Source organism: Aythya fuligula, chromosome 1 (genome assembly GCF_009819795.1).
Source record: "Aythya fuligula isolate bAytFul2 chromosome 1, bAytFul2.pri, whole genome shotgun sequence".
Classification (NCBI taxonomy): domain Eukaryota; kingdom Metazoa; phylum Chordata; class Aves; order Anseriformes; family Anatidae; genus Aythya; species Aythya fuligula.
The window spans coordinates 124,345,495-124,633,852 of record NC_045559.1 but is presented as its reverse complement, the minus strand read 5'-3'; positions in this window follow the sequence as shown (position 1 = coordinate 124,633,852).

Below are 288,358 nucleotides of genomic sequence, written 5' to 3'. Positions count from 1 at the left end.
ATTTATTTATTTATTTATTTATTTTATTTTAACTGAAGACCAAAACCTATTTCACGTGAGCGACCTGAAATAAGTTAAAGAGGCTCCATGTTCACAATGCTGGTTCTTTTGACTCTCGGACACAAAGGACCATTACACTTACATGAGTTTAGTTTAATTTATCAACATTGTGCAATAAGATTCAGAACTTAGAAGGTAGCTTAAGATTCATCTTACAAATAAATGTATATGTTTCATGTTTGTGTCGAGACAATAGTCTAGAGAATATGATAATGTAATTATGATTTTCTTCTTTCTCTTCAAATAAACTTTGAGACTCAGATGTCTGACCTTAATGTTAATACTTTTGAATAGAGCTGCACAATCAAAACTATCAGATGAAGAAAGTACACATGAACACAGCCTACCTTTTTACAGCTGCCAGTCAAAAGAACTCTGAGAGAAACACTCTATTTACTCACTGAAATTAATGGAAAGTGCCATTTACTTACTGAAATTAATGGGAAGAGGTATGCAATGATATCTTAGCATTTGCTAATTAAATTGATCTCCATGCCTTTTTGTGAAGAATCAATATTTTGTGTAATTCAGATGTAAATCAGAGATGTGATTATTAGTGATATCAATAAGCTAATCCTGACTAGCTGTTCTTTGTTTGTCTTGTGTGATATTCACCATCACAAAGAAAAATGTGAATAAATACATGGCACTATATGCTGTCTATATAGAAGGGGCACATATATTATGTTTTAGTTTGTTCCTTTCCTATGTTTCAGTCTTTGAGATATTTGCTAGAAATTTAAAACATTTCTCTTTAAAAAACAAACAAACAAACAAAACCAACTATGTAAGAAGCAAACTACTTCCAGATAAATGGTTCATCGTACCTGCTTCTCTTTGGAAAACCACAAAACAGATGGGAGAAAGCCTGAAAGATTTGTGATTCACCATGTTACCAACTCCAAGCACAGTATTGGCACTCAAGTGCAAGGCCTTGGTTGAAATATAGAATATTTCACTTCTTCCTACTTCCCCTTTGTTTTCACCCCAAAAGTTTCATGAAGAAACAGCTATGCTGGTGCCAGAGAAATGCTGATAGCCTGGAAGAGGACGTATGCATACTTCTCCCTTCATTACCCCTTCCCCAAGGTTTGTAGGCATATATTGTTATAAGCTTATATCTTATATGTTATATATTGAGGATTCTCTTTAGTTAGCTCTGCAATAAACTTTTTTCTTTTAATGGGAAAGCACGTTTCAGGTAATGCAAAACCCACTCACCCCAACCAAAGTAGTCAATAATTCTTTTGCAACACTCTCATTGATTTCAGTGGAGAATTAGTCAGATAATATGTTAGTATGCCATTTTCCTGCTTAGTCTGAGAATAATTAATAAGTTCGCTATCATAGTCCATATGTTAGCTGTGCATTGCAGCAGTGTATGCAGCATCATTTTTTAAAGTTGTTCCTTTCTAACTCAACTTTATTTCATTGCTAACAAAGCAATATCTGCTCAAGAGGCATGCCATCACTACTCAAACCCTCAAAAATAAGTTTCTTATACAGTGCTTATACACAAAAGCAGTCAGGGAAAGTGACTGAAATATCAAAGTGGAATTTGGTCTTATTACATCAGTGATATGGTAGCATTCTGTCCTATAAATCAATAACAAAATCATAACTGCTGCACATATAGATGCAATGATGCTGTTATTTATTAAGCAGTGCATGTAGTCAGTATGTGTCATTTGGTATGAATCTGAAATTTGTATGTTATTATGGCTATGTAAGAGGCAGAGGCCTGTGTGTTTGGCGACCTTTTTGGTGGTATTTTTCAGAAGTGCTAAAATCAAGTAAATAATAATAATAATAAAATTCCCAAAATTGTTAAAGGGAGCACTCTGAATTAATGATATCCCACTGGTACTAACAGATAAGATGTAAAACATCCTGAGGAATTCTATATTTCTTCATTTCAAATCCTGATGTATTTTCTTAGAGATAGTACTTATAAGCACAGAAAATACAAGCACGTTAGGGTTGAAAAGATGTATTTGATGAACCACAAACTCCCTGAGCACAATTTAGCATAGTATTCTGGGCTGATAGTTTAATAAGTTTGACAGGTTAAATAGGTGGTAACAGTATCATTATAGCTGTGATGGTCCAAGAATGTAAGTGAAGAAAATTTGTAGAACTGGCACATGTATTACCATAGCTGTTGGAAAAAGCAATGTCACTGGTCTCCTTAGAGGAAAGTCCTCCATGAGTGGAGGCCCGTTTTCACTGGTGAGGTGGGGGTCAGTGTTTTGCAAAGAGCAATCACTGCAGCACCTGAGGGCCTGGTTATGCACCACCAGGCATAACCTGGTGGTTAACCTTTTGCTTACTTGTGGATGATGGCTGATTTGTGGAGGTAATTGCGTCAGCCCACAGGGAACTCAATAACTGCTAGGTTGTTTTTGCTTGTTTCCATTGCAGCATCTAGAAGGCTGGTGCTGGTATGGGAAGAAAGAAAGAGTGGTGATTAATGGCTTCATATTGCAGCCAATGAGTGAAAACAGACTTTTAGTCCTAATGACTGGGAGGTCACCTATATGCTTGAGGAACCCAGAAGTTTCTAATTAATTGAACAACATAATTAAGTTCAACTTAGAACAAATGTTCTCCACTCCTGTTTAGTTGAAAGATTTCTACTTCAGCCTGGAAAAAGATTGTTCATATTAGAAAGCCTGATCAATATAACTTCTGTCTGCAAACTCTTTTTTTTTTTTTTTTTTTTTTTTAAATTTTTCATAGCTCTCTGTTTAAAAATAATCCCTTCTGGTATGTGTGTGAATTTGGCTTGTTTCTCTTATACCAATGTTTCTTTCTGATGATTACTGCACTCACAGCGTTATGTACTCAAAAATGCAGAGAAAGTATTTTTTTTCACCCCCACACTGAAGAGTTTGTTTAGACTATCATGTCAAGAAAGTATGTAGCTAAGACCTCTTCAGGCAAGACCTTCACATAGCCAGTTCAACAACTACAAAACAGCAACTCCATCACTGTGATCAAAGGGTTCTCGTGAAGTCAGTGTTCAATATTGGGAAATAAAAACCCATTGCTTGTAAAAAGTCACTTTTAAAAGGTGGAAAGCCATCGCATGTGTACCTGTAAGTGAATTACGTCTGTCTTTTTATGTATTTATACAGACTTCATCTCTAGAAGAGATAATGTAATTAAAGTTAACCTGTGACCAAAAGCTGAAAATGTACTTTTGGATGGAAAGGTAAAACAATCATCCATAATGTACAATATATTACCTAGATAACAGTGTTTGCTTCAGAGCTCAAGGACACCTCAACATCTATAATTAGAAGGGTTCTTAAAGGACATAGGCACATTTTTTCAATTAAGACAGATGCCATTTCTTTTAAAACAGCACCAATGTGGAAATCTGAATTCTTTTTAACCCTTCAAGGAAAGTAAGTGAAAGACAAGTATGGCCAGCTTTACTTTTGACTTTAGCATTTAAAGACAGACATACATTAGTGAAAAGTCAAATAGTGTAACCAATAGCTATATTTGGCTTTAATCTATAATTCTGAAGTCTGTGCCAACTGAAAGAGGTTTCCAACCTTAATTTACTGAGGTGTCTGAGCTTTTACTATTTTTCTGGAATTATTTCCTCTCCATTCTTGAGTGTGCCCATAAATATTTGCCTTTTTTTTTTTTTTTTTTCAAACTGAAATATAACCCCCTCAAATTATTGCATTGGGCTTATGTGGTAAGGTTTGTTGGGTGGGTTGGGTGGGCTGCAGTGGTGGCCTCTGTGAACAATGCCCATCAGCTGCCCCATGTCAGATAAGGGCCAACTCCAGATGGCTCCAAAAGGGACCCACTGCTGGCCAGAGCCAAGCCAGGGAGTGACACTGGGTGGGCCTCAGAGAGACCAGAATTAAGAAAGAGGTAAAAACTGCTGTGTGACAGCAGCTGGGACAGAAGAGTGAGAAGCAGCCCTGCAGACCCCAAGGTCAGTGCAGAAGGGCAGGAGGTGCTCCAGGCACACAGCAGCAGTTCCCCCGCAGCCTGTGGAGAGGCCCCTGGTGGAGCAGGCTGTTCCTCTGCAGCTCATAGGTCCCACATGGAGATCTCCACGTTGTTCAGCCCAGAGCAGAGCAGGCTGAGGGGAGGCCTCATTGCAGCCTGCAGCTCCCTCAGGAGGGGAGCGGAGGGGCAGGCGCTGAGCTCTGCTTGCCGGGGACAGCGACAGGACCCGAGGGAATGGCATGGAGCTGAGACAGGGAGGGTCAGCCTGGGGGTTAGGGAAAGGGTCTGCACCCAGAGGGTGGTCGGGCACTGGGACAGGCTTCCCAGGGAATCGAGCCTGCTGGAGTTCAAGAAGTGTTTGGACAGCACTCTCAGACATAGGGTCTGATTTCTAGGCAGTCCTTTGTGGTGCCAGGAGTTGGACTTGATGATCCTTGTGGGTCCCTGCCAACTGAGGATATTCTATGATACTGTAACTGCATCCCATAGGAGGGACCTCATGCTGGAGCTGGGGAAGAGAGTGACCATGAAGGAACAGCAGATGACAAAGTGTTATGGACTGACCACAATCCCCATTTCCCTGCGCCACTTCAAGGGAAGAAGTAGAAGGGGGCAGATGAGGAAAAGGTGGTTTTAGTTTGCTTTTAGTTCTTACTGCTCTAGTCTGTTAGTAATAGGCAATAAATTACATGAATCTCCCTTATGCTGAATCTGTTTTGCCTGTGACAGCAACTGGTGAGTAATCTCCCTGTCCTTATCTCAACCCATGAGCTTTTTTCATCATATTTTTTCCCCCTGTTCTGTTGAGTAGGGGGAGTCAGAGAGTGGAGTGATGGCTGTCCATGTGTGTTAAACTACCACAGTCATAAAATTAAGACACTACAACAGTCTGATTCTGTCCTTGGAGGATGTATACTGTGTTAGAAACCACCCGTTTATCTAGAGGGGGGTGCAGTAGAGGTTGTCTCCCTTCTAGACACTAATGGGTTTGTAATAGACATAAAGGTTTGAATCCTGTGCATAACAAGCAATACTGGAATGCCAGACATTTTTCTCCTTATTTCCTTAAATATTCTAATTTCTTTCTGCATCTGGATTATTGAGATTCCCAAGGCAATACCTCCCTCTATGATTCAGATACTGCAAATATCTGTGAGCTTATAATGGGAACTGCATTTTCATGCAACAAAGTGAAATAACATGACTTTATAAAACTCGTGTTTATTATTGAGTGTTATCCCAATATTATCTTCAGTTCAGCTACAGTGGTACAAGAAAAAATTCCCTAGCTCTAAAGGGCATGCTACACTAGTGGGTGAATCTGAAAAAAAGCTCCTGCAAAAACACTCAGTAAAATCCTATCTCACTTTCTGGAGGCAGAGTGGTTTTAAAACATTAGATAGATACAGCTGTTTAAATATTAAACTGTTACCATATTTTTAATGATTAGACCAATGCTATGAACTTAACATAATATAATAATGTGTGTTGACTTTATATATTAATCCATTTTGAAGCTTGTACATAATGCTATAGCATACTGATGGGACACAGGCAGCTTTGGCTAACATCCAGAAGCTGCAAACCTAAAAAAGTGTGTTTTTTTGTTTTGTTTTGTTTTGTTTTTAATATGAATGAATATGAGGTAGATACTACCTAGAATGATAGGGACTCTAGAGTTGTAGTGTTGTAGTTCCAGAAGCCTGAAGGTGTATGTGAAGCAAGGCTTCTACAGAAGAAGCAAAACTGTTCCTTGGGAAAAGCAGACAGGCTTCTGGCACAACAGCCCTTCTTTTGGGAACACTGGCTCCTCTTCAGGTCTGAAATAGAAGCAGCAACCCAGTTGCTATATAACAGTAGAGAACAATTGCTCTGTGTTGAGTTTAATTCCATCAATCAATTAAACAAATCTGAAAGGAAATGCAATTGGCACCTGGGGAACAGAGCAGGATTTTAGCAAGGAACGAAATGATAAGGTCACTGTCTCCCGTGGGACAGAGAAAGAAAAAGACCACTGATTATCACCTGTGGAACATGCAGATACAGATTAAAATAAATAAATTAAATTCTAGTAATTATCAAAGCATGCTAATATTAAATTGTACCAAATAGAAGTAATTTGAACTGGCATATGATTAGCAAGCAAACTATTTTATCTACGTAACGGAAGAAGCAGTTGCAAAAAAAAAAAATTGTTTGAGGGATTTGTGAAATGCTGGAGGAATGATAAAGGTAACTGTGAAATGAACTAACCATTCTAAAACTTTGTTTCCAGAAAGAGTTATACATCTTCCATGTGGGACACTAGAAGGCAATCCCCACACATAAGCTGGTTTTCTAAATCCTCCTGTTGTTTTCCAACCAGCTGTGGGGCCAGAGGGGATTGACCTTCAGTACTAAAGGTATTAAAAAAACTCTTTTCCACTACATCCACCCTGTGGGGACATTTAAGTGTTCCCATCAGCTAGAAACTCAAGTGGATTTCAGCCATGTCAGTCCAAATGTTCTCCAAGGTTACACAGAGAGGTGCCATCAGAGTGTCACTTCCTGCAGCTCAGTGCCAGACCAAGAGAAAGGGGCACTCACTTTCAGTCAGGCTCTCAGTCAGGTCACAGCAGACCCAGGGGATGTCACTTGACATTAGCTGTTGTACTTGAAGTTGCTAACAGTGGTTGTTGGTCAAAGCCTTGGCAAGGTAGAGAAGCCTAGTCTTCAGTCAGACTTCATGAGATACACATCTCTGGAGAGACTACCTGAGAAAACTGAAGATGCTATGGGAGGTCACGGACCTGCCTGTGTCACATGAAGCTTGGCACCTCACCTTTCATCATACTTCCTCAGTATGATGAAAGGTCCTCAGCCAAGAGATCTGCATCTACAGCATGCCTTTGTGGTGGGCTGTGGGTGAAAGCAGGTGAAGTGCAGAAAGCATGTTCCCTCTGAAGCTACTAAAATCACAGAATTTCTAGGTTGGAAGAGATCTCAAGATCATCGAGTCCAACCTCTGACCTAATGCTAACAGTCCCCACTAAACCATATCCCTAAGCTCTACATCTAAATGTCTTTTGAAGACTTCCAGGGATGGTGACTCCACCACTTCCCTGGGCAGCCTGTTCCAATGCCTCACAACCCTTTCAGTAAAGAAGTTCTTCCTAACATCTAACCTAAAACTCCCCTGGCGCAACTTAAGCCCATTCCCCCTTGTCCTGTCACCAGGCACGTGGGAGAACAGACCAACCCCCACCTCGCTACAGCCTCCCTTGAGGTACCTAAAAAGAGCGATAAGGTCACCCCTGAGCCTCCTCTTCTCCAGGCTGAACAAGCCCAGCTCCCTCAGCCGCTCCTCGTAGGACTTGTTCTCCAGGCCCCTCACCAGCTTCGTCGCCCTTCTCTGTACCCGCTCGAGCACCTCCATGTCCTTCTTGTAGCGAGGGGCCCAAAACTGAACACAGTACTCGAGGTGCGGCATCACCAGAGCTGAGTACAGGGGGACGATCACCTCCCTAGCCCTGCTGGTCACACTGTTCCTGATACAAGCCAGGATGCCGTTGGCCTTCTTGGCCACCTGAGCACACTGCTGGCTCATATTCAGTTGACTATCCACCATCACTCCCAGGTCCTTCTCTGCCTGGCAGCTCTCCAACCACTCATCTCCCAGCCTGTAGCTCTGCTTGGGGTTATTGCGCCCCAGGTTCAGGACCCGGCACTTGGCCTTGTTGAACTTCAAAAGAGGAATAATAACTTCTGACAGGTCCTGTCTGCCTCAGAGCAGACCAGGAGATCAGTAACACCCTAAACAGCTGGAGAAAGTTTCATCAGAGCTTGTCTACCAGGCTTCAGCTTACATCAGCTTAAGATACTTTTTGAATGTGGACCTCTTGCTTTAAGCAAAACTGACCTTTTTTTTTACAAATGGATGTTTTTACAAATAGCTTTGAAATTATCTGAGAGTAATGGATGGGGTAGAAAGCAGGTAACAATACAAACTGAGCTTTTTACTACAAGGAAGCACAAGTAAGGTAATAATAAAATCACTGTTAGTTTTGTGCACAGGTCTTCTTTTCACATCAAGAAAATTATTTAGAGAGGGAAATAAGAATAATAAAACAGCAATCACACTGGGCCACACTTTAAAGTCAGTTTTAATTGCAGAAATATCATCTTTAATTGTAGAAATAGCGTGAACTCTGAAGAGAGGTAATATGATCAGTCTTTTGCTCAAAGTAATTAGATAAATTCAAAAAGAGAGATGATTAAAGACACGTGAATTAGTTATTAGACTCTGTAAGAACATTACTTGTCTGTGCTGCAAAGGAACAAAACATTTTTTATGGAAATAACTAGGTGAAATAACACAAAGTCCCAAGGCGTCACATGAAGAGGAACTTTAATTAGCAATTAGTATGGCTCTTGGTCCAACAAGACTAACTGATCATGATTGTTACATACAGGTGGATAAACTACTGGACAAGAGAAACAGCTCATACCTTACCAGTGATTTACACAGCTATTCACTAGAAGACTCTGAATTTTCTCTCTCTCTGTTTTTTTTTTTTTTGTTTGTTTGTTTGTTTGTTTGTTTTTTCCTGCATGATGGAGAGGTTATAAACAATTCTGGCATAAATACAGCCTTGACAAATTTATTCTGAAAGTTAGCAGGCCTAATTGGGTAACAATGGCATCAGGTCGTATCTCTAACCATGTCGTCGGCTCTCTGCAGCTTCTTCCATAGTGAAAAAAAGTAGGAACCCTCTGCTACTTCTGAGTCAGATACAAAGCTGAAAATTTCACCAAGCAGTGGAAGGACTTTCTCTGGATCCTCTCTCAGCACCTCATTGCCTTAATTGCCTGACTGCTGCACACAATCCCCTGTGACATTTTGGCTTTGTGCAGCCTGCAAAAGCTGTGGGTAGAGCCAAGACACAGAAGAACATGCTCATTTTTCAGAGTGAAAATTTATCCAGATTTTGGCCCACCACAGCCTACCTCTGGCTATGTCAAATGGTCAGAGAAGAGGAACGAGCAATGCCTCCACCATAAGAATCCTGGGATTTAGTTCAAGGAATGGTCCACAGGTAGGAGCAGAAGCCGGGAGGCTCTGACCTCAAACCTCTGTGTCATCTGCACAGGCTGTGCGCCAGGAGCTGAAAGAGGTCAAAAACAGCTTCTCGCTGAGAGGGGAGGCTTGCCAGGAATGACAAGTGAATGTGTAGCAGCAGTTTTCAAAGAGGATGCCAGCGAATGGGTCTGAATAGCAATGATTGCCAGGGCTGGTGACTCACTCCAAGTGATGGGCATCCTGGCATGAAGAGCTGTGGCATGAACCCTGAGAAGCCAGTGACTGTCTCTGGGACTGAGTGCTTGTATTTATGGAGAAGCTGAAATCACTGTGCTGAGGATAACCACAGCATTTTTATTTTCTCTGGTTGACCTGTTAAAGCAATTTTCTGTTACTAACCAAGATCCTGAGCAGTCAGGAGAACCCAAAACCACCATTTGGCACCTTGGCCAGGAATCCATTCTGTTGGCTCCCTTGGTTACGCGCAAAAGAGAAACAGGTCCCTGCTGCTCTGCCGCTGTGTATGGGGGAGGAAAGGAAGGTTGCCCCGACTTTCCTTTGCTTCTTCTACCAGACCCCCTCTACACAACCAAATTTACATTCCCAGTGGCAGCTGGGTCCACATGCTCTGTTCATTTGATCCTGCCAAGGTTCACTTGGGCCTGCCAAGATCCACCTCTATCCTTACCAGACCATATAGATCCAGATGTGTCTTGTAGTGAGACAGATGTGTTACATTACACCCTTCTGGCAGAGGATAATAAGCAACATTTCCCTAGAGGCATCACAGCTCAAATGTTAGCCCTTTGTTTGTCTTCAGCACACTGCCCAAAACAAGTTGGAACTGCTTAAACATTACTTATTCTTTCTAAATTTGTTTTTTTGGAAACAGCTAAGGAATTATTGCTGAAATATTTCAAAAAATCCTACCTAAGGCAGAAGTGAGTGTGGCAAATTTCAGCTTGAGCAATTCTGTGCAGTGATAAACCACTGAAAACAGCGCTAATGGCAAATATTAAGCAACATTAGCCACAGGCAGTTTTACTAGCTCCAACAGTAATACGTGATGTTTTTTCCATAAATACTGTGTTGAAGTGCTGTATTTCTTTCTTTCAGCTAGCAGCAAAACCCAAAGCAAACTTTTTGTATGCACAACCCTAATTGAAAGTAAAATAAATTAAATGATTTCTAAGCAGTGCTAATAATAGCTAGTAGTTATTTTGCCGTAAAAATACCAATATTTTCTCAGTTTTTAATAACTATGTTTTCCTGCTGTTTGTAATTGCAAGAAACTTCTTCCAGTAACAGCACAGTATTTCCCATGCAATTATTCAGCAGGCCCCAAATGAGCCATATATAAAAACATGCTAAACAAAATTATTGAAATGTAATTGTGCTGCAGAGAGATGGATATAAAGGAGGGGCTATTTCAAATTCCCTTTGTTGCCTTTGCTTCCATCTCACTCCTCATGAAACAGTTTTGCAGTTTCAACTCAATTTTCATAATCACTGACAAATGGAAAGGAAGATACAATGGTCAATGGAATCAAACAACTTCTAGGAAATATATTATTTTATCCTCTTTTCTACTAATAATTTACAAAGGTAGTTTGTAATTTTCTTGAGTCTATTCATTATCTGAAAAAACAAAAAAATCTTTTAAAAAATTCTACCTATATCCCATGTTTCTAGATGCAAGTATCCTGAATTTGAATATAGACATTGTAGGTAAGTTTTGGTCAGATGAGTTTATCTAGAATAGTTCCTTTCAAAGATTTTTGGGAAATCTGAAGTTTAACTAAAAATCAAAGCGTGATTCTTCAGCAACCCATATTCTAACTCCAATGTCTGGATCAATGGTACACTTCATGTGCCCTTAAATTTTATGAGATTTGTCAACTGAAAATCACAAGAGTTCAAAACAGTTTCCTCCTGCAGCCCTCCAGGAACAAAATTTGTAGGTTGTATTTACAGAAAAAGTAAACGAAATATTCTTGTGGATGAGCCCACAGTGACGTGTTCCCAGCTGGGGACACTGAGCAGCTCTCTAAGAACTCTTCCTTTCTGCAGAAGGCCAGAAGTGCTGGTAGAACAGGAGACACTTCCAATACACAGCCTCATCAGGGAAGAGATCCTTTTTTCTGTGAGTTTCTAATATCAAAATCACCATCATCTGGGATATTTAAATATGTGTTTTTCTTTAAAACTGTAGCGAAAAGAGTTTCTTTGGTAACTGTTGAACAGAAATACTGAGAAAAAAAAAAAAGAAAAAAGTATTTTCCAAGTTAAAAAAAAAAAAAAAGAAAAAGAATAAAGAATAAAGAATAAAGAATAAAGAATAAATCATTCTGGTTTATTGAATATTCTTCAAACACTAGTTTAAGGTCACTTCAGCCCAGGACTGTATTTCTCTTCTCTATTCAGAAACCAAATGATCTGATTGTCTATTCTGGCGAGCCCAGACCACAGGGGAGGATGGAGACTTATGCAACTCCCATGTGGTAGCATGCTGATGGAAAAACAGCTATTTATACCAAAATCATTCTCACAGAAGTTGCCCATCCAATTCTAATTAGAAGTAGGAAAATTTTAATGAAACAAAACCATGAATATTTTAAAGACAATAGCCTGCTGGTGAAGCATTGCAGTTCATCTCTTCTGCTTCTCATTTTTGCCTTCCCTTCAGCCTTTGCCAGTGTCTTAGGGGACTCAGAGATGTACAAATTGCGATCTCCCCGCCAAGCATTGGCTCTGATTTCCCCTCAGCCAACAGTGTTCAAAAGAGTTGCCGGGGTTAAAAGCTCCTTCCTGCAGAACAGTATTTGTGGGGCCTTGCCAGAACAACTAGATTTATCCCTCACCACTCCATAGTCACTGGCATGGATTTCTTGCGAATCATCGCTGCCCAGATAATCCTAAATGATAGTTTACACCTACAGCTATATTTTCATTGCAGTGACAATGCTGTAGTTTTGCACCTAATTTTATCTATCATTTCCATTCTAAATGCAGTATGGCTGGTGTTTGCAATCACATTCAAATGGTTTTTTTTGTTTTTCATGCATGAAAGCAATATTTAAGGTTGAGACTCTAAGTACACTGGCACATTAGACATCTCGTGGCACAGATAGTTGGCTAGGGAGATTTGTTAATGTGGCTCAATACGGTACATGCTTAACTTTCACAGAAATTATACAAGTTAGGCACTTAAGCCCACTTAGCTGTTTTGATACACACTCCTCAGTGTGCACCTACACTGGCAGATGTCTAGATACCTTTAAAACCTCCTCCATTAAAGCATAAATCTACTTACAACCTCTTTAGCTTTTTTTTTTTTCTTTTTCAACTTTTTTTTTTTTTTTTTTTTTTTCTTGGACTACCTCCTGAAGGATATGTGGATATCATACTGCTCCCTTTACCCCCTGAAATCCATGTGCAATTATATAGGTCTTTTTCTGGAGCTTTCAGAGCCTGGGCTCTTGTGCATAAATCAGTCTAGAAATTGGACTTTTTATTAGACTATATCTGGATTTTTTGAGTTAAAGGAAGCAGATTCAAAAAATGATTCCAGCATTTGTGACATATTAGCAGAAAATTAGCTGGAAAGTACAAAAGCATGTAGTTATAAATAAAGGCAATGAAGAAAGAAGATTCTATTAAGCACCAGAATGATCATGAGCAGTAATACTTATTTGCTTTAGGCTCTTTTAACCACATTTTTCCATTCCAGTATCCATTAATTTAAAATAAGTGTGCATTTTCTCCACTACACTACAGTAGGGTTTTTTGTTGTTGTTGTTTTCTTTTGGTTTTAGCTGTAATTGTTGCCATGGTTATCACAAGAACATTTTAAATGTAAAGAATGCACAAAATTGAATTTTTTGTGGTTCAGCCTGAAATGCTTAAAACTCTCAACACCTGTGGGAGTCAGCCCTAGTTAATGAATGCTCTCTGCTCAGCCACCTTTCATGTTGTTTTTTTTCACAGGGACTCTGCAGGGTGAAATGTGCACTTGGCACACAAGGACAAGATGCAGTGCGCAGAGGATGCACCACTATGTGCAGGACTGGCAGGATGTGCCAGTGCAAGTATTGTATTGGCTTCTCAACCTCTAGGGTTTCTCCTGGGTTTCCATGATGTATTTTCTTGCTGTATTCCAAGAAATGTGTTTCTGCCTGTAGCAGCAGGGGAGGGTCTGCTGTTCAGGACCCCAGTTAGCACAGAGCTACACAAATGCACATTACACATTAAGGAGGGAGGACAGTTAACAGTGTAATGGCTGGATACATTCCTGAGAGACAGAAGCTTGCACCTGGCCCTTAAACTGGCCATGTGCTAAATAGTCACTGTGGGCTGCAAACTATCCTGGGAACAGGCAGCTGGTCCAGGACTCTCTCCTCCTGGGTTAGTACTTGTATAAGGCCATTACAGAAGAAGGGGAGGATTTATCATTTCTGCCTCCTTCAGCTTTGCCTGTTTTCCATTCAAGGTGGTTTAAAGCTCAAAGAGAACAGTATTATCAGTCCATGTAGGGGGGATCCAGGGACTTGATGCAGGTGCTTAAAATACAGGCAGCCAGGTTTGTTCTCCGCTGGCCTTCAGAAACCATCCAGCCATCCCCTTGCTTAAACTTGGGCATTTATTTTAGGACATCTTCTTCACTAGACATCTATAATTTAGGAGCAAGCTTTACTTCCAGGCACATCCATCACTTTTAAGATCTGGCCTTAACAGATGATCCCAGCTGCCCCTGTGTAGACTTAGCCAAAGGAACTTTCCTCTCCTCCTCCTCCCCTGTGTGCCACCAGCTTTGCCTGACAGCCCTCTGTGCTGGCACACAAGGGAAATACGGGCAGCAGCAGGACTTCCAGAGGTCTTACTCTGCCGTGAGCAGCAAACAACCCAAATCATCCCCACTGAAGGTATCCCCTGTTGCACTTCATGCTGCTTTCCAACCTCATCCCTGATTGCTCTCTTTGCTTTTACTTTTTGTTAACAAAGAACATTAGGCTGGGAGCACTGAAATCCCTGCTGAGCCTTTTGATTTTCCAGAACTGCCATATACAGCCTGGCACAGCTGTAGTGAGACTTAGTGAAACACAAAATCGAGCCAGTGTAGTAAATTACCATTGGAAATAATCATTGGCATCTAGAAAGTTTAACATTATCCTCTGTCCATTATAAAATCTCCTTGCAGAAAAGATATAAACATGTCTTCACTGAATATATTAGCAGAGATGAGGGTTAACCTTTGCTAATAAATGGACTGTAAATATTCCATAGTATGTCTGCATCTGAAGAACAAAGTAAAAGGAAAGAAAAAAAAAAAAAAAAAGGAAAAGAAAAAGACAAAGAAAAAATTAAAAAATACATTTTTTTCTTGTCTTCTTCAGGACTTTTTCCTTTCTCAACCTCAAAATAGAGACTGTACAATTGAAAATAATATTAAATTCATGGGATAGAAAGGAAGAAAAGACCAGACTTTGTTTGTACAGCTTGCTGGATGTAGTTATCAAGTGGATTCCAGCTTTTATACCACAGTTTGTGCAGGTAAGACTCAAGATGTGTGAGCTCAGTGGTTGACCTGTTGGCTTTTTATATGATCTTGGCCAAATCACATAATTCTGTGGTTCAGCTTCCATAAACTCTAGTGGTGATAACCAAGGCCAATTGGTTTTTGTAACTATGCTTATTCGTAGCATAATATGAAGATTGCTCAATAATTATTATTTTGCTTGTTGTTTTGCCTTTGGAAAAACATAGAGATAAAGGAGAATTTTCCACTGGGAAAAAATCCAAGGTACAGACTCGGACCAAGCTGACATTATCCAGTCTGCTAGTAAATCTTCAGTTCAGCTTATGGGAACTGTCATCCCTCAAGACTCCCGTGCGTCCTGTTTCCCCAAGAGAGGACAATTCTGGACACACGGTGTGGGGGTCACTGTGGTCTATCTGAGGAGCAGTGTGGTTCACAACTGTGGCCCAAGCACAGGGAGAGGCTCCCAGGGACTGCAGATGTGTAACTGAGGCCAGTGAAAGGATTCACATAATTATTTCCAATTGCAGGTGTAAAGATGAAGCTTTCTGAACCAACAGAATTTGAGTGTCTTTGGAGGGTTTTTTTTTATGCTGATTTGATTTTCTAGCCAAAACAAAAAACTACAGGGAAACATCCTATTTCCCTGAATGAACAGCTTTTCTCCTGATTTTCTCTCATGTCACACATTTTCACTCTCCTTGTCCTACTCCCTGCAAAACTTTGCGCTAGCTATTGGCCATCAAAAGAATGTCCTAAGCCTGCATGTTACAACATAGTAATGTTCTCCCCTTGGCTGGAGATTGGAGAACCTATACAAAATAAATCAATAAATAAATACATTGAAATTATCCAAGCATTGAGCCAATATCAAAAGGGAGAAAAGGATGCATTAAACTTAATAAAAATCCAGGTGTATGGAACAAGCATATACTGCCTTGATTGCAAAGGAGAGACATTTGAATTGTTACAAAATGCTAATAGCAAAACCACTGGTTTCTTAAGTGAACATTTTACTAAATCACAGGCATTTAATTTCCTCTCATGCATTTCAATAGCATGCATTGCCTGAAAATAAAGCACTAAAAGAAATGTGAAGATTCTGTTTACCAAAAAAAGATTTGTTGTGACAATTAAAGTCTTTTCAAAATGATATTTTAAAATATTATCCATCAGCCTAAGCACAGAGAAAGCACATAATTTGGCACTAATTTGCCTCTAGCTTGAAATAGATGGCTCATTTCAGTAAAACCGTCTTGAGTAACCTTAGCAAAGAAATTTAAAGGAGCTACTCATATGACTAAGGGGATGGAAAGATCTGGTCCTTTGGAACTCCCGGGGATGCAATATCCATATATTTCTAATCAGAGTAACTTCATTAGTGCACTTATGAAAGAACTGTAACTGATGGAATGAAAATTAACCAGTGGAATTGATTTTGATTTCAAACCATCAGCCTAGACATTGTTAGGACCATTTGACTTAAGGACAGATAACTTGTCTGCAATATGGAAAAGCAGAAGTTCAGAGCAAAATAAAACACTTTGCCTAGAATGAATCTTCAGGGTTTAGGTTATCTATGTTTGGTATGACCTTCATGATTTAGAAAGCTTTTAGATTTCATTTCATTCCTATGACTGTGTAATAGCAATAACCCTGGCCTTTCTGTTGAAACACTGGTTTGGCCCTCAGGGTAATCTGCCTATGAATTTCCTTGATAGAAAGGAAATCATGCTTGTTAAAGGACTAGCTCATTTCTTATCATCCTTTCCTACCAGAAAAGACATGGTAGCTTCCCTTCCCCACACCCATTATGCCTTGGGAGCTGCTCAGACATTGCAGTGACAGACACCACCATTTCATTAAAGTTAAGCATTAAATATTCAGGTAACTGGAGTTTCCAATGAGTTCAGCACAGACATGGGTTGGCATTTGCTGTTTGCTAAACAGTCTTCCATCTCCGCTGTCCACAGAACCTTCAAGATTGAGCTGGCCCTGCTTTATGAGCAAAATGGAATTATTCATGTATGGGAAAGCTTATACCTGAGAGTATTGGTGCAGATAACTTGGGCATTGATGGCTCAAAGTGACAGGCTTTTTTGGAATCAAGTCAGTATTGGTGCTGAGGCTGCAGGTGCACAGACGCATGGCCCAAATAACTTCTAGAATGTCTTTTTTATCTCAGGGGTCAAGTTCAGTGCTTCAGTGAATTCAGTAAATTTTTTGAAGATACACAAACTATTCCATGTTATAACCCTATAACTGGAAGTTTAGCTCTGAATCTTTTTACAAACCTAATTCAAATAGCAATTTCAGTGGAACCACACCAGCAACTGGAAAACAAAGAAATGAGACTGGGCCCTTTGCTTCATCATAAAAAGACCAATAAACAAAGCCTTTTGAACTGTGTAAGCCAGCCCAATAAAAGCACTGCTGTGCAGAAGACTGGTAAAACCCTAGCAAAAATATGGGAAAGATAAGCATAAAACAGTACAGACATCTCTGCTGTGCAGTATAACTTATCTTTCAGCAATATAAAATATATATTTAACCAAATCCACAAAACAAAACAACAAGAACACTTATGAAGGAATCCTATGCCATGTTCTAATTCTGTTATTCAGTTGCATATTTGCTTCTGCAGGTCACTTCCATTCACTTCATCAGGATAGTGTTCAAACTTTCTTTTTTTTTTTTTTTTTTCAAACAATCCAATTTTTTTCCCACCCATTGCAATAAGAAAAAAAAATTGTCTTCCTCCTTTAAGATTTACTGAAGTGATTTTTTCAATAGGAATGTTTTTTTTTTTTTTTTTTTTTTTTTTTCTCAGTCCATGATGACAGGCTGCTGTCAAGGCATTAACACACACGTGACAACCACAGAAAATGTCTCAGTTTCCTGAAAGTCTGACATCATTTCCTCAGTTCTCATCCCAATGCTTTCTCAAAAATATGGGTATCTCAAGTATCTTGCTAAAGACCTAATTTTATAGATTTAGATTTATCTTAATTTTCTGGAAACTGTCATTCCTACTGGCTGTTTGCTGCTCTGCTGGTCTGTGTCATCTCACAGTAGGCCCAAAATGCTTCAGCTCCAGTAGAAAGACTCAGTCACGCACAGGACTTGTAGATATATTACTTTCCCAAGTCTCTCCCACAAAAAAAAAAAAAAAAAAAAAAAAAAAAAAAAAAAAAAAGGACCAAGAAGAAACCTAAAGTGCCTAAAGTGCCTATCATCTGCTTGCACATCCTCATCAGCAGCTATTATAGGTCAGTGTCATTCACCTAAAGCAACCTCTCAGCCCTAGATCCACTTGGCAAGGTGTCATGGTTCTGCTCGAGTGGGCAGCTGAGCTCCACCACAGCTGCTCTCTCACTCCCCCTCCTCAAAGAGGAATGGGAAGAAAATATGATGAAAAGGGCTCAAAGGTTGAGATAAGGATGAGAAGATCACACAGTAATTATTGTAACAGGCAAAACAGACTCGGCATAGGGAGATAGTAAGATTTATTGCTTATTACTAACAAGCTAGAGAAGTGAGAAACAAAGGAAAGAAACCAAAAGCACCTTCCCCCCCCCCATCCACCTTCATCCACCTCCTCCCCCCGAGCAGCGCAGGGGTATGGGGGAATGGGGGTTACGGTCAATCTACAGCGCTTCTTCTCTGCCGCTCCTTCTCGGTCACTCTCATCCCCTATGCTGTGGGGTCCCACCCATGGGATACAGTCCTTGATGAACTGATCCGGTGTGGGCTTCCCACAGGCAGCAGCTCTTCCAGAACTGCTCCAGATATGGGTCCATACAACGGGGTCCATCCCTCAGGAGAAAACTGCTCCAACCTGGGTCCCCCACTGGCAGCAGCTCCTGCCAGGTCACCTGCTCCTGCGTGGGCTCCTCTCCACGGGCTACAGGTCCGGCCCAGAATCTGCTCCGGCAGGGGTCTTCCACAGGCAGCAGCCTCCGTCGGTGCAGGGCCACCTGCTCTACTGTGGTCTCCTCCACGGGCTGCAGCGTGGAACCCTGCTCCACCGTGGTACTCCATGGGCTGCAGGGGGACATCCTGCTTCACCATGGTCCTCACCACAGGCCGCAGGAGACTTCTGCTCTGGTGCCTGGAGCACCTCTCCCCCTCCTTCTTCACTGACCTTGGCGCCTGCAAGGCTGTTCCTCACTCCTCTCATTCTCCCAGCTGCTGTGTGGCACAGCATTTTTTTCCCTGTCTCAAATATGCTCTCACAGAGGCGCAAAACAACATCACTTATTGGCTTGGCTCTGGTCAACAGAGCCTTTACCAAACATGGGGCAGCTTCTAGATCCTTCTCACAGAAGCCACCCCTATGGCCCCCTGTTACCAAAACCTTGCCACATAAACCCACTACACAAGGTTGACTGCCCAAGCATTTCTCTAGAAGATTCTTAATATCATATTCACCTTACAAATAAAACTCTTTAATTTAGCATTGACATTTGTGTTTTAATTTATATACACCTTAAGTTCAAAACTGCTCCATGGTTCTGGTAGGAGTTGCTGTTTCACATCAAAACCCCAAGGCATACCAAAGAAACATGCAAATTCATCCTGGCACTCCACTCTGCTGCCTTTGCTTGCCAACAGGAGTTAACAAAACACTGCTTCCAGGAGGCAGCACAGGTGAACCACCTGTAGCAATGCCCAGATTTAAGGTAGTGTCTGTGCCTGTGAGCTGCAGTGTTTTTCTAAATGGATTTGGCCACAAGCACACAGTTTTGCAATGTTTACAGCCTCAAGGCTGTAGGTCCATCTGGCATTCTCCCGTCTTTGTTTGCTTCTCTTCCCTCAAAGAGTGGCCCCCCAGCAAGGTGCCCATGCTTTCAAAGCACCAAGCAGGCAAAGCGATAACAACTTTGTTGGCCTAACCTGAATGACAGTGCCATAACTTGCCCAGTAAATCCTTTTATGGTGCACAGTCTACAAAGATATAGCAGGTGAGATTTTTGTCTCAGAAATTGAGTTCTAAGTACACGATTTGATCTGTGTATTTTCTAGGCCAACTAGAGGTGAAAATTAAATTACAGAAGATTTATTAATTCCTATTCTTTTCTTTCTCTCCTCACCCCTTCCTCTACTTCCCCCCGCCCCCCCCCCCCAAAAAAAAAAAAAAAAGAAAAAAAAAAAGTACAAAGTAAAAAGATCAGGAAAATTCTTTTGCAAATAATTTCATAAATATCCAAGATTGTATCCGTGCTTAGCAAACACCCAAATACTATGGAGTAGTATGTTTACATACTAAACAAGAATCCTATCTGTGTTCAGGGTCCAGAGAGGATCCAGGAACTGTGCACTGTTGACGAAAGGATGAAAGAATCTGAGAATAAAATGAACATATCTAAAGTAAGAAATGAGATTTATGGGTGAAAGTCAAAGCTGCAGTCTTGCCCTTTTAAACAAATTACATTTACAGACAAAAAAAAAAAAAGTACTCCATTACTGAGTTCACTCCTACAGAATTCAGTAGGTTTCTACACACACACATGGGGACCAGCTTACATAAAATCCAATGAGGAACATGAACACAGAATAACGGGAATAATAGATTTCTATTCTTAGTGCTGAATCACTAATACTGAAGGAAATTTGTACAGAGCAATTTCTTTTTCAAATACAATTCAGTGGTGTCAACAAACTCTGAATTCATCGTGCATTTTTCTGCTGAAGGCTGCATGGGGGAGGACAACCTGTATTTTTATTCCATCTACAACTTTTAAAAACACTACTGTAATAACATAAATTCAGAAATACTTGATCTTGGAGCAATCGGTTTTCCTGTTACTTCAAAATAAGGTTTCAAAATCCCAACAGAAAGCCAACATCAAAATGTAGGAGTCCCACTGTATATGGCATCAGTAAAAACCTGTGGTCTAAGAACTTTCATGCTCTCTCCAACAGAAATCTTCTGGGTTTATTTGCCCTAGAAGTTGTATTTACTTCCATGCTGTGTTGATAACAAGTCCTAAAACAGTTTCACTGTACCCTGAATTCCAGATCTCCAGCACAGGCATGTCAATATGTAGGATGCTGTCCTCTAGCACACAGTTTCCAGATAGCATTTATAGAGGAGGAGTCAACAAATTTTCCGCTTGTTACCCAGCCTTTGCCTAGCCTACCAACACCATGCAATCAGCCAGTCAAGCTTCTTACTGTTCCCTTGGCTCCTCCTGTCTCTTCTGCTGGGGTTTATCACAAGGATGTATGACCACAGATCCTAAGTTTCCCCAGGAAAGTGCCAGTAGGGAACTCCCAGCTCTCATCAAAAGGCTCTCACAAAGACCTATGCTAGCTGCTCTTAAAAAAGCTCAGATCAGTACTTTAAAAGTACTCAGAAAGATCCCAGCAGATGACTTTCTGTGTCAGCTTTCAAAGATATCTGATTTTTTTAGTGGCTTTTTTTTCCCTGTCTTTATTAACTTCACCTTCTAATTAGGTCCCATGAAGATGCATCTCCTCATTTTACTTAAAAGGTTCATTGACCCTCTGGCACACTGTCATATCCCAGTAACCTGTGAGTATAGTAATTAGGACATTATAAAACATTGAGTTGATCTCTACATTTCATATTCAGAGGAAGAGACGTGTTCTGACTTGTAAAGAGAACTGTCTGAAGCAAGACAAGCCCAAAGTGAAGCAAAAAATTAATATTTTAGAAAAGAAAGTGGGTATTATTCATAGGAAGATGAGATTGATTGGAGCAAGAAACTTCAAAGAGAGATGGTAAGGGTAGCACACTGAATTTGCTTCAAGAAAGCACTGGCAGTGGAAGGGAATAAGAAAACAAGGAAAAGATAGGAGATGAAAGGGGAACAGTTACTCTCACTTTTTGTAGCACATTCCTACTGCTCTGGACTAACTGTAGCATAGCATGTTACAAGAAATTAGTCAAGAATCAGCTCTTGTCACGTGCTGCTCCTACTGTGACCCATGATATGAAGGTAAATCCAAAGTGTCTTCACTACATTCATACAGTCATATCACTCTACAAGGTTATTCATGCAAATTCAACAGGGACAACATAACCATCAAGAGCAATTGCAGCCCCTTTTTTAACATTCTTTTGTAGTGAAGACAACTGGCTCATTTCATTTGTATTTACTATTACGTTGTCTTTCAGTCCACAAAAGAAGCAGAAGGTGTCAAAATGTTTGACAACACCAGATACCAAGCAGAGAGATGAAACTGCAGGTACGAGCCAGTGGTATACAATGCTGTGAGTACCAAGAAAGGTTTTGAGTATTTGTTTCAGACATACTGAAAGTAATGGTTTATAAACCACATCCATGGGTTTTTATTCAACACAGATATGCTGCCTTCATCAGGGGTACGCAGCTAACTACACGCGTACTAATGTAGAACATGATGTACTAAAGCAAGTATATCACACTTGGATCCACAACAAATTAAAAAAAAAATTAAAAAAATATTTAAGTTCATATCCTTAGGGATATGGTTTAGTGGGGACTGCTAGCGTTAGGTCAGAGGTTGGACTCGATGATCTTGAGGTCTCTTCCAACCTAGAAATTCTGTGATTCTGTGATTCTGTGATTCTGTGATTCTGTGGTTCATACATGGAACTACGTCTAATTGTACCAATGGAAAATGTAGCCCATTAAATTGCTAGATTTAATGACAAGATTGTTAACAATACAGAGATATCTGCAAAATCCTCTGGATCATCCTGGATTATCTCTTCAGCTTTTCGTCTTACATCATTTTTAATTTCCTTGACAGTTAATCCTGTTATGCAGGAGGTTTTGAGCAAACACTTCAATTTTTGAATTTTCTAAGTGCTATATGATATGAATTGATTTCCATTATATCCTTTTTCCCTTGTGCCCTTTCACTGATTAGGCATAGTAATAATATTATATAATGGAGCCCACATATCGCCCTTCCCTCTACTTTTAGAGGCACCTCAGAAAAATGCTTTGCTAGTTGTAAAATCCACACACCATTCTTTTTTTTCCCCCAGAGATCCTGATCTGCTTCTTCAACATCAGTTATTTATCCCTGTAGCAGCCTGAAAAAAATAGGCAATGTTAGTCTAGCTTGTAAATCCTGAATAAGCGATGTTAACGATTACAGTTTACAAAACCAGCACAGCAGGAGACACCTCAAAGTTCATCAATGAAATAAAGTGCACCTTAAAGTCTAGTGCTATTCCTATTAATCAAAGCTTTTCCACTTTGTAGAAACAGGAACATTTTGAGAGCATGTATGTCTGGGGAATTCAGCTTGCTGCAATTCCAGAAACATTTTTCTTCCCAGCAGTCATAGAGCCACAGAGAATCAATCAGGTATGATATGACCTGCAGTTAAAACACAGATGATGTGACCCACTCAATTCACTGACTCAGGTGCTCATCTTCCACCTTGCCAGTAGGCTGCTCATGAAGCTGTCCCCCTAAAGCAAAGCCCTTCATCTCATGGTTGGCCCAAGGACAGAGGAAAGTTCACAGTTGAAGACGGGATGCACCTGGATTTAGATAGCTGTAGTTTATCTAGGATCCCAGTTTCCAAGCCCAAGAACTCATTACAGCCTGAGGCAGCCATGCCATGTGTGCATGTGTGTCCCTGCAGAGGACAGTGTTCCAGGATGCAAAACTGTCTGCAGTATCTACACAGCTGAAGTTCAGCAGGCAGGACCTCCTTGTGAAGGCTTGTAACCTCTCACTCTTTGCATTGCCTATAGGCAGCTTCTATGGGAATCTGCTTCACGGGATACCTACAATTTAGATGTGATACACAGACAAAACTTAATTTCTTTCAAAAGTTCCTTTCAAACCATTAAGTACACTATGGATGTAATAGTGTCATTATACTGTGTCTTCTAATGTAGTGCGAAGGGAAGGGAAGGGAAGGGAAGGGAAGGGAAGGGAAGGGAAGGGAAGGGAAGGGAAGGGAAGGGAAGGGAAGGGAAGGGAAGGGAAGGGAAGGGAAGGGAAGGGAAGGGAAGGGAAGGGAAGGGAAGGGAAGGGAAGGGAAGGGAACAGTTCTTTCCAATTATCATCTTTATCAACCATGCTTTCTTTTTACATATGGTAAGAACAACTTTCTGGATGGTTATCATGATATCCAGGTAAATGCAGGATGACAATTTTGGTATTTGTTTTGTTTAAACTGTAGTTCATGCCAAAAATAAGTGAACCTCAAAAAAAAAAAAAACATTCCAGACAAAGGTAATGTTTGTGTGGATGTCAGGATTTGCATCTTTCCCCAACAGGTTACCACTTAGTCTTTCCATGGTCAGTGTAAAAACTCATATGTTTCCATTTTACAGAAAAGGTTCACAGGAAGCTTCAAAAAAATCTTCCTTAAAACAATTATGCAATGTGATACATTTTCTCTGCTAGTCAAGATCTGATCCCCAAACTCTGCAAGATCTTGCAAATAATTGCACCTAAAGGAGCCAATTCTTGTCTAAGCTGACAGAAAAGATTGGGAAGCACCTGCAGAGGAGTGATGGTATTTGGAAGAATGTCAGAAGGATTAAATAAGGAAGAAGAGAATTGTGTGGGTCTTTGACAGATATAGCAGAGAGAAGAAAGGAATGGACAGGAGAAGATAGCATAAATAATGTTTCAAAGCTGGAAGTGTCATAATCAGGTCAAAAGACGAAAAAAATAGCTTTAGCAATCTTTGTGCATATAGCTTGAAGGGAGATCAGAGAGGGTGTTATCATGGACAAGGAAAGATGTAAAGGGGTCGAGTAAAGGAGATCTAAAACCATTTCAAACCAAGTTTTCCTACTGTAGCATTTAGAGCTTCAGTGTTCTTTCCTTAGTTCAGAACATCATTGTAAAAATATAAACAATATTCATAATTATTTCTGCTCCTCCTTTTTCATCCAAATTTCACAACTTAATAAGTCATTTGCAGTGGACTAAAAGGCTACAGCTGTATTTGCAATGTTGAGAAGGTAGTCTGGTTAAACAGCAGGTGCAACAAAAGAAGCTACGCTTGAGTTTCTGTTCTCTGTTAGCCTTGCCACCAAACATAATCTGTACCAGCGTAGGAAAACATCCCATTTTATCTGGCTGTTGGTAGAGAAGGAGGGGAGCAAAAGATAGCAACAAACTTGTTACCTCTTTTAGTTTGGGATTTATGACAGCAGTATTGCTTATACCTAAACTTGATTTCCTGGCATTTTCTCTTTAATCATATATCTCTATAAACACATACACACTAGAAGAATGAAAGTTCAGGTTTACAAACTCGGCTACTCAAATGAAGTAGAAAACCAAAATTCAGGTTGTCCTCAGAAATTAGTATTGGTGGGCACAGAACTGAAGAGACATTTTTCAGAGCCACCCTGGCATATAAACTCCCTGGCTAGAAAGTAACTGCTGTCTGTAATGAGCTATTAGTTTCTGTATGAATCAGCTACTGCCAAGGACAAGAAACATGGTTAGCTAGTGGGCTTTGTAAGCATTTGTTGTCAACAGAGAAACTCTCACTCCAGTGTCCTCAGTTCCTCTGGTGGAGGGGTGTTCTGCAGCAGATGCACAGCTCTGTCCTGCCTCCGCCATTCATCCTCTCACTTCTTTCCAGGTTGTTCTTATTTTATTCTTCCTTGTACACCTGCCCTGGCACCTGACCCCTGCCTGCTCTGCTCCAATACCCCGCTTGATCTACTTCATGTTTCTGCTGTCACCCTATCCCACCAGGCTGCTGCTTGCTCACCTCCTGGGTCCTCTGCCTACTCTCCACCCTGGTATCCCTATCTTGTGTTGTTCCCATAGACTCCTCTGAACTGGCATTTTGACATTACACTTTCAGGGCAAACAGATTATTTGTTTCTTAATTTTTTTCTTGGAAACAGCTGTCTCACTTCAGATGAAATAGAGAAAAAGTATTGAAATGAAAGGGCTACTCTTAGAGTTATTGCTTGCAGTAATGGCCTACATTGTAGATCCCAACTCATCCCATGTTGCTCAGAATTGCTGGTACCTGAAGTTAGATCCTCAAAAAAGTATGAATAAATAAATAAAACAACTGGAGCACACCACTGATTGAAATCCACCTTGCAACAAATGTTCTTGAGTGAGCTTTTTCAAAGTCTCTGACCACAGATGAATTTCATGATAGGTGATTTTTATTTGTATTAAAAAAAAAAAAAAAAAAAAAAAAAAGAGCTTATGTTTGTTCAGTGTGCCTACAGTCCCACTGCTGGGAGCCAGCACAGCCATACCTAATATATCACTGTCACTGTTTGAAACACAGCCCCAGATTTATGGCAGACACAGAGCCCTAAAATAAACATATAACAAACAGTTCTGGAAGCAATAGAAGCAGCAAAGCCTGATTTATTATGGTTGAATTATGGTTGAATTCACTAATCAACTAAGCTCTGACCAATACTTTTCCCTTAGTTGAAACAGTCAAAACACGTATTTCACATGTGGCCAGGCTAGTGCAATTAGAAATGAGCTCATCAGCCCGTCCCTTACTGGTGTCCCCATTTTACCTAGTTATATATCAACTTCAAACCTGTGAGAAAACGTTGTATCTAAATCCTCTAGCTCCGTGTCAAATTCAGCAAACCAGTTTGAAAGTTATTGGAGGAGATATATGTGTATGTGTATTCTCTTCACACAGAGAGCAGTGGGAACAATTAATTGTAGAACTATGCAGAAAACTGGAGATTTTTTCCAAGCATTGACAAAATTTTACTTTCCTGAACAGTCTCTATAATATCCACTGATTCTGCAGATACCTGAGCTATTTTTAGGTCATAGAAATATAAAATTCAAATTGAAACATGAGGGATCTTCAAATACTCTTGTGAGAAATAGCCGTTTATAGAGGAATATGTTGATGCCAGCTTTTGATACCACTGACTGCTAATACATGTTTATGCAGCAGAGGCACACACACTAAATTGTGTCACTCTTACTGGCACACTGGAAGCTTCTGGGTCAAGCAACTGAAGGCCTTTCAACTTGGTTTTCACTTTATTTCTTAAATGTCTTAGCAAGAATATCCAATATACAAAATACATGTATCTTTGATATAATTCTCCAGATCCAAGGAGTCATATGCAAAACGATGGCATATTCCCTAACTAAAATTTACACTATAGGGAACAAATGATTCCAGAAGTCAGTGACAGTGAAGACAGAGACTTCCTGAAGTGAAGTACCAGAGAGTGAAAATTACTGGGGATAGAAGGAAGGTGGAAATAAAGAACAGATAAGGCAGATGAAATAATCTTAGACTGCTGAATATTCTACAGTAGGTTTCACACTTTTCAGAAATGCAAGCAGTTTTTTTTTTAATAAACGTGGTCATGTAATATACCTATTACTATTCTACCAGCTGATATGAACATATATTTCAGCCCTATGGAGACTGTGTTCTTTTAGGGCACTCACAAATAGGTTTGAACACCTGTTCTGTTCTGTTCTGTCCTGTCCTGTCCTGCCTTGTCCTGACCTTTCCTACCACTATTCTATCCTTATTCCATCATAGCTGTTATTTTATATTCAAAAAAATAATCATCAGGATAGTTTCACAGAGTATAGAGTTGGTCCTTACATTCCTGAAGCTACAAGAGGACTTAGATGGAACACAGCTCTCCGACTAGGGGCTGGTCTCCAGAGATAGCATAACCACAGACATTCCTAGGGCCAGAAAATTTCAGCTATTAATTTCTGATGAATATTTGTAGATCAGACACCTACACCAAATTTGAAGCTGCCTGCCTCTGTGAAACTTACCACTGAGTCTTGTTTTGGCGTATTTTACCTTATTGAGTTCAAAGGGAGGTTCTGGGTGTACACCAGGCATTTAGAAGTGTCTATGGATCTCACCTGTAGTGACTATAGGTTATGTTATAATTTCATCTTTTATGAAATATATGTGAATACTTCCCACTCACGAATCAAAAAGGTGCTGTGCACTTTTATTCTGAATTGACTGCTAAAGAGGAATGTTACTCACTTAAGCTTCAATACGTGCTGTTGTTTTAGAATTTCCCAGCAATGTACTTCCTGGCCAAGGTGTATTTGACCTGCAAGTCTATGACACACAACACAGAGTGGTGTAACCATTTAGAGTAGACCTCAGGGTCACAGTGTTACAATAGTGACACAAAAAGACAGATACAAAACTAAATACAGAGCTCAAAGTAAAATTTCTCTTTTAAGATCAATGAAAAGATTTTATCTGAAAAAGTTATTGCCCATTTCTGTGAATAATGAGGCTGCTGTCAGACAGCCTAAGAGGTATGTCCCCCCAGGCAGCAGTATAGAACTAAACTTTAAATACCAAGTGAAAGAGACTACTATATATTAATTAATCAGTAGAATCCCAGCTTCTCATTTAGAGTCTCCACTGAAGTCTCAGTAATTTCTAAGCATTCAGTAATAGAATAAAACCCACATTCATGGATCTGAGCAACACTGTATTAATTCAGCAAACTTCATCTAGTGTGGGCATTGAGTTTTAATTCTAAATTTAAGGAGGAATAAGGAGGACTATGCCATTAATGCAGAAAGGCAAAGACAAAAACAAACAAACAAGAACCTAAGTCAATGCAAGGTAAATCTCTTATCATATGGTCTTGAAAAAAAGACAAGACGTGGCTTGCCTGATGTCATTGAGCATTTCCTTACAGGTAATGTGAGAAATTGTCATCTGCAAACCATCTCTACTATCTAAAAACTACTGTATTTTCAGTTGAATATCCCTAAAAGTATTGATATTATTATTATTATTATTATTATTATTATTATTATTATTATTATTATTATTATTATTATTATTATTATTATTATACATATATATGATATATTTTTAATATATGTATTATTATATATTTTTATTATTTTTTATATATATCAAATAAATGGTTTAGCTAGTGGACTGCTGAATGTGCTGAAATTTTTGGAAGACCCCATGCCTCAGTCAGATGCCAAGATCCCTATAAGTACTCTGAGTAGGGAAGCATGGGTTTCAATTACTTTGTGTCTTGAGGTGGACAAAGATTTCAGTCGTATTTTGTCGAGGCTGCAGTATAAGCTTATTAGACTAACTACCATTTATTAGACACAAGAAAATATAGAAGTGGATGAGAGGATAGGCAGAGCAGAACATAAGAAGAAAGCGATGTGCATTACAGTGGCTGACCACCCTCTACACAAATTCTGCCGGCATCTTATCAGGCAACATTAAATTCCTGAAGACAGAATCCTGTGTGAGGCAGAGGGTCCCAGCTTCAGTGAACATCAGAAGCCCTCTCCTGCAAAACAGGATTCTCCCATGTGGCTCTTCAGGCATTTTGTCAGAACTAATCTCTCTGAGTACTCTACTGTCAGATGCTGCTGAGTGACTGGAAGCAGCAAATTTACCAAGGAATGGAGGTACATGTGCACATTATAGCATAAACCTTTTCCTTCAGGAAACCAGGCTAAGACCAAATCCTTTGACATGTACTTGCCACGGCATACAGTTACTTAATCAGAAGGAAATGAAAAAAAAAAAAAAAAAAAAAAAAAAAGGACAGTAAGTCTGCATAGCTTGTTCTAATAAGCAACATTACCATTTCAGTCAGTCATCTGAGTAGAACAATAGGAATTTTATTAGGAATGTTGTATCAGATACCCTGGCTAAATGGCCTTCTACTTTTGAGTTTTAGCACTAAAAGTTCCCAAGAAAGAAAAGTAACTTTAAAAATTTTAACATTAAAATAAATGTCTAGACACTATAAGAGCTAGTAAGATTGAATTAGTCTGGTAATTTTAAAATAAGATTTGCAATAAATTAGAGGGCTATGTAAAAATGTATTTCAGAGACTGATGAGTTTCTCCTTAACAATGGATACAACCATTTTTTGCTAAATTAAGTCAGGATAACCTAAGAAGCGTGCATCAGTTATTCAGCTGATAAAAAAATATTTTATGCAAGTTGGTAAAGACCCACAGAGAACACAGAGGTCTCAAAGAAACATAAAGAAAGAAACTTGATAGCTATACTAGACTGTTCCTCTCAGCTGAGAAAAGTAAGTATACACATTACTCTTCTGTATCTCTATCTCAGTGCCAGGGACTCATTCAAAGCATGGAAGTATGAAGATGAACAATGGATTTTCTCACCTCTACAGAAAACATCCTCATGACTGAAATAAGTAGATATTCTGCATGGTGAAATGACAATTGAGGGAGGCCTGAGTTTTAAGCTTATTTCTCCTGCACCAAAGGAGCTGCAAAACTTTCTGTACAAGGTGAGGAAATTCTCAGCAAGGGACAATCTGTAGCTTATGTCGGTTTAGACTCTGTATTCCTATTTTTGCCCATATTTTAGAAGACGATGTTAATGATTCTGCTTCAGGTCTGAAAAGAAAAGCAAGATAGGAACACTGTACAGCTATCTAAAAAGATCAGCGGGGCTACCTACCTAAAATGGAGCATACTTGCATTATTTGTGTTTCTTTTCAAAGAAACAGCATCTCCTGTAAAAATTAATGTCCAAATCTATGGAGCAAAAAATTGAAAATATGGTTGATTAGTAAATTTTCCTGACTGAGTAATTCAAGAGGACAAGATGTAGAAGGGGAAAATATCCTATTATAATGTTCAAAAGCTCTCAGACAAGGCAGTGAGGATTACATTTGTGATCCATAATACTGGGCAGAAGAACAACAAATGAGACAGCCCCTGTCAGAAATGGAAAGGCTCACCTGAAGGATAAGTTATTTCATCCAATCTTTTCAAGCATAGGGACCTATGGATCTCCCATGGGTTTTGGCTTTTTTAGTTGGCTTGTAATTTCTTCTGTGAATTGTAACACCATGAACATACTACAACTCATTTATGTTGAGGATAATCTGATTTTTTGTTAAATCTGTTCTGTGTCAAATGGAAATCCCTGGGATATTATCTGTATTAAGTATACAATGAACAGCATTTTTTAACCAGCTGAATGTCATTTTGTCAGTCTGGAAAAGACCAGCAAGACAGCAAGGTGAAACCTATCATCTGCCCAGATGGGGAATAAAAAGAAAACAAGCTTTCCAGACACAGCTACTAACTCTTGGTGCTCTCCCACCTTCCTCAATGCAGATAAGCACATTGTTCATAAGTAGTTCATTGGTTGCTTCACAATAATCCCATTGCACAAACCTATCAGCTATCACTTTTCAAAATGCACAATCAAATATTTTCATAAATTTGACATTGCTTTGAATAAAAGTTTGTAGAATTTCAGGATAATTCAAAGCTCAAAATACAAAGAGCATGCAGTTAGAGTTTGATGTGCAGGTAGACTAGTTTCACCTGCATTGAGAACATTGACTTTTCAGTATTTTATGTTAAGAGCAGGTAAGACCACATTTTTGGCTTAGCCCTTTCTCTATTAAAGTCCAGAAGATTCCATCCACAGTGACTTTGAACCATAAGTGTGCTGACCTTTAAAAATCAACAACACTTTGTGGTTTTGTCCTTATCTTGTCCCTCAGTGGCAACTATGATAACATGGTTGGCAGACTGTCAATATCTTAGACCATAGGCTGAATCACCAGTTGTTCTGATAGCTGCTTATTCACAGTGCAGTTTCCCCCTCAAGCCATGGGCCACTGCTGTGGGAAGTGCAAGATGTTAGTCGTCAGTCTGGCTTTGTCACCTTGATAATAAAGTTATCATGTCTTGAGTCCTAACACAAGATCTGCTGTAAATTATATCATTTGAGTATGGCACAAAAGTGGCTGTGAATTTAACAGGTTGCCCTAGTAGGCACTTGACATACAGAATGAGTGTGTTGCTTTGGGGCCCTATATTCAGGAAGGCTTAGAATCATAGAATCATAGAATATCCTGAGTTGGAAGGGACCCTTAAGGATCATCAAGTCCAACTCTTGACACCGCACAGGTCTACCCAAAAGTTCAGACCATGTGACTAAGTGCACAGTCCAATCTCTTCTTAAATTCAGACAGGCTCAGTGCAGTGACCACTTCCCTGGGGAGCCTGTTCCAGTGTGCAACCACCCTCTCTGTGAAGAACCCCCTCCTGATGTCAAGCCTAAATTTTCCCTGCCTCAGCTTAACCCCGTTCCCGCGGGTCCTGTCACTGGTGTTAATGGAGAAAAGGTCTCCTGCCTCTCGACACCCCCTTACGAGGAAGTTGTAGACTGTGATGAGGTCTCCCCTCAGCCTCCTCTTCTCCAGGCTGAACAGGCCCAGTGACCTCAGCCGTTCTTCGTATGTCTTCCCCTCCAGGCCTTTCACCATCTTCGTAGCCCTCCTCTGGACACTCTCCAACAGTTTCATGTCCTTTTTATACTGCGGTGCCCAGAACTGCACACAGTACTTGAGGTGAGGCCGCACCAGCGCAGAGTAGAGCGGGACAATCACCTCCCTTGACCTACTAGCGATGCCGTGCTTGATGCACCCCAGGACACGGTTGGCCCTCCTGGCTGCCAGGGCACACTGCTGGCTCATATTCAACTTGCTGTCTACCACGACCCCCAGATCCCTCTCTTCTAGGCTGCTCTCCAGCGTCTCATCGCCCAGTCTGTACGTGCAGCCAGGGTTTCCCCGTCCCAGGTGCAGGACCCGGCACTTGCTCTTATTGAACTTCATGCGGTTGGTGATCGCCCAGCTCTCCAACCTATCCATATCCCTCTGCAAGGCCTTTACGCCCTCATTCGAGTCCACAACTCCTCCAAGTTTGGTGTCATCAGCAAACTTGCTCAAAATATCTTCTATTCCTACATCCAGATCGTTTATAAAAATATTGAAAAGTACCGGCCCTAAAATGGAGCCTTGAGGGACCCCACTGGTGACCGCCCGCCAGCCTGACGCAGCCCAATTTACCATAACCCTTTGGGCCCTGCCCGTTAGCCAATTGCTCACCCATCGTGTAATGTTTTTATTTAGCTGTATGGTGGACATTTTGTCCAGTAGGATCCTATGGGAAACCGTGTCAAAAGCCTTGCTGACGTCCAAAAAAATCACATCAGCTGGTTTCCCTTGGTCCACCATACGGGTGATCTTATCATAAAAGGAAATCAGGTTAGTTAGGCAGGACCTACCCTTCACAAACCCATGCTGGCTGGGACCAATGACTGCTTTTTCCCCCAGGTGCGCCTCAATAAGTTCGAGAACCATCTTCTCCATGATTTTACCAGGCACTGACGTGAGACTGACAGGCCTGTAATTGCTAGGGTCTTCTTTCTGACCCTTCTTGAAAATCGGCACAACATTTGCCAGCTTCCAGTCTACCGGGACCTCTCCAAATTCCCAGCTTGCAGTCTCATTGTAATTTTTTTTTTTTTTTTTACCCCAACACCACAGGGTATTAGGAATAGAACAAGTGTAGCCCACTAACATTGATTTTGTAACATTGGAGAGTTGGTGATGTCCAGTATAGTAAAGATGATCACCCAAGACTACGTCCTGCAGCTCAGTGCTTTTTGAATACATTCCTTGAAATTAGAAAGAAGATTGAATTTCATCATCTTTTGTCTGACACGTGAGTGGCTGGAAGAGTCCTGAGAGTCCACCACTGAGAGAGACCAGAGATAATATTCACTAGCGGAAAACATAATTTTAAAACAAAGGAAAAGACAAGCAACAGAAAGGCCTCTTTGGTGATTTGTTTCAATATGTATTTGGGCTTATACATTTTTTGAAGTAAATTTTATCTTGTGATATTTTATATAGGCATACCTAAATTGATTACATGATTAGCCTAGTAAGAAAAGAAATACTGACTTACTAAAGAAATATGATAGATCTTTCAACATGTCTTTGTTCTATAGCACAATAAATGGTGTCATAAATCCCCCATATTGGAAATTTTCTGCCCAAGTCCAACCACTGCAGCTCAGTGCCATGTGAATATATGTACCAAAGTCAGAAAGAGCAGATCCCTGCTTGTGTGATTCTGTGCCTGATTTCATAAACCCTGCTTCTCATCACTCTGCTCCTTCCAGGTCATCTTGGATTCCTTAAGTTTTCAGTAGGCTTTTCAGTTTAGTACATGAAGAGCTGCCTTGATGGCTTCTCTGCCCACAGACCTTATATATTGCATCAGACTGAGAGAGATAAATGCATGAATGGGAGTAATTATTTAAAACAATAACAGTAAAAGAGTGATCTTTGGCAAGAAACAAAGAAACAAAAAAAAGCATACTAAAGAATTGTCCAACAGGCATTTTTTTCATGGTCTCAAGTGAACTTTGGATCAGATCCTCCTACCAGTGGTTATCTGAGCAAAACAGTTTCATGAAACTGGAACCTAACTGTATAAAAATTGTGAGCCAGGACATTTTGCAATGCCTTTTTTGTATGTATCGTTGTTCAATGCACTTTAAATAGGATTCCTCCACATAATTGATATGTAGAATGGAAGTACTGTGAATCTGTACATATATCTGTACATTAATGAATCTGTTCAACATACACAGGAAAGATCATATCTTGTGAATAACTGATGCATTTTAGGAGCTAGTCACTATACTGACTTCAAAGATTAAATCTATTCCTTTCTGCTTTTCAGAGACATCTAACTTGTGTGCTGTATTTCAAATTGTCCACTAAACATGATGTAATAGAAAAACACCAAATAGTTCTATTTAAAACTCAGGAATTGGTGCTCCTGGTGAGCACAGCAAAGTCCTGAGACAACAAAGTATACTGGTGTCTCAGGGCACTCCAAAACAGTGAGGTTGAAAGAGCCTAAAAATAGGGCCCACCAGTTTGAGTATGAGATGGTTGAAGCCAGGTGGAGAAGTGTAAAAGGGTTTGTAACTAGCCTGCAGTTCAAGAAAAACTAACCAGACGTCTTCAGAGAAACACACTGTAGATTATCCAGGTGCTTCAGTGTTTTTTTGAAGAAGCTGCTGATAAACTATGTGTTGAAGTACTGCTGTCATAAGCTGCATGCCTCATGTGCTTGCCTCCACCACACCTATTCCTTCACAAAACTGTGATGCTCATTCTGATTCCCACTATCGGTAGAGGTTGCCTGTACTCAGAGTTGAAGGAGTGTTTTTTTCTTCATGGTGTGGGACTCACCCTTTGCAAACTGAAGTTTCAGTGTATCACCAGTACTGGCAAAGTCTCTGTCCAGCTCCTGGATCAATGACAGCTGGGAAGCATGTGCTGACAACCCTGGAGTAGCATGGGGGAAAAGAGAGGATAGAAAAGATTTAAGCTGGAGGCAAACTGTCTCGCACTGACATAGCTGCAGTCTCCATTCTCTCAAAATAACTAGAAACTTTTTTTTTTTCATGTAAGTGTTTCATCTAAGGTTCTTTCCGTTGTTTCTATAGCAAATTTGAGAATAATTATGTCTCCATTAATCTTCTGTTAAGACATTTTTCATCTCGTCTTTTATGATCTCCCATTGGTTTTCCTTTACACAAAAGAACATGTCTTTTGTTAAGGCACTTCTCTGTGATATTTGGGTAGAACAGTCTGAAATAAATTAGTCTTTGATTAGTCTCTTCCTGTTTCTCCTATCTCTATATATGCCTTTCCCAAGATTTCCATGAAATCCAAGTTTTCAACCTAAATCTTGAATTCCTGGGGTTAAAACAGGTGCAATGCACATCACCTTGTATAGTGAGACTACTACTTGTGGTGGGACTACTTCTTATCTGAAGGAGGGTGTTAAGCAGGGCAGCATTTAGTGCCTTCCCTTTTTCTTTCATTCACTATCTGTATTCTGTCCTGCTGTTGTTCTGTGCCTTTGCCTTATCTGTATTGGAGAGCACATTAGAAAATAAGAAAAAGGAGAATGAAATAGATTTTCTGCCTCTCTCGTGTCATTTCTTTCCCCTATTGGTTTCTGTGAGAGGATCAAAACCATCTACTGAGATAGCAGGAAAAGGTTTAAAATGTGTTTGTCCTCTGGTTTCCTGCTGCTCTGCCTGAGTCTCCTTTTCCCTTTGCCATTTACAGCATTCGTAGCTTCATTAACAAGGGGTTACAACTATACCTGCCAGCCCTGGTTCTCCAAAGAGTATCCTCTCTCCCTGTCTTTGATTACCTGTTTTCCTACTGTTGCACATTCAGACCAGGCTCTTTTCCAGTCAATTTTACCTAGTCAACCAAACGAGAACATCTCTAGCCTCAAGGTATATCCCACAAGAGCATCCTTAGCCTCAAGGTATATCCCAGTTAAAGGCATCCTGACACAGTGCAGAGCTTCCCCAGATGTTTCTTTGTTTACCCTACAGAGCCACTGGGATGCTGGTGCAGGCCTGGAACAGGGTGGCAGCTGCAACACCTGATGCCTTGGGCATTTGTGGATGGTTCCTAATCATCTGTCTGACTTATGGGTCACCCGCCTTAGTTAAAAGTGGTCTTCATGCCTGTCAAATTGAAGAAGAAGAAACAGGTAGTCCAGATTTTGGAATGTGTGCTCCCTTGCTCTCCTGTTATAAAAGTTGTAAAATGTCTGGCTTTGCTGAATAAGAAAATGTGGATTTGGATGCCCTCCCAAAACACCAAAGGGAAACACAGATGAATCAGTCAGCACAGAAACGATGAGAACCACCATTCCCAAACAGTGAAGGAAGCCAACAAAAGATTTATCAGTAATCTATACAAGTTGAGAAAATCAGTACCAACTTATTCTCTGCCAGCACATGTAGCCCACAAGTGGATTTTTATGAAACCAACCTCCCAGCAGCTTGTTTTCCACCAAAGAAATGCCAGTTCCATGGAGATCTTAATAAGAAAGGCATAACTAGCTTATTGTATAAAGAACACAAGGTTAGAAAAGGTGATAACAATAATGGAAAAGTGAACAGCACTCCCTTGTCTCTTCTGATGCTAGTAGAAGTACCAGAAAAAGTAATAGCAATCTGGCCTCCCTCTTGATGCTGGGAATACTGGCTATTGCCACAGTAGATGAGCCCCTTCACACTGATCATGGCACAGTGCACATATTCCACTTGTGGTGAAGTTCCACTATGGTCTTTAGAGCTGTTGTAGGATCTTCTTAAAAGTAAACAAATCCATTTATGATTTCCACTGTTAGGTAAAGGAATGCTGTATTCCCCACCTGGAGCCCACCTGGAGAACTGCATTCAGCTCTGGCGCACCCACCACAAGAAGGACATGGAACTATTAGAACAAGTCCAGAAGAGGGCCATGAAGATAGTCAAAGGGATCGAGGACCTCTACTATGAAGCATTTCTCACTTCTAGATCTGGCCTGTCCTTTCCACCTCTGGACACCAGTTTCTGTACCAAGGAACGTGCAGATGGCCCAACTGCAATCACAACATGCTCCACCACAGGCAGAAAGTGCAAGTAAGCTATTTAGATCCCCATCTTTGAAAATAAATTGTACAATTTTCCAAATTCTCTCTTTTTTTTTTTTTTTTTTTTTTTTTTTCTCTGTTAGCAGCTTGCATTGACCAGCTAGAACAGTTCTGCCAAAAAGTTTGCTCTTGAATAAAACAAAGCTAACATGAAGGGACCTCTGCAATGACACACTGCTTTTTAGCCATGCTAATGCTCCAATTTACAAAATGCAGATAAAATAGTGAGCTGGATCCCCTCTATTTCAATGCAGAGCATCTAACGGAAAAATAGAAATCCTAGTCAACTATCAAAACATTTTTCATAGCAGGCTAGCTGGTAGATAATCTCTCACATGGCTATTTAGACAGACTCAGAAATAATGGAACCATTTAGGACATTCTGAACAGCCTCATCTTTGCCTTTTCTACAGTTTAAAGCCTCATTTGAAAATTATACCCACTATAAACCTTTCTTTTTTTTTTTTCTTTTTTTTTTTCCACAACTGTCTGCACAGTGAAGAAAAAAAAAAAAAGCTATGAATTGTACACTCCAGAATCCAGAGCCCAGAGTTTTACTCCAGAGTGCATTTTTTTTAGCCTCAAAACATGGAATGCCCTCCTTACGTGCATCTTCTGAGAGACAGTCTGAGCACAGTACTAGTTTGTTGGAGTACTTTATTGCCACGTACATGACCACAGGCTGCCACATTCTTGTTAGATTTTGTAGACCAAAAGAGAAGCAAAACCGCAAGCTCACTGAAACCCAGGACTGCTGTGCTGCTTTAGATGTAATTCTCCTTGAAACACATGGCAGTCAGACCCCTAATGAGCCACCTTGGTAGGGCTGACCTTGAGCTGGTAACAGTGATGGTTCCATACAATGTATTGATTGCACCAGAGGACATCTGGAGAATGGAAGAGAGTCTTGTTTAATGTCAGTCACTTTGGAAAGCATCACAGCTTCCCTCCTCAATGGACCATTAACAGTCTTGGACTTGACAGTCTAAGAAGGCAAACACCAATCTATTCAAACTTCACAAATGTACTTTAATTTTATTTATGATATTTCTACTGAGTCTACATTTGGACAAAAACAACAGAGTGCAGTGAGTTAATAAGTCTGCTGTGGTGGCTGCCCCCATTGATGGTAGAAACCAAATCACACCAACTCAGAATATGTGGAAAGGATGCACAGCCTTCCAGGAAGTTTCTCATATGCTGTTCACTTCCAGTGGAAGGAAAGGCTGTCTCAACTTGCATGTTAAACGTTGGATCAAACTAAGCCCGAAGATTATTTTTCCATTTTGCAAAATGAATGAATAATTAATTGTCCAGGGAGCTATCTGTGTAGTTCCCATTTGTGGGGAATTTTAGCAACTGATGGAGTCCTCAAGTCTGAAAACGATTCATGAACATGAGAAGTGCAGCCTCTGAATGAATATTTATGTTGTATTCCACATCATATTCTGCCAATAAACTCATTGTTGCTAAAGCATGCAGCTAGTAGCTCCAAAGCTGATAAATCATGGCTCATGTGATGACACTACATTTAAAATAATGCACATGATGTGATTACCTGTAATTTCAATGGAATGGCTGGCTATGGTACACACAAAATTTGTATTAGAGTACCTGTAAAAGGGTCATGAGGGTAAGTTGCAAATACTGTAAATGAGCAATATTCGAAATTTGGCAAGTGCTAATAGAGCCATTAAAACATAGCTGAAGAAAAAAAAAAAAAAAAAAAAGTGTACTGTTCATAAAATCTGTGTTTAAAGCTATTCAGACTTTCATGAAACACAGTAGTGTTACCGCCCCTTTCACTGGCTGAGCCTCTCCTTCTCATCCACATTCCTGCTGAGCTCTCTCCTTTCTCTCACCAGTATTCCTCATTCAGTTGTCCCAGTGGCATGCTCATTCATCTGCCTTATCAACTTCTAACAGATACCTCAGAACAGACATCTTAATACAAATACAAATAATAATAATAATAAAGGTCTCCCCATCTCTCCTCTTCTTTCCTGCAGACTTGCCACTATTTTCCAATACAGATTTCTTCACAGAGGCCATCGGTTCTGGAAACATCTTGTATAAATATGGAAAACCTTTTGTGGCTAGTGGGAATCCTTGCTCAGGTGCCAAGGACATCCCCTTCTTACATGGAAAATGTATGTCACATTTTGGGTTTACTCCAGTTCTGATAGAACATATGAAGGGATAAGACTTATGCAGCAGTATAAAATCGTTCCACTGGCTTTTGCAAGACAAAAGAATTCAAAGTCCTAGCACATCTTGGGTGTTTCCTCCAAGCCATAGATGCTATAAAACAAATACTAACAGTTATTAAATAAACCTCAGTAAGCCTTAGAGTTGCTTTTGGTGAAGGCTCAAATACTTGGAAACTTTCTCACAGCAATCAATTTAATGAATGCATAAAACTGATCTGGAAATCTCAGAAGTATTGTCATTGCAAGGTCAGCAATTCAAGTTTGTGATATCTTTAGGGCTACTCCTGACAGTAGAAAATGCAGATGGATATAAGAGAAAAGATAGCCTTAAAGTTGAGCAGAATTTATTTATTTATTTATTTATTTATTTATTTATTTATTTATTTATTGCTATGCAGACAGGGAAAATGTTTAGCCTGCATTCATCTTTTTGTAAATACCAAAGAAACAAGGGAAGGAATGATGTAAGAAGCAGGAAAAACTTCATTTTTTTTTTTTTTCTGTTGTTTGTTTTTTTTTACATTCTCAAACATAATCTGTGAGAAGACACAGGAATTCACTAATTCTGATATTCCTGAACCCATTGAAATATACTCAGCTGACTTTGGGAACTGCCGAATTTTGTCTTTGAGATGAAACCTTAGATAGGTCATCAAGTAACCCAGGCTGATTCATCTATTTTCTTCTACTCTCTTTCTTGACATATTTTTAATGAAACACATCAAAGATACACAGTTTATGTAAAGGATCAAAATAATGATACTACCATATACATCTGCAGAAATACAGAATTAACATCTCAATGGACCTTTTGGAAAATGGGAATAGATTCTAGCTGAATTTCTTGAGAATCAAAATTGCAAAATTGCGTCTTCTAGGAATTGCTTTGTGCTTGAGTCTGGATGCTCCAGCTGCAGAGTAAAGGACAACTCTTCATGGGCCTTAGTTACCACCTTAGGTGGTTGCCCTCTAAGGCAGGAGTCCTAAATGCAGATATTATTCACATGTGCAAATAATGCTTTTTGCGAAGAGGAACTTATTTAATAGACTTATGCCTGGAAAGAAAAGACACACTGTTTTGTGATCATTTCAGAAACAGTTTCCCTGAAAATGGCGTATCTGGAAATGACATTATTTCATTGTGTTGTATAGCAGTAATTGGTACCCTGGTCTATCAAAAAAGCTACTTGAACAATATATTAGCTGGCATCCACAAGGAGAGAAAGATTTCTTCCCTATCCTGAAATTTACCTCTGCAGAGTATATGTAGTACTGTATTTAATCTGATTTATTATGGGGAGCAGGGAAGGGGGTGAGAACAACCCACATCTTCCCCACAACCACACAATTTTTTTAAAGAGATAGGTGATTCAGCTGAATGGTGACTAAGCCAATGACAAATTTTCCCTGTCACTTCATGTATATAAAAAGATGTTTTGCTGGAATATATCATATACAGACACCACTGTCTTCTTGAAGTGAGCAGGGTTTTTCCAGTCAAACTACATATACTTCTTTTACCATTTAAAAAATGTATGCTTGTCAAGCTTTTAGCATATTTCAGGGAAATATGGGGTTATACAGTTCAGCCACAGCAGAGAAGGAATGAAAAATAGGTATTATGCATGATTGTTGGCAGAAACTGCTTATTTTTTATGAGCTGATTTTTCTTCTGAAAGATAAACAAAGATATATTCAAATGAATAGAAAATCAGACTCGTCTTATATTTTAGATGATAGTCCCTGACTCAAAAGTTGCAGGTTAAGTCACTTGTTCTCTACAAACTGCAGCCTTTGGCAAGTACACTATTACATCTGTGAACTAGGAATAATGCTGCCTTCTTCTACAGTGGTTTCTGCCTGCAAGCTGCCCAACAGGTATAGCAGAATAAGGAGGGGAGAAGGTGAATTTATAATTTTATGTCAGCAAAGGGAAAAAAATGAAAAAGGTAAAGCAAACTAAACTGGAAACAAAGTCAAGAAACAGCTAGCATGGTCTCTCTTGAACTTAATTCTTCTATAGGCTGTTTGGAAACTTCTTTTTAGGGACTATGGCAGAAGCTCCTATTAATGACATTCATGAGGATGTTAAGTGTGGAAAAATCATAGACCTGGCAGCACACTAACAGATTTGTGTGATTCTAAAAAAAAAAAAAAAAAAATTCCTTGGAAATTATTATTATTTTTTAATTTACTTGGTGTTCTGTTTTATCTGATGATTTACAAGACTAGAGATTTTTTTTATTATTTTTATTTTTTTTCCATGGTGGAATGAGTCTTATACAGCATAGGCTAACACTTGTCCTTCTCTTCACCTTCATTTTAAAATCTCCCAGCTTGTGTCAGTGAAAATTATTACATGTTTAATTAGCTATTTTTATGTAGAGTTAAAGACAGTTCAGTAAATAATCCATCTATTATTTCCATCCTTATAAGTCAATAATGAAAACAATGTCACTCACCAGGCAGCATATGCAAATAAATGTGTATATGATAGACTGCAGCTGAATTTGCTGGCATCTACTAAGTGTTAAATTGCTTTGGAGTGCTACTAAAAAAAGCAGTATTATTAGAATTTTTTTCTTGTGGATTGGTTTTAAAAGCATACAGTTGGTGCTGTATAATTGCAGTATTATAATTAAAATCAAATAGGTTAGAAATTATAAGGTCGAAGTAAATAAATGCTGAACAGCGTGTGTGTAAATGGCTAAACACGATCTAGTGTATGGTGAGGGATGCTTGCATGTGAGTCTAAATGTTGTGCTCAAGTATTATACCTGCTAGGAATTACCATTACAGTTTAGAAGGAACTGTGGTTACCTAAGGAGGCCTCAGGGAAATGAATTCTTAGCTGGGGCCAGCAAGAGGATAAATTAAACAATTAAGACACCTGTATCAATATAAGCACCCTGGCTCATTGTTTAACAGGATAATTGGGATTCTGTAGAGGGATAGAAAGTTGATTGCAAGGATCAAATAGAGGGAAAGCTCTCCAAGCATTTGTCTCTTGCTTGTGACAATCTGTAGCTTAGGGGGCAGTTAATCAGTTAGGAACCTGCTGACATGGAACAAATAGTAATGTTAGGAGTAAAGAAACACGATCACTACTTTTTAGTGCTCACAACAAAATTCTGTGCATACTTACCTATGAAGAAAAAGATGAAACCCTATGTTTAAGGATAAACATGAAATATATGTTCCAACTTTTTGTGTGTCTGAATTCCCAGAAAGTTCTAGTTTTATCTGATGTTCTTGAGATAATGCAATTCAGCAGATGATTTTCCCTATCAATTTGCATGCATGTATGAAATATTTTACAATGTGATTACACTGCTAAGTACTTAAAGGTGTCTATTTGCTGGCTTCAATTAAGAGAATAGATGAGTAACTGGTGGAGGAGAAAACATCAGTGAGGGGCTAGTTGGGATCCCAGATCCAAGGAGTTATGTAGATAATTTATTCTCTATGAACGGAAGGCAAAGAGATATGCAGAGAGTGGAAAGAATGGAAGATAAATTCACCATGTTCTCAGGAAGCCTTTTTTCCATAAAAGGTCAACAGACATTTCACCAGAGCACATTTGGAGAAGAACATGAAATGGCATCTGTGGCTTTTTTTATCCCGTGTCAAAAACTTTGAAGGGTTCAAAAATTTTTTGATGGAAATAAAGGCCTATTTCTCTTTCATGTTTCTGAAGAGTAAAGAGATTATTTGATAGAGGAAAAAAATAATTAAATAAAAGAATCTGCATTACCTTTTTTTCATGTGCCAGATGAAAGTTTTGGGTATAACAGATGCTCCATATTTTATCTGAAATATCCACAAAGAAACAATAAAGAACATGTAACTCTCTCTTTATATATTCAGTTTCTAATCCTCCCTCCCACCCCTCACCCCCCCTTTTTTTCTTTAAATCTGGCAGTCATGACTGGAAATGGAGTTAAACTGAAATCAGTTATTTTAAAAAAATTGAACTTTAACCTTTTACAGTGTTATATTCTCTAAAACAAACAAACAAAAACAAACAAACAAACAAACAACAACAACAACAAAATTGCTACCTCTCTAAGTTTTTATATAAAATAGAGTAATCATTATATATAATAATCCACATACCTGAAAATAGAGTAATGAGTAGAGACAAATAGAAAACTCAATTAAAAATACTGGAGAAGAAAGAAAAACAAAATGCTTGAATCCTACATTGTATTTCCCTATATTTCCCTTTATTTATGTTGCATTGTTCACTTTTCTATTCCAGTCCCTAATCTCTTGGGGCAGGAATCTCCAAAGGATTCCAGCTGTAGTGCAGTGTATAATAGAATGATAAAATGTTAGAATGGTTTGGGTTAGAAGGAACCTTAAATATCATCCAGTTCCAACCTCCTGGCCATGGGCAGGGACACCTCCCACCAGACCAGGCTGTCCAATGCCCCAGCCAACCTGGCCTTGAACACTTCCAGGGATGGGGAATCCACAGTTTCTCTGGGCAACTTTTGCCAGTGCCTGACCACCCTTACAGTGAAGACTTTCTTCCATATACCCAAACTAAACCTAAACTGTTTTAGTTGAAAACCATTACTCCTGGTCCTATCACTACATGCCCTGACAAAGAGTCCCTCTCCAAATTTCCTGTTGGCCCCCTCTAGATACTTTTAGGCTGCTATAAGGTCTGCCCAGAGCCTTCTCTTCTCCAGGCTGAACAACCCCATCTCTCTCAGCCTGTCCCCACAGAAGGGATTTTACAGCTTCTCCTATCATCCTTGTGGCCCTCCTCTGGACTTGTTCTAATAGTTCCACATTCTTCTTGTGCTGGGGACCCCAGAGCTGAATGCAGTACTCCTGGTGAGGATCTCACAAGGGAAGAGCAGAGGAGGAGAATCAACTCCTTTGCCTTGCTAGCCACGTTGCTTTTAATGCAGCCTGGGATGTGGCTGGCTTTTTGGGCTGCAAGTGCACATTGCCAACTCATGTTAAGGTTTTCATCCACCAGGACCTCCAAGTCTTCATCTGCAGGTCTGCCCTCAATCCACTCTTCCCCCAGGTTGTTTTCATGTTTGGGATTGTCCCAGCCCAGGTGCAGGACCTTGCACTTGGCCTTGTTGAACTTTGTGATGTTTGCATGGGCCCCACTGTACTCAGGATGTATTTCTTTGATGTGGTGCAGCATGAGCATCCTGTTTCAAAGGGATAAAAACAAATAAGGATTGCTATTATAACCCTGTTTAGGCTACAGGAATTTGAAAAGCAGAATGTTTGCATTTTAGGAATGTAAAAATATTTTATTTTGATTGAAAGTGTCAAACATTTTTGTTCCAATGTAACGGAACGCTGACATTACAACATTTTGCCTGATTTTACATCAAGATCAAATATGAAGAGGGATGGGAATTCTCAGTTTCATAAGACTGACTCTGCCTAGGACACACAGCACACCATGGTGTTATTGAAACTAACAGTAATACTAATAAAAGTATATTCTCTAAGCTCCAGAATGCATCATGAAATATTTACTATTATGCTTCCTAATGAGAGTCTATCTATTTTATCAAACTTCTATGATAAACTTTGCCCCTTCTGGATCTGATGATTTTTACAAATTGTACAGATGAAAGAAATGATTCTTCCCTATCGTTTCACACAGGGAAATACAGAGCATGCTGACAGAAATAAAGACACAGAAATTCTTTAAATGAAGCCACACTGACTGTGCACTAGAATCTCTCTGTAGAAGAAATTCAGGGAAACAATCATGTTAGGAGAAAAGGATGATGAAAAAATATGCACTTTTTACAGGCATGTGATGAAGTTAGTGTCTCAGCAGATGCTGGATTCTGCTTGGAAATTCATTTTATTGACCTGAAGCTTAAGAAAGCAGGATGACTCAGGGGTAATTGACAGGAGAGAGAGAAGGAAGTGAGATATTGTCATATGCGCCCTGAGCTGTTCTCCCACCACAAAACCCTTCAATACATTATTTAAATGTATGCAGAACTCTTGTAATTAAATATTGTAGATAAATCCATGCTGAATATAACTATCGTGGCTTTCAGATATGCCTCTTCTGGAAAACACTCACCAAAAAAATCACATCACAATAAAAATAATGTATTCTGCTCTTGGCATTTCATATAGTGTAGGGTAAAGTATTCACTACATTGCCACTTACGGCAACAAAGCCAACAACAGCAGCATGTGATTAGGACTCTGAAATCTCCCTCTTTTATCTGAGATTGCTTTCTGAAATCAAATTCAGGCAGAGAGAAAAAAAGAAGCAAACTAGTTTACCTCAGCCCTGCAATAGTAAATAATCAAGAAAACTACTTGAGGAACATTAAGTGAAGTACCCAATTCTTCAAATAATATGATAATTGAAACATAGGTGTTGAATATCTAATTATCTGCAGATCTGTCTTCTCTTGGAGACTGGAAAGAGCACATGAGGGTTAGGCTGCAGTGAATGATACAGCAGTGAGAGTCAGTCTGTGAACTAAAGGACAAAACTATCTGAACGTAAAATTTGTCATCAGCTATGTTGAACAGGCAATCCTCTCAAATACATGACAAATGACACTGCTATTCATAGATCAAGCATAATACAGGTTGCTGCAGAGTGAATTGTTACCGATATTGCCCCAGGGACCAAGGGACATTATGCATTCATCTGTAGAGTACCACAGACCTAAGGTATTCTCAAGTGGAAATTACAGATAATATAGTAAGAATTATATTAGTAAGAATTATATTACTGTTATGTGTAACTAACCTTTATGGTTTGATGCTAAAAAAAAAAAAAAAAAAAAAAAAAAAAAGCCATCTAGGCTTTTGCCATCTCTCCTTGCACTTGAACTTGTAATTCAGGAGATGAGAAAATGAGAAAACTTATTTCTGCCTGTAATGCAGTAATGTTTTGTTTTGACATCAAGTCTGGGGAACAGATTCATCCAAATGCTTAACATCAGCCCTCGATTTGCACGGCTCTAGAGAAAGTGGTGCACCTTCAGCCCATTTGTAACCTCCTACTGTCTTTTCCAATATACTTTAAGAAGGGCACAGGTTCACAGCAAATTAGTTCAATAACACTGCATACATAAAAATATGCAGGTAATTCTCTTCTGGCTTCTTTGTGCAGTTTCATAGAGAATCTTGGCTTCAGGCCAAGCCAACTGCAAAAGTAAAGCTTTTTCCCTCAGCATTTTAATGAAGTGCACATAATACATCTTTAAGTAAATTAGTGTTATAACAGGTTTCAGCTGATCCATCTTGGGATGTCAAATGAGAACCCAAAATAGATCCTGTTTTCAATTTCCCCTGAGCAGCAAAGTGATTTGAAATACTCCCTCATGACAGGAAACAAACAAATAAAAACAAATTTGGCAACTAATTTGTGCTTAATCAGTATTTAAATTTAGGACCCAAGGAACTGTTTATTGGAGAGGGCCAAAAACACGTTAAGAAATGGTGTGTGGAAGCAATGGAAACAAGAGTGACCATCCAAGAAAACCTCTTCCTCTGCAGTCAGGTGCTCTCTGACATTTACCAGGTAAAACTCAAACTCAGAGCATGCAACAGCTGCCAACGGTACCTCTGCAGAGAGATTCAGAACAACTGAAGATCCATGTACCATAAAGATACCTACATTTTCAGGGATGGGTGAAGTAAGTATAGCCAAAGATGTGAACAGGTATTACTCACAAGACTAAGTCATACAGTGCAGTCTAATCAATACAGATTGTAATTTCAACTTGAGTTGTGAAAAGGGTAAGGGTGTGTATGCTGGGGTAAAATCATTTGAAAACTCTTGCAGAAAGTTATAGCCAGTAATAAATACTTCAAACATTTTGAAGTGTGGCGCCCTTAGCTTTATTGCCTTTTGGTCCTATAGGATTATATGCAGTTTCTCAAGTAACTACTGCTGGAGTTGTCAAACAAATGTGTTTTAAAAAAATGGAAACAAGCTAGTCTCACTTGAAAGTCTAACAATTCCTTGAAGTATTTATGTAATAAAACTGGTACCTGGCAAGGAAATCTAGATGTGGTGAATAAGAGGACAAAAAAAAAAAAAAAAAAAAAAAAAAGGTAGCTAAACATTAGGCTCAATATATGGTACATATTTCTTCCCAAGGTATAAAATAGTCTATGATTTGGTATAGTTGAGACCAAATTCCTGAAAGAAGATTTCTATTTCAGTGAATGTACTTGACTAGTATAAACTAGATTGTCTCTTATTTTGCTTAAAAAGATGTGGTGGTTTTACCGTGCTGGGCAGCTAAACCCCACAACCGCTCTCTCACTCCCCCTCCTTTAGATGAGGAGGGGGAGAAGTAAAGCAAAGAACAACTCACGGGTTGAGATAAGGATAATTTAATTAAAGGGAAATAATTATAATAATTAAATAAAGACTACCATGAACTAAACAATTTAACTAAGGGGAAGTAAAAGGGAAAAGGGGAAAAAGGGAGGAAAACAAACAAACAAAATAAATGAAAGCTATATGGAAGTGCAGAGGAAAGAAATTACTCTCTACTTCCCACAAATGAGCGATGATTGACCACGTCCTTGAAGCAAGGCCTCAACGCACGCAGCCGGTGTTCGAGAGGAGGACCGACGTCTTCTCAACGAGAGCCCACCCCTCCCCTCTTCTTCCTGTTTCCACCTTTTATTGCTGAGTGTGACACCACATGGTATGGAATATCCCTTTGATTGGTTTAGGTCAGCTGCCCTAGTGATGTTTCTCTCCTCACTTTTTGCCCACCCCCTAGGAGGCTTAGAGAAAGGCCCAATGCTGTGCCACTGCTGCTCAGCAGTAGACACAACACTGGTGTGATAACACTGCTGTTCCAGCTACAAGTACAGAGTACGGCACTGAATGGGCTGCTGCCGGGAAAGTTAACATTCCAGCCAGACCCAGTACAAAAGATTAAAATGATCATGTTCAATTATTTTTTCTTAACGTCTGTTAGTAAAATTAGCAACAAATAACTAAAATTAATCCTTTTTTTTTTTTTTTCCTTTTTTTTTTTATATCATTGTTTCAAATGCAGGCATGATGTCCTCATTTGTTTTTCCAAAGAGCACATCAATAATATTTATCATCTGTAGCATAGTTTCTGTATGCTTTAAGAATGCAGTTTGTTTGTCACGCCAAGATAATTAAGATTAGCTTGAAAGAAAGCAAATGATCCCTTTCTCTACAACTCCATAGGACAAAAGGAGAACAAGAGAAATATTAATACCACTTTCCATTTCAAAATGCTTGATTTTTGTTATGTCTGTGTGGAATTACATTTGAAGAAAAAGTGAAAGCAGAGAAAAGGAAAGTATTTCCTGGGTCCTTAGGAGAATAACAAATGGGTTGTTAATTGGCAAGTGGTTAAATGGTTGGTTCTAATCAGGGTAAATGGGCTTGTTTTTCCAACACTGGGTTTCACATCAAAACAACATGAAACAATTGAAAAATCTCTACTGAAGAAAGCAAGAGGAAGTGGGTTGTCACCAGCTGTTCACAGACAAGATCCTGCAACAAATGCGTAACAGCAGATGCCATGTGAAGCGCGGGAATGTAAATGCATGTGAGTCATCACAGAAGCTTAGGTGGGGGCCAGGCCCTGGGGGAAAAGTTTTTTTTTATGAGTGTAACCATTTCTCTGCTTGTTTTGCACTGTGTTTGAGCACACAATATCTTTTTAGGAAGAAGGTGTTTTTAGCCCCTTTAAAGAGTCACAAGTACTGAGAAAGTATCTTACAGAGACACTACACTTCGGGCCTATCACATCGCAATGGAGATGATCCAGCATCATTGCCTCTCCAACAGGGAAAGGAGTTTAAAAAAGCTACCCCCTCTACTTCTGGGTTCATAATAACGATGATCATTAGAAAGCTCACTTTAAAATATTTTCCAGTGCAACTTCATAAATGCACTGGAACACTGGGAAAAATAGTAAATTGTTATGGTGGCAAAAATAGGAAGGGCATTATGTTCCACACTGCTAGAAGAAGTACTCCCTCTGTCTCCCAGTGATGACCCCATAATCCCACCTCAAGAAGCCCTGAAGGGGTTAAGTTATGATGGACATTGAACTTCAGATGAAAATAGGATGCTTTCCAGGAGATTTCAGTAAAATCATTCTTTAAAAGGAAATAGCAAGAAAGAGACAGAGGGAAGAGTTTCAGACTCAGCTCCTGCCTTGGCTGTCACACTTGTATGTATCTAGGCACTCTTATGCTCCAGTCATTACAAAATACATAGTGATTTACACAACTCCATAATCTTATAACAAAACAAGTAATCAGGGATTATAACATGTTCATCTGTTTAATTGCAAATTTCTCTGCTAGTTTTTCCCCAGCAACACTAAGCTGTCATGTAGAGTGGGGGGGAAAAAAAAAAAAAAAAAAACAACAAAAAAACCGGCATTAGCAACAGTTCATGTGGAGGTGGATCTACATTTTGAATTCATTTCAATTTTTTGTGCTACTGTGTTCCACTACCACAGACCTTGCAAATCCCCTGCTGCTGGTCATTCCCAGACACGTGTCCCTGATTTCTCCACTGAATTCATATTGCTTAACAAATCCCAGACAAGGAAAGGCTTTAAGGTAGTTGAGCTTTGGGTTATTTTTGCATTTCAAAGATGAATGTGAGTGGGAAAGCTCTTATGCTCTGAGTCAGGCAGGGTTATGATTTTGGGGCACAGACAGGGTGCTCCTGCAGATCCCACAGCAACCTGGCACTCCTGCATGTCTGCTTTGGGCTTCTATTGTGTAAACATGGAGATCTGTCGGTGCCCAGAGGGAGCAATATAAGGTTATATTTTCCATTGAGATCATCTGTCTGCAATGCTACTCTTTAATAAACAAACAAAAAATCCAGTTCTACCTGACCACAGGAAAAAGGCTTGAGGACTGAGCCTTGCCACATCTCATTGCAGAGTACAGGCAGAGGCCAAGCGTTAACTAGTCCTTCTTTTATACCTGCACAAATTAAGTGGGAAAGGTATGAAAAGAGCTACGGCCCTTCATCTCTTGCCTGTCAGGAATGCAGCTGAAAGAAACTGCAAGTGGCACTGCACATGATTTGAGACAGGCTTTTCTCCTCTAGGTCCATGACTTGTTGGCTGCCTTGCTGGTGTTTTCCACAGCTGATGGTCAGGGTCCCACAACAGGATGGTATGGCATGGAACAGCCTGATGGTCCACACACTTGTTCCTTAAACCTATGAGGTGACCACTATGGCCTCGGGTGTTTTGTTCTTCAGTGATGAAACTGGGCTTTAAAAGAGTTACCTGATTTCCCACAAAGGGGAAATCTAGCCTGTCTTGGGTTTTGTCATAAATAAATAGATTTTATACTGTGCTTATGCACTTCTTCTAATCAAATTGGCACATTGATTCAAAATCAACCTAGCCGAAAAACCCTCATTTACTTGCCCATTCTGTTTTATTCATCACCTGGATTTAGTAATTTATTTATTTATTTTTATCTGACTAGGCCCAGTTTTGCTTAGCTTATAAAATCTGAAACATTCATAGCCCAAGGTTGCAAAAGCAATGAATATTTATAATCCTCTCTTCCCAGCACACTGAAAGGTGTCTCACAGCATGACTTCACATTAGAAATGTCCCACCTGTGGGGATCATTCAAAAAAACACAGATTACAAGTCTGTACAACATAGAACAAGGTCAATACCCAAATTATGGGAATTAGCACCTTAAAAAAAAGGTTGCATATTTGATGATGCACAACACCAACACTGATTTATAGGTGAGGTACTAGCATGACTATCCCCTGTGAAGATAGTATTTCAGCTATTAAGTGGTGGCATTATTTCTCAATTCTTGTACTGAGCCTTCTCATGAATGAGCTGCAAACTGCACGGCATGTTCCTTTTGCTACTTGCTGAGGTATTCCATATCTCCAACAGCAAGGAGTAAAAAAGGGGTTCTCTCCTTTCTTCAGAGCACAGGGAAACATTACAGTTTAAAAAAAAAAGTGACTAATTACAAAACACAGGCAGGACTCCAATGATGAGAGCTGCTTAGAAAATACTGCAGTTGAACTTCAGGCATTTTTTGCTACCTTACTGCAATTTTTTTTAATATTTTTTATTTTTTTATATATTGAGGCTACATTTAAAAGAAACAACCCCTGCCCCACCCTAGTCCAAAAACACAAGTAAAGCTTATCAATTCAAATGATTTTCCTATTCAAGACAGAGCTGTGAGGGGAGAGTCAATTTTAACAATAAGCAGGTAAATATGATAGCTTGCATTTTGCAGACAAGAGATTAAGGTTCAGCAGAAGCACTGTAATTAGAAACTACCTAGAGACCATATTAGACCAAGAAAGTTTTGCCACTGATTTTAATGCACCAAGATATAATATATCCTCCAGTATCTTGCCCTTTCCTATTTTCCCCAAACTTAGGATGAACCATTAAATTGATGCTTGCCCTGTAAATCCCATAAGCTATTAATGTAGTTCCCTTAGCTAGAAGATAGATTAATGACCTGAAACTTCTGTAGAATATTTGCTACTCCAGTGCAAATTAATATCATATTTTATCCTTATTTTACATCCATATCCAAAACTTCCTTCTGTGAAGGATTCCAGAAAGAGCTGAGCTTTTAAATGCCAAGGTTCTAAATCTGATCTTCAAAATTTTAATCAAGCTGTATAACATATTAGTTTTAAATTTCTACATTTCCCTTCCTTATACTTTTCATGTGTTTTTTTGTTTGTTTGTTTGTTTTTGTTTTTTTTTCCTGCTAATCACAAAGAATAAAACAATTATTCAGATGTATTTAGGAGTTTTTTTTTCTTTTTTTGTTGTTTTTGTTTTAATATTCATAACATTTAAAAATGTTTTGTGTGTATTTTTCAGGACTGCACTCTCTGTCATACCCTCAGTTTGGGCTGGGGCTAAATGCATATGTCTTTCATTTTACTCAGATCAAAATTTTCAGTTTTAAGGTAAGTAGTTTAAGATTCCTAGGTATTGAGTGCTAACATAAACATAATTTTTGTCTAAAGTTACTTTATTTTATTTAAACTAAAATATTGATTCTTTTTCCACTGCCTAGAACAACATAGTTCAGTAATAACATTTCTCCAATATTGGATGCAATTTCTGGAGAAAACAATATCATGAGAACATTAAAATGACTGGATGCCTAACTTTAGTTATAGAAAATGCCAGTCGTCTCCTTTCTGAAGGAATCAACACTGGTGGCTAGGTCTTCAGTACCTCAGGGAACTACAACAAGCTATTAGCTTTACCTTTTCCCCCATTGTCCTTATCACCAACAGAAAATCTGCTTTCTCTAACTCTTTTCTTGCCAGAAATAAAAACCAATAAATAGGTTGAAACTTCAAAATTTCAGGAAATTTTTTCTTTCTTTCTACACTTCAGTCCCTTAATAATAACAGTAACATTAATAAAAATGTTATGAAGTCACAGAAAACAAACAGCATTTTGAAACAAAGCTTCTACTCTATATCTGCTGTTTACTTAAGAAGAAAAGATAGGCAACTTATTAGTGAATCCTGATGCTGTTTTGGCATCAGTGTTAGGTGGCAAATCACATGATGAGTTGAGCACAGACCTTGCAGAACTGCCTGACGGCCAATTCCCTTCAAGCATACACAATCAGCTTACAGATCAAGCTGCCTTGTAAACCTCATTAGCTGTTGTTGTGGATTTGGCCAAAAATACTTTGGGGGATCACATTTCAGACACTGCTCTCTTGATTAGAGACAGCCTTCTCATCCATTCTAAACTTATTTGTGCCAAATCTATCCCTATTTGTTCCTGCACCTATATTTTCTGCTTAATACATTGTGGTTTGGTTATGGGCAGTAAGCACGTGTCCTCCTGACTGGGCTGAGGAATTCAAGCTTTCTAAGACTCCTAAAATGAAAAGGGAAAGGACAATGACTGCCTGACTGCTCCTTTTGTTCAAGTACATTTTGCTTAAAGACAGATGACCAGAACAACACATGGTAATCCAAAGCCACTGCCAACAATATCAGTGAGACCTCTTCATCTCTTCAACAATACACAATTCAACACATCCATAGAATCTCATTAGTCATTTTCATGGCTACACAACATTAGCAGTTTATAATCAACCTGTTAATGACTGCTGCACACCTGTCTTTCTCCTCTTTTATCATTTCCAGACAATAAACTCCTAAACTCAAAGCAAGCATTTTCAATATTATTCCCCAAATACACTCCTGGAGCTTTATCATCAAGTTGCAAAAACCCTGTTTCTTACATCTTCTGGTCCCTCTGACACATGGTCATTTCCTCTATAAACAAATTTCATCGGCATACCAATATCATTCTTTCTGGAGATGTTAGTGAGATATCAAAGAAGCTCATATTTCTGTTCTCTGACTTATCCTGGTGGCCCATCCATCAAGAGGTCATATAGATTCTAGTTCTGCCAGTGTTTCTTAGACATATCTAATCCCATCCCATCTCCAGATCATTACACATTCTCTTGTGGTCTCTATATGGTCCCTGCTACCCCTCAAGTAGTCATTCCCAACTGTAGGAGTTTTCTGCTCTCCTTGATAAACTAGTGGTTCTTCTGTCCTCTACTGCCACACCATTTCACAATTCTGCTCTTTACCATTGCTTTTCAAAGCAGCTGATGTGCTCCACTCTCCTCTAGTAGATGGTCTCTTCCCGGTTCTTGTTCACCTGTTTCTGTAGATTGTCCTTTCTGTCTGTGGATCAACCTGTCACGTCCTCCTATTCAGCAAGGGTCTCTGAGTCTTCCCATCTTCTCCTCTCACCCACATCATTTCCTCAGTGGCTGTCTGAATGACACCATTTGTGTGACTGTGCTGTCAGTCAATTCAGTTTTTGAACTGGCCAACGATTAGGCCATGGCCCAAGGTTTAGCTAACTTAACCAACCATGAGAAACTGATGTACATGGAAGAAAATAGGGAGGGAAGCTGGCAAGCATTAGTAATAATGCAGTGAAGAATGGCTGAATTTCACAGGTGGCTAATGGAGAGTGATGTGAAATTGCCCAAACCTCACAGATAATGGAGGGGACATTAAAGGACATTTTGAGGAATTAAACCTATCTAGGTCAACAGGGACTGGTAACCACAATGGGTGAGATGGACTAGTTAACCCTTCCAGAAGCATCCAATCTGGGGTCAGATGTAGCAAAACTGGGACCAGTGGGAGAAAAAAGTCAGGGGTGGGTTTTGATTTTAGAGGAGAAAAGGGTGGGGAAAAAAAGAGGTGATCAAGGCAGATAGGAGGAGAAAAACATGGTAAATGGAGAGAAGGGAGATAAAAGGGGGCTGATTGAGTATAAACAGATTGCTGGTCAGTATGCTTTAACCCTGTACCTATCTCTGTGACTTGCTCTATATTCTTATTAAACTCTATTCCTAACTATTTTCTATGTAAGGGTTTGGCTTTGCCTAACACAGGAATTTGTATGAGACCTTTCATGTGAGAAATAGCTGCAGACAAGCATCTGCTCTCGGATGATGTATTGCCCACATCTTCTGCATCCTGTCATGCTTGTTTGCTTCATTTTTTCCTTTGAAGTTAGGAAAGAGAGATAAAAGACTATGGAAGCAAGAGAGGTAGCTGTGTAGGGAACATGAAAAATTTCAGAACAACAAACTCCCCCGTAAAATCCCATCCAGACACTGCTGTTTATTGTTATTGGTTCATTGGTGTCCAGGTTGCTAAGCTTTTTGGCAGGAAAAATCAGAACATACTGGACTCCACTCTGTTGTAGCCAGCATGATTCCAGTACCCAAAGTAATTAAATGCCAGCTCGAGTATCTCTGCACTGCAGCATTGCCATAGTCTGTCTCAACAAGGAAGACAGAGAGCTAAACAACTACACCTCCACTCAAAGCTTCCTCTTGTTCTTGTGTCATATAGATAACAATACAAGCAGCACTAACAAAAATATTTTTTTTAAAAAAGAAGCAAAACAAAAACAAATTGACAGCAGCATTACCTACTAATAATACTAAGATACTAATCATTGTAGCTGTAATAATTTCAATAAATTAGATCATTTGAAGACCCAGCAGAAGCTTTCATAAAACCCACAGAGGCTCAAGGTATCCTACATATGGTAGTCAGTAAACCAAAACCCAGAGAAAAAATACAGTCTTTATGTTTCAAGCTTCATTTAATAACTGAAGCATGATGTTCCCTGACATTGCACACGACATGCTGTGGCACAGTTTCTCTGATGTGTCAAACTCACAGACAACTTGCTGGTTTAGTCTGCTTACACCTTGTGTGTCTTAATTCTGGCATTTTCAGGTAAAAGTGGCAGAATTTTCAGGTAAAACTGAAGTCATGGCTTTAAAACACAGTGTAGATACCCTTGTATTGCACCTGCCTTTCCAGTACAGCCTTCCCAAATAATCAGTTTACAAAGGTCAGCCCTATTTAGCCAGTAGCATTCTCTTGAAACCCAAGCTGATTGAAAACATAAATTATTGTTATTACAGGCATAACACCTGGCATATTTTACCACTGATGTGCTACAATACACATTTCCATTGGTCTGACAGGGAAAGAAGGAGTGGTGTTGGCTACCAGTAGTGACAGGGCTCTTCCTCCAGCCTTTTCCCTGAACCATGCAATGTCCCCATGCCTACTTATCCATGCCCGTGAAGACAGGTCTGAGGAGAACTTTGACCTGGGCTCTCAGATACTTCTACAAATTCTCTCCTTTAACCTGTGAGATAGGTGCTGTCTTTCAATGGTTAACAAATATTTCAGGATGAGAGGATTACAATGGGCTCTTGTTCAAAAATGATACTGCTGCTCTCAGTTTGTCAACCAGCCAGGGACAAGCAGTTTGTTGTGCAAGTGTTATCATTTTACATAGCAGATCCCCAGTGTCACACTACAGCTGGCAAAGAGCAGAAACAGAAGTAGCTACACTAAAAGCATGCTCTCTACACCATCCTTCAAATAGGACACGCTTCCCACGTTTGTAATCTTCACTTTGCCTTCCCCACACCACACAGTTTGCACACTTATAAGTTTGCAGGTTTTCAGCGTCCTGAAAAAAAACATTTAGCAGTCACAGAGTGAGGAAGCTATCTTCTCTAAAATGTTACATTGAAGATTGATTCAAAATTGTAATGGGGTGGGACCTCAGCAGAGAAAAGGGAGAAAATGAACTTAATTAAAGTCCTTTCCAGCTGGAACTTGAAAATTCTTCAGTCGAGGGAATATATACCTCTTCCCTTGTACATTGAAAAATAGGAACTGCTGTGGATTTAATTAAAGATTTGGCTTAGGTTTTAGTTAATACTCTCTACTCAATTTAATAATATTCAATCAAGATGCAGTTATTACCCTCATCACAAAATAAAATAAAATAAAATAAAATAAAATAAAATAAAATAAAATAAATAAAAATTCCTGTTATGACGATCTATGTGATTTTCTTGTTTTTGAACGTAGTCAAAGGTTTTCATAATATCTGGGAGAAGCTGGAGAACATAAATATTACTACCTCAGCTGATTTAAAATAGCCTTGCACAGTTTATTCAAAGGCTGATTTTTTTCTTGCCATATTTTGCTCAATAAATTTTAGTTGTTTCTCAAAAATAAGTTGTTTCTCAAAAAGCCATATTTAGTGACTGATAGTCAGATATACATGATCCTCTTTCTGTGCCAGAACCTATAAGTCAGGGCCCTTTGCTAGTTAGGAACCATGCTGCAGCCAGACTGTTTATGGGTCCACCTCAAAGCACGAGTGTAATTCATTCTTAACTCTCCAGGGTTTCCTCATCTTCACCTACAGAACACAAATCCCACCTCAGCATATACACCTGAATATACCTAAAAAGAGTTTGAAGACATTAGCTCTCCCAGCTACCTCCCAGCACAACAACACAGATAACTCTTTTTTTTGTTGAGAGCAGTAGCTTTTACAGGAGCATCCTTCAGGTCAGACACCTTGTTATGGATAAATAATAAGTTCAAACTTCCTGAAGGTGCAAATAATTCAATCTATGGTTGCACTGGCAGCAGCACAGAGTGACCTGAGCGAGTCGTGGTCCGGTGGGCTTTGTTCATCGGTGTGCAGTGCCACACCAGCAGGGCCATGCTGTTTGCAGAAGCTGTTCAGAGAGCTGGGGGCTGGCACATGGCCAGGGCTAATGAGAAGCACCAGACATTAGATGGTCTTGGGCTGGTGTCTGCACCGTCCTTGCAGCTCCACAGGCACCAAGAAGGCCAGGGCACAAGCATCTACAAGTCATTCTGCCACTTCAGCTTGGTCCCGGAGTGTCTTATGGTCCCTGGCACAGTGTAATCCTGCTCAGTCCGAGCTTTCTGCACCCCCAGCAGAGAGTTTCTTTGTGGGTTTACCAGCCTGGGCACCTATCCAGACTCCAGCTGTCTGGGTGCGTCCACATGGCACCGTGCCCAGGCTGGTGAGCCCTGCCAAGGCACAGGGACATACAGAAGGGAAGGAACACCCATCCCAGCTCTGGAAAGCCTGCTCAACTCTGGCTGCTCCACCCATACCTCCACAGGCACGCAGGTCTCCCTGGTCCCCTGACCTGCACATCCACACTGCTGCTCCTACATCCCGGCAGGATTCATCGAGTATGGGTTTAGATGCAAGAGAGCACTACCCAGGTTTTAGAGTGACTGTAGTCTTTGTATTAAGTTTTTTCTCTTTGTGGATTTTTATTGTTTCATATCCTTTCCAAAAGGAAAGAACAACAACTCACAATAACTCTGTCAAAAATAATTTTAAAAAAATATTTTTTGATGCTTTCTGACCTGTAGAGAAACACAAGTAATGAGAAAATGTGCAACACAAACTAACCCCCCAATTTAACATAAAACACGGTGGATAAACCCATAGAAAGCATTCAACAGTATTGATATACTTCTATTCAGCTTTTAGAAATGTGTTTCCATTGGTCTAGGTTAAATCAACAAAATAAATAAAAAGACAGAAAGTACACATTTAGGAAAGGAAAGGAAAGGAAAGGAAAGGAAAGGAAAGGAAAGGAAAGGAAAGGAAAGGAAAGGAAAGGAAAGGAAAGGAAAGGAAAGGAAAGGAAAGGAAAGGAAAGGAAAGGAAAGGAAAGGAAAGGAAAGGAAAGGAAGAAAAACAAACAATGGGGGGGGGGGGGGGAAGAAAAAAGAGAAAGATCTGAACTCCGTTAGGTATAGGAACTGCAATCCTGCAATCAATAAATTAGAGTTTCCCAAATCAATTTTATTTTTTTTTACAACTGCAGAAAAAACTACATTTAAGACAATGTATAAAAAGAAATATCATTTCAAATAATTTATTTCCTTCTACAGTTGGAAGCAGTGCTGACAAATATGCATGGTGTAAGAGAAAAAGAAAGGTTGCAGCACTCATTCAAGACCTTTGGAAGCTCCACTTACAAAAAAAAGGATTCACTCTAGAAACTGTCTACTATAGCCTTCAAATTTTCAGTAGGATTATGCAATTGACTGAAATGTGTATGTTTTAGAAATATAAGAAACACACACAAATCAATCCTGATGAAAATCCCCACTGCCTGAAGGAGCCACCACTTCCCTGAGCATGCTGCAGAAAATGGAAGTCTGGCAGGTGAACAAGCACCCTTGAGGGCACCCACAGGTCAGAGTTAACATATCTAAGACAATTCAGAATAGTGTCAATTTAAAATAACTATCAACATATAAACGATAGCCTGAAACATTTGTTCCAAGACACATGCTCACAGCATATATTCAGATGAATCTGAATACACATCAACAAGCATTCACCAGGTGTCTATATAAGTGTTTGTGGTGGTATTAGCTGAGTAAATTTACAGTGAGCTTGCTCAAGATACATTAGAGCCATGAACATCAGTCTACAGAACTGGCTCATCACACAGTCAGTTCTCTTCTTTTAGGCAGTGCAGTGGGTCAGGCTCACCTACACTAGAAAGCGCTTTAAAAAAGAACAAAATCAAGAAGCTGAGATGATATCTGTGTAAGTACCAGACACAAGCAAGCCAATGACTTAGGGTAATGACAATCTCACATTCTACTTGCTTTAGTTTCCTATTCTTTTTTGAATTAATTAGCTAGAAAATATAGATGATACCTTGCAGCAGAAATAGGTGAATTAAAAGGAAAGAAAGAGGAAGGTATGAAGGGGAAGGGAGGTGATTAAGAGCAGGTCAAACAACTTTTGCTAGTTCCCTGACCTTGGCATATTCTGACAGTTTTTTAAAACATTCTTCTCTACCTTTTCCTTTAAAAATACTCAGAATTGGCCACATGCCTGGATGAGTCAAAAAGGAGACACATGGACACTCATCAGACAGAGAGATTTAAACATATTGTCATTGTTCTTTTGAAATGATTTCAGATAATGAATGTTCCAGAACACAAAATTCTTCCTTTGGGCCAAATATTATGGATAATATTTAGTTTAAACCAGTCTGCTAGTGTATTTCCACAACAACTCTATAACTTTGACTGTAATGATAGCAGCCAAAAATACATGAAATAAACAAAGAAGGGAAAATTAGGGCATCAATCTTACCAAGGAATTAAAAATGAAATCAGAGCTACCTTTAATAAACACTCACCCAACATTTCTGAGCTTTCCATGTTTCTTGTACAGAAACTTTGACGTAGCTAAGCATTCTTCACCATTTTTTTTCCCCAAAATAAGTAACAAATTAATCAGCATAGATTAAGGCTACCATCACTGCATTCTATGTCAAACCATTATTTTAGACTCTCCACACTAAAAATACAACTTGATGAAAATCCTTGCTACTTTTAACAACCCGAAGAAGTCATGAAGTGCAGTGTCAGATGCTGAGGGAGCCTCTTGTGGTGCTCAAGAATCAAACAGTGAATTTGTGCATCAGGAAAAAATGGAATGGAGACATGCTGACACAAAGCTGCTCAGGTTCAAAAGTCTGTTCACCTGTGCTTGAGTTGGATACATGAACATCTCATGCCTGAGGTAGATCAAAGAGCCCCAGGTTGCCCGCAAGCTGTGTGTGGCATGTGGGGACACACAGAGTAACCGGAGTCCATCCATGCACTGCCAGGCAATCATGTGAAAGTCTTTGCAGAACAGAGGCCAAAGTGCATAGTTGGGGATTAAGGAAGTAGCACAGCGGGGGCAAGTATTTGGAAAGATAATCAAGTTGAACAGGGCTGTCGTGACTTGAGGCAGCTCACAAGCCTTTGTGTTGGATGTAGCCTTTTCAGCACACTCAGTTGTGGGTTGTATGTAGTTCTGCTGCTTGCGGAAGAGTGTCTCACAGCCTTATCTCTAGAGATACGGCTTTTGTAGAATGAAAGAATACAACCTCAAATGATGATTGCTAGCGTCAGTTCCTAGTGTTACGTAATACAGAAGGCAGCATCTGAACCAGCTTATAGCCACTACCCAACATACAGTAACTATCTACTCCAAAACCCAAACTACTAATATCCCTCACACTGACACAGCTCTGACTGGGCTAAGCATGTTTTCAATACACTACAAAAAACTGAGCATCTGAAGAACATTTAGCTATTTTCATTTTTAAATAACAACTATGCCTCCTAGCCAGGGATGGCAAAATAAAATTATGTCAAAAGACTTTCAGTTGGCTTCTTATTTTGTAACAATGTGCAACACATTTTTAGTTTCTTCATCTCCAAAGTCATAAAAGAAGCTGCTGTCACTCGGCTGACAAAAACAGATTTCTCTTCCTATTCCCATTCTCAAGATATTTCCAGTTTTTGTCAAGTTGAATCTCAGCTGGTTTTGAGATTTTTTTTTAAGGTAATGGGTTAGCTCTTAAAAAGCTGACATTTTCTGAAGAAAGTAAAACAGAACACTTTTGCTTCTCTTTCTAATACCTGAACATTAAAAATATTGTACACTCTTTTTCTCCAAGGTTCAAATTTCACTCAAACAGCTTCTTAAATTGTCTGTTTAATTTTTATACATATATTGATTTGAATCTGTCTTCTCAAATTCCTCCCAGCTCCTGACAGAATAGTCAGAAGTGGAGGCAGGCATGTGCTATGCTCCTTAAATCATTTTGAAATTATATTCCAACTGTTGTACACATGTGTTTTACACTTTTTGTGTAAAAGTGTATTCTCACATGAGACCGGCACCCTGGTGAGCAGCTATGTGGTGAAAGACATCATCAAATTTGCTGGAGGTAAAAGATGAAATGCTGAAGTCTATGAAAATTTAAATCCTAGCAGAGTCAACCTAAAAATGTATGCCAACCATGTGATGAGACAAGAAGCCATGCAATTCAATCCCTGGATTTTATAACACAGCCTAAATGTTGTTTAAAACAAGTATTAGCATCTGGTTGTTAAAAGGGTGAATTTGCTTTGTTTAAAAGGAGACATACCTCTTAGGAAAGTAGTGGAAAACTACTGCCTTGCAGTTAGCTACATCCTTCATAACATATGGCTGCCTAAGAAATTTGTAAGAAATAGTCAGAGTTTTTAGAAAGAAGAATCTCTGTACCAGTGTGAGGATTAACCCAAAAAGAGTGTATAATTCTGTGGTGAGTTCCACAGATTTTTCTATTTGTTTGAATGTGTCCTGGTTTCAGTTAGGACAAAGCTAATTTTCTTCCTAGTACAGGTAGAATGCTATGTTTTGGCTTAGGATGAGAAGAGTGTTGATAACGTGCTGATGTTTTAATTGTTGCAGAGTAGTGTTTACACCAAGCCAAGGATGTTTCAGCTTCTCACTCTGTCCTGCCAATGGGCAGGCTGAGGATGCAGCAAGAGCTGGGAGGGGACAGACCCAGAGCAGCTGACCCAAACTAGCCAAAGGGGTATTCCATACCATCATGTTAAAAAATATATAGGGCTGGCTAGCCGGGGGTAGGAGGGCCGGACTGCTCGGGGTTAGGCTGGGCATCGGTCAGCAGGTGGTGTGCAATTGTATCACTTGTTTTGTACACATTATTATTAATAGTACTATTATCACCATTATTGTTATTATTATTATTGTTATTATTATTTTCTTGTCTTAATAAACTGCCTTTATCTCAACTCACAGGCTTCACTTTCCTATTTCTCTCCCCCATCCCAGAGAGGGAGGGGGGAGGGTGGGCTGTGCGGTGTTTAGCTGCCAACCGGATTAAACCACAACAGAATGATAACTTTCAAAGAATTTGTTAGAAATAATGAAGTCATGATTAAATGCAAATAATGGAAATATGTCAAACTTCAATCTGAGGTGGCTGGCTAGCTACTGGAATAATATCTTCTCACAGAAACATTTTTACATGCTTAAACTTACATGAGATTGGATTTGCCTCCACAAACCAGATGAGTCCTCATTTATGAGTCTTTTAAAGGAGCATTACAGATAATAAGACATCTTATTAACGTTCATTTGGAGCATTTCCCTAAACAGAAATACTGCCACTCCTGCCCCTCCTTCATTACCCACCACAATTCATCAACGTTGATTTCTTTTTAACTGGTATCCATTGTATTTATTTGTTGACTATTTTTTCAACATTTACACAGGTTATAATGAACATCTACTAGTTCATTAAGTGCGTGGAGTTCACTTATCTTCTTAAAAAAAAAAAAAAAAAAAAAAAAAAAAGAAGATTAGAAAATCTTCAGACTGCTTCACAAGAGCTCATAGCCAGAGGTTTAATATCTGTAGATCAGTATTCAGGACCAGAGTTTCCAAAACACCTCAGTTCACCATAAGATATCCAAGAGAGAGACATACCTTTTAAAACCACAAGCCCAACCTTTCCCCTTTTGCCTGGAGCCTGCACAGCAAGTGGTCCTTTGGTGCACACATGCTGAACTGCTGCTGTGGTTGGCTGTTCCTGTTGCTCACGTTTGCGTGGTCCCTCATCTCATGACCAGATCAAGGCAGGCCTCAGTCCTCTGAGGGGTACTGAACAAATAAGTAATATTAACAGCAGGACTCCTGAAACCCTCCGATAGAGAAACCAAGAAAGACCATTCATACCATTACCTGGCCATGTACTATTATGTAGTTATTCCAAGTCTTTGTCCCTCATGCTCTAGCCAATAGCTGGCAGGTTTTCTGATATCAGTGTATGGCGGGGTTGTGCCAGTTTCCACTTCAGGATATCTTCTGCATACCTCTGACATCAGCTGAGTTATTGGAGCTTTACCCAGATGTTACAGAAAGGGCTCCACATCTGTGCAGTGTGTTGGTGCAAGGCAACACAGATGTTATAGGACTACAGTAATGGGTGTCTCCTGTATTTCAGTGAGTTATTATGTTCACGTATTGTCACAGGTAATAAATACATTTTAGTGTGACAAAAGAAGTAATAAGATTTTTCATTACCAAGTTGGAAATTATTAAAATGCTTTGATATTAATTATATCATTTATGACTTTTTTTTTTTTTTTTTTTTTTTTTTTTTTTTTTTACCAGCTGGAAAAGTTGAATGTGAGTTAGCTTTCAGCTTAAAGACTGTAGTGAAATGGAAAGAGAAAATTCCTTACCTTTTCAAGTTTCTCTCTGTATTTTGTCTAAGAATTATTTGTTGAATTTGGCAGAAGGTGACAAGAAGATTTGGTTATGCTGTTTTGCTGAAAAACTGTTTTATTTTAGAAAAAGAAAAAAAATACTTTAATTCTGATTAAACTTAGAAAGTAAATTTCATACCTCTATTTATTAATAATTAAAGTATAAATAACAATAGTAGTCACCCTTTCATCAGTTGTTAAAGAAAAAAAAAAAAAAAGAAAAATAACTAAAAGATTATCAAAAGGCTCAACCCAGGAATTGATCTTTTATAATCCTGAGTTCAGGTATTTAGAACTGTATGTCGATGACATCTAAGTGCCACAGGCATTTACATATTACCCTGTATAATGATAAATTCTCTCCTAAACCTAATTAAGAAGTACATCGGCATGTACAGGGTAAACCTAACTTAAAAGAAAACCAAGACCCACACTGTGTCTGAACAGCCCACAGGACATGAGGAAGTCAGTGGTACATTGCAGAATGCCAGGAATTAGATGTCTTTGATATTCCTTGCTACCACATGGTCAGAGAGCATTGACAATTTTGAGAATCGGCATTGACAATACTTGGCACAAGAACATTATTTTTCTTCCTCTTCTTTCCCCCAGTGATTCTGCTCTCTGGTTTTAAACACAAACATATGTTTTCAGTCTGAGGAGTCAGTCTGTGTAGTCCAGGGAACATTCATCCCATCTGAAGGAGTGAGAAAGGAGGAAAGAGCTCGGTTTTGTCACCCTCTGTCACACTGATTTGTACTTTATTCTGCAACTAGTTCCACTGGGGCCAACAAACCTACACACAGAGTAGAGTACTAATCAGGGTAAATAAGGATGGCAGATTCAGGTCAAGTCACAGGTAAAAATACCATTTATTATTCAGAAATAAAGAAGTATATACTAGCAAATAGGAAAGACAAGGCATATTTGACAAATTTTGAATGAAGTCATGGCTTTTGCAGACCTATAAAGATAAGAAAAGCTGCTGGTCGAGCAAGGTCCAGCTCTCCATTTTATCTCCTGTCTCAGTGGGACCCACACTGAGACAAAACCTTCTAGTAAATCTCTACCTGAGGAAGCACCCCCCCTCCCTGATTTCTTTGATTTAGGAATTATTCCTGTGTCCTAGTCAGCTGAGGGCTCAGTAGATAATTATTTTATAAAAAGAAATACTAGAATCAGAACTTCTGCAGCTCTGAAATGTCCCTCAGCAAACAGCTAACTCTTCCACCCACTCCATACACCCCCATTTGTGAATTCCAATTAGCATTGCAAATGCCTTTCCCTTTTCAGAACTATTGATTGTACTGTTAAATAGCAGCAGAGAATTAAAATGCCTGGAGATCTGCTTTAGCTTATATTGCTATCTATCTATCTATCTATCTATCTATCTATCTATCTATCTATCAAAAAAGCTCCCAGTTCCATAAAGCTGTCATCTTTGTACCCCATCATTTGTAACTAGAAGGTTACACAACCTTCTAGTTATGGGCATTATATATTATTCATTACTATATACACTCACCTTTCAAAACCCTCATTTAACATAGTCTAAATATTCTCCCTAACATTTAGGGGAAATGTTCCCACTGAACATCCCTCCTGAGCATACCCTAATATCAAAATTCATGCTGAGTTAAAGAAACAATATTTGACCAGCTCATAGAATTATAGAATGGTTTGGATTGGAAGGGACACTTACAGATCACTCAGTCCAACCTCCCTCCTACTAGACCAGGTTGCCCAAAGCCCCATCCAACCTGGCCTTGAACACGTCCAGGGATGGGGCATCCACAGCCACTCTGGGGAGCCTATGCCAGTGCCTCACTACCCTCAATGTGAAAAATTTCTTCCTTGTATCCAATCTAAACCTTTTTTTTTTATTTTTTTTTGGGAAGGGGGGGGATTGATTTAAAGCCATTGTCCCTTGTCTTGTCACTACCAGGTCTCTTTCTGTTTTCAACTTAATAACTCACTTTATTTGGAACTGCATATATGAATATATGTATGCCTCATTCATCCCCTGTAGAAATCCAGCAATTTATCACACACTACAAGAGTATCAGGGACATCCTATACATAATCCTTTGTAGATTGCTGAGGCACCAAGAACAGATTCACAGCACAAGCTCTGTCCAGGAAGGGAGGAGTAAGAAATATTGGAATTCAGCTTCTGAAACGGGAGGATGAGTGTGATATGGAAAATCAACACATCAAAAGGACTTTGTCTATCCCAGTCAGAGACAAGCTCAAACAAGGCATCATGCATTTGCACAAACAGACAGAGCTAAGCAAAGTGGGCTACAATAACCTTCCCTAAACTGATTAGCCAGAAGGAGGGGAAAGCAGTGTTTCTGAGCAAGTGCTTTGAAGATTCATTTGCATGCAGTGGCATGCACAAGTATAGGAATGAGGCAATCCTGAACAGGGGCATCTGCTCCAGGAGACACCACCTCAGGAGAGCTGAGCTAATCCTCAGCCACAGCTACCTAGGCAGCTTTCCGCAAAGTGCTCAGCTACAGTTGGGAGAGAAGATTATTTTTTGAGACAAGTCTACCAGGCGTATTTCAATGTTTTCATAGCAGCAGCTCCGTCTCTGTAACCAAGAGCTTTTCTCTTTCCTTTCCAATTTTGATTTTAAGCTTGTCTAGACATGGTATTTTGACAAATTTAGAGTACATCAGTGTTAAGAAGGTAACATATCCAAGTAATGCTGCAGACAAGCTGTATACAAACTGAGACAAGTCTGGGAATCCACAGGATCATGGTGAATTGGTAGGTACAGAGGGAAAAGCATCACCAAGAGGGATTGCTCAGTGATTTCTGACACAAAGCTGCAAGTTCAGAGAATACCTTGTCTTGAAAAGGTCTCACATCATCACATGTCCCTTTTAATAAAAGCATCAGGTATCTTTTTGTTCCAGATATAAAGTATTCAAATAGCTTGCCTATTGAGTGCACAATGGCAAATTCTTCATTTCAGTCAGTTTCTAGCTGTGTCTCAGAACCTGAATATTCTTTTAAGTGAAAAGTGACCCTGAAACCATTGCTACTATGGAACCTAACCTTACATGGGAAAGTCTGCTCGATTCATCAAACAGCTTGCCATAATATATATGAGAGGTGAAAGATAAAATCCTAAGTATAGCTGGCTTGGCAAAAAAAAAGTTCTTGTAGAAATTATTGTTTCATAAACACTACCATTCATACAAATGTACTAGTTTTAGGGATAATTTCTAAGTTTCTGGGGAGTTTGGGGATCAGACAAAAAACACCCCCTTGAAAATGAGAATTTAAATTATTTTCTAGATGGGACTGGACTGATCAAGCATGGAAGACCCAGGCCAGAATAGAATAACCACCAAGGAACCTGCCACGCACACAGCTGGTCTGTATCAGGAGAAGGGGAGTTTGAACTTGTGACTCCTGCACTCCAACAAACTTTCTTAACCAATTCACTTTTCTGAGGCCATTTGTTTCCTAACTGGCTAGCTGTTCCTTCCTTCTTACATCTGCAAACAAGAGGGTATATTTTCCTGTGATAGGAAATTCAGCCACAATATTACATCCTTTGGAGAGTAGTTTCAAAGTGCTTGTTTTTCTCTCGAGACCATATGAGGTAGAGTCTATTTGCTTTAATCTCTGTGAGTTCAGGAACTCAGTGACCTTTTTATATATGTATAAGAAAGTAAGATCATTCAGCAGGCAGGTGGTCCCACACTCTTGCAGCTCTAATTTATAATTTTTAATTGGAACTTCATTTGACTGCTCTGATTCCAGCACGTCTAGCTGATGTGAATGCCTCAGATTCCAGTCAAGGTAATTTTCAGCTAATGATAATTTTTATTACTCTGCTTTTACATTGATTTATAGAAACTGCAGAGAAAGATTGAAAACATTTTCTGTTAGCTTTAAACTGTTTCTTTTTTTATAGCAAGTTAGTTACATTAAGTCAAAAATGGTATTAAAATGACACTCTGTCATAAAGAAGAAAGCTGAATTAGATTTGCTTATTTGACAAAAATCAGCCAAAATGAATTCCTATTCCTTTAAATATTGCATACATGGAAATTTTCTTAATGCTCAGTGAGCAGGCAGTTTATTAAACATGCAGCATACTATAAAACCTCAGCAGCACCTAAATGTGAACGTCACAGTAAAAGGAAATATGCATACAGAATACACTTGGACTGAAATTGTCATTTTTCCATATAATTGCATTGTTTATTAAAGGTGCTTTTTAAACTCAATTAATAAATTAATCAAGGGTGTTCTGAGATTCTTTTTCAGCAATCTGCAAAAATAAATAAATAAATAAATAAAAACAAATAAATAATAAATCCAGGCATTTATACTGAAAAGGCTAAGGGGAAAGTTGCAACATTTTGGACTTCCTAAGAAATTTATACCCAAATACCAAAGTATGGGAGCCTGACATTAAATGAATCCTTTTAGTGCAGCTGTATTTATTTTCATGCCAAGCATGCTTACATTTGGTCTCATATATTTGTTCCTGTGACAAAAAGGTCTCAGAGGACATGAAACAAATTCTTTTTCAAATTAAATTAAACTGGAAGATGAGATTGAGGAGCACAAGTACTGCCCTCCAGCTGCTAACAACCATTTTGTCCTTTGCACCAGACCAGCACTAGATAAAAGTAAAATTTACCTGAAATGGGGGAAAATGACTCATCGGGTCAATGTCACTGACTGGATCTCTTCATATGGCACTGAACTATCTGCACGTGTAGGTATAGTCTCCAGATACCTATGGAATGCACCAAAATTTGTTTCTCCTCCTTCATAAAGAAACAAGTTTGCAATCACAGTAATTTGTCAGTTCCCCATGCAAGTGTATTTGAGCTTCTGATGTAGAATGAGACCATAAATTATCCAACTATTAAAACACAGAGAGATTTAACCTTGGACTTATCTAAATCATTTAGTGATTGTATTTATTTTGTTTGTGGGTGATAGCTAACGGGAATTACAGCTAGTTTTCATATAGGCAGGTACTGATTAGTGCTCCCAGAGAGAGTTTGGGTGAGTGTCACACCCTAACTCACTACTTCTTTATTTAGCTTATTTATTTAATTATTTTATTTAGTTACTAGTGTGTGATCTCTAGCAAGTGTCAGTAATGTGTAGCACATACAAATTACATCATTATGTGATTGTGCAGAGCATGGGCAGTAAATGACACTTACAGAAAATATGTCATCCGTAACAGGAAAAACTTTGCTACCAAGCCTTTTGGAAAAAGGCTCCCTGCCTATGTAGGAACTAAATTTGGGTGCCTAATCAAACACCAAAGCAGCCATTAGCTGAGTCTGGCAACTGAACAAGCAATAATTGCTCCTGGATCTACCAAAGAACATTGTAATTTCTAAAGCAGTGGGTGAAAGCCAGTGATATGTTTGGAAAAAGCAAGAAATACATGAGTTGGATGGGAATGTCATTGGTTCTAAATGGGAACATAAGGAGAGACTGGCATGTCAAGATCAGAAGGTTTCTATCTGATAGGATTTTGAGGACATGCTGTATAGATAGGATTTGAATCGTTGCCTGTGCATAGTAAAACTACATTTATACCTTGTCAACAGAAATAGTTCCACAGTTTCTCCTAGATTTGATATGGAGATAAACCCAGTCTTGGGTTTCATGTGCTCCCATTGAACATTTTACAAGCATTTTTGACTATGTAACTTAATTTTGACATTGCAAATGTATACTTTATTTTTAGTTGTGTCATGCTATTCCTACTGGCATAGTAATCTTTAAGACAGGACACTGGAGTGCTCTAACAAAGCTACCATTGCAATATATTCTTCAAGGGTATCTGTAAAGCAGCATGGTACACTCCATTTTACAGCAAGGGCCATTCAGGGAGCTGGTAACACAAGAATCTGTGTATAAGAAAGTTGGAAGTAAATGGTATCCCTGAACACTGAAGGTCCTCCAGGAGTTCTTAGGAACAGCAAAGCTAATACATGACTTCTGTCTGTCTGTCACTTAACTGAAACCATGGCTGTTCCCTGACAACATGAGACAAAGTTTCAGTGCTTTGAAGTTTCAGGCGATATTTGGTTTGGTTTGTGTTATTTGTTCCTTCTCTTTGTCTGAAGAACAGAAATGAGGGCAGAAAAAAGACAAATTTTTCAGAAGAAATCGTGTTCCCAAGGCACAGAGCAAGTGGAATAATAGTGGAAAATAGTGGAAAAATAGTAGAATAAGAGGAAAAATGGTAGAAAGCCTTTTCTTGATAAAGGCTACTTGCTTAGAGCAGCACTACAGAAACAGGAACAAAGAAGCACTATATAAAACCTGCTAAATAGAGCCTGATGGGCCAGCCAGGTGCATAAACATGTAGACATCAGAAACCCACTTATAGAGCAGTGCTAATGGCATTAAGACACTCTTCAGAGGACTTGGAACATAGCTAATGCATTATTGCTGAGATGCAGGTACACAGTTTGCTCAAGACCAGGACAACTAGCTGCACTTTTGATTTTGCAAGGAAGGAAGACTGCTGGTGATAAAGCAGAGGTAATTTCAAGTCTAGAGACACAGAAAAAGGGGCAGTAGGATGTAGGTGGAATTGCCAAAGAATGCTAGGATTGGTTGAGAAGGCTGAAGTAAGTAACTGCGGCAGCTGAAGGGCCATATCCCATGACAAGAACTGGTCATGTTCATGTTACAGAAAAGACTCCTATACTGAGGAATATCTCACCTTTTTTGAAAGAGTACAAAATATTCACAAGGCAGTAGAAGGCCCAAGATGTATGTTAACTACAGCAAGTGTGGAAATCTTCAGCCACTTTCAGCTCTATACTACAAGAGAACGTGATATAATCTGTGTCAGGAAGTTTTGCAGTGAATATTTGACATCTTTTGGGGGCTGTACTGCCAAAAATACCAGAGCTGGTTAAAAAAAAAAAAAAAAAAAAAAAAAAAAAAAAAAAAAAAAAAAAGAGGTTAATGGAAATGACAGCAGAGCTCACAAACCTAACAAAGTGGATTTCACATTTAGCGTAAGGACAGCCTGATTTACATGAAGACACCATAACAGGTTCAAAGCCAGCTTTGAGTAGTAGGGGAAGAAATGGACATCTCAATGGGGGTTCAGAAATAAGTTAAGAGAAAATGTGTCTACTGAGGTCAGGATTTAGTACACATTTACAGACCACAAAAATAAACTCAGCACACAACGGCCTGTTCATCTAAGCTCTAAAACTCCAGCATTCAACACCTTTTTCTATTCTGAAACTGAAACTTTCCCAGCAGATGCCAGAAATCCTGCCAATTTTTGTAGTGGTTTTGCGAGGTGGGCAGATGTGCCCATTATAAAACCATTGGCTTGTAGTTAAGATTTCAGTACAGCTTAGCTAATACCAGCATGTCTATTCCCATATTCACACATTTTCTTCTTTATAGTGGATGAAGCAGAAACACAGAGACCCAGCAATTAAACCATCATTTGCAAGGCCTGGAATTGAAGCACAACGGAGGCAATCTGTGCCTGTGTTGGCATTACAGCTATATCCTTCACTGTTTCTTTTTGACTAGTTTCAAAGTTGCCTCAGGGTGTATTTCACAGCTGAACTGCTCTTTAGTTCCCTTTGAGTAACCCCTTCTGCTGAATAATTTCTTCTGTCCTACAGTTAAAATACTCCACAGGACAGTCTTGAGTAGCGCCCTTGTGTGGTGTGCTCAAAAAGATATGGGGATGCATTTTTTTAAAAAACATCCACACCTAAATAGGAACTATGGGAAGACTGTATCTGTGCGAATGGCACATGCCCACAGCACCAGATGTGTCTGTCAGACAGCAGCCAGAGCAGGCTGGGGGTGAGAATGAGCAGTCCCACCATATCCAAAGGTGGTTAGCAGAGCTGGCGAGGTATGGTGACCACAGCCCTGGACAGCCAGGCATAGCCATGGGGATGGGATGTTTGCAGAGCCAAGATTCAAGAACTGGAAGAGAATGGGTGACTCCAAGGTGTACATAGCTTCCTGCAGTATTCGTATGAAGCCAGATGGTAAGTGCACTATCTGCTGTCCATGTCCTTATGCTCACAACTTGTGCCTTAAGTTACTGCAAAAAGGGAAAAAAAGGCATGTTTTGTGACAACAGCTAGCTACCTTGAAGCAGAAGGCAATGCTTTTAAAAGCTACATGTCGTTTTTAATTCAACACAAAATAATTAGATATTCAGTTAAGCTGCTCAGGAAACTCTATTAAATGTGATAAGAAAAGAAAAGAAAAGAAAAGAAAAGAAAAGAAAAGAAAAGAAAAGAAAAGAAAAGAAAAGAAAAGAAAAGAAAAGAAAAGAAAAGAAAAGAAAAGAAAAGAAAAGAAAAGAAAAGAAAAGAAAAGAAAAGAAAAGAAAAGAAAAGAAAAGAAAATCACAAACTCTGATACGGTAGATAGCATGAGCAGTGTTCAGCATCGGTGCATCTCTCTGGTACTGTGGTACATCTATCTGAGGATACGCAGAAAAACTGAAGCTCCATCCAACTACACTGGGCTGTCTTGACATAAGTCGTACACTGTTTGAAAACCATATGCCTACACAACAGGCAGGGCCACTGGGGAGCAGGACACAGCATTTTGCCCCATGATACACAAATGGGGCAATTCAGTCTTTTGGCCAGAGCTGCCTCACCTCCACTCAGCCTTCAATGTGTCTGAGGAGACCTGCCCAAATTTCATCTTCCTGTATGAAACTTATTCACGTGTAGAAAGCCATCACAATTTTTTTATCTTTCTTAATCTCTAAAACCATGATTAGATGAGTTATTCCCCTTGAACTGACCTTCTGCTTTTTAGTGGATTTTGCCTCTGTTGCAGGGACAGGAACCTTTTCCATATGTAACAGGTTTTCATTAATCCTTTTTACCACAGTGTCCTTTCAAAATCACAGGCCCCAGCATATCTCCAGTTAACACCTGGTGACAGCTGCTTTAAAATATTGGGATGTTTCAGTATGTATGAGTTTACTGTCCAAAGAAGACAAAGATACCTGAACTAGGGCACAAATAAAGGCAGCAGGTCAGGTCAGAGATGAATGAGGACAGTGTCCTTCAAGCTGGAGGGAGAAGGGAAGGACAGGGCACATAGGCACAGCTAAATTGAGGCACAAATGGGGAAGGACCAATAGGAAGAGAGGGAGAAAGGATGGATGATCCTGAAGTTCATAAAGCCTCACATCTTTCTTGAGGCTCAGCACTATTCAGACTGAAGCAGGAACTCATTTTATTTAAAAAGGCTCTATCTCAGCATTACAGAAATAGACTAGTTTCTGACTGGCATTACTTTAATCAGCTTCATTATTGCTATTCTAAGAAAATCTATCTCTATAGATATGTAGGGTATGGCTATAGACATGTAGAATATGGCTCCAGCAGAGCATCAGCAGCAGCTACTGAAATGGCCAATTTTCTAACAGCATTGGAGCTATTCAGTTATTTATCCATTCTCTTATTCACTAATAATACCAGGTAAAGAACAAGAGATGATATCAAACTTAGTAATCTTAACTTGCTCAAAGTCTGAAAAGGAACAATGGTGAAGCTAATTAATTTGGGACAATTAAATGAAGGTATCTAAAAAAAAAAAGGTGAACAAAACGAAACAGAATGACTGGACATAGTCAAATCTTTTTCTACTTTGTAAAGAAAATTCATTCTGAGTTACACATTTGACATTAGGGTAGGGATTCAGACTGATGTGAAGATTTTTGCATTTAGGCATTCATATGTATAACACTTTTTTTTTTTTTTTTGCATTTAGGCATTCAAATGTATACACTTTATTTTTAGTTAGTGAATGCAAAGGAGCTCCTAAGGTATCGCTCAGTTTGGGATTTCTGAATTGCCTGGGATTCAGGTGCCTAAACATAGTCACCTCATGTAATTTGGGTGCTGTGTAGCCTCCAGCCTGCCCCCTAGCTCATGCTTCAAGGAACGCAGAATGCCTCCTGGGCCCCAAAATAAACTATCTGTAGTATTTGTAGTGTTTAGAGTATATTGGTCAATACTGTTTGCCAGTCTGAAATACTTCTACAGAATCTTTTAATATAAGGATGTCCTTCATGAATGGTTTGCTGTTAAAATACATGGTCAGTATGAAAGTACCGTTTTCAGTTAGGGAATTAAACCTTGTCTGAAGATACCTTCCCAGTCCTTTCCAAAAGCAGGCACACCAGTCCCACACAACAAACTGCTGTCCAAACCCCAACACTGTTTTTCTTTTTTTTTTCTTTTTTCCTTTTTCTTATTTAATACTGTGTAAAAGACTATATATGATGTTGCCTAACTGGTAAGAACAGGACAAGTCACTATGATGAGCAGGATATATGATTATTTCCATTACGGAATTTCATCTATTTCTGTAACATATTTTGTCCTAGACTCTATCAGAGACAGGATGGTAGACGAGATGAATCACTCCTCCAATTCAGTATGACAATTCCTAGCAATCAAAAGAAGACCTTTTAATGGCAGAAATGCTAGCAGTTTTAAGCTTGGTCTCCAATGAACTCCTACTGTCTGAATGCTAAATGCTTGAATCTGTGTCATGGTACCGTGGCTAGATGCATGCTGACATCCCAGCCTTAATCTTGTGTTGATGTATTCTGATTTCAGTTCTTTTCCATCTTCAGCTTACTTTGATTCCCCTATTTCTTGATTTCTTTCTGTGCACATTGTATTCACATGCATGAGTCTATGTGATTCCAAATTACCACCCCTCTTTTTCTTCTTCAAGTATTATGGTCAAATTCACTGTTGATACAAACTGCTTTATTTTCAGTGGATTAATCTGACCTCCAAACGATCCATCTCTTTGTTCCTCAAAGATATTTGCCACTCATTATTCTTCTAGCTTTCCCTTTGCTACTTGTAAATCTAAAGATGCAGACCTACACACACAAATATGTATGTATGCATGTATGTATATATGCATATATACATGTACACACACAAATACACACCCCATTTATTTTTACATGTTGATCTACTGACTTCTTCAAAAGATTTCTTTGCCACATAGCTATATATCTGTTCTGGTTGGGTCTCCATGTCTTCTCTGAAAACTATCTCTTTACCTCTTACCAAATGACTTTTTTTTTTTTTTTTTTTTTAACTATTCACATCTCTGTTGCAAATGATTTCCTAATCTGAGCTTTAGCACTTTGCTGGCTGTCCATGGGTGTCACAAATCATGATTACTTTTCCTTTTGACCTACAGTCTCATTACATGTTTCCATATCAGTGCACTGAAATTACACACATGATGGAGGACTATAATATCAGCATTTGGAGAATTACTTCATTTTTGCTTTTCAAAAAGTGAGGTAAAGCTGCAGTATCTATCACAAAAGTAGTAAGCAAGGAGACCATCCACAGTAGCAAGAATCTTCAGAATAAAATACAGGCTTAACCAAGTGTTGCGGTACAGGAAACCAGCAGCAGACACAGCAGAGAATTAAGCAAACAAACATTTAGATGACTATGCTGTGTGAATCATGTAATATTAATGAATAAATAATGTATGGCATCTTGATAGCTTTTTTGACAGAACTATTAACTAGATTGTTTGATGGGGCAGGTTATAAATACAAGACTTGGATTTTAATAAGACATTTTAAATATTTTGAAATAATATTACATTTAGTAGCTTAAACATACTCAGGGTACCATATTTCACCTACACTGTTTAATTGTTTAATAACACACTGAGGCATTTGAAATGGTATTTCCACCACCCTTTCATTTGACGTTCTCTTCACATTTCAGAAAATGAATGGGATGTGTGTTAGTTTTTAAAAAATCATAATATTACTTTTGCTTGGGGGTGGGACAGCAGTATCTTCCTCTAAAAACTGTCCTAAGAGAACTCGATTATCTACAGTCTCACTTTCACAGCTGCAGAACCTACTGTTCAAGCATCACTGAAGGTCAACAAGTGCTGGAAAGAATTGTTAATTAACTTCAGTTCCAAATGAAGAGCATAGCAGGGAAACCTGTTGAGAAACCACATAGCCTGTCTTGTGGACTAAAGCTCTGGAGATAGACTTGGGAAATTCAAAAAGAGCAGCAAACTGAGCCGAAATCTGTTGTTTGTAATGTGGGGATCATTATACAACTTGACCTCATAAAGTCTGAACAACCAATTTCTCAATTCGTGGGAGGAGCTCATCAAGGAGAAATACAAATATCTAAGGCAGTGCACTAAAGAGCCTGGTAATATTGCCTGGAAACATTAAAGAAGGTGCATATTGGAAAAATGCAGAAGAGAATATCTAATGAATCATATAGAGCAGCATAGATATTTTGAGAGAGATACAAAACAGAAACAAAAAAGAAAGATCTGCTGAAACAGATCTTGGTAGTATGCACAGGCTGAAGGATAAGAACTGAGACTGTGATATTCATGAAAGAAAGGAAGAAAAATGAAGGGAGGGAGGAAGGCAGGAAGGCAGGAAGGCAGAGAAAGAAAGAGAGAAAGAGAGAAAGAGAGAAAGAGAGAAAGAGAGAAAGAGAGAGAGAGAGAGAGAGAGAGAGAGAAAGAAAGAAAGAAAGAAAGAAAGAAAGAAAGAAAGAAAGAAAGAAAGAAAGAAAGAAAGAAAGAAAGAAAGAAAGAAAGAAAGAAAGAAAGAAAGAAAGAAAGAAAGAAAGAAAGAAAAGCCAGTGCAATGTGTAGCTGTTTTATTAGATGCTTCATCATGTGAATTCTTTCAAACAGAGTTAAGGAACAGGGAGGCACCAGGGCCATTTGTGGTCCCACAAGCTCACCAAGGTGACTTGGCTGATGGAAAGGATTGGGTGGTCCTTCCTGATAACATTTTTTGAAAGCATAACCTTAACACCCTGATCTGGCCACCTCCATGCCAGCACAAATTGGAAAGAGTTCAGACAAAAGCAAGACAAATGACAAAGAGCTGGAGGGAATAACTTGAAAGGAAAGATTAAATGAGCTAAAATATGCACAGCATGGCAAAGGAACAACTGTAGGTTAGGAGACAGGGAGTGCAATAACTGCCAGCCATTCTTAGAGGTGCAAATGAAGAACTTACTCATTGTTGGCAGCAAACATGGAGGAGGGAGAATTGTTCATCTTAGTAATATTTTTTGTGCTTGAATTTTTGTTTGGTAAATGGTAGCTTTACCATACTGTCATGGACTGCTAGCAGCAGAAAAGATGTAAGTAATGAAAAACAAGCCCTTTCCCTACCAATGTATTTTGCATTGTTTTATAATTCATCAGATTGCCTTCTCTCTTCTCTTACTGCTCTGGGCAAGGCTCATCATTACCAAGGTACATGTATAAGGAACCAACTCTCTCGATAGGACATGTTCAAAATAATGTATGAACACTTCTAACACTCTACAAAGTTCCTCCTTCTTCTATGCCTTGTTTTTTGCAAGACCAAACAGATATCTGTCCTTGGACTCCAATCTTTTCAATGCAATAAAATCACAATTTCTGATGAGAATTGATCTTCCTCTTTGTGTTTTTTGTTTGTTTGTTTGTTTGTTTGTTTTGTTTTGTTTTGTTTTTTGGTTGGTTGGTTGGTTGGTTGGTTTTGGTTTTGTTTTTAATTATGTCTTTAGATGCCATGCAGAGAGACCTGAAAACAGACACAGAAATCTCACCTCTCAGGAGCAATATGCCTTGCTCTGGCATTGTTTTGCTGCTTTGGTAGATGGCGGCTAATCAGAAAAAGCAGAGACTCCAACTGTGCTCTCTGGCAGCACAGACCTTCTGCCTAGGAAGGTTCTTTCATTTTTATTCTCCACTATTTTCAAATGCTAATTTTTCAGCATCTGCCTTTACATTGTTTTTGTTTTTGTTTTTGTTTTTGTTTTTGTTTTTGTTTTTGTTTTCTGATAGATTCTTTGTTGATTATGGATGGTGGTAAGCTTTTCCCAGTAATTTTTTTTTTTTTTCCCTAGTAATTCATTAGGCAGTGTCACTGCCACTATATCTTTCTTCACTTTTACCCTTTCCTCACTAGTATGATTGATATAACTCTTTCAGAGGTATTTTAAACACTAGGAGGTCAATAGCTAGACTAGTTTTAATCATGCAAATGAGTGCTTAGCACTGGGGAAACTTTTCTTGGAGCATGACAGACTGAAATTCATTTGAGCAATAACGTTAATGCCTATTGACATGAAAGAGAAATTTTGCTAAGATTTTTAAAAGTACTGGTTAAGAGTGCTTCATCCTTTCTGTTCAGTAGCCATTTGACCAAGAACTGAAAGAAATTAAAGTAAAAACAGCTCCCTATATAACTGGGGACTCTATTCTCAATTTCAGCCATGGGCCATCAGTGTGGTGATGTAGCTATAGGGTATGATAGAAGGCTGAATACAGCATGTTTTCCCTCACAAGCAGAGATAATGCAACTCTCAGGTTGCATCACTAAATTACAGAATTCACAGAAGTGTAAAACTCACATAATAGGAGTTACTTGGTCAACTCTACACTCTACTCTTCACATAGAGCTCCCTATGCTGCAGTTTGCTTTCTTGTGCAGGTCATAGATTAATTTCCATTCACAATGGGAAAAAAAAAAAAAAAAAGAGTAACATAAATTAAGACGTGAAAAAAACAAAACTAAAATAAGCCTGTGGAACCTATGACAGGTTAAAAATTTTTAAACTGAACAACTTTCACTGCAGTTAGCAGCTTTAGTGGTATGAGAAAATCCATGGGAATGTGTTGATTTTGATGAAACATTCCCATACAAAATTGGTTTTGAGTAAATGGTTATGATAGAGCAATGCTGTATTTTGGCCAAGTAAAACATTCTCATGTTCTTTTTTTTTTTTCCATAGAAGCCTCTGTGTAATATATATATATATACCTATGTGAAATATATGTGTATAATAATTGAAATTATATTCCATAATGTGATTTTTAATATTCTTAAACTGTAGGATTACAAGGTATTGCACGTGCTTTGAATACTACATGATAATTTCTGAATTTTTAATTGTAATTAGAAGTGAAAATAAATGAACACCATTTTGTTTTAGGATCTGTTAAAACTCTCTTTTTTTCTTTTTTCTTTTTCTTTTTTTTTTTCTTTTTTCCTTTTTTCCCCTTCTCATTGCTTTCATGGTGACTAAGCAATCAAATTCTAAAGAGATAATCTTTTTCCAACCTTTGGCTACAGTGAACAATACTACTTACAGACAGCACTTTGAAAAATTACAGTATAATTGATGTAGCACAAATTGTAACCAAGAGGGCAAAGTTGATATGCAGCTATTAACATAATCCACTCCTCACATTCCAGACAAATTTGCATTCTTTCCCAGAATGTCATTTCCTTCTGGTAAAATAGTTCTACCTGCATAGCATAGTCCCCTCTTGAAGGTACCAATGTCAGCTTTTACATTCTGAAGGGCAATCTATAGGCTTCTCTGCTGTCATAGCCTGGACTTTTGGTAGAGAAAAATACAACACCCATCTATTTTTTTGGTATGTAGAGCAGCCAGCCAACAACAGCCTCTATTTGCAGCTGTTTCTACAGACATAGCACATATTTTTACACCAACTCAGAACCAAGAGCATGAATAAACCTTTTAGCTTCCTAATAACATGTAAACTTGCTCAAATCAGTTTTGCAGTAGATTACTGTTTCTCTTTTATTTTACTGCATGAAAACATTGAGAGTGGCTCAGAGCAAAACATTTTCTTGATTTTAATTTAATTGTTTGACTAAAGAGACAAAATAATAATAATAATAAAAATAAAGCAAATGAACTTGTTCTCTGAAGGGATGAATGCAATACTGGCTTTCCATTCCAGTGGGCACTCTCTGCAGCACTAATGCATGTGCAACTAAACAATTACAGAATAAAGTCACAGGCTTAGATACCACATTTTCAGGGTTCAAGACTAAGCTTTCCGGTGCCTTTTGTTAGCATAACCATTTGCCAAATCTGACCATGCATATGGGAGATGAAACAGTTTTGAAATACCTAGTTTGCCTGTGGAGCCCAGAAATGAACAGTCACACCTACATGTATGACACCCTATGCTCAAAACTAACACAGCGTTTCTTCTGCTGGTTCAAATATTCTCTGCATTCAGCATGGGCAGAAGGGACAGAAGGATATGAAAAAAGGAGTGAAGAGGCAAAAGCAGAAAAATACTTAACTAGTGTGTGATGGGTTTACTCCCATACACATTTTTTTAACTTCATGTCTCTGCTGGATTCCTCCCAGAAGGTCAAATAGCCAGCCACTTTTGCACCACTTCTCCACATCTCCAGCTATACTAATCTGGCACATAGGTACTGCAGATGTGTTTGGCCATTTGCTACCTAGACACATCAGAGAAGGTCTTATAGGTCTCGAGGTTGGACTCGATGATCTTGAGGTCTCTTCCAACCTAGAAATTCTGTGATTCTGTGATTCCGTGATTATAGGATCTCCTCCCTGACAGACACTTTTCAGAAACAGAGCCAGTCTAAATAACAGAAGCCAGCAGGTGCAGTAGCTGCTCAGCATATCAGAAATGAGGCCACTTGCATTTAAGAGCTTATAAGTGGATTTAGTTTTCTAATTTCAGGACCTTAATTTTGTGGGGAAAAAAGTCTCATTAATCATATGGTTTTCATTTTTAATCTCTCTCTAGACATGCAGATCTTAACTTTTCAGTGCTGTGTATGCACGCTATAATCTCTCTATGTATAAATGGGTGAAATAGTCTTCCAATATACAAATTCAGTATTCCTTGATCAGTTTATGTACACAGATATGTATGAAAAAATTAAATACTGCACATGCTAGTGTAGTCTCAGACATTTCCCTGTTCTTTTATTCAGCAGTATTGTGGTTGTATTTTTTATGCAGTCATACTTCTTTGACAGGATGTAGCTGTCATGGTTCTGTCTCACAGGTTTCTATACATCAGAGACCAGCTTTAAAACTGTTTTGACAGGCTAAAAGCTGGGATTTTTCCAGGGGCAGGATGGAGAGAAACAGGAATGTGAGAAGTGAAAAAGAATTTTCCTTGACACCCCCTAATCTCTTCAGTGCAGATGGCACTATCTTTTTCAAGTAGTTTCTGCGAAAAACAGGCATTGCAAAGAGGGAAAGCCTGAACGCAGAAAACAATCTTCCTGGGAGATATGTACATATCTGTATATTCATCTATCCAATTGCATGCACAAACGCTTGTGTAAAGAATACTTTTGCTCTTCTTCCTCCCCCAACCATTCACTAAAATTAACTGTTTCCCAAGATGCTGTAGGCCACATTGTTAATTATTGTCTTTCTCTTCTGCACCTGAGGCATCACACTGGTTTAGAAAACAGCCTGCAAACAGATGGAGAGCTGCTGGAGGTGAAGCTGCAGGTATATTAAAAAATGGATACAGACATTATGATACTGCAGACTCAGATGGTCTATTAATTTTCAATAATATTCTGGAACACAAGGAAGTCTCTGTGTGGTTTTAGGTGTAATTTGTTTAAAAAAAAAAAAGGAAGGAAGGAAGGAAGGAAGGAAGGAAGGAAGGAAGGAAGGAAGGAAGGAAGGAAGGAAGGAAGGAAGGAAGGAAGGAAGGAAGGAAGGAAGGAAGGAAGGAAGGAAGGAAAAAAAGAGCTACAATAGCCAATTACTTTCATGATTTTATCACGATCATTTATGCTTCAGGAATGTTTATGGGGAAATATTCCGATCATCACTGCACTGGTCTTGCAGTTTCTTAGGTATCCCTGCCCCATGGCAGCCAGCTGAACATGCAGTAGACTTGTTGGTACCATAGATGCATCTCCGGCACCCAGACTGAATCACCAGGTTGAATGGGATGATACATACAGTGTCTTGCATGCTGCCTTAATCCCACTGGCTCTTCCCCACAGTCTACACTAATGTCCTGCTTCTGCCACCCTGTTGCCACCGTGTATCAGGGTAAAGCCGTTCCTCACATGCCCACCCTGACTCCATCCCACTTGCAAAAGGCAAAGTTCTGATGCAATCCCCATGAAAATGCTTCACTCTTTGATCTGGCCTGGCAGTCTGAGGACCAAAGTTATTACAACCATGAAGATATACCTCTAATGGTGCTCAGCACTGTCCTGTCCTACAGAGGATGGCACTGCAAAGGCAAGTGAAGCACAAACATCCAGGCCTACCTCATCTGCTCTGTGCATGTATTAACCATGCAAAAGAGTTTCCCTTTCATAAGTACTTCAACATGGCCATTTTCTGTGTATAAGAACACCCAAGAGAGATATCTGAAAACAAGAAAATATTCTAACGGAGTCATTGTACACTCTTCTAAGCAAAATGTTTTGCTCCACATAGGGAATAGCTTCATTGTCTAAACCTGAGGGGAAAAAAAAAAAAAAAAAGAAAAAAAAGAAAAACACTTTTAGGCTTGTCTGGAAGTTCATCTCTGCACACTAGCCACATTACTTTAGCAAAAGCAATGGAAAAGTAATCTTATCATATGATTATCTAAAGGGATCCAGGTGTTTTAGCCAAGAAGCAAGAAAAAATGAAACAATTATCCCATGACCAGATCTTTGATCCATACAGGATTGAGGAAGAGCATGCGATACACACAGTAGGAAGGCAACCTCTTCAAGTGTTGGTATTGTGCATATTTTGTGGAGTAGGGTCTATTTGGTAGAGATTGGTACACAGTTTGTTGTGACTGTGTAATGGGAACTCTAGAACTCAAACATGGTGTACCCAATACTGCATATTAATATTTTGCAATCCAACAGAGATTTTCAACATCTGCCATCATTTTATGAAGTGATTGGTGTATGCAAAGCAGCTAAATGCATAATGCATTTTATATGCTACAATACATTTAGTTTAGAATATTAACTCTACTGCCTCTCACTCTTTTAAAAAACACATCAAAAATAATGCTTATGATGCTAGGGTCAGCCCATATATTATTACCTGCCCAGGTTAATAAATAGTATATTGTTACATGGCCTTGGGGCTCCTATTCAAAGATTATAATCGAAGGATTCTTAATTTGCTTTTCCTCCTGTCCTGCAAGATTGTGACAGTGCAGATTGTGATAGTTTACACCCATTCGGGTTGGATCCTTCTCCAAGTAGCAGTTTTAGCTCTCACTATAACTGACTCTGCAGGAGCAGTATCAAGACCACCATGGGCCTCCTTTTGCACCATGGGATAAGAAATGAAGGTAATAGTGATCTTTGGTGAACCTGCTTTACCCCGTGTTGCTGAGAGTAGGATGGGTTGGAGATAGAGAGTAGGATGGCCAGTTGGAGTACTTAGCCAGAGCACTGCAAAATTTCCTAAAAGCAGTGCTGCAAATAATATTAACATTTGATCTGGAGAAGCCAGCCTATACCAACCCTATTTTAGAATCTTTTCTCCCCGCAATGAATCTTTTTTTTTATTTATTTCAGGCAGAAGTTCTTTGGTATAACGTGATCATCTTTAATGAATTGCTTTTCCCAGATGTCAGTCACATCATACCGAAAAATCAGGGTGATTTGTGCAACCTGTAGTAGAGGTATAAGACTAAGACAGTATCTCTTGTCCACTATAATATGACAGTTTCTTCTGCTAGGAGTGGTTCATTGGTGGAGCCTACTGACTACAGATATGTAACAAAGAGAGTATTTGCAACTATTTGGATATCTACCAGATAATTTAAGGTTTGGAGTCTGGGCTCAGAGCAAACTTATCAGATGGTACCAATATATCATAGGCTGTTTCTTGGCTGTCATAGGCCCCTAAAATGCTTCTTCCATAGCTGGCTTTTATGAGAGAAAATTGGAGAAGGTTTATGAAATCAATTCACTGTTCTCAAAATAGGGTTTTAGTTGTAGTTCACTCAATTAGGCACATCTGCAAAGCAGTACATTTGCTCATTAGTAAATGTTTGTCTCCAAGAAACGAGGCTAAATTTTAGTTTAAGCTTTTTAGTACAGGGAAAAGGGCTTGCTATAGCAAACCTGAATGCCAGACAATGCTATGAGTAAAGGAAGGCTTTTTCTTTGGGAAAAAAAAAAAAAAAAAAAAAAAAAAAGAGTATGTGGATTTTAGTTTGGGTGTGAAAGTTCTGGTCAGTTTTGTGTTTCCCATTTCATTCATATTTGCTCTTGCTCTTCCAAGATTTTTCAAGCCTTTTGAAACATATGATATCTTCAGTAAAAAATACATTTTAGCCAGATTGTAATTTAACTTTCAACTTACATTTAATAGAGAAACTATTTACATCCCCAAAAAATAAATACCACATGACCCATGCTGGAACAAGAAAAAATATTTTTTTGTAAGCAATTTCTGTTAATAGCTATTAAAATCACTGCAAATTCAAATTACCTAAGACAATATTAAAGATACAGATTTATAATGGAGACACTTGTTTAAGAATTGACAAACATCCTTGAGAAATAATGTAGTTGGAGTGGGAAAGAGGGATGGACTAAGGACCTCTCAGGAACAACTTTGGTACCATTTTTTATGTCTCTTATTCACTTTCCTATGAGAATCAGAGACTCATGCACCTCTACAAGCCAGAAATCTACACTGCAGAACATGTCTCAAAAGATGATCTTAGTAAAATAATAGCCTAATTCACATCTGGATAAATATTAATAAATTATGACTAAAGTTTGATCTATAAATATATACTCGTAATATTTATTATAGCATAATATGATACATTTCATATAAATATATAAATACAGTTTTAAAATTAATTGTATGTAAATCACTTATTTTCTCCAAAATATCTCCAAAATTACTAAGAGGTTTAGATTGAGATGCTCTATCTTCCTCCCTCTCAAGACACATCATAGTATTCTGATTACTGAGGAATTGGGACAACAAAGTTTGATAAAACAAATGTCTGTGATTCATATTGAGAACTTCACACAGAAAAGTGCAGAGAATATACTCAGTGCTTTTAGACTGGCTTAAACTCACTGCAGGGTGCTAGCATGTCCTAAACTAGAAATTTACTTCTTGTGACTCCCTACATAGTTAAGGACTAGAGATACACTCCTCTAGAACTTTAAAAAAAGTGGGAACCTCACTTCAGTACTTGGAATCATCTTCTCCAAACCATTGAGGGAGCCCAGCTACTACACACATAATGGCAGAGACTGAAATTTTAAAGAGTGTCTACACTGGGTACAATCAATACTGTGATTTTGCATCTAACAGCAATTACATTTCATCTGGTTGTTGATGTAAAATGACACATCTGTATGTGGTCTTCTTTTTCTTGGTCTTCTTTTTCCTCCATCTTAAAAGATATCTGCCCTTCTCTCATCTAGTAGCATCTCACAGTCCTCCTAATTTCTCAGAGATATCTGCTAAGAAATTTTTGAGCTACCATTATCCCATTGTTAAAAATATGGCAATGACATACATGCAGGCCACCTGATTTACAATTGTCTTACTTAGCCAAGCTATCTCTCATAAGCTTCTTTTCAAGACTGATCTACTAGCCTTATTTATGTTGCTGAGTAACATGAAATCTGCTCAAATTCTTCCATATGTATGCAAGCCCTGGTACAGTTACATAGGTAAGTTCTAGCATTTAACAATATTCTCCTCAAGAAACTGGCTGCTCGTGGCTTGGACTGGCGCACACTTCGTTGGGTTAGAAACTGGCTGGATAGCCAGGCCCAAAGAGTCATGGTAAATGGAGTCCAATCCAGTTGGAGGCCGGTTACTAGTGGCATTCCCCAGGGCTCACTACTGGGGCTGGTCCTCTTTAATATCTTCATCGATGATCTGGATGAGGGCATTGAGTGCACCCTCAGTAAATTTGCAGATGACACCAAGTTAGGTGTGTGTGTCGATCTGCTTGAGGGTAGGAAGGCTCTGCAGGAGGATCTGGATAGGCTGCACCGATGGGCTGAGGTCAACTGCATGAAGTTCAACAAGACCAAGTGCCGGGTACTGCACCTGGGGCGCAATAACCCCAAGCAGAGCTACAGGCTGGGAGAGGAATGGTTGGAGAGCTGCCTGGCAGAGAAGGACCTGGGAGTGATGGTGGATAGTCAGCTGAATATGAGCCAGCAGTGTGCTCAGGTGGCCAAGAAGGCCAACAGCATCCTGGCTTGCATAAGAAACAGTGTGACCAGCAGGGCTAGGGAGGTGATCGTCCCCCTGTACTCGGCTCTCATGAGGCCGAATCTCGAGTACTGTGTTCAGTTTTGGGCCCCTCACTACAAGAAGGACATCGAGGTGCTTGAGCAAGTTCAGAGAAGGGCAACGAAGCTGGTTAGGGGCCTGGAGAACAAGTCCTTTGAGGAACGGCTGAGGGAGCTGGGATTGTTCAGCCTGGAGAAAAGAAGGCTCAGGGGCGACCTTATTGCTCTCTACAGGTAACTTAAAGGAGGCTGTAGTGAGGTGGGGATTGGTCTGTTCTCCCATGTGCCTGGTGACAGGATGAGGGGAAATGGGCTAAAGTTGCACCAGGGGAGTTTTAGGTTGGATATTAGGAAGAACTTCTTTTCCAAAAGGGTTGCTAGACATTGGAATGGGCTGCCCAGGGAAGTGGTGGAGTCACCATCCCTGGAAGTCTTTAAAAGACATTTAGATGTAGAGCTTAGGGATATGGTTTAGTGGGGACTGTTAGCGTTAGGTCAGAGGTTGGACTTGATGATCTTGAGGTCTCTTCCAACCTAGAAATTCTGTGATTCTGTGATTCTGTAATATCAAGGCCTCATCTGAACTGCTGCCTTACAGACGTTGCATAGGATAACCTTCTATACAAAAGTCTGCTGATGATTCCAGCAACTGTGCTGAGCTCACCAGGGAGTGATAGCCCAATGAATAAAGGTCAAAACCAAATGAAAGAGCAAAAGAAAAAAAGAAGAAAGAAAAAATAAATTAAAAAAAAATAATAAAAAAAAAGAATTTATTTGTCTTAGGAATTAGCAAAGCAATCTACTGCATTTCTAGGGGAGAGGATGTCAGCATAGCTGGCATGCTCTCCAAGAGGAGGAAAGAACAAAGCAAATGAAAAAAAGGAGGCACAATGTTTCAACAGAGGGGGGAGACTTGTTCTTGACTTCAAAAAGGAGACATTGCTAAGTAAAAAGGAGAAAGAAAGAGAAAAGGCCAAAAGAAATGAAAGAAAGGTAGTGTGAAGGTAAAACACTCAAGCAGGGAGGCTAAAGAGGGTTTCATGAAGAAACAGTTCTGCTGAGTCACAGTGTTAAAAGTCAGAACTGGTATACTTTTAGCAATGATACTGTAGTAGAGTATCATTAGTATACTACTTCTTAGTATACTACTGGGAAGAAAAATCCAACCCAACCATAGCCAGGAGAGGGGCTTAAAAGTACATAAAAGCTCCACTGAATTGTTTCATCGTGAGTTAAAACATAAAGAGAATAAAGTTTGAATTAATGTTTGCACATACATTCTCTCAAAGAAAATGAACTGTTCACAAATTAGCGCTGCCAACATACCTAAACTGCATACAACACTTACATGTAGTGCCTGCACCTGTCAGTAAGAGTGATTATTACTTTTGTTTGCATAGGTCATGTAAAAAGTCACAGTTTCTCTGTGATTTTGTTCCCTATCTGTAAAGCTCCCATCTCTGCTTCATTAGAGACAAAGAGGCAGTAAATTGACGAGGAACAATATAATGATAAAGAAATAAAAAGCAGATAACTTAATGGCAACATCAGTCTCAGTACTGGCTCAGAAAAAAAAAAAAAAAAAAAAAAAAGCACAGAAAAATGAAGAAGCTATATGATACATGATGTATTTCATAGGAATAAATATTTAAATTAATTAATTAAACAATAAAAAAAAAGAAACATTAGCATCTTCCAAAACAAATCTGAAAAGGTAACAGGCCATTTCAAAATACCCGTATGAAATTAATGTTCACTATACTGTAGACAGTCAAAGGCTCCTATCCTCAGTTACCTGCTTTCCAGTAAGGCTCCTCCCTGTTCTTGACTCCTGCTAATTGTCATGGTTTAAAGGACACTGGCTAGCACAGTATGGATTCATTAGAATTGCAAAGTACTGCTGCTTACCATTTTTAGCATGGTACCATTTATCTCTGCTGCTACACCATACTGTGAGGTGGCTCTGAGAACCAGACACTGCAATCCAGAGGTGGGGAAAGCTAATCATCCAACATCAGACACCAAACCATGTGGGATCCAAGTTTCACTGTGGTTTAGAACATCTGGTTTTGGCCATAAATGACTCCTGAAGGCAAGCCAGAATGGGCTTTTTTTTTTTTTTTTTTTTTTTTTTTTTCAGTGCTGTTGACCTCTTTCTATTGTCCTAGACCCATGTCAAATTCTTGGGCACTTCTTTTGACTCTTCATGTCTGTGTAACCACTCTTTCTGTCCCCTTCCTTCAGTGAAGGACACAAGACTCTTCTCAGACCTTCTGGGTACCAGGACACCACACCTCACCCACAGTAAACAGCCAAAACTGTCTGTCTTTGCTTTGTTGCTGATCAGTGAAGTAGTAAAACAAGCTACATCCACAGTGCAGACTGCAGAGTAGAGGTCGACACACAAATACCATTACACAGTTGGGACAAAGGAAGATGTCCAGCCAGTTGCACAGATTCACCTTCAAGTCATGCCTAGAACACCATTTGAGTTTAGGCTACCTCAGAAATTTTTACCTTTCTCCAAAGTTTACTTTAAAAACACTTATATTTTATTATTGTCTCTATTAACACTACGCATTCCATGCTGTCCTGTAGTATAAAAAAGGAAACAGAAGTAGAAAAGGTATTCAGCCAGCACTACTCTGTGGTACCAAAGTATGACTAAAGAAGTAACTATGTGGTTACTTGTATTTCTAGATCAGAGACTGAGTATTAAGTTACTTTGTATTTGGCAATGGTCTATAGTCCTGCTCATACTGAAGTTAATAGCAAGCTTGCAGTTAATTGCAACAGAAGTAAGATGTATTTTAGGAAACAACCACAAAGTGGTGGGCAGGATTATCTAATGACATATACGTATTTTACTAAACGTGTTACTTGTCAAGCTAATTAGTTACCCTGTAAATGAAAAGGTCAACTCTGCATAATATTTGCATCTCATCTTTCTGAGTCAAATTTCCTGTGCATGGCAGGTGGGAAGAAATAAATTCTACCGAGGTTGTGAAAGGCAGACAAGAATGCTGGCAAGCAGAGAAAAATGAGAAAAAAACAGCTGTATATGGCTGCTCTGAAGCTAAGAACATGGAACAGGTCCATCAAGAAGATACCAATCACATAGCCACCAGCTCCCCATATACAATTTTTTTTGAATAACCCCATAATCATGTAATATATTGAACCTATCTGTCACACTTTTTTGATTACTTCTTCTGCCCTTTGCTAACCCATGTATGCAAGCTTAGAGCCAAGATGCACAACACCACTCCACTGCACCAGGACCATACCTGGGACCCAAATTGCTCACCTCTAGAGAAAACCTGCCTGCCATCCCACAATACTGTGTGCACACTCCTGCACAGTTCCCCCGATGGCACCCCCATGCCAATAGCCAAAGGCACAGCCCAGCACTGTGCAAACCTTCCACACCACTTTGTTTTCAGCTCACTGATTTTTCAGCTCTCAGAGCTTTGCATATCTACAGCAGCCTGGATCACCTTTTCTTTCATAACACCTCTGTCACTTACAGACATGAAAGTTTGACACAAAAACAAGTGCTTGAAAGGTATAGGCAAAACCTTTATAACCAGGTTACAGAAGAAGAGGCAGCAGCTTGCTTGGGAAATAACAGACAGAAGCAAACACAGCAATTCGATATATATAGCCATGGAAAAATCATCATATCAATCAGCAGATTAATTGGGAATTTTTGGATTTTATTTTCCTTTTCTAGCAAAACAGCAGGTTTTGTGTTTCAGTCTGTAAACATTTTATGTCAGGAGAGGATCTTCAGAGGCTCTTTGTCCTTGCTAAAGGGCTTTACTTAATGGGGTGTTAAATGAAAAAGCATATCTGTCTTTCAGGAAAATGTGCCCTGCGGGCTCACTGAGACAGTGGCAACAACTGGAGAAGAAGGAAATCATGATATGATATACGTCCTGGCTAACAGGGGTTTAAATATATATCACATCACTCTGCCAGGACTGCAAACTCTGGCATAATAAATCCCCCAGTAACCTGAGCACACTAATTAGGTGGCAAGGGCCCCTTCAGTGAGAAGCCACACCACAAAGGCAGTGTCCTGCTGTCGAAGGCTCAAGCCCTGCTTGCAGGAGCCACCCAGACCAGCTCTGAGCTTGCCCTGCTGGGCAAGTGGCCTCCCCTCTGCCGAGCAGATCCCTTGTGGCATAGGCTGCCAGGTCAACACAAGCTGGCAATTTATAGCCACCATAGATATATCTTGAAGAGCTTCTGGAATGGCAGATATTGGAAATGTCTCAATTATGTCAGACTATTTCCTTTGTTAGCCCGGACAAGAACTGTGCACCCCACTTTGCTGGCCTACGTGTAAGCATAGCAAACCGACTGCTTGAGATACAACATAAAGGAGGCTTAGCTGATGGCTTGTAATTTGAATCCCTTTATTGCCCAAATATTTCAACTAGAGCTTTAAATTCAGATGTACCTAAAGAAGACTTATTTTTTCCTTATTTATGAGGCAGGAAGCACTAGGGATCACCTAGTCCATTATAAATGAAGTGACTACATAATAAGGATATAGGCCTCAGAGGATATCCTCCACATTTTCTATCAGGCAGGATTTTCCTGAGTCTAAATAATAATGAATATGGCAGTCATCATGTTAACTCCACTTCCAAGTCACACTCCTCAGCTCATGGTGTATCTAAGAACTGCTTCCTTCTGGCATTGAGTCACCAATCCTATCCATCAGGAGGGATAAGCTTTACTTCTCTGTATTACCTCAAGTATGCAGAAAGGAAAAAAAAAATATAGAATTTTCCATTTTTCCTCATAACACCTGCACAACAGAGATACAGGGTCTGTTCTTCCTTCCTTCCTTCCTTCCTTCCTTCCTTCCTTCCTTCCTTCCTTCCTTCCTTCCTTCCTTCATTTTCTCTGTCTTTCTTTCTTTCTCTCTTTCTGTCTGCCTTTTTAGCTCAGTAGCAGTTAAAATGCAAGTCTGTTTCCCACATGATCCTGGCTAAAAGCCTGAAATTTCCATTCTTTCTCATTTTATTTTGGCTTGGTTCAAGAACATCTACCTTCAATGTAACTGTAGAAATACTTCAGGAGGTATCAAAGACCACACCATATGTACAATTCAGGAATTATTCTGAAAAGGCTTCTGTGTTTGGAAGGTAAATCTTTTGTGTTGTTTGTAGAATTTTATGAGCAATGTGGAAATTTCTAGTATTTACCTTGAGGACACAAGTATTTTTAACCCAAATTACCTTTGAAGCCAGAATCCAGCACTTTCATTTTGTAACTCTTCTACTGGAAAACAATTCTGGCCTTTGTGCTGTGCTAATTCAACCACATCAGTCCCAATTGTCCTAGGCTTAGGTTGATTTTTGCCCTGCTCTATAACATGCAACTTGGTGTAGAAGGAAAAAGCCTGCACAGTGAGGCAGACTTATTCTTAAAATAAATGATCCTTTAATCAAAATTGGATGACTAACAAGCATAAAATTATGGCTCTAATACCACATATAATCATCTGTCTCATTGCAAAGAGGCATACATCATTTGCATTGTGTTTCAGAAGTGTTATACCCACTTTACCATAATTTAAATGAGCATACACAGTACAGACAAATGAAGATTCTAGCCTATCTTATGTATTTGCCTGGAGAGCATGTCATTTGTTGTGGATGTTTTTAAAAATTGTGTTGCTATAAATAAACATGTTAAAATATACAGATAATGCAATGGGCAAGCACACTGCTTGAGCAGTTGTAATTTTGATACACACTTTCTATAAAGATGGGATTTTTTTTTTTTTTTCTAGACAGCAATTTTAATAAAGTATATTTTAAATTTATAAGGGCTATGTAGTAAGTTCACTGAAGAGAATTTAAACTTGTGGATACATCAGCTCAGTATGTGAATATTGCCAGCCAAGTTTACAGCTCAAAATAGATATAATTTTCCTCTGCCCAATTCTCATTATCTGGATTTACTTAACAGGCCAAGCCAGTGGCATAGCTTTAAACAACCTTAAAAATTTATAAAAATGACAACCACCAAAGTAGGTATCTCTTTTCTTGAAATTATTTCTTACAAAGGCTGTAAGAAGCTTTCACATCTCCATCTGCAGCATCTTTCCTATACCTAAAATCATCCCAGCTGTTCAACTCAATAATGCATCCTTCAGGAATAGTAAGTATGGCTTCACATGACAATACTTGCAAGAGAAGATTCCCAGCTCCCATGTAGGAATTCACTTCTTTTTCTGACCTTGCAGATCTGACCAAGCAACTGGTGCTTAAAACTGATATTTTTATGAGAGAGAAGCTGGTCTTCTACTTAATTTTGAGAGCTTTATGTCTTTTTCCCTCTTCAGAAGATTAAGTCACTCAATACAACTGATCTTACAGTAGTACAGAAGTATGAGGCATCACAAGCAAAAGGATGTGCATACTTAAAGACACTGTAAAATTTTCTTGTATATTCTTAAAATCATTTATCAGTGACATACCTGGCATGAAGATCAAAATATGATATAGTATAAAGGTTTTCCTGTTGCTTCACTTGGACTGATCTGCTTAACTTACTGCTTGATTCACCATTTGTGCAACATGCTTTTCTGATTCTGCCCACAACCTAAAGCCACGACTGAAAACAAACAAACAAACAAAAACAAACAAACAAACAAAAACAATCAAACAAACAAACAAAAAAAAAAAAAACACAAATAAAACAGTACAACAGTACAACAGCTTGACACAGATTAACCTCACAAATAAGCTACAGCTACATTAAAGAACTGTCAGGTTCTACCTGAAGATTATTTTCTCAAAGAATAAGAACTTGTCAGAAATGCTAGGCTGATCACCAGCAAAATAAAGCAGATGGATAAAGCAGATAGGCACTCTGCACAGAACATTACAATCTTCTGAGTGCAGCACAGTATTGTCCCTCTTTTGTCATCAATTTATATTGTATGAATTTAGCACTTATTAGAACAACCATATTACATGAAGATATATAAGTATTTTTATATGTAGAAATGTCGTATTATGATTTATTAATCTTGCAAAACATTATGCAGACAGTTTTCTTTACCTGTATGTCCAGCTCATATTATTGATTGACATTCAGCATTCTGATGCTGGGGTTGGGGTTAGTTACATTCTCCTACTACATTAAATTAAATGAAGCACTCATGCTTTCCTAGCAACATAGTATTAAAATCACGATCCTGTCTTTATACAGATATATTTTTCCATTTGTTCCATTCTTTTTCTTTTTTTTTCTTTTTTTTTTTTTTCAAAGCCAGTTCTTTCCAGTAACTCCCCTCTTGTATAGAGGAGTGGTGTTCAGCTTTGACCACTAGTTCTGCACCACTCATTTCTTTTCCTTTCCTAAATTATGTTCCTTTAAATTAAATGTTTTATTTCTTCCTCCTGAACTAGTATTAAATTAATTTCACCAATCCTCTGTGTTTATCTCAGACTGGCTGTTTAATCTATTTTGTGTGTGCCTACATAATTTCAAAGGTTTATATGTCCCGACAAAATATGCCTTCATTTTAGCTTAGTTTTCCGTATCTATTCAGAACTGTCCATACAGAAATCATGCTCATGCCTCAAGTTTGATCACCTAGTGCTTAAACAGCAGGGATTGTTCTTTCCATGTTACACATCCCATAGACATCTCTCTTCATTGTCCCTGCAAAACTATGGTAATACCACTACCCTCTTTCTGTCTTTTGATGCTTCTTTAGCTGTTAACAAAGGAAAAGGGAAGGAAGAAAAAAAAAAAGAGACAAAAAAAAAAAAAAGACAAAAATAAAGACAAAAAAAAAGACATTCTAAAGGTTTTTCTTCCTGTATCTTTTTCTTCCCATATCTTAATGATTCCTCTGGAATTTGGGAATGTTATTCATCTAGATCAGGTGCACTGTCAAACTTTAATGGTTTCACATACTTAACTATATGCTTTGGCATAATCTTAAAGCCTTTAATATCTTCTGCGGGAAAATACATTCTTGTCTTCTAGATGTGACCTTCAGTTTATATTCAGAAATTTCTACACCATGGAAGAGAAGACATGAGTTCTGTAAAACACAATTTTTGGTAACGATAGCTCGCATTCATGTTGCTTTATGGCCTTGCAAGACAAACTTGACAGATAATTTTTTACATATATGTGTAGTGGGTTTACGTGGCAAGGTTTTGGTAGCAGGAAGCCATAGGGGTGGTTTCTGTGAGAAAGATCTAGAAGCTGCCCCATGTTTGGGAAGGGCCCCATTGTTTTCCAGATCCGAGCCAATAAGCGATGTTGTTTTGCGCCTCTGTGAGAGCATATTTAAGACAGGGAAAAAACGCTGCGCCACACAGCAGCAGCCGGGAGAGTCAAGGGAGTGAGAGAACAGCCTTGCACCAAGGTCAGTGTAGAAGGAGGGGGGGAGGTGCTCCAGGCGCCGGAGCAGAAGTCCCCTGCGGCCTGTGGAGAGGACCATGGTGAAGCAGGATGTCCCCCTGCAGCCCATGGAGTACCACGGTGGAGCAGGGTTCCACGCTGCAGCCCGTGGAGGAGACCACGGTGGAGCAGGTGGCCCTGCACCGACGGAGGCTGCCGCCTGTGGAAGACCCCTGCCGGAGCAGATTCCGGGCCGGACCTGTAGCCCGTGGAGAGGAGCCCACGCAGGAGCAGGTGACCTGGCAGGAGCTGCTGCCTGTAGGGGAGCCAGGTTGGAGCAGTTTTCTCCTGAGGGATGGACCCCGTGGTACGGACCCATATCTGGAGCAGTTCTGAAAGAGCTGCTGCCTGTGGGAAGCCCACGCCGGATCAGTTCATCAAGGACTGCATCCCGTGGGTGGGACCCCACAGCACAGGGGACGAGAGTGACCGAGAAGGAGCGGCAGAGAAGAAGTGCTGTAGACTGACCGTAACCCCCATTCCCCGTTCCCCTGCGCCGCTCGGGGGGAGGAGGTGGAAGAGGGTGGATGGGGGGAAGGTGCTTTTGTTTTTTTTTCCTTTGTTTTCTCACTTCTCTCGCTTGTTAGTTGTAGGCAATAAATCTTACTATCTCCTTATGCCGAGTCTGTTTTGCCCGTTACAATAATTATTGCGTGATTTTCTCGTCCTTATCTCAATCCTTGAGCCCTTTTCACATATTTTCTCCCCATTCCTCTTTGAGGAGGGGGAGTGAGAGAGCGGCTGTGGTGGAGCTCGGCTGCCCACTCGAGCAGAACCACGAGAATATGTTTTTAAGACCATTCTTTCTAATGTATTTACATTATTATTGTTCATCATTTTTACCAAGGTTAAAGTTTAAATTCTGCGTAATATCAATATCTTCAATATAAATATCTTCAATATCTCCCTTCTCCATGTGAAAAAATTTCTTCATCCATAAGTAATTTTATCATACTTGAGGTAATAAACTCTGGGTTGTCTGCTCCAACCAATCTAACTTACACTTGACATTCACATGCTTTGCACATATGTAAGCATATACTTTCATAGCTCTTACCTTCTGCAACAGGCTGTTGTACAGAACAGAACCATCTGTAGCCATCCATAATGACACATGCAGAAAGAAGGAAAATCTAAATTTGCTTCACACTACCAACTTTGTGCCTGTGATATCGGCTATTGTAAGACAGAGGCAACAGTTTGCAGGCCTAGCAGAATTTCTGAGCAGTGCTTCTAACAACGCAGAGTGCTGGAATAAGAGTATGCATTACATATAGGACCTACTCAGTCCATTCACATGTGTAGTGTAACTGACAACTTGAAACTCTTTACTATAGACAGAACTGGAAGCTTCTGCCATGGTGACTTGTATGTAGGATATGCCATATACATATTCAGGGACAGAATTTGAAAATATTTATGCTCCCCAGCAGCCTATATACTGTTGAACTTTCCAGGTCAAAATGAGCTTTTGCTAAAAACAAAAAAGGACTGAAATGAGATGCATGCTGATCCCATACCAAAAGGAAGTGAGGAGGATGTGAGAGGAATCACCACCTACTTCTCCTCTGGTTTCCTTTTAAAAGGAAAGATCGGTTCTTGCTCTTTCTGCTTTTCTCTCAAGAAGAGGCTTAAGTGCCTACTTTCATGGCTATAAACCACATGTGGAGAGAAATGTACAGCTAAGCACCTCAGAGAGGGTGGGGATTTAAGACGTGTCTGTCCTCAGGGCTTTTCTATTGCTACCTTGGGTAGCTCACTGCCTAGCATTGTGCATAGCATTATGAATCACACAATAATCTTTTGCATTGTATAGAAAACATAGGACGCTAACTCAAGGCTATGAATTCTGCCATGAGTCTCTAGATATTGAATAATATCATGGCCACTGTCTGACCTAAGCTTAAATGTCTATGGCTTATAAAAACTCCTATTCACTTTTACGCATCTAACACTGTGTGCTTTCGACTATCTAGACAGATGATATGCTTCAGTACCTGAAATAGATCACATTATATATGCAAGTATGTGCATACCAGCATACCATATTGTTGAGTAATATGTGTACTGATTGTGTACTTAACATCCTTACTGATGGTGTACTGACATTCTTAATGGGATGTATTATCAAAGGGCACCAAGCATATTAGTTGCTGATACCATTGATATGTCTCATCACTGCTATCATGTCTCATCATAGAATCATAGAAAATTTTGGGTTGGAAGGGATCTTAAAGATCATCTAGTTTTAAACCTCCTGCCATGGTCAGGGACACTGTCCACTGGGCTGGGTTGCCCAAAGACCCATCCAGCCTGGCCTTGAACACTTCCACAGATGGGGCATCTACAGCTTCTCTGGGCAACCTGTTCCTTTGCCTCACCACTCCCATCATGAAGAATTTATTCTGAGTATCTAATCTAAGCCTACTTTCTTTCACATTAAAGCCATTACCCTTTGTCCTATTGCTACATGCCCTTGTAAAAAGTCCATCTCCAACTTTCTTTAGGCCCCCTTTAGGTACTAGAAGGCTTCTGTAAGGTCTTCCTGAAGCCTTCTCTTCTCCAGGCTGAACAACCCCAACTCCCTCAGCTGGTTTTCATAGGAGAGAATTTCTAGCACTCTGATCATCCTCATGGCCCTCCTCTGGACTCACTCCAACAGGTCCATGTCCTTCTTATGTTGAGGGCACCAGAGCTGAATACAGTACTCTAGGTGAGGGTCTCATGAGAGTGGAGTAGGGGGGAGACTCAAGAATCACTTCCTTTGACCTGCTGGCCCTGCTACTTTTGATGCATCTCAGGATACAGTTGGCTTTCTGGGCTGCAAGCACACATTTCTGGCTCATGTTGAGCTTCTCATCTAGCAACACCCTCAAGTCTTTCTCTTCAGGGCTGCTCTCAATCCACTCATCGACCAGGCTGTATTTGCTCTTGGGATTGCCCTGGCCTAGATGCTGGAACTTGCACTTGACCCTGTTGAAGTTCATGATGTTTGCAGGGGCCCACCTCTCAAGCCTGTCCAGGTCACTTCAGATGGCATCCCTTCCCTCCAGATTTTTGACCACACCACATGGCTTGGTGTTGACTTAGGGTGCTCTCAATCCCATTATCCATGTCACCAACAAAGATGTTAAACTGTGCTTGTTCCAATACTAACTCCTGAGAAATGTGACTTGTCACTACTCTCCACTTGGACATTGAGCCATTGACCGTCTTACCACCCCACATATGATACATCATAAATCATGTCTGGACCTTTTCTGTGTTTTATGCTATAGCTCTGAATTTCTTTCTATCTCATCCATTGCTCCCCTTACCACAACCAAATCCACGCTACTTGTATGATCCCACAGCTGTAGCAGAAGCCATGGAGAAGGAAGAGCAAAGCAGAACTTCTGGATGCATCGTTATGGTTGAAATGCATGGTGATGGTTGAAAATCATGGATACTCCAAGAACACGGGTCTATATTTCAGAGGGAGTGCAGAGAAGATGAAGGTTTCAAGGTTCCTGGCATCCTTATGCTGTAACCTGCAACACAATTTAAAGTCTCCTTCTCCTCTTCCTAGGAGAAAGCACTCTCAGTTCCATATTCATCAAGACAGGGAGAGATGACAATAAAGACCTTGCATAGCCCTGCGAAACCAGAGAAGTTTCACCACAAATGTTCTCTTTTTATCAGCATCATGAAAGAACAAAATGGTAACACAAACTTTGAGCACAAATAGGTATTACTGTTATCTGATTCAACATTTATCTGTCAAGTACGCTGGCTTTACGCAGATAGTTGACAGGATGAAGCTCAGTGAAGCCCTCATCCTAAAACTAAAGACAATAAAATGATCAGTTTACAAAAATAGCAATGGGACATATTTTAAGAGACATTTTAATTTTTATATATTTTATATACTTTATATATTTTATATATACACATGCATATATTACATGTCGATGTGCATATATAAAAATGGAAGAAGTGTTCAATGACAATTTGTCGGTCACCAAGTCATTGTACCAAAAAGGCAAGAATTATTTAGATTTCTGGAGGTAGCAACTCTTTCAATCCCACAGTCTAAACAAAGACATAAAGAGTAAAGGAATATTAAAATTATAGTTGCACTTTGTTCTCAAGACAAAAAAAAAAAAAAAAAAAAAAAAAAAAAAAAAAAAAAAGACCATAAGACTGTATGAAAAAATAATGAGATAAAAGAGTATCTAAATGGGAAAAGGAACTGTCAGCTGATGTTATTTCCTGATACATTGAGTTAGTCACTCTGAGGGCTGAACACCATCCCTGAGATGTCTGTGATGAACCCACCTAGAGCTGAATTTTGAGATTCTGTGATAAACTAGTTATGTGATCATGTCCAGTTTCTGTTAACTTCTGTTTGCATGTTTCATTTGCTAAAAAGGTATTTTTAGCTCCTGAAACAGACATTCTAAGTGAAACTCAGAACTGTGACCCAGAAAGATCATATAAATGGGATTTTTCTCTGTCATCTCTTTACGCTTATGATTATTCTTGACATTGTATAATGTTAAGTTATAAATAGAAAGCATTTTGAAAATGTCATAACATCCTGAGTCTAATAAGAGAATACAAGAGCTGGAAAATATGCTTAAGAAATCAAGTTTACATGGCAAACTCAAGATGAGAAATTTCACTGTGCTTCACAGCAATGGAACTTAAATCTTTTACAAAAAATAAAAAAATAAATTAAAAAAAATGTGAATTGTGAGCTCAAGCTGGAAGCTACAATTGAAATGTAAACATTCCTTACTGAAAGCAAAACTCTGTATTAAGAACAATCACAAAAGCTGAAGACTTGTGGCATTACTGTATAGAGAACTGATGCTTTTTTACCCTTTCAAGTGGATCTAATTCTGATGATGTCCCCCAGCCAATCCAAACATTCAAAGTACTTGTACCTTTCCTTCAGCACAGTATGAATTTGTTTCAGAATATTCTGGCTGAATTGATTTCCTTCTCTCTCTGCTTTCTACCCCATATATATTAGTCACATCTATTTTTAGGTTTCCTATGTTTCATCTCTGTAGAGGTAAAAAGACTGGTATTGCTGAGTACACAACAAGCTTTCTAGACTCTCAAAAAATAAGAACATTTGCTAGAAATAAAATTAATACTTTATTTTCTGTGCTTGGACATAACACAAAGAAATTTCTGATTTCACTTTTACAGGTACAATTGCTAGCTATATCAGTAACTAAAAATTCACCCCATGTTCCACTATATGGAACAGTTTAGCCCTGAGAACATGCCTAAGGGTATTTCATGGACTCAGCATCACTCTGCATTGTGCCCCTAGGAGGCCCCTGGGGGCAGCCACCACTGAATTCTCTGGAAACTGAGGATGGGCAAGGAGTGTCTGAGACCCCTGGGAATCACAGTGCCAAGACTCCCTTTACATTTAACAGGAAAATAAGTGTTCCTACAGAAATAGATTCAGAGTACCCGTGTTACATTTCTCCTCTTAATTATCTTTCAGAATCATAGAATCATTAAGGTTGGAAAAGACCTCCAAGATCATCTGGTCCAACCATCCCCCTACCACCAATATTACCCACTAAACTGAGTCCCTAATTACAACATCCAAGCCTTTCTTAAACACCCCCAGGGCAGTGACTTCAGCAAGTTCCTGGGCTACCCATTCCAGGTGTCTCTATCGGCAATAATTTTGTTAAGTTACAATATTTCTTGTCTCACTAGAATTGTTTTTGATTAATAATGAAGCATAATTGAAGTTATAATAATAATAAAATCATGGCAATAAGATGATATGTGCTGATGTAACTCTGGTGAAAATTTCAATGAGTGATCTGTAAGATCAATAAAAATTAGACTCTTAACATAGCAAGTGAAAGGATTTGGAAGTATTTCAAAAAGGAATAAGTGAAGCAGAAGCAATAAGATATGAATATGGCAAATTCTTTAGAGCTATTCCCAACCCAACATTTCTTTCTTGTATACCATCCCATTCAACTAGTGCCTGGTTTAGATGAATGAGGTACCCGGTGAAACCCTTGTGAATAATAACTCTTCACTCTAGAAACTTAGACACTTTGCTGCTTGATTTCTGATGAAATGAAGCTAAGACTTTGAGTAATTAAAGGTGACTGGTTAGAAAGGAAAATAGCTACAAACAGTAAGTAGGATCACTATAATCTGACAGTGAAAAAACATGTAAGGGCAAAATCTGTTACTGTCCCATTATGGAATTTAAATCCAGTAATAAACAAGACAATGGGGGTCTTAAAAACTCTACAGCTAACACAGACATTTTTTTTTCACCTGATCCACGCAAAAAATATCTTGCAGTAATTGTATGAATGAAGACAGAACAGCCTTTGAAATTTCAGAATTACCTGTCTACTTAAAAGTCATCATCTAAGATTGTTCATTTTTCTTCCAAATGTGGCTGATCTGTTGCAGATGCACACAAATTCTCTTTATTTCTGTTCTGTAACTTGATCAAAAATAGAAAATTGTCATCTCTTCAATCAAGAAAATTACAATCAATTATTATTGTAATCCAACCCTTGTATGTAGTGATGAACCTTCTATTTGTGTCAATGAAACAGACAAGAATTTGAACTGAGCCTGAGCTCAGCATTTCCTGATATTCTGAAAAGGATGGAGGACTTCACTTTTAAGCTGTGAATTATGGACTGTCTAAATGTTTGGCAGCATGTGCAGGTCTTTTTATAAATGGTGAATTCTCTTCTTGCTTTTGTTATACAAAAAAAAAAAAAAAAAAAAAAAATCAGCCTTTGGAGATAATAAAAAATTAACATCATCAGTTAAGAAGCCTATATAAATTGATATTCAAAATTTCCTTTTTTCCTTTGCCAGTTTTTTAATGAACATTTCCAGGTCTTGACTGAAATACTGAAATAATTCAGGTTTAGAAAAAAGAAATGGTCATGTTGGACTTGCTTCCATACTATAGACCAAACTTTGACATTAATGCTAACTGCAGTCATAAGTTATGTGAAAGTTGCGTGCATACCTACCTATGGAGAAAGTGAATTCCACCCCCCTGTCCTCCCAAAAAATCTTTAAATGCATACAAAAGTCACTTTCTTAATTTTTTAGAAGAAAATAAATAAATGTTCTGTCATTATCCGTATCAATTCTGAACACTTTGACTGCATCCAGAGTGGCATTCCCTTTTGAAGAATTTCAATATCTGTAACTAACAATATTTATAACAAGTGAAAAGTAGGTCTTGAGAAAATCGAGCTGACATTTAGAGAGCTACATTTGGTGCAACTCAGATTTACTGCAGCTGCAGTATAAATAATCTGAGCACTGCCAAAGATGAGCTACTTATGTCTGTATACACACAGAACAATTTAATCTTCTCCACATTTAATTTCAAATAAAAGATAGTTTTATGGCTGATCAGCTCTGTACACACAATCTCAAGTGTGACAAAGCCATAAAATCTAAAGGAACTTGCAACACAAAGAGTCCAAGATGACACCAATTTCTTCAAAACTACTCCACAGCTCTCTCCACCAAATCCTGGTGTCATGTGGGAATTTGGAGTAATTTCTACTTAATTATATTGAACTCCATTTGCAGATAAAATTTATGCAAAGGTAGAGATTCATATAGAGCTCTCTATAGCACTTATTATTTTTGACAGTGCTGGATGGGGGTCAGGAGACACAGGCAAGGAGGTATCTGGGATTTCTGAACAAACATTTGCTACAGAAAGTATGTCTGTGCTTTTCACCAGATATTACCCAGCAAGGTGTTTGTACTAATTGTGATATGAAAGCATGTGATACAGAAACCTGTAGATACTCAGGTTCAGGGTGGGTTTGGAAGGGTTGTAGCCAGTGCTGCGACTACCCCATGGATGATGCAGGAGCCATGTCACTCACACAGACTAGGACTAGGACATGGACTGGGGCATGGTGCCCCACGTTGAAACCAATTGCTTTTTCTCAATGACCCATGGGAAGAAGAGAAATGAGACATTTGGGAATTAGTTGGGTCAAGCCAGTTGGGCCAGACAGAAGATTTCAATGCTTAGGGTGTACAGGAGTCAAGGAGAAACCTCATCCCAATCTTTCATTTTGAGCACGGTTTTTGACTCTAGCAAGGCTATTTTTTATATGAAGCTTTTGGAGCATGGAGTTTAAAGAAACATTTACGCTACTGTGAGTTAAGGCATGAGGTAAATAAAGGTGTGCTGATTCTTTTTAAAAATGGCATTGGGCACATCAGTGTTTGTCTTACCCACATTTCAGTGATGCTTCACAGACATCTCCAAGTATGGCCTGCAGGCTGTGGTAAACTGGAAAAACAATAGGCTAAAGAATAATTCAACTGATGCAATCCTTTATTCATATGTGGTCTCTCATCATAAAAGACATAGTTTCTATTTCCAAGTTTAAAAATTACATAATTCAGATGGCATTATCAGGTGTCTTTGTCCCTCTTCCTTTCCTTTGTTTCAACATAATTTTTTAAATTCTTAGAGCTACCTTAGGATTTTAATGATATGAGAATAACAGATTCCTGTAATATATTGGGTTTCATTGTCATTTATTCAGAATATCTAAAGAAATGCTGCTTGTGACTGAAAATGTTTCTGAACTAAAATATACATGCACACTAGCTGAGTGTTAATACCAAAGAGCAATTTTCTTTAAATCTGGATTTTTTAATTAACGTACTACTTTGTAAAATCTTTGAATCATCTAATGAGGGAATAAAAGGCCTATGTGAGATTCAGGAGACTAGCCATATATTCAGAGAACAATTACTGCATATTCGGGGTGATCTGTACAAAAACAGAGGTAGACTGTAGAGTATTCATTGCAACCATTCCATGAACATTTTTACATCCCAAGATAAATGACTCCATGGCTCAGCAACATCATAGGTTTTGCAGAAATGTCATTGTCTGAAACCAAGCCACTCCAAACGTTGTGAATTTATGGTGCAAGCTACAATTAAAGTAGTGCCTGATAGATTTAGGGAAAAATATGAAGTTACATTACGCAAATGCCCTTAACCCTGCTCTTCAGAGATGGTATTTAATAACTGTATTTAAATGTCCTATCTTATTAGGATCAAATGATTCTTTAGAAATTTTTCCTTCTTTTTGGCACCCCACAGAGAAGAGTTAAGTCACTAAAGTACCATATCATGCATTCCTTCTGTTCTCTCAGAACAACAGCTGCACATACTTGTGGGCATAATTTTGCAGGTAGGACATTAACCGATATACCTGTCAGTCAGGAAGACATATAAATGACTTAAGTTGCACCTGTAATTGAACATGCCTAGAAAGTGTGGGCCAAAAAACCCTCAGTCTGAAATTAAAAAATCTATCCCTTCTGGCAGGTATGATGTGACTCTGATCTCTTGTGCCGTATGGTGATCCTGTCACTAGCACAGCTATTCTGAGTTTGAAAGAGCTATTCCTGACAGACAGAATCACAGAATCAGATAATGGCCAAGGCTGAAAGGGACCTCTGAAGGTCATCTAGTCCAAACCCCCTACCAAGCAGGATCACCTAGAGCACATTGTGCAGGAAATCAGGAGAAATCAGGATCAGGCCCAAAGATGTTCAGATCATTAGATGGACTCCACAAGTATGATGGCTCACCCAGTCTTGCTCCCAAAAGCATCTCTTGCACCCTCTTCCAGTGGCAGTGACTTTGGAAAATGAGTGTCACTTTTCATGCCTGAATTCACAGGAGCACCAAAGCAGCAAACATTGAGGCATAGCTGACCTCCTATGGCTCATCTTCTGGTTTTATGATATGTCACAACAGAATTAAGGCTATGGGACCAGAATGAAGGGGCAATTTAATTCATGTGACCTGTTCTGAGCATTGTCTGTACTGGAAAGTGGACGATATCATGGTCGTCCTAAACTTGCTGGTGCACATGCAAAGCCTACACCCATCTAACTCATACAAATAGTGTGAGCCACTCTGACTCTGTAGATCTCTGCTGGATATCAACTAAAGTTGGTTATCTGCCTGTATAGTGCAAGAAAGAGAACATCACCTCTTCCACCTGGAAATGAAGAGGAGGAGGAAACAAGGGCCTTCCCTGAATAAGATCACTAGTTTCAGAGATAATCCTGTACTGTGCTGATCCATCAGGTGTGCTCCTTGTCTGAGAGTGTTGCAGATCCCAACATTAATCATGTTCGTAAATACACAGACCGAAACAGGTACCATGAGTAGAGGATCTTCTATGTACTTTGAAGGTTTATGTTTGTTTCTGTGACAGTTATCCCCTCATCCTATTTTTACACATTTTAGAAAATATGTATTCAGTTGAATTATCTACAGCTTTGTAACACTTTAAACAATACATTTCAGTTGCTACAACTTGAGCCAAAGACAAAAAAGATTTATACTCTATGGTGCTTATTCTATTTAAGATAGGGACTGCCAGATATACGTGTAACTGAAGCAAAGGCTACAGCATTGCTCTGCCTTGCTGGTATTAGAAAACATCAGATTTGTTGATTTCTGCTGCAGTATGCTAAGTAAGAAAATTAAAAGAGCTCTTTTCTGTCACATAGTGAGTGTGCCTCTATCTTCTTTATTCTTCAGGTGTGAGATATGTGTCTGTGAGATGCAGGAAATACTGTAAGACATATTTTAACAGTGGGCCATTCTCTAACCTTGGGGGTAGATAATGACTTGCTCAAGGTAGAAAATTATGTCTGCATCAAAGTCACATGCTGACCAACTTTCCTCTGAACTTTGGTGACATGGCAATCAGGCAGAACAGGAAGGGAACTTTTATACTTCTGACACCGTCTGTTCAGGAGAAGATGCCCTGCCCAAATAAGTGAATCTTCTAATGCGGCAGAGGGGGCAAAGAGCTGGGCACATCAGCTCAGCTTCTGCATCCTCATCAGTCATTCCTAACCAACTTCCTTATCATAACTACTTTTTCATATCACTTTCTGCTGCTGTAGCATTATGGCCCGTAGGCAAACCACTTGAATTTCTTAACTCATAATTCCATGCATTTCTAATTTATTGTCTCACTTTAAATCTCCATTAAAATGAGAATAGGGTGGGAAAAAAAAAAAAACAACAAAAAAAAAACTTTGCATGCTTATTCACCAAGCAGTTTTCTTAGGTTCTTAGAGGTCTAATTATGATATGAAAACATGATTTCCAACTTTGCAGATGATACTAAATTGGAAGAGAATAAAAACAAATGAGGAATAATTAGGCAGTGCAGCCAGATATAAAAGAATGCAGATCATTTTATATTTCAGGAATAATAGATGGCAAATGCAGAGCTGTGCAAATAAATTGAGAATAATTAGCCTTAAAGCATAGCATAAAAACGGAAACTGTTTAGAAAGAAAAGAGGCTACAACATACTGAGTAAAATAGATCTTAGAGTGTGAAATTCACATCTAAAGTTACCTTACCTTTATGGCTTGCTAGTGACCTCAGTGGTACTTTGCTAGAAAAAGATAGCATGCAGTGGCAGAAAGAAAACCATCATCTGGCCTCTGGGAATGGAAAGGCTGTACGTTATAGCCTAAGAAGAACTTTTTTTTTTTCTTTTTTTTCCAGTTGTTACGTAGGAATGTTTTGCCCAAAAGTTGCACCACAGGATGGATTCACTCTGCAGGTCATCTCTAAACAAGCTGGTGTCATTTACCACAGGAGAAAAGTAAAAGAGGTTCTTAAGCCACAAATTCTTGGGAGCAGGGAGAATACACCACAGAAACATCAGCTTTTGTTTGCTTTGTGACAGTGCTCCTAGAGATGAGGCATCTGCCACTGGCTGCAACCAGAGACACATTGGCTAGAAAGAGCTCCAGGTTGATTAGAATCAGCTATTTTTTTGCATTCTTATATTATGTTATATTCCTTGCAACCCAACGTTAGAACAAGGTTTCCCACAGTCAAGCCCAGGAGGTTCTAGGAGAGCTGTGGGTAGGAACAATGGTGGGAAGACACCTTGCTGACTTTAAGATGTTGCCTTATGAATGTGAAAGATTATATGCTGAGACAGCAAGGAAGGCAAGAAGACATCACCCTAAGAGGTCACCTTTTCTTCCTATGCTGCTGTTAACTACAATGCTTTCCTCTTTACATGGAATCATTGAACCATTTTGTTTGGAAAATCAAAAGAGTCCTCTAAGATCATAAAGTCCAACCATTAATATAGTACAATACTGCCTTCTTCTCTGGACTGAACCACCACCTGACAAACATGCACTCTCTTTTCTGCATTTATCAGCACATTCATTTTCATCTATATGAAAAGAAAGTCTTTTGCTATCTATTGAAGAGAAATTGTGAGTTGTTTTTTTTTTTTTTTTTTCACATCAGGTGTGGGCAAGAACCCGTTCTTTTGTTGTTGTTATTTGTTTGTTTGTTTTTTAAGAGATGGAGTTTTGTTCATTTTTCAATTTCAATTTATTTATTTTTTTCAATTGAGAGTTCCCTGTTTACATGGAAAGTAAAAGGAAAAAGAGAAACAGACAAACACGTGAGGGAATTAAGGTCACTGCTGGTGAATCTGTACTGCAAGGGATTACCAACTACATAATATTATCACTGAAAACAAAATTAAATAGACCTCTCTCTCTGAAATAATGAGCTTGAAAATCCATCATTAGTCCATGCAATTTAAAAAGTATTAGGTTGATCTGTTTGCCTATCTAGAGATGCCATTATAGGGGTAAAGATTTACCTGCACACGATTTCTTACAGCAAAATTTTAGCTTTTTTTTTTAACAATAGCAACTTAGTGACAAAACTTGTCTTGCTAGGTCACTAATACATTTCTTTCTAGGCATATTTTTCATTGAATAGGCCTAAATTATTAGCCATCTTTCAAAGTATGAAAATGAAAAGTGTTTCAAATCTTCTAAATGCAATCATGTTTCAATGTTTCAGCATTGAACACTCGTGTAATTTATGGCAAAGTGCACATAATTTGTATATATGGCTATACCTAACATGAGTATCTCATTTCACATTTGAAATTCAATTCTGCTTGCTGACTAATTGATTCATTTTCATAAACACTCTAAAAATTGTAATAAGAACAATGCTTTGTTGTAAGATACTGTTTTGGGGATGTAACAAAATTAACTATGAATATTTACTTTCAACAAAAGCCAGAGGGACCAACAGCAAATAATGAAGACACAGTTGTTTAACATTTCTTCCACGACCTCTATTATTACATGAGGTTCAGCAAAATTTTCAGTCTTTTAAATTGTCCTCTTAAAATACCCATACTTCATTCAATCTCACTGTTTTCTCTCTTCCTCCTCCTTCCCCACTACTGCCCAACAGCCCAAACTCAGCTTGCTTCTCCTTAGTCTTGTCTCGGGATGTAAAGCACTGCACAAGCCTCATCCATGAGCTTGACAGCCACATTGCCCATGATCCTTCACCACAAGAGTTATACTTTGTTTCCTGAAATATACGATTTTCCAAAGACCTCTGTCATCTACTCTGGAGTCTCACTGGTTTCCAGAGAAAAGACTTAGTTTAAAACACAAGAGCTGATACCATGGCAGTGTCCTTGGGAGCTGCTGCTGAGGACTGCAGTTCAGTCCACAGTAATTCCAGGCAAAGGTGTCCTCCCTGAGAGCAAGAATCCCTCCAAAGGGCAAGCTACCTTGCATAGAAAAAACAGGAAGTTATATACCACTAGAAGTGGCAGAGCCTTTCCTTCCTTCCTTCCTTCCTTGTTTTCATACTTCCTTTTTTCATTCCAACACAGAGACTTTTTTGGGGAAAAAAAAAGTACCAGAACTATCATGAGAAAAGAAACCAAAAAGGGAAATAGAAAAATACAGCAGAGTGTAAGGATGCTCTAAACAGGGGACTGGAAGGTGGGTGCTACAGAATCTTTTTTCTGAACAAAATTGATAGATCCATTCATACCCTGGCAGTGGTAGATAAAACATTTCTTCGCAGAAGCTGGAGCTCTGCTCATCAATACAAGGAAGAACATGCCTTTTGGACATGTTTACATCTCAGAATAGCAACATGGGCATTACACTGAGCATTGGGGTTGCCCACTGCAACTCTGGTGTGGTCAGGCTTGGAGAGCAGCATCTGGACTGGTGATGATCCCACCATCCCTAGGCTTTGTGGAGCACAGCCCAGACTTGCTATATTAGCCTCCTCCCCAGCTGCAGTATAGCAGCTCTCCCTTCTCCTTAGTCTGCCTGGCTGATGTCTGGCCCTTGGGGAAAACAGCAAAATGGGTCTGAGGTAGGTTTAGGATCAAAGGTACTCATTAGTAAGCAGCAGATGTTTTAGATTAATAGGATTTTAACAGTATCAGAGGTAACTTTAAAGCCATGACTAACATTGAGTTCTCCATGTCCCAGAGCTCTTTAGCTCACCTTCCCCTCAGACCCAAGCAGCCCTCCTCTTCTGTGTCATTTCAGCCCCAGATGGAGGAAGAAACAGGTAGCAGAGCCAGAACTGCCCTCCAAAATGAGCATGCAGACTGGTCTAGCCATATGGAGAGTCTATCAGAGACAATCTCCAATCAAATGCATCAGCTCTACGTAAAAAGGGTCCTGGGTTTCTCTCTCAGCTATTTGAAAAGCTGTCATTAGAAATCAGCTACTGGAATTCCCTCTAGACAGGTCAGAAAGCAAGTGCTGTGGGAACATGCACTACAAACAGTCTGTCCCTCGAGCCTGGGCTGTGCTCTGCTGCTGACCACTACCATTAAACTTTCAGACTGTGGCAGCAGACAGAGGCCAGCAGCACAGGTACCTGTGTGTGATGCATAAATCTGCACCTTCCTGGGGCACCCTTCCCCTTGTGCATGACTTCATCATCATGTGCAAAATGCAGAAGTTATCTTTTCTGGCTGCCTTACTCCTTCCAACTGTGTACCATCACCGGGAGGCTGGGTGGTGACTGTGGGACACAGATGGCTTTGTGCCTGCCTCTTGCAATGGAGTCAATGCCATCAGCTTTAAATGCTGCTTATCTGTCTTCTTTTTCAGAAGAAGAAATGTGAAATTTGGTGTAAAAGAGTATTTTTCATCTTCAGAAGCTTTTCATCTGACTATTAATTAATCCTGACATTTAATTCAAGTGATGCTTTGCTTTTGTTTGTGACAGATACATGACTTTTTTTTACTCTTATTTTTTTTAAATCTATATTTAAATAGAAATAAAAACTTACAAAAGGTGAATAAGAACCTGAATTGCTCAGCAGACTTTTCAATCCTACAGGATTCGGCAAAAGTAGAGTGAAGCACTTACATCTTCAAAAAGCATTTAGGCAAGCACTTCATCAAAGGTTAAAGTGCAGAAAGATGAAATAAGTGAAAAGTTGGCTCACTAGACTGCAAATTGGCCAAAGAGAGGAAGTGAGTTATGAGAGGAAAAGAATTTATAAAGGGTTGTGATAGAGATTGGCAGTAGTTCTTCGGCCTTTCAATATTAATGATGGCACCAAAAGTAAATTTCTGCTGTCTGCTCCTGATAGCAAATTCTGGATAACAATAAGCAAAGAGCGATACAATCATGAACAGAAAAATGTAAATTTTTCATGTCATGCAGTACTTATAAATAACAATGTATGTGAAAAAGAGCAAAAAGTCAAGAAAGAGATCACTATCTAATGGGAAAGTGTTGCAAAGTAACAAGGAAAACACTTCTGTTCCAGGAAAACAAACAAACAAACAAACAAACAAAAAAGCAAACAAAAACCACACTATATCCAATTCAACTAAAAAAAAAAAAAAAAAAAAAAAAAGTTGGCTAAAAAGTGCAGCTTCAGTGAATAAGACAATCTGAATTGCCTTAGAATTAGGCTCAGCTCAGGAAATTATTTCTGAGTTATCTGTTAAGCATCAATAAAATTTAGGCTAGGTTAAATTGAAGTCAGTACTTTGGTAGAGGGAAAGCATATGTTTAGGCATACATTGACTCAGTATAAATTGCATTTATTCTGCAATGTCGTGTTGGGCACCCTTACAGCGTCTGTAGTTTGTTTTGAAACATGTTCCTAAATGGTTTCCACTCTCATGAATTTCATGATTATCATAGGGTGCTCTGCCTTATCTGCTGCTGCTGAGGTTCACAGTAGGCATAGGAAAGATGGACAAGTTGTGGCCACCACATCCCCTGGATCAGTATCAGATGCATCAGTAGAGATTGTGCAAGCAGAGAGGAAACCAAACACCACCTTTAATAGCTGAAGTTTAGAAACAGGATTTTCAGATTTTTCTAAGAATTTTTTTTTTTTTTTAACCCCTAGGTAAAGTAGTCAATGTAGATATAAATGCAATAGTTTTCCAATACCCTTTTCCAGGATGCTGATTCCTTCCTTGTCAGATCTCAACACCTTTTCTAGGAAGTTCTGCAGCAATTTTTGTCTTCTGAGTTTCAGAAAATAAAGAAAAATATATGCACTTTAAGAAATATATCTTAACAGTCTCTTTAAAGTGTGCATTTTTTTTCACACTGGGCTTGAACTAATCCAGCTATAAATGCAAACAATGAGGCAGAAAAGTAACTGATATGTGAGATCTCATATTGGCTTGGAACAGTGGGCTCAAAGAAACTGTGGGTTGCTAAAGCTTCAATATGCAAACACATGATTTGGAGAACCTCACAATGAAGATGCCTGATGAGTATTAGGCTAAGGAATAAATGGGGGAATAAATGGGGAAGACCTATACTACATCAGAAGAAAAATGCTATCCTGTGATCCTGTATGGCAACATATGCAAATGGTACCACTGATTCAACAAGTAGTGGAGTGGCTAAATCTTTGAACAGAATCTGATACATATCTTCACTGTTAAAAGAATCAAAGGAAAAAGTCATGAAATGTCTTTCTGAGAACCAGTTTTAATTGTGCAGGTTACAAAGAAGGCAATGTCATATTTTCAAAAGACTGCCTCATTCCTTGCTCTTTGCAGTCAAATCATAGCTATTTTATCCCATAAAATATGATTTGTGTCAGAACAATGGCATATTTTTTGAAATCTATAATACAGGGTCTATATTAAATGTCAAGGCATGAAAACAAGAAAGCAAGACAAAAAAATGCCATTTGTTAAAGATACCAACTGTTTAACAAAATATACAATGGAATAATAACCATAAAGAATCTCTCTCACTATAAATGTTCAAAATGAAAGGCTTTTGATTGCTCTTGCTTCTGAAAATCATGTTTATCTGGGTAAACATAATTCTCTTTGAAGACCAGACTATCCTTTAGCAAGCATTATTTTCCTGTCTATCAACAGTTTGCTCAGCCAAGCAATTGCAGTGTGAGCAGTGTTCTCTGGATGCTTCATTACCAGATGCTTCCAGTTATCCCAGTGCCACTTTGTGTTTAAAAAATCATGTGCTCTGGGAATTTGCAGTGTTCATAACCAAAGATTTTAATGAGAAAAAAATGAGGGGGGAAAGAATGTCTTTTCGGATAGCTTTAGGAAGGGCACTTCCACAGGGACATACCACAAAGGCAAAGCAGAAGCTGAAGACAGATATTCTTGTTTCAGTTTGCACACTCATTTTCCAGGCGTCAGCCTAAGAAGATTCATGCTTAAAGCAGTGGGAAATAGCCTGGGTAGATTAAATGACTTCTTCTTGACGTATGGTGTTTTGTAAGGATAAACTTTAGCAAAATTTTTGCTACCACTATGCCTTACATGTATAATGAGGGTTTTCAATTTGCCTAGCTAAAGACAAATTCCAAGCCAAGTACCCTTGCATTTCAGTGAACTGTAGCTTCTGGTGGAAATATGCAAGATATTTTTAATACAAACTAGTAAAATGGGGGTTCATAATTGTAACAGGAGTCCAGAAGTATGGAAAGCATGGGCTCTAGTGTGGTAAAGCACCCGTGAAGCTCCCCAAGGGGAGATTGCAGCTTGTGATTTCAATGGCAGCATTAGATTCCCAATGTGTAAAAGAATAATCGTTTTGGAAAATAGCAATTAAAATAAAAACCATTATAAGTCTTTCAGTTCAGGGTTTACAACACAAGACTGTTCTTTCAAGGACAGTTTTCTCAAACCTTTCTAAAAGCTAGGTTTACATCACTCCAATGAAGGACATATATATTTTCCTTCAATAGATTCGTGCTCATTTGTGTTCATCACATTTGTCTGATATTTGACTTTCTAGTATGTCGTGTAACCTCCAAAAACAGAGTAGAGCGATAGATAGTGTTTTTGATGTCATCTTTATTTTGGCCAGAACTAGATTCTTACTTCCCACTGAAAGTCTTGGATCCTTTATTACAAGCAAGACTTATATGAAAGTGTAGAAGTAAATTTCAAGTGGCAATGTGAAATTGAAAACTAGGAAACTGTGAAGACAAACATGAGGCAATACATCACTAAGATACCCAGTTCCTTTCTGGCATGTCATAACATAATGACATGGCTGACTGCCCCACAACTGCTATATGTAGGTTTAAAAAAAAAAAAAAATGGGCCAGGGTTTTAATTACTAGGGATTGAAACATCATTCACTTACTGCACCAATTACGCTTTCCTTCCATTTTCAGACTTTCCAAATTCTGTAATTTTTTCTTACATCTCCAAAAATCAGCATTTTTGTCATTTTTTTCCCTTTCTTAAATCCGCTCTCACAGAGGCACAAATAACACTGCTTATTAGCTTACCTCTGGACGGCGGCAGGTCCCTTTGGAGCTGGCTGAAACTGGCCCTTAACACAGGGCAGCTTCTGGATTCTTCTCAGCGGCCACCCCTGCAGCCCCTGCTACCAGAATCTTGCCATGTAAACCCACTACAAGTGTGCATTACCTTCTCTGGCCCTGTCACATATCTTCTTCTGTGATTAATTTCTTCTTCACCAAGGGGATCACTAATATTTAATTCAAATGATAATTTGTTCCTGTCACTTATAAATTGTTTTCCAAAGCAGTTACAGAAAAATAATAGTTGAATACAAACTGTTGCTCATGCAACTATAAGAAATATGGAAATATAAATAAAAGATGCATTAGATTAAACATAATGAACAACAGAAAACCATCAAAGTAACTTTCCATATGCTTGAGGCACTCAGCTAACTGTGAAGTCAAGAAGCACTAACCCAGAAGACTACAGCTATGTACAAAATTACTACCGCCTTCTCCAGATGATGACAAAGATCGTATATACCTAAAAACAGTGACCTTTTTCATGTAGATTCCACTCCACACAGCTTGACAGATAAAATTAACCTACAATACTAAGCAAATAAAGTCAGTGTGTGCTGGTTTGAACACAGACTTTCTGTTCTACTAGAAAATACCAGATTTGTTTTCATTCCAAATAGAGACAAAAGAAAAGGCTGAATTTTATTTTCTAAGGAAATTTAATAAAACAAAAATAACTGGATATATTGAAATGTTCCACTTAATAATATATTTTTCTTCAGATTTTGATTTAACATTATATTAATTAATATAATATAAATTAAAGTATTGAGCTTGAAAATGATAAGTATTTTTAAATGAGAAACTACAAAATTTCATTATGTTTAAAATGAAAAAGACATTTTCATCATTTTTCCCTAATTGGGAAATTATATTGAAAATGATATTTCAGAAAGTTTTATTTTTTAAAAATAGAAATGCATCTTCAAGTGAAATTTGTAGTTCATAAAATTCTCTGGTTCTTTCTTCCATAACTGAGAAAATAGTGACTGTGTTAAAATCGGTCCATAGTGTGACTTTTAAAAGGTACAGAATTTCATCAGAACTAAATCAAACTAAAATCCTCTTGGGCAAAAAAAAAATAACTTGCTGGAGCTGACAGTTTGTTAGAAGTGTAGCTGCTAGAGGCAAGCCAGAAACTAAGTTCAAACCGTGAGCCATATTCACTAAATACGTTGAGCACAGTAAGCAGATAATATAATATTACAGAATGAAGAGCATTAAATGTCAAGGATAACAGATGCAGAAAGAGGAATGCAAAAAATGCACTCAAGAAGTGTCTTCAAGAAGTTGGAGCAATGTAGGAACAAACTGCATGCTCACAAATGCTACAAACTGAACAAAAAAGATGCTTTTAAGTCAGAGGCTATTGCAGCAGTACATTATGGCTGTACAGTAGGAAAAATTTCTTTGCCAAGTGGTCACACACTGGAATAGGCTTCCAAGGGAGGTGGTTGGTGCCTGTCAGTGCTCAAGAGGCATTTGGACAACGACCTCAGCAAAGTGCCTTAACTTCTGTTTAGCCCTGAAGTGCTCAGGCAGTTGGATTCAATGCTCTTTGAGTGTCCCTTCCAACTGAACTATTCTGTTCTGTCCTGTTCTGTTCTGTTCTGTTCTATTCTATTTTATTCTATTCTATTCTATGCTATGCTATGCTATGCTATGCTATGCTATGCTATGCTATGCTTACAACACAGGCTAAATAGGAAGAAAAAAACAGTCAATATATCTTACAGATAATTCTCTAACTTGGGAATCCTTTTGTCCCCAAAATGATGGAACTGGAGGTCTGCAGAATTCAAAAAAAACTTCACTTTTAACACAGTAAAAGCCAAAGCTCAAAAAGTAAGGGCCAACCACTTAACCTTTAGTCTTTCATGAATAAAGTCCAAACACTACGAATAAGGTCATGAACAAGGAAGCTGGAGTGGGGGTTTTTGCAAGGATGAGAGGGCAGAGAAGTTAGCCCCAAACAATTCACTACCGGCAAGTTTCTCTTTACCAGTTGTAGGACAAACCCTGACTACCTTGCTATTTTGAAAGATGGATACGAAACCTGTGTGATGCCTACTCATCAGTAGGATGTCTCCTTCAGAAGGCAAAGAAATGTTAAATCAGGTGACAAAGTTTTCCAAAGCCAAGTTCCAGCACAGGACACTATAACTGGAGGCACTCAGCCCTTGAAACCCAGAGTAGCTAGGAAAAAAACCACTCTTGCCTCAGGCTTTAATTTTTATTTGAGTTATAGCAGAAAGAATATTTAATAGCTCCCCTATTCACCTACATGCTCCATACTGCTCACACACACAGAGAGTATGCGGATTACAAGACAGACTAATGCCTCTCTCTACCAAAATTACTGTAATAGCAAACCCATTTTGCAAATGACAGTGTAAGTATCAGCTCAAATAATTCCAGAAAATTAATGCCCCAAATAAAATGCAGCCTCAGAGCTGAGGGAATACATTTTATACTTTAGCTTTTTTATTCTTACTTCATATATATTGTTTACTATATTGTTTCTATATATATATATTGTCAGATGTGCAAGACATTTGCAGTATTAGGGGTATAATTTCACTGTTATTTCTGTCTCCCCTTGTTTTTCAGCACGAGGGTAGTGCAGTCCTTCTGCAGCCTTTAAAAGAGCAAAAGCTTTGGGTCTCATGCTTTGGATCTCAGAATCAGCCAGCAAGAGCCCTGGAGCTCAGCTCACAGGGTGAGGTGCAAATCAGAAACATGCATCAAGGACAGAGTCAGTCACTTATAACCTGAGCTATCCAAAGACAGGCCTGGCCTGTTGTCATTCTGCTTCTCTTTGGAAAAAGGGGTAGGAAAGCCACACACACCTCCAGGCAGCAAATCATTCATCAAATTGCCCAGCAGAGCTTTCACTCTCTCCACAATGATAGATGAAGGTCAAATCATTAGCATAGATGAAGCACATGATTTTTGGAAGGCTCAGGGCACACTAGATGGGTCCTACCCAAAAGACTATCTGATACATATGAAGCACATAGAATAAAAGTTTCACAGGACATTACCGGAAGAGTAATAGAGGTGAATGGCAAAGGTGACTGGAAGAATAACACAACTTTGTTGGTTGTCATCTTTTCAACTTGTTGTCATTAGATATAAGGAGGAAAAGCTATACTTGGAGGGTGGTGAGGCACTGGAACAGACTGCCCAGAGAAGTTGTGGGTGCCCCATCCCTAGAACTGTTTAAGACCAGATTGGATGGGGCTTTGGGCAACCTGGTCTGCTGGGAGGTGTCCCTGCCTACGGCAGAGGTGTTGGGACCTGGTGACCTTTAAGGTCCCTTCCAACCTAAACCATTCTATGACTCTGTGACACACTTCAATTTTTGAGACATACAGAACTGCCTCGTGCTACTTGGCAAACTGTCAATTATTTACTACTAATAAGAAACAATTATTTTTCAACTGGGAGTTTTTAAATTGTATCAGTCTGTAAAAACAATTAAGAAAATGGGCAAATTCTTTCTTTGGCCAAATCCTTGGAGTCTAGTCCACAGGGAGCCAGACACGGGCTTTAGCCATTAGGAAGAAAACATCCATAATACATTAAACAAATCACAAGAAGCTTCTGAAGGGGTTAGATCTAAAGCAAAATCAAGCAAGAGAAGATGAGGGAGCCTATATATTTTAAAGATGTTCTGAACCACTGCGTATTTTGATCTGCGATTTACACAGTGCAGATAAAGAGCATTCACTCTTTGTATACCACCTAGTATACCTGGCTCTTCCAAGCAATGACATCCATTTTATTATCTGCTCTCTGCACAAACTGGTCTTTTCTCTGCTCTAGGGTTGTTGTAGCTGCTTTTGATAGTTTATGTTTGAGTCATCATAAGGTTTTAATTGTCGTACTAAATGTGGTAATTCGTGTCTCGTGTTGGCTTTTTACTGAATTCTGGCTCCAAGTCAATTTCATAAATGGATTAAACAAGCTTATCATTGCATTTACCTGGTTTCAGAACAATTAAAAATATTTTGTAGGAATTCAAGTCCCTAATATGTAAAGGCCCTCATGACAGTTTGAAGATCTGAAGCCCTATTCAGGGCTCATTAATTATTAATTGAAAGTTAGAGCTAGGAAACAGATTTTGTTATGGAATCTCTAAATCTGCTGCCAGTTCCTTATGACTGAGCTTCTTGATAAGAAACATGGAACATTATAATCAAAAGGAACTATAAGGACAAAGTTAAAATCAAGTGAAGAGAAGACATAGATAGAGTCATAAGTTCTCTTTGCTGCTAAAACTAATGGAAAGCAAAACTACATTCAATCACTTGGGCAAAAAATTCTATTTTTCTCGTATCTTATTCCCTTTCTCACAATTTTCTTTGCATTCAATTTTGATCCTGGTCAGAATCAAAAGTCAATCTTCTCAGTGTCCGCTTTGGTTTGCCGTGGTTCACTTCATATAGAGATCTCAGAGTACATGAATGAGATTCCAAGTAGAGGTTTTCACTGGTCAGAACTACTGAGGCCTTGTACGTTCACCATTTTCTTGACAACCCAAGTGTTTTATCAGAGGTCATGCTTGGTTAGATGGCAGCAGGATGTGCAGGACTGCAAAAACTAGGGTATTAAAAAGCAAAATGTTTATGACAAACCTAAGATATGATCAGGAAAAATGCAATTAAGTAAGTGTAAATTCTAGCTCTAGGTAGGTATGCACAAATACAACATGGGAAACAAACAACCATGGCAGTAGCCATGTTAGAAAAGATCTAGGAGCTGAAAACACAAAATGACCCATTAATGGTCTACCTCTGTAGAAATTAGTGGTCCTTGTACTGAGATTTTCATACAGTAATATCATCTGTAAAACATGTGAAATAATATATATATATATATATATATATTTTTTTTTTCCACCAGCAAGAGTCTCAGCAGATCTGATGCCTCAGGTGTCAGTCATCACCTTTCAAGAAAGATGTGGACCAGAAGTAAAGAATCCAGAGGAGAGTGGTGAGTAAAGTCAAAGAGATTTGATCTAAGAAGAAAAGCCAAAAGGATTGAAATTATTTTATCTGAAGAAGACTTCTTGCAAGGCACAAAAGAAAATATGATCTCTATGAACCGGATGAAATACTAAGAGTTTATATTGCAGCAAAAGGTCTTTAAGAAGTCTTCAGTGGTATCTAAGCCAGCAGAAAAAAAAAATATGGGAAGTGAGGAAATCTCCATCAGCAGAGCTTTAAGCAGTGTTTGACTAAACTGATTGATTGAAAACATCAGAAATGTCAAATGTATAGGGACCTTGGCTTGGAGCAAAGAACCCCCAGTACAGATGGCAGAGACAGCTCAACTGAATAGCCTTCATTCTGCCTGTTAGGTCCCATATTTGTGTCCAACAGATAAAAAGATATGCTAGGGTGTACTACTTTGCAAATTCTACCAGAAGATCCACATAGCCCTGTTTAGTCCAAAATTTCCACAAGGCATGGTGCCTACTGTATATGCAATCTATCTTGGGTGGGACGCAGAGTTTCCATCTGGGACATCTGTTCTTCAGACAGTTCTGTCAGCACTACTGCTCAGACACATTGCTGCACCAATGTCACTGCACATGGTGGTGCTAATGAGAGCAATGTCATGCTAACCCCCATTCTGCATTTGATGACCCCCCAGCGTCCCCTTCATCCCCCTTTTCTGTTGCTTCCAAGGTATGGTCAGTCAGGTCATTGCTCTTTGCCTCTTCCTCACTGATTCACCTAGCTCTCCCCCTACTTTATTTTTCTTTTGTTTTTCTATTCCATATGCTCTATTCCTTCTATTTGTAACATTTTTCAGACCCATGCCTCTTTATTTTTCAACACAGTTTGTATCCATTTAAAGTGTGTGCATGTGTTATTTGTTCTCTCTTCAGCTCTTGCAGCTGGATTTTTTTTTTCCCCTGAAGCCTTATCAAAGTTCTTCACTTTAAATGCCAAGCCTGGAGGGCTGCACAATCAACATGGGCATGCCAACAAATTTGGCTATCTCACTTACAAAAACATCTCAGCTAGGCCACTATGTTTTCTGTTGCCCAATTATGGTAGGCTATGACCAAGCACCTCCAGAGATGTAGCTCCACTTCTTGCTGCTTGACAGAAGTGATGGGGATAAATCAAGAGCAAATCAAGTCCACTACTATTCAGTACTGTTAAAAGAGGTGAGACCGGGTTCTTTGACTGCTAGTGGCTTATGAAACATCAATTCTTAAATATGATTGAATTTGAAAGACACCAGTTAATACCGTATAATATACACTATTAGCTATTGATAAAACTTGCTTTGTTTAGGGACATCTGAAGAATAAAACAGATTGCTGTTTCCATCAAAACACTTCAAGCTGGATTTAATAGTGCTGAAATGCTAATTGTGAATTGTACTTCACATCATACACTGCAGACTAATTTAAAAAGAGGAAAACATATTATGTTAAATAGCACAATGCATCCACTATGAGTCATCTAAGCATATGATGAACTGGAACACTACCAACAGCACAACATGAAGCAGCTGAATTTAAGCTAGAGGGAGTACAATACCTTTTGATCAGGCCCAGTATATGACTGAGAATATATACAGCTGCACATAAACCATTACATTTCTGGCAAAGAAAACAATGTGAATATTTTTTCTCTCTCCCTCAGTGCAACCCTTCCAAATATATTTGCATTAAGTCAGTATGAAGTAAAATAAATATAGTCTTGTTTGTATGAAGAATAGGCACCTTCAACATCAGTTCCCACTGCTCAAGCTGACCATACTCAAATTACATAGATATTTGCTCTTAGCATCCTAATGAGAACTTTCAAGAATTCAATCACTACTAAATTAGTTTTACTGAATGTTATCAGAAGGTTTCTGAGTGTTTCATATTATCCTATCAACACAGGAAGGAAGGAATACCACATTGTCAACCCAATTACTTTTCTGTGCAGTTTTTGCAAGGAGGGGAAGGGTCAAGCACATGATTTTTCTTCCACATGTGAAGAAGAAGGGAACTGTCTTCTTTAGGAATTCATGGCCAGTTCACTTGAAGAAAGATACTTTTGTCAAAATATCTCAGACCTTTCAGTAACTGCTAACTTTTGGCAGTCCCTGTAACATTTCAAGAGGAGCTGGCTCGCCCTGAAACAGATATTGCATGGAGCTGGCACTCCAACAAGTTATTTTAACCTCAGCCTCCCATAATAAGAGAGTGTTCTCCAAGGTCTCCTTGGAAGAAGATCTGGAAAAGCCCACCTGGCTTCCATGCTCAGGTGGATTTTGAAGCCTTCGCAGAAGTGATATACCTGGGTGTGGAGGTGCGTTAGCTCCACTTCCAGAAGAGGGGCCAGACTGCTAGTCAAGGGTCCTTCAGTCCAATAATTTTCCATGTTTTCCCCAGTGCCTTGGAGCAATGTCCGAGCGGTACTGCAGAGGATATTGTACTTCATTTGTAGTTCCACAGATGCATGGATAACTGCTACATATTTCTAAATAGGCATTAAATGGGCATCTCTCTTCTCTCAGAATTCCTCATTTGCATTTCTTGATACATTCTCCACTATAAAATCCACACTAAAAAGGTTTTTATTACTTTACTCTCTTGATTTCCAATCTGGTGTAAGTGTTTCCTCAACTCTTCACTAACGCTCAAGCATTAACAGGCCTTCTCCATTGGTTCAAAATTTTATTTAGTTTCTGAGATGTGTAACAGCCATGTTAAGATCTGAGCCAGCAACTGGAGTAAGGTTTTTTATATAAAAATCTGCAGATGTCCCACTGTGCCCAACACTGTGCCCAACACTCATCAGTAGCTCAGTCAACTGCCCTGCTATTAGAAATGCGTAATGCCAGCAGGGATGAAAACATGAGGGACCATGAGTGCATATTAACTGAATTAAATTGAAATGTATTAAACTGACGTGAATTCATGGGTTGATTTTAGCTTGTTTAGTAACTAAACCTCTACTAGGTGGGTATAACAATAGCCACATACAAATATATACCTACCAAAGGAGGGAATCAATATTCTAAATACATTACAAATGTAAAAGAACCAAACACAATTGAAGCCTACTTAGCTTAGCAGCAACACGGAAGAATATAATTATTTCTAACAGTGCTTAGATTACCTTCTCTGTTAAAACCCTTTCTTCTGGAAAAACTGAGCTGTTCAGAGAGAATAAAGAACAGTAAATAAATATGTGGCAATAGTAATTTAGTTCTTCATATTACTGGAGAATGGTTGTATTTAACGCTTCAGCATACATGGTGCCATAAGGTTGCCTTTTCTTAGCCTTCAAACTATGCCAGGAAAAAGTTCCTACCCAACCATGTCAAATCTCTGGCTATGTGTACACGCCACAAACTACCACTGTGATTTTGCAACACATGGCAGCATGCTGCTGTGCTACCCATCCCCAGGGGAGCTCAGCAACAGCATTCAGTGTCAATGCCCAGTGGTGTGAGTTTCACAGGGGCATGGCACAGTGTGAAACAGCAGCACTGTGAGACTGTTTCGTGCAGGAGGTACCAGACACAAGGTGTTAATGTCTTTCAGTGCCAGCTACTTTTGGGCCAGGCAGGTACCACCCTCGGCACACAGCAAGACAGAGGGCAGCAGATGCACTTCATTGCTGTCCCTTGCATGAGCAATTAACTTCAGGAGCCACAGAAAAGATTTAGGTGAACAAGTGATTCCAATTATATTCTTGGTGGCCTATGAAGAGCAGTTTTTTATTTTAAATGAAGCAAGCAGTGTTGATTAGCATGGACTGCACAAGCCATGCATCAGAAAGTTTGTAATGCCAGAAAATGAATCCACTTCATTTGAACTACCACAGAGAAGCTTCCTCATCCTTGGTAAATGGGAGAGTTCGATAGACACCAAAGTTTCTAAATTGTTCAAAAGCAGGATATTTACCCAGATACTTTCCTTCATGTTTTTTTATACATATATTTTTATTCCTGACAGAGAGAGGTTTTAGACTGAACTCTGAAAGCTTTTTCAAGGTCAAGCTTATGTCTTTTTTTCTTGTTGATGTTGTTGTTGTTGTTTTGTTTTTAATTCAGCAGAGCTCCCAATCACTTTGACTTTATCCCAGAAAACTGGGCTGAGATGAGCTTCAGGGGTGCTTTGGTACATGTCTCAGAAGAGGATCTTCTGATCTTTCTTCCTCCTCTGTTCTTCCAGGGTAGCTGGCAGCAACACCACACAGTCACCTCACTCTACCTCATCACCCCACAGCAGCACTCAGTACTTGCTAAAAAAAGGCAAACAGCGAGGCTATCATTTGAGAAAAGAAATTGCAAAGATGCTCATGGTCTATGATCTGTGCAGATGACTCATTCCACAGCACAATCTAATTCCAAAACAATTACAGCAAAAGCAAAATCCTCACACAAAAGAGAGACAAAGCACAAAGTCTGGACCTCTGCTGAGCACATGCCTCTATAAAGCTGATATTACTGCAGAGATCACACTGCTGCTTAACCATAGAGCACAACTGCCCATTTACCTTAAGCCCCTGGATGGAAAATTAAAGGTAAAGAAAACAGAAAACAGGGCAGCAGGGTTTCAAATGTGAGTGCTTACACACTGAATTTGGTACAGCAGTTTAATCCAAAATGGAAATTAGCACTCTTTTCCTCCACTGCAATTTGAAATAAATGACTGACTGACCAAAGCCAATAGATTATCATATTAATTGGTAACTTCTATATTCATTATATTGTAAGGGAAGACCACAGTTTCTCTAAATATGTTCATTACTCAGATAATTATCTGAAACCATTATACAACACAATTATCCAAACAATTATCTAGGAGGGAGATTATCTCCAGATGCATCACGAGCTTTTCTATGAAGTGTTCAATATTTATTGTTTTAGTTGTATTGGCTAGCTGTGACTGATCAAATGAGTCATACATTGTACTGTCGATTCTCCAGTGGGAACTACTTCTAGTGCAAATACGCACTGATTGTGACTTCTGGTGGTGTAAATATCAACACGTGTGAGCTCACGCTTCACATTCATACTCAGTGGCAGAAAAAGACTGAACTCACCAAAATCTGATCCAGCCAAAATGCTACTCGACTATGCATGGCACAGCTTGTACTTTCTCTTGAAGCAACATTTGCTTACAGTAAAAAGAAAACAAGGCCAAATTCTTTGAAAGATTCAGATGAATAATCAGTCTACTTCTTATCTGAAACTAATCACTAATTTGGTAACAAAGCTCTTTAAAAAAAATAGTTTCACATGTCACTGCAGACATTTAAGTGGTAACAAGAATGATCTAGTACAACATCATAAATTTTTGAATATGCAGAAAAACATTAAGCTTTAATTTTAGATCTTCTATGATGGGATTCTTTTCCTGAACATAACTAAAGCTTAAGGTTTTCTCAAGGTTTAGATTGAGCCTAATAATTGAAAGCAAAATCAGAGTCAAAGCAGTCAAATTCTACCTGTGCTTGTGGGCAAAAGGAAGTGAAATTATTAAACCAGGCTTCAGCATCATGTAAATCTTAGTTTAAAAAATAAATAAATAAAAATTGACAGACTGCCTGTTCTGAGTCCAATGTCATATTTTATAGTTAAAGTTTCAGGACGTGCTATTAAAGCCCTAAGAAAACATCTGTCCTGAATAGCCAAATTCTTGATCTAGTTCACCATCAGCTCATTAGTATTTCAGCATTATTGCATTTCTAACGCTTTTTGGAAGTTACAAGGGTGAATATGTCAAGGTTCATTGAGGTCCAGTACGTTCCTTGAATTACCTTAAGCAATAAGGTTTAAAAAGCTGATGAAGTACATTTCATATTATTGTTTTTAAAACATCACATACCTAGAGGTTCCAGTCTGATCATAGTAAAGTCTTGACATGGCTTACCCTAACAGCATTTTCTTCAAAATATTCTTGGGCCTTATTTTCAGATTATTTTCTCTTAGTTGGACAGATTTGACAGTACAGATAGGCAACTAAGCCCTGGGGCTAGGCATGAGTTTGACTTCTTAACAATATTGTATCTACAAAGAACAGCATATGAAAAGACAAGTTGCTCTCTGCTCTGCAGCTTCTATTGACTTTAAACCGCAAACTCATATTTCCTCCTCTGCTTTCATAGAATTTAATTGGTGCCAAAGTGAAAGATCCCAGCATGACCTGTCTCCACTACAAGCCACTCCAGCTGTGATTGTGAGCAAATCTCTACGTTCAGACACTCTACTGCAAGACAGACCTTCCTAATAAGCGGAGGTTCTGCACTGATAGGTAAAAAATGAAGTGCTTGGTTGGAAAAAGGGAGAGCTGAGAGTCCTCTTACCCCACCCTTAGAGTCAAGCAAAGCTTTAAAGGCTCCTGTAAGGACCAAATGAAAACATGGTAAGGGGTTGGTAATTTACTCCCCACAGAATAGTTAGCATGGGTACAGGCACTAACCACTTCTATAGAATAGGTAAAAACCTGTAGTTTATTAACATGTATTGTATAAACGTTAGCACAGGGGTTCCTCACATATTTTATCCACTTTTTTGTCTCGGGTTCCTGCTTAGGGGTATGGCTACTTTTCAGTCACTAGGTTTTTGGTTGCATTTCAAAAAAAATCTGAGGCAGCTTTTAACTATCTGTTGCTGCTTATGGTGAAAAATGGGTTATGTGACCCCAGCATAGTATGTTCCCTCCCTCCCCACCCCCTTCACAGTGAGTGAGTACCGTTTATGAACCATGGTGTTGCTGGGTGGACATCACTGGTTTTTAGACATTGGCATCTTTTCTGCAAATGGGATGTTCTGATTCAAATGCATGACACGTCCCCATCACGGACATTACAATAACCACAGTCACCATACACAGAGCAACCTGCTCCCCTTTCTGATTTTGACATTACAGACCTTAATCATCAGTGTTAAAAGATTAATTTAACCACACAAAAAGTTTTAAGCAGTAGTTTCTTTGAGTTTTCTGAGCTAAATATTAGGAAAAGAGGTTCACTGTTTTTCAGTAGTGCTAATGGAGGGTCATAGCATACAGGTAAAGAGCATCAGAGTGAAGAAATTACTGGAAAGACAATGGCAGTACTTTAAAAACAGTATTTCAGATGGAGCTAGGTAATGTGAATATATGCAAAATGCTCTCAGTGTCCCAATGGATTTCTAGGGAAAAACTGAAGCCTGCTGAAAATACCCTATTCAGGAGAATTTCCCAATCTTTTCTATTCATCTTTAGAGTACCACACATGAATAAAAATTGTCACATGTACATCTGGACAGGATGATGACTCCATCCAATTAAATGTATTATAGCGAAGTTAGGTGGATAACAACCAAGCAAAAATGCATAAACAATAGAAACAGCTTTGAAATTATATGTGTCTTTATAATTAAAACATAAAATCAAATGTTTTCACATAACTTCAATTTGAAACAATCGAGTATCACTTCTGCATGCACAGATGAGTGCTTTCTGCAGCCACTGGAACTAGGAAAGACAGACACAGCCAGAAGTAAAGGGAAGAACTATCAGATGGATATTATTCTTTTCTTTTTCTTTTTTTTCCTTTTTTTTTTTTTTTTCTTTTGTGCAACTGTTTACTCAAGGCTTTGAGTCAGCTTGCTTGTTGCTTAAGGCTTCTGTCATGCTCACTCCTTTCCATCTCTTTAGCTAGGCATTGGAATGGGTTGCCAAGGGAGGTACTGAGGTCCCTGTCCCTGGGGGTATTCAAGGAAAGGTTGGATGTGGTGCTTATGGAAATGGTTTAGTGGATGACATTGGTGGTAGGGGGATGGTTAGACCAGGTGATCTTGGACGTCTTTTCCAACCTTAATGATTCTATGATTCAATAATTAAGTAATAAGCAGGGTAACAGAAAAAGTCCCTCTTCTAGTAATGATACTGCATGGGTGGAGAATTAAAATTTTAACTTTTAGAAGTTCTTCCCCCAGGTAGGTTGCCTGAAAGCAAAAAGTTTCCCTTTGGTTCAGTGGGAGGTAGTTCATTATTAAAGAAGAAACAAGGTCTTATTCAGCTGCTATGTTATAAGAGAAGGCAAGATAAAATAATCTGCAGGATGAGTTCAGGACAATATTAGTCAAAAACAGATAATACACCGAAAATTAAATTCCCTTTGTGACAACATTACTGCTGAAATTTGTGATCCAAAGTATGGTTTTACCACTGATTTCGATGGGACTATGATTTCGTCGTGTTTCTATTATCTGCAAAGTGCAGAGGACTCAGCTTTTGAAATTTCAGGCACAAATCTGGAAAGACTGAAAGAGAAAAAAAAAAAAAAAAAAAAAAAGTCCTGAATCATAAAATGAAAACAGTGATTACAAAGTGAGTTTTACTTTAGCAACAATTTTGAACATAGAGATAGCCATGTAGACTAAAGTAGGTTTTAATATGTTTTCCTAGGTCTAAAATATTTTGCAAAGAAGCATTCATTTCAATGACATTTTGAAGAGACAGGGTTGTTGGTTTTTTATTTATTTCTATGTTTGTTTCCTTATGGTTCATGAAAATTTCAGAAGAAAAACAAGGAAGAGAAAAAGGAATCAAAACACTTCCTTTCTCTAGTTGAAAACTGACATTTTGATTCAAATATTTTCAAGTAAGAGAATTAGAGAATTATAAGGTTGTGACTTTGTCCCAGTGTGAAACAAAAATAGATGTATAACCTTCAAAAAATCATCATAAAATCAATCTTTATCTTCTGACCAGCTTTCTAATTGTCTGAAATAATTTTAAATAGCTTAAGAAGATGTCAAGAAATGTCTGCAGTTCAAAGACTTAAAAATAAACCAAAAAAAAGGGTAATTTTTAATACAACAAGGCTGATGTTCAAACCTTGGGTTGATGGCCATTTTAAATTCCCCTTTTCATCTGTATGTGGAAATATAAATCCCTTCTTGCTACTAAGTTTTTGTAACTTATTGATGATATCCAATCCAACTTCCTCATTTTTAACTAGCAAAAACAACAACAACAACAACAAAATAGGTTTCAATTGGCCATGCCACCAAAACCTGGTGTTTTCATTAACTACTATTCAGTAGTGAAAATAAAGATGCATTTGCTGTTGCACAGCTTTTAAGTGAAGACTCATTTTTGCTCTCAAAAATACATGCTAATGGTAAGAATCTTATGATGGGGCTGTTTTGTTTTTGTTTTTGTTTTTCAGTGGCTTTATGGAACCAAACCTCGGCTTTGGGACTCCCGAAGTCCATTTTCAGTGGCATGTTATTACTCCATAACGCCATGCCACCTCTGCCTGGATGTCTAGAAACCCAGTTAAGGCAACTCTGGGCACAGTATGAGGTGCGAGAACCAACCTAATGAGGCAGCCTGTCACTAGAGGGCAATGTGACACTGTAGCTGTCCCATACATGCCTCCTCTTTCCTCTTGATGGCTCTTTGGCCTTTTTTCTCCACGAACCTCGAGCTCTGAGGAGTGCTCCAGCTGCACTGGGCAGGACCTCGCCCCAGGGAGCAGCATCCAAAACGAGCTGCTAAAGCCAGCCTTTAGAGATAGTGCCTGTGGTTTTGTGCATTGTACAAACATGCACTCATAATACAAACACATGTATTTCCCCACATGCACACATATATATGGGTTTCCCCATGATTTGTCCCTGCTATGAATGGCCAGGGTTTGACATGAGGCATCTGCCAAGCAATGTGGCACCTGGGGACTCTACCAGTCCCATCCTACAACCAGTTGCTCAACCTGAGCTTTCCTGTGCAGCTTGGCATCTGCTGCAGTGCTTTCTGTTCAGGCTACCATCCCATGATGTACAAACCAATGGTATTGGCCAGTCTCTGCCTCATTATGGCCCTCACCACCCTTCTTCTCCCCCTATCCCATTTCTTTCCCCACAAGGCTTTGAGTCCCTCCAAATGCCAGTACCACAGCAGGAGAGGGCTGTTGTTATTCGTGTCCTTTCACTCTCCTTTTTCCATGGCATCTCTCTGAGCTGGGCCCAGAGGGATGTATCTGGAGAAGCCTAGAGAGGGAATAAAAAAGAGAAGCACAAGCTGTGCTGAATGGAAGTAAAATGTGCAGCAAAGCTGTGGCATCACTAAACAGCCCAAGGCAGGAACCAACACACCTGTGAGAGAGAGAGGGACATCACCACTCTCCAGAGATTGGCTAACGAGCCCTATCTGCATCCAAGATACAGCTAGAAAAGTCTGGCTGGGATAAAAACTTATCAAGGATGAGCTGAAGTGAGATGAGAACCACAGACTTTCAAACTTTGCAGCACTTGGTAAGAACTCTAATGCACCTCACGACATATTTTTTAGCCAGTTTATTTATTTATTTATTTTCTCACAACAATATAGAAAACAAAATCAGGGCTTTTGCCGAGGCTTCAGCTGTACATCCAACTGCTGGGGACAACTTCAATCTAAACCCTGAAAACCTCAAAACCAAGTGCCAGCTTAATTAAACAGAGAGATGTAGGATTTCGCAATACACATTTAATGTTCTGTGTGTAATTGGAAGGCTTTCAGCTGGGTCAGGGGACATGTATATACTGGGACTTCCTGGCAAGGTAATACTGTAGTTTACTGTAGGTAATATTTGGTAAGAGAGTTGCCAATGACAGAATAGAAACAAGTAGACAAGAATCACATTTCAAGACCAAAATTTGCAGTTCTTGCTAAACATCTGAAAACACATATATTCACATTCAGTTTTTTTCAGAGATAGCAAGCAACTGAGTTTTCCATGGACATAGGCCAGAGGATATGATAAAACTTGAACTCATGCTGAGGTAAGATGGGTAGTTGGTGGTAGCATGTCACATTACAAGAGTTTGGTACAAGATTCCCTGTGTTTAAAGAAAACCATTATTTCCAATGAAATGGAAAATTTCTCTTTTTAATGCAGATTATAATTCTGTACCCTGTTATAAATCAAAAATTAACAGCTTTATGTAGGTCAGGGCACTGAAGCTACATTAAAGTTTTATACTCATTCACTAAGTTTTAATTTTAATGTGGCATGTCTGACAAGTCTTGTGGGACTACTTAGAATCCATTGACATCCTCCTGTCATTGGTATCAAAGCCTCATCTCTGAGACACTTGTTTCCAGATAACTAACTTTCACTTGATTATTTTTTCTCTGCAATGATTTCACAATGCACATCTGTGTAGGTATTCACATGCATGCACCCCATTTGTCACCTGAAGTTCTTGCAGCACAGAAATCATAACCATTAGCTATAGAAACACAGGTTTCTATGTAATTACTTAAAGGTGAAACAGTAACTCAGTGTTTTATCCCTTTTGGCCTTTTTAAAGTTACTAGAACTGCTTACCTGTAAGTTAAAACTCTCAATCATCTCTACAGATTATTTACAAACAATATTTTCTTCCAGGAAAGGTTATGTGAAGAAAAAAAAAATAATTTTGCATATCGCTGCCATCAGTTTTATGACTATTTATGGCAGAAATGTTTATGCGCCAATTGAGGAATCTCTCTGTGGATAAGGAAGGCATCTAAATCCTGGAGCAGAAACAGTACCACGTGAGTTATCTAGTCAATCAGTCCTGAATTACCAAAGAAATAATTGTGGTCTTTAGAGCTTGAGCAATTACCAGGCTTAAATACAAGCCTCTTACTGAATAATAGTTATGACACATTTGTGGAATGTCAAAGTACATTCACAGATCATTCACTAGCTAAAATTCACTGTCATTATTTCAAAAAAAAATAATGGTGAAATGCATATCAGGTACATGCAATTGGGTTCATATCAACTTGGAAATCAATTTGACTCAAATAATTTTTTTACCTTCTGTTAGTATTACCAGACAGCAGCCTAAGTTTGTCCTCAGATCTCAGATCTGCTGTTACCATGGCTGTGACTTGACAAAAGAAACACCTGGTTGGTTTGGGCATCTAACTGGTCCTGGACTCTTGGACAAGCTTACAGAGAAGGGGGATATGTAAGAGACATCCACAACACACAGTGAAATTACAAAGAGATGCACTTTTTACTTGTAATTGCGTCTTCACAACATGCACCTGTGGAATATTGCCAGGCTTCTTGGTGTCAAAATACCTAAATCAGCAGAGAATTGCTGAGACCAGGCTTGAGCAAGAACGTGTGTTAATTAACATGCAGGAATGTGAGTTGATTAACATGCATATCTTGCTCATCTGGCCAAAGTACAGGACAGATGTTTGAGGTTTGCGGTTGAACAGTAGGCCCAGCAACCGCAGCAATTAGGTGATTTCTGGGATGAAGTGGAAACTTCACAGCCTGAGGTTGTTTCAGGTAATACCAGGAAAACAACCTGTCTCTGTACGAAATGTTGACCTCAACACCTCTTCTTTCCTTCTTGACCAAACAATGCAAAAAGCCTTGTTGAGACCCAATTGGCACAAGATAAATGACTTAGTCCCACCTGACCAAAAGGATAAATCTGGTATTCAGAAAGCTCTATTTTTGAGGACAAGAACCAATTATCAGATTGGTTGATGGCCATGGACTTCCCAAGCAGGGACACCTCTTTAGTAAGGCTCTCACCTCTAAATCTGTCTGATGTTACCCAGGAAAATATTGATAACTACAGTGCTGAACTATTAACTTGAGGCCTATTATTGTTGTAAGTGAATTTATCAACAACAATTCTGAATTTATTATATTTGTCACCTTAAAAAATTAGCTATCTTTTCAACTTTGAGGAACTGTCTCACTGAAAGTCCTTGACAGGGCTCTGAAACAAGCAAACATTGACTCTAATAAGTGGCTATACACATAATCCTTTAGAAATAGACCATAGACCAAGTCTGAAACTAAGGTTGGATCCAGCTGCACCTAGGCTTCTCTTTGAGAAGGAGCTCAGAAACCAAAGGAGTCCTTTCTGAACCTCATGACTCAACGGGAGAGCCTTCTTCAGCCATGTATCCTTAACACAGCAGCACCCACTTGTCTTGCCTACAGATTTCCCCTGATGCACTGGGATTCTGTTTTTCTTCCGTTTCATTGAATTTCAACCTGAAGATGTTGCAAGGCCCATGCACTAAGTTATGAACTCCCCAAACCATCACATCATCTGGCATTTCTGATCATGGTCCAGTAACTTTTTACTTCCAGAGAGATTTAAGTCTATTTCTTCCTTCACTTTGTGGTTTTGCACATAGACTGACTTTCAGGCACCAAAGCCCTGTAACAAACATTGGACTTGGATGAGGAAGAGGGAGGATAAAATACGTTCAATAAAATATGTTCAACTTGATTAACATAACTTGACTGTGCCTTCACTGCATCCCTGACATTAAACCTCCCATGCACTCTATTCTGTCCCAACCTGTTCATATCATTATGCACCAACTTTTTAACCTGAATTTATAGAAAAGGTTATCTGCTCTTCCTGTGTATCAATCACCTGAAGCTTCCTGCAATGTTTCCTCACTTCTCTCCTTCAAAATCACTGCCTAGTATGGGGAAACTGTATGTTCCAATTACTTTATTTTCTAATTAATATAAATGTGATGATAAAACTCCAAGACTGTCTATCAGTGTTACTGCTCTTTAGAAATACCGGCCTGGTTCTACTTAAAAGAGGCAGGTAGGATGACAGTATATGTACCTCATAGCCATAAGGTACCGGGTAATTTTTCTTAAGAGAAAAACATGATGTTATTTACAGGTGCTTCATATTGATAATCTGCCTTCTACTTAAATGTTTAGATGCAACTCCTGAAGCCAGAAACAACTAAGACTAGAGCACTTGTTCTTCTCCATGAATTAGGATTATAATGATTGAATTTCAGGGTTGCTTTTTTTTTTTTTTTTTTTTTTTTTATTTGAACGCTGATGCAAAGTCTTACCACCTAAGACTTATTACTTTAGTCTTTTCTCTTTTATGTTACAGGTCCTTAAGTGTTCAAGGTAACATTCCTCCCTAAAAATACTCCTACTTGTTTGCTTTTTCATTTCCTTAGCCAGATATCAGATTGCATTTTTCTGAACACCACAGCAATTCATCCAGGAGAAGGACTAAAGAGCAGATTCCTTCTGACATTCTCAGCATGCTGCTGTGAAGACTCCTGGCTTCAAGGACCCACACTGATGGAAGATGAAAGCTTTTTAATGGCTAAGCTTCTTGAGTAAATTACTAACACACAAAGTTCAAAATTGTTTCAGAATTCACATTCCCCTCCTCAGCAAATGACACCAATGAAAGCAAAGTAAATCTATCAGGACTGTTCAACATACACATTCATATATGTATAGAAAAGAGAACAAAACTACTTTGTGTCAAAGGATAAAACAAAATAAAGTCCTGTCACTTTATAAAGGCTGATCTCAAGGCTATTACAGGGTCTATTCTCTATTATTTGTGTTTGGAGTAATATTTTCAGGTAAGCAAATCAGCCACTTCTGCAAGCTGGCTTCATTTAATTGCTTTCTACATAATTCAAGATGCAAGGAAATTCCTTTCTTCCTGCTCATACTTAATAACAGATGCAAATCATTCACTCCCTCTTGACTCCTGCAGTCAGTCATATTTTGGTAAGGAGACTGGAAAACTTCTTCCAAACTTCTTCATGCACTGGGCTTTTTTATTTAAACAAAGTACTAGGGTCGACAGCCATCTCAAGCACAGTATATGTTGCTGTGGCTACAGGACCCTTGGACCAGAGCTTGTTCACGTACGTGTGCCATTAAGCCATTTGCCACCTAGGAAGCTCCTTGTGCCAGGATGAAGCCCAAGCCACTCAAATCATAAGCTTTGACATCCCAGACATCTTTCTCTTGATCTGCCATGGGAATGCAATCTTCATTAAAAAGGTGGGAAGAGAAAATCTGAGTTTAATAAATATATCTACCTGTCAGCTATACTCCTCATTGAACATATCTTTGGGCTGCAAATGCTGTGTGGGCACAGCTGCACCGGTTCATCCTCACAGGAGGGGGCTACACAGCAGAAGGAGGCTTTTACACCTCCTGGCTGTAGCAAACTGAGGAATACATTTTAAGTATGCCCAATTCCTGAGGCTGTGGACTTGGATGTGGGACTCCAAAGCAGTAGCACTTCACTGAACCATCTCCTGGCCACAAAGAGTGCACTGAGCATCAGTCCCAAGGTAGTCCCTGACATCATTAAATCACCCAAGGCACACAGAATAACTCAGGACACCCCTGTGGCTGTTCCACTGACCCACACTCACTACCAAGTCCTCCCCATTCACATATGCCACCCACATTCTACTAAGTCCCTGTAGCAGTTGGTGTTTGCCACTGGTTAGCTGTCTGGTATATTAAACACTATGGATATTTCATAATTTCAAATATGAAAGGCTCTCAGATATTACAGCTACGGAATGTTTTGATGAATGTTGATCTATATATGAAAAAAAAAAAAAAAAAAAAAAAAGTGGGTTTCTTTTAGGCTTCAGATATGGCACTTTGTATCAAGGAAAATCTCCCACTGAGGTTGCAATTGCCTATTCGAAGAAGAGCAACTCAAAGAAATCACTCAAAACTTTGCTGATCCACAAAAGTTTTCCAACTTTAAAAAGGTCCTGAATAATATAAAGCAGGCCTAAAAGCAAAAATAGAAATAAAAAACTTTCCCAAACTCCCTCATCTTCACATTAAGATGGATTTTTTGAAATGAATGAATAACCTCTTTCACTTTTAATTTACATCTACCCATCAACATGGCTGTTATTATTCACAGCAGCAAAGCCCTTGTGGAAATAATAGACTCTGGGTTCTTTTCTCCCAGATAATTCACAATGTTATTTAAATAACTCTAATATAACATAGGTACTGCAGACAAGGCTGTTTTCAATAAAAGGGTTTTTTTATTTCTCTCCCAGCTTTTTATAACATGACTGGAATTTGCTCATGGAAGAAAAGATCACTGATAGCATGACATCTCCCCCCTACATGCAAGGACATGTGACACCCTTGGATATTTTCAATATCCATGTTGACATCTATAATCTATCAAGACACATTATGCTAGTTACTAACAACACAGGCAAGACAGTACCCTTGATGTTTCCATAATACACAATGTATTTTTTTCCTGAAAAAAAATAAAAATAAAAATAAAAATAAAAATAAAAATAAAAATAAAAATAAAAATAAAAATAAAAATAAAAATAAAAATAAAGTGAAGCAGAAAATAGGTCCATCACCAAGTCATGAGCTGTGGAAAAGCCATCAGCTTCTTGTTTTATGCCTGTATAACTGAACACTCTGGGATGCTATTGCCTAGCTCTTGCCTAGGACTCTGATCCTTCTGCATCACAGATAAAGCATATTGAGATACAATACCACTGCATGTTCTCTCCTGCATGGCAGGGAAGTGACTTATAGCATCAAATACAGTTTTTTTTTCTGATCTTATTCCACGGTTAAATCTCTCAAAAGGACTTCAGTGAGATGCCCAGCTCCTGTATCATTATGATGGGAGCTGGATGTTCATCTTCCAAAGGCCCACTGATTGTTTCTCCATTGGTTTCAAATGGATATTTTTATTCAGAGTCCAAAGAAGGTTCCTCTGCAAAACTCTCCGAAGCCAAGTTGGGTGTGTGCTTTCCAGGCTGTGTTTTAAAAACTATATAGAAGAAAGACAAGACAAATATCTTCACTCTTGTCATTCATGTCTACACATGGAACAATATAGAGAAGAAAATTACAAGGGTTACAAGTGGCTATGTTACTATCCTGTACTTACAATTTTCCCCTTTGTTGTGAACAACATCTAAATGTATTTAGATCCCTTTGGGTGAACTTCCATAATGTATTCCATATTTCCACCAAACAAATTATGTGGGATGTACCAATAATGCACTCATTTTCATGCAGCCTATCTGCCAAGACAGCTGAGAAACAGATGTGATGGATGCTGAAGGTAATCTTATTTTATTTAGGATCTTCTGAAAACCAAAAAGGAAATTAAGGAATGACCTGAAAAAAAAGGGCGTTCTTGTGGAGAATCCCTTTGGAAACATCTGTTTCCCAAGTTCCAGACATGCTATCTTCTTGTATTTTGTATCTATGGAATTTCAATTAATTCCACCATTTACAATGGTTGCATTCAGGGGAAAGTGATCACTGATTCCGAGAGGAAGGAGAAAATGTTTAAAATAAAATTAAATTAAATTAAATTAAAAAAAAAAAAAAAACATGATTCAGGACAAGAAAATCTACAGCAAGACTCTTTGGACCTTTCCTTTTACCTCACTAACCAAAAGCAATATTGGAACTAGCAAGACTTGCAAGGAAAGGTTAAAAAAAGACTTAGAAGTATAGGCTTTCATTGTTTCTGTTGCTTTCTCTTTTACTTATGTACTTTGAGGAGAGATGCAAAATATATCAGGTTCTGAAAAAGGCTATCTTGAATCATGATGAGGTCTGATTACACTGCCAGGAGGCAAGTTTCCTCCAAGAGCTGCTTTCCATCAGTGTATCAGATGTGTGCAAACTTTAAGACTTCAACCCATTGCCCCAGTGCAGGAGAGGCTCCCTCCCCAGATGCTACAAAGAGGTGAAAGAAGTGATACTTCACCTAAGAGGTGGGACACTTGCAAGAGTCTGAAGATTTTTCTTTGTAACTTGCTGAGAGAGCCTTGCTGAGAAACAGGAAGGCCCTGTAGACTACCTTTTTTTTTTTTTTTCTTAATATATTGTACATGCAGGTATTGTATAGGGACAAAATGAAAACTTGTTCTCAAGACCTAACAACCTCAAAATAATGCTCAAGATAAAAAGATGTGCAACTATGTTCTGCTAAAGTCAAAATTGCACTATTTTTCAGATTGGCCTTCTATGAGCTTTTATGATTGCTGAACTTGGAGTTCAATACTGACCCAATTAAGTATTCCATGTAGAAGATTTCAACCTGCAGTGCTGTGAACCTGGGATCCCCTTGGAGCAATAATCTATTTTAAAATAAAAATACATACACAAAAATCTCATTATATTAAAAAAGAATGAAAATCTAAAGTTCTTTTTAAAAGCAAGTATATGTTTAAAATAATGCCACTTACATAAGTTTTAAGGCTTTAAGAAGTAAAATGCTCATATAATAAAAAGTAAGTTTATGACACAGTTGCGGCACAATAACTGTCCTTCAGTTTATTTGAAGTAACTACAAATGATTTTTTGTTGTTGCTGTTGTTTTGACTGGAAATGTCTTATTTCTGTCAGCATAATTATAATTATATGCATAATAATTATAATGCATTATATATGCATATAATTATAATTATATGCATTACTTGCATGTGTAACAGCAGTTCCCAAACTCCAATCATTTTACTCATTTCTACTACAATGCAGAGATAAGTGATTAGCTACTAATTTATCTGATTAAAGTAGGTAGCAAGAATATTCACCAAGGAAAGAGGTGTGAAAGGTATGTTACTGATGTAAAAACGTGAGTGCCATGAATAAATCGTAATAATTTTATTTTTTTTATATTAATAAAATGAGAAGAAATTATTGACAGACTTTTCTGGGTTTGACACTGTACTGATTGGCAAGCTGCTCAGGACTTAATGTATGAAGGACTTAATGCAATAAGTAACTAATTGCAATGAAGCCTGAACAAGGATATGTGTAAAATTACTGTATCTAGAAAACACTTCTTGCCACAGGAAGAAAGGTTTGAGTCAGCATGAGGCTAGAGAGGTATGTTAAAGAAGTAAAAATGAGATTTATACCTTTAGGGACATGAGAGAGCCAGGGGTCTATATTCCAGTGAAAACCAGCAGGCAAATCATATAACCCACTTGACACTATACAAGCTCACAGTAAGAGAGGTGCAAGCCCTCTCCCAGCACCGTGCCTGGAGGAACAATGTACGGAAAACGTACTTACTTATTTCATCTTTGGGCAGTATGATCTCTAGGGCTTTACACCTCTAGTGCAGGGCAGAATAGTTAGCTTACCTTTTAAAAATGTCAGGATAGGGTTGAAAGATGAAGCTGAAGAGATTTTGTTTCATGAAACTTCACTGGACCTTCCACTGCAGTGGTATGTGAAGAGCTAAAACCATTTTAACCAAAACCTTGGACCATACTGTAGGTTTTGAAATACAGAGCTGCTCTTCATGCTCAAGCAAATGAAAGATGCAGCAGTCTAGCACCATTGAGAAATAATGTTTTCTGTGTGCCTGAATGGGAAAATAATTCTCTTTACCTCAGTTTGAAAATCCCAGCTTTAACAGATGCATCTCAGCCAGTATTTTAGCTTGGACCAGCGGTGTGTTTTGAAGAAACTTTCTCAGTCATTCCACTTTTGCTTCATTGTGCTTCTCACTGCAGGGCACTCTCAGAGCACACAGACTGCATTAATTTGAGATGGAATTAAACTGGGGTGCACCGAGTGTGCTCCATCTCATGACAGCTCCAGCTCATGGGCTGTCATTCAATGGGAGGGAAATGCATCTCATAGAAAGGTGTCAGTGTGGATGTTGGATCTTCTGCAGCCTCTGCTTACCTCTGCAGGAACATTCCCACCTGCTAATCCGTGCCAACTGGCACTTCACAACCAGTTAGATAGGAAAATAAACTTTTGAGACAGGAGCTGCTTTAACTGCAATGAGCATTTGAACAAATGGGTCTTTGCAGAATTTCCAATATTGCCCCTTTGCACAATTTTGCAGCAATGTAACAGGGACAAAGAACATAAAAGGAACTATGGGACATAACAGACAGACAATATGAGCATATTGTTCCCATAAAATGCTCCCAAACATTATTGTAAGCACTAATCCCTGCACACTAGCTATGTAATTATTGCCATGTTTTCTGTAGCATCCTGACAGAGATGACAGTTTCAGAAGGGGCATGAGGTGGAGGTCAATTACTTTCACATTCATCCAGATACTTCCATAGATTCTCCTGTACAGAAGAGACAAAAGACAGGCAAGTTTGATGGAAAAATCTTTCAAGTGTTAAACATTTTTTCCTAAAATTAGTTATATTTTTTGAGAAGTATTTTAGTCATCATTGAAAGAAAGTGAATAATAAAAATATTTACTTCATAAATAACGAAATATCAGAGCAGTGTTTGAATTGCTTTTCCCCCTTTTTTTGTTATTAGCTGTTTTTCAATTTCAGCAAAAATCTGTCTGATACTTGGAACTAACAAAGAGGCATACATCTGTTGAATATTGATGATTCATATTCAAGCTGTGATACCTAATTACAATGCATTTTTCATGGTACCATCGCAGATTACCGTGGCTGATTCTTGGTCAGTCATGACCTACTTAGTTACCAAGAAGCTAACTTTTATATTTCTTGACTTTTCAGGTATTGCATAGGGTATGCCTTTCAGCTTTTATGATCAAACATGCTCCCTCCCCAAAGTATAGCATTGTAGCCGAGTTATATCGATCAACTCATAAACAGGCAGCTTTTTGCAATGCTCCACAAATGTAAAAATGAAAGCAGTATTTGCAAAGTGAATGTGTTACAGCGTATGAAAAACTGACTCACTCCTATAAAAGCAAAACACAATCTATCCAAGGAACTTGCCATAAAAAGCTTCTCTCCTGAATAATTTTAGGAATATTTTTAGATATTAATGTGGGTGGGGGGAAAAGCCCTCCTTGCTTTAAAGTCTGCCTTTTGTTTTATCCACCATTTTAACAGATGATTCTGTGCAATAAGAACTGAGCAAGGAAAGCAGTTAAAACCAGGAGATTCAACCCAGTTACAGTAACAAAAATTCATATAGTCTGTACAAGGTTCTGTCTTAGAAAGCTTAGAAATATTTAGGCACATAGTTTAATAGCACATAGTGGTTTATGTTCATATTTGATGAAAATATCACTATAATTCTTTCTTTCCAAACAGGCTTACACCATATTATTCTCTCTTTACTAGTATGTCTCAATCCACATGCTGTTATTACTCTGTCTTAGATACCAAGTCCTGACATATAGGAATCTTTAATAGATGTTCTTGCTACCTGCTTTAGATTAACTGCAGTCCTTTATGCCATGCAGAGCGCACTACATCAAAGACAAAATCTATTTGTGTCTAGTAAGGGGTTTGAAGGGTTTGGACTGGAACCTGTGAGGTAGGATACTATCTACATAAAAGAAGTAATACAGCAAAGGAAAGCCAACATTTTTCCACAAGCATCAAAGACAAAGATAGTTTCTAAGGGAGAAAAGACCATTAACTTTCACTGCTGCTTGCATTCCTTAGCCCTTTGCTTACACCTACCAAAAAACATACATATTCAATATGATTTTCCACATCAATATGATTTTCCAAACCAGTATGTTCCTTCTGATAACAGCCCTTAACAGATATTGAGTGGGAGTGAAGGATGGGGAAGGCAGACAATAATGCTTCCCTCTTGAACACTCTGCTCACTTCTGGCAATCTATGGGCCACCAAAGTAGGAGGTTACAACCATATCATCATGTTCAATAGGCTGTCATCCACCCTTTCCCATAAATCTCTTGAACTGTATTTTAACCTGCTTATATTTGGGGCACTGAAAAAATCAGGCTTTGGTTAGTTTATGGATGAATGCTTTGTGGGGTTTAATTTTAAATAGCTTTCACTGGGTATCCCCTTGCTCTAAAACAGTGAGGAACATTTACAGGAAAAAGGAAAAGAGGGAAGATAAGATTGAAGATGAAATCACTGTCTCACAGGGCTTCAAATCACAAAAGCATTTCAATCATATTGGAAAATTTGGGCACTCTTTACATACACTCTTTACATACATAATGTAAATACACTCTGTGTATTTTACAGATATTACAGATATTACATTGATACCAAATCTAGGAATACCAAGAGTTGCAGGAAAATGCTCCAGTATCTTAATGTTATGGGCTCGCCACCTCTATTCACCTATAAAGTGCAGCACGTACTTAGCAACTGCTGTCACCACCATGATGTTTGTCATTGGCTAGTCACTTCAGTGTACTCCTGCATACCCTGCAGCTGCTTATATGAAAAAGTGAGACATTCACAACTGTTCAATCTGGAAGTCAGTCTCAGTTTAGCTCCCAGCAAACTCAACACATATGACAAACCATCAACAGTTGTGTAGAAGAGTTCAAGGGACGTGCCCTTAGACTCTGATGTGCTGCAGGAATGCAAAGAGCAAAACAGCTGCACACTGCACAGCGTGGAAACTGAGTATCTCCCCTATAATCTCCTTAGCCAATTGGCACCATGTCATGAGTTATAATTCAGCTGTTCTGAGGGACCAGTCCCTTAAAATAGGCTTGAGCTTCCTGTCCTAACCTGATCAACATTCAAAGCTACGCAGATGTACCCATTCTGCTACATCCAGTCACGTACTACTGCCATTATATTGCAATGCTATCAAAACTAGAGTTAGGGTCACATCTCACCAAATTAGGATAAAACACTAAGTATGAATTTTAAATACTTAAAATACTTTATACAAATGTTTAGATATACATATCCATAAAATTACGTGAACATGCATTTGAAGCTTCTCTCTGAGTAAGGTGCCTTCAGATCAGTAAACATTTTAAGAAACATTTACATTCATTTCTAGTTGGCCAATCTTTATACCCTTGTGAAAATAAAAAATTGACTTTAGCTGGACGTAAATCACTCCCATTTGGGATCCTCTTAAAATCCAACAGCAAAATAAATTGATATTTGGCCTCAGGAATTCTTTCATGCAGCAATAGCAAATAAACACTAGCAAAACAATTATGAGAACGAAATAGCAAAGTTATATGTTGATATTTCCTCAATCATTTTCCATAAATGACGCATTTTGAAGATTGCCAGTGGTTATCTTCTATTGATTGCTGTTCAGTAGCTTCACCTACAATGATGTTCTTAGATTATATTTGAATTTTGCCTGGGGAGGTTCCAGAAGAAAGTTTGATTTGGTTTTAATCTTTTCTGTCCTGTAGAAAATCTGATTTGCATAGTAGATACCCTTTCAAGTGGTAAATGTCAATGTCCTATTATTACTTTACATATTTCAGGTTTATAACTGAACTACTGAATGATATTAGAATATTTTGTGTTTCAAGCTATTCCAATCCTTTGCTTCATAAACTTCTGAAAATAGTCAGATCTTGTTTTGATGGAACGACTTCTAAACACGACCGTGAGGTAAAATACCAAAAGCAAACCCGCAGGCTGTTTGCATAAGCAGCAGGGGATTGATCACAGAGAAAAACCAAGAAGTCTCAGGACCTAAAAAAAAAAAAAAAAAAAGGCAGTGAAAACATTATTTATTTATTTATTTGACTCCTTTAAAGAACATTTTATAACGTTTAGTATGTACATTTCAAGCTACCTACTAGACACCACACCTTTCTTTCTTCCTCACAGACTTCATCTCTTCCCCTTCTTCCCCTTTCCATTCATGATTCTGATATTAAAATTATTGTGGAATCTAGGCCTGTTTTTTATCATAAAGGAATGAGGCGAGGCAGACAAAGATAAGCCCAACTACATATGCATTCAAGCCTGCATTTTACAGGATCTTCTGCGCTTTTGGTGTTTTTACTGTTCCTCAGTTGCTATTCTTCCTGAAATATTCCTTAACATCTTCCTGCTGCCTGGCACTAGTCAGGCCTGATGCACATTCCCTTGGGGTCAGGAAGTGGTCAGGAAAGAGAAGTTCCCTCCTACGAGATTCTTGTTGCATAACATGGAAATATAATCCACCAAAGTCTTGAAAAACTAGAAGTGTCAAATTTGGGATGTTGAGTGGTGATTCCATTACTTGAAGGAGGCAAGACTGAGAGTTTCATTTCATTGAATTTACTTATCTATAGCCCTGCCGTTCTTAAGAGCCTGGAAAAGCTGTGAATTATCATTTAAGCAGTGACTCTTCTCTACCTGAATTTGAATTATTCAAGGTGATTTCAAAGCATGTGCACACACATATTCTCACACACAATGGAGAAAATATGACAAGTGAGGAAACAAGGAGCTTAAACAAATCAGTGAAATGATGTTTCAGAGCAAATGTGAACTTTTCTGTGCACATTTAATCAACTAGCTCTTTTTAAAACCAAATGAACATTGACTCAGAAATCTATTGTTTAGAATCAGAAATTTTTTTGTGCATCAGATATAAAGACGGTCCTGGCTGAATATGACTAATAATAATAATAATAATAACAATTTGGAGGTAATGTATTAAAGTAAAATGCCAAAATTAATCAGACAGGCTATCCTGAATAAGGACTATGGCCAGTTTTAGTTTCAAAGTATGCATTTCCTACAAATTTAACATACATCAATTGCTGGCATACCTTGTCATAACATATTATCCACCAAGAAACAAACAATGGTATATAGCATACCCTACACAGGATTTCACATCGTGGACAAAACTTTCTGAGTTTATCTGTCTTCCCACTGATGTAAAATGCGTGGCATTTACCTCTTCCCAAGCATACAGCTCAGTCAACACCTCTTCCCTGACACCTAGAAATCATGTACCTCCAAAGCACATCAGGTCTGTGGGGTGGGAAGAGCAGGCAGCTCCTGAGGATGGAAATTTGCCAAAGGCCTTCTCTCTGAGCTGGGAGAAGACTGAACCTTGACACTCCCCTTCTTAAAGGGCAGAAGGACTTGGGCTCTTTTGGTTGTGGGTAGAGGGGTTTTGCCTTTTTTGTTTGGTTAGTTTGGTTTCCTAAAAAAGCCTTTGGCGAAAGCCTGGATTCATATCACTAGGAAGAACATAAGATCCTTCCCTGTACCACAACTGGGACAAAGGCATTTACATTTGTTTCTTTAAGAAACATAGTGGTAATTTAATGGTATCTGAACATGTACTTGTGGAAGAGTTCTACCAATTGCATATGTCAGAGTACAGAGGAGCCAGCGGCTCCCCATGTTTGGGGGCTCAAGGCAGGGCCTGGCAGCCAGGGCCCATGCCGCCATCCTGGCCAGCATCAGGGCTGCTGGGGGAACCAGGGCAGTCTCAGCCCCAAACACTTTCCTGGGGACAAGCCAAGGACAGACTGGGACCTTGGGCCATTGGTGGGCAGAGCTGTGCAGGGCCCATGGCAGAGCACTGCTTGGCTGTAGGGAGATAGAGCCCTGGCCTGCTGAGGCTTTGTTCTCCAGGGTTGATGTGAGGCCTGGGGCCTGGGCAAGTGGGGGATCCCTGGGGAGTGGGCAGGAATAGGCAAGGCTGGAGGTGCCCTGAGGGCCCTGACAACATGAGAGATTTGACAACATGAGATGGCCACTTGCTGAGGAGATCAGCTCAGGGACAGAATCGTTCTGCAGCGGAGTGGGGGATCAGACAGGCAGGGCTAATTTTTCCAGCACCGAGACCACTCGAGGGAGCCGCCAGGACCCAGCAGCCCTCGTGAGGGAGGTGAACAAGGCGAGAAGGAGGCGTAGGCGGAGCCAGCAGTGCCCCCTCCATGGCCATTCATAAGCTGCCCCTAGGGAGCGCGGCGACCAGAAGCGTGGTGAACAGGGCAGGCAAACAGGGCGTGGCGCATCAGAAGGGTGAGGTGCGGCAGTTCGCACAGGAAGGGCAAGCAGGAAGGGCAGAGCGTTCCCCCCTGCCCATATGAACATCTCCTCTAACCGCGGTCTACTGCTAGCTCAGCTGCAATGGTGTACACCAGGCACAGCGCTCTCTAGGAAGTCTGTACACACCCAGACCAACTGCCCACTCAAAACTGCAGCAGTTCAGGTCTCTGGGTGCAGGGAGTGCCTAAGCCTGTTGTTACCACCTGCAGGGGGCAAAGAGACTGTGTGTGTGAGGGGCGAGCAGGTGGATGACCTGGTCTGCCTCGTGGCAGAATTCAAGGAGGAGGTGGAGAGGTTGAGGGATATCAGGGAGTGTGAGTGGGAGATAGACTGGTGGAGCAACTCCCTGCAGGGCCTGAAGGACAGGTACCGGAGTGAGACGCCCCAAATGGGGCTGGACCCCCTGCCCTGTTGCTGTTGGGCAGAGGCAGGGGACCAAGGAGTTGAGGAGGAATGGAGACAGATCCCTGCTCGACATCGCAGGCAATGCCCTCCCCCACCAGCCCCACCTTCCCAGGTGCCCTTATGCAACAGGTTTGAGGCCCTGGAGCTTGAGAGACCAGTAGCTGAGGAAGAGGTAGTAAGTCTACCCAGAAGGATGCCTAGGGCGAGGAAGTTGACTCCACGCCTCAGGACTGCATCCACCAGGACAGAAAGAAGGGTGATTGTTGTGGGTGACTCCCTTCTCAGGGGAACAGAGGGACCTATTTGTCGGCCTGACCCTACCTGTAGGGAAGTCTGGTGCCTCCCTGGGGCCAGGGTCAGGGACACTGCCAGAAAGTTTCCGAACCTGGTTTGCTTCTCTGACTATTATCCTCTTTTCATAGTCCAGGCTGGCAGTGATGACATTGAAGAGAGAAGCCTGAAGACTATCAAACGGGACTTTAGGGGACCGGGACGGTTAGTGGATGGAGCAGGAGTACAGGTGGTGTTTTTGTCCATCCCTACAGTGGCAGCGAGGGGTACAGAGGACACGGAAAGCCCACCTGATAAGCACGTGGCTCTGAGGCTGCTGCCAACACAGAAATTTTGTGGTTTTTTTTGACTTTGCAGCGCTTTACTCAGCACCCAGCCTGATGGCTGCAGACGAGTCCCTATCTCTAAGGGGAAAACAGATCCTAGGCCAGGAGCTGGTGGGGCTCATTGAGAGGGCTTTAAACTAGGCAAGAAGGGGGATGGGGCTGGAACAAAGCTTGTTAGAGCTGTGCCGGGGGAACAATGGCAAGGCTGGGAGAGAAGGCAATGGCCCAACTGAAGTGCATCTACACTAATGCACACAACATGGGTAATAAGCAGGAGGAGCTGGAAGCCATCATGCGGCAGGCAGGCTACGACTTGGTTGCCATCACGGAAACGTGGTGGGACCACTCTCATGACTGGAGTGCTGCGATGTCTGGCTATAGGCTCTTCAGAAGGGACAGGCAGCATGGAGGGGGTGGTGGTGTGGCTCTCTATATCACAGAGAGTTTTGATGTCGTGGAACTTGAGGCTGGGAATGATAAGGTTGAGTCCCTATGGGTTAGGATCAGCGGGAAGGCCAACAGGAGAAGCATCCTGGTGGGGGTCTGTTATAGACCGCTGAACCAGTGTGAGGAGAGTGATGAGAAGTTCGACAGGCAGCTAACAAAAGTTGCGAAATCGTCAGCGCTTGTTCTTGTGGGTGACTTCAACTTCCCAGATATATCCTGGAGGCACAACACAGCCCAGAGAAAGCAGTCTAGGAGGTTTCTGGAGAGCGTGGAAGATAGTTTCCAGATGCAGCTGGTTAGTGAGCCTACCAGGGGAGGTGCCCTGCTAAACCTTCTCTTCACAAACAGAGAAGGAGTGGTGGGAGATGTGATGATTGGAAACTGTCTTGGGCAGAGTGACCAATGGTAGAGTTCTCCATTCTTGGAAAAGCCAGGAAGGGGGCCAGTAAAACCGCTGTATTGAACTTCTGGAGGGCCGACTTTGAACTGGCAGCTAGCAAACATGACGCCCATCTACAAGAAGGGCCGTAGGGCAGACCCGGGGAACTATAGGCCTGTCACTTTGACCTCAGTGCCAGGGAAGCTCATGGAGCAGATTGTCTTGAGAGTCATCACGCGGCACTTGCAGGGCAAGCAGGCGATCAGGCCCAGTCAGCATGGGTTTATGAAAGGCAGATCCTGCTTGATGAACCTGATCTCCTTCTATGACAAAGTGACTCGCTTGGTGGATGAGGGAAAGGCTGTGGATGTGGTCTACCTTGACTTCAGCAAGGCTTTTGACACCGTTTCCCACAGCATTCTCCTCAAGAAACTGGCTGCCCTTGGCTTGGACTGGCGCACGCTTCGTTGGGTTAGAAACTGGCTGGATAGCCGGGCCCAAAGAGTCGTGGTGAATGGAGTCAAATCCAGTTGGAGGCCAGTCACTAGTGGCGTCCCCCAGGGCTCGGTGCTGGGGCCGGTCCTCTTTAATATCTTCATCGATGATCTGGATGAGGGGATCAAGTGCACCCTCAGTAAGTTCACAGATGACACCAAGTTAGGTGTGTGTGTCAATCTGCTCGAGGGTAGGAAGGCTCTGCAGGAGGATCTGGACAGGCTGGACCAATGGGCTGAGGTCAACTGCATGAAGTTCAACAAGGCCAAGTGCCGGGTCCTGCACCTGGGGCGCAATAACCCTAAGCAGAGCTACAGGCTGGGAGATGAGTGGTTGGAGAGCTGCCTGGCAGAGAAGGACCTGGGAGTATTGGTTGATAGTCGGCTGAATATGAGCCAGCAGTGTGCTCAGGCCAACAGCATCCTGGTTTGAATAAAAAGCAGTGTGGCCAGCAGGGCTAGGGAAGTGATCGTCCCCCTGTACTCGGCTCTGGTGAGGCCGAATCTCGAGTACTGCATTCAGTTTTGGGCCCCTCGCTACAAAAAGGACATCAAGGTGCTCGAGCGAATTCAGAGAAGGGCAACAAAGCTGGTGAGGGGTCTGGAGAACAAGTCTTCCAAGGAGCGGCTGAGGGAGTTGGGTTTGTTCAGCCTGGAGAAAAGGAGGCTCAGGGGCAACCTTAACGCTCTTTATAAGTACATTAAAGGAGTCTATAGAGAGGTGGGGGTTGGTCTATTCTCTCATGTGCCTGGTGACAGGACGAGAGGGAATGGGATAAAGTTGCACCAGGGGTGTTTTAGGTTGGATCTTAGGAAGAACTTCTTTACTGAGAGGGTTGTGAGGCATTGGAATGAGCTGCCCAGGAAAGTGGTGGAGTCACCATCCCTGGAGGTCTTTAAAAGACGTTTAGATGTTGAACTTAGCAATATGGTTTAGTGGAGGACTTGTTAGTGTTAGGTCACAGGTTGGACTCAATGACCTTGAGGTCTCTTCCAACCTAGACAGTTCTGTGATTCTGTGATTATTTTTGTAGCTTCAGATCATGTATTAGATAGTAAACATAATCTGGCTTTCTCTGTTAATTGTTTGCTGATTTGATGCTAACCGTTGTGAAGCAGTACCCTCAAATGAGATTTATTAGTGTACATTTGGGCTGTTTTGAAGAGTACTGGTACTGAGTGAGGCTGATTTCATGTTTTAGCTTTTGCACAGGCTTCCTGTGTAACTGCTGTGCTGATGACAGGGCCAGCTTTAGTGTTTCTTGGGTCTAATGTATGTGAGGCAGCAGATGCTACAGCCAGCAAAACACATGGACTTGTAGGTTGGCTGCTGCTTCTGAGGAAGCAGGAAAGCAGCTATTGCTGGGATGTGCTGGGTGGGCAGGCAGAAAAGACTCTCCAAAGAGCAGCACTCCAAAGACCTCCAAGAGTATCCTTCCCCTGGCAGCCTGGCAGCAAGCCTATCTTTCCAAGGCTTTCCCTCTTTGCTTCTCAGCTAAGGTCTACCTCTGGCCCTATCTATGTGGGCAATAGGTGCTGCCTGGCACAGATAGGCTCTGGCTTGTTCTCATATCTTCAGAACTGCAAAGTTTTCTTTTTAACTCAGTTTCCCAGTGAGGTGTAAGGGTGTCAGAACTGCTGCAGATATAAATTCTCCTAGAGATTATCACAATGTCCACATTAGTAAGCAGTGTGAACAGAGATGTTGCTGAGGACCCACTGCCTGTCTTATTTCTGTTTGAGGTTTTTATCTGAGACTAACTATAGTCTGGTTCCAGGAACCCAATGGCTCATTTGTGGATGGCACACATTAAATACACTCCAGGAGTATGCATTTTAGTAATTTTTTGTTGTTGTTTGAAAGGAACCCAATATTTGTGCTGTGAGATAGTGCAATAATATGAATCAGTGAGCAGTAAGTGGGGACAACTGGGCCATATGTTTCAAAAGGTCACTCTAGATCCAAAGGAAAATTGTAATAGAGGTATACCCCTAAAGCTAATCCATTAGCATTGCCCATTTAGCATTTCCATAGGAGAAAATAAATAAATAAATAAATAGAAACAGTAAATTATTAAACCAATCCTTTCTGCTGTTCTTTCTCAGTTCTAGCCAACATCTGCCTGTCTTAAGTTTGATATTGCACTGCATTAAACAGAGTGCACTTGGCTAGGGGATGGACTAAATCCTGAGGATTATTTACACCCAGAGTAGTAATTTGCAAGGTACTGTTCTCCACAAACAAGGACAACTCAACTTTGGTCATCCAACTTAATCTTGCAAAGGAAATACTCTCTAAGACAGAAGGTCAATGTGAAGTCATTTCTTGTAATTTGGCTTTCATCTGGAAAATAAAGGAAAATTTAAATCACTTTCTGAAAACCCATGCTGAGCAATTGCATTCTGCTAGCCTCACTTCTCCCAGCAGTAGGGTAATGTCACTCTTTACTTCATCAGTAGTTTGTAAAAGCTCTCTCTTAGCTTGAAATCCAAGCATTGCTACAAGAGGTGGCTCTAAAGCTCTGAGAGTTTTTACCTTGAAGGATTTTGTTGTATAGTACAAAAGCAAAATAGTATTTTTCTTGTTTATATGAATAAGGCATTATATCAAAACTGTGAAAATCCACTTTTTCAGATAAATGGCTCTATTTTACTGTGTACATGGCAAAAGTAAAAATCAATATTCTGTATTTATTTTTATCTTCTTTTTTAATATGTGAAACATGTTGAGATTACTTGTTGTTCAGTGGCAGTGTAAACTTAGCAATACTTTTTGCCTGAATTCCAATCTGATATTACCCTTCCATTACCTTCTCATGCCCCTTGTAAAATGAATTAATAGTGAACTATGAAGCAGAATACAATGAGAATTCTTAAAGTGCCTTAACCATAATGAGAAATGAAAATGATTTGCTATGCCAAGTGGGACTAGACAATCTCATAAATCGTTCTGCATCTTAGCAGGTAAAATAAAAAGGTGTCAAAAATAGAGTTGGAAGAGTATGTTTAAAGAATCTTAAAGTATTTTAATGTTTTGAATTTGTACATTCACTAGTATATTTATATACTCACTGTGGTAAGAAGAAAAATTATACCAAAAAGCTCAGTCATAAATTCATACAGTGAAGAGCATTAGAAAGTAATGGTATGTCAAATACTTCATAGACATTTAAAAATGCTATTGTTATCCAAAACAGAAGACATCTGTAGCTTTCCCACAAAAAGAATGTCCTGTAGTATGTTACAGTTAAAATGTGTTTTCAGTGAACAGTTTTGCTATTTATCGCATTGAATTTTCCCTATGTACTGTTTGTAGTGTCTATTTACTAATATATTTTCCTCTCTTTTTTCCCATGCAATATCTGAATCATTTGAATATGATATTGAATTCTCATGTCATGTGAGATTTTTACAGTGTATGCAGCTTGAATATTTTAAGTATTCCCTAGTCTGCAATCCATTATTAAGAAGTTCAAATATGGAACATGTTGGCTTCACCACAAGACAGAAAAAGTAACCAATTGGGTAGATTCTGAGGACACTACTGAGTCTGTACTCTCAAAGAGGGAGTAAGCAGAAAATACATGGGCAAATAGAAGAAACACTAAGGTCTTAAAGAACTTTAATGCTAATTTTGCATATTTTTTCAACAAGACTTCTACTGGGTCTTGGACTTATCTATCAAATTCTTTGAAATTGTGTTTTCAAGCATGAAATCTAATACAGTAATGGTGTCAAGCAAGGGAGGTAGTATCTCCTCATGTGCAATAAGATAGTTTACATGTGACTCAAAGAGGAAACACCCAGTGACATTTTTATTCTGCTGTTTAAAGTTCAAGAGTCTAGTCAGCTCTCAAGATCATCTGAACTCCATCCATTTAATTCTCAATGTCAATTCTCTAGTAACTAACATGTTTCTCTTTTAAGTCCAATGGAATCTCAGAGCATTCAGGTGTGTTTTGTTTTGCTTTGTTTGGTTTGGTTTTCTTTGGTTTTCATTTGATTTTTTTTTTCCCTAAAATAAATGAAACTGAGCACATTTTGTCAGATGGTTTTGTCACATTGTGATTCTGTTAAATACAAGGGTTGTATAATAATGTAGATCAATACACCTACAGAAATCAGAAGTGGAGGAGGAAGACACCACTTTTTCTGTTAGTTTTGTTACACCCTTTTTATATTAAAACCACCAAGTTAGAAACAATGCCTAGAAGTCTAATATAGCAAGTGGCTATTTTAGGAACCTCTTCTGATTGCTAAAGATCTGGGTGAATTTTGTAAAAACAGAAGAAATATTCATCAGATAAGTACCCAACTTTTTTAATACATTTGCCAGATTGCAAGACATGGGGGTTCTGGTGGACAAAAAGCTTGATATGAGCTGGCAGTGTTCGTTTGCAGCCCAGAAGGCCAACTGCATCCTGGGCTGCATCAACAGAGGAGTGGCCAGCAGGATGAGGGACGTGATTGTTCCCCTCTGCTCTGTCCTCATCAGGCCCCACCTGGAGTGCTGCATCCAAGTCTGGGGCCCCCCGCACAAGAAAGATACGGACCGCCCCCAGCACAAGAAAGATATGGACCTATTATAGTGGGTCCAGAGGAGGGCCACAGAGAAGATCAGAGGACTGGAGCACCTCTCCTATGAAGACAGGCTGAGAGATCTGGCAACATTCAACCTAAAGAAGAGAAGGCTCCAAGGTGACCTTATCAATACTTTTCAATACTTAAAGGGGGCTTATAAAAACATGGAGAGCAACTTTTTGCTTGGACAGATAATGATAGGACATTGGGAATGGTTTTAAACTAAAAGAGAGGAGATTTAGTTTAGATGTTAGGAGGAAATTCTTTAGCATGAGGGTGGTGGCGCACTGGAACAGGATGCCCAGAGAAGCTGTGGATGCCTCATTCTTGGAGGTGTTCAAGGCCACGTTGAATGGAGCCTTGTCCAACCCAATCCAGTGGGTGGCATCCCTGCCCTTGTCAGGGGGGTTGGAACCAGGTGATCTTTAAGGTCCCTTCCAACCCAAGCCATTCTATGCTGATTCTATGAAGTCAAGGTGAAGTAGCACAGAAGACAAACTGAGATTGCCTGAGGGCATCAATGCAAGAAACAAATCTGCTGATTGAGACTGCTTGTGCTGTAACAGAGACAAAAACTTGTTTCCCGCAGAAACAGAAGATTATAATGACACAACCAAACACAAACCCATGTTGACAATCTGACTTAATTCTCTTCAGTGGAACATACTTCAGATTATCATTTGTAAACTAAAATGACCTGAACTGAAGAGGCCCTAAATGTAGGCATCCTCCTAAACACTTTTATTAGAGAAGACAGGAGATTAGAGGTTAAGATAGCTCCAGCACTATTAGTTCTCACTAAGATACTCAAATTGAATTTCTAATCCACTCCCACTGTACCTGGAAAGAGATCGGTTATCACATGTAAGAGCTTTTCCCCTGATTCTTAAAAATGCAAAGTGATAACCCATTGTTCCTCATACAAAATTTTGCAAGGCAGTACACAAACTCCAAAGAGTCTACAGCCTAACAGAAACTATACAAAAGGTTATTTTAAGAGGAAAAGCTCCAAAGATTATTCAGAACTAACTAAAAATTGTGTCTTTTCAAACTCCTTGGCCAAAAGAGTTTCCTTATATTTTACATAGATATGAAAATGAAAGGGAGTTCTAGTGTAAGATAAGAGTCTGCTGAGAGGAAGGGACAGCTTGTTCTCAGCAGGCTTGAATATGAACAAACTCACAGGCAAGCTTTGAACCTTACCTCATAATTGGTGTTGATATAAGAAGAAGAGTGACTGTATGCAAGAAAGGAAGATGATGCCCCTGTCCCTGAGGCACACACTTCAAACCTGATTGAGAGAAATTTTTCCCTTGGTACAATCATTTCCACTTTAGTGAAACTCCAGCATAACAAGCATTTTATATGCACTGCAGAGGGAGTGGAATACTAATTTCTAAATGGAAAATGATAAACATCTTCCTATATTTAGGCTTGTAGCTGTGAAAGGAAAGGCAGGCATGGCTGGAACTCCAAATAGAAATGCTTCTACAGTGACAGAGATATTCAATATACATTGAAGACACCAGTTCCTTATAACAAATAAATCCCAAACAACTACATTTTCTGGTACCAGGACATTAATTAAACAAAACAAAACAAAACAAAACAAAACAAAAAAACTTGAAAAGTCATCACTTTCAATTTTGCTTTTGGATGTCTAAAAAGTTATTATATCCAAAAAGCAGAACATACTTGAATAATATATTCTTCAATATAATGAAATGATAATGTATAAATATTTGCCTATCACAACATTGTGCTTGAGGTATTGCATCTTTAAAATTGTATTAGCTATCCACATAGATCAAGCTTACAGTAGGATTAACATAAAGGAGTCTCTCATTAACTTCTCTTCCTGCATTGGGAAAATGAACCATGAGTAAATTTCAGAAGATACGAGGGTTAATTTGAGTAGCAGCCTAAGTGTTGGTGTTTGTCTGACTTACCTCGTAAGTCCAATATGTAGGACTCAGGCATAAGAATGAAACCTTGCTTAATTTAGCAAGGTTTTCCTGAGTTCTGAGATCACACAGAAGTGAATGAATGTTCATGATTTCCTTATGCCCAAGGCAAGGAATGTCCAGGTCTTGCAAGACAGGATTTTTTTGCTTAGATGTTTTCACGAGCAGCAGAAGTCACTCTTCTATCATGTAAGTGTTCAGGCCAGAAAATCATATTTTTAATCTTTTTCTTTTCATTATTATTTTTGAAAGAATAGTATCATGAATGATGTCTCTTTGCCTGCCCATTTCTACAGATGGAAATCTAGAGATGCACAAGGAAGATGAACTGCTAACCTCATCATTTGAATTATTTAGTATCACTGTTCCCCATTGTCTCACAAAGCTGATCTCACACACTTCAGGTTATTGATAGACAGGTTTCTCTTCTTTGTCTCAGGCAATATAGGGATGCTGACCATGAAACATTCTGGTGATTATATCAGGAGCATGTTGTCCAGGCTGTCATCTCGTACAGGGGTCAGAGGATGAGTGGATAGGGCACAGCAGGAACTGAGCCCTGCAGCCTGGGGAGGGGAGTGATGACTTTTAGATCTGGTCCTGAGGGAGAGAAGGAGACCCTGTTTCTGTGGGACACGTGCTAGAGGAAGGGATGACAGCAACAGCAGGAAGCAGTGTAGGCAAAATGATGAAGGCTGAATTAACGGGAGACAGGACAGCAGCACAGCTACGGCATGCTGTGGGCAATTTACAATGCACATTCAGGAACTGGCTGTGGTTTCAGGCTGTGGTTTAACGAGACTCATCTGAACCACCCACAGTGTTCCTGAAATAATAACGATAAGTTTTCTCTGTGTTTGCTCCCGGAGACTTTCAAGATTGCTTCCATTATAATGTACAAGAACAGTTCTGGACTGAAATACACTAATAAAGTCACTACTGACAATTTAAAGACACCCAAGTTTTATCAGCTGCAGTAAAAAGAAATCTGCCCAGGTAAGTCTGTAGAGGGTTTTGTTAGTGCTAAAATGGATTGAAAACTTACAGACCATTAGAGACAATAAAATTGTTTTTAAGATACTACTTCTTCCTCAGAAGGAGCCCTTCACCAAATAGCCACATCCACTGGTGGACACCTGGGAAGCAGTTACCTCTGATTGCTTTACCTGAACTTTATATAAATGATAACAGTTTCTCCCTGAAAGAGCTTCACATCTGTCATTTATTTCTGTACTGGCAACACCCTGCATTCTTGCCTATATTCTAGGCTTGGTAACTTTTCTGAGCACGCTGCAGAATATATTTGGTAGAAAGCACTACTTGTATTTAAAACTGATAGCACTCTATCCACTTCATGCCCATATATAGAAGGATTGTTAGCACATAAGTGACAGCGTAAATAAAATTATCATGTAAAATTCAGACTTAAATGGATGGTAATTATTCAAGAAGTCCCAAGGCACTTTGCACGCAAAAAATCCTTGCTTCTTAATGCATGTGTAGAAATTTAAATATCTTGCCTTAAAACAAGCAAACTAACCAACCAACCAGAGAATAAGTCTGCTGAAAGGCACACACAAATTCCTTTGCTTTCCCATCAAATTGACAGCAAGTCTTACATGAAGAAGGTTCATCTTGTTTTGAGAGGAATTGACTTAGTCCTTTCCAAGCAGGTAAAACATATAAGCTAGCACATGAATGAACATAAACTTCATCTTCATTATGCATTGCATGGAAAGAAAAGATAGATTGCACATATGTCCTTCCTTAAGAAAAGATTGTATTTACATGAATTTGTTCATGGCTCGAGCCATTTCTCTCAAACACTTTCAGCTAAACAGTCCTGTTGTCTTTTCATTCCTTTTGCAAATTAGACTGTCAGTAGGTCATGGCTTGCTGTTCAGTTATTTTTAGCCTTCTCATTACACCTGGAAATGTTTGCAGTTAAAGTGCTGCCATCTGGAGTTGTTAATGGCATGCTGGTGGAAGTGTAATCACTGCATGACTTTGCTCTGCACTTCCCCAGGGTGCAGAAAAAATGTGATACACATTTAATTTATGTTAGTTTGTGCTTACAGCTGCTCATCATCAAATGTGATAATATATACAGTTTGGTGCTTCAATATCTAGCCATCAAAAAAACACCTTTGACGTATCAACAGTTACTACCATCAGCAAAATACACCTGTAGATGCTAAAAATATCTTTAAGTGAAGCTCGTTTTTTTTTTTTTTGTTTGTTTGTTTGGTTTTTTTTTCCTTCTTCTAGGAATTACAAGCCTAGGAGCCTTTGAAATCAAAACACTATTACATTAGTCTTTGTAGGAGGTTCCTGTCTGGTTTGTATTGTCAATAAGAATGATTTGGAATTCCAGTTTATTTCTGCTTTTCACTCACTTTAATCTGCAGAAAGGATATTTTAGCTGCATTATCTGTTTTGTCTCTTCTATGTGACAGCAGACAATGAAGTATTATTGTCTTAGCTGTAGCAATTTATGAGCCAGGACCTTAAATTCTGCCCTCCAGGCAGGGGCTGTTTAGACTTTGCAAAGAAACAAATGTAAAATAATGAAGGTGCTTTGCTGTTTGTGGTTTTGTTTTGTTTTGTTCTGTTTTTACCACAGTATTTTACCAGGGAACAATCAAAATCATTCTCATATTCAAAATGAATGGAGTCTTTTTTTCCATTTAAACAAATTATTCTGATTCAAAGGAGACTTGGGCTCCTGACTGGGAAGTAAAAAATAAATAAATAAATAAAATAAAAAATGATCTGAATTATAGACGGGGAAACAAGTGTTTTGATGTGCATGTAACTGAATAATTCATGGCAGAAGAAATAACACATGCCACGTGTAGGCTGTTGTACAGAAGACCTATACTTTAAGGTGCGGAGCGACATTATCAGTCACAGCTCTCATCATTGCTCAGATGTATTCTGCCTAGGCTTCTCACTTTGGGGGAAAAATGTCAGCTTTCACACAGAGGCTTGATTTCATCCCACAGGCTTTACTCAGCTTAAAAATAAAATAAAATAAAATAAAATAAAATAAAATAAAATAAAATAAAATAAAATAAAATAAAATAAAATAAAATAAAATAAAATAAAATAAAATAAAATAAAATAAATGTACCCCTAGCTTGAGCTCCATCATCACAAGCTCTCTTCCTGGTCAATAAACAGCTCCAAATGCTAGTCGAGGCATAGACAGAACTTCAGCTACTGGGGAAGTCCATGATGACTTTTCTGTCCTGACAGTCTTGTAAAGAGCCCAGAGACGGTAAGATTTGCCTGAGTATAAATTAATACCTGGTATAGGGAAGACTGGTGTTTTAACAAGCAGAAAGAGCCTTCACAATTCATACAGAAGGAGCTTATCTGAACTGGAGCACTCACACAGATGCTCCTCACTCTCCACCACATTAGCATTGTCCAAGGAGGGGGTAGGCTACAGCCCTCCTGGCATAACAGTTCCCCTTCTGTTATACACACCTGACACAAAATATATGCAAGTTGAGAAAACTGTGGTGAAAAGGCAAGGGTGAAGAGAAATTCCAGTGCTTCACAGCCAAAGGGAACATACGAAGCTGGTCTGAAATTAGACAGTTTTGAAAAGCTCTTAGGAAGCTCTCAGTTCTTAGGAAGTCAAGTTGAAAATTTTGGCCTCAGATTATTACACTAAATGTGCAGCTTTGAAAATTTACAGTTTGAGAATTTTACTTCATAAACAACCTATGTGCTTGCATCACACTTTCTTAGAAAACCTAAAACTCTAAATACCAAGCAGACTGAGGAACTGTTAGTGAACATTTATGGGTAAAGGGATATGTAATTTTTTATAGATACTGTCTTGATACAATTGCAAATTTCCATAATATATTACAGCAGAGAAGAAAAAAAAATAGAGAGAGAGAAAAAATACATTTCTCACAGTAGCAAAAAAAAAAAAAAAAGAATTGTGAAAGCTGTCTTTTCAGTATTTTTCCTAAACTAACTTTTAGTAATTCCCAAACCTCTCCTGTTAAGAAGGGTGATGATAGTTCAAAAGAATTACCCCGATCTTTATTTTCCTTATTTGCTCAATGCTTTAATGATTTGTTTCCATCCCTGTGTTCTTTATATATTCTTGTCTTGCTTTGTTTTGTTTTGTTTTGTTTTTTCCAATCCCATCCTCTACATAAGCAAAAAGAGAATACACTAGTAGGGGAAAAACACTCTTCTGGAGCAGAAATTCTCCAATTGAAGAGAGGAAAAAGTCTACTGCAGATATGATGAGCCATGAAGATGAACATGTTGCAAATGCAAGTGACAATGCAAGTGTTAAAGTTAATATTCTACCAAGACATGGGAAAAGGAACTGGTATTTATATTAGAGGATATGAGGAGAATGCTGGACATATGGAGAGAGCCTCTGTATTTGGCTGTATATTTATACACCCTAGAAAAATAATACAAGAGAAACTGGGAGGCTCTGCCCATTAGTAGAGTAGCAATTTAGAGTAGCGGCAATACCGGATGTTCTCTGGATACTCAGTACCCTGAGCTGGTGGAAGGGGATGGGGAGCAGGATGTGGCCCTCATTATCCATGAAGAACTGGTTGGTGACCTGCTACGGCACTTAGATGTGCACAAGTCGATGGGGCTGGTTGGGATCCACCCAAGGGTACTGAGGGAACTGGCAGAGGAGCTGGCCAAGCCACTATCCATCATTTATCAGCAGTCCCGGCTATCGGGGGAGGTCCCAATCGACTGGCGGCTAGCAAACGTGACGCCCATCTACAAGAAGGGCCGGAGGGCAGACCCGGGAAACTACAGGCCTGTCAGTTTGACCTCAGTGCCAGGGAAGCTCATGGAGCAGATCCTCCTGAGAGTCATCACGCAGCACTTGCAGGGCAAGCAGGCGATCAGGCCCAGTCAGCATGGGTTTATGAAAGGCAGATCCTGCTTGACGAACCTGATCTCCTTCTATGACAAAGTGACGCGCTGGGTGGATGAGGGAAAGGCTGTGGATGTGGTCTACCTTGACTTCAGCAAGGCTTTTGACACCGTCTCCCACAGCATTCTCCTCAAGAAACTGGCTGCTCTTGGCTTGGACTGGCGCACGCTTCGTTGGGTTAGAAACTGGCTGGATAGCCGGGCCCAAAGAGTCGTGGTGAATGGAGCCAAGTCCAGCTGGAGGCCAGTCACTAGTGGCGTCCCCCAGGGCTCGGTGCTGGGGCCGGTCCTCTTTAATATCTTCATCGATGATCTGGATGAGGGGATCAAGTGCACCCTCAGTAAGTTCGCAGATGACACCAAGTTAGGTGCGTGTGTCGATCTGCTTGAGGGTAGGAAGGCTCTGCAGGAGGATCTGGATAGGCTGCACCGATGGGCTGAGGTCAACTGCATGAAGTTTAACAAGGCCAAGTGCCGGGTCCTGCACCTGGGGCGCAATAACCCCAAGCAGAGCTACAGGCTGGGAGAGGAATGGTTGGAGAGCTGCCAGGCAGAGAAGGACCTGGGAGTGATGGTGGATAGTCGGCTGAATATGAGGCAGCAGTGTGCTCAGGTGGCCAAGAAGGCCAACGGCATCCTGGCTTGTATCAGGAACAGTGTGACCAGCAGGGCTAGGGAGGTGATCGTCCCCCTGTACTCAGCTCTGGTGAGGCCGCACCTCGAGTACTGTGTTCAGTTTTGGGCCCCTCGCTACAAGAAGGACATCGAGGTGCTTGAGCGGGTACAGAGAAGGGCAATGAAGCTGGTGAGGGGCCTGGAGAACAAGTCCTACGAGGAGCGGCTGAGGGAGCTGGGCTTGTTCAGCCTGGAGAAGAGGAGGCTCAGGGGCGACCTTATTGCTCTCTATGGGTACCTCAAGGGAGGCTGTAGCGAGGTGGGGGTTGGCCTGTTCTCCCACGTGCCTGGTGACAGGACGAGGGGGAATGGGCTTAAGTTGAGCCAGGGGAGTTTTAGGTTAGATGTTAGGAAGAACTTCTTTACTGAAAGGGTTGTGAGGCACTGGAACAGGCTGCCCAGGGAAGTGGTGGAGTCACCATCCCTGGAAGTCTTTAAAAGACGTTTAGATGTAGAGCTTAGGGAAATGGTTTAGTGGGGACTGTTAGCGTTAGGTCAGAGGTTGGACTCGATGATCTTGAGGTCTCTTCCAACCTAGAAAATTCTGTGATTCTGTAATTTCTAAAGCAATAGAAACACCTTTGGCTAAATTTCTTTTTCCACATTTGCAAAATACACACCCATAATTCTACTATCTTTGGACCACAGCTGCTGTGTTTTGCATTCCAGACTTAACCAAAACAAAAACAATGCAATTATTTTTATTTTTATTTTTTTTCTGGGAAAAGGACAGGTACACAAACTTAATGGGACAAGATAGGATAAGAAGGTTGCATTACAAGACTGGTGGCATATTTTGGCTTTGCAGTTTCAATATGAAAACATCCACTTTGTTTTTACTGTATTCTCAGGATTGTATTCTTAAAGGAGGGAGTTATATAGTTTCCTTTCTGGGCATGATTTTGGGTCAGCTACAAAATTGTTCAGAGGTAAATAGGTGGCAGGATTGTTCTTCAGTGTGATCTTATTGTTCAAATGATCACATGGGCAGTATGAGCACTATGCTTTGATTCAAGATACTTAACTGGATTATTTTTTGTAAGATAAGTGTAAGAACATAGTGTAATAATTTCCTACTCTTACTGCTTCAAAAAACAGGGAGAAGTTTTTATACGCCAGGTGGAACCAATGACCTTGTGAGAACTATTTACTAATATAAGAAGCCATCTGAGAATAGAATATTTATAATAATTGGTGACTTAATTAGATATCTGGCAGTGCTTAAGCAACTAATTTAAAAAAAAATCCAGATTGACTAGGGTCACCTCTCCAATGAAATGAGAAGAGTAGTAGCATGTTTTCCTTAATGAATATTCAAAACTGAAGTCTTTAAGAACCATTTAATTTTTAAAAGAGTGTTTTGAAGGGAAAAAGCTTTCTTTTTCAATTAATTTATATCGAAATTTCAACTATGTTTGAATCCTAAAGCAAATAAATGATGTCTCAGAAAATAAACCAAATAAAAGGAAAAGTTGAAATTGTCAAAAACGCTCTTGAAGCTTTCTTTACAAAAACAATGGCAATGGGAGTACAGCCATGTGTACATTAGCACATAGCATATCCAGAAGCTGAAGATGCTATTAAATCTTTAATAGCCTGGAACATACATGTCCAGTGAAACTGTTAAAAGATTAATAAGTCTGATATATTTCAGGTTACTGGGTGTCAGTGTCAAGGTATGGGCAGTGGAGGGCTGCAGAGGTGGCCTTTGTGAAGTTGGGTTTGCCCCATGCAGAACACAGCTGCCTCCAGCCAGCTCCAGCAGAGCCACTGCAGGGTACAGCTGATCCCCTCTGCCATGTATGTGGCACCTTTGGGAAACATATTTAAGGGCAAAGTACCATATGGCAGTGTGAGGACTGAGAAAAACAATGTGAGAACCAGCTCTGTAGACACCAAGGACACAGAAGAAGGAGTGGGAGGATGTGCTCCAGGAGCTGGAGCGGAGATTCCCTTGCAGCCCATGGAGGACACCGTGGTGGAATTGATATCCACGCTGCAGACTCTGGAGAGCCCGTGCTGGAACATCATTATCCTGAAGGACTGCAGCCCATGGAATGACAGGCTAGAGCAAGGTGAGCAGGAAGGAATTTTCCTGAAGTCAAATCCGTTTTGCCTGTGACAATAATTGATAAGGGATATCTCTGTCTTTATGTCAACCCATGAGCTTTTTTACCTTATTTTCACCCCCTATCCTTTTGAGGACAGGGAGTGAGTGAGTAGCTGGGTGGCATCTTACTGATAGCCAAGACATCACAGCCCACCACACTCAGAGTGGGGGAGCCAAAGAACATCTGTTGCTGCCACCTCTCAGCTTCCAACCTACCACACCACAGGGATGTCTTGCCCTGCAGATGCAAGAGGAAGACACAGCAAGTGGAAGAGGCCATTTCTACAGCTGCACACCTCTGGGGACAGCAATTGCACTTTATTATCAAAAAGCACATGCTTTTTACTTCTTCACAATGAATAGTAGTGATGAGATGAACTTTTTGAAACCATACAGAGATCATGTACAACAAGAGGGTAAGATTCAATGCTTATTTTAACAAAGTTAGTGGGATAAGGAAAAACTATTTTACTGCAATAGAAGCAACTTGACTAATAACTATAATTTCAAATTCTATAAAACATAAAATAGAGAAGAGTAAGTTTTTTACTTAAAGATACATAAGCTAACCTTAGTAAACAGGCAAAAGGGTTCATTTTAATTTGTGTTTAAGATGTATGCATATACTACTACTACATAGTAATAAATTAAAAAAAAATCAAAAACTTTTCTAGCCTACAATGTTTTGGAATTATTTTGCATACCTTGGAAAAACCCTAAGCTTCAACAGCAGAAAGCACAGCAACATTCACTGGAGCATGAGCAGAAACTGTACAAGGTCAGCAAGGCAAGATGAAGGGAGATCTCTCCTAATTGTTGGGAAGCAAACCTAAAATATATCTTCTTAAAGAGAGTTTCAACTGATATCTAGGTTACTTTATCCAAGTCCTTTCACCATTTTTCATCGGAAACTGTATATTTATTTTACTTTTTCAGGTTGTATAATCCAATTTCCTCTCAAAACAGTCTTTATTTATTTCCGATGCATCCAGTTTGCTACATAGTCTCCCCTTTTTTGAACACAAAAGCTCCACTTCAGTGGCCTGTCTAGTAGTCCCCAAGTCTGCTTGTCAGCTTCATGGTATATGACCTCTCGTTTTTGAAGCAGCTAGTCTTAAACCGCAGAGAGGTATCAATCTATAGCATTCCTTCAGTATATTTCATCCCACTGTGAGATGCCCTCTTAGCCTCAATTTATCTATGCTGTCTAATATACTACAGCCTGTAGCTAGGTCTGTCTAATCTGTCTTCATAACTCATATCCTCACAGTCCTAAGCACTTACACAGTTCTTTGCTGCAGCCTCTTCAATCTTGACAGCAGGTTTTGCAATATGGGAAAGGAATTGCTCACAGCATTTAGAAGCCGGGTGAAGCTCAAATTACATGATTATAGGTTCTATCATAAACCACAGACTCATTGGAAACAGTCTGAATGACTCCTTTTTCATATTCTTATGGAATTTCATAAAAGATAAAACTATAAGAGTTCAGCTGATAGTAACTTTTGAACAATTTAAAGGAAAATAAGAGGCTTTAAATTATTACGAATGACAATTCCTTCAGTAAGCAGCACCAACTTTTCACGTGGACTTGAGTCTTTGTGGCATACATTTGGGCATTTGCATTAAAAAGTCTTGCAAAACATACACACATTCCATGCCAGCATGAAACTTTTAGAGAATGGATTCATATATTTGCTGGACCAAAAATGTCAGTTTCCCACACAATGATAAAACTACTGAAGTTTTCAGACAAGCATATACTTGGAAGGACAGACCTGGAAAAGTTCCTTTTTTTTTTTTTTTTTTTGCTGTTTGTGGAGATTAAACAGCACTGAAAGTTACAATTTGCATCCAAATAGGCAGCAATCAGCCTTAATAGACAGCAAAGAAAGCACTGAACTGGTACTGATAACTTTGAGGTGATGCAGTGAGGCAGAATTCCAGCCCCACGGGCTGACTTTTCTAAAGGAATCCAATACCACTCCCTCTGAAGTCATTAAAAGAAAAACCTGCTCTAACAGACTGGTCTTGGAAGATTCCTAGAAACTGGGAAGTCTGAGCTGTGGGTAAGGTGAAGTCATTTTATCTTGCATTCTCCAATCTCACATTTGTGGAGAATCACATATCTATGACCATCTGGGCTAGAAACATATAGGACTGGATCAATAATTATAATTTTTATTTCAAATATTTTCTAGGTAATTTTGTTTGTCCCATGCATTTTTTCCACCTTGTATGCAAACTATCTTCCCTACAGAGCTCAGTTTAGAACTTAAACTGGCATTTATGGTACATGCAACACATAGTGCACCTTTATATTAAAACATTTCCTCCTCTAAGGGGAAACATGGGGTCAGCTGTAATTCACCATATCCCAGCTCTACAGCTGTTCAGTTCATGGAAGGTCTTAGAGTGCCTATGCCCATACAAGATAAACCCCTGCCAGCTGGAATTTTCCTAATACTTTTGCAATAATTTGAACAGATGCTTTTCCCTAGGAGGTGAAGGGACATGTTGCAGATATTTCTTCCATTTAATTCCAAATGTGCCATCCGCACATTGACTCTGACAACACACAAAAGGTGACAGACACTGAAGTACTCAAACTAAATAGCAGGCTGCACCTTTTTCTGTATATTTTTCTGAGCATTAAGTGCATTCAGGGTCAAGGAATCCCAGCTTCCACCTGTAATGAATAAGTAACTTTTTATGAATTCTGGGTCATGCTTGTTAAATGGGGTAAAACTTTACAGCTGCAAGAACTCTACACTTTCCCAAATCTCCTAATAAAGACTTAGTTTTGGGGTGGTATTAGGCTTTTGCTCAGAAGACCACTGTGGGAAGCATCACAAGGGCAAACACAACTCCATGATATACCTCCCCAACCCTCCATGTTAATAGTTTGATAAAAAATAGTCAACCTTGTAATGCAATTATACTGTGCTCACTGCTTCACCACCAATTTTTTTTAATTATCTTGTGAACTCATGACTTAATGATCAGAACAACCTATGCCTGTGCTGGAGTTGGTTAGCACAGCATCCTTCACTCACTGCAGCAATGTTGACTAGATGAATCAAGACATAAGCCACAAATCCTTAAGCACTGTACCTGCTTTATGCACTTTAATTTTTACAGAATATATGATATCACTTTCTAAACAAACAAATCTGCTGACCACAAGTGCTCCAAAGGAAGCATTTGAAAAGACTATGCACAGAAAAGATGCTTCTTTCTTTGTTCTGCAGATATTCAGAATAATAGGCTGCCCCAAGCAGTGGCATACCCTTTTTTTTGGGTCTAGAACCAGTCCTCCAATAATTTCTCCACTGGGATGCATCCACATAATCTGGGCAAGTCATTAACTATCAGCAGAAGACCTACAGTAGCCAGACCCTGTGTCTTTATCTGAAAAACATTTCACGTAATACACCTACTGCAAATAAGGATTGCATATCCCTTCTTATCATCTGTCATGATAGGCTTATGGAATTCATCCTGGCCATATATCCATATTTTAAAAATCTTTTTTAGCAAAAGCCCCTTTTCCTGTCAGCAGACTACATGCAATATACAGTTATTGGCCAGGAAATGCATTAGTTTCCTCCAGAGCTATGAGCCCTGAAATCAAAATGAAGTATTTACTTTTTATTTACAAGCAGTTATTCAGGCCTAACTTAAGCAGATCCCCTCAAAAGTACATTAAAACAAAAAGAGAAGCAATCTAATTGAACAATTGGATCTTATTAGAACACCAAAACCAGATCCTCCCATCCTTATCTCACCAAACTGGTGCCTTTACTCAGGTGACAAAAAAAAAAAAAAAAAAAAAAAAAAAAAAAAAAAAAAAAACACAACTCCAGCGCCATACTCTTCTAATGCCTATTTCCAGCATCACTTTCATCACTTTCAGCCATTTTTGCACATACCTATAGAAATAAATAAAATGTACCTATATAAAATAAATAAATGAATAAATAAATAAAAATTGTGCACAATTACCTGTCAAAGATTATGTGCAAGAAAATAATCCAGAATTCCAAAACAAATCAAAAGATCCAAAACCATATTTCACATAAATATTTTGAGGGAAACAAATCTACTGCCATCCTCCTTTGGCACTTTGGAGCCTGTTACACTGATATTTGAAAAATAAATAAATAAATAGGAATTTCTGCAAAATGCAGTAACAACAAAACAAGCTAATAAAAACACATCATTATAACAAATTATCTTTATCATTTTTATTTTTATTCTATCTTATACTTAAGTTACTCTTTTATTTAGAAAAAAAAAAAAAAAAAAAAAAAAAGCACCAGAAGAATAGGATCTTAATTGATTCTTTAGTTGGACTTCCAACAAAGATGAAAGCATAATTAGGAAGAGATTGGATCATGGAGAGAAATTAGAACTGGCAAGTAAAAGACTGAGGAAGATTTTGAACTGGGGTTGTGTGCATAAAACTGATTTTATCTGAGGCACCACTGAACAACCCAACATATCCCAGAAAATTTGCACATACTTGAAATGGTCGGCTATTATTCCTACAGCATAGAAAGCTGTCTTGTCTATGCTTAGGTTTGCGGGTGTTAGTTTAAGTGACAATGAAATTGCACGTAATGTCTTCTGATTACAGCAAAATTGCTAGGATTTGCAAAGAACATATTTGAATTCATACATCCAAAAAGTAAATCAAGCTTATAATTTGGGCACCATAACTTTTGTAGATCTGACATCACACTACTCTGACTGAGAGTTTTAGGGAAGTTATTTTCAGATACATGAATAAAAGACAGTTTCCCAAGGAACCGTGGACATTTATATGGAAGAAGAAAATCAGTTCTGTCTGCACAGATAGGAACACTTACTCTTTATCTGCAGATGTAAAATTTTCTACTAATATAGATTTTGAAATAAATCTTGCTCCCTTACGCTAATGTTATTCACCACTGCTGGCTTTCTACAGCCATGATGTGTAGTATCCAAGTAATTGAGCAATCCGAATTATTTTAATTTCCTCTTTTCTGGTTCACAGTGTTAAATGAAGTGGGAGAATTTTTTTCCTTCCAGTACTACTACAACACAACAGATGTTTCTTTGCCTGGTTTTAGATGGATTTTGAACACCTAGGTAGGTAGTTTCTTCAAAGAAAAATTCAGAGCTAGCCTTGCAGTGATGAGAGGAGAAGGGGCTTTTAGTATTCAGATAGAAATATAAATTCTCATGGAAGACGACAAAATTTGTATTCCTGTTTCCTCTGAAGTTAAATTTATGCCTTCTCATCATCAGGACATTGTTTCAAATTTCCACCCTTTAACCCAAAGTTGAGGTTAGTGTCAGTAAGTACAAACAACCCATATCCAGCTGGTGAGAATCAAATGAACCAGACCAGAAATCAATCTGCAGAATCTTAGCTGACAGTAGAATAGCTGTACAACCAAAGTTACTGGTTTAAACTCTATGTCAATGTATTGTACACAAATCCTGCAGCAGCTGACTCCATTAGTCTCCCTCACCTCCCCAGAGCACTAGCATAGTAAAAACCTCAAGCAATAACATGGTTGTTTTCCCATTCAAAAGGTCTCACAAGTTATTCTGTACTCACTGGAGTTTATACTAATGGTAGTGGAAAAGCTCCCTTCCTTACACTCTGGACATATGCTGTTTTTTGGTTGTGGTGCTGAACTGTGCACAGGGCTATAAGGGTAGGAGAGATGAGGGCTATGCACTCAGGCTCTGTCCCACTGACTCCATGATTCTTCAGCCTCACCTAGAAGCAAGTGAGGACTATAGTGGAAGCAAGGCCTGAGAGATAGGTACTACCACAGATTTCAGACGTCTCTCCTCACTTTAAGAAGACTGGAGAGCAGTAGCTGAGCAATGTATTTACCTTGTGTTTGCCCTCCACTACTTACCCACTCAGAGCAATAGTGACACCAAAGAACACTGAGCAGTATGCAGCAGTCCAGTCCTTATGGGCTATGAAGAAATATGGGCTGGCCAACTGCTGTTCAGTCACATCAATGACACAAACCCTTAAAAGTGGAATTCCATGTTCTCTATTTTTTTCTGCATCATCCATTTCAGTATCATTCTCAAACTTGAAGCCTGAGATTTTCTACATAATTAATCCACTTGTTAGCAAGACCTTTATGGCCTACCTGGCCAATACATTAGAAGTACCTGGGATTTAGTTACATACATGTAAAGCATATTTACCAACATAAATTATTTTGTTTGGAGAGAAGGGTATTTTCATACTAATTTACTGAACAGTTTTGCCACTGAATCTGAACTGGGAGCATTGCAGCTATATTATATTAGCATTCTTACACCAGTGTATTCATGACAAAGTAAGTCTGGAAGCATTAATTACTTCTCAACAATCAGCTGGGAACCTCACTTCTTCAGTGCACCAGTGAACTCCCAATGTCAGAACAGTGCAACTAGCATTTTTACATAAGCATTGCTTCCCCACAGAAGGTATAAAACGTGCTTTTGACTAGAGAAAAGTAGTGTTGTTCTGAAATATGCACAGAATCTTATTAACCTGGCTGAGAAGATAATAAGAAAGGCAATCCTGCATATAATGAATTTTAATAGAAAACTTATATATATTTATTCTACTAGAAAAAAAAAAAATATTTTTTTTTCTCCTTAGTAGAATGTATTTCTTAATCCATGAACTGAATTGAGAACAAAAGCCTTTGGGCTCTTTTCCACTGTTAGACAAAAGAAAATTAGAGGAGTTGTTCCAAAACCAGATGCATTTCTCTCAAGTGAGTGTCACATTTTGGGCTGTTCATAGAGCTTTACCTCACTTTTCGCCTAGATACAGTGAATCAGCTTACTACTGGTTTAAGTGAAACCACAAACATGAGAAAACTCACTACCACACTGCAATTTTGTTCTCTGTACTGAGACCACAGTCTGCATTCCTATGTCAGCAGCTTCCCAGAGTATTCCGGAATATGAAGTATTCTCTGTTTACACAGAAATATTTCTTCTTTCTATGTGCTTCCTCTTCTCTTCCCTAAATAGTATTTGTCAGATCTTGGTTGAAGAGAACTATTTTATTGAAGGTAAGAGAAGTCAAAACCCACATAGGCTGACACAACCCAGGATAGGAGTATATACTAAAATCTAAGAGGGAGAGTAATAGTTCTTTCTGAAAGAGAAGCCATGCAAAAATCTCTCCTATGAGGAACTGACTATCAGAACATCACTATTTTGGAAGACCAGAAAAGGAACACCATCTTTCATGTCATAAATATAAGGAAAAAAGGCTCTGTGCTCAGGGCCATCATTAAAGATGTGTCCCCAAACCACGTTGATTTTGCCTCATTTTTGCCTCAGTTCATGTTTTGTCACTTTGAGGTGATGTACGCATTCACATAGGCCTTTTGCATTCACTGAAGCTTGTAGGGTTGATAGAAATCTCCCACTTCCCTTCAGACAGCACTCATCTCCTTGTGGTCATCCCATACCACATCCTTAAGTGACTATGGTTCATGTTTCTCCTACTACCTTCTAGACAACCCTTTTCCTAGGCAATATCTCTACAACCTGACTGAAAATGAGAACATTCATGGCAACACTTTCCACAGTGTCTCCTGCTCTGTATGCGGGATAATGGTCTAATTTTATTTCCATTAAAAAACAGACATTGCCTGTAAGTAGCCAATTTCAGAAGGCAAACATTCTAATATATTCTGGTTCACTGACAGAAAAGTATGTACCTGTAGCACAACAGTAATCAAATGGGGATTTACAGTAATTTAGGCAATGTTTTATAGCAGAAACTTAATTTGTATTTATTATACTACTTAATCATTTCTCTGTAATACTCGCTTCATCCCAGTCTTTTGGACCTTCACGTTGATGCATTCCAACCTAAAATGCATGGCATTTATTGAGCAGAAAAAGGATACCCTACAAAAGTGAAGTTTAGCCTTGAAAACTATTCATGTTAAGCCAAGACATGTCACATCCTCTGTATTAAAAATAAACACACCTCCGAGTTGCTAGAGCAATAAGGAGGTAGAAATGCTTCAATTGCAGTGAACTGTTAGGCAGGCCAAGGTTACCAATACTCAAAACAATAATCAGAAAGTGCTTCAAGCACCCATCAGACTTAGTTTATATTTAACAAGAGTACTGAATAAAGTTTCTTGGGGAGTAAACAAAAAGTTTCAGAACTTTAGAAATAAACCAAGAGCTGCCTATTTATTACTAGAACTCTGGGACCTAAAGCAAGCACTCCTACCTCTGCAGTGGACAGGTTTTGAACCTGCTAACAAGAATGAGGCTGGGGAAGGAGTCTGGGGATCTGTTTCTGAGAGAATATAATACCATTAAAAAGGGAGCCTAAAGCAGTAATATGCGGTCATAGCACTACTACAGTGCCATTTCACAACCATCATGTAATAATTAAACAAACAGCATGTGATAAGTTAAATAAGGATCTCCTGCTTCCTTATAATGAGGTGATCATTTCTTATCTCAGTTCAAACAGAAAGAAAATACAAAGAGGTGAAAGCAAATCAGATACCTTCCCTCAGAGTCAAAATTGAGGAGATATATGGAGAGAAAACCGTCATCTGATGCAAATAAGACCTGAACTAAGAGAGACACCTGAGGAGGGGCATATAGTCATCCACCAACTATGCTGAAAATTCCTTCAGAGATGAAAAACAAAAAGCCACCCACTCCTACCTCAAGCCCACATTTACCACAAGCATCATGATCATCAAAAACAATGACAGAAAATGCTAACTGGGAAATGAATAAACAAGGACAGCTCATGCCCTGTCAAGGCCAGAAATTGCAATGTGGTCAGAGAGATCACTGTTGCAGCCCCTGTTGAGAAATGGCCTTCCATCATCAGGCACTTTTCTCAGCAAGGTGTAAATAGCCTTCAGAATGGAGGGAGATGGGAAAAAAAAAAAAAAAAAAAAAAAAAAAAAAAAAAAAAAAAAAAAAAAGCCTGAGTGTTCTTTACAGAAGCAGGAGTTGTAATATTTATATTGGCAAGCAATAAGTACGTTCTCCTTGACTTGAGTTGGAGCAGAGTGACAGGCCAGGGAGACCTCAGAGTAGCACTCTGGGGCCTTCACTACCCCAGGTTCACAGAGAGAAAGGGATATGCTGGGTGCTTCACCCCAAGTCCCCACACTGGGAGATAGCAGTGTGGTAATCCTTCCCACAGTACCCTAACAGTGGAAGGGGCACAGTATCAGTACTGGCTCTGGGCCACAAGGAATGCCTGTGCTGTTCTGTAGCTGCAGGATGACAAATCCTGTCAGAGGAACTGCAGAGGCATTTTAGCATCTGCACCATCCATTGATCTTAGCTGGACTTTTGGCTACAGAACTGAGAAAACGAGGCCAAAGGACAGTTTGTGAACAACACAGATACACCTCCAAATGAAGAAGACAGATGTCTTGCACAGCCTGATGACTGCTACCTAAAATTTCCTTTTGCAGCGCACTATGTCTTTATTTGTAGCAATGGCTCTCAGGGTTTTTCTGTTGTTTTATTTTGTTGCTTGTTTGTTTGTTCAATAAAAGTCATTTCGTTGCATATCATTCCATGTGAAGGGTCAGTACTAAAATGAAACCAATAAAAAATATATATATATATTAAAAAAAAAAAAAAGGAAATATACCACTTAAAGATATCTTCTTAAAGTAATGAAGTTGAGAAGCTGCTGCAGTTCCCAGCTGACAGATGTGTAGCTCTGAAGAAGAGCTAATTAATACAGCCAAGTATCTGTACCTTCTGTACCTTATTATATACAGTTGTGGACAATGCTTCTAGGAATATCTCATTTCCTTTGTCATCCTACTTGAGGAGGGAAAATGAGCTCAGATTTAAGATCCTATTTCCCAACAGCTACTTCAGAAGCTAGCTACTATGCTTAATCAACAATGAGGCTATAAATACGCACACCTTGTTATTTCAATGTTTCACTTGATGAAACATAAGAGGCCACTAGTGGACAGCTAGAATAAGAATGAAGGATTACTGCAGTAGCTCCTGGATGACCTGATATAATGCAAACTTGATGATACAGTCCAAACAGGGGGGAGGGCAATATTTCACTCTGCCAGGTTTCAGTGACATAGACCACATCAGGGCCATTATCCATGATGGAAATGTGGATATGTTGCAATTTATTAGGTAAAGACAGGCTGTTTAATAAGGAAACAAAAGAAAAGATAGATTGAAACAGCAGGGTCTGCCGCTTCTGACTAGGATGACTATCCCAGAAACAAAGGTCTGATGGACTTTCATGAAAGATGGAACACCAGTTTTCCTCAGCAAAGTGTGACTTATTCCAATCCCAAAGGACCTTTTGCACCTGAGAGGCATCTGAAAACAAAAAATGAGAGCTGGCTGCACATGAATGAAAATATTATAAATATGCCACATATAGGTAAGCTATATAAATAAAATGTAACTTCGGGAGTAGGTTACAAAAGTATTCGCAGGTAACAATACATTTTCTACAGGAAATAAAGATGAATTGAGCCAAAGTTAATGCCCAGAATATTGCCGCAACATGCTATGTCATCAACACTCACCACCGTTGCTATAGCAGAAGAGAGGGTGACAACAAAATAAAAAGAGACAAAAAGATCAGTGAAAATGATCCGCCTCCTCCCACACATGCCTTTGTTCTGGGATTTCTCTTCAGAATGTGGTTGCCCTTATGTATAAATTCACAAGAATTTTGGAGACAGGGTTTCAAGGGATGGAACAAATAATCAGTCTCTATGAAAACAACTTGCACAGCCTTAAATTTGTTCTAGGTAGTGTGGGCTGCAATTTCATCCATGAAGAATGCCAACTGCTTAAAACGCCCCACCTTTAACAGTGAAACATCAGGATCAGTGAAGTGTTCTTTCCCTAAATAATACTATTTGTTCTTGTAAACCTAACAAAAGAAAGCGAAAGATTTCACAGTAGCCAGTCCAAAAGTAACAGGATTCAGAATAGGGACTGGAACAGAGATGTCTCCAAGCACTCCCAAGTGTACTAACCACTGAGTTACATGCAGCTCTCTTCTGATCCATGCTGGGAAGAAAATGCGTTCTGAACTATTTTAAAAATTCAGGCTATTTCAAAGAACAGGAGTGCTATCATCTAGCAAAACCTACTCTCCAGTCCCAGAGATGCATGAAAAGGATCAAAGCTCTCCCCAAATCCACTGTTGGCTGTGTAGCATCACATCATGTATTCGCAACAGTTGCATGAACGCTCTCTAGAAAATCAGCAGTAACCCCTTGGAAATTAATTCTTTCCTCTTTGTACCACAGAAGAACACAATGTATTTTAATCTCTTTTTAGTCTAGGAAAATCCTTCCCTGTTGGGATTTAAAAGAGAAATCAATCCCGAAACAGTGATTCCAGAACAATTCACAACCCTCTCAAACTCCCAGGCACTGTTTCAGGAGTAACTGGCACTTCAGTTACATTGTTGGTGATATATCTATATTTAAAAATAATAATAAATTTTTAGAAAAGGTCTCTATTGCAGTATTTCTTCAGTGTCTTATGACTTAAGTGTAGCAGGTACTTGCTGAAGTAAATAAAACTACCCAGTTAATCTTCTGTAACATTTTGAGATGGGAAAAGGAAATAATATTTTCCAAGTGACCCACCTGGGAAAAATGCCATAGCTAAACTGGAAAAGAAGACTTAATTTAGTTTCCCAGCAATAAAGTTTAAATCATTGCTGGGCAACAGCACACTGAAATTTTAGCTGAAGTGTGTGGTAAGGATGTTTTGAAGGGCACATTTTTTTCTTTTCTTTCTTCCTGATCAACAAGAGAAGCAATCCACCATTAGAGTTCATGATCATAAATGTAAAGTGATTTAATCCCCAGAATTCACAAGAAGTTACAGGAAATTTTGCTTCCTTGCCATTATGTTTTTAGTAGGTTGGCAGAATGATGGAGTCTCAATGTTGAACTCCAAACATCACATTTAAAAATTCCTGCCTGTGCAGCACAGAAACATGATGCAGAGAAGCTGGGCAGGGACTGCTATGCAGTGATCTGGTATCTGAGCAAATAACTACTTCATCTGCAGACTTTTGTGTCTGTTAAGGATAATAAATATTTAAAAGCTCCACCACCAGCTCCAATGGGAAGGAACACAGAGATCTGATGTTCTCATTTGGCTTCTTATAGAGCCAATCTTGTATAACGCCATGGAACTCGCTGCCAACTGCACTGATATTACCAGTCGTTGAATTAGCAGATAATGTCCTTTCTGATCATTACCAGAAGATGCATAACACTGCATGGGTACTCCTACTGAGTGTGAGGGTAAAATGCTGGCTCTAATGGATGCAGTAGTAAATTTTATTTTGTCTTCAATGGGATCAGAATATCCTTAAGTCATTTTTTTATATTTACCTATTATAAGTCCTGCAAAAACGTCCTACCAAACTTGCCCTTAATGTTTTCTATTTAAAATGGCTCTATATCAGTTGTGCTTCTGGTGTTTAATATAGCAGCAAAAAAGGGTCCCCTTATCCAAGCTTGGCCAGACTTAATTTAATTTTGTTTGTGTCCTGCTGAAACCATCCCACACCCTCGCAGGCAGGATGCAGTTAACTATTAGCATCTGCTGGAGTGAATCAGCAGGATCTGTACAACTTCTCCCTGCAGATTTCCAAGCTCTGCAAGTCAAGAAAGGCAAGAGAAAAACCCATGTCTCTGACTTAGACATAGTCTAAGTAACAAGAAGCTGGGTCAGTGTTCCTGAAAAAAAAAATAGAATGGGGGTGGGGGGTTAATTAGCATATGCCAGAGTTTGTATAAGTATGTTGCTTCCTTCCAGTGCATCACAGGGATACTAGCAAAGCCCAGTAACAGTGGTGAAGAATTATAAAAGCAACAAACCTTTAAAAAGTGTTAGATCATGCAGCTGCTTTTTCCCCTCAAGTACACAACTGCCATCATTGATAATTTAATTAAATGTGTTATGCATAAAGGAATTGATTTTTTGTTAGACATAAACATCTCTGATTTTTGGAAGGTTTTTTGTTGTTGTTTAGTTGGTTTAGTGTGCGTGTTGTTCCAGTGGAATTTTTATGAGCAGAGAACTGAGATGACTCAGAATTTTTATGGAGACAATTGGGATAAATATTTGCGATAATACAGAAGGGACAAGTTTATTGCAGAGTCCCACAGTTTTATAAAAAATGCTAATGATGGAGCTTGTGGAACTCTGGACACTGCATTAGCAGAGAGGCTGGGAATACTAATCACAGAAAATTTGCAGTTCTGAGAGATCTGAGAGATAAACAACAGGGTCAGGGACTGCAAATTGTTGGCAGATAAGCCTTGTGCCAAAAATGTTTTAAAGATGGTGAAAAAATGTTGCAAAGCTGCCATGAAATAATGGAAGAGGGCATCACTTTCTTCTGTGAGAAATCTGTTCTCATTTGGGCATGAATCACTGCATATTTGAATGTGAGACCCCCTTCTCCCAGGCTGTAAATTGCACAAGTCCGGTAACACTCAGATGAAGCACATGGATCCAACCACAAGCAACAGCTGCCAACAAGTCCTTCGTGGAATTGCTTCCTGTCCTTTTCTCACTGCAAAAGGTGGCAACATGCTGAACCTACATATGCCCTTAATCAGTAAAAAGAAGCAGCTGTTGTGCGTATGTGAGCTTTCTCCTGTAGTCTGCTTTTACAAGAGCATCCCCACTACATTGTTGGAAAACCACAGCAGCATACAAAGAGGCAAGAAAACAAAATGAAGGTTACAGTGCAGAGCAGCTTGAAAATAGAAATGCCATGGCTGTTACACTTACAATGGAAACCATTGCAATTAATACACTTTGGTGAATGCCAATTAATTATAATTTTCTGCACCGTACCTACATTGAAAACAAATGAGAATCCTTTAGATTTGCCACCAACAGAAAAGAAGGGATATAACTGTATTAGCTTTAAATTACTCCTGTTGTTGGACAGACTAGTTATATACTAGTACAAGATACCTGAATAAAACATTTGCACAATTACTAAAAAAGCATGTGAAATTATCACAAATCAAGAAGAGGGTATGGCTTTTTTACATTATTTCAAGGTATTGCTCAGGAAAATAAGAACTTTAGGCTTCACCATTAGCGCCTTGGAAAAAAACTGACTTAAGGACAGGATCAGAATCGTTGGATGATTTTATAATTAAAGGTGAATTCCCAAAGTCCTTATAGGCAAGTGTACATTTTTTTTTTTAAGGATTAATAAGTTTTTACTCCAGCTGATGTCCTCACTGCTAGAAATGTGCACTTCAGTCTGCAATTCCCAAGCTTCAGCTTCCAGTCCTCCGTTCACAATGTATATACTAAGTTTATCACATTTTTTCTGTGAGACATCTTCTTGCCAATAGGCACTATGTCTACTTTTATATTTCCTCTGCAGTGAACTGGATTTCTTTTTTCTCTGTCCTTGCAAGACAGACTTTGATTAACTAGCAGAGAAGATCCTTGTGGTTTTCTTCTGAACCAGCTAGCCAACATCCTTGTTAAAGTATGTGGACAACACAAATGAACACAGTACTCTGGCAGTACTTTCATTAATACCAAAGCAGTAATAACACTGCTATATTTTCATTCAACATTTAGCCCACTGAAGTTTGTTAGGACCTCATTTGTCATTTCTGGCACCACCCTGTAATAGGTGCTCAATTTGAGCTAGTACTTGACCCTGGTACTTCTAAGTAACTGATCTCTTTTTTTTGTTCTTCATTAACTTCTTATTCTCTGAAACTTCTTTAGAAATTATTTTGTTAAATTCTGCTAAAAATTAATTTTAAAATTGTGGATAAGAATGTGGGCTTCCTTACACTACCTTCCTCATCTCCCACCCTTGCTAAGAACAAACATAGACATTGTAAACTGAGCATCAGAACTTGCGCACTGAAATGTCTTAATTATTACATTTTAGTTCATTTAACACATACTATATGGTTTTCACATTGCAGTAATTATTTTTCTAATCAGAATGTTGTTCTTCCAGAAAGTTAGATGTTTTACTGGAGTCCATGACAACAGTGTTGCCTTTATCAAACGGATTTGTAATTTAATTAAAACTGATATCAAAGAAATAAATGAACTGTGTATTATAAAACCATGTTGAATGGCATTCATTAGAATTAAGGGATTATAGCTTACATGGATCGTTATCAGTCTTCATGATTTGTTGAGAGCTGATAACAGTCTAACTAACTTAAAGTTACCTAGTGCACCGTGTTAATTTATAAATATTTAGAGGCAGAACACAGCTTTTATTGTGTCCCACAGATCTTCTGTAACACTCTCAGGGTTGCTGAACTTGAGTGGTCTAGAGAACTCCTCAGCCAATTCTTTCAGCCCTCCTGTCTGCCTTGCAAAATTGCCACGTTCAACATGAGCGGCGGCTGCTTGCTAAAAATGCTGCTCGCTGACAATGCTGCTCACATATACTGCCACATTTCCAGGCACTTGATCTTCCTTCTGGGTGTTGACATTTGAATTTGTGCATTTGCTGACTTGGTGAAGAAACAATGCAATACTTTTGTCTTTATTGCAAAAACAATACATGATGTATTTCAAAATTTTCCAGTGTAACTAAACTACCAAAATTCAAATCAATAAATGTTTTCTTTCCATTCTTAAAGATCAGTAAGTACTTCTGGAAAAAAAAAAATAATAAATAAAAAAATAAAAAAGTACCACAGCAAACAACAGGAGAGAGAAAGTAGCACAGGACGAGATGGAGATGGGAAGGTAAAAAACAGCAGCTGTGCAGCCCCCTGAGAAATAGCCCTGATTGAGTTGGCACAGCTATTTACCTCCCAGTCAGGGCTGAAGCACACACCAAGTCAGTGTTTCCTCTGGGAAACAGAAGACTTTGCTTTGCTGCCAGCCTGAAACCTTTCTGATCACTCTCTTAGTCCTCTACTGCAGCTTTATACAGCTCCATTTTTCACCCTCGTGGAGGAGTGTGACACTTCTTGTCTAAAAGCTTTCCAAGAATGACGACACGCATGTGCACACTCCTCTGAGCAAATAGATAAATAAAATAAAATAAAAAGCCACCACACTGAAGAGTAAATGCAGTAAATATGCCTCCTCTGATCTTGGGATTACAGATCTCAGCCAAGAAGTGGAGTTCCTGTTAGCACAGATGAAAGATGCACATTTTACAGCATGAGCAAGACATGACGTGTGGGGGTGCCAAATAAATCATTATATTCACCAGCAAAGGTCAAGGAAACCAAAAATCCAGTGAGAGACAAGCAAACAAATGGCCTGAACATCTCTAATGAATCAATAGTAACTTAGAATTATAGCATGTTGTTATACTTTAGTGTTTTAAGGACCTTGATTGATTACCATCTCTCCAGATTGAGAGTGAATAGTAACATCTGAGAACAGTAACATCATTTTAGAAGAAGGCTCCAAGGTATTTGAAGCTAAATATTTAGAGATAATGCTCCAAATCTGAAGTCTAAAACTGAATTACTGTAGACAGGTAATACAAAGTACCCATCACTGTGATCTATATGTGTATCTTCTAAAATTCATGTCAAAGTAAGACATGCATACACAGAGAGAACTAAGAATAGCTTCCAGCATGAAAACAGAAAGCATTTTATCAGAAGAATTTGGCTCTAAAGATGCAGAAAATAGCAGCACATGCAGCACAGGTATCACATACTTTCATCTGTAAAAATAGAAAGAAAAATCTGGAAAAAAAAAATAATAGAACTGCACCACTTCAGTATCCAGAATATTCTCAGACCCTTATGTAGCAAGATTAGAGTATTATGTTTGCCAAACCTCACAAGAGCAACAAAAAAGGCAAGCCATATCCAAAATGTTTGCATGCAGATGGCCTATCTCTCAGTCAGCTAAGCATTATTACCGATCACCGGCATTTTTCCAAGGTCTAAGAACAGAAATAAATTCCTCATGCCCCCAGAGCTTTGAATAACTTTCACAATCGTATGGCAGCTGAGATGTCAGTCCCAGTTCCTGACACATCATGACTGCTATGACCACACAAGAAGAAGACAGCCTTCTTCATGTCTTCACAATTACAACCTTGTATTTCAAAACTTTCCATTGTTGGTGTTGTGGTTTAACCTGGAAGGCAGCTACGTACTACACAGACACTTACTAATTCTACCTCTCATGAGAGGGAACAGGGAGACAATTGGGGGGGGAAAAAAAAGGTAAAAATCATGTTTTGGGATAAAGGGAAGAGAAGGCAAGGCAAGGGAAGGGAACGCAAGTGATATTTCTTTCCCTTTATTCCCAGCTCCAGAACACTGGACTGAATTCTGTAGCAATGTACAGACTAGTGCCTATATTATTAATCCAGATTGGATCCCAAAATTATCAACATTACTGCTACTTTTGAGTAGTGTGGGTGCTTTGCTCACCAAATGTCCCCTTCCTTCCCTCATCCCCCCCCCCCAAAAAAAAAAAAAAAAAAAAGGTAAGAAAGCAAAGATGCACTCAAATGCTATAAAATAAGCTTTGAAAAAATAGACTTCATATTATTCTTCTAAGAAATACTTCTGTGAATATTGGTTAATACTGAATAGTTAGTATGACATCGTTGTAAGAGCTATTGTAGAATTACTCAGCATAGAGGAATAAAAAGACTTCAGCTTCTAGTATTCCTGATTGCAGAGGTTTGGTTGCTATTCTCTCATGAGTAAGACTTCAAAAACAACCTTTGTTCATATCTGTATTTACTGAATACTCAGATAAAACCTCGAGTGGTTTATCCACTGTGCTAAACTGAAGTGGTTATTGTCTCCAGAACATTCAGTTGTGTTTTCTCTGTTGTACAGACACTGCGTTAAAATCTTTGCAAAGTAATTTTGTGATAAAACATAAAAATAGGAGAAAAAGTTATCATTTATTTATCTGAAAGGTCATTATCTGCAGACAGGCCAGTAGCTTGAAGGAGAATACATTTTTCCTTTTCAGCCACTAGCTTAGCTCCACTATTCTGCTGCCTTCTCACAAACACAGCTGGTGTCAAGGATGCAGCACAGGTCTCTGTAGAAACGTTCCTGGAGGAGCAAGGGGACCAGGAGGGACACATAATCAAGCAAAACCCCAGCCCTCCTCCCAAAGTCATGTACAATTCAACAGAATCGCAAAGCACCATTTTTACCATGATTCATTTCCAATTTTGTGTAAAATGGAGTGAGAATGAGTTAACCTCTTGTCTGGCAAAACTGCGAGAGAGGAAGTAATCTTGTTCATACTCTACTTTATATTTCCATATTTACTATGGCAATTCATTGTGTTCTGTAAGCCTGCCTCCATATGATGAATTTTTATTGCATTTAAGGCATCATGATAAATACAGCACCTAGCAAACCTAGTCATTATAGCCTGTATTCATTACTATAAGAAGTTACATGCCAAAATTGTTCAGGGTAGACAACTCCTTCAGACCCAGGTCCTTCCTCATTAAGTGACAATTAGAATGATAAATGAGGATAGTTTTTTGGTTACAGGCAATAACAGCAATGCTTGCTCATCAAAAAAAAATGGGAAAAAAATAATTAAACGTCACAAGAAAAGGTTTAATAATTAATAATAATGCCTCAAGCACCTGCAGATAAAGCAGAACTCCATCCAGGTGTTCTTCAGCAGCAGCAGTTCAAAGCCAACATGGTCTTAACCTCAGAACAGCTATCTGTGTTAAAACAGTAGGCAGAAGGATGAAATTGTGTTTGTTCTTGACAGGAGTGCTGCAAGGTGCTTGGGACTGAGAATGTACAGTCAAACCGAACCTGGAATTGGTAATCATTGTAGATAAAGCAGCTGCAGCCTGAGGACCCACATCTACAATGGCCACCTAATTCTTAAGCACCAATCAGGCCAGCATCTTCCTGCCCACAGAGTAACCTAGACAGCACTTCAGGCTTCAATTTTTTAATATACATTGAATTAAGGAATACTCCTCTGAGATGTGTGGTCAGTGCTAGGTCAATGAAAAAAGATTCACTTTTGTTTCAACTTAATTACAATTACTAAATTATGTAATCTCACTTAATTGTACCCTTCACCTATTTACCATCCTTGGCCTTCTGTCTCAAGCCATCTCTCCTAAGAAAACACCCCCTGCTGACTGAAACCACTTTCCAATAATTAAGCTCAGTATCCTCTTTTCTCCCAGGGGTACACGAGACCATGTCAGTGTCACAGAAATCAAAGGCAACAGGGCTCAGCAGCACCTCAAGAGGGTCATCTTAATTCACCTTTTTGTCCCAAAGGCAGGATCAACTTCTTCTAAATTGTTCTTGACAGAAGTTCATTTAATCTACTCTTAAATCCTTCAGCGGTTCCTCAGCCTCCCTCAGCAATCCAGTCTGTGATCAGCCTCCTTTACCATTAAAAAACTTCTCCAAATGCTCAGCCTACATCTCCCTCACTGCAATTTAGCCCATCACTTCTTGTACCAGTCTGTCAAAGGTAAAGCAACATTGAATCAGGGAATTTTCCTTGACTTAATTTGCTGTCAACCAACACAAAACTCCAATCACCAATTCAGTTAGTGAGGAAAGAAAAGAAACAAACCACTGTGCAAATACTCACTTAAAGAGCTGTCCTCCCCTTTCCTGCCCTGAAATACCCTTACTTTAGCCATTTTTAATCTTGGTACACCAAGATTCCTCCAGCAAGGCAATGGGCATCACAGAAGGCTGTCACAGTGTGAATTATGGTTTCTTTCTACTGCTCTACTATTAATGGCTTCCTGCAGTCCACCTGAGGGGTGTCCCTGCCCTGCTGTGGGTCACCCCCAGTGATATTCTGGTTTACTGACTTCTTGAAGCAAATCCATTTCTTCAAACTGTCTTCCTGAGGGAGGTCAAGATTTCCAGGCTCCAGACCTCATCTGTGGTCCTCAGTGTCCCCCTGTCCTGAGGAACCACTCTCCCAAGCGCTGGTGTTCACATGCTGACACAACATTCCCCTTGAGGCCTTGCAGACTGAGCTGCAAGCAAACAGCCAGTCCCACATTTCAAATGTGAGAGTCATGGGTGATATGGAGAGAAACCACTGGCAATAGTGCAACGCAACACGGCCAGCCTCCCTTCAGTCCGAAGGCCTTCACCATCGGGGCTCTTCAGTCAGCCATTCTGCAGCTGCTGTCTAATATCTGTGGACAGGTCACTGCCCGCCGCCATTCTATTTTTGGCCTCTTCACATTTCTTTCCCTCTTTTCATGGTGCTGCTCTTTTGGAACAAACACTGTGCAGCACTGATTGTGGGATGTGCATGTGGGGTGTGACTTTAGCACAGCTATCTCTGAAGATAGCTACATGCACTTCTTTTCCATCCCTACCAGAGCCTTGGCCTGATCTGCTCTGGACTGTTCTATCAGCTGTTACTTTTCAAGTCATGCTTTCTTCTTTCTTTCAGCTTCATTACTCCAGCGCTGGAAAGTACTTAGACATGCACTTAAGTACTTTCCTTTGCTTAATCAAAGCCCGTGTACTTGTATGCAAACACACTAATTGCAGGCAAAATTGCTCTTATGTAAGCCACTACCGATGTTTTTCATGGAGTTGGAAATGCAAAACAAAGACCTTTGTGGCCATTAAACATTTTAGGAAAAGCTTTTAACTTTGACTGAGGAAATCTGTCATGGGAATTTGAGTAGGTTATCATCAGTATCATCAGAAGAGAAGAATTATTTATTCCTGACAGTTGTCTTTTACAGCATGTCATTAGAACGATCCCTTTATAGCACCCATTCATATACATGACATCTTAAGTCATACCCATCCATCTTCCTCAGCAGATAAAAGACTATCCTCTTTCTAATATCTCATTTTTCCATTTGAAAGACTGTGTCAGAAATCATTCCATAAGTATTACGAAGTCCAGCCTACCAATTTTCTGGAATCTTCAAGCACTTTCAAGCCACCTTTTCTTCCTTCCTTTCTGACCCCAACCCATTCACTACCTTCCAGTCTTGTAAAAATAAATAAATAAATGCAAGAATGCAAGACACTTCATGAATGAAAAGCTAAGGTAAACAATCCATTTTCACCAAGCCTGACCACTGATAAGCACATGATTTTGTCACCGAGAATCTTGTCTGGAACATACCTCTTCTGTTTGCTTTTCAAAGCCCTCACATAGAAATCTCTTCTGAGTTTCTAGCAGCCCAGATGAGGACAGCTGCCTCTCTGAGAAGCTTGGAGCATGCAACAACAAACCAGTTGTGACCTAGTGACCAGCCCAACAGAGTATATTCCTTCTGGTGCTAGAGGTAGACTTAAGATAGTTGTTAAAATCTGGTCTTGAGTTCTCCTCAGTGCCTTCTCAGATCATTTTCTGCTCATATTATTATGTATTGGGTTTGATCTATTGGGTTTACATGGCAAGGTTTTGGTAGCAGAGGGACTGCAGGAGTGATCTCCATGAGCAGAGTCCAGAAGCTGCCCCATGTCAGTTCAGAGCCAGCTCCAGAAGGCTCCAAAACGGACCTGCTGCTGGCCAGAGCCGAGCCAGGGAGCAACGCAGGGTGGGCCCCTGGGAGAGCAGATTTAAGGAACGAAAAAAACACCATGCAACAGCAACTGGGGTTGATGAGTGAGAACATGTGAAAGAAACAGCTCTGCAGCCCCCAAGGTCAGTGCAGCAGGAGGGCAGGAGGTGCTCCAGGCAAGGAGCAGCAGTTCTCCTGCAGCTTGTTGAGAGGCCCTTGGTGAAGCAGGCTGTCCCCCTGCAGCCCATGGGTCCCACATGGAGCAGATCTCCACGCTGCAGCTCGTGGAGGAGCCCCCAGTGGAGCAGGTGGATGTGGCCTGGAGGAGGCTGCGGCCCACGGAGAGCCCCCGCAGGAGCAGGCCCCGGGCTGGAGCTGCAGCCCGTGGAGAGGAGCCCACACAGGAGCAGGGGGTCTGGGGGCAGCTGCCGCCCACCCGTGGGGGACCTATGCTAGAGCAGTTTGCTCCTGGGGAATGATGGACCCCGTGGGACGGAGCCATGTGGAAGCAGTGCTTGAAGAGCTGCTGCCTGTGGGCAGCCGCTGCAGGCTCAGTAAGGGAAGGACGGCATCCCAAGGGAGGGACCCCACAGGAAGCAGGGGCAGGGAGTGACCATGAAGGAGCGGTGGAGCTGAAGTGTCAGGGACTGACTGCAGCCCCCATTCCCCATTCCCCTGCACCACTCAGGGGGAGGAAGTAGAAGGTGGGTGGAGGGAAGGTGTTTTTAGTTTGCTTTTAGTTTCTCACTTCTCTAGCTCATTAGTTATAGGTAATAAATTACATTAATCTCCCTATGTGGAGTCTGTTTTGCCCATGACAATAAATGGCAAGTGATTCCCCTGTCCTTGTCTCAACTCTTAAACCCTTTTCAACATATTTTCACCCCCTTTTCCTTTGAGGAGGGGGAGTGAGAATGCAGTTGTAGTGGAGTTCAGCTGCCCAACAGGGTGAAACCACCACACCTGAGGCTGCACCTTATCTACCGAGGCTGCATATCTTGCTTTCCTCACTTAAAGCAGTCAGGGCAACCCAGGGTGCTTTCATCCGGACTGACATCTTTACAACCTGGAACCATCTTACTGCAGGTGACCAGGTTACTTCACATTCAGGTTGTTTTATACTTTTCTGGGATTGCTCAGTAGACAGTTGTGATTCCTCTTCTGTAGAAGAATTTTTTTCATAATTGGGTTCTTGACACAACTCTCCCTGTTTCATCATCTTCACATGTAAATACACTTAACTTCTTCAAAGACACTAACAGTGAGATTTACCATTCCATACACTGCATTTAGGTAATAAGGGCCTGATCTAACATTAACTGAAAATAACAGTGTGGTATAAAATCAGACTTCCAGGATGTGTTCCCTTCATACACAGATTATTCCATATGGTAATTATATTCAGTCTGTGAAAAACTCCAGGTACTTCCTCACAAAGTTCTTCTTTACATATCATAAAGCTCAGTATTCCAGTGTAATCTTAATTGTTTGCATTGCTAGCACTGGATGTCAGCATGCTGTCAGTGAAGGAACACACTATTATGATAGGGCTTTTTAGTACAAAGATTACTTATCAACAGAAGACAAAAATGTAAGAAAACCCATTCAAGATCTTGAAATATAATTAGCACAGCTTAATAAGAGTTTTAATGCAGAAATCACCTTCTTTGGTGGAGGAAAGCATTGTATTTTTCTATTCTTCTGGAATATTAAAGAACCAAATTTTATTCTTCATTCAACAGAGCAGATCTCTTTATACACAAGTTGATATCACCCAGCCAAGAGATACAGAAATAAGACCTGTTTTCTTCAGCAAAAACAAACTGTCAGATTGGTAGCTCATTAGATGATGGATAATGAAGTACACATTTGTATCTTGCTATCTCCTGTTATACTGGGAAAATGGCAATGCAACCCACAATCCTCTCAGTCTGAACAAACAAACAATAAAACAAATATATTGAGAAGTCTCCACAATATGTCTGATACATAGCGTGTGACACTGAATCTACACTTGCAGACTTTCCAGCACCTATGTATGGAAATTTTGTCCCTGAGCCTTGGAGTCAATTTTTCTAGCAGGTCATGATATGTATTTCTAAAATCCATGATTCAGTGGTGAGTCAGATTTTAAGTACTGAAAACTAAGAAGAATTCTTTGGAGTTTTAAGGTATGGAGGAGGTTTTTTCCATGTTTGGGAGACCAGTTTTTAATGGCTGCACATAACAAACTGGGTATGTAGATACATTAGCACTACGCTTTTCTATGAGGTTTAAAAATGACTTACTGCAGCTCTAAATCTGGTTGATTTAGCCTGTCGTTTTCAAACTGGTGTTGGAGCATGATATCAGCTTGGCAGTGAAGCTGAATAAAAGCATGAATTGCACTTTTAATACGCCTATTTCTGAAAAGGAAAGAAAAAAATATATATTACATGCCCTAATCATGCCCTAATTGTGTAGAGCTCCTGGAGGCAGCAGGGTCTGCAGCCTTTGATGATGATCCCCCTTTCTCCCTTGAGATTTCTGATAGTTTTGTCAAAGCAGTGCTTTTTGGAGTACAAACATACACACAAAAAGAGCCTTTCCCCTCGTGTAAAAGACTTAGGTCAAGAACTTATATTTCTATTGGCATAAAATAGTGTACTTCTTATATTAATCCTGCTATGGGAAAAAAAAAAAAAAAAAAAAGACTACTAAACAATAGCAGTCTTCTCCTTGAAAAATATGGGCAGCAAGAATTGTATCCAATAGAATGAAGGGAAAAGTATTTTAAAAATCACTGAAACAAGCACACCAACTTAGTGACACTGATATCTAGTCAGGTGTTAAAAGTACAGATGGGCTGAGTAGTCTCACTAGGTCTGCAGTGGTAGAGTTTGGAGTTTCTCCTATTTTTCCTGTTTTGCCATGGGTCAGAAGATGATGGAAGCCTGAATAAAGGCTTTTTCATTTGAACCAAATAACAGCTAACATCCAGAGATTAGCAGAAATTCTTTCATAACCAAGCTTTCAGGACTGGACTCTAATAGCAGAAAGATTTTATATTGTTACTCACATCAATAGCTGGAGCAAGTTGGAGCCATCTGTTTCATGGGTGAAAGGCCAGGCCAAACTTCTCACTGTTAAATCTATGTCCAAGGAAAGCACAAAGTACAATTTGCTGCTAAAGTTTTAGTGCCTCTGATCAGGTAAATACACAGTCCTTTAACTAATCCAACTCCCTAAATCATTATGTATGTCATACAAGAAGACCCTTCCTACCACTATTCTTGTTTTAGGCAAATTCTACTTTGAGTAGATACATTTTCCAGCCTACATATTCTCACAAGTTTTAGTGAGATGCTTCGTGTGGGTTTCAGCTACAGGTTAAAACAGATGAATATAGGTGTGGTAGGTGCCTACAGCACTGCTGTAGACTTAATGGAGACTACAGAGGGACTCAGCTCCTTCATCTGTGGTCTTCTACTCAACAGACACTAAAATCCCACCAACTGCTACCAACTGACCGCATGTTGACTACATGTACACATACACATGTAATCTTCTTACTCTGGAACTAAATCTCACTACAAATAGCTGAGCAAACTCTGGCTTCCTATCTAAAACCTGGCAGACAGTATTGCTGACATTGAATTTCCACACTGCGCACACCCACAGATTTCCAAATTTCAGTCTGAAGTGGAAAAAAATACAGTATGTTTTGTTGTTGTTGTTGTTGTTTTGTTTGTTTGTTTGTTTGTTGTTTTTGGTTTTTTTTTGCAAGGGTCCTCTGGAAATCTTCTGCTTCAACCCTTTGCTCAAGCAGGGTCACCACCTACAGCAAGTTGCCCAGGACTGTGTACAGTAGGGTTTTTTTCTTGGCATCTCCAAGGATGGACACTGCACAGCCTCTCTGGGAAACCTCTATGAGTGTTTAACCATCCTCACAGTAAAAAAGCTTCTTCTTGTGTTTCCAGATACAGACTCTGAAGTAAACTGCTTTTAATAGCAACAAAATTCCTTGACCAAGCATGTATCAAACAGCACAACCCTGCCATTTGTGATTTAAGATTAAGAACAGAAGAATGGTACTGCAGTGCTAGTCTTGCCCTTTGTGATTTCAAGAATAAGACTGTCTGCACTTATAAATAACCTCACATCTGTGAAGAGATGATCTTCTTAGATCTTTATAAATCTATTAAGAGAATTGAGCAAACCACAGGAAAACTAATGTTTGTAGGGAGAAGAAGAGAAAGGTAGTATTGACTTATATAACCAGCTTCGTGTATATCTCATTATTTCTTTTAAACCTACCATGCAATAGATTAATTCTTGCACAGTCATTTAAGAAAAGTGGAAAAAATGTAATCTCCTGAAATTTTCTGATCCTCATATTTTTACATGGGAAAAATTTGAAAACAAGTACAAGCATCTCCCTCCCACCTTCTGCCTCTGGTAAATGAGCATAGTTACATTCACTTCAGTAAAACTCACTAAATTATACCAATTTAAAATCTACCCTGTGTTTGTAAGCTGTGTAGATTTCAGATCTTATATATGTGTTGGCTTTAATTCTATTACATGGTCAGTAATTTAAAAGAAGAAAAACACAATCATTCAGAGGGTTAATAGAGTGCCTTTAATGGTCTCATAAAGTCTACTACTGCAATTTAGATATTCAAATAGCAATACCTGTTCCTAGTGCCTAACATGTTCTGCAACAACTGTTTTGGGCAACCCCAGCTATTTGCATTTTGATTGTTTAAGGCTTTTGATTCCTTCCAGCCTGCTTTAATTAGCTTGCACAGAGACAGAGTACACAGGTGACATGGCTTCCATTTGATGTACCATTTCACAAAACCCTGAGAGTAGTCAGTGAAAAATCAACTCAGAAAAGGATATGCTGCAAGAAGTGATGCACACTGTCACAAAGCAGGTCTGGTAACTCTACAGCAAAGATGGTGTACACATTGTTATAGAAAAAGATACACTTGAAACAGGAGCCATATTTCTCAGCCAAAATAACACTAGAATACATCTTCAGCACTATTTTCATGCTCTTCTGTTATTACTAAGCAATCGACTATGGCCCTGTCACACACACCAAGAAGACAAGGTGTTTTGCCAGCACATTTCTAATTTGATGGATCGTGACTTTTACCTCCCAGCAAGGATTCAGTCCTTGCATGTCCTTTTTTATGGCTACTATTTAAGGCACCGAGCCATGGCAATCTCTCACAGTAACCTCAATGTGTTTTCTAGACCATGAGATATAGTTAAAAATACAAGAGGAGGTATCAGTGGCTTTTGCAGTAACTGGGGAGTATGGCTGAGGGGAGCACAACATGACCCATGACATCTATGGTGGCTGAACCTTACAACAATACTACTTGTGATTGACTCTTAGTTTTCTTTTGACATTAATGGTACTTAGTGACATGCTTGAAAATTAGCTGTCACTTGCCAGTATATCATCTTAACATACTGTTATAAAAATAAATGAAATGGTGAAAGAGAGCCATCTTTTTTGCCTGATCTCCCCCTGGGTTTCAGCCTCCCCCACCACACTGTATGGAGGAAATGAATACATACTTAGAGCTCCTGTGACCAGAAGCTTAGGGTTTCCTGGAAGTGTGAGTAACAGAAGTGGGCTACACTATCTTCTAAACATCATATTGATAGGTAGGTAGCAACCTTTCACATAATGCTTCTATTCCTGAAGAAGCAAGTAAGTTCTGGTAGGTACATACCTAATGCCCTATTTTTTCCCAGGAGAATTTGTCAGGTTCTCCTGAATGCTTGCAAATGTTCAGTGAGGAAGAAGCCAACAGTATCTCTACACTGGTTGCAGCAGCTAGGTATGTACATGTCATCAGATAATTTAAGACAGAAACAAACAGCAGTCTTGCAAAGGCAACAGCTCCTGTAGCCTGCGTGTCAGTGTCACCAGAATTTGTAAGTAGAAGATTGTTACTCCATCATCCCAGAATATTATCCACATCATGCAATATTGTAGCATACCAGCACAAGAACAGATGAAATCGGACAGATCAAATCTTAACAGCTTGTTTCCAACAGTGGATGGGCCACACAAGTGCAGGATTACCCTTCTTCTTGTACACTTTCCCACCTTTCACAATGGGGGCTCCATGATTTTTTGAGGTGGAGCCTATGGACCTACCTCTCATTGTTGTAACCTTTGTGACGCTATTTATGTTCTTGACTTCCACACCATCCTTTGTCAAAGAATTCTAAATGCAATTTTGAAAAGCAATCAGAAAAAGACTAGCCTGTAATGGAAGTCAGCAAGCAGAAATCAAGGAGTGCCTGAGCAAGTCAAGAGTAAAGTAACATTTTTGTTTAGTCTGTAACACTTTCAAAGGACGGTGTCTCTGATTTTCTTCAGCTTTTCAGCCTTGAAAATGGCACTACCAACAAGATGTTCTTTGAGAATTCTGGTATCTGTCAGCTTCACCCACATGGTGAGGGAAGTGTTTCTGTAATTTTGTCCTATCTGGATGTGATTTGGTGCTCACTGGTCCTGCATGTTAGGAATCAGCAGGAGTGGGCTGCTCTGTGAAAAGGGTGCTAGTAGCAGGGACCCAAGACCAGTAAAGGCAATGGTATCACCAGCAAAAGCCCATTCCCACCATGCTGAGTGATGTAAGAATCCAGACAACCAGACAAGTCCACAGAGGCTGAGGTCAAGAAATCAGTCCCAAAGTCAAGGTCAGGGTCTGGTATGTGGCCTGGCACAAGCACAGCAGAAACACTAATGCGGTGTAGCCCAGCTGGGCAACAAGTTCAAGGGCCTGAATTTAAAAGCCATTCCCAAGCAGAAGTGAGAAGCCTCTGCAGAGCCTTCTTCCAGCTTTTTCTCAAAGAGCTCCAAGGCTTCTCAAAGAAAGACAGCCTTGAGCATAGAGGGCCACAATCCCAGGAGGGGTGTGGGATCATACTCAAGGCACTGTCACTGCAGTCCCAAAGGGAGCAGAGGCTTTCCCTGCTGTCTGTGCTACTCCATACATTGCAAATGCTTCTACAGAAAATGCTTTACAGTCTGGATGACTGATGTGACTTCCTCTTTTAAGGCTCTCTTCTCTGATTTGGCCCTCCATTTGCTCTTTAAAAAAGCTATTGAGCGAATTCCAATTTAGATTATTTGGAATAACAAGAAGATTTTCAAAGCAGTCCAAGTACAGGAAGGCACTGTTGAAAGCTGAAGCTGAACTAGCAATTTTGTCTTTAAAATGGATTTCTATTCCATGCTCTCAAAACTCCCTTCAAAAAAAATGCCTCAGCCCACAAGAGCTGGCATCAGGTCAACAGTATAACATCTTCTTAAGCATCACATTGATGGTAAAAGTGTGTTTTCAACAATAGTTTAACCAATGAAAAACTTTACTGTTCATGTATTGCCATAATTCAAAACCAAACCAAAAGTTACACAATATCTCAACATTTCTCATCACTTAGAGTAGTATCATCATGAGTTAAGGTGTGCAATTTCAGGACAAAATATGTGCATCAAGGTAACCTTAAGGGACTGATAAAGGCATTAGTGAACTCAAAATGATTTTTCATAGGATTAAACACTAAAACGGGGAGCCACCAATTTTAACCTCAGTAACCTCCATTCTCTTAGTTTCTTAAACCTTAATTTTCACAAGCAATCACTATTCCTTGATTACTAGCACAACTTCAATTGCAAAGGTGTAAAACTGTGTAGACATCATTAATCTTGGGGGGGGGGGGGGGGGGGGGGGGGGGAGGGGGAATTGCTACGGACTATTTATTTACTAGGTTTTCCTCCAGTACTATAAATTCATTCTCCATGTAAACTGATCTTGGAAAAACACTGACTATAAACGTAATGATCATTCCAAATTCATCTGTTGCTTTGAAAGAATTTAAGAAGCAAGCTGTGGAAATGGATAGAGACTTAACAGACCCTTGATCTAATTCAGGGAGGTCAGCTTTCATGGTGGTTTTTCGTTGGCAGTATTGCACATAAATTTAAAAGCAATGGAAAAAGGCTCTGGGTCAGTTTTTCACTTTGATTAATGCAGGTGGTATGAGTGTCGTGTTCAAAGCGATCTTTTTAAGAAAACAGTAGAAAAGCTTGTAGAGAGATAAGTGAACCATCTTGAACTTGACAGCCATCCATGAGAATTGGAGATAGAGCAAAATACTAGATTGGAAAGAAGGAGACTAGACTGCAGTGGAGAGTATGTAAATTTACAAATTGTCACCGTAGGGATCTTTGTTGAACTATTGTCTTAATTCATTTCAAGTGGAAAAGCAAAAGGGTAGTGGAGAAAGTTCAGGGCATCTTGTGGAAATTTAGCAGGGAATGGGAGGGGAGAGGGAAGGTGGAAGGATTCTTCTGAAGGACATACCGAAGACACAATCAACCACAGAGTTAAGAGGAGAACCAAAGTAACACAGGTGAAAGCAATAAGGGATTCAAAAAGGACTATGTAAATGGTTTTGAAGGAAACCATCCTCTCAAGAAACCTGAATTCAAATGCTGATTCTGAGCTTAGGTTCATGTGTGAGACTTTGAGAATGGTTTTAATTGAGCAGACTAAGACAAAGAAATTTCTCTAGTTTTACTGCAAAGACAAAGTTCATATGAGTTGGTTCATTATAAGTCTTCCATAAAGCTGTTTCTTTTTGTTCCTTTCTACAGCTGTGCAATGTATTACAGTAAGGCCACTGTTCCCTTTAGATCTGCTCACTCCACAACAATAATACATACAGTTAATATGAACAAGCTACAAAATAAATGAACTTGTAAAATCTATAGAGGCAAAAAGTCAATTTTTTTAATTTGCTGCAGAATAGACTACAGAAGCATTTAACCAATTTCCTGTAGATTCTGTCCTTTTCTCAGCATCTCTAGAGGCACAAGCTGTTCCATGACACCTCAGGGGAGAAAAGCTGCAGAGCATGATTCTGCCTCTGCTGCTGCAGGTGTATCCAGTCCTGTAATCCGTGTCTGTATCAGGGAATAGCAGTAACTCTCTTTCTGCTTTTGAATGTATGTATGTCTATCAGTCCTAGGACTGAGCATCTCAAACATGTTGCTGCCAGTGGCTAGCCCAACCTCCATCACCCAGAAAGCTGGAGGAAACACCACAAATTCCCCCTTAAGGCATGCCCACATATGTTGATAGCTTCAATTGTGGGGTTTCCTCTTACAGTAAGGCACTTAAGAAACTGTTGCTGTTGTTTTGCAACACATGGATATATATGTCTACAATTTTTATGAACTGACTTCCTATCTAGATGTGGTGAGTTATCTGTCACTCTGCATTTTGGATCCTGAAAGATGTTCCTGTACAGGAGCTCTGTTCATCTTTCCGTAAGTGCCAGTCTGGATTTATTTTCTTTCCATGACAAATTCTAATAACTTTCTCTAGAATTATCTTCAAATATTCCAATGAGCTCTCTCTCACAACTGGCTGAAATCCAGGGCCTTCTGGAAGCTGCTGTCTCAATAAGGACACTTCCTTAAGTGTAGGTTTGTGACTAATCTATGGCAAAGGGGGAAATCATTTTACTTTCACCCTTTACTTAACAACATACTATATATATAGATTTTTGTCTCTGTACCAACTCCTAAAATGTTTTAGTGCTCTTTCACATTTAGCAGTAATATAAAATAGCAGCTGCTCAGTGTTCAGTGTTCCAGCAGTATTTCTGCTACTTCCAGTATCTGACCCAGCTATTTTAAAGTTAATTTGTGTATCTCAACACTGTGCTGCTGCTTGCCTTTACATTATATGCTTCTCAGTGCATGTTGCATTTCTACAGTCCCTAGCCAAAATCCTCACCCACCACAGGGGTTCTGAGACCCAGTGGCTACTTTTGCAGTAAATCTAAACATGGGTTTTCTCTTGTGCCATGGCAAATGTTCGGCTTAGAAATGTTTATTATACTCTCCTAGGAGATAAATTTAATGTGTCCAGCTACTCCTGAGTTTTGCAGGGTCATTTGCCAAGTCCAGGGAGGCATATGCACAACACGGCAACTCAAACAGACACAGCAACCAGTGTTCCAAATTTTAGCTTCACTTCATCTCATTACAAAAAGCAGCTCATGTCCTGCTGTGGAGGAGGTGCAGGATTATGCAGGAGGTCAGACTCCACCATTCTGCTGATCCCTTCTGTCCTTTACTGTCTATAAATAAGTTTTCAAAACCCTTCTTAGGTCTAGTGAAAACTTCATAAGAAAATCTTAAACCTAGATCCACTGCTGGGTTCATGTGAGCAGCTGAGTGGACCCATTTGCAAGTCAAGGCTCTGCAATCCAGAGGAGATATACATTCCTATTCACTTTAGTAGCAGGCTTTTAAATTGTAAATATTGATGCTCGATTCTGCACTTCCTGCAATTTCTTTTAAGTGACTTTCACAAAGGACAGTCTACTCATATTCAGTGCTCAGCTTCAGTACAGGAGCTGTTGGTCACAAAAGGTGCAAAGTAATATTTCAGCAAATTTCCTTGTCCTCCTGCTCTTCAGTGGGGTTATTGTCTGTTGCTCTTGAACATTTAATTTCCAGCAGCAGCACAGGTGATACTACACATTTCTTCTTATATCCTCAAGCTAATAATTCAGCATATAATGGGAAGCTAGCATAAGAAGTTTCAAAATGAAGAAAAAAAAAAAAAAAAAGAATTATCTAATTCCTGGGATGACAGAGGCTGGCTCAACTTTTTTTTTTTTTTATCACATATTTCTACAGTGTTTTCATAGCTGCTGCTTAACATGCTTATGGCAATTTCGACTTGAAAGAATAACCAAGATTTTTGGAGGCCTAGCCTGTATTAAAATGCTTGGGAGTAGCAATAACTGGTATCTGTGCAATACAGTATTACATAAAATTCTTGGATTTTAATAACATTTCTGGATATGGATCAGTTCATAAACTTTGTTTCACCAACCACCTAACAGATATCTGACTGTGACTGTTTAATTAATAGTTCCTTGCAATGAAATTTGGAACATTTCAGACTTCCAGACTGAGGGGAAAAAAAAAACTCTCCTTGTGAAAAATCCCATGCCAGAGATGCAGTTCACCATAGCTGAAGTTTGTTTCATTTATTTCCACTGACAGCATTTTTACCTTTGAATATCTTCTCATACAGGTTTGAGCAGCCTTTATTATTCCTTCAGGAGCTACCAAAGTGGACTGATGGAAGATAAGGGCCTACCATTCCCATGCAGTCCAACCTCCAAAAGCACTATGCTCCCTCAGGCCCTATAATTTCTATGGGCAGCAGGAGGCATGCAACATTTCCCAGGGCAAGGCTTGAAATGTTTGAAAATTATCAGTTAGGACTAAAAATCTTTGCACAGGAGTTTTATCATGCAAAAGCAATATAGGGTGCAAAGTATAGAGCTACCCCTGCAATGAAAGTCATGTATGCTGGCCCCAGCTGCAGCATATTTACTGTCTGTGTCAGGTGCATGTAGTCACCAACCAGGCATTGGCTATCCATCAGCTGGAAAGTGTGGAACATGCCCTGGAGAAGATTGTGACACATTGGGCAGCCATGATCTTCCACACCATCTTCCTTTCCAGGTAGGCAGCTTCTGGGGAAGGAAGACCAGAGGCTTGAAGCCCACAGGCCATGGCTGTGCTCCACCAGCACCCCGTCCAGGGCAGCAAGCACCCATGTTTGAGCTTACATTTAAAAACTGATGCAGACAGGTGCCTGCCAGGCCTCCACTTCTTCCACAGAACTTGAATCAGCAGTGAATGTACCTCTGGGACTGAACCAACAAGCACTGCATCACGGCAGCAATGCAGCCCTAACTGTGGCAATGTAGCATTGGGAACAGTAGTTCTTGTGTTCAATAACATGCAACTTCCTTGCAGCTTCCACCAAAGCTTTACGTAAGAGCACTACTGATTAATTGCAAGGAAATGGCATAATAGTTGTCATCCTGCTAATTTATTGGGTTTTATCAAGAAAATAACAACAGTGGCTGTGGAAGAACTATTAGCAAATGTGCAAATGGAGTTTGCTTTATTATTGCCAAAACATCCTAATGCACTGCTAATGTGACAGCGGCAGACAGCCCTGCTGTTTTTCCAAAATGATAAATCAGAGTAGCTCAGCCAAACCTACAGTAGGCATTTCCTTTGAGTAGTTTGTGAACTTGCTTTTGACAGAAAAATGCATCGGTAGGAAAGAGGAAAAAAAAAAAAAACAAAAACAAAAAAAACATACAGAAAGTTGAAGCTAAGACATCCTATTTAGGAATTGCCTTCATTTTTATGGCACAAGTGAAAAGGTACCAGAAATGACCTTTTCAGTCAGCACATACCTTTCACTCTTGTCAGCTCAACATGAGAGTGGATATTGCAGCTTCTGGACTGAACTATGAAATGTCAAAAACATCAACAGCAGATGAACCTTCACTGGTATATATGCTTGGATTGCAGCATCATTTTTACAAAGAACCAAAACAAAACAAAAGCAAGCTTACTGTTTTATCACAGAATCACAGGCTGTTTGAGGCAGAAAGACACCACTGGAGATTTCCTAGTCCAACACCCTGCTCAAGCACAGCCACCTAGAGCTGGTTACTCAGCACCATGTCCAGCCACATGTTGAATATCTCCAAGGATGGAGACTCCAAAACCTCTCTGGGCAACCTGTGTCTGTGTTTGATCAGCCTTAGAGGAAATGTTTAAGTGGAATTCCCTGTGCTTCAGTTTGTGTCCATTGCCTCTTGGCTTGTCACTGGGCACCATGGAGAAGAGTCTGGTTCTGTGTTCTTTACTCTTCCACCCCAGCCCAATCAGATATTTATGCAAATGGATAAGATTCCCCTAAGCTCTTTCTCTGCTGACTACTCCCTTCCCATCCTTAACACATTTGAAAATGGTTTCCAAGTTTATTTGCTCCACCATTGTCAAGATGAGGCTGACAATGCTGAGTTTTCTTGGATCTTTTCTTTTGACTTTCTTGAAGACGGGCGACATTTGCTTTCCTACAGTCCTCAGTAACTTCCCCTTCTCCCCATGACCTTTCAAAGATAATTGAGAGCAGCCCTACAATAACATGATCCTGCTACCTTAGCACTCATGGGTGCATCCCACCAGGTCCCATGTGCTGAAAAATAATGCAAAACTTGTAGTTCTTTCATGAAAATTTGATTAATATCAGGAAAGCATCTAGTAGAAAAGACTGTACTTAAATGAGAAACAACACATGAAAACCCAGTCTGGAGGAAAAATTTGGTACTGAGCTGCACATATTTGCCTGATCTTCAGGATGAGATTCATTTCATCATTTGTGATCATTACTCACCACAGCAATATCCATGTACAAAAACATAACATGTAAGAGATGGAGAAAGTTTTTCTTCCTTAAAGACCAGCATTTCTAGAAGTTGAAAACTACTCAGCCATCAAGCTAGGCATGTGAAGGCAGCATCAGAAGGATGCTTGAGAGAGGAGGGCGTTTTCAAATATTCTGGGGCACTATGCTAAAGTTTTTCTTTTATTCCTGTACCTAATCTTTAGTCATTCTCAAATAAGATTAGCAAACTTTGACATAAGCAAATTAGTTAGATAGAAGCCACATGTGAATGTCATTCTACAGCCATTCTTACCATGCAGACTATTGCTCTTAAATGTTGACCCTCTTTCCTTCCATGTTTAAGAGACAAGCAATTTATAGAAAAAATTTAAAGTCTGTTTAGCTTTAGGATTAAAACACTTCAAGCACTTCAAGCAAGTATCACATGGCTTTCTGAAGCCTGCTACAGAAATCAGAATAAAATGCCTACCGTAGAAGAAGCATAGCTAAACACATAAGAAAATCATGATTCATTGGGATAGGGACAATTCAATGCCTCTGAAGACAAGTATGTTCTTCTCCCTAATTCACCATTACCTGAAGTATTTCTCTAAGAAGCAGTAAACTGTCAGAGCCAAGAAGAAGAATTTTAATAGCTCAGCATGTGAATTATATACTTACTCTGAGCTTCAGCTAACAAGCTGCTGGAAAGAACATGGGACAGAGAGGTTTTCCTGGGTTTGAATGCTATAAGTAACTCTAGTACTGCTTGCTGCAGACTTGCCTGTGCGTATATTGGAAAAAGACAACAAAAGCCCATCAAAATGTCAGTAGTGGGATCATAATTAGTGTGATCTTAAGTATAAGATGAGAGAAACTTTTACAGATGTAGTGCAGGCTGCAAAGAGGTGTGGAACTGTGAGCAAAACTAGACTCCTACTCTGTTCAGAGAAAAGAGATTTTGTAGGTGTTTGAAATAGCAGATTTGTAGTGAAGGAAAAAAACAGACTCTATATCAATTCCTTCTCCTAATGAAAGAGCTTGTCAGACCCTGAATAATGATTAAACCCTCAGGTCAAGGGTACACCTAGCTCGATGGGAGAGAAATTGAAACGTTATTCTTGCTGAGCCAAGGTGGAAAGAAGATATTCATTGAGCTTAATCGAAAAGTTAATAGAAAGTATTTAAACAAAACCTGGCACAAGAGCTAGAGGCTTTACTGGAGGAATCTGGGAAACCTGAAGCCTCCAAATATCTCAGCTCCTGCAGCTATAATTTCTGTTGGGGAAAGTGTTTGAGGCAAGGTTGAGACCAGGCATCTGAATTGCTTCTGATGGTTTTAGGAAGTCTTATTGTATGCTTACTATTTATAAGAAAGGGACCAATGTATCTGCTTACATTTTCTGGTCAATCACTGTAATTTTCTATAAGAAGCCATGAAAGATCACTTCTAAATATCCATTTTAACTACCAAGTGCTGTTTAGTAGGTGCCCACAAAGAAAAAGCTCAACTATTGAATTGGAAAGAGCTCAACTATTGAGTTGCACAAGAAACGTTGGCTCTATTGGCAAAATCCTTGTTATCTCACACAACATGGTCCTCAGAGGATATGGATTAGATGCACTTTTCTTTGGAAGCCTCTTAATGCCTCAGATTTCATAGGTGATTGATAACTGTCTCTTTTTGAGAGGAAAAGCTGTCATACAGGCAGGCCCCTTTCAGACAAGAATCACAGAAATATCTCAGTTTGTGACAATGGTTCACAGTGCACTTGCAGCACATAGGAAGTCTCTTCAGAACCAAAAGTTAACTTTTATAAATATGATAAAACCAGTGGGATAATCAGGCAAGAACTCCATTTGGTTTTGGGGAGAGTCATAAAACAGATGAAGGTCTGCCCAGCAGCATAAGCCACTTGCCAGCAGAGAGAGTTATCTGCAACATTCAAGTCTCTGGCAGCAATTTTAACTAATGAATCCACTGTAATTAACTCATTAGCAGTTGTTCCAATGACTTTACCGTGCTAAGCCTCTGAGACTCCAGAAAGCTAGCTATTTTAGAGGTTGTAAATTTTGCTAAAATGTGGCAGACATTTGCACAAGGCTTCCTTCATTCAACAGAAGTGTGTTTATCTGATTTCCACTTCTTGGAAAAACACAGCCTTTGTGGCAACACCTCCTGGCAGAATAGATCTTGTCATACTATTCTCTGGCTACTCAGGCTATACAGCAAGGCTGGCAATAAACACACATCCTTTTTCACTAAATGTTCTGGCCTTTCCTTACTTTTGGGGCTAAAACAGCTACAACAGCATGAGGAATTATAGCAGCTGGCAGTGCTGACTTTGTGCAACAAAGAACAATAAATGTAGAACACACAGAGGTCATTGCAGTGACAGAGAAGGACCTGCTCTAACAAGTTATGAATATGTAATACAAAATGGAGTTTGACAGGTGTTGTTCTCCAGGTAGTGGTCCTGAAGAAAGCTGAAAACTATACTCTCAACTGGCTCTTGTGAAAGCAACCTAAACCCAATGCTGTGTCACACAAACCTCACATCAGTCAGTGCTACTCCCTGCCCATGAATGCATGACCCAAAGGCTCCTGTGCAAAGGGCTGTAGGCAGGAGCACCTTCTGCAAGTCTGCACTGCACACCTGCTGACACTGAGTCAGGGCTGGACACCATGCAGCCAGCTGCAGCACCAACTGTGACCCTCATTTAGACACCACCTAAATTTTCCACATATTCCATGTACAACCCGAGAATGTTGGCCAGACAATGCTTGTCTTGATGTGGGAGTGGGACCAGACGGCACCCCTCCAACCCAAGTGGCTGTTAGAGTTCCCCATCTTTCTTCATCAAGTCAACATCCTTGTGTCAAAACCAGGAAAAGAGGGAGAAAAGCCAATCCATGCTGAGAACTAGCCATGCTTGCTATGCTGCTCAGAAAACATGCTTGTTGGTATGCCACCAAGGACAAGACATGTAACTTATAGCCCTCTATAGGCTGGACTCCCTGAAAAGGGCCCATTTCCATGGGAAGGGGGGGGGGGGGGAGGGGCTCTGCTGCAAGTCCCTCTGGCACACACGTGTTATGCCAGCATTCAGGTCAAAACACTTCTACCAGTTGTGCCACAGCCCTCAGCACAGAGGAGCAGGGGACAACAAAGACTCTGTGAGGTGTTTCCCATGTGATCAATTCTAACCAGTGTAACAGATCTAAAAAGCCTAGCCTTCATCCAGTATATAAGCCTAGTACGACCCTTTGTACTCTAATGAAGAGAGTACAAGAAGAATTGGATAGCCTTGTTACTTTGAGAATAACATCTCAGCATTTGAAAAGTTGCTTCTTACCTCAGATGTGCAATACAGAATGATATGCTTAATTTTTAAATATTGAGAGAAATAGAGTACATTTTTTGAATGATCTGTCTTTATCTTACAGTCTGGCAGAATATGCATGTACTTGGGCCATGGTTTCAAAAGTTTCATCCCAGTACAGTAGTAGTTAATCATTTTAAAATGAAAGCTAAGATTCTTAGATGCTTACAGCACACCAGGAAGTAGAGCTGCAAAAAATATGTATACGTAACATACATGTATATATGCATGTATATATTCTTATTTTGAAAGACTTCAATGAAGACCATGAGAACTTACAGCCCAGCCAGTGCCAGCCCACATGTGGATACAGCCGAAAACAAGCATCCTGGAATGCTGCTCCATTTCTCTCAGATCTGAACCCTACTGACACTAGAAAGAAGTGGGAGAGCAAAGGATAGCTCTGTTACTCAGGTTTGTAGGAATGGAAAAGATGAGTCAGGACACACCTGGGGTGCCAGCCTGCAGTTGTTTAGCTCTGCCCATGGCTGCATTCTGTCTGCAGCAGTGGTTGCAACTCCTAATACACCCAAAATGTGGTTTCTTTATGCTCTTACGCACTGAAAGTTCACCTGTCAATCTCTGTTAAGATCTGCTAGTCTAAACACTCTCCCAGAGAGTACCCAGGACAGCAGGCAGCTCAGCCACAGCACAAATGCACTTAGACGAGCCTGGGGCACCAAATCTCCTCCAATCTGCTGGCAGAGTAGCAGCTCTGTGTTGGCAGACATGAGCACTTAGGGAAGAAAACCTTGCACCATTCTTGTGGCTCTGTCAGTAGCTAACTATCAACATCATGGGAGACAGGACAGATGACCCTAAAACGAACTAGAAAGAAGCAGTAAGTGACAAAAAAGACAAAACCTCTATTACAGCACACCAAACACATTAGATCCATCTCTGAAACAGTATTCATGAACCTCTGGTTTAGCTGATAACTGAGGTAGCTGTTCTTACCTCTTCAGCATATTTTCGTATGCAAATGTGGTCTCACCGTTCATGGTTGGTGAATAACTGTTGCTACTGTTACTGGTGTCCTCATCAGCACATGGGGACCATGCACTTGCCACAATCAAGTGGTAAAAAAATCGTATTTTCTTGGACTGCAGCATTCCGGGTTTAAGAGAAGGGAAAGTGTAAATTTAAAGCTTAATTATTTAAAATAAATTAGTTTTCTTGCTTAAGAGATAGGGATGTGATTTAACAAGTTGTGGACTGACATTTAAAAGTGTAGTAATGAGTCAGATTGAAATACAGGCTGTGCCAAAAGGGTGCAGTTGAAAAGAGAGTGAAATGCAAAAGTAAACTCTCTAGACTTTTAATCTTGATTGCAATATTACTGACAAAGTTCAGCCCAGAACAGACCCAGATTCATCCTGCCTAGCTTTTTAAACTTGGATACCCCATTTAGAAGCTTTGTCCTACACACCGTCTGTAGTTCATGGAGAAGAATCAAGGCCTCTGGGGGAAATCAGCCTTATCTGAACTCCACATCTCAACTGGTTTTCATATCTTCAGCATTCCCTTCCCTTTTGAAAGAATTCTCCTGACTGCACCACGCTTTATATCAGTGAGCTGTAGAAGTCAAGCTGCCAGAAGAACACTCATGAAGATCTGCTTTAGACACCAAAACAACTAGAACTTTACCCTCTCTTCTTTAGTTTCATAGGTGCCATCTTGCCTGCTCTGTTATTCTTCTATAATGACTGATGAGGATTTCTGTGGTTTATGAGCATGCCCTAGCTGGGGCTGTTCTGCCCCTACAACAGGCATTGCTCATATCCATGCTGATCAGTCAAAGCAAGGAGTCTTTTAGAGCCTTCTGTACTATAACTCAAAACATCCATTTTTGAGCACCCATGAGCACAGGACTCCTAAGTAAGCCTCATGAGACTTGTACTAATACTACCCCATTTTCAGGGGCCTCCGTGGCCACCAGGGAACACTGATGTGCAGTCCATGAGGAATCCTCTTTTGAAAATCTGCTTTCTAGTCCATCAGCTCCCAGCCTGTACTGCCATATGGGGTTATTCTATTCCAGGACTTTGCCATTATTCGATTTCAAGAGGATCCATTAGCCCATTTTAGACAGCCTGCCAGGTGCCTCTGAAGAGCAGGCCAGCCCTCCAACCTACCAACTGCTCCCCCAGCCTGGTGTTATCCAGGAAGGTTCTGGCTCCCCTTGCTGTCCTCAAATACACCCTTCTGTACATTTCAAAAGAAAAATAGTCCCATCTCTACTTTGTTTTGTCTTTTTCTGAAGCCTGAATGATACTATGCAAGGGAGATCATTACAAAGTGAAAGAAGAAAGTATGTGTGACGGAGACAGACTACTGTGAGAATAAACTGATGAAGCTCAGAAAAAGGCACTGAAAAGGAAGACACTTTCAGTATGCTTTTGTTTTAAGAGCACACAGACAATGCAAGATTCCTATTTGCCTTTAAGATACATAATTTTTTACTGTTTTAGTTTTCTGGAAACAAAGTATAATTTTAGTACCACGAAGCAATACTAGGGATCTGCAAATTGTATAGTCACTGGCTAGATCAATAAAATAAAATGCATTTAAAAATTGACCAAATATAAAATAACTTCTCTGAGGACAAAGAATCAGAACAGTGTATATAAGGTTGATGGAAAGAAAAGGGTTTAAGAGTTCTTTCAACAAAGTTCTCCAAGACTCCAAGATGTAATAAAGTGGTATTTACAAATATACATTGTAGTATGCTTAGCCTGCAACTCAAGAGGGATGATACAACTAATGTAACAAAATAATTAAATAATTTCGCTGTACTATCAAAAAGCTGGGATCATTTTCCCATCTTTCAATTGGAAAAATATCGTTTCCTAGAGTAAATGAAGAGTGATAACATTCAAAAGAAGTAACATTTGTTTATATCATCTGAAATAAGTTAGGATTAATGATACAGAAGAAAATTTCAAGATGATTTAATGGAAGCTATGAAAGATATTAAGGTGCTCTTTCATGCTGAAGATCAATGATAAAATAGTGCTCTTCAGTTCCACATTTCTCACCTTTCACTAATTTTCCCCTCAAATCTTCCAAGTTTATGAGTAGCTATCATTTTGAAATGACCAGACTTGAAAAACAGCTTATTTTTAAAAGGGGCGCCATCTAGTTCCAGTATCCTAACAGAATATTAAGATTCTGCAATCACAGCTTGCATCTAAAGCTAAGAAAGTATTAGATTTCCCCATCCTATAAACCAACTGAGACCTTCAGAAGGTCTTTAAGGACTGTTCATTTCTGGTTTTTCCTCAAATAAAGACAATAGACCAACCATTAAAGCGCATTCACATTATATAAAGGAAATCTAATTTCAGGCTCCTCACTGATATTGAGCATACTAAGGATTTGAACCCAGGTGCCACAGGGATGTGCCATAAGCGTAGTGATATAGTGGTATAAGGAGAAATTTGTAAATTGACTGTGATCTGGGAACAGCTGACTCATATTGCACAGATGCTCCAGCAGGGCCTGCTGCATGGAGTTAAATTTGCAGCAGTGTCAGGAACAGGAGCCCAAGGTTAGGCTCTAGAGTATGAGAAACAGAGCTACCCAGGAAGAGACTGGTTTTCTAGGTTAAAGAAAAGAACAGGGATGCTGGTTTGTAAACACTGAGGTAGTAATCCAGACCAGCCTAGTGCTCAAAACAGAGATCCACTGGCAGTGGATCCGCTCTGCCATGGCTTTGTCTTGAACACCCCAAAGGGCACAGATTGCACCATCTCTCTTAGAAACCTGTCCTGGTGCCAAACCGCTCTTCCCATGAGAAATCTTCTTCTACTGGACAGCCTGAGCCCTCCGACCACCAGGTTGAGGCCATTTTCCCTTGCCATACATGTAGTTTTTGCCTCTGCCAGGAATCACAGAATCACAGAATTTCTAGGTTGGAAGAGACCTCAAGATCATCGAGTCCAACCTCTGACCTAACGCTAACAGTCCCCACTAAACCATATCTCTAAGCTCTACATCTAAACATCTTTTAAAGACTTCCAGGGATGGTGACTCCACCACTTCCCTGGGCAGCCTGTTCCAATGTCTAACAACCCTTTCGGTAAAGAAGTTCTTCCTAACATCTAGCCTAAAACTCCCCTGGTGCAACTTAAGCCCATTCCCCCTCGTCCTGTCACCAGGCACGTGGGAGAATAGACCAACCCCCACCTCGCTACGACCTCCTTTAATGTACTTATAAAGAGCGATAAGGTCACCCCTGAGCCTCCTCTTCTCCAGGCTGAACAAGCCCAGCTCCCTCAGCCGCTCCTCGTAGGAAGATTTTGTCTCTCTTATCTCTCTAACTGTTCTTTAAGACTGTTATCAGTCACCTCCCTGCCCTTCATTTTCTTCACTGACTCCCTCAGCCTCTCCCCATAGTTCTTGGTGCTTTAGGCCCCTGATCATCTTGGTGACCCACTGCTGGACCCTCTTCTGTACCTAAAGGGCTGTTGCTGCTACTGAGAGGGATATCTGAGCAAACTCTGGGAAACCATACATTAAGTCATTTCAAGGTTTTGCTCCTTCTCTTTCCCTTCCCTGAACCTCTTCTTTTGCAAAATAAGCATATTACTACAAAGAGTTGCAATGATAACAAATTAACCTTATCTTATAGAAATTAATGTAACCTGAAAGCTCTTCCATTGATCCATGACAAAATATGGGCTTATCCTCTTTACTCGAGATGTCTAACAAAGACAAACAAACAAACAAACAAACAAACAAAAAATCTAATTCTACTCTAGTCCCTTTTTCTAGCTGACAGTTTTAAAAAGCACCTGTAAAGAGCAATTAATCTCCCTTATCTGAGCTGACTTAGCATGAGAGGCATCACCTTCTGGAGTTGTTTGTTCACTTCATTGCCTACAAATGGAGCCTAGGGGGACTGGCTCAGGCTTCTACATCAAACTTAGGATAGATGACTCCCAAGTTACTAGCAATGTTTGCTGATAATATGGAAGCTAAACAGATGAGCTAAGTTCCTTTCCTAATTTTGAACTGATTCTGTAAAGCAAGCAGGAGTGAAAATGCAGTTATGTTTTGATAAAATGACAAATCGTTACAAATCTAAATGCAAAGATGGCATTTAATGGTGCAATTCACATCACCCTCCAAATGTAATGTGTAGCCATAACACTTCTTTTAGTGCAGTAAAATGTACAGTATATGTTTAATTCAAGAGTTGAAAACTACAGAATCTGTGAAGTTGAACTGCTTTCTTACTACAGTGGAAACCTTAACTCTATCCTCTCACTTTATGCACATCCCCTACAGGATCCCCATATATGACTATAAAAGGAATACAATGACATGTCCTAATTTTATTCTTAATTGCATGTCACTATTTCTTGTGGCATTTCTTGTCAATATTCCACTCATGGAGTATAGAAGTGTGAGCCCCACTCTAATAGAAAACCACTCCAACACCCAAGCTCTGCTGTTATTTATATCACAGCAACATCACAGATTTTAGTTACCAGCGTCATGGTCTTTTTCAAAGCTGACAGCAAGGAGGAAGAACGTTGTGAGGGGTCATGCACATTTCATGAATGTTTTGGCTGGGAGAGGTAGATCAAAAGGCATTTTGGCAAAGAAAAAGAGGACCCCTAGGAACAGAAACTAGAAAAAAAGGACCTTCATTAAGAATGTATCCTCCTCCTTGCTCCTGAAAAGAAGCAGGCATGAAGTGAGCTGGAACCTTGACTTACCCTCAAGCAGCTCTAAAGTGCAATAGACTGGACCAGAGCAAGACAACCAGGAACACACAGAAAGAAGGAGTCTAGAAGGGAAGAGGAAGAGCAGTGCCTTTACTTCAGCGTGGAAGCAGTCCTTCCTGCAGACCCAGGGGCACAGCTGCAAGATGCAATGTCATCTGAAAGCCTTAATGCAAAAGGTCTAGATGAAATGTTTTTCAAAACCTCTGTTGTGCAGAGCAGAGTGCTGCTATTGCAGTGCATGACTGATATTTCTACTCTGACAAAGAGAAATGAATTGAACTAATGAAAAAATTTAAATCTTAACGATGACAAAGTTTACTTTTTCTTCTATAAATTGCATCATTTGTTCAAACTGCTTTGGCTTTCTGTGAAACTGCTTTTATTTAATTACACAGTAGAAAATCCAATTGCACAAGAACCAAAAGAAGCTCCCTCCCACTCTAAAATAAATTTCAGTTTCAGAAACTAGTTCATACAATCGATGCTTCCACATTTTAGGGGCTGTGCGTTCTGGCTGCAATACATCTTCCAAGATGTATTCCTCTTTTTAGCATCTCAGTAAAGGTAGGGGAACACATTAGAGGAATCTTTCACAATTCCTCTCAAATGTATGCCCTGCATTCTTAGACCAGAGGAAGGAGGAGAACATCAACAAAACAAAACTAAGAGGACCATGTGGAATTTTAAGACTATGCCTTTTCAACAGAAACACTGTAGTTCTACCTATACCAAAAATATTCAAAGGATAAAAATATTTAGCTCATGAGATGAGAAATTCAGGTGTGGCCAAGGTCTTTCTCAACCTAGAGGAAGTCTGAGCAAGAAGGGGAGGGAAAGAGGCAAATTCACATTAACATTGGCACTGAAGATATAGAGGTATACTTTAGGAAGAAAGTGGGGGGATGGAGAGAGGGGGTGGGGGAAGGAATAGATAGACAGACAGACAGACAGACAGATAGATAGACCTATCATTTAATAACACAGTTGTGGCAAATACTCATGTCCCATAATTTTAACCATCTCCATAGCATCTTTCAGAGAGTGGTGCAAGGCATGAATTCTAATTCTTTTTACTACAAGAAGCCAAAATAGACTGCATTCCTAACATAGGGACTTACATCTGCCTCCTGAAGTTAAAAAGGGATATTCACCTTCTTCTGTCAAAATGAAATGGAAGGCTTATATTTGGCCTACCAGAGGTATTCTGGTACATAAAGGTGGAAAAAAAAAAAACAGCAGCGAATTAGGAGTAAAACACCACAAATCTAAGTCTAGGACATAGAACCTCCTTGTCACATACTCCACAGTCATGCCTTTCAGCTCCAGTACACTCTGCTTCCACAGCTCTCTTATCTGTATTTCTATATAACAAGTCCAGCTCGCAGAAAGCTAGTTCACTGAGCATATGCTCAGATCAAAAAACCTATTAAAGGATCACAGTGTGAGGAAGATAGGACCAGGTGATTGATAGTGATTGTACTGGAAATGGGAAAGGCTGCATAACCCTTTCTGAAATGCAGATTACCCAGAACTATGAGATGTTTGGATCTGGTACAGTGTTTGGCCCATTAAACAGATATTTAGGCCAGAGGGGATTTCTTCAGAGCCTAGATTCACTTCACAAGCCATCATCACACTTCATTGTTTAATTCCTTCATTAAAGCAATAAGAGTTCATTGTGCTGTATCATATTTAGATTTAGAAGAGTTTAAAGGAAAAGAATATTCTATAAAACTTCTAGATAAAGTTATTCCAGTAGTTATTTAGCCTTTCTGTTAAAAATGTGCTCCTTTTTGTAGCCTGAGTTAATCTGGTTTTACTTTAAAGATTGGCATCATGCATTCATTCACTACACTAAATTGTCATCCTATGTCATAAATGTCTCTTTGCACTGACTCTTAAACCATGATGAAGTAATATGCTAACCTTCTCTTTGGCAAAATGAAAAGAATAAGCTTCCTCACCTCTATGGATGGGAAGCATCTCCAGACCTCTGCCTATTCTGGAACAATTTCAGAGGCATGTCAGCCTCTGACTTTGACTCCGACAATTTCAGATGTCAGCACCACAGCTGGGCTTAGATCCCAAAAGCAGTTTCACCAGTACAGAAGCCATATCATCTCCTAACTCCTACTGCATCTTTCTCCATCATACAAGTACAGATACATTTTGGCTTCCTTAGCTCCATATTGTACATTGAGTCTTTTCCAGTGTTTCCCAACTGCATCATGGCTATGTACCATGTTGCATGGGTACATCCATTCAGGGGTGGCAACCATGGAAAAGAAGGGCCTGAGACACCTGAAGTATAAGTACTGTGGAGCACTCTGGCACCTCAGATGGACAAGATCTTATGGTAAACTACACTGCAGAGTTAGAAATACCTGAGCTAGTTTTGAAAACTCTGCTGTGAGAGCACAGAGCTCTATGCGGCTAAATTTATCTTGTGTCTTGGCAGTCTGCAGCATAGACATACTGGGTAAGATTCATCTGGCCAAGTGTAGACATATACATCCGAGCCAGACACCCCTGGCTCCTATATGGACATCTTATCCGGGAGTAGGCGTCTGAAATAGATTACATGAGTCACGCCTTAGAAGAGCCTACTTTTCTCAACTGATCACACAAGGAACCTAGAATAGCTGAGAGGTAGACACCTCCCGGCTGTAGTAAGTTTGCCAAAATGAATCCCACCCACACTGAAGAGAGATGAGAGACTTGAAAACCAAGGCAGAAATTTTCAGAAGTCCTGTTTTTACCTTTTCCTTCTTCCCCTTTCCATCAGGCATGGCATAGGATGATGGAGAGTTTGAAGGGAAACTGAAAAGAAGCTTTTGTCAAAATTTTTCACTCAAAATGAACATATCTAAATGTTGTGTGAGAATACTGGTACTGCTTCACTTCAAAGCTTTATGCTTTCAAATCTTCGTATTTAGAACTTCAGGTGAATTTATTTTAAAAATCTCTAGTGGAAAGTTACATATTTTTTTCTCAAACTTTCCTTAATGTTTAAAACTAGCAGGTCTTTCAACATTTTAGTACCTTCTCCCCTTCTTTTCACATAAGTTACAGATGGTACTGGAAAATGTGGGCAAACTGGAAAAATGGAAAAATGTGTGTAAGCATGTTTAAGTGATGACACTAATGCTAGTCAGGGGTACTGCACAGTGATACAGTATGAAAGTTGTTGGAAAGAAAACTTATTTTTTGGATTCTTGCAGTTGTTACCATGAAAGTCTTAAACTAAAATCTTGATGTAAATTCCTTTTTTATTTGTATATACATGTATAAGGCCCAAGGTATGCATAGTAACTTACTATCTCCCATTGTAGCAACACTTGCACAACAGACTTCATCATATCCACTGTTATGTTCACTAGCTAAACCAAGCAAAAGGACAATTTCTTTTCTATCAGAGAGAGATTAAGAGTTTTGTGATCAATTTCAATAAGAACAGTAGTACAATTTCACTTAGGTTATTTGGGAGATTATCCTGTTCCTTATTTGATTTTAGCAAACAGTAATGCTCATGCTCAACTTCCTGCTTAGAAACTACATACTACATACTGGGTGAACTCAATAACTATTATCACAGTTGATCTTCATTTTCCTGAAGACATTAGTAATTATAATACATACAGTCATTGGGATTTGGAAGAAAAAATAAGAATAACTTAAGGACTTAAGAACACACAAATTCAAGTAACAAAGCACTTCTATTTACAGTCAGTCCACTGTCATTCTGAAGAAATGTAATTGGAGCCTGAGATCCCAAAGGTACATGCACCTCCTTCACTTCAGTGAGAATTTCATATTGTGAAACCCAATGAAGCAGGCACATAGAGTATACGGTGCCTGGAGGTCAGGTGTTTCAAGATTTTGTTCAAGAGATCTCAAATCACATTTTGTGATACATGTCATTTTAATAAAAATAGATGAAATTAAGCCCCTATTTGTATTTTTTCATCCTTTCAGATAGTTAAGATAAATATTTTACTTTAAAAAATGGTTATTTTAACCCCCTCCCATTGTGTCCTCCTAGCCCTCCTGGGACATTTCAGAGAATCAGGAAGATGTAGGCACAGAAATGCCATTCACTTGCCAAAATCAATTATCTGATATACTACTGATCTTACTTTGGAGCATAATGAATCCAAAGTTCTTTTCTTATTTTTTGTTGTTTTTGTTCTTTCTCATGAGCTTTTTTGAGTTTCAGCAGTGGAAAAAGGTTAGTATGCAAAAGCTTAAAATTGCTTGAGTATGCCTTCACATCTTTCCATAAAATTAATTACGCCAGAGAGAAAGAAAATTTGTGTTATACAAGCTCTCAAAGATTTCTCCATGAAAAAAAAATAATAAATAAAATCCCCACAATCAATAGAAGAAGTGATGTGAAGTAGCATTGTACAGAGGTTTTCTCCTCAGAATTTCTAATGAATGTAAATTTGAATGCCACACTTTTAAGATAATGCTGAATGCCCAAAATATTAACTGTGGTTTGGCAGAATTCAAACAGAAGCACCTATGAAGTATTTATGAAACTTGACTCCATAAATAATGCCATATTATAAGCATCCAACCTTAATACCTGTTTGTTTTTTTTAGTGCATTTTTATTTAATAATAGGGAGATGCAGGGTTGCTTAGAGAGAAAGAGCAAGAGTTCCATTTTTAGACTCAAACCAAATAGATCTTTGAGTGAGATACATCTACATGAGTTAAAAAAGTAAAATCTGATCTACAGAAACTATTGGGGGACTATGCCCCACTTATATATTTTATTTGTCAAGTTGTCAAACTTCTTTTCTGAGCTATGTCTGTGTTTACTTAGTCATTCTGTTATTCTGTTATTCGTATATAGGCATAAAGCAATATTTAACTTCACAATCATATAGCTGCACTTGCTGGCTGATTTTATGGTTATTTTTGTTGTGGGATGGGTAAAATTCCATGACACTGGGCTTTGCTGAGATAAAATGACTGTGTAATGCCTAATCTTTTCTTTACTCAACTCTTATTTTTCAATAGGCTTTTACTGTACCTACATTAATTATAATGAAAATGATTAATGATAGCAATAATACTCATTATGTTATGCATATATTAACAGCACCAACAGCACTTGCTTACTTGCTTCCAGGCTTACAGCACAATGGGAATTCAGCTTGATTTCTTGTTTTACTGCATCACAATACTCCTCTTTCCCCTAGACAGATGAGGCCCTACTGTCACAGCACAAGTTTGCTTAAGAATTGACAATACTTTGTACATTGGTTCTGTAAATTATGAAGTTTAAACATTTCATTTCCAAGTCCAGGTCTTTCTTCCCTGACAATGGTTGATTCCTCAAAGTAGGACCAAGGCATCCTTCTGGGAAACAGCAGCATCCCCCAGGAAATACATCTGCTGCAAGTTTCTTCCAGCATGTCATCGTGGAAGTAGACCAGTAGTACCAGAACCATATTGTTATAAAAATCAGTGGCAGATTTGAGCACTCAAGTGTTCAACAACCGTCTTCCAGCTATTATATGCATTCAGTGGGCCTAGTGCCATGATTTAGGAGTGTGGTTTTATGAAGTACATGGAAAACATTTTCCCAGGGTGCAAATCAGGGAACTTGTTTTATGGTTCGGCATCCAGAAATCAGTCCCCAGAAGGCAAGAAAGCATTCCAGAATTTTATGTTCCCATCCTGGAAAGAACAGTTGAATATTTGCCTCTTCTGTGAAGATTTTTGCCACCAGATCAAGTTTGAGAGTTTGTTCTTATGACTCAGAACAGCCTACTAAGTGTCTTACATGCTTTTTTTCCATCCCTGGACATATTTTCTGAAGCTTCTGAGCCCACAGAGGGGTTAGGCAGAGAAGTGGAAACAGAAGCTGCTACAAAACCAGAAGGGACAAACCAGCAGGATGGGGTATCAAGCTGAGCAGAGGAGGGCTTCACATGATGGACTCTGCTAGTCATCAGAAACATTTCTTTGTAATGTAATTTTCTCCAAACTACCAATATCACTTTGTTAAAAGAAAGAGGTGGGGGAGGCAAAATTTTTGGATCGAAAAGGAGAAATCTGGTATCAGCCATTTGTCAGTGATGATGAATATTCAGGAACATATATGAGCAGAGGCTCTAAATGGATTGATTAACAACCCTGAAATAATTAACAGATGATTATGGTATGTGCATTGATCTGCCAGATGTGGTAGCCAGTGTATATGAACTTATTTCCATAAGGAAATCTCTAAGGACTCACTTCTACCTTAACAGGACCAGGGAAAAGGAAGGAAAGAGTTGATCTTTTAATCCAAGACCAACTGTTCAGAGCAGTTCTTCTATTTACTTTGCTCTAAAACACACCTGAAGCCTGTTGTAAAGGGAGATACATGGGATGCTTACTTCTGTAGAACTGTCAGAGCCCTTTACTAAACTGCAGCATTTTCTGTGGTTGTTGCAGCAATTCTGCACAATGCTTCTGTTTCTCCAAGTCTTTTTCCAAGTCTCTGCATGATTTAACTGAGAGCCAATATTCTATTTCCACAATATTTTAAGTTAACAGCAAAACATTCTGGACATATCTTATTAGTCTTCTTGTCTCTTCCCCCAGGGCTTCTTTGCTGCATCTGACAGTTTTCTGATTGCAGCCTCTCCTCATGCAGCAATGCCTCAAGTTTCATCATCTGAATTACTGTACTTTAAGTCCCCTGCAGGAACTGTGCTTATTTCCAGTAACCCAACAGGAAGACCCCCATCAAGATGAGTCAGTCATTCCTGTTTCTGAAGGTGGTGTGCCGAGGCCATTCAGAAGATGCAGCAGCAGCGGCTTTGCATTACTCTAGTGGAGGGAAAAAAAAAATAAAAAAATAAAAAATCAGAGTCTTGCTTTCAGCTAGATTTCTTTCCAGCAATACAGGTACTTTTTCCTGGAATTATGAAAATTACAAACACTTACTCTAACAAAACCCCTGTTGGAAGCATCAGAGTCCTGACAGCCTTGGGACGTGTGTCACAGTGAGTGGAAATAGGACCCAGCTACTTTGAACTTGCTACTATCTGGAGAGAAAGTGATGCTTTGCTGTGAACTCCATGGATTTACTGGCACTCTGAGCTGTTCATTCATGTGTTATTTTTTGGCAGCATTCACCATTTCCACAGAATCACTGGCAGCAGCCTCACTAGAGAGCAGGTAAGCCAGAACCTGCAACTTATCTAGCACTATTAATCACAAATTGTTTTTTAACCACTTCATCATGGTGATTACTGGAAGGTTTTTTAGGGTGTTGTAACTCTACCATGAAATCTCACAGATACAGATTCTTTGAAGATTGGGGATAATCCTCACTTTCAGCTCAAAACAGCATGAAGAAAGCCATTCCCTACGTTACCACTGCAGTACAGATAGAGCCAGCTTACACAGACCTTCAAACAAGAGCTAAAATTGGGTCAAAATGTAGCAGAAGTGAAGAGTTTTGCTTTTAAATCAAGGATGGTTTATCAGCTTAAATTTTGCTTTTTCTGAGCAAAATCCTTGCATATTACACAAAGATAACACATACTACTCACTAGACTGTAGTATGCAGCAGTTCTGGAGAGGTAGTCAAAAATAAACAGACATTTTTGTATATCACCATATAAACTCCATGTTCCCAAAGATTTGAAGATCAGTGGAAAATTTGTCATGATATGCATGCATGCTTAGACATGATACAATGTGGCTTTCTGGAGCTACTGCAGTTTGTTAGTGGTGTCTGAAATGGGAAACCACAGTCCAGTGCACAGAAAACGCAAGTAATACCAGCCAACAAGAAGGCTGGATTTTCAACTCTTGCACATGAGGTCCTACGAACAGCAGAACAGTCAGGGTAAGAGATCATAGGATACAATTTCAGGGACATGGTAGGGGGATGCATCTTCTGTCAGTCTCCATCTTGCATACATAACTTTGAAAGCTGTCAATTTAATTGCACACATTTGTTCATCCTAGCTACTTTTCTTTTCCCAATTGGAATGAGAATGGTGCCTGACAGGCTGTTCGGAAGATCAGGGATTTCTTTGTTTTTTGGTCTTAATGTTCCTGTTGAATTTATTTGTATCTTGGCTAGTTATTAGAACTTGTTCCATATGGTAATATGACAATGCCAAGCCAAGGATTTAAAATTAAAAAAATATATTCTTTCAGCAAATATGCATACTTCTGTGACTTGAAAATTCTTGCAGAAGTATTAGCGCACAATTCAAATCTGCTTTGCAGGGGAGAAGGGGCAGAAAGGTAGTCAGAGGGTAAAGAGGACACTAAATGAAAGACGAAAGTAGGAAATTGTATTGACTTTGTTGGAGGGTGGCCCAAAAGCAATGACAATTGTAAGTTTGTTTCTTCACTCATTGTGCCTTTCATTAAGATCCTGGTTAGGCCATAAACAAAGAAGACAGCTTTTCTGGATTAGAGAGCTTTCTGATCTGATGCTTCAGTTTTATGCTTATGTAGGAAATGCAGCTACGAACCCCTGGGAGGACAGCAAAGAGAAAACGTTGCAGGAAGCAAACAACTTGGATGCAAATTAAAAGATAGATATTTGCCTGCATAACTGGAACAGAAAATACAAATAAATGACATGTTCTGGTTTTTAAGCAGAAGCAGAGAAAAGGCTGATCTGCATTGCAAAGGGGGTGGTGAGAAATAAGAAATTATATACATGTAGGCTACCTTGAAAATGCTGTTTTAATGTGCTAAAAGGCATAGTAATGCTACATGCATATTTCTGATGTACTGTTCAAAAATGTATGGATTAAAGCTGACCAAAAGTCTCAGATTCTGACTGAATGAAGGGGTTTTGGCTAGAAAGAGAATTTTCTGCTTTGCAATTTGTTTGGATACAGAGTTTGGTTTGCAACCCACCTTCAGCATAAATTTATAAAGAGCAAATACACAAACAAAACATAACAAACAGAAAACAGATTTGAAAGTCTTATAGGCTTCTGAGCAACTATGTCACAATTTCCCTCCCGCATTCAGAACAGGATGGGGGCAGTACTGTGAAAATATACTGCATATACAGCAGAAGCAAGGGAAAACTACATTGCTGTTACTAGTAAAGTAAAAAGTCTGAATTCACAGGAAAAAAAAATACTTTTCCCACAGACAAATGAATAAAAAACTCATTTCAGTGAAGATAACAATCTTTACTCCTCCAATTCCAAACTGGAGGTGTACTGAAGAGAACAGAAAAGACTAACCAGTCCATTCTTTGCCAAATTGTAACCAAAATTATGCATAATTCTATATTATTATTAACCGTAAGGTAAACCCAATGTGCAAGCAAGACTAATTTCAGGCAATAGGATGTCTTTTTGTAAATCCAAATCAAAAATCCACAGAAATCAAATATGATGATGATTTTGCTTTCACCTTGGTCATTGTGACAACTACAGCCAGAACCATAAGCTGAAAATGTGTACTTACATGTATTAGTGTATTGATAAAGTTAAATCGAACTTTAGTTTTCTATTTCCTCCCCTCAGACTTAAATAACAAGGGGAAAGTTTGTTAGAAAACAAGTGCCATGAGGAGAGCTGATGCACATTGCCCTCAGTTTCAAGAATTTTCAAAGACTCTCAGCTATTGTTTGAGACTGAGTTTTGACCAAAGGCCAGGGAGTTGTAATCTTTTGCAGAAGTCTGTGACAGCTGGTCACTTTTCAAGCCCAGGAAGCAACCAGACCTGCTCCAGGGAGGGGGCCTGACACACAGCAATAGGAAATCATCCGGCTCAGCTATCTGCTTGCTGCTACCAAGGAGATAGATACAGGCAAGGGTCCCCGCATCGCATCCACGAGAGGCAGAAGGAGCTGCTGCAGCCCCTGGAGACCTCCTCTGAGCGCTGCCCAACTACTGCCACCACTCTGTAGGTGCCCTGGGACGGCTCTCAGGCCCCTATTTGCCCCATTTACACAGGAAACCAAGACACACCGAGTTTTACAGTTACAAATTTGTTTCTTGCAGCGTTTGTAGGTGAATGATGTTTTGCTGTTCAGCCTTTCACAATGAGGCCAAACTTAGAAGACCTCAAGGCAAGTGGGAACACAATCCTCCAACTAAAACTCGTGGTTTTTCTCTGCCCTAATCAATAGGGAGGTGAAGGCTGAAGGCTGTCGAGGTACAGAAGTAATGCAAACTAACTTCCAATACTTCCTTTTTTCTCCCTTAAAATTTCTTTCTCAGACATTCTTCCACATGCATGTCTTATAAGCATGTAATGGTAAAAGACATTACATTGGGTCACTATGTCATTACATTAGGGTCATCTGTGAAAATTCATTTTTATTTTGTAAGTATATGTTGCATTTTCTAGTTTCTTTCCTGATTGATTGCAGAAGTTAGTACCTAGTGCTCTCTGCCTTGTGTATAGATCAGTTTCCCATTTGCCACATGCCCTTACAGTGAATGCAAAATTAATAGTGCCCTTATCCATTCCAAGGGAGCTCACTGCTGCAGTAAGAACACCTGAGGCAAAATAGGATTATCATAGCCTATATACAAGAACAGGACATGTAAGGCCAAAAGTTTCCACTGATTTTGGTTACCCCCATTGAAATACCACCAACCTCATTTTTTCAGGCTTGGCATTCTTTCTACTATTGTGTCTACAGCAAAAACTTATTACATTATATTTGCAGCTGTAAGTACTCTGTATTTTTTAAAATTGGATCCCAAGAACATTAAGTTAGGCTAACAAAAAATGAATGACCAGATTGAGCTGATGAAAGCTTGGTTATCGGCTGTCCTGGCATTATGTAAGAACTCAGAAACACCAGCACAGACTGCTCAGCTCCCTGAAAGGTGCTCATCGCTCCCTGGAAGGAAATAACCCATCCTCCCCTGTACCATTCAGACTAGCCAGATCCCAGAAAAGACACACTGTGGTGTCAAGACCTCCCTCCCATTCCTTGATGTAATTATTCACAAATAAACAAACATTCAAAAGAAACCTATAACCCTCCTTGTAGAACTTTCCCCAGTCTCATGCAGGCAATGACTGAATGATCTGAGCTGAAGCACCTACCCCCAGAATACCCTAAAACAAGAATGTCAACATGCATGAAGCAAAGACCAAACAGCACTGGAAATTTTAAAGCCTGCACCCTAAAAAATCTGCAAAACAGCAAGTAACTGTAATCAAGCCTCATACTGGGAAACAATAAGCATTTTACCTAGTGACTGTGCTGTCATGAAGTCTAGTTGCACATCTCTGAAGACAGATTTATGTATTTCTATTTTACCCAACTGAGAGCGAAGGTCTCTTGGCAGCAACAAATGTCATGCCAGGACCTGATCTGTTGTAGGGATTGCGAAGCTTGCTCAAGCACCTGTCTAATTCTCCCAGGTAGGAGTAAGCAGCTTCTCCCCACCAGCAGGATGATGATGGTGGAATGAGAGAATCTTCTTCCAACTCATTCTGCACACAGCCTATCAAAGTGATGAGCAAATGGATCTGCAGAACAGCAGGTCTTTGCCTCCTGCCACAGAAAAATACACCTCTTCCTTGGCAAGACCTTTTAACTTTGTGAAGGATTGGTGACAAAAAGGGAAAAGGCTTGGGTGCAACCCAACAAATGAAATGACAAGTATTCGGGAGAGGTGTGGGACATAAAGCAATCACTGTTGTGTGCTGTCTGGGGAGAAGGACTGACAAGAATCCATTTTATTACTCCATGACTTATCTGAGCCCAGGGAAAGACAGGACATCAGCTTCATTGCCAATGACACTGCACAGCTCCTACTATGGCATGTTCAGAGCATATCCCTGAGAGACACAACCTTGCCTTTCCAAGTCTGCATTTGAATGAATTACAGGAAAAATTAGACACTACTCAGCTTTGTTCAGCACTCCATAGGTACTAAAGCCTTGCTGCCTGGCTTTGTAAGATAGCTGCCATGCATTGCTCCTCTGTGCCTGCTCACTCCTCTGGGCTCTTCACACCTTTGCTCACTTCTTGGTTAGGAAAATCCTGCCAGTGAGAGCCTCCAGCCTTCCCCAAAGACCATGGGAAACACCTCCAAAAACACCAACAGAAAGCATCTAGATACCAGTTATGACCTGCTGCCTTACTACAGTTTTTATTATGACTCTTTTGGTCTGGAATTTTTATTATGACTCTTTTGGCCTTTCCACATTGCAGAAACTGGTTGGTGATGGGGAGGATAGAGGGAAGGCTGAAGATCAGTGGGCAAGATGAACAGCTACAAGTTAAAAGCTGTAGCTTTCATATGTGAAAAGAGAGAGACAGAAAGGTTATCAAGTACCAAGCTGGTATTATCATGTAATGATGACAGAGCACTACATCGGATGCTGCACACAGTTCCTTCCAGGAAGAAAACTGAAGTTATGAAGCAGCAATTCCCTGCTGCAGGACTGAAAATAAATAAATAAATAAATGAGCAAACAAGGAATATTTAATTATTCATGGTAAAGTTTAAAACACAGTGCCCATAGGTCCTTGCACAGCCAATAGAGGCACCCACGCACAAACACACACACCAGGCCCAGTCCTTCTGTGCTGTGGAATCAAAACAATGGCTGTCTAGGTCTTAAAAGGTCTCAGATCCCGTCCCTCAAGGGAAACTCAGACAAACCGTGTAAGTGTGTCTGAACATACTCCTGACTTCCCACATTTCTATGCCCTTCAGCATTCTCCTGGAGTCTACCCCAGGTCTGCAAGTCAATTCTATGGAGGCCTTCACAAACTAATACTCTGGAGGCCTTCAAAGCATTTTGCCCTCTCAGAGCAAGCAAGAAGCCTTCTTTCAAAGAAAACAGTTTAAAAAAAATTGCTTAAAACCTCTGAAACTATTACAACTGAAAACATTGGAGCAGTTTACTGGAAAAAAGAAAGAAAAAAAAAAAAATAAAAAAAGATGCAACTGTCTGAACGGCCTAAACTATAAGCATGCAATGGTCAGAGACAGGGAAGGGGAGACTCAGTGGTAAATGAAACTCAGTCCTCACATCTTTCAGCTTATTCAAAATCTCCACTGCTTCTTGTTCAGCAGTTTCAAAACCACATTTTGTGTGTGAGCCACGGTGGTTATCTCAGACATTGCTACCACAGTGATCTTGCAGATCTCTCTAACACAAGAAAAGCTGCTGTTTCCTCTAGTGAGTGTCACTTGGAAAAGTCTGCAGCTAATCACTGTCTTCAAGGAAAAATTTTTCCTGCATAACATCTCCTGTCTCCAGTGAAAACATCATTATATCATCATTAGCCTGAAGGATTTGGACAGAATTCCCATAGCAAGAAATATTTTAGGTTTATAACATATGTGAGACCAGGCCTATCAACTGACAAATTCATTTATCATGTATTTTCTGCGGGTGCCTAGAAGTAGCTCAAGCTGTTTGGGAAAGCAGTACTTGACACAAGTCACAGCTGTGCAGGGTAAAATGGTAAATACTTAGTAATATATATGATCATGGTGAAGTTCACTTACCCCACTTTTCCCCTTTTGTTGGTCAGCATAGAGAGACTACGTGAATGATATGCTGGGACTGCTTTCTGTGGCATTGTTCAATACCAACAGCCTAACTGCTGCTACCATTCTGTAGGTATCCTGGGACAGGTCTCAAGTCTCTGTTTTCTACTTGACAACTCCAAACCATCTTATTCACACTTTCTCCCTCAGCACAGATGAGTCTGCTTTTCCCCTGATGAGTGTATGAGCGTATTCTTTTCCAATATATAGACTAATTTAGGTTGGAAAGGAGGTCACCAGGTCCACACACTGCACCAATGTCACATGCCCCTTAATTATTGTAAATGGGAAAGACCTTTAAGTAGACACATCCAATTTAAGACAAAAATGAAGAAAGAGGTGTGAGAACTATCAGCTTTTTAAAAATGAACTATCTGCCCCTCAGGTTGGGAGAACCAGAAGACAAGGCACTGTCTATAACACCATCATGACACAGCCCCCAGAAGGAAAATTGGTGTTTAACACCAAGCACAGTATGATCAATCCTTCACTGCAGATGATGCAGGAGCACCCCTGCCATTCTCTGTGATGCCTTGGGACTTTCTTTTACCATGCTGTGCAAAGGGAAGTGGCTGCTGCTCCTCTGCAGGGCTGCCTGGTGTTGAAAATCCTACAGAAATCTTCTCAGCTGTAACTTTGTGTTCTATCCATCAGGCATTCTCTTGAAACATTGACTTTTGGTTTATTTTGCGGGTTTATGTATAAAAGATAAATACCTCATGGGAAAGACAGGCAGGCAAAACACAAATCTGTGTCCTTTCTCCATTTATTAAGAATAATGAAAAGCAAATAAATGCTTTGCTGGGAAAAGTAAATGTTCCAGCAGTCAAACACGATCTTATTCTGGTACTGTGTTTGTACACTAGTTGAGTCTCACAATGCAGTATCAGACATCTGCATTTGATGTGAATCTGTATTTTTCTCCTCTTCTATATTTATGCACAACATATCCAAGACGGGGACAATGCAGTCATAGGAAAAAGCAGAAATAGCTCTGTAAACACACCACTAGTTATGGAATTTCAGACCCTAAAGACAGAGGTGCTTGTTCCAATACCATACACCAGCACATTCCCCAGTGGTAATGTATTTCTAGCGTCACTAAGATACATGTTCTTCCCACAGTTCTTTTCTTCTGCATCTGTACACCTTGTTTGCTATAGCCACTTCATTGTTAATGGAAAGACAGTCAAGTACCAGCTGTACAGTGAGAGGGAAACAATGCATGAAAACCATTCTAGGAAAAGGAAATGGCCAGTTTGTTTGTTTTATAACATAAAGGAGACAACTACAAATATGAGCTACAGCCTGCTAGATTTTCTGCAGATTCCCAACACCAGAGGGGAGTGAATAATGGGAAAAAACTTAAAATAATAATAAAAAAAAAAAAAAGTTTAGAATAGCATCTTCATTATAGATGGGAGGTGTGATAAGGGCTATTTGCTGGTTAGTAATCAATAGCCTGAAAAAGTGTTTGACTAAGACATTTATGTGCAAATCCATAATAGTGCCTGGGCTTGTTAGAGAGTACTGCAAAAGAGAGTTTCATAAACTCTAGCATTAGAAGAAAATGCCACACACTGTTTGTAAACATATGACCAAAAGCCCGTTCATGTTGCTGTAAAATCTGGTGCAGTTTGGATACTGTACAGTAAGTAATTGATAATTACATTGCTTCAAAAGAGCATTTCAGGAATTTATCTGTACAGCTAGAGAGGGAAAGCTTTTATTATGTGTTTTGAGAGGACACTTACAACAACCTGATGCAAATATGCCTGCCCTTCTTTCCTTCCCTTTCCAGGACTGTCTCCCCAGGGAAATGGTCACAGCACTGAGCCTTCTAGAGTTCAAGCATTTGGACCACACTCTCAGACACATGGTCTGATTTTTGGGTGGTCCTGTATAAAGCAAGGAGTTGGACTTGATGATCCTTGTGGGTCCCTTCTAACTTGGGATATTCTATGATTCTATGACTGCCCTTTAAGGTCCCTTCTAACCCAAACCACTCTATGATTCTGTGATGTTGTTTTTTCTCCTTCTATCATTTTCCACTGAAAGACATCCCTAAAGCCTTTTATATTTGTTCCAATAATCTCAGAAGCACCTTTATCTTCATCTGAGGGCTGCCCCTCTTCGTGAAATGTTCCAGCTGAACATCCCATTAAACTAGTCCATTAGTCCTTCTTGATGCACATACCTTCTGTACACAAAATTTACTTGGTGCTGCACAAAGATGCCCCAGCCTCAGTCCAGCAGCTAAGGGAAACTGCCTGTCTTTCTTTCTCTCCATGAACATGTTCTGGCAACACTTAATTCTTCACACCATCCATAATATACATGGTATATGGGGATTCTCAGCATAATTTCTTATTGTGACTTCTCACAGTAAGTGTCTGTTTCTTAAAGATGACTACTACTGCGTTATTGCTCTCTACATAGGAAATAAACCTAAATACACCTAAGAAAACTAATTTTGTTTGAATAAGTAGCATGATTTTTTTGTGTTTCTATGTGTATCTATGGTCTAATATACACAATCTGGGGGAAGTTTAAGAGTGCTGAAGAATGTCCGTGTCCCAGAAACTGTGATAAAGTCCTAAAAAGTACACTGCTTTTTTCTCTAATGATTTCAGTCACCAGTCCTACAATACTGTTTTTATCCCCATACTTCCAACTGCTGGAGTTGGTGGGTGACTAAGATTTAATTCACAGTCATTTATGCTAGCATGTGCTGAGACAAACCGGTACAGGTAAATTGAGTGCATTCATAAGTCTCGAACATCAAAGAAACTGAGATGAAGTTTTAGCATATTGCTTTTCAAAAACTAATTTTAAAACCCAGTCTCATATTTTTGATCATTCTAAGCTGGAAATAACTGTAACTATTATTTCTTCATCTAACCTTCGGCCTTCCTCAGTATCCTTCCAATATGTTGAATGAGAAAGACCAGCAGACTGGTTATTTAAGGTCTGTTGTAAAATGGCTGCATGCCTTTTATAAGATTCACATTTGTTATGGAGGATGATCAGTACAGGTATATATCATGTGTACTGGAGATGTAGCAGAAAGATTAATTCTTGAAAGTAATTCAGCCTGATGGATTTGGTATATATGTAGACACTGACAATATATCAAACTGAGTAAGATAGACAAGGCTGTTTTCACACTCTTGAGTAACACCTAGTCCCAACTTGGCTGAAGCAGCAAAGACACCACAACCAAATAACATCATAATCTGCTTTTTCCAGTCTCAACCTTTCTTTAAAGACATGAGCATGGTTCAGTGACTGAAGTCTGAACGGGTTTTGGCCCCTTTCAGCCCAATATGCAACACTGACACCAGTTTCACTTTGTTAAAGGTCTCCCTTCAAAATAAAAATAAAGACTTGTGCTCCTGTGTACCAATATAGCCCAGTTCCTGTGTTTCCAATAAACTAGGCAAGTTTGAAAATCCTTTGAAATTTAGAAATCCCACAACATGAATGTCATTTCATGCAATTTTTTGAAACCTTGTATCTTTCTTGTATCTTGGGATTCTTAGTGTCTTTGCACTGCTATGCCTAGCAGATAAGGTAGTTAAAGGAAAGACAACTGTTTTAAACAAACAGGGAAGAACCACACAACACAGTAACTACAAACGGGGCAGGTCTATAGAATTCAGTTTTCAAGAGCAGGGAGCAAGGGCATAAATCAAATAGTTCATACTGTCCAAGCTAATATGACGGAGCGTGGAATTTTTGGCACGTAACAGTCTCATGATGAATGAAAACACAAACAAAAATCAATGGCTGAGTTGCTGAAAGAACAAATTTTCCCTAGCAGTAAAAAGACTTGAATACTGGCTGCCAGCCTAATTTCATTAGGAAATGCATTCCAATTAATGGAAGCTCTGCAAACAAGAGATAATTACTAAGGCGAGACAGAGGAAAGGCCTAACAGCCTTCCAGCTTCTCTTCTTTGGTTGTGGCTTGCCCTTCACTCTTTGCAATTCATTTCAGGTGTGGGTTGTTGGGTTTCTGCAAGAGTATTTCCCAAACTTCCTGCCTTTCCTGCTGCACAGTACTCTCCTTACTTGCTTCTGCATTGGCCTTGTCCTGATACAAGCTACAAGCTGTGAAGTTTTACATGTTGGGGAGTAATGTGCCTGCTCTAACATCTCAGTGTCTGAATGCCAGTTGTTCCATTATTCCTGTGCTACTTGTTTATATTCATTTTGATGCTACTTTTCCTGTGCCAAATTAAATACTGGCACAGACAGGTGCCTGAAATCGAACTTGTGTCTGCTTATGCTCTGGTGGATTTAGTTTTTCATTTCCATGATTTCATTTCCCAGGAAAACGGCAATTATGTAACCTTAGTAGAAACAGAAGCCAACAATATTAAACAGTCACAACTGCACTCCTTTTACCCCAAGGACTTCTTTCAATGGGAGGATGGAAAGTTTCTTAAAACCAAACAAGCAACACAGACCTTTTGTTTTAACAGACGTACTTGCTTATTCTATCTGCACGTAGGCAGAAACTTGAGAAGTTTTGCCTCCCACATCTAAGCCTGAAGGAATCGATGCTGTTCCCTTGAATACTGTGCTCTTCCAAAGTGGCTTTGCCTCTCTCTCACAAGCGATGTTGGCCTTGACCCAGAGTCTACCAGGCAGCCCATTATGATGGCTTGCAAAGTAGCTCCTTCTGCACAGCACAGCAGAGAGGATGTGTCATCCCCGGAGCCGCACTGCTACACACCAGATGATGCTGCTCTCCAGGGATGAGAATGATGTTCACCCTACTTGTGTTTTTCACCCTGCAACTGTGCAGACAAGAGTTCAGTTACATCAGTCCATACATCAAATAAATCCCAAGCAACTGTAACTCCATCCTCTTACCCTTTTTTTGTTGCCCAGAGGAAGGTGAGTGTCCACAGTCCCAGCGACTGCGATGCCAGCTCACATGGGCCAGCCTCTGGGCCACCACCAGCTCTGGTGTCCAGCCATGGCAGCCAAGGGCTCCTCACTGAACTGCCACACTGAGTATAGCACTGCTATCAGTGCAGGTGCAGCCAGTGCTGGTGTCTCTGATGTCTTCTGGACTGCCATGAACTAGCTTGGGTATGGAAACATATGGGAACAGTCTGTGTACACTGAACCAAAAGCAACATCAGCATGGAGGCAACCCCACTGCTTCTGGAGACCTCCATCTCAGTCTGTCACCTGCTTACTCATCTGTATACACTTAATCATACCTCTCTGAAAACGTCAAGTCTCTGTCCACAGCCACCACATGGCTTACAGACTTACAACAGCTTTGCTAAAAGGCAAGAAAGAAAGAGTAAAAAGATAAAAAGCAATGGGTCTGTGGCAAGGGATAAAAGCTTAATTCACCATAGCTAATAGCTAGAGTCACTGATTTTTAAAAAACAACCAAACAAAAAATCAGTCTGTATCACGGAAAACAGCTGTACAATGTTAACTGTCCTTAAGCCACACAATGCCTATTTCAAGAGGCTGATCAATTCCCTATTTGAATTTTAGATGTGGAGTGGTATTTCCAGCTCTGCAGCTCGCAAGCGTCGGGTCAGATGTGTAATGTATCTTTCTCTCCCATTGCGGCATTACGAGATCGTCATTTTAAAGGTCTTCCCTAGGCATGGCTGCCAAGCTGTTTGTCTGAGCTGCAGTGGTATTTTTGGAGACAAAGACTTGGACGCGGTGCGGGACAGGTGGCCTGGCAGCAGTGGTAGGAAGCTATCAAACCGCGCAGCGTACATTTCAAAACACAAACCAGAGGGAGAGGAGATAAATCATTTACTGTATTTAACTTAGCATATTGCTACTTTTTCTGAGTCATCTAGTCTTGCGGAAGACTCCCCAGCCAGAATAAGCCAACTTTGAAGAAAAGACGATGTAAAGTTTATGGACCACCATGCATTTATGAAGACAGTGTGCACAAATGCAGGGGCAGCAGTGAAAGTACAAAATTAAAGAGGCAGAAGAACCTGTATCACCCCAACTCCCTTCTTTCTCCCTGGGCTTCAAGGATCTTCTTTTGCTTTGCTGGACAAAAATAACCCCAAAGCATCCTGTGAAGGCTTGTGTAGAGGAACCATAGCCAGCAAAAATGTCAGGACTTCCCACTTCATCTGGAGTGTCTCTCCATAACACTGGTGCCGACCCTGCCTGGCCAAGCAAGCTGCCGGCCTGCCGCAGCAGCAGGACATTTGTGGTCATGTCCCCACATCGCTCAGCCAGTTTGTGCATACCCACAGCATGGTCAAAGGGCACACTGCAGGAGGTTACATGCTCCAGAAAATGGCCAGATGCTGGCAGCAGACCCATGGGGGTGAGGAAGCTGAGGCTTGGCTAGAAATGGCTTGCATAGCTCCTCTGACCAGTCTTTGACCATGTCTTGAGCACCTCTACCACAGAAACTTGGACGTCCCGCACCTGGCCACCCTGTTACTGAAGGTCTCCTAGGCAGCAGATTGGGAAAAGGCTTCTGCCCAGATTATAAACATGGGCAAAGTGTCCTGCAGAAGGGATCCTGCTGCTCCTGGGGCACTTACATTCTTGGACTGAGTGCCACCAGACATGGACCTGTTGTGTGCTGGGGCCTGCACCACAGCCACAGGCCCAGCACATGTGGTTTATCCCTTCCACCTCGAGTCAAGTCAAAAAACTCCCATGTAGGAGCCTTCCTGTGAAGACTGCACTGCACAGCAGATTTGTGAAGGTAGTAAATGATAACCCATTTACCAAGAGCTACACTGACTCTGTATTCTTCATTTTTAGGTTATATGCTTTCATTAACAGGATTGCCTGAACATTCCTGTGTTTTTAAGCATGCAACCTTGTTTCAGCTGAAGTTGGCAAAGGGACAGATGTCACAAAGCTACTGAACTCCAGTATGCTCCTCAGAAGAAGTGACCAGGCAGAAAAGGGAGGCCTAAATCAGCACCCCTGTAAAAATAAAAATAATCCCATGAAACCAACCACAGTATCAGATACTGGAATGTTCACAGGGCAGAGAGAATTTTTTGAAGCAGTGTGTAAAGCATCAGACAGACCTCACTGCTAATCAGGCACAGAGTCATACAAATGCAAGACACAGCACTGTGAAAGCAACGTTACGCAGAACTGCCCCAACCCCACAGAATAATTTATTAAAATAAATTAGGATGTCACAAAATGCTGCATGGCCTACAGCAATTGAAATTATCTTCACCAGCCAAGCTTATAAAAAAAAAAAGTCACAGCTATACTTGATTAGAAATTTGTTCCATATCCTTCACTAATTTATATTTGTTCCTACATATATTTGTTCCTACATGTTCCTATATTTACTGCTTAAATACTGATTGTGTTCTCCATCCCTTTCTCCCACCCATCACGATTTTGCCCAGAATGGACATCAGAATAATCTGCTATCATTTCCAGGGTCATCACAACAAGTGTGCCTTAGCATCTCTCATTCTTTTATTGCAAAAATACCCATGCCGGGTTCTCTCTGCCATCTGAGTCAGGAGAATGAATCATCAGAAATGCTATTGTCAAATGCTTTCTATGAATTATGTTCTGCACTGCAGTGGCTTGCTCTGCTCAGGATATTGTATTTAGATTAGTGGTATTTCTCCTCAGGGTTTCTTTTAAAAACCAATGAAACAAAGTCTGATTGTCTCCAAAAGGGGGCAGCCCATTTTAAGCCATTTTAAGGTTTGGCTTAAATGGGCACGAAAATGAAAGTACAAGCCAGTTTGTTAGAAGACTGATGCAGGAAAGTAATATGACAGTAGGTGAAAATGCATCTTGTGAAGGAAATGTGATGATTAGAATGGAAGATATATTGTATGTAGATATTAAATAACGCATTGACATCTGATCTATAGGATAACAGTGAACTCCAGGAACATACAAGTAACAACATACAATTCTAAAAAAATAACATTCAGATGCCTATCAGCCATATATCTGTTGCTGCATTTCTCACACTAGCTTCATTTCAAGGACAGTAAGGACACGGTCTTTAGAATTTGTTATCATCATGGAATTATGGTACAGAAGAGAAACAAGTGTCACTGATCTTTGGTTTCCATTTTTACCCTATTAATATTCTTTAGCAATTACAAACAATTAAGAATTTGGGGGGGGGGGGGGGGGGGGGGTGTTAATCCCTCCGACCTTGGCTGAGATGGGAACTGAAAGTGCTGAGTGACCTGGTGACCTGTGTCAGATCTGTGCTTCCATCATGCAGACACCAAAAATAAGCATTCCTGCTCAGGATTTTTATGTTAAATTAAATAAAAAACATAAAGATTGTAAAAACTGCAGCAGCTAGAAAGTAAAACTAGACGATTTCAGTCTGGAAATAAGGCATATGGCATAAGAGCTTATAACATGAGAAGTTCTGTACAACAGAAGCCACAGAATATCTGTCAATTATTTCTTCTTTGAAACTAACATCTCCTTCTAAAATTTTGAACTTTTTCAGTGATTTTTAAGGTTGCATGCCTGCAACTGACAATTCATCCCACAAACAGAAAATTATTCCAGTTATTTTCAATTTCAGTGGTTTTGACCAGAGTAAATATTCAACAGATTCCCTCCAAAGGCATGTATTAGACTCTCCATCATTTGCCACTGACAGATGAAAGACAGATGACTTTCTAGAGATGTAGAGAATCCCTGAACTGTTCTCTTGTAGGGAAGTCACACTGCAGCAATACAGCACCTTCTTGGTTAACATCTTAGTATCTATGACGATTCCCCATCACCATTTGTTCTGTGTTTAAATGGCTATTAAAATTAGGTCTTTATGGAAATGGCTTCCTACGATAACTAATTATTTCCTTAAACAATACCATGTTTAACTTATCAGGGAATAATGTAATTTCCTACCAAGCTCAACCAATGGCTTTTTTTGCTTTGTTTTGTTTTGTTTTATAAAAACAGTACAAGAGAGAATATATTATAAGAAAATAATTCTATTGGATTTAAAAATGCAAAAAAAAAAAAAAAAAAAAGAGGGGGGAATCAAAAGTGATAACACCTCCACTGTAATGACTGTGAGGAGAACAGAAAATGGCATAAAGTATATCTATTTTCATGACAAAGGCTGTAATGAAAAAAAAAAAGTGCAAAACTAATCTGCTCCTGAATTCTGCTATATCTGTTCTTCTATCAATTATCTATTCCCATCATGTAGACAAGAATTTCTGTGTCTACAAAGTGAATCCACTCTGATAGTTAATCCTGTTGTCTTGTAGTTCTCCTTGGAGACTTGAGGATACAAAGTATTATGTCCCTCTGCAGCACTGCTCAGATGCAGTCTACCAATTCCAGTCATCAAATCCTTGCCATATGTGTGTCTCCTTGATGAACACAGACCAGGGAAATCCAGTCCCATCCACTTATCGATTTCATTCTGAGCCAGTGTGGCAGGAGCCTGATTCGCATTTCTTGCTTATCCATTTGCAGCCTGTCCTACCAACACATGCACAGCACGGCAGGAGGCTGAGCTGACAGCTTTTACTCTTCCTCACACTATCAGCTACTTAGTGAAATGTGCTAGGTCATGAACAGTTCCAAATTAAACATTGTAATGTGTTGTCTGCATTAACAGATAATCAGATCGATCTCATCTCTTTTTCTGAAAATGACATACCTTGACTGACACAGAAATTAAAATACAATATATATAATACAGTCTCTTCCCACCTTTGTGGTCTTGTTAAGACTATGGGATTCCCTCAGCCATTTAAAGTACCTAGTTTTTGAAGACCAGTAATTCCTCATTCTGTTTTGTTTTCACTTGTAGTCTGGTTAAAACCTCTTTTTTTTTTCTTGCAGAAATATCTCCTTTGTGAGCTCACTTTTTACCTTTTCTTTCACTTTCCTTTTGTCACACAAACCTTTTCAGAGTGACAGTCATTGCAATTTCTTTCCATCTTTTTTAGTTTCTTCTTTGAAATTAGCAATCTGGGTTGTAGAAATAAAAAGTACCTTATATACTAGCTTCAGAGCATCCATTTATTTATAGCTTGTGCAATTTATTCCTTCCCTATTAGGCATCTTCTTCATTTGCTCTTTCAATTACACAAAATTTCATTGCACGTAGAACTCTTTATTACATGGTGTTCAGACATTAAGCTGCAAAAGATCTTTACAGAGTGTACTGCATTTAATACACATGAGATATGAAAGATTTTGTTCATAAACAGCTTTTTAGCCATAAGTAATATATTTTCAGAAACAATTTTAGAGAAGTAAAATTTTCTCAGTATTGTACAGATCAACACACTATTTCCTTTAAAATTATAAGCGTTCAATTTAGTATTATAATAATCTTTAAACTTAAAGTCTTTTCAATGCAATTAGCTATTTAGCTTGTCATGCCTTATAATGAAATTTATCTGACAACATAATTCCAAAATATAGATTTCAGATTGCAGTTTTCCATTGTGCAGAATAGGCTTTCATGCACTCATAGAAACACTACTTCAGAGTTTAGGAGAAAAGAGGAAATATTTTCTACCCAAAGGCAATTGAATTTAAAAGAAAGAAGTAAAATGTATTACTGATTCTGATTCAATTACATGAAATTACAAAACAGCAGTAGATTTTTAGTTAGTTACAGAAGGAAAAGGGCCTTTATCATATCAGGTTATGCTGAATAGCTATTTCTTTCCCCCTGTAATTTGTAAGTAGGCAGTAAATTATAAGCAACTTTTCCCCCTTATCAGTCTGTCCTCAAATACCACAATCAACAATCTCACCACTTTGTTGGTTTTTTTTGTTGTTGTTGTTGTTTTTGTGTTTTTTTTTTTTCTATCCTGCCTCCCACTTTCTGCATTTTCCCTTCATCTTCTAAGTAAGGTCTTGACATCAAGAAAATTAATCTCGTTGTAAATTTGTCTGCCCTTGGCCAGATAAGACCTTCACTCCTAGACAACTTCTCCACGAGTTATCTTTTCCTCCGTTAATTATACTTATGTTAATGCAACATTTAGGTATAAACATATACAGGAACACGCATACACATGTACCCATCTGTATTTACCACTCTCTCAGCCAGGCTTGAGCTGACAACATATGCCTTCCTGAACTAAGAGAGTGGGTTGGGGTTAAAGCTATGACAGCCAGCATGTTCTTAGACATGAATTTGCTTTATGGGAAGACACATTTCAGCCTTTTTTTTTTTTTTATAAAAAAAAAAAAAAAAAGCACACAAAAGGCATTGAGGAGTGTTTGAACACTTGAGGCATAGAGCTGGAACCGAAGCTCAGATGTGCCACAGTGTGAGTGTCTGAGCTCCTGCAGCTCTGCCCTGCCACAGCCTACCTGCCACGCAAGCCTTCATCAGCACAGATATGCTGGAGGTGGGGCCCACCCATGTCCTATGGTTATCGCAGGCCTATTGTTTCCATTCAGCTGCTTACAATCACTCATAAGTCTGTCAAGATTCATGAGCACTTCCTAAACACAATTGTGGGAACACAAGCTCAATTGTCAAGCCATTTTGCTCCTTGACAAATAGTTCTGATCTTTAAAGCTTGGAAAATAAGAATATTTTTATGACCTCGTTGCAGTTCTTTACTGCTGTGACCCTGATGTTTGTGGAAAGGGCAAAGTATCACATATTGTACGTGTTGCTAATCGTTTCGGTGCTTGTGTTTAGCAGTCATCCATAATAGCTTCTGGTCATGCTAAACACTGATGTGCCTGTGGCTGCGTTCTAGGTTGCTAGCATAAAACTCCTGATGAGCATTTCTCTCTTGGCATGTATGCCTGTGCCATTGGCATATATTTGTGTTCCATTGAGATCAGTCATTCCACAGTCAAATCTGCAGTAGGCACACTGCAAGCAGATAGGGCTGCCAGCCAGGGACTGCCAGCCAGCTCCTACAAAATTCCTGCCCCTGTGCAGCATCTAGGGCAGGGGAAGAGGAGGTGCACCAGCAGGAGAAGCCAGCAGGGCTTACACCACTGCATGGGGATAACGTACACCACTGGTACAATCTATCTGCTGAAGATACACAGTGTACTGCTCACTCTTTTCCTACATTTAAAATATATATATACATGTATATAAGCCTTGCTTGAGTTTGATCAATATTTAACAAACCAAATGTTAACTCTGACCTGTTTTATGTCTTTCACAGTACTAATTGTAAGCTTTAAAATAAATCAGGTCTTATTTTTAATTTTTAAGTTTAAGCATTAAACAACATTTTAAAGCCTATATTGGGTGTATTTCCACGTGCATACAGTTCAGAGGAATAAGTGAAAGAATTATTTTTCTTTTTTCTTTTTTCTTTTTTTTTTTTTCCCAGAAAGTTTCACACCTTTCCCTGGAAGCTTGAAGGAGACACATTCTTGCCAACTGCAATGTGCCACGGAAATAGGATTTTAAGCTATTAGTCATTGATAGTCAACATCTTCAATTTCTAGCTACTGGATGAGCTGCAAGTTTAAGAGGAAATATCACCCTCTTTTCAACACAGCAGATGATTAAACGTTTAACTAACAAAGCAAGATTGCTGAATTACCCTGCTAAAATCTTGATTTACATTACAGTACATTGGTGCAGTTATTCAAACAGAGATTAGACTGTCCTTTCCGGGATTCTAATTAAGCTTGGTGTTAATGAAATTGGATAATATTTAGGAGAACATTTAATGGTCAATATTCATTGAATTCCACTTCCGACCAATGTCTTTGGAAAGATACCAGTGACTGTGGAGATCGACCTGATGCAACAGTTACATTTGCAAACCTCGGTAAACAAACATAAGGCTCACCCAAGCCAGTATCTTCAATGCAGCTGCTTTAATAACCAGAATCATCAGACCAGAGGCATCAGACAGGTGAAGAGAAGTCCCCTCAGATGAACTTTCATTGTCTACCACTGGGCAGGTCACCGGCATATAGTCATGTAAAGCAAAAACCCTCGTCTTCTCAGTGAGGAGACAGATATCCCTGGCTACAGCTGGGACAGCTGTGTTCATTCCTTTAGCAAGACAGAGCAAGACAAGAAGAGATAAGGATGGTAACTTGCAGACTATAACACTTAAAGACCTGGACACGAGACTAAGACCTCATCACACTAAGTCCCATTTGAATGACAGCCGTTTAGATATATAGATGTATAATACATTTATAGATATATAATAGATATATTGATATATAGTAGATGCACCTACAATCCAGCTGCAAAACAGGAAAGAAAAATGCAGCGCAGATGGGGAGTGGGAAAAAGAAAGCAAATGGATGGTCTTTCTAAGTCTACTGGGAAATGATTGACTTTTACAAGAAATGTAATTGGTGCCAAATATTGCAGAGAAAGGATCATTTTAAGGCAAAACTTGGAGAGGAATAAGGGGTACTTCTGCTGATGTTACTAAAGTATAAATGTTACTTCAAATACTGTAGAATATAACCTGTGTGTGCTGTTGGCTGCTACCACAGATAAGCTGGAGATAGGAATTCAACATGCAATTAATGAACAAAGGGTAGGCTTTCAATTAAGGAACTGGAATAGGAAAAAAACTGCAAGAATTTTTACAGTCATAGGAAAAAACTAATAATTTAAGAATAAGCATGGAGGGTGAGATTTTGTGTTTACAGTTTTATAAATTCAAAGAAATTCTATTTGAGTAAGAATTTATAATTACAGTTTTGAAAAGCATTCTTAGTATGCTCCTAAAACAAGACCTGAATTTTTTAAGCATTTTCACTTGGGTACTTCCCAACTTCTGTATTTAATGGTGTCATCAGCATGGTCCAGTGGATACAAAAGCTGTTTGGGATTCTGAGATGCTAGACCTGGCTCTTCTTGTAGCTGATCTGCTTTGCAAAACAGGCCAGCTTCATTATTTTCAATTTTAGTAGGATGGAGGGATAAATCTTTCGAGTAGACAAAAAGAATGGAGCTGAACTGAATAGCACTTTTCATTGTTGTATTTTAACTACCAGAAAGCATTTAGAACAGGCAGGTGTACATTAGCTATTCTAGGTGCAAGACTTTCTCCTGCATTATTTCCAGAGTCCTGTCTGTAGTGAATAGAATAAGCAGAAAATGGACAGATACTCAGGGTTGTATTTAAATGCAATGGACCCTCTAAACATCAAACTTCTAAATTTTACTGGTTCTTGAGAACATGGAGTAGAACCTGTCTCTGTATGCCTGAGATCCCTTGGGCTAACTAAGATATCTAAGCTCTAATGCTGAAGTTGTTCTTGCTTTCTGTCACACACCACTTCACCATTAAGAAATTTCAGTATATTCTCAAGCTATCACAACCCCGCAGAGAGCCATGAAATTTCCTTGAGAGGCAATAATACAAACTAACAAACTCTGTAAAAGGGTTTTTAGTGAATCCTCTATCATGAGCAGTCCAGAACCTCATCCAGCTCAAAGTAAAAATATTACCTTTGCTTCTTTGCATTTAGTCAGTTCAGAAAAGTTCCTGAGCTGAGCACTAGATTCATCTGTATGAGTCAAAACAAGCTGTATCAGAATACAGAAGGAATACATAAGTTAAATTCCCATTCTCTTTGTCCTGGTAGTTTGGGAAGTCTCACATGATAGGATAAGAGGGCAACAAGAATGAAAAGTGTGACAATCAGACTGTCAGTCAGGTTCTAAAATATCTATGGGACTTTCCCTGCTTTCATTCCTGACAATAAAAACTTTAACATAAAGACAATTTAGCATAAATTCTAAGCAGACCAATAAACTGAGAAAGTGATACTGAGCCACACCTCTTTGGTAAACCAGATAAAAGACAGTGATATTGGAGTCCAAATTTTCTTAATATTTTTCTGTAATGACACTACTGCCCCCCTTTCTCCTTCCTAAAGTCATGCTTATTTACAGGAATACAATTTGCATAAGGAAAATATTTCTTTACCCTTACTCAGTACTGACAAGCATGCATCCACAAGCCACATTAGCTCACTAAAACCTTATTCATGGTTCACTACAGCTTGCACCCACTTTACTAGCACTGATAAGTCTTATTGCATCAGACAGCTATCCTCTTTCTTAAATTTCCCTTACTCTTATGGAAAACTGATGTTTAGTTCCAGATCATTGATAAAAGTGCTAAATAGTTACTTATAATAAACAGTTCTTATGGGATCCAAGAGAAACACACATATTCAGTGAAGATTCCCCATTTACAGTCATGTTTCACAGCCCATCAGTCAGCTTTTAGTCCATTTAAGAAGCACCGCATTGATTTCATTTCAGTCTAGATAGTTGATCAAAAAATCATGCCTCACAGAAGCCTATTATATATTATTTCAGCCTGATGGCATTGATCAAACTTTGTTTTCTCTCAAATAAAAGAATAAAGAAAGGAATAAAGAGTCAGTGTGATAAAATCTATTTTCCCAAAATCACGGGTGACTAGTCTTAAAGAATGAGTGGAATTTTAGATGTAGTCCATTATGAGAATTTCAGTTACATTTTTGCAGAACCATAGCCCAATTGATATGCTTGCAATTATCCAGAAGATTCCTTTTTTAACCACCAGTGACAAATTTCCTAGTTCTCTGTAATTTCTTTGTTTCAAATCTAAAAATTCAAACTTCATAACACACAGAACACTTCAGTGAACTCTTTAAAAACTTTTGGGTATTAGTTGTCAGGTTGTGAGGTGTAAATGTTTAAATAATCCCAATAATAACAGTTCTAGCACAGCAGAAGTGCAGGAGAGTGTTATATGTTTCGTGACCACCAGCAGCAGAGGTGCGCCAACCTGTCATTTACCGATACATGAAGAAGAGAAGTAATTTAATTCATTCTAATTCTAATGGACAGTTCTCACCCAGCAATTGTTTTCTTCAGACTACTTGCATTCCTATGCTTTTTTTAATTTAAAAAAAAAAAAAAAAAAGTAAGAAAAAATTATATTTTCCATAATTCTGTTAGCTCTGAGATTTTTTGTGTCTTTGTCAATTATCTGGTGTCGTTAAATTTTATTTTCTAAAACCACAACTCTGCCTCCTTACTTTGGGATTTCCATGGTGATCATTTTTATTTGTCATGTTTTCTTTGTGCTTTTGATCACCATGTTTAGCATTCTTAGACACGAGAAACAATGTATAACTTTTTTTTTTTAATCTTGAAACTTGTCTTCAGCACTATGAAATTGGGTGATTTCATAAACCAGTGAGAACAAAAACTTGAATATATTTGTTACAGGCAAACACAATAAAAACATGATCACTTATGCCTGATTAGCTCCTTATTAGTGATCTGCATATCACACAGAGATACGCTGTAGGAAAGGAAAAGACATGGTGCTTCTGGCTACAGCTATGACAACACTCAATACAGAACTACACTGTAAAGGAAAAGCCTTACCTCCACCCCACCCAACTTCCCTTCTTTGCTGTTGAAAAATTCACCTGCAGCCTGCTGCTGACCAAAGGCTCACAGCAGTCGTCCCTCTCCCTTGTCCATGCCACTCAACCCCACAAAGAGGGTGGCACAGACCAGGGCGGCTCCTGACTCATCATGTAGGGTTCCCTCACTGCTGGCTTCTACACAACCTGCTTCGTGTTCACAGTCCTCTGCAAAAACAGCGTAACAGTTCTGCCTACAGCCTACCCTCCAAGGGGAGTTAACTAGACCCCAGCTAAAACATAGTATGATTCCTCTTAGCCCAACTGAGATGCACACTATCTGTAGCAACTTGAATGCCTTTTTCAAGGTAATATCCCAATATTAAAATCAGATCACAAAATTTGATGATTATCATATGTCAATCAAGTAAGAAAAGAAGATTCTTAACCAGTGTGTCTCAGACACTGCAGTGGAAGACCTATATATATTAATGGTAGTTTGTTGTCTGTACCTTGTCCCATGACTATACTTTCTGCCATGGACAGATCCAACAACCCTTTTTGCTTTCACAAAGACATTTGTGTTTTCTGTTCTTCTGCAAAAGCTATTCTATGAAGATTCAAAATGATTGTTATTTAATCATAATGTCATTAAAGAAATGCCAGGAAGTTTATCCGTGGTTTATTAATACTGAAGAGGTCCCAAAGCAGCAAAATAATGTCCAGACTTCCATAAAACAGGCTCACCAACCATACCCCTGGCCAGCTTCCAGTTAAAGGAAGAACATGACAGCCAAGCTACAGCTACAATGACTTCAAAAGGAGGAGAAAAATTGTATAACTATCCAAGCCACAGAGCCCTACTCCTACTTTATACACATAAACAACCAAAAACGCCATCTGCATTTCATTTGTAACAACACACTAAGTCCAACCACTAAGTCCTGGTTCTCTAAGATTATTTCTTCCCCAAATGCCTTGCCAGAGTTCAGGTTGGTGTTCTGAGACCAAAAGACAAAGCCACTAACCCACTGTAGTACATTGCTTCATCCTACCATAAGCTTTTCCCCTGCAAAATATCGATAATTCTGTCGAGTTCCTCTTATCTTTGTGACAAATGAGGCTACTGCCTTCCTAACTTATTAAGGCATTCATTCTCCTTTACATTTGAAACATGGGGAAACACATATCTGATTTACCTAAAAATATTTCTGAAGCTCTTCACTATAATGGAAAACTATTTTGGAGAAGACGAGGTGGACTCAGGTTTGTTGTTTCTGAGGTCTCCAAAGTTTGTTCTCTGATATAAGAACACCTGCATTTCTTCCTTCAGCGCCAAGCATAATACAGGTCCCTTTTCAAGGCTAACACTTGCAGATATATGTTGACCTCTCTAAAAGTACTGGATGAAAAAGGAGTTTTAAAGTGTTAGTTTTCCCATGAAAAGTATTTCAGCTCTTTCTGAAGACTTATTCTGGTTTTGAGCAGTCACTTTGCTTTCTATGAAAACAAATGAGCATATGACACATAAAAGTATGCTATTGTACTGCTGCATAGATACAGACTTCAAGGACACTGCAAGGTTATCCCTCACCATGTAGGTAAACTGAGAAGGGACAGGGCATGAGACCCTCACCAGGACATGGGTGCCCACTTCAGAGCATTCAGGAACAAACCTCACCATCTGCTCTTGCAACCAGGCATTGCCCCTAGCTTCTTACTCCTCCTACTCTAGAGATAAAAGCAGACACATTTCAGATGTGATTGCCTGTCTCAGATATGTCAACATTTCATAAAAGAAGGAAACTCTGTTAATATAAAGATTTCCCTTTAATACAAAGGGTGGCTACATGGAATTTCAGTTAGGTCTACACACTTGACACTCTTTGACATTCTAGTGGACTTTTTTTCATTTTCTTTTTTTTTCCATTTTCAAAGCATGTTCAGTGACAAGAATAATGGGTTTGCCATGGCTCAAAGTCCTAGAAACATGAGGTGCTGATTTTTTCAGAGCATTCTAAAATATGGAATCATTCAATTACATTTGTCATATAATCTAAATCTAAGAATCAGGTATCAGTGTTTCACCTGTAATCTTTTTTCTTCAAAGAAATAAAACTGACTCTACCAACTGCATAATCAAAAGCAAAAATCTGAAAGATCAGGTAGAAGACACTTACCTTTCATGATACTCTGTTCCTCACCCTTTCAGTGTTAGGACATTTCAGCAGACCTGTCACAGAAGGACCTGAGGTATGAGTTCCTAAGATATACATAGAAAAAGGAGATGGGATGTCAAAAGAGGGTTATTCTTAGGTCCTCCTAATAAGGTAGTAAATAATTTTGTTTTCAAATGTAGTATTTCTGAATTGTAGCTCTAATATTCTGAAATTATAACTGTGAGATCGAATGTTTTCTGGAGCATAGTATCTTTGTAGTTATTAATCAAAAATATTCATCCACTAGTGTCTGAAGTTAGGCACTTAAAATCTACATTCAGTTATGTAAGAGTACAGGATGCCAAGTACTGGAATATTTGTAGATATTTGCTATCATTCTGAAAAATTATTTTATTCATTTAGAAGAGTTCTTTAACATTTTGGTTTCATCCCTGCCATCTAACATTATATTCTAACACCTATTTTTATTTTTTTTAAGGCTCATTTAAGGTGTTATCTACCTTTGAATATGTTTCCAGTTCTCCTGACATCCAAGATGAAACTGTTGTTTATTAAATTTCATCATCCCAATGACTGGATTTTGGACTTCACTTTAAGTTTTGGCTTGGCAGTACAAGACATAACATCACAATAATGTATCTAGTGTTCATAAAGTGGGCACAGGAACAGCAAACTGGATAATTAAGCTGTTTTATTTATTTAGTTGTGACTGAGGAGACAATCATGGCTGTCCTTTCATACGCAGGGACCTATTTTTTTTTTATAGTAGTAGCAAACAGCAGTCCTAACCAATGGAATAATAGTACAGAATGCTAAATGCCAATTCACGTGCTATGTATTATGTTTTCTTCATTCTACTCTAAGCTGTTAGGAGAACTTAACAAACCAAAAACATTTGTTGCTGTGCTACACATAGTTCCGCTCAGAGTTCTTTCCTTACATTACTTGAATCTGGAAATGCAAAGCTTTTTTTTGAAGCAGTATTGTTTCTCCACTGGGAAAAAAAAGAAAAATGCAAGAAAATATGAAGCATTTAAAAGCTTTGCTTCTTACAGAGTACCCCTAGTTACATACATGTCACAGTTGGCACACTTGTCATTTTATGCAGAGAGAACCAGATGATAGCAGAATTCAATCAGTGCTAAGAAAGCAAGAATAATGCTTACAAGAATGCTTACAGCTGTCCGAATTTTCTTGCATATAAAACCATGGTAATATTCTTTATTGCCAAAGTCATATAAAGAAATTGAGCACCAAGCAACACAGGTAATCTCAAGCTGGAGGCCCTCCAGCCTAATTAGACATGAACACCCAGAAGGCCCAAGACTGAAATATGGCATGCATGTTTTGAAATGTGTAAAAAGTCAGAAGAGCCTTACTAGCACCCATCTGAGTTCATGTTTAAGCCTCTGAAGCTTCTTATTTGACTGAGGGAAGGAGTAAGCCATTTCCATGCCTGAGGCTAAGTGCAAGGAGAAGCATCCTGCTCCTTTTGGAATGGCCCCAGTCTCCCAGCTCCCACCCCAGCATGCTTCTCCCAGGCTTCATCCAGCTCCTGGCTGCTCTATCTGCAAAGACATCCCCTCAGTCAGAAAACTGAATTCTTATCAGTAATGCTGGTAATGCCAAAATATTGCAAGTCATTGAAAAATAAAACAAAGAAGTGATTCTGTGGAAGGATTAAAGAGATATTGGTTCATTATTTAGTAGATACATGCCTCTAGGAAGTTAGTCGTGGAGTTTTGCCAGCAGGCATAAAAGTGATAATTTCCCTTATTTCAAACCTCAGAACGTTTTTTATTTTTCTGGCATCAAACAACTATTGCTGGCTACTCTCTGATTACAAGCTTTTCTCTCTCTGATTACAAGCATGCATCTGTTTTGTAGAATGATGCAAAATTATAAGGGAGTTAATGAGAAAGGCAGATGAAAAGTCTGTGACAATTTTAAGGCAAAATGTCTGACAGAAAAGGCTACATACAACACAGAACTGGCCTCCATGTTGCAGATTTCAGACACACTTGGGAACAATCTATTTTTGGAAACATAACAACTACACTTAACTAACCAGAGGGTGTGATAAAAATGTTTTTATCAAGTTATCTCCCTCTAAGTTATTTGGGGGAACAATGCAAGGCAACACATTATTTCCTTTTTGAATTGAGTTTTTACACTATCAGGAAATATCACTGTAGGCACACAATTATAAACAGGTTCTGGTTTTAATAAAATCAAGGGAGTTTTGTGCCCCTTTTCTTTTTCTGCACACACAACACAAGGGAAACACAGGGACACAGCCAAGTCTAGAAATCTTGCCTGCAAGAAAAAAAAATATGTGGATAAAGCCTTCTGTTAATTGATATTCAAGGTCAATTTGGATCTTTGTCTGTAAGGCTGTGGCCTATTTGCTATTGTTATTTTAGTGCCTGAGGTCACCAATCGGTCCCATTTTCCTGAGAAGTTTTACAGAAAGACAATTTGACATTTAACTCCAGCAGGAAACACCAGTGAAGTATTACTGTATCAAATGGGCAAAATTTAAGTGAGGATAATTTCTTTTTAAAGAACATTTAAGATTTTTTCTTTAGATTCATAAAGATTATTCATTTCAATAATAGCTGTCATTGTTCTCTTTTGCCCTTCCTTGTGATTTTTGTTCGAGATTCAGTGAAAGAGTTGCAAAAAGCAGTAGGAAAGGAGTTATGCTGCCACAAAACACCAAGCCTTGCAGTATTGCTCAACTCCCTCTGGCCTCACCCAGCAGCCAACATCGGAGGTGATGCCTGCTGTCAGGAGGCTAATTACACCCCTGCGTCCTGGGCATGACCAAGGAATCCCTTTCTGGCAGGGGACCCGCATCCCACCAGGCAGCAGAGCCCTGGACCATAGGCCTGTCAGCCTAGGAGCACATGGGCAAATGGACATAAGCTAACTGACCTGCAGGAGCCAGTCCTGATCCAGATGTCATGGAGCCTTGTGAAGGCAAATTCATGTCCACTATCTCCCCCAACCCCACCACCAGCAGGCTCCCCTGACCTTCCCACTGCGGGCTGCGGGCAGCTCCTTCCCTAGGCCATGGCCCGTTGGCTTAGGGGGAAATGTGGTTTGGTTTGGTTGGTTTCATTGTAGAGTTCTCTCTCTTCCAGACACAATAAACCCCACTCATTTACAGATCTGTTTCAAAAAGGGGAATTGCTGCTCGGGTAGGAGCAGCCAGCTTCTGCAGCCTGCATTGTATAGACAGACAAAAGAGACCCTTGCATCTTGTCTAACTTCCCTAGCCATGTATCTGTGAGGTGAAAAAAAATAAAAATCATACGCAGATTTTAGCTGGACCAAATTGATAGCACAGTCTTGTTTTCTGTGGGGATTTTCTTTGGCAATAAAGACTTTTAGTCTATGGAGGGCTGTGATGAATATATATGGAGGTACACAGATGCAATTCCCCTGTCCTTAGCACAAGAGCACACAGGTGTCCCAGAAAGATGGCAAGTGAAATTGCAGTGTTGCTCAAAAACTGTCACCATTCCCTTCATCTATGAAACTGTTTTCCTTCGAAGTAATAACTAATCAATTCTAAGAATTTGTCAGAGGCTCTGTATTAAAGTAATCATACTGTGAAATGAGAAAGCGGGACTGCAGGCAGCTCCGTCTGGCTCCGGAGACAGCCATCCCTCAAGAAACAGTGAGCTGCCATGCTTGCCTGTGCACTCACCTCCACACCGATTCCTTTGTGCAGGACTTTTGTCCTCTCTTTTGACCATAGTCCTCTCTTTTGTAGCTCATTTGCAACAGTAAGGATGTGCCTTGTAGTCAGGTTCCTTATGGGGCTGTTTTATTTCCAAACCTTTAGTACTCAGGCCGTAAACTAAACTAGCATTTTATAATAAAAGTAAAAATTAATTTGGCAATTTCAGACCACTTATTAGTTACACTGAGTTTTCTTTAAACACTGGAAATTAACAACTTCTAACTAAGGAGCTGTTTGAAGCCGTTTTGTAGATTTCTTGTTACAAAAAGCAAGAGAGAGGCATGACTGAATATATTTTGAAGGTGTTGGCAAAGGAATAAATGTGTATGATTTTATTGAATCTACGACCTGCTGACACTAATTACTCGCAGACCACCATTCACTTACAGCTAAAGAAGTTTGGAAACTTCAAAGATATCTGTCTCTCTCAAAAAGTCGGACTCTGCTAAATGGAAAGTTTCCAAGGAAACACACCAGTTTCCAACATAAATTTCACCAGAAAGTCTTCTTAGATCTGGCTGCAACTTTTGTTGAAAGGACAAAAAACCATAGCCCCACATATGCCACCAGCCCAGCCCTGGGGTCCAGAAGGCAGCCTTGGTGCTTTGTGCACTTCTGACAACAGGAGCACCCAGTAGAGTTCGGGCATTTTCTGCCCCACAGACCTCTTAATCCAACAAATAATCAGTAGATGCTGGGTGGCACTACCTTATCCCAACAAAATCACTTCAAGTTTCAGCATAGCTGCCCATTCTTGGATATCACTGGGCTTGATTCCCTTTTGAAACTTCCACCCATTCCTAACCCAACTTGAAACCTGGCAGGTAGAGGGACAACCATCATTAGCTTGGAGGGGAAGAAATTGAGTAAAATTAGCAGAGATGAGGACAATTTTTCTCCAGATATATCTTCCTGCAGCAGTTGCTATGGTTTTATACATTCTGAGGTTGTTTTGCCTCATCAGCATTAAAAACTATAATAAAACATCAAAGCCATCAGCTGAAAAATAGGAAACTCAGTGCATGTGCTGAGTGCTTGCTCCAGGGTTCCTGTGTCAAGATATACCACAGGTATTATTCTTCAGAGTCTATCTTCTATCCCCCCAGCATACTGACCTGCAAAGCATTTCCATATATTTTTCCCTTGTTTCAGCAAGGCTAGAAGCTTTCTTATAAACGAGAAAGACATATGCTATGTGCTGTGTGCGCGCTGATAAAATATCAGTAATTCCTTTTCCTTCACTTTTTCCATAATTATTTCATGTCTTTTATATACAGCATGAAAGATGAATTTATAGTTTAATACACACTCCTGAGAAACTGAAGTGGCTTTCACCGAGTTTAGGGGCAGTTACAACCCATCTTCTCTGAGAATTCAAGTTACAGTGTCAAAAAGAATGGTTTTAAACCATTGTCACAATTGCTGCTACTTTAATAAATTGTTTTGGAAAATTATTTGCAGCTTTGGCCTTTTTGATCTTGCAGAGGTAATAGAATTTAGTATTGTTATCCCAGGTTCAGTATAATATGACTTTCTGATATAAAACCTTAAGTCTTCTTAACATGTTAGCAGTTATCTAAACAGTTCTGGGTGAGGTCAACAGATTACAACCTTGTCTTCAGGTACCTGCTGATTAGAATATCTTCATGCTGATTAGAATATCTTCATGGAGGTTAAAGACTATTATATTTCCAGAACTTAAGACTGTCTGTCTTCCTTCTCACAATTTACTACTGATCATTACTGCTTCACAAGGGTTAAAAAATGCAACAGGGAAAAAAAAAAAAAAAAAGTAATTCAAAACTGTCTCTTGGTAGTTCACTGAAATTACAACAGGTACTGTCTGTTTGCAGAAAATACCTGACACTTTAATTCTGAAGAATGCAAAAGACACAAGGAACCTTGGAAATTTCTTTTACATTTTTGACCATGACTCTTATAAAGTTCATTAAAGTTGAGGTGTTCATGAAATGCCAGAGGGATGGCAACTTTTTAAGGTCCCAGTTTGTCACCTTCCATGAACTCACAGTGAAAGACCAGGTGTAAAATGAAGATTAAAAGGGTTATGAAAAGAATTAATGGTAATTTTTTAAGATGCTATTTTTTTTGTGGCTGGTATTTGTATGACAGGTGACCTTATAAAATCTACCCAATGGCAAAGATTTGTATCTGCCATTTTGGCTAACATACAACAAAAGCATCAAGTCTGACATATTTTTAATCAAGGTACTTGCAGACCGCCACAAGATTTAGATATTTTAATCATTTATCTCATACACTCTTTCACCTTTCCCCTACAAGAAGGATTTAGTTTACTGAGTCAAAGCACAAAAAAAAAAAAACACAGGATTTTATCAGTAGGGCTATATACTGTGACTATGTGCTACTTCCCTGGAAACCAGTGGCAGTTGTCCAGTATCTAACATATGCTATGGTGACCATCACACCACATGGGAGTAATAGGCTGGGCTGCAGGGTGAAAGGAAATGCTAAGCAAAGTACACGGTAGACAGATACACCTGTTCCAGGTTTATCTTCACAGTGCTATTTTTAAGCTTTTAGATGAAATTTGAATGGCTCACCTCAACACATCCCTGCTTTCCATAGTTATTGAAATCAGTGAAGCACAAGCACATGGAAAGTACTTTCCAGATACAGTGTGAACAAGCTAAGCAGGAGGGACTCTCTGCAAGATTATCATCCAAATCACCATCTGTGAAAGGTAAGGGACAGCACGTAGTTGCACTATTCCTGGAGCAAAGAAAGGACCAAGTAGTTATTAAGTCTTCCTTGCTCTGCTCTCCACAGAAAATTATTACAACCCACCTCAGGAGGTTTGCTCCTCCACTGGCTTATTCATGTTGTCAGTAGCTTTTGAAGAGATGCAGGCAAATTTCTGCTTGGGTCCCTGCCTCAAAACTTCTTTATTTCGGTGCAGATTGCAACCCCCTCCCCCTCCTATCCCCACCATCACTTTTCAAAAAAAAAAAAAAATCTGAATTCTAATAATAGTCTGAATAGCTTGTCCTTGTATAAACAAAGACTTCTGTTTAAATTAGTGGGAATTGTGGCCATTCAACAGAGCTCCATCAGACATGTTCATCAGACGTGTAAAGTCATGCAGCCTCTTCTCTGAACTGAACAAACTATCTACAAAGAGCAGTTCAGGGACTGAACCTAGAAGATGCTGAAGGAAAGGTTGTTCAGCTACCCAGTGCAATCTCTACCGTAAGGTCTAACCCAGGCTACAGGAGTTAAATAGCAGAGTATGTGGTTTGAAAAAATCCATAGAGGAGCTAAACAGTTTGTAAACAGATAAAAGGCTAAATCTATATCTAAAACTGATGTTAACTGTCAGTTTTTACCAGGGTGGTTGAAGGGGTAGGGAAAGTTAAGAAAGGGTGATTTCATTCCTCACTTTGTGTCCTTCAGGCTGTGAGCTGGTTTTATCCAAGAAGTGATCAGATCTCACAGGTTATCCAGTTATTTACCGTGTTAAGAAGCTGGTCCAGCAGGCATAGACAGCTAAATTATTCCAGTGAAACCCCCTCCTATCCATCATATTTCTCACACTGGAATGCTCTCATGGGTACAGAGAGTTAGTACTGCAATGCCACCTGAACAGGATTACACTTTGCTGTGGAGAAAAACTCAGGGGCAGCTAATTATACCAGCTTTATTCTCATTTCCTGCTGTCAGAGAAGCATGAATTGCTCATAGGGAAGTTGAACATCAGATCTAATGCTTACAAACTAGGCTAGCTGCAAAGTCTACATAATAGCCATAATACATTACAGAATCACAGAATTGTCTAGGTTGGAAGAGACCTCAAAATAATCGAGTCCAATCTCTGACCTAACACTAACAAGTCCTCTACTAAACCACATCACTAAGTTCAACATCTAAATGTCTTCTAAAGACTTCCAGGGATGGTGACTCCACCACTTCCCTGGGCAGCCCATTCCAATGCCTAACAACCCTCTCGGTAAAGAAATTCTTCCTAGGATCCAACCGAAAACACCCCTGGTGCAACTTTAGCCCATTCCCCCTTGTCCTGTCACCAGGCACATGGGAGAATAGACCAACCCCCACCTCGCTACAACCTCCTTTAATGTACTTATAGAGAGCAATAAGGTCACCCCTGAGCATCCTTTTCTCCAGGCTGAACAAATCCAGCTCCCTCAGCCGCTCCTCGTAGGACTTGTTCTCCAGGCCCCTCACCAGCTTCATCACCCTTCTCTGAATTCGCTCGAGCACCTTGATGTCCTTCTTGTAGTGAGGGGCCCAAAACTGAACACAGTACTCAAGGTGCGGCCTCACCAGAGCTGAGTACAGGGGGACAATCACTTCCTTAGCCTTGCTGGCCACACTGCTTCTTATACAAGCCAGGATGCTGTTGGCCTTCTTGGCCACCTGAACACACTGCTGTCTCATATTCACCCAACTATCAACCAATACTCCCAGGTTCTTCTCCAGCTGGCAGCTTTCCAACCACTCATCTCCCAGCCTGTAGCTCTGCTTGGGGTTATTGCGCCCCAGGTGCAGAACCCAGCACTTGGCCTTGTTGAACTTCATACAGTTGGCCTCAGCCTATCGGTCCAGCCTATTCAGATCTTCCTGCAGAGCCTTCCTACCCTCGAGCAGATCGACACACGCACCTAACTTGGTGTCATCTGCAAACTTACTGAGGGTGCACTCGATCCCCTCATCCAGATCATCGATGAAGATGTTAAAGAGGACTGGCCCCAGTACTGAGCCCTGGGGAATGCCACTAGTGACTGGCCTCCAACTGGATTTGACTCCATTCACAACTCTTTGGGCCCAGCTATCCAGCCAGTTTTTAATCCAACGAAGCGTACGCCAGTCCAAGCCATGAGCAGCCAGTTTCTGGAGGAGAATGCTGTGGGAAATGGTGTCAAAAGCTTTACTGAAGTCAAGGTAGACCACATCCACAGCCTTTCCCTCATCCACCAAGCGCGTCACTTTGTCATAGCAGGAGATCAGGTTCGTCAAACGGGACCTGCCTTTCATAAACCCATGCTGACTGGGCCTGACTGCCTGCTTGCCCTGCAAGTGCAGCGTGATGACACTCAAGATAACCTGCTCCATGAGCTTCCCTGGCACTGAGGTCAAACAGACATTCATACACAGTTTCTAAACATTCCTCACAGAAGTCTGAAGCATCCAGTTGTCCCTCAGGAACTCATCTGGGACCAGAAAATAAGTTCATCTAGCACAGAAGACAGCTGGCTATTATCATGATCAGGTTCATCAAATTCACAGAGACGGCTAGCCCCTTGGACTACATTACTGTTATGATGGGTCTGCTGCTGTGTTATATGGATGAACAGTTTAAGATGGGGGGGGTGCTAGACAAAAACTATAGTTGGTCTGTCATTTTATACCAGTATACATGTATAGCATTTAATCCATTTTACAATAACCTATGTACCATTTTATACTCTTGCACCTTTGTCAGTTTCACATCAGTAACCTCTGTTGAGTCCCTTAGGATAGAAGGCCCAGGAAGAACTATACAAAATCATTTTCCACCCTTAATGGTCACACATGATGTGGATCACCAGGAGCCAGATGAAGAGCAACTGGTCTTGAGAAAGGCGGTTGGAAACCGTATTCCTCCCTCTGTCACACCAGCTGCTGAACTTATGCTCTGTTGTCATCCAAATCTCCACTTTCAGTGGCTGCCTGAGCAGCCTCTCACTTTAATTGCAATTACTTTCAATGGCACTAAGCTGAGGGAGGGGGCTTATAGTTAAAGCAGCATATTTGATGTTTATAGAAATGATAATCATGTTCAGAGAGCAGATTAACAAGGCTCTCTAATGATGGCAATGAAGGTGGAAGATAGAGCTTTCATTTCCATAAAACACCAAGCAAACCCTTCTTTACTGCTATCACAATCTGCTGCTGGGTCTAACTATTTATATTTATTTTTATATATTTATTACAAGTTTGTCCCCTGCTATCAAGGAGACAGGGTTCTGCCCCTTACCTTTCAGGAGTGCATTAATCCTGGTGATAAATTAAAGTATGGGAAGGGAAAGAGCAAGGGGAACACAAGCTGCAGCAGCCTAGTACCATGTAAATCCTGGGAACAAATTGGGGCAGAGAAGCTGGAATCCAGGAACTGTGCTTACATGTAGTCCTGGCCACTACCAACAATGGGAAAGCACAGAACCCAAAATTACACCCCTAGGTTATAACAGACTTTTTTTTTTTTTTTCTTCCCTCTCAGTGGAGATTTATTTAATACACCAAAATTTGGGATTTCAAAAACAGCAGAATCCAGGGAGTGGCAGGATTAACAGTCATTTCTGCTGCTGGCCCCAACAAGCAGGGGTCACCATGGGCAGCAGGCTGCCTCCTCATGTGCATGGGGACAATGACAAGAACAGTATGACAAGCCCAGCGAGGCCACCAAGTTTCTGGCATGTGACAATCTGCCCAAGAGAAAAGTAGTGGGAGACGTAGTCTCTTCATGGGTGATATTGATGTAAATAAGCTTTAGATGAACACAAAGAGAAATTCATCTGTTAAAATGTTACTTTTTCTCTATTTGCTTTGTTGCCAAATTTCATTCAGTTCCACTGGCTGTATGACAAATTATCCTTTTTAGTATTTTTCCTCCTTATCATGAACATTAGTAAGGTTATGTCCAGTTCACTCATTACAAACCCAAAAGCAGGGAAGTTAAAGGGAATCCTAAATTATGAAATCTCCTATTCCTGGCCAGTCTCACTTTTGTCTTCTTCTAAGCCCTGTGAGTTCTTTAGCTTCACAACAGCTCTTTATGATGTGATAGTTTACTCCTTGCCTTGCTGGTTTGAATGAACTTTCAAAGGACACATCAGTTCCAGTTTTACAGCTCACAAAGTTTTCAGCATAACCATAGCCTTGTGATGCCTTCAACAACTGGGGGGTGGGGGGGGAGTGAGAGAGGGCTTTTCAGTGCAGCTTCATTGCGACTTATGTCTAACAATAATTTAAAGTAATTTATAACCCATAAACCACTCACAGCAAGGACAGTATCATAACATCTACTGGTATTTATGAGTTTGCAGGGCCTAGTTCTATTAATATAATTAATAAGTAGATTATTTATGAGATAAAAGAGTCTGGTTTTCATCTTTCATTAAAAATACTCTGGGAGCAATCTGCAACCTATTGACATTTGGAATTATAGTTTGTGTTATCTGCAGATTTTGCTTCGTTTGCACAGAATGGGTCAAATCATAAGTGGTTTACTGTGCTCTTTAACATACAGCCATGGCATAAATAGACTGAAAAGACAGATGCTAAGCAAGTCAGCATTTTACCAATTTGACATTCTCTGCATTTGCAAGGTTAATACAGTTTTTGTCCTGAGCAAATGTAAATGGGGGCTTCTGTGTTCCCACTGAGCCAGACGAGTGCTGGTATCTGAAGAGAGAAAGGGCACTGCTATCACACAAAAGCCTGAATTATAGCACCACAAAGGCGCAGAGGGTTCACCCAAATTCTCTGCTTTCTGAGGCAGTATTTATGCAAAATGTATGCAGGTAGCAGTACTTCCTGAGGATTGCTTTGCTGTGTTACAGAAAAGCAAGCTTCAAACTTTATTACTAATTATAGTATCAAACCTAAATTAGTAAATCTAAATTAGCAAGTATTCTGTAATATCCTCCTGAACCTAAATGTGCATTATGTGAGCTATTTTATACAGAAAACACAATACAGATTAAAACAAGAAGTGAGGAACCTGATTTGGAGTAAGTTTCTTAGGCCAACCAAAGAGGAAATACACTTGAAAGCAGGTCCATCTCTGTCAGGTGAACAACAACAATTACATCACAAAAACAACAGGCAAAGCCAATGTGAAGGCACACTGCCGGCATTTATCTTCTCTTTTTCTGAAAGCACACCAGCAACACTTTGACTCTGTTTTGTTGGATTGCCATTCCTGGTATTGTACACCGTCCAGTTTCTCTGCTGGCATTTTGCTTTGGATGTCTCTAGATCCACACAACAGTGGCAGCAGCATTACCCTGATGATGTAGTGCTGCAATCCTTACAACTGTGTATCATTAGTGGGAAATCATTTTAATGCTCTTGTAAACACCATTAGAGAGCCAGGAGACTATTTGTATTTGTTTTACTGTCACTGACTAAACTGCCTTATTCCAACCCTGTCCATCAAATTAAGTGTTGGACTGGGTTCAAAGTGCTCTAAACCTGCCAACTCCGGGCTGGCTTGTGCTTTAATAGAACCATACAACCTCTTTCTAGTGCAGACACTGCAAGCATATCTGCTGCAAATAGGTGTATTGATAAGGTGTACTTTCTCCATCCTACAGAAGACTACAGTCTTCATGTTGGAGACATGACACCTTTCTCCAAAGGGCTCATTGCAAGTTTTGTATTTCACACTGGCAGAATATTTCAGATAGCTCTTTTCCCTCCACATAGAAAAAAAAAAAAATGTAGGTGTGTAAAATATTGCATAATCTTCTTACATAAAATGTCTTACACTTTATGTAAAAACACTGAATATATTTAGTCCAAAATCTTCCTCTCCCAGGTAAGCTCTTGTTTTTAACACAAGAAGGATGAGAAATCTTGTCAGCTTGTTAAAGGAGAGATTTTCTGGCACAGTCATTGGATATCATCCTTTTCTTTCAGAAAGACAAAATATTCTGTTCAGCCCAAAACTGCTATCTGTAAAACACAATGCTGTCAACCAAAACATGGTTTCTGAGAAGAGTTTTCAAGGGTCACTTCTCCCCCCTCACCTCTGTCTGCCAGCAAAGCAAAGTCCTGCATAACTCCTGTTCCTCATCCAAGACCTGAAGAGGCTGCAGTGGGTCCTGTGGAGGAAATGGGTGCCATTGCCCCTTCCTACACTGGCTCTTCTGGGGGCCATAAAGTAGAACTGAGCCAACCTGCAGCCTTAACCTGAGTGGAAGAACAGGTGGTGATCCAGGAGCACAGCTAGCCAGGGAGCAGGAACACCAGCATACAGATCCACCAGGCAGAAGCCTTTTCTGCAAAGCAGGGTGGTACTGGTGGCCACAAAGCGTCTGGGAGGGCATACGGCAACATAGGTATACCCCAATCTATGCTTGCAGGTCTGCCTTCAGGCTCTGCTGCTGGAAGCTGACAGGCAAGCTTCATCTGCCCAGTCAAAAGCCAGGGTTATATTAAAAATATTTGCCAGAAAGAGTTGCAGTCACAGGGAACAAGAAGGCACAGAAGTTGTTAATGTGTATTCTCAATGTTGAAAAAATGCCTATGGGCAATCTCCAGACACAACGCCAGTAACAAGAGAAATTCTGAATGACTGCACATGCGAGCACATTTCTTTTAGCCTTCACTCTTGATCTTTTGTGTTCACTTTCTGTAAACAGCAAAGTGTTCAAAGCTAAGCTCCACTGCTCATGGAAAGCAAGATGTTAGCTTGCCTCTCAGCTGCAATCAGAATTTGAATTGTATGTTTAATAAATTGGGGTTGCGATGGTTAATTACAAGAGCTAACAAAAGTACCTCCTAGGATTTGCATAGCAATCCTGTGCAGGAGGAGCTTCAAAGTACAACCATCAAATATTCACAAGTGCTTGTAACCTATTCACTTAAGTCCAGATGCTGTCTCCCGTAACATGCTGTGCAGGAATTGCCACTAAAATCAGCATGACTCCCCACAGAAAACACTACTCAGCTTGAGTAAAGGTGACAGAATTGAACCCATAGGGGGATGGGAAAGCTCAGGATTAGTTTGAATAATGAATGTATCTGAGAATATCCTAATCTCCTTACGAAAAGAGAGGCAAAATCTAAATATATTTTTCATGATGAATTATTTAGTCAGCTGTGTGAATTATCCTGGGAATATTTTTTGCTTTTAAAACTTTTCCCTTAAAACAGAAAAAAAATCTAGCTTGCAAAAAACATGCTTTTCAGTAGACAACCACATTTTCAAATTACTCAGTCAGATGAAAATAAATTTAAAACTTTTTTTTTTTTTTTTACTATTTATTCGCATTGTAGCAACATCTAGGACCCTCAACAATAGATTTGCATTATTGTAGCAGCATGTAGGGATCCCAGTAATACCTTCTCATTATGCTCAGTGTTGTACAAAGATGTGACCGTAGCACTGTTAGAATCAAAATATAAACATATCCTAGCAACAGGAGATTTTATAAGTCTGAATCTAAAACTCTGGAAAAGCAGAGCTAATGGTTGAGTAAATATGCAATTATACAAGGATGCCTCAAGACCATCTCCTTGAAGAGCAGCATTTTTTTTGAGTGTCACACCTATGACATGAAGTGACACAGAATTGTTTCCTGGAACTCTTTCAGTAAACTTTACTGCCAAAACCTGAGAAACTCATGGCAAAGATGTATCTATGAATAAACAAGATAGCTGGATTTCTCTTTCCACATTCTGAAATCCCTTGAATATAGCAGCCTTATGAAAACTTTTTCAGAGATTTGTACAGTTAAACTTATTGGGGTGGGAGACATTTAATGCATGTATACATTAAGAGACCAGCACACCCTGATGTCATTGCAGAATGCAGATGTTATCAGATCAGGCAACTTAAGTTCTCTCCGTGGCAAAAACAACAATAAAGGTGGCAAAAACAATAATAAAATAAAAATCTTAGCCTTGTAAGCCAAGACACAATAAAAAGTGAAATGTGTGGGTAGAAATTGCCATAACAGATGGAAAGTGGAAAGCAGCGATGGCATATCTTGTCTCAAGCTTCAGTGTGACGCTCTGCTCCGTCTCTGCAAGGGCACATTTTGAATTACAGTTGTGAGTCTCAGTTCCTTTATGCCAGGTCTATCTTGCTTTAAATCCTGTGATCATTCATGGCTATTTTCTCTCTCTTAATTAAACCTTCATATCAGACTTCTATTAAGATAGAGGCAAAGCATATACCTCCCTCATTCTCTCAAGGTTATCTTCTGAAATAGGACTGAATTCTTTTAATGGAGAGAGAGGGAGGAGAATACTGCTAAATCTATGCAAAAGTTGTAATTCCACAATTATTTCAAAGAATACAAAAGATCATTGTATCTTGAATCTGGGCAATCCAATTAGCTTGATGTCCAGGGATTAAGCAGGCCACTGATCATCTCAGAGAACTGACCTATTTCAACAGAAAACAACTGTCTTTGCATAGCAGTCTCGCCAAGACTCAGTACCCAAGTCTCTAATATCAACCTGAAATTAAGTGTGGGCCCATCACTGCTTTAAGCAAGAACAGTGACTGGTTCTTGGAGAGCTCTAACAGCTCATACCTGGGGGATGTGCTACGTAGAGCCTGCACAGGGCCTGTCAGTGAGGTGTAGTTTTGAAGCAGAGACAGAAAGAACTTTGGATTTAATATTTTGCATACATTTAAGATGGCAAAAAGCCCACATTTGAAGTCTTGAAACCAGCCAGCCCATGTAAAAGCAATGTAATGCACATCAACAATGTAATGCACAGGGTTGGGATCCACATGTGTATGGAGAGCATGTCCAGGTCAAGACTGGGGTACAGGCACTGGCCCATTGTGTGTAGTCTTGGGAAGCCAGTCTACATCGACTAAGAAGATCTGTGCCTCCTTACTATTGGCTTTTATTCCTGGGGAGGGGAAAGGAGCAAAAGCAGCTGTACAGTACCTCTCCTCTGATTGCAATGCCACATAAAAGTCAATTTGGCCATGTTTTCATAGAGATATTCCCAGTCTCCGAATTCATGGATTTATTTTCTAAACAAGCAATTAGGTAAACAGAGATTCAGAACCATTAAGTATTTAGAAACTTTTTCGATTTCAGAGTTTGAAAAGAAATCTTGCTGGTTTGAAAGATTTTACTGAATACACATCTCAAAAGCAAACTCCACTCTCTCTCTTTTTTTTTTTTTTTCTTTTTTTTTTTTTTTTGATCATGAGTGACATAGAGTGACTAAGTGTTAACACAGTTTAGTGTTTGTGGTTTGGAGTCTTTTGATTTTTTGTTTGTTTGTTTGTTTTCCCTGTAATTTGCTCACTTTACTCATCCTCTCCCAACTCCCAAGTGTTTCTAGATGCCAAAAGAGCTGGGTTGCACAGAGCTGCTTCCACTCCACCTCCTGCTGCAGCTACCTTTCCTGCTAGGAACAGTGCCAGGGCACCCAGGGGTACCAGGTGCCTTCATGGTCAAGTGGCACCACCATCAAAACCTAGAGAAGAGAAAAAGAGCCAAACAAATTCTCCTGGGAAAAAGATTGGCTATTCTGGGAGGGCACCCAACAGTGCATAGGGGCTGCTACAGAGGCACATTGCTTTCTCCATCCTTTCTTAGATATAGTGATGGGGTTCATGATGTTTAAAATTTCAACATTTGCCTCTGCAGTTTATTACGTTCACCAGTAACAACACAAGTGGAAATTTCAGAGAGGTAAATCATCAGTCAATAAGAATTAGTGTAAGGTAAGAGGCATTCTGCAGTTTCAGAGTTCTAATTATTTTCTGTGGCCTTCATATTTTATTTTCCTATAGTTTTCATTCTTAAATTTTGTGTTTATCTCCTTCTAGGCAAGATAATTACCTTATTCTACAGAATACCTTTTTAAGTTTCAGAGTACTGCATTCTGTGAAAGAAGGGGGAAAAAGGAAAAAAAAAAAGAGAGAGAAAAAATAAAAACAAGAATTCAGAAGAGAGCAACAGAAGTAAGAAATATTTGGAAAACAAGACCTATAGCAATATGTCAAGAGGCATAGCCATTCAGTCTAGAAGTAGTAAAAGAGATATAACAGTCAGAAATACATAAAGAAAGTTAATAAATAAAAATCAATACAAGTTTCTTACGTGGCACTCTTCATAAATAGATCTCAAAGAACTTTCTATAAGAGGTCACTCTCATCAGATGAGGACAAAGACCAGTTACTTTCAATAGTATGAAAAACACCATTTGGAAACTTAATCCAGAAAGTGATGTATGTTTTCTTAAAATAAAAATAAAAATAAAAATAAAAATAAAAATAAAAATAAAAATAAAAATAAAAATAAAAATAAAAATAAAAATAAAAATAAAAATAAAAATAAAAATAAAAATAAAAATAAAGCTTATTTTTTGAAATCTTCTTTACAGCATTGTGGAAAGCTTTTATTAAAAATGACATTTTTGTTAATTAAGAAGAGTAACAGAATTTTTCTAGCCACATTTGCTGCCTTTTGAGCACAGATATGTCCATATATATATATGTACCTTACAGTTATTTATTAGGAAGCAGCAAGAAAAAGTTGGATAAAAAATATTTAGGCAAGGAAACAAATTGGCTACTGGACTCATGAGAGGCACAACTATTTCTCTTCTTTGACTGTTCTAGTAGTCCTGAGCGGAAGGCAACCTAATTGCTCATGTCTTCCTTAATATTAAATATCTTCAAGCCTGGAAGATGATCTCTCATTTCCTCCATAAAAAAAAAAAGTGTACTCTCATAGAGTTTTGCAGGGACAAGTTTATCAGAGAATCACTGGCTACTTGGATTCTTCATAAGAGCCTGACATTTTGGTTTGTTAAAGAGAGCTATGAGGAATTAAAAAATAACGTTCAGATTAACTAGCAAGAAAAAGTCAGGACTGTGAAATGTGCTGATTCCCTATAGTGCATGCTTGCAAAAAGGTCCTCAACCCTTTCTTTCATGCAGTGGAAACTGTTCAATGCTTGAACCCACTGTTGCAGCAGTAGGTAATAAAATTCTCACAGGTGGAGAATTACCTCTGTCATTCAAAACGGTACATTTTTTTTATTTGTATCAGTTGGCCCTATATCTGCTTTGAACAGTTCACTTGATAGATAGTTCAGCAAATCAGCATGTTAGCTCTTAAGTGATTTTATTCACACTAAGTCAGAAATATACTGCAGGATGGAAACAAGCCCTAGGAAAGCAGCCCGATCCAGCCCAGAGCTGCTGGCTTCTGTATTGTTCTTCTGCTGCCGGCCGTTATTTCAGAGCTTGATGCAATCAATACCACGTCCCGCCAAATGCCAGCATTTGTCATCTTAATGAAATGTGCCACATTTCAGAAATTATGACTTTGGAAGGAAATTCATGCAGCGACCAATGAATACCAGTCACTGAAAATAAAATTGTATTGCAACCAATGGCTAACTAGCCCCGTGCCCACACACTCCAGATTCAAAGGAAGAGTTATAATTAGATAATCAGTATTTATTGAGGGGGCGGTAGCTATAACAGCTTCAGTCCTGAGAGCAGCTATGTCATCCTGGATGTTGCATGAATATCTAGGTAGATTTGAGCTCTTTGGAAGATCATTTTGGAATTTGCCATAGGTTGAATTTACTGTCTCTGCTTTCTGTTTTGTTTTTCTCCTCAAGTCCTTTGATTAAGCTGATTCACTTTTGCTCCAGCTGAAGTCAATGGGAGTTTCACCTTTGATTTCATGAGGCCCTGGTCTTGCCAATATAATGGAATTAGCCTTTTGTGATGAGGGTAGTTAGATGTTAATGGCTGTAAGACGAGGAAAAGGCAAAGGTCATGGAAGAGAGGACTTCTTTCTCCCATACCAAGATTAGATAAAGCAGAATGGAAAGGCAGAACAAGTAGACACTGATAAATGCCAACATTATAAAACCATCAGGTAAGGGAAGGTGATGAGTCACAAAAAGACAAGCTTCAAGATCAAGCAAGAACATTTCAGGCCACCAGCATCACCAGTGACATTACATTTCTACATATAGTCTCTGGTGGCATCATCTGCAAAGTAATGGGGGTGCTCCTTCCAGATGCCCTGTGTCCTATGAATCTGCTCTATCTCCTGGGAGGGGAAAGACTGCCTCCAGCTTTGAGTCTTGCTTTTGTGCCACGATATCCAAGGTTCCTATGCACCTATACTATTGCCCCATACACAGTATTTGTCACAGCTGCAAGCACCTTCTTTATTTCAACTACTTGCAGGCCTAACCCAGCTGCTTAAAGTGTACAGTTTTCATCTTGGAGTTCATATTCACCACTGGGGGCCACACTGTCCATCTAGTTACTTTGCAGATCTGCCTGAGAAGGGGAAGCAGCCCTCAGAAGGGCACCCTCAATGTCAGTAGCCTGTCTGCTTCCACAGTCTCTAGCCACAGCGCCTGCCACATTTGCTGGGAGGGAGTCCGAAAAGAGAGATGATTTACGGAACAGAAAAGGAATTTTTATTGATAAACAATGAGTCATTCATATTTCATCTGAGACAGAGGCAAAGCTCAGCAACAGCAGAGAGGAACAGAAATGCCAGCAGACAGGGACTAGGTGAAACTGTAACATGCACGTTTGAGCCTCCCTGTGTGACCCTTTGGGGAAGTTCCTGGCTGCCTAGGATTTTAGGTCTCAACCTTTAAGCTAGGTTTCAAACAAAATTTAGGAAATGAGCAAGCCCTTCTGTATAAAAACAAACAAACAAACAAACAAAAAAAAAAAAAAAAAAAAAAAAAAAACAGTGCAACACAATGCATTTTGTTTATGGTGATGAAGCTCAGTTTCATATTTTAGTAAGATTTTATATTTTCTTGTAAGTGTTTTACAAGAAAATGGTGGAACTGTTGCAAGTAGATAGCTCACAACCTTGCTATTCATTGGACATTTATTGGGGACTGAATTACCTTTGGGGGGGCATTAATTGTCACAGCTGGATACAGATCAGTGAGGTATAAGACCATATATTGTTTGATAGCCTTTAAAACGGTCAAGTAAATTTTTCCTAGTATTCAAATGCTGAGAGATACAAAATGCAGCAGACACAAGGAAAAGGGAGAGGGAGCAGTATGAGAAGAGATTGAGAACGGAATAGAGAGGGTATCTTCCTGTCCTTGAACCAACCCAAGCTGGTGAGGACTGTGTACAAGTGCTTTGGTCCAAGTGCTTTCTCTGGGATGCAAAACAGGTCTCTGCATACACACCCTTTCATCTGCAGCTGACACTGCAAAACAAAACACTACTAAGCAGCAGAAGCATTTACTTAGAGGTTTCTCAGGCAAACCTTCACTTCACCTGATGACAGCTCCCCTTGTAACAATGGTCTGGAGATTTGCTTGGTTGACTTATTGATTATTGAAAACAGTTCTTTACTGCTGACTCTCCCAGCAGACTGTGCAGCGTGTTTGATTTTAACTTTCCCTTGATATTAGGAAGTGCAAATATTCATTTTCAGAATTTAGGCTTATTAGGCATGTATTTACAAAAGAATAATGGTTCATGAGAGACTAAAGTAACTAGGGATTTTGTCAGATGAGATCCAATAAGAAAATTAATGTTATAAGCTGTTTGTCTCCATCTGCCATCATGCAAAATGAGCTTAAAATATCTGCATAAATTAGCCTTGGACCACTTAGGTAATATATTCTTTATAGGACAAGGTCCATTACCTGCAAAGATAGGCACATATATAGATATACAGATATTTTTATGTCCATTCAGTTGAATCACTTTTACCATGTGCAGATGTGTCAGTATTTAGTGAATCAAGCCTTAAATATACCATGGAGTTATAGAGCTGCTGCCATGCCAGTGATTAATCTAATAGATACAAATGTATTTTTTTTCTCTTGCTATCTGAATGAGAATTATTTTTACACTGAGAAAGAGATGAAAAGGAATGGCAAACTTTTACGCAGTTGCTGCAACTGCCCCTTCACGCTTGCAGCCTTAGCTTTAAAGGCAGAAAGGGTCAGGGCACAGTGCTGCCAGGGCAGTCAGCATGGCAGTCTCCCCCACCCTGTCACCATCCCATTTCCCTCAGAGGTGACAAGCAGAGGCAGCCATGACCGGAGTTTGCCATGGCCCCAGGACAATGTATAGCCATGGGGATAATGAGGCTCTGTGGTGAAGCTGCTGCTCTGTCTCACACGGATCTGTCCCAGCAGCCAGAGCAGGGTAACCCTGCTGCATCCCACAGAGCAGGTCCTGGGGAAATGTCCTACATCTCCTACGGGGTGCGGTCTTTCTTCAGGACCCAAACAGAAAACCTGATTTTTTTATTTATTTTAAAAGGTTCTTTATCCTGGGTGTTTCAGAAAAATATATATATATGTGTGTGTGTGTGTGTATAGTATTTGGTGATCATGCACAATATTTTTCTTTCTGTTTTTATCTAAACTGAGATGACTTCTGGTGTGTTTTTTTGGAAGAGGTCTTTGAAGTCTTCAAGTCTTGTATTTCCTTTAACCCCAAATAGTGAACAGTATTGAACTGCTGCTATAAAATACAAGTTCCCTAAGGAGACAGACATGTTACAGTATTAATATTCCATGTAGCAACAAATATATGAAGTGGTAACTCATTGCTCTGGGAAGATATACACTCCAATGATTAAAGAAACACATCTGAGGGCAAGGTTGCTGTTCCCACCTCTGTGAATGACTTGACATACAGCATGCAACAAATCACTTGAGGGGGGATTTGCAGAAGTCGTCTGAATGACTGGAGAGATCAAGTTTGAAATTATGCCACCTCCATCCTCACATATATTCAGTAATAAGTATGACCATAAATGTCCTTCGTCTGATTTGTATTCACAGGAGCTATGAAAAACACCAAGTAGTGCCTCAAAGTGGTATACAGTATACATTAAATATATATTTCTCCTGAGAACAGGCTTCATGCATGGCTGTACATCCCATTCCATGAATGGCAGAACCCTGTGGACTGATGTCTTACATTTTGTCCTTCTTGGCTCTTTGCCCTGTGGCTGACATCTGTTCCTCCCATTCTGGGTACACCTTTACCCATCCTATACAAGTATTCAATGGTCCTTTATTGCAGTTCTAGAGCTACTTCCTAGCACTGGTTTTGACTCTGCTCTGCCAGGTTGCTGTAGTGCAGCCAGCGAGAGCACATCTCACCCGAGAGTGCTATTGTCCAAGCCCACCTTCCCACCCTGTCACTGCCCTTTCCACTCCCACTGAGCTCCCACAATGCACCCTGAGATCAGACAAACTCCAACATGTTCCCCCTCACCAGCACATTGCTCTAAACTAAAATTTCATCTGCTGGTAGAGCCATCTGTAATCAGCTGGCAAAATCAGCACAAAGGGAGCACTGCAGAGGCACTCCTTTCATTTTAGCAATCTTCTAATGAGCATATATCAGAAGGCTTTGAATTCAAAAATCAGAGGCAGTAAGCACCCGTAGCACCCCTCAATGGAGAGATGTTTGTGCTGAACATTCCTCTATCAATCAATTCCATCCTCCATCTCAATTAGTAGGCTAAACATAGTGAGGAATACCTCACATCAGGCTTCTAAATGTGGTATCCAAAAAGGGAGTTGCTAAACTGAAATCCCTAGAAACTATTACAGTGAAGAAACAATTATCTTTTCCTTCAGCTCCTTGACATAAATATAAGAAACATATGTGAAATGTTTTTGTTTGTTTGTTTGTTTTCAGAATAAAAATAAGTCAGCACTCAGGAAGCCTCCAATAAGGCTTTGAGGCAATTGGTATATTAGCAGGTTGTGGAACTTGGTCTGAATTTTTGCGTAGACCTGTGTGGTGCCAGGAGTTGGACTCAATGATTCTTACCAATCACTTCCAACTCGGGATATTCTGTGATTCTATGATTCTCTTGCTTAAGATTTTGAAGAACTGGGTAAATATCTGTCAGGAATCATGTAAGTCTATTTAGGAGGGAGGGGTGGAGGGGTAGGGGGAGACTAAAGGGAAGTTTCTTAAGGTTCTGGTTATCTATGATTCTCTGAGATTAAATGTGTCTAAAAACATCAGGCCAAAATAGAATAGACACTTTCCTTTTAGGACAATCCTAGAAGAAAAACAAAATTATTGTGCTATACAGCACTGCACTGAATTCAGCTGTAAAAGCCAATATAACAACATTCAACCAACTGTGCATACAAAATGCACACACAGTTATCATAACCATCATATGACTAAATGTGTATTTACCTAAAGCCATTACTTCCCTAGCCTTGCATTTTTCTGTAGGCATTGACTGATACTTGCAATTATGGTGATTCCATGCATAATTCAGGACAAAAAAACTGGGCCAGGTTTGTAATGTTGTTTGTTTTTTTTTTTTCCAAAGAAGCATCAATCTCCTCCTTAGAAAGAGAAAAAACAGTGAAAAACTGGTTAATAAAAATAGCAAGCAAGCAAGCAAGCCAGCACCTCCAGCCCAAGTGTGTCGATTATAATTCATTCCATTTCAGCTGCAATATTCAAAACATATCATGAGCACCATGCAGTGACGCGTATATATCCATGCCAAAGGAATGTGTATCACAGAGCAGTATAGCATATACTACAGTGACTACCTGGATTTTGAATCCCCTTTCCTTCCTAAAAATATAACAATTTCAGCAAATTCTGTGGCATTAGTCCAGATTTATTTTGGTGGAAGAGTAAGGAAACGCAACTGCTGAGCTGTCGGTTTCCCTGAGGAGTCATTCAGTGAGAAGTTCTTACAGAGAAAGGTTTAGATAAAAACAGCATAGAAATCTAAAGATTAACAGTGTGTTGGGGAAAAAATAATAATAGTAACCCACCATAACCCACCAAAAGGTTTTGAATGACTGATGGTAGTTATGATTATTTTATTTTGATATCTGGATTGCCTAGTCGTGCCATATTGGAAGTCTTGAATGGACATTTCAATGTTTTGCCCAATCCATAATGCTTCTGAAAAAGTTATTTTTCTACCCATATTTAAGTGGAAAGCTTTCTAGAAACTGGGGAGCTTACCCTGAAACAATTTTTCAAGTATGGTTTTATTGACGTTACAGAATCCCAGTTGAAATTTTTCATGAGTCGTCTCCAGAGATGATGCATAATCGGCTTAAAAGAAAGAGAACACAGATAAGACTAAATCATCCTTCCCAGTGTTACTGAATTTGCAAAAGCAAGCCATTTCTAGTCATAACTAGAACTACTCATAGCTCTGATGCTGTTGTTTTGAGTCTTTATATTTTATATATATTTTAAAATATATTTTTGGACTTAATCAAAATGCTGATATGTTATGAATTAAGACAAATTTCATGGAATCAATGAATAAATCACTACCTATTCTGCTTTAGAGACCCTCTGGCACTGATATGCCTTTCTGAAGGAAAAAAGTAAACAGCAGAAAGGGAAGCCTTCAGCAGAGGTGATCTCAGCTGAAGGCAGAAAGGACTGACATTAAATAGGCTAAGCCCCACCCAACACATTACAGGATTTTAGCTTCCTAACAAGCTGCAGGTATTCAAAGTCGATGGCAATAACCTGGTGATAAAGAGGGTGAAACTGCAGCTTTCTGCTCGCATTCTCTGGATTTAATATTGAGTCCCTAAAAATGTAGAATATCATGTTTTGACCCTTGACAGATTGAGTAGTGATGATCCTGCAGAACACGCTACTGATAATCTCCGTGTTGCTGCTGAAAATGCGAACAGAAGCTCTCCTGCTTGTTGACTTTGGCCCTAAGGTGGCCAAGCTCTTGAATTCATTTTTAAAGGCTGTACATACAGGAGTGCTTGAATGGCTCAGGGTATGTTATCTGGGCTTTTGACCCTTGCAGATCACCTTCATCAACTAGCATTTCTTTAAGCCTTCGTCTAGCTGAACTTTTTGGCTGTCTACTGGATGAATGCAGGCTTGAGGAGATGGGCAATGCAGTATTTGAAAGGCCTTCAATTCTTCATTTCTACATTGAACTGGCTTTTTTTTTTTTCTTTTTTTTTTTTTTTCCCTCAAAGCAATATTGTCAGTTTGGCAAGACCAGAATTAGCAATTATTACAACACTGTGTTCACCTCTTATTGTCATGCTACAACATGAACATGAAATTTACTTGCAGACTTTCATTAGTTTTGTTGAGAAGCAGTTTGAAAATGGAAGATGGATATTTTAAAGTGTACTGGATTTTCAAACTAACATCCGGTGAAGCCAGCACAATACCTGTCAAAACTTCACATCTAGAGGCTGCCGTTCCTCTGCACATCCTACTTTTTATCCCAGTCAAGATCTAAGCAACTTTTATTCAGGCTCCAGAGTTAATAGAAGGGACACTATATTCCAGTAACAGTTAGCTGGGAGTTATTAAGGGCTGAGGATGGCCAGTGCAGGAGCCCAGCACACTAGCTGTTTCCGCACAGCAGGACTGGGAATTGGGAGAGAGGGAGAATACATGATTGAACAGAGTTTGCATGTTAAGAGTATCAAACACAGCTACCACATTATTCTCAGGGGCAAATTAAATGTAAGGGCCAGCCCTTCATGCTGTACAGGAGGACATCACAGTTCTCATACAAACATACATGCTCATGTATAAATACCATATATACTTGAAAGTGCACCCAGACACACATATATAAGTAATCTCAAGATCCATATTAAATTGCTAGTAAGGAAAAAATAAATAAATAAATAAATAAATTATTCCCAGTTTAAACTCTCAAGATAAAACTATTACTAATATCGAATACTCGTATTCCACATAGCTGTTTTGAATACTTCAGTTCAAAAATTATCCATAAATATCAGGCCTGAGCCTGAGCCCACCACACCAGACACTTTCCTGAAGCTTGAAAGCTGTTTAATCTTCTTTTCTGGCCTCTCTGAGATAACTTGTGAGTAGATTCTGTAAGCTCCTTATGTTGAAAGGTGAGCACAGTGCAAAGCTAGAAGTTTGCCAGATCCTTTCAGAGGATGGACACATGCTGAGCTGGGCCAGTTATGACAGTACTGTACAGTCAGTAAACATTGACAGACTTCAGAATTTTGTACAAAAATCTGTGTACACTGAAGCAAATATATATATATTAGGCATTTCCTCATGACTGTAAGAAATTGCTAGGAAATTACCAAGAGAGAAAAAAGACAAATATTTTTAAATGAATGTTCTAAATCTTTCCCTTTGTGACTGATTGAAATGTGAGTTATGAGGTCTTGGTTCAGCCTTTTATTATGAGACACTGAGCTTCTGCAGGGTGTTTTTCTCCTTTCTTTAATTTAGATCTGTGAAGAAAGAAAAAAAAAAAAAAGCGTGAAATACAAATAAATGACAAAGCACTGAGAATTAGGCCATTTGTCTGTAAAACTAGATATAATCCCCAAAATAGCAAAACACAGAAAAATGCATCAAAATGTATTAGAGATGACAAGCCATATATTGCATGGGCTATTTATGCAACTGTAGATCACATACCAGTACCAGTGAGTCACAGAAGCCTAACACAAAATGCAAGAGACATCATACAGATTAATGTTAATTAAAATGAAAATTACTGTTAAGTCCAGCATTTTGGTAGATATGGTTACAGATTAAAAGGCCAGTGAGATGTTCACAATGATGAGCAAAATAAAAATTTCCACCTTGGAAGTATGTATATATATATATTTATATATAAATACATTAATATATTGCTAGTAGGAAAGAGTGGTGGAAAAAATATCAATCCCTGTGAACACACCATTTTAAATGCTAAAGTGATCTTCATTTCACAATATCTCTACTGGGACTGTACATTCATTGTAAAACCCCTTAGCTGTTGCCTGATGGAGATACTATATGTCTTAAGACCAGTGTGCAGACTTTGTATTTACCCAGTTCAGTTCTCTTGTGCTTAATGTTTCAACACAGTTTCACTTGGCTTCAATTACCCCTAAATACTGGGGCTCAAAGCTAAGGCAGGCAGCCGCAGGACAGCGGGGCAGCCTGGGGCAGGGACCTCCTCTGGTGGTCTTGTCCCACCTCACCCGGAGGTGATCAGCACGGCCAGGCTGGGGATGGCCACAGGGACAGGACAGCTCTGGATTCACAACAGGGAAGCAAGCGTAGGATCAGCATCGGAGATGGGCAGGCACAGGTACCTAATGTTTCCTTCTAGAAGTCCTGAGATCACCAAACTTACCTCGACAACAAAAAATAGAAAATATGGCAATACAGGTCTGATGAGTGTGGTCTTTAGCCTCAACTGCAGAGAGCCACCAAAGAAAGGAGCTGTGCTGTAAATACTGTGACAGTTTTCTTTCCAGTGCCCCTCTGGCATGTTTTTACAAAGCACCATTTATTTTTGACTGAGCTTTGTGACATTGTATTCTGTCCAAGTTTAAATACACACATAGGACATTTGCATTCTTGCACTGTTTCTACACAGGAAGAGGTCCATAAAACTTGTCAGAGTTTCTCCTAAATTACCTGAGCATAAGAGGTCAGACCCACCCTTCTGATCACTTTCATCTACCAAATAGTGAACATGCTTCTACAGAGGCCAACATTTTGGGTCTCAGTGATGTAACTAACTGCCACAGCCACTGGAAACGTTAAAAAAAAAAAAAAAAAAAAAAAAAAAAAAATTTACATATAGGAGGAGAAGAAGGAAGCATGTGCTGCTTTCCTCTCTAAGGAAATGAAGTATTTCATAATGAAAGTTAGAGGGAATTTTTATGTTCCTTGAGTTTTGTGATTAGATCACCCCAGTTTCCTATGATGATAAACTTAGGCAAGACCACAGATCAGAGCACAGACCTGGCAGACAACACACATGCAGCCACCAGTGCCACAAGACCTCTAAGGTAAGATCTGTGGAGTCACCTGAACTGAGTCAAGAAGGAGCTTGCAAAAAAAAAGCATTGTCATTCCCAGTCTCCCAAGACAGGCCATCCTCTTGACCTGTGAAATTTCAGATCAATATAGTAACTGTTTATGTAATTATGATATTGTTTGTTGAGGTAGCATTCAGTGCCCATTAAAAGCTTTCTGCCTTGTTAGATTAGATGTACTCCAGTCTATCCTGGACCTGAAAGGGTTGTACCCTTTCTGGATAACATTTGTAACTAGAAGAGAAAAGGACATTCATAATTATTTTCCTGGTGTACTGGCTTAGCTACTCATCTGATTTATCATGTGTCCTTTTTGACACAACACGAAACAATAAGAGAGTTAGATTGTCTTTAGGGAAAACAGGCATTCAGCTCGCAGAATACATCAGTTTCAATAACACACTTCAAAGGAATCCAACTCCTTTCAATATATTCAAGGATTTGTTCACTAGTTTGGGTTGAGCTGCTTGCAAAATAGATAGAAGAAACCTCTTTGTGTGATATAACCAGATGCCATTTCCAGAGCCTGTGACATATGGGCCTTCAGACGTAGAGATAATCACAGAGGATAATTCTTGAGAGCCCGTTAGGATTCCAGAGGAGCTGTCTTTGCCATGTGGTGCTTGCTGATGTCTAAATATGATAAATTCACTCACTTTATTTTCAAAAACACAGCTGAAAGATTTTTAAAAGGAGTAACAAGAAAGCAAGAAAGTATAAACCCTAACCACTCAATCAAAGTGAAAAATATATTCCTGATCCCATCCAACTTCAAGGCAAATTAATGAACTAAATAGAAATCTGCAGCTGAAACTCACTGATATGAGAATAATCTAATTTTCCACAATGAGGATTTCAAGGGAGCCTACACAAGCTGTTGTTCAGTACAGGGTTTGGGCAGGCACAGGGTATACCCCAGTCTTTAAAAACACTACCCCGACCCCAAAAAAACCCTCAACCTTTGTATTCAGCATAAGAAGCAAAGAACATAATGCTTATGTCCTTATCACAAAAGGTATTTCAAAAATATCTCTTCAGACAGAGGCTCCAAAGTACCAGCTTCCCCAGCTGTGCACATGGGGTCCAGGATGGCATTTTTTTCATATGTCATTCCCACTCTGATAATGGCTCCCCAGCACTCACAAAAATAATCCTCCAGGAGGAGAAATGAAAGTAGATGGTTAGGAGTGTCTAAAACACCACTGACATCTATACTACACATCTTCACCCTGCACAGGAGAGGGCCAGAAATCCTCCTTGCTCCATGGATGTGGCTCCTTTTAGCTACCTCCTACCAACACGCCTGGGAAAGGTTCTGGGTATATGTATGCAAGGGCTAAAGTGTGGAGAAGACTACAGAAGCATTGGTTTGATGTACTCTGAGCAGGCTTTGCACCTACAGGGACTACCACATGCTTTCATGCTTTGTGCAGGCCAATGGCCACATACAACTACATTTCATTCAAAAGCCATTGCTCTGCTGACCTGCAGCATAAACCTCATAGAGGAGAGAGATCTCAGACATTCTGAAATGAAGCACATGGGATAATGCCAACATGTCAGGGCTACAGGCTCACCTGAAGGCCCGAGAGAAGGAGCCAGCCTGCTCTGGAGTGAATTTGCCTTAAATAGCATGGATGCGAGTTAGTTTGTGCCCCTTAATCTTGAGGCCAGAGTTTGATTCCCTGCCATGTTAGTAGCATAGGCATAACCTGTAAATCATTCCACCAGTCTGATACACCTAGTGAATGGCACAGAACAGGATCTATGGAGCTAGAATTTTCTCTGGACAGTACTCTTCATCTAAAAAAAAATAAAAAAATAAAATAAAATAAAATAAAATAAAATAAAATAAAATAAAATAAAATAAAATAAAATAAAATAAAATAAAATAAAATAAAATAAAATAAAATAAAATAAATAAAGGATGACATGGTGTCACCCCTCGAAACTCTGAAATAGAAAATTTAAGGGTGTTCACCATGGTAGCTGAAGGATTTTTAAAGATTTAGAGTGTAGGAAAAAGTAGCACCTTCATCATTGGCTGATGAATCTGTATTTCCCGTAATATATTTGTGATTATATTAGTTGGTCTTTCTTCTGACATAAAGAATCTTTCTCTGGTTTGGTTTGGTTTGATTTGGTTTGGTTTTCTTCTCAGTGCAAGGCAAGACACAGTGGATGAAATAGCATCTTTTACTGTACAGACAGTGAAAGTCCTTCTGGCCTCCTAGATGCATGAAAGCAATATGTGTGAAAGTGGTACCAAAGTCTCCCACAGACATTTTAAAAGTGATGTAGTTTGAAAACTGCTTAGTACCTTGATAATACTCACCCTAGCTAGATAAAGGAAACTAAAATACCCATGCTGGAGCTAGAAGGGGGTCAGCTGCTGGCAAGCATGCCTTACCTCTAGGACACACTCCATTTGTAGTGCGTGGCTACTCACTTGGTTGAGCATAACCATCCAGCATAGCTGCATGAAGAGCATCTGGCAGACCTCATCATGTCTCTTAGAACCAACCCATCAGAGACCTCTCTATCTACTCAAACAGATTCAAGAAAACCAGTTACCTTCACTCTCTTATACATGAATTGCCTGAGAGGACAATGTGTTATTTTCAGTGGATTGTATAAAACTTTGTGTGCAGGTTCTGGAAGCCTGTACTTTTAGATATGAGCAGGCAAATGGGGGGAAAAAAGCCTGTTTTCAACTTACTTGTAAGTTTTGAACTGCTTCATAGCTTGACTATGATGCGAGGCAACAGCAAATTTGCATTATCAGCCTTGGGAATGTGAATTTTGTGCATACCATTGTAATAGAACATCCTCTGACTTAAGACAGAAAATAATCTGAGCTGTTAACTTTTCACATTTGTCATACCTTCCATTTTAAGAAGAGTACTTCAAGTGCTGTCATTAAACTCATTTAACTGAGGAACTAGAACAAATACATGGGATTTCCATAGTACGGGAGATGCTGATCATTCTGTATTTGTTTTCTACAGAAATTACAAAGAAAAAGGGAATGTATGAATGGAAGGAACAAAAGTTTTGCTTGACTATGATTCAGAAATTTTGAAACTTTTGAATTAAAATAAATCCTCTCTTGGCATTCCAAGAACAAAGTTTTTCTCTTTGATTTACTGGCCTGAAATGAAAATTTTGTTTTGTTCTGAGTCAACATTAATCTCTGTGTTCATTACAGCTGCCAAAAAGCTTTTGAAAATTGTGTCCCCTCATCCTCTTGTTCTCTCAGACGGCACTGTTCCCTGGTCAGGCTTTTGCTTGGTCTCTATGCACAGCGGAGGCCTAGGAACACCCTGTGTTGTATCTCACTGGTTCAGTCACAAGAAGAAACAGACATTGTTTTTCATTCTTCATAGGCACAGCTTCATTGCAGTCTTTTTCTTGTGGCAAATTTCTATTTTGATGAAGCCACAGCTTCTGATAGAAAAACATTTTATGTGATTTTTCTATGGGCTTTTAACCATCCCTCAGAAAACAGATCTGAAGAAAGAGTGAACAAAGATCTATACCACTGAAGTTAGATTTTTCCCTATGAAGAAAACCCAAAATAATACTTGAATTAATTTGGTAGCTAATTCTTCCTCTGAAATGACAGAGTTTTATCATGAGCTTACTTGTAACACTCAAAGACAGAGTAGCATGGTCTGAACTTAATAAGCCTATATATTCACATAACACCAATGGCTTATTCCATTTTATATGACATGTCATGTAATTTTTAGAATTGGTATATATTTATGTACTTATATAATTAAGATAGTTTTTTAGGTAAAACAAACAGTATGAATATCAAACTTTGGAACCAGTTCCATTGTACTTCTTGCTTCTAAGGCATTAATTCAATTTAATTCACATCTTTTCCAATTTAGACATATGGGAAGAAAAACATTTTTAATACCCGTGGTAAAACAGATTATTTTAAACTTCATGTTCCTTACAAATTCCAGACCTGTTCTTTGTCTAATAATTATACACTCATGAATCTCAATTATCATTAAATATTGTGTTATTGATAACTTGCTGTCCAAAAGTAAACAACAATATTCGTAGCTTCTCTTAATTTGCTCATTTGCCCTAGTTATTGATCATGCTAGGTGATTGTAAATGGCCATCTGAGACAGACAAGACTGATTTTATTACCTGGTTGGATGACATCCAATTTGAATGAGAGGAGGAACAGGTAACAAATGATGGAGAATTAAAAACATCAAATGCATTTTTTGTTGTTTTGTTTTGTTTATCACAGGCAATTTCAATAACTCCCTTCAGCCATTCTGGTATGTGAACAGATCTGATAATGTGACCTCACAGTCACAGCTGGATTTGTTGGCTCTACACACAGGCATGACAGAATATTACTGTCATCCCATGAGCTCCCATGTTTAGGCACTGTACTACAGGCTGGAAACTGAACCCTGACAAGTGCTTATACTATAGAAAGAAACCATAGATATAGACAGACTTAGGTATGCTCTCTTGAAAAAAAACAAAGCTAATTTAGAAGTCAAGATTTCCTTGGTGCTCTCCCAGTGGTGTCTGATGAAAAGCAAGACAAGGGAGAAAAAGGCTCCCCTGTGCCAGCCACAGCAGTTCTCCAGCATTGCAATGTGGGAGGAAGAAAGAGCTTAATGCTGGATCTGGAGATGCAGATCTGAAAAGCAAAATGAGTAAGGAAAACCCATGTTTCAGGTTTCCCTCACTTGTCAGGGTGGAGGCCTAGGGACTCTGAAGGCATGGCCATGGGGGACTCCTTTTCCCCAGCAAATGTCTCTTCTCAGCTGCGATGATCTGCTTGGGGAACAGGAGCACATAACAAGGAGCAGTTCCCTCTCCTCGTCATGGTGGGAGACCATGTGAAGTAAGGAAGGAATCTCCTCCTTTCATCCCTAGCAGCTGAATTCCCCCGCCACTGCACCAGGAACTGGCACTGAGGATAGCCTGTGTGAGGGCTGTCAGTGCCAATGTAAATTAAACAGTTACCACCGCAGGGTGACTCTCAGCTCTTCTCCCTGAGCAGACAGCTGCTCCAGAAAACACATGCTCAGGCTGAAAGGAAGAACCGCAGAGGTTTTATTTATAGATGTAATAGGCAGGTGTCTGCACTTAATGCCTGCCCACTAAGAGCTGGAATTGTTTCTTTGCCTGCAATAACTGCGCACTTGATTACTTTCTGTGTACATAATGCATTATATATATATATATATTTATATATGCCTTTCCCTTTGGATTCAGTGCATAACCTCCATACAGCTGTGTTGCCCTCTCTCCTGCAGCAAAAAAATTAGTGATCTTAACAAGACAGAAAGAAAAAGTACCACAGACAGTAGAAAACTGAACTTTAATGGAGGAATTCATGCTGCGGTTTGTCTGATGTGTTTCTGGACAGCAGAAGAGCAGCACGCAGTGAACTTATGTCAGTCACTTTAGTATGAAGCATTTCATCAAGGTTTAGAAAGCTGTGTATGAAATATTAATTAATTACTGCTAAGTCTCACTATACTGTTGTGAAACTGGCACATTGCAATTTTATGCAGCTTGTTTTCAGAAACTGTTGCCTTTTATTTCAGCTACATGATCACAGCACTCTGCATAATTTATATACGCAAGAGCCTTTTGTAGGGCACATTGGTAGGAAAGCTCCTAAGTGCCACAGGATCTGGGATCTTGTAAAGATTAGCAAGGATTTGTGGGGGTTGGTAAACATAACAAAATTGGTTCCGCTGTGCTTGTGCCATCCATGATTTTGGGAGTGGCAGATTTGCTAAGATGACTTGTGACAAAGCAGTAGAAGAGCAAAACTAAGCTCTGCAGAAAACAAAGTGAAATTAAAAAAAAAAAAAAAAAAAAAAAAAAAAAAAAAAAACTTGCTGTTAATGCAAGATGCCAGCTGTACTATGGCACAAGTGTATTTTGAAAGTGTATGAAAATGAACTTTAAAATGGTTTTCATTTGAACACACAAAGAAAGCAGGTCCTTTTGGGAATGCAGTGCTGTGCATCAGTCACCATCAATACCGAGTGCAAGAGCACAGACAGCTCTGTTGCCAACAGCCACTGACAAAATGGGGTAGGATTTTTTTTCATTTTTCTTGCTTGGAATAAATATTCTGGCATGCCATTTTTACATTACTGAAATGCATCAGCAGAGTGAGAATAATTTAAAAGCTCTTCCCCTCCTTGGAAATACTCCTTTCTTGTTTGAAAAAACACCATCAGGAGAAAGTAGAGTGCTGTGGGGGGGTTCACAGGGGCTGCTTGAGAGGCCATGAGTGTTAATGAGACTTTAAATCCACTGCATAAGAGCAGACCTCAGCTGAGAGATATTAGGAAGCTCAACCATGATGCACAAGAAGGTAAGTAGCCATGACACACAAGGAGGACACAGCAGTATTCCTCAAGACCCAAAGATACAAGGGTACGACTAATCCCAGCCAATCTGCCTACCCAAAAGCTCAGTGCCCAGCCTGCGCCAGGTATCCAGACACCCCCAACCCTCTGTGCAAGGGGATAGGCCCCTCTCAAGGCAGATGGGTCCATCTTCCCATCTCACTTGGGTACCTGCCTCTGCTCCTCAGCTATGAAGGGAGCCTGAGCAATGAGCACGGTTGGACACCAGCATCTATGCAGCCACCATCAGGCGGGGGACATGCCAACCAAAGAACAAAGCTCGCAACTCTTTGCTTTCTGGCTCTCCAATTAAACTGCTAAAACATGTTGACAGTATGTCTGAATCTTGTTGGAACATCTATGGCAGGAAAACAGCTTATGCCTGTTCCTGGAATTACTTATAATTAGGAGTTGTAATTAGGACATAGACAAACAGTCAGGCTCAAATACATACAGAGGCCTATCCCTGCAGCTGCAGAATTTCGCAGACAAATCAAACACCAATAATCTCACCTTGCAGGCACTAATTTTCATAGCCTGTTGAAGAAGCACATGTAATGACCAGCTGAATAATGCTGGCTCCTTTATTGTTCCTTGCTCCTAGGTGACAGTCCACATTCATACCCTGTTGGGACAGCTCACATGTGGTCCCTCTTATTGACAAGGACCTGTGCAGAGAGGTATGCCACCTAGGCCTGCCCCATGCACAGAATGACAATGACAAAGGTCAGTGACCACCCAAGTAAGCAACTGCTGCCAGGGGTGTGGCACAGGCCAAGAACAAGGGGCTCGGGCCCAGGGTGTTTCTGTGAAGATGGAGGTGTGCTGGATGCAGTTTTCTGCTGCTGCTGCCACTGCCTGGGGAAGTGGACTGCAGAGGCACAGCAGAGGAGGTCATAAAGAGCCTAGGAACATAACTGGAGGAAAGCCCATATGGCAATGCCACATCTCTGACTGCCATCCTTTGACACTCCAGGCCCATGTGCTTTCTCCTTGGCCAGCAAAGGCAGAGGGATGGGTGCATGAAAGACCAGAGGCACAGGACAAGCTGGGCTGGAAGATCATTTGGAGGGCCAAGAACCTGGGGGACACATGCCACAGACCATGCTGAGATGGCCTGTCCAGACTCTACCTGGGAACTCCAACTAGCGCCCTACTGGCATCTGTCCAGGAGAATTTGCAACTTACCTGAAGGCAGCATTCAAGAGAGGGAGTCCATGATTTTCACCATGCATTCAGCATCAGTAAATTTGCAGGGAGGCTAGAACAAGGGGAGAGGAGGAGGCAAATTTTGTCAAACGGCCCTTCCTGTTTAGGAGACCAGAGGCTGCACAAAGATTTCCAATCAAAAACCTAACCTTCAACCCAAGATCCAAGCTCAACAACTTTCAGAGACATATATTTTCCCCTGCTTTTTACTCCCCAGAAGTAAACTTTCAGATGGAAAATAAAAATAATTTAAAGTCCCTGAAGGCATGTAGGCAACTTTCTGCTGACAAGGACATGGAGGATGGGCTCATTGTTTGACCTCCACAACTTTCAATCGAGGCAGGCTACTAACAGCTTGGATCTGCTCGGCCTGATGCCCTCTGGTTGCAGAGCTGAGAGTTTGTTCCTGCTCTGCCTATTTACTTTTCCATAATTGGTTTCTACACCACGACAGACCTGGCCTCTCGCCTTCCGGTGCAGCATTTTATAAGTGGCTATTTCGAAGTTCACACATGACATGTTGCCCTTACCTACCAGGTAGTCAGTTCCCCTAATTAATTTGGAAAAAGACAGATTTTGCCTGTGGCGATCATTTAAGCAGTGTACACATTCTTAGTTATTTTCATTACTAATTTAACTAGTAATGAAGTAAGTGAAGTTGCTTTTTTTTTAATAAGGGAACTGTAATTTTGGCATCACTCCAGTCCTCCTTTATGGTAGCTGGTTTTAATGGTAGTTCACATACTTATACTGACAGATGAACCACTCTTAAACTCTTTCAAAACTCCTGGATGAATAGCATCTGGCCCTAGTGATTAATTGCATTTTTTAATTTTTCCTCATCTTTATTACCTACCAGAAAAAAAAAAAAAAAGCTCTAGAGCAGGTATTTCCCACTTACCTTTTGTGATGAAGATAAATGCAAGGAATTTGTTTAATTTCACTGCAATTTCCTTATTATCCCCCACTGTTCCTTTTCAAAAGAGACAATATCCTTTGACAGGCACATTTGATGGAAAGCATTTGCTTCTCTCATTGCATAATTTATGCAATTAATAATTCTTTGGACTTTTCTAACCAGCTCTGTGGTTGGCCAGATATTTTTCACTTTGCTCTGCAAGCAGCAAAGAGTACTACTGAATAAATACTTTAATTTTTCCCCATAGAAGTTTTTTTCACTTTTTCCGGTCAGTTCCTACTGCTTGCCTGTTTAAACTGCTGCCCCCTTGAAAGATCCACAATTTTGAAGTTTTTAGGAAGTTTTTGTCTTTCTTTCCCCTCTGTCCTAATTATACCCCTCCATGCAATACATGACATCTCACAATTATATCATTTCCTTTTTTCTTCTGCTGCTTGCTTAAGAATGCAAATTGCTTTTTTTAAAGAACATGCAAGCTAGCACCTTTCAAATGTTTTAGCACACCTTTACAGCAGGATTAAAAAAAAAAAAAAAAAAAAAAAAAAGCTATTCCAGTGGGTTCACATACTGGAAACCACTGTTGCCTCTCTCAAGGTAAAAGCTATGTCTTCCACTCCCCATCCATTCAAGTATTTCTGGAGAAGCACAGATGAGAAAGACAGTTGTGGCCTCAGAAAACTTACAATCTCCTCCAGCCTGTAGGTGCTCCCCAGCAGAGGCAACCTGCATGAAAAAGGGAGATGAAGCATCACTCCCTGCCCTAGAGGTCCCTATGGTGCCAGCAGAGCAGGAGGTGACATAGGAGAGATGGGAGAGATGATGTAGGTGGCCACCAGACACACTGCTGCCCTGCCCCATGCCACGAGGGACAGGAGACTTGTGATCTGCCTTCTGAGGAAGGGGCAGAAAAGCAAAGGCATACCATAAAACAAGGAATGGCAGGAGCAGCTGGGTGGACTGGGGTCTTTCCTTTTCAAAGTGAGAAGCTAGTGAAGAATATAACAGAGGTCTTTAACAGTGTGGGAAATATGGGCAAATATTTATCCTAGCTCTGATCACCACTCTTTTTCCATACCAGCTAGAAAATGTAATACTTTGAAAGCAATAAATGGTTCAGTTTTGTTGACTTCTAGCCAATTCAATGCCAGGAATGAAAATGCAAGTATACAGTTTGCAGGACCCTTTTGAGTATTAAACACTTACCAAAATTTATCATACAACACTTAGAACAAGAGAATTTAATTTATTATCATAATGTGTGTGACAAAGTAAATTAATAAGTATATCTTTATTCTCTACACAGACATGTTTGGAGAAATGTCATAGTGGCACAGTAGGAGTAACATGCAATAAATGTTTCATTGGTTCCCACAGGTAATATTTTTGCCAAGGCAGCTGGAGAAAACTGCAAGTTTACTGGCCCTCATGTTCAAGCTCAGCATTTATTTGGGGAAAACAGCTGGGGACTAAGTACAAATTTACATCATAGAAATAATAAAAAATCTGAATCTTGGTGACATACTTAGCTCAGACACTATTACTTTATTATTGTTGTTGTTATCACTAATAATAACACCAGTATTACAAATATGCCAGGCTTCAAAGTTATGTATATATATCTATATATAAAATAGTTATTGCCTAGAGGCATGACTAGGGTTAAAAATGATCCAGGGATGGAAATTCTAGCTATTACATTCATTCAAAATTTATTCCAAAACTTTATCCAATTGCAGAAGATCAGTATGTGCATAGCACTGTCTTTAAAGAAAGTAGGAGACAGTTTATCCACTTAAAGTGGGCTTCTAACTGTAATGGTGGCTTCCAGATAAGTTGAACTCAATTTAGTTCAATTGAATAGGCCAGTCAAACATATATTTGAGGAACACTTATTATTAATGACAGGAAAAGGAAAATGACAGGAAGGAGAATAAATGAGTCTTCAGCTCTTCCAGGAGGTCAGCAACATTTCCAGGAGTCTGCTTTCATTGACATCTCCCACCTTCGTCAGAAAATGGAAAGCAGAGCTGAAGCTGAAATCCTAGTGCTTCTGGGCTTTTTACAGAACCCAATGCCAAACCTGTTCCCCAAGCACCACATCACTCAAGTATTGGAACAGGCTGCCCAGGGAATTGGTGGAATCCCCATCTGAGGAGGTATTTAAGAGACTTGTGGACATGGCACAAAGGGACGTAGGTTAGTGATGGGACTCAGCAGGTCCTGTTGATGGCTGGACTTGGTGAACTTAAAGGTCTTTTTCAACCTAGATGATTCTACGATTCTATGATTCTACGTGGTTTCTCATAGCACACACACAGAAGATAGCTGAGGATCCAGGAGAGTGTGGAGTATTCTCCCACTTGCTCTTCCACATGGACAAAGGACCATGCAGTCAGAAAGATATTTCAACCCTTTTACTGTAGGCATCTCACTTCAGGAATTTATCTTTAAAAAAAATGCTATCCATAGGTCCCGGTAACCAGAAAAAGAAAACTCTCATTGAATGTTCACCCTTTCCATCTACATTGCATATATAAACAAGAATGATATATAACAGGACTGGACTATTTGTGTTTGTCTTGTTGTACTAAAAATATTAATGAGGGAGATATTAAGTTGTTCCCTTTTCCCGCATTGGTAACTCAGATGGAAAGCAGTATGGACAGCTTATACTGTCCCTGGGCAAATATTAAATAAACAAAAGGTTCAAATACAATAAGCATTAATATTTCATGAAGTTTGGAGCATCAAGAAAGCTTTTCTTGGTCACTTTACCTAGCACTCTCCCTGTGGGAATGGAAAGAGCATTAATGAGAGGCAGAAAGAAATATCTCAAGCAGCAAAAGTACATACTGAGTACGAAAATGAACTCCTTTTCGGATCTCTCAGAGGAGCAGAGCTGTGCGAGACAATATTTCAGATGTCTTAGTAGCATGTTTTGAAAAGTCAGGCAGCTGAGTTCTGCTTTGCTTGTTATTTTATTTGATGTTGCCCACAGACCTTCCTGAAAGCCTGCTCAGTCAAGATACCCTACAGATGCTGTTTGAGGAAGGTGACAGCTACTCAAAATGGGAACACTTGAGCCAGTAGATAGCTCTTAGCATTATAGCAACCCAAAAGCACCGTGCAGTATCAGTAGTTTAGCTAAAACCTGAAGAAGTGTGGAAGCCTCTTCATCTTTTATTGTAGGTCAGAAGGGGTCCTGGGAACACCTCAGGAGTGGGTTGGACCACCTCAAGCCAAAAATGCTGATGGTCATGGGTGCCCACAGGGTTTTGTATTTCAAACTTGCGATGGTAAATGAGGAAACCTTGCCACCAGTGCTAGGGAAAAGGGAGTCCCAGTTGACTATGTAAGCAAATGTGCTAGAGCTACAGACTGAGAGGTTTTTGGAAGTGTGCCATGGCAAGGGTGCACACGGTGTTAATTTGTGTCACCTCACACGGGATTCATTTTGCTTGATCTTAGACAATTATAGCACAGACATCTTCATCTGAGCTAGTTGTCTAACTCTCTTTATAGCCAAGGAGAAATAGTTGCTCCCAGTGCGTAATTCATCTCCTCCTTGGACAGATGTCTGAAAGAGAGCAGATGAATCATTCTCTAGAAACATCTCCAGACTCTCCATTGTCTCCACAGTCATAAAGGAGGCCAGACAACCAGTTCAGATGTAGACTTCTGCTTTGTGGACATATAAAATTAAGTGAGACAAGTCTCACCTTTTGTGACTGAATTGCATTAGACTTGTATATGATTCAATGTGAATGCAGTGAAGGATACAATCACCTTCATGTAAAATGAAGAAAATAAACTATAACTTTCATCAGTCTACTTTTTATTGATATGCCACAGAGTTTTAAATTCATTTACAAAAAAAAAAAAAAAAAAAAAGCCAGATAGCCACTCTTCTTGAACAAATCACAGGATAATGTATAACTTAATGGAGCAGCCCTTTATGCATCTTCTGGAATTTGTGGTTTCCCAGAACATGCATCTGTTGGCATTTGTGGTTTCCTGAAGCATGCATTTTTTCCCTCTATCCAGTTTCTCATGCTCCAGCTTGGAGTGCTAATGTTCAAAGAATATGTGTTTTGCAGCCAGTTTATTTCTTTTTCTTTCTGAAAGCTAGTCCTACAACAGATGTGGAGGGTCTATTCTAGCCATGTCCATTTATAATTACAGTAAAATCACAGTTTTACTCTGATCCTATCTTATTTATTTATGTGTGCTTCCTACAGATCTTTCTGATTTCTAGAACATAAAATGTGCTGCATGCCCCTAAACAGTTGTTCGTGGCTACTGTCCTATACCAGTGGTATGCCACACCATAGAAATGTCTTCAGTCTGCTGCAGAAATTATATTCTGTAGTGCTCTTTTATTTTAATTCAACTCAGCATTGCACAGTGATTCTGTTCCAGGAAAAGGAAGAGTTGGCAATCAATATGTTTAGACTATCTGTAGGCTTTACCCTGAGTTAATTACCAATTAACTCAATGTACTTAGTACATTTGTAAAGCCTACAGTGGACATGCTACATATTTATTTCTGGTTACAAATTTATGTTTCTAACCCAAAGATAATCTTCTAATCTTTCATGTAAATAACTTTTTTATATATAGTTTTGATTAAATGGAAAACATCCATAGTGACCTTTATTAAATGTGTTAAATACTTTCTTCTAATTGTGTATTAATAACACAAAGCATTAAGACCTACAGTAGATGTATCCACTCTGATCTCTCTGGCAAAATAATTTTTTTATTAATCATAAAACTGCTGTGGTTAGCTCTAGACACCACTCTTCATACAAGATCCCAGCATGGAAGTATAGTGCTCTTATTCTTATATATCAGGATCTAAATGGCAGACCAGAAGTTTACTCTGCTCCACTGATTGAAGGTACCTAAAATAAGTCACAAGAGCTCAAGATACATCCTAGGTTTCCTGCATTTTCTAGGCCTCTCTTCACCATCTGGAAACAAAGCACAATCGAAAACCACTGTGAAGCAAAATGGACAGATTTCAAGAAATTAAATTAAAGTTAAGATGCTATGACATAACACCATAATTCATAAAGCTTCTAGTTAATTCAGAAAGCCATTACAAGAACACATTTTGATGTTCTATTTACATACATCAGCTCCCACTGAAGATCTCTGTGTTCACCTTTCACCACAGAAATATTTTCAGAGTTCAATTTCCTCAGTGTTTTATATTAGAAATAAAAATTCACTTAGAAGAGGAGCATCAAGTAAGCTTTAATGTACTCATTACACTGTAACTTGCCCTTTCCTTGATTTTACTGTCTTAAATTCACATTTTCTTGTAAGAATGCTCTACCTGAGGAAAAAGGGAAATTTTAGAGAAAGTATCTGAAAAGAAAAAATGAATTTAATTAAATAACCATTTGCGGGTCTTTGTGGTTTATATTTAAGGTGCAGATTCTTTCTTAAGCACTAAAAGTGCACGTCGTTACATTAATTTAACTAATAGGTGTTAGTTATGACAGGCTGCCTAGTAAAGGTTCTGAGCCAGTGTCATTCCTATAGATTTATACACTTGGAAATGTGCACTGTAAATGAGAATGTTGCCAGCATCAAAATTAAATTAAACTGAATTAAATCATGTGTCCTATCACAAAGATCTGAGATTCTTTTCAGAATCAAGTCCAAATTACAATCATAACTCGACCGACCTCTGAAGAAAATTAAAAGGCAGTTCCAACTTCATTATACCTTACTAAGTTGCCGGCAACACAAACACAAGTCTAAATCCTTAGCTGAGCAAAGTAACTGGTGCCTCCAGGACAATTACTGCCACCTTCACAACCTGAAAAGGTCCCACAGTCATGACACCCTGTGAAGAATGGCTCCTCCATGGACTGCTATCAATGTGAGGACAAGTGCTCATGAGGAGATGAGCATCTGAGACCAAACATCAAGTCCACCAAATTTCCAATCCCAGGGGTCAAATCCCGTACTCAGGAGAGTCTAGCAGTGAAATGCTGTCAGGATTTGTCTGTCCATGTACAGGCACACACGTCTTGACAGGTTGTTGCGTACATTATCTGAAGCACTACACTCAGTCATAGTTAGTCATGTCTTGCCTCAGAGCACACTAGCCAGACCAGCCTTGAAAGAAAGTGAAGTGCCCAGGAAGGTGGTGGAATCACCATCTCAGGGGGTGTTTAAGTTGGATGTGGTACTTAGGGATGTGATTTAGGGGTAATATTGGTGGTAGGAGGACAGTTGGACAAAATGATTTTGGAGGTCTGTTGCAGCTTTAATGATTTTGATTCAAAGTGGTGGTTCTGTCTGCTTTAATCCAGTAGTCCAGTGGTTTACAGCATTTAGATGTGGCACAGCCTCGGTGTGTATGCAATGGGAGCTAACAGAGCCTTTTCCTCAAAGAGGGAAGATGCTACTGCTAACTGATTGATGGCAACAGATTGATGGTACATTGCTTTGGAGAGAGCCAGGATCCATCACTCCTGATGAATTTGGACCCCTGGAGGAGTCAAACACCAGGAATTAGTGTCTCTTGCACTTTCATAGCTTACATCGGTGCTGTCCTACAATGGTTCACCTGTTACTTTCAAGAGTGTTTACCCTACCTTAAAGTACTGTAAGCAACAAGGAGTGAGCAAGCAAATGCAGTATCTGTAAGACAAGGCATACTGGAAGTTTTTCTAGTGAGCAAGCTCTCTCAGCTGTGCCTCACAGAATTGCAGACCCTCCAGTAGACAAGCAAATATGCCAAGAACTCTACATGTCTAGCACAAGTCATAACAAACATACTAGTCTTACAAATTCAAAGAGCTAACACCATTTCCTTATGCATGTTGCAAACGTGGGCTTAGGCCCCAGCTCTGCCTGGCTCTCAACATTCAGAAATACGACAACAGTAAGAAAATGTTCATCCTCATTATTGATTAGGATCAATCTCAAAACTTCAATCAATGTGGCATCTATTAAGCAGGGGATGTCAGTGCTGAAGTATACAGATGTCATGTTTGTATCCTGTAGTATCAGTTCAGTTGTGTCCGTCTTAGCTGGTTAGACTGAATGTAGTTTCAGCAGCCATGGACTTGTGAGAAATAGTGTTGGAAGTTAACATGAATGATGGTAGACATGCTGTACATGTCTACCTAAATGTAGGTAGATACCCTCTACCTACCCAGAATTACCCTGGGAGGCAAACAGCGCTCTGAAGCTGTTTCAGGGTGTGATTCTGAGAGCTACACAAAATATGCCAGACACCAAACTTGTCTCTAGCCTTCTCCGTCTTCCTAAAACTTGTGTAGCTGAGCTCTCCCAAGGATCAGCCTGCTGTTTTCAACACCTCTCTCCTGCCTGCATAGAAAGCAAAGTACCTGTTCCCAACACATATCTGCTACAAAGAGGAGCCAGCTTTGTTCAGCTACTGTGCCTATAGGCAACCTCTTGTCAGCCAGTCTCAGAAGTCTCTTTGATGGCTGGTTTATTGGCTGCCTATGAGGCAGAGTGATTTTTTTCCTTTTCCATGTATTTTCTTTTAAAGATTTTTCTTCCTATGAGATTCTTCAAGAAATGCCTGCTCCTCCATGCAATGTGCTCTATGGAAGGGGAAAATATTACAGTTCAATATATTGTAGAGAAATATCAATTGTTATCAAAAAATAACATGTGCTACTGTGCTTCCAAAATGCATACAGCAAATAAATGTATATACATCATACCTTTATTTGGAAACAAAGTCTAATATTGCAGTTTTCCTAGATACTGATGTCTTCATCACACATTTTAGTGTAATCAAGGTATGCCAGTATAGCTATTCTGTGTCAATTACAATTTCCCTGGATAACTTTGAAAACTGTTTTCCTTGGCAATGTTTCTACATACATCTGGATTCAAAACAAGCTCATCTGTGGCCTTCCTCAGGAAGAGTACAAGGGTGAAGGGAACAAGGGGTGGCACAACAGCTGTCCTGCACAGCAGCTCAGCAGGGTAACGCAAACAAAATGAGCAGCCTACTTCATGCTCTGAAAAGCAGAAGTAGGTTCCTGTGGCAAAGCACCTTATAAGTACTATCCAGCAGGGATCTCTCCCATCTGTGCACACTAAAGGACCACAGCTTGAATAACAAGTATTACAATGCTGATTGCATGGCATAAGCTCTATACCTGAGCAGTACAAGGCCAAAGGAAACCACGACAGTAGCTGCAGTGACTTTCTAAAGTAATCTGGATTGCTCAGGCAACCCTTGACGATATGATTACATTGTCTCTGTACAAGTTAAATGAGATTACTCCACATGGTCCAAAATAGTCTTGGCATTCTCCCTGGGACACAGGTGAAAGAGTAAACCTCAGCTACTTCTGCAAACAGTAATTGAACCATCCCACAACTTCCTTGCTCACTCATGCTCAATCATTGGATATTTTCTATAACAAAGGTAAATTCTAGCATTTTAATAAATGCCAAATAAAGAATTAGTAAGATAATAATCAAGAGAATGTATTCCATGATTTGGGATCACTGCAGCAGGAAGGCTTAGAACCAGATAAACAGGGTACTATATTCACAACTTTTTCCATGTTCTTGCACATTCTTTCACTGATTCCTTGTAAGTAGGTAGGCACACTCAGGTTTTCAAATCTGTGTCACTATAGAAGAAATCTGACTTCTTACTGAGCCCCCCCCCAAAGGGAGAAGGGGGCTGGGGGGTGGGGGGGGGAGGAAAAGGAGGTTTTCTGACCCAGTTTAAGAGTGTGAAAGATTCGGTTCACCCATGTACAATCATGGGTTTCAGCAAGAGACCTCTTTAATGGGAAGAAGCCAGAGGAGTTAGATCATTAAATTAAAGCCACAAAGCACCACACACTTTTCTTCAAAATTGAATTTAAATAGCCCCTTCTCCATCTCAATTTGCAGGTCATCCGCCCTCTCCCAGTCACCTACAGATTGTGCTGGCTTGAACCAGGAGCCCCTGCTCTCCAGGGGGAGGACAGTATCACAAACATGGTGCTAACTTGCTCCCTACCCTGTCTCTCCCACCATGGTTTTTGTCCCTTGGCTCGGTTTTGTAGTCAAACAGGCTGCAGGCAGAAGTGGAGCACAATCTCAGTGCTTCATTACAAGCAAATAGGGAAGAAAAAAAATAAGAAATGTACAATTTAACTTTAGAGAAAACACAACCACCGTGCATGCCAAGCAGAAGAATGTAATGACAGTAATATTGCCCAGTCACAACAGTTGGCTGCTGCATGGGTTGGTGGCATTATAAATGCATGCAAGGAAAAAGAGTAGAGCTGAGCTGAAGCCATCTGGACCTAGTTAGGCAACAGTGGCTGGCTGGGGGGTGTGGAGTGAGGTTTGAAGGGGAATATTGCAATCAGTGGTTTCTTTCTTGATCATAATTCCATAAATCACTCCCCCTCTTCACATCAGGAGTCAGTGTCAGCCTGTAATACTCAGTGCAAAGTGTAACTGAAGAAGCAGTGTTTGCTATGCAGTGCTACACCCTGCCAAGAAAATAGGAGACTAAAGAGTGGACCTACTAAATCAGTGGGAGAAGGGGAGCACAAGCAAGAGAACAACACAAAACGCTGTAGCAGTGGCAGTCACCTTACAAACAAAATGCTCAAGAAGCACCCCAGCATAAAACCAGGGCTTCACAGCTTTGCGTCAGTACCATCCGCCATGGTCTGCAGTGGTATGAAAATCTCTCCCCTCACTCTGGACCTCGCAGACCCCAGCCCAACTGAGGGCATACAGGCCTGACTAGCGAGAAGCTGGATCTTTTGCTGTCTGCTACTGTGTCAGAGTTTGGACACAGTACCAGTTGGACCACATTGTCCCTAATGGTGAGTTTTTCACCCCTTGCTGGTGTGACACAGCAGCCCCGGCCTGACACACAAGACTGTCACAATCAAAGCCAGTAGCACCCATCTATTTTGTAGGCACTGACAGCTAGGTGCTCATGGCAGTCATCTATTTGCTGTACTGAATTTGTGGAGATCTGTGATTTCTTTCTAGCAGCCTGGAACTGACTCCCCCTCTACCTCCCTCCCTACAGGCCAGATTGCCTCATTGCCTGTCCTAGTCTATACCTAGGCCCTGCTGGGGGCCCTCCCTGGCTCCCTTCCCTGGCTCTGTCCCCTCCTCAACCCCACCAAAGACCCATGTCTCCAGTTCACCTCCTGGGCCCTAAGACCCTGTCCTAGCCTGGTGGGTCTCTGCCCCCTCTCTCCCACAGCAGACTATCCCTGCACCTGCCCCAGGTTGAGCCAAGGCCTCCCATCTATGGGTGTTTTTTTTTTCCTTTTCTTTTTGCCAGACAGAACTCCTTCTGCTTACCCCAGAGGAGACATGGGGATATGGGCCCCCCCCTTTATCAGGCCAGGAGCCAGTCTACACCTTTGTTCTGGGAGCCATGGCTTCAAAACAGCTTTACACACAAGACTGATGTATTCAGTTGTACAAACTTCCTTTTGTTACTGTACAAAATCTTATCAATTGATATGCATGCTCACTTACAAATTACTTAGTCCAACCCTGCAATTAGTTGCAGGAGAAAATGGAGAAAAACTTAAGAAGTGTAAAATTACATTAGCATTTTTTAAACAATACTATTTGCTTCAGAAAATTTCATGGTCAACCTGAAAGAGTTGCCTTTAATACATGTTGCCAACAAAAAATCTAAATGTACTTCAGATCAGACCACAAGAACTTCTCAATAATTTGGGGGATGGCCATGAAAGCAAAATACCCATTAACCACATTATTCTGATGAAGTGCACCTTTTCAAGTCCAGTAGGTGTAACATTTATTTCAAATACATGGTAGAGATCTTATTTTTAAATATTATCTAATATGTAAAAGGCTGCACCTACATTTTATTTCATATGATACTTAAGATGAAATCAGTCCAAAATACATCACTTGTATTTATGCATGTGTTTATGTATGAATCTTCCCCCACTGTATATCACACCAAGACTGCAAAATCTTTAAAATGAATTTTGAAAATATAGAAGGCTCAGAAAAGAATTGCAAAAACGATTCAGGGGCTGGAGATAACTCTGCACCACAAGGCATTTTAAAAGCTCCACAGAAAGAAGACTCAGATGTCACCTGGTTAACGTATCTAAGGATCTTCCTGGGCAAGCTTTGCCAGGTGGAAGAGGACTCTTTACCAGAGAAAAGTATGTCAAGGAAGAATTACTGGGAGCTGAAGCTGGTCAGGAATTAGACACATAGTTTTAGTAGGGAAGATATTGACCAGTGAGAAAGTCTGGAGATGTGCCAGATTCTGTATTTCCAGAGGTCTCTAAATCAAACCTGGATGCTTTTCTGAAGACATGTTTTATCCAAACACACACTACTGGGATCACGAGAGGAGTACTGAGGTGAGATACATAGACCTGTGAGTCCCAGTTGTGAGTCCCAGTAGTCTTAGCAGATTATGTCAAAGTCTCTTCTAAATACATAAAATCCATGTATTTCTTCCTCATCAGAATTAAAAGCACTGCAGAGAGATTGTTTCCTGAGGCATATACCTACGTATGTGGAAATGTAGCAAGGATTACAAGATATTCCAGGTTTTACAAAACAAGCCATGAGATCTTTAATACCTACAGATGGTCTTAGCAGCAGCTTTACACCTTGTTCAGCATCACTGTATCCTGACATCATGCTGAGGGACAAGTATTATGCTGTCTCTGACCAGAATATCATCAACTGAATTCCTAATGTCATCTGCTGCAGCACCCAGAGAAGTTCATGGAATAGTTTGCTCCAGCAATAGCTGGTTACACCAGGCTTGTGTCTACTTCATGAGATCTTGACAGAGTCATGGTACAAGGTGACATGGAGGTAACCATCCTGATATTCATGGGAAGAGAGCTGGCTGACAACTCTGAGCTGGTTACAGTGAGGGAAGGTTCTCCTGCAGGGCTTTCCAACCCAAAGAAATGCTGTTCTAGGAAGTTAATAATGGGTCTGATAAAGTCAAAAATGATTATTTGCATGTTTTAAGCTGACAGTTCTCCCTGATTGCTCCTGATGTGCAGTTCATAAATATTTACCCATTTCGTTTATTGGACACATTAGTTACCAACCAAATTGGTGGTATCATTTTTGTCAGCCATCTTATTTAAGAAAAAATGCTCATTGTTTTATGAAAGGGTCATTATTTTCTCTGGAAATAGCATTTTCTACATGACATATTCCCTCCTGTGAATCAATAACACAGAAATAAACACCCTGTAATTGTCCAGAGACAAACTGCCTTCTAGAAACAAACTACCCAACAGCATTTCATTCAAGTAGTTGATAGTTTAATATTATACCAATTAAAAGCAATATGCAGTTACATCAGTAAGATATTAATTTCCTTACCAGAAATGGAAATGAGTGGGTGCTTTGATTCCACAGAAGAGGTAACTCCACCAACCAGCAGCATAATCTACAAAGGCTGCAGCACCAAACGAGGGAATTCACTGTGCACAACCAGATCATTACACTGTGGGGATATTTCTTTTTCCAGACAAAGCCTCATCCACTCTACAGCAGCCCCAGGTTATAATGGAAAAATAAAGAAAGGTGAACACCCTTTAAAATAAATAAATAATATATAAAAAAACTTTTCCCCTCAAAGCTTATGAGATGGGCATGAATGTGAATATTACTGTGCCAAAATCTCTACCACTTAAATTGCCATTCCAAATCAATTCCAAGCTCAAAAGTGCTTCCACTGAACTGCTCTGCTCAAAACCCAATTTTCTATGGCAACCATAGTGATAATGAACATTTCATCCACGTTTAGCAACTTTTTTGATTGATGATTAGGCACAGGAAAGTGAGACAACTGTCCATGAACAAGAGTGGCACATGTAGCTACCGATGCAGCCAGATGCCAATTCAGATGCCAAGTCAGATGAAAAAGTTCCTGCAGTCTGAAGTGGGACTGTATCATCTATGGATACAAGTTAGAAGGGCAGAAGCCATTTCTTATCCACCACTCATTCCCTTGGAGTGGTGTTATGGCCAAGACGAGAAGGATGGAGCAGTCTTTGGAACATAAATCCTCAAGCACTAGTGAATACTTCCATGCATTAAGAACTAACCCCACTTCTATTAGTGTGAGAAACATATCCACAACAGATAGTGATACAATATACAAGGCAACAAAGTGAAGAAGCAATAATGTTGATGGGAAATTTCACAAAAGTTTTATAATTTTAATTGGTTCTTCAAGCGCTGCACATTCTGGTTCTGGTTTAATTGGTTCTTCAAGCGCTGCAGCCAAGATTCCTGTTTAGAGTGTTGTATACCAAAATTGGGCATGACACCCAGAGAGAGGCTTTAATTTATTTTTAAGTTGCAATTGCCCAGCCCTCATAGAACAATTTGTCATATGTCACCAAATAAATAACTCTTTAGGGCATTTCAGTTTCTCAAAACCGCAGCAGCAGTTTTCACAGTTGTTCCTAGCTCTCTGCACATTATTAAAGTAACCTTCAACTAGTTCAAGAGTTCCAGTGAGTTTTTATGTAATTCTTATATTCATGTAACGTGAAATATTATCAACACACATCATCAACTTCACTACAGCAACTTACTCTAGTATTAGACATTCCTCCCAAGCCAGATCAGACTAGATAAGGAGCTTGGGAGATTTGCCAAGGGGAAAAAGAGACTTTCCATGCAGACAAAGCTCCCTGAGTACTCACTAAGATTTTACAGCCCCATCATGTCCTGCTTTCTGCCAGAACTTTCCATTTTGCCAATCACAATGGTATATTATGTTGTCCCTCATTAAATAATTACTAAACTCAATTTTTACCATCATACATCTTGAACCACTTTCCTCCATATGAAAGCTCACTGCTGGAAGCTTAAAGGAGGGACAAGAAGGCTTTCATTTCAGGTGTAAACTTAAAGAATCTCTCCTTTGGCATCCTGGAGACTCCCTAGCTTCATAGGTCTACTAGCTGTTTCTTCAATACTCAGTCAAGCAAAAAGGATCATTTATAATGCCTATAAGACCAGCTAAACAACTCATTAAAACACAGAAATTTTCAAAATATCTAGCAACATACCACAGTATCTGCAGTGTTGAGTAGCCCCAGAAGAATAGTTACCTGTAGTTGATCAGAAAAATATAACTTGAAAGTTTTGAGCATCTTCAACTGAAAGCATTTTGGTTTACAAAATAATCAAATGATGTGCTTTTGTTCTGTGACTATGAATGTAATTCATGGCTTTCCCCACACACCCTACAATGGATCTGAAAAATGAAATCTATCATCATTTGTGGTACTTGCTATGTTTTTCAACTTCCATGAATGCTGTTGCCAACAAACCACTTTAGAAAAACATTTGCATAAACAAGACAGTGTGTAAGTGTGAGTACCGTCAAAGAGAAGTTTCTTAAAAATATGAATGAATGTTTGTCCTGTTCCTTTGCAGTTTCCAGGCTCCTACAGAATTAGCAAAATTGGAAGTACTATTCTGAAAGCTGCTTGCTGGGTAGCGGTGGATATTGATTCAAACTAGTGCTCTTCTATATTAACATCTTATTCTGTTAGCTGGTGAAATCACTCTTCATAACAAAAGAAGAAAGGAGAGAAAATCCAAAGCAGATATAAGCATCCTTAAAGTGCTTATCAGTAGAGGTTTAACCTATTTCCCCTCACACACACACTCTCCCACAGATTTTCTAGGTTCATTTTCCCTGTAAGTTTCCATTCCCTATGAAAATCCAGTCCTATCAAGAGCTGACATCTAACCATCTCAATGCCTCTGGAAATGACAAGTGTTTTTTAGCTCCCTCTACCATCCTGCAATAGCTCACATTGTCACACACCTATCTGACATAAAAAGTATACTCAGCATAATTTCCCACAACAAAACTTGGAAGACAGGGTCTTGCTCAACTATCTTAATTAATGAAAAGCTATTAGTTTGATTGCAGGTTGGTAATTGTTCTAGCCCTGTAGTAAATGCCATTAAAATCATTTTTACAGAACCCTTCTAATAACTAGCTATTCTTATACTGCAATTGCTTTTAAATCTCGGGAGGCTAATGTGTAATACATGACTGTTCCAGTTCACAGCTCTCAGCACTCAAAGGACATATATCAGGTTTCAAGTTGTTAATTTGTTATGGTAATCGATACCTTATTCTTTCTAACTAGAGACAAACTCATTTGCTCTTTTTGGTTTTATACTGGATTATGAATGATTTACATCCCTAACTACTGTAAATGCCACATGACACTTAACAGCATCAGCTAGTGATTTATAACCTGCTTTTCAATGGGTTTTCAACAAAATTTGTCTGTAAGTTGCCAGATGACAGAGGTGAAATACCAGCAGTACTTAATGGCTTGTGACCATTGTTCAAAAATAATCCCATAGGTGCTGACATATTCATACAAATCCACATCAAAAATAAATAAATAAACACCGATATTAAATCAGTCAATCATTTACATTTTACAAGCTAGCATTCATGCATGCTACAAGAGCAACAAGCAGCTGTTTGGAGCTTAGCAGACGCATTACATCTATCAACACCTTTCAGTTGTCCAGGAACGTAAGTAAATCTGATAAACAAGCCTGCTAAATAGATTTGTGTCGGCTATAAACAGGCTTTCAAGAGTACAATTTCTTGAAAGATTTCCTGGGTGTTATCCTATGTTATAAATTACTATGTAATCCAAAATTTAATCCAGAAGAAAAAGAGGATCTATAAATTTCAACATCGTTCTCCTTGTAGTTGTAACTTGATCTTACATCTTCTCTAGGGTTCTCCTTAGGCCAGCAGATCAATGCTTTGCACTTTTAAAGAGCACTGTAAAGACAGACATGAAGGCCCATGAATATAGATTTGTTTACAGGATTGGGGTTTTGATGATATTTTAGATACATTAATTTTTTAATATTTTGAAAGGTTAGTATGACATTTCTTCCTTGAATTATTTCCCTGAGTTTCACTGTCATTCCCTGGAATCTTAATTCCTTCTTGTGATTCCTCTTTGATATATTTTAATTGTTTTTTATTTCTTCAGCACCAGAGGTTTCCCCACCCATTCTTTTTAAATGATAGTTTATTACCAAGTGCCATGGTCACACTTCAATATTTCATCTGGGTGACACTAAACTGAAGTGGCTTAGTTTATAGGCCATGAAATTTTGATAAGTCTTAGTTAATTTTGCATGAAGATCAAGAAGCCAGGGCAGCAAAAGTCATTCATGGAAAGTGCTTTCTCTGTGGAAGAATACTTGTAAGATGAACTTGTTCCTTGATTGAAACTCTTTCTAATTACATTAACTATATTGTCCCTCTAAGCTCCCACCATTACTAAGCTTGTTATTTCATTTCCTGAGGCCCATGCACTTTCTGGCTG